Consider the following 240,639-nt stretch of genomic DNA (forward strand, 5'->3'; position numbering starts at 1 on the left):
AGCACGTCCTCTGGAATGGTGGCCAAAGCATGAACGGGTATACGAATGTTTAGCATATCTGGCATGTAGATACCTTGCAACACTGGCTACAAAAGTGCCATGCGAACGCCTGTTCTCATTTTCAAGTGACACTGTAAATAAGAAGCAGGGAGTAGCATCTCCCGTAAATGTAAACAAACTTGTTTGTCTTAGCGATTGGCTGAACAAGGAGGAGGACTGAGTGGACTTGTAGGCTTGAAAGTTTTCCAGTGTTTTGGTTTCGAGTGCAGTTATGTAACCAAAAAAGAAAAAAATCTACATTTGTAAGTTACACTGTCACAGTAAGGAGATGGCACTACAGTACTTGTAAGCGGTGAATTGAAAAATACGATTTCTTTTGATTTTCATTTTTACAGTGCAAATATTTGTAATAAAAATAATAATATAAAGTGAGCACTATACCCTTTGTATTCTGTGTTGTAATAGAAATCGATATTTGAAAATGTGGAAAAATATCCAAAATATTTAATAAGTTTCAATTGGTATTTTATTGTTTAGCAGTGCTATTAATCATGATTCATTTTTTTAATCGCAATTAATTTTTTTAAGTTAATTGCGTGAGTTAACTGCGACTAATCGACAGCCCTAGAAGTATTTCTTCACACAACACACAGTTAACCTGGAATTCTTTGCCAGAGGATGTTGTGAAGGCCAAGACTATAACAGGGTTCAAAAAAGAACTAGATAAATTAATGGAGGATAGGTCCATCAGTGGCTGTTATCCAGGATGGGGAGGGATGGTGTCCCTAGCCTCTCTGTTTGCCAGAAGCTGGGAATGGGCAACAGGGGATGGATCACTTGATGATTACCGGTTCTGTTCATTCCCTCTGGGGCACTGGCCACTGTCGGAAGACAGGATACTGGGCTACATGGACCTTTGGTCTGACCCAGAATGGCCATTCTTATGTTCTAAGCAGGAAAGAAAACTCAAATCAATCCAGGTTAAAAAAAGAACATACAAACAAAAGTCTTCCCTGGTCCTTCTTTATGGACCATAAAGAGGCACATAAAAGAGACCCAACCCAATTTTTGTTAGATTTTGCAGATGACCTTTCAGTCAGGTTGAGTGTCAGTAATTAACTTGGCTTGTCAAAATGCAACTAAGTGCCATATCAGTGCCATAAGCATATCAGGACCAAGACTGTGTAATGCAACCAATTCCATGCATCTAATCCAGACAGGTAAATTCCAATGTGTAAAGTATATTTTTCACCCTCACTAAAATGTGTTTGCTTTTTATAAAGATTAGTCTTTAAGATAATATCCCGGAGAAAAGGAAAGCCATGTCACTTGCACAGAGCCATAAATGATACGTGCCTTGGCTTCTATTAGTCACATGCAGAACATTCACTGGGTGTTCCATATGTATCAATCATTTTACTAATCATTGCATTTGCGAGATACTCAGCTCTTTAACAAGCAAAGGAGCGGCTGCTTAACAAGCAGGACAGAGGCTCAGCTGGCCAGCTAGCTAAACTCAAACTAAATTCATAAAAGCAAAATTGCAAGAAGGTAGCAGGAATAATTAGGTTGTTAGAAACCCAGTGGTTGATTAGTGGACTGAGCAGCAGCACAAGGTGGCTTATGGGAGCGAAGGCAAGGACGGCTTTTGTTATATACGAAGATTACAGCACAGTCAAAGTAAGTTGGGTTCCTCAGTCTGGGCTAATCACTGGCCTTGCTGGATGTTTGGCTGGCTTTGCATCACTTGCCCTGAAGTTTGCCATCATACACAAACACCTGCTGCTCCCTCAGGTTCTAAGTCTTTACACTCCCTCTTTGATTCTTATGCATAAGGGGCATTCTCTGTCTTCAGCAAATCCTCCCACTTCTTCTGAATTACAGACATGCAGCAAAGCACAGATTGAGCTAAACAGCACTCATGATTCTTTGCTTTGTGGGTCAGTTCTCCAGAGGGAAGGGTCCTGAAGGTCACTGGTCCCCAAAGTGTTAGAGTCTGTCCTGGCAGAATGGGAAAGGGAGAAGTGTGTGTTAAACTGAATAAGGTCACATGAGAGGCAGGCGATTCCTTGTGAACAGTTGAATTGGTGTACAACTTCAGGGGAACCTTGGGAAAGTTTCCTGGGATGCAGAGTAGCTAGAGATAATCACAGGAGGTCCTCTTCCCACTTATAACCCACATTTGACCTCTCCAGAGGTGGGGACAGAGAGGAGTAGCTGTGCCCGTGTCTCTGGGGAGGACTCTTTACCCTCTGGGATCTTTGGGGCAGGTTCTGAGATGGTGACATTGGGGTGGGTGGATATCGAATCCAGGATATTGAATCTTTAACATCACATGCAGGCTGGGAAGAATGTGGGGCTCTGACTGTGAGCAGGGGCTGTGACCATAGGATAGAATAGCAGCTGCAGCCCCACTCCCTGTCATAGGCTGTAGGGCGAATTTCACCTTCCCAGACCTGGCTCCCGTCATACGATTAGCCGGGCTGTAGGCAGATGAATTCAGTTTCACCCAAGATGTTATAAATAAGGGCCAGGTAGTTAAAAATTAATCCCTCCTTGCAGTGTGAAATGCCCGGCAGTATAAAAAGCTGTCTGTGCCTATGCCCTTCCCTTTTCAATGCATATGGTTTTACATCCTAACTTTATATAATGCCACCATGCGTAACAAGGTAGAAACCCACACATCCAATATGGATAGAGAGGTGGACATGGTTGCGCAGATAACTGGATGGATTTTAATATTCCTTAAATATTTACACATTCTAAGTTGTTAGTCAGTGTCACTTTAAATAACTTTAGGTATCAAAATCAAAATAAGCCTTAAATCAGACGCAAGGCGTTTTGCTGCTGAAATTCACTGACAAGTCATCTGGTTTAAAAACAACTGTGTATATTTTAAGTTTCATTTAGAAAGGGATGTAATTAAATCTACAGAATAATTGCAAATATTTAGTTCTTACATAGCACTTTCCATCCCAGATATCTCAGGGGTTTATAAATGAAGCGTAAGTATAGTTTATCCCCATTGTACAGAGAGGGAAACAGACGCATAAAGAGGGGAGCTGACTTGCTCAAGGTCACACAGCTGGTCAGTGGCAGAGCCAGGAATAGAACTCAGATCTCTTAGACTACATCTATGCAGCAATAAAAGACCCACAGCACTGAGCCTCAAAGGGATGTCTATGCTGGAATAAAAGATCTGTGGCAGGGCCGTGGCTGGCCCAGATCAGCTGACTCAGGCTCCTGAGGCTTACGCTGTGGGGCTAAAACCTGAGGTATAGACGTACAGGCTCAAGCTGGAGCCTGGGTCTGGGATCTTCTTGCCTCACGGGGCCTCAGAGCCAGAGTCTGAACATCTACACAGTAATTTTACAGCCCCACGAGCCCAAGTCAGCTGATCTGGGCCAGCTGTGGGTGTTTAATGGCGGTGTAGATCTATCCCCAGCACCCAGGTCAGCTGACTGGGGCTCACGAGGCTCAGCCTGCGAGGCTGAAAATAGCAGTGAAGACATACAGGTGTAGGCTGAGCTGCAGGGTCTACACCGCGATGTTTAGCCCTGCAGCCTGAGCCCCACAAACCAGAATCAGCTGGCCTGAGCTCAGACTTGGTGCTGTGGGTCTTTGATTGCTGTGTGGAGGTATCCTTTTTCTTCCAATCCAGTACCCCAGAATCGTCTAGGCTATTCTGTACCATTATCTAGCATTTTCAGGAATCTAAGTATTAATGTCACCCGTGCATGGTAAAATCCACCACTCATTCACTAATATATTCACTCACATACACACACACATCCTAAAACAAAAGGTTAATTTATGTAGGCCCCTATGAAAATAATGTTGTGCTCTTTTGTGCCCTCTGCTAGTACTGCAGCAGCAGCTCCTTATTAAACCCTGTTCCCACAGGTGAGGTGATGTTTGAACACAAACAGGGAGGAAGTAAATAAAGAAAAAGGGCCGCTTTTGTCTCAGGCTGTTCTAGAAGGGCAGGAAATCAAGGCTTGCCAAAATGGAAAAGAACAAAGCCGGTGGGGAAATATGGTTTATTTTTAAGGCTCCCTGAGAGTCATTGCAAACAATGGGGAGTAGGAAAAAAAATCCTAAAAAGCCATAAACAATGAAAAATGTGATAAGAATCTCTGTCCTGGGCTCTGGCTTCCGTTCATGGGTTTGCTTAAAAGAGTTCTTACAATGCATGGCTTATATTAAAAAAAGTCTAGCCTTGTACTTGGGTTCCCTGCACTTAGGGCCTCATCCTATCTGTCTAGGTAGCCACATGTTCTCCTTTACTATGGTATCGAAGCCTCTTCTAATTATTAGTGTATTTCGTCATCATAACCTCCTTGGGAGGTAGGGCAGGGCCATTATCTCCACTGTACTCATGGGGAACTGAGGCAGAGAGAGATTAAGTGACTTGCTCAAGGTCACACAAGAAGTCTGTAACTGAGCAGAAAACTGAACTCAGATCTCCTGAGTCCCAGTCCAGTGCCTTAGCCACAAAACCATCCTCCCTACCCTACCAATTGATAACAACAAAGACTCCTATGGACTTACAACACAATTGAGCATCTGAAAGGCAAGTGTCTTAGAGGAACAAGCAGCAGGTAACTCAGAGAAAGGAAAATTACCTCTTCAACAGAATGACATGAGATATTCCAGTTGTAACAAAAGTGGTTAGAAAAAGTTACTTTACTGAAACATATCTGAGATAGAACCCATAAAAAGGGGTTAACAGACAAGTACCGATTGCCCCAGACCAGAACCAAGCTGAGCTGGAGCAGGAATAATTAGATCTTAAATATATTGTTATGAGCTCGATGAAACCTTGTTATGGGTTGAGTTAAAATCTCGTTGAGATTGATAGGTATGCACTCACCTGTCAGTTAACATAACTGTAAGCATAAACCCCAGTCTAAGTCAAAAGGGATATGTGAACCTGCCCAGGAGCTTTTGGCTGGGTAGTGTTTTGGGTAGGCAGGTGTGGGAAGAGAGATCACACAACAACACAGGGAGGGGAAGGGAGGGCAAGAAAACCAAGCAGGAGCTTGTGAGCACAGCGTGACCCTGGAAAAAGCTAGAGTGTTTTTGGGTCTGGTATTGGCTAAAGAGTCTTGTGGGCTGGTAAGCCAAGAAACTGCTCCTTTTGTTCTTGGTTCCTTCTGCGTTTGGAGACACAGGAGTTTGTACATTCCTTGGAAATAAACAAGATGGAATCTGGTATTTTCTTTGAGACAATCAATTTCTACTTTGAACTGGTATATCCCCAGGGCCCTGAACTCTGACGAGCTTGTCAGGCTGAAAACAGGCAACAATATCTCGTGTATCAGAAGATCTCCAAGCCCTTTACAAAGAAGGGCCATATCATGATCTCCACTTTACATACGGGGAAACTGAGGCATACAGTGAAGATGCGACTCGCCCAGGGTAACCCTGCTAGCCAATGGAATAGAACCCAGGTTTCCTGAGTCTCAGTCCAGTGTGCTATCCACTAAGCCACAGGTGCCATTAAACTGGTTGTACTATTAGTAAGATACTTAAGTCTAAGGCTTTATCTACACATGCTACAGTGTCATCATCACACAGGTGATTCTCCGCTCAGTGTCTCATCCACAAACACTCTGCAGTCTCATTAATTCCCAATTCCAGACCCTGTCAGGGGTCTGTATGAAAGTGAACTGGCTTGGGTCAGATGGAAGCGATACCGCCTAGTCCATGGGGATACTTCGGCAGGCATTGCTATCTTACAGTGGGTTAAAGTTCTTTTGTTACCAGGGGTTAAAGCAGGAGATTCTTTCCATCTCTGGTGTCTAGGGCTGCTCTAAGTGGCTGCAGCTCCATTGACTTGAATGGCATTTTGCCAATTTATGCTAGCTGAGAAGTTGGCCTGTAGAATCCTATGGTGCTTACTGAAAGTTAGAGGTTGACCAAAATCATGCTATTTCTTGGGCCTATGAACACACAAGATAATTTCAAACATTCAGCCGCTCATTGGCAGACTGCTACAATAATGAGAAAGGTTTATACATGGATCCCTGATGCAAATTGCAGGTGCAAAGGACACTGAAGGAAATCTCTGCTAGCAGCTCTTATTGTAAGAACTGCTAATACACAGCTGTATTGAGGCATATAGGCTACAGAGTGTGTGTATGTCGTTGGCCTCAGCAGAAATTAAGAGATCTTGAACCTATATTGAAAGATGGATGGACTCAGTGCTTCATTTGTAATGAAAGAGGTGCCAGGACTCAAGCAATTTTTTTACATTCAGAACTGATGCAGCAAGCCCAGAGGTGCCGGAGCTACGAACTGCCAAGCCTAGAGGTGCCAGGGCTCAGCCCTGTCAAGCCCTGTTACAAATTAAGGACGGGATGGAATGGATCACCCAATAGGTCTTTTCCATCTCTAACTTCTATGATGCTTTGCCTCAGCCTTTTAATTTTAAATTTTCTGTAATAATTAATCGTAAGTATCACAACATCTACAGTATTCTTTCAAATATACACGTAGCAAACAAACTTTGAAGGGATCCATTTTTATGCTAAAACAATACTTAGCACTTCTACAGCAACAAGTTTCGTCCATGGATGTCAAAGAGCTTTACTAAGGACAGTAAGTACTATCACTGCAGATGAGTAGTTAAGTGACATACCCAAGGTGAACCAGAGCATCAGTAGTGGAGCAGGGAACAGAACCAAGGAATCCTGATTCATAGTTCCGTATTTTAGCCACTAGACCACACTCAACCCATGACTTTAATTTAGAGATAACACATCAACAAGAATAAAAATTAGATTAGATGGTGAATACAAGAAAACAGCAGGGCTTTTCTTATATAACAGAGACCATTTAATTGATAAATATGTTTTAAGTCAAAGGGACTTAAGCACATGCTTAACTTTAAGAATGTTTTTAAGTATTCTGCTGAAAAGCAATGGACTTATGCATTTGCTTAAATGCTTTTTGAATCAGGACTCAAGGCCTCAGTCTAGCAAAGTACTTAAGTACATATTTAACTTTAAGCATGTGAGGAGTGCCATTGACTTCAGTCAGGTCAACAACATGCTTAAAGTTGAGCACGTGCTTAAACATGTTGCTAATTGGAGCATAAGTGAGGAAAGGTTGCAATACCAGGCCCTAATCACCCAGGGCATTAATTTTATTTTCTTAAATGCAGCATGGAAAATATTAGAGGTTTTTTTAAAAAATCTTGTGCAAAAAACAAACTTTTTTTTTAAACAATAGTAACAACTGATGGAGATGAGAAACCTGATGGAAATAATATGACGTGGGAGCTGCAAAGATGCTCTTAATCAAGAATTCTAGAAGCTGAAAAAAATGTCCTAATTTTACTATTATTTTTAAATAATTGCTCCAACAATTGTAACCAAGTGAATGCAAATAGTACACAGAATTAACTAGGCTATCAAGGTAATTCATACAGACAGAAAATAGATGCAACACAACGGAGGAGTAATGGGATAAAAGGAGATGTCAAGAAACTGACATTATCTCCATCTGTCCAGAAAATGTGTGGGATTGTTATATCCAAGCTCCTCAGTCTATGCAGCTGGCTGGCCAGTAGAAATGTCCTTTTAGGTTGCTGAAGACAGATAGCAGAAATAAAGGGCTAAACTAGCTACAACTTTGACAGCCTTTTGGTTAACAAAGAGAGTTAAGGAGTATTGTATTTCCATTTAGGCCAGAGAAGTAATGATGGCTAATCCTAAAATCAATCCTTTAATCACATCTATCAAATTAGAGGCAACTGTCAAAAAATAACACACACAAATGCCTCAGTGAGAGCATGGCTGAGTGTACACAAAACAAAGGTCTTTAATTCAGATGCTGGACACAGACTAAGATGGAGGAATGTTCCATGCATACTAGAATTTCTTTTCTCTTCTTATGGGATGCTGCCACGTTTAATTTAAATTTTCCGGATATTAAGCCATTTGTGTCCTTCAGAAATTTGTGAGTTAAGTCAGAGAAAATCGCCTTTGTGGGCTTGGCTGGCAAATGAAAAGCTGGTCAGACCCAAACCATGAGTCTGATTAATTTGCCCTTTTAAAATCCAGCTAAAAAATTAGTTTGGAAAGTTAAGTCTACTGGACATAGTTTGGCTCACGCTCCCAAAGCAGGCACAGATGAACACTGCAAAGTTATCCTTACTGTGTATCTGTAGTCTGGTCAGTGACTGCTCATTCATAGAATCATAGAATATTAGGGTTGGAAGAGACCTCAGCAGGTCATCTAGCCCAACCCCCTGCTCAAAGCAGGACCAATCCCCAACTAAATCACCCCAGCCAGGGCTTTGTCAAGCCTGACCTTAAAAACTTCTAAGGAAGGAGATTCCACCACCTCCCTAGGTAACCCATTCCAGTGTTTCACCACCCTTCTAGTGAAAAAGTATTTCCTAATATCCAACCTAAACCTCCCCCACTGCAACTTGAGACCATTACTCCTCGTTTTGTCATCTGCTATTACTGAGAACAGTCTAGATCCATCCCCTTTGGAATCCCCTTTCAGGTAGTTGAAAGCAGCTATCAAATCCCCCCTCATTCTTCTCTTCCACAGACTAAACAATCCCAGTTCCCTCATTGTTCATGTTCTCCATACAGAAGATTCCCCCAAGAGCACATATATGGCAGCGGAGCATAATAGCTATTCCTGGGTCAGGTGATGTAAGCTTAAAAGCTCCTTGATCATACAACCCACTCCCAAATCCATTACCCTCCCCCCAAAAAACAACAAACAACCACCACCACCCCATGCCACTCAGGGCTTGCCTGTTTTCTGGCAAGTACCTATGGTCAGTGTGCAGATACTATGATGATAATTGCACTGTGAAAGATACGAACACATCAGAAAAGATCTTCTAAGCATGACTGCCAAAATAGATGAGAGGGGAAGCACATTTAAAAAGGTGGAAAATAGATAGAAGATGCTTCCATCACCAGAGTAGCAACAAGATGGACACCTGAAGGCAAGCGAAAATGAGGCTGCCCGAAAACAACATGGCGAAGAGCTATGGAAGCCGAGCTGAAAAATCTGACACACAGCTGGGGAACCACTGGAAGACTTGCCAGAAACAGACAGGAGTGGAGGAGCTTCGTTACTGCCCTAAACGCCAGAGGCTTAATAGGAACATCATGATGATGATGATGAAATAAATTACAATGATTTGGACATGGATATGTGCATATTTATTTGTTTTTCTTAAAGTTACTTAAGTATTTTAGGAAAAATTGTCAGAGCAGCCACCAGCTAGAGATGGTGGCCGCATTCTGAGGCCACCAAAAACATTGTTGTGAGAACCCCTGCTCTAGACATTTTCCAAGTGTAGAGAGGCACAGTGACCTCCCTCCAATCTTGATGGGGAGGAACCACCCCACAGGCCCTGGTGGGTGGAGCCAAGACAGTCCTGCCCACTGCAACAGAAGCCAAGGGGCCAGACAGGAAGTTTATGAGGCGGGCCCTCCAGCTCAGTTGGGCTGGAGCCAGGGAAGGAGGCAGACATCTCTGTGGAACTCCAGACCAGGGACCGAGCTGTGCAGCGCCATGCCCTTGAGGAGACCTAGTGCAGAATGGAGTTGCTGGGACTTCCGTCAACCGTTTACTCTGAGAAGTCTGAGGCCCCCAAAACTATGGAGCCACGCCAAGGAAGTGGGGTAGGAAGTGGCCCAGGGAACCAGTCATTAGTCCGGTGATGTTGCTGGGAAACGAGTCAACATGTTTCAATGGCTTCCCCCCCTGACTCAGTGGCGGGAGCACCCTGAGCACCCACCACTGTTAGGGCCTTGGACTGGGACCCGGTAGAATAAGGTGGGCCTGGGCCCCCCTACTGCCAACCCCATCCCTGGGTCTTGTCTGGTCACCCTAGGCTGGAAGACTTATGCCTTTTTTGTGGCTTGTTGCTCTATCCCACCCAGAGGGTCCAAGCCCCAGAGTGTGTTTGCTGTCTGATCCAGCCTGAAGTCTGCAGCTAAAGATTGCTCGTTGCTTTGCCCCACCCAGAGGGTCAGAGCCCCTAGACTGTCAACTGCTGTCTGCCCAAGCCAGAGACTGGACAATAGACTGTGTGCTGCTCTGTCCGTCCTGAGGGCCAGAGCCAATGCCTGCTAATTGACTGCTTGCTATCTGACATGGTGAGGCAGAGCGGCCTCCCTCTGAGCCTGACTAAGAGGGATGACCACTGAACCACTACACTGAGCAGAATTATAATGATTTTCAAAAGTAATTCCCCACCCATTAACCCCATGTGAATGTGACTACAGGACCAGGATTTACAGAATTATTCACAATCTCCAGGTAACAAAATGCACGCACAGATTCAAAGCCCAGTCCTGGTTCCAGGGGAGGCAATGCCATGAGTGACTTCCCCAAATCCACATAAAGTTAACGGCACAGGAGAGTTAGAACCTGAGGCCCAGCTCTGTGGTCAATTCACTAGACCATGCTATTATTGTTATTTATTACTTGTACTGCAGTAGGCCTAGGGGCCTCAGCCGCGGACCAGTACACTGTACAAACAACAAAAAGATGGTCCCTCTCCCACAGAGCTACCCTGAGAGCTCTTTACAATCTATGAAGATGAATCCTAGTTGTTTTAGGACACTGACATTCAGGATGGACTTCAGACAATGTTAGAAAAAGTGCCATTAATATGGTTAGCTATGAAGATTATACAAGCCTGTTCTAAGACTCAGCTTTGAGCAGAGAGTGAATTGACCAAGAGGATTTACCATAACAGAAAGACGGCCCAAAACAGTACATAAGTGACCGACCTTTTCCATGTTGTACGCAGTGCTGTTGTAGCCGGGTCAGTCCCTGGATATTAGAGACCAGGTGGGTGAGGTAATATCTTTTATTGGACCAACTTCTTCTGTTGGTGAGAGGCACAAGCTTTGGCACTTATTCTGACCTGAAGAAGAGTTCTGTGTACGCTCAAAAGCTTGTCTTTCTCCAAGAGAAGCTGGTCCAATAAAAGATATTACCTCTCCCACTTTGTCTCGCTAGACATTTCCCAAACAGAAATAGAACAATTTTCAAAACTAATTCCCCACCCATTAACCCCAAAACAGCATCTCCTTGTCACTGGCAAAACAAAAAAAATTCTGATCCTCGATTGTGATTTATCTTACTGTTTCTTGCCCATTCCTAAACAGGTTCCATCTAAAAGTGATATATTTCTGTTGGGCTGCCAGCTCGATTCACCAGCTGTAAAGAAAATTTCATTTTAAAAAGGTGCTCATTCGAAAGGGCCATTTGTACTGTCGTCTCCTTTAAAGCCAACACATGTGATTTAGCACAAAGTGAGAACTCGTTAGCTTAGCCATGCATGCTCGGTGAGGTCGCAGAGCAGACAATGAGTGCAGATGGTAGGGGGCTGCAGATGTATTGGGATCCACAGCTGAAATGCACTGCACTGTGTCTGCAAGTGCTTGTGATACTCACACAAACTCAGCAGGGTCAAGGGAGAGCTCAGACAAGATTATTGTCATGCAGATTAAAGGTGCTGATCCCCTTTGTAAAACAGACTGGTTTCTCGGGCCAAATTTTATATCTTTTATTAGCCTGCTTTGCATGCTGTCTCTTGCTAACATCCAATTTCCCATTTAGCAAGAAGTTATGACTATATACACACAAACACGTGCACAATCCCTCTGCCCCATCCATATACGTGTGTGTGTGTGGGGGGGCATGTGTGTGGGGCATATAATATATTGTATGTAATGTAATCATTATGGAATGGGAAATGGTTTTTAAATTATATATAATACAGTATTAATTTACACACGATTTATAATATAAATAATCAAATTAACATTTCCACTTCACCATTCTGAGACAATAACTAGGATTTTGGCAGAATTTAAGAGCCACTGTCTCTCCAGTTTAAGTTATATTGTGGGAAAAAAGACTGAAAGGAAAAGACAAAAACAGTCAGACTTCGTTACTAGCTGTGAATTGCATTTAAATCCAAAAAAGGCTGATGTAGGACAATTGACAAGTACATTTCCCTCCTTCCCACACCCTGTTTCTTTTCTCTGTTTTTTAAAAAAGAAACTGCATTGTGGTACTTGTTGAAATTTTCAATGAAGATTCAATGAACACAAACATATAGCTGCTCTTTCAATACTAAATGATGTGCATGGTGCTGTGTTGTCCTGATGGCACAGAAATAGTCGGCATGCATCCGATGAAGTGAGCTGTAGCTCATGAAAGCTTATGCTCAAATAAATTGGTTAGTCTCTAAGGTGCCAAAAGTACTCCTTTTCTTTCAGCATGCAAAGTTCTTCATGGTTTCCATCCTCATACTGGACAGTCAGCCAGCCTAGGAATTAATGCACATTCAGTACAGCTTAAGTAAGCCCCAAGTAGCACCTGACTATCAGAAGCCACTTGAGTAAACATAGGTTAGCTTCTCAAATTACCCCAACGCAGGAAGAACAAAGTCTCTCAAGTTGCTCCTTTCAGGTAAAGTCAGGATGTAACCAGATTCATCAAATCCAGGAAGGATCAACTAGTCTAGATGAAGGAGAATGAAATTATTTTGAGAATATACCAGAAGAGAGAAGAGTAGAAGGATAGAAATGAATGGTTATTACTCTTACATATTCAGTAACTTTATAATTTCAGATAGTGATTCATAGTTCTGCTGAAGATTCAAAATCAGGCTGGAAATAAGACCTACATTTTTAGCAGCGAGAGTAATTAACTATTGGAACAATTTACCAAGGGTTGTGGTGGATTCTTCATCACTGTCAATTTTTAAATCAAGACTGGATGTTTTTCAAAATATGTGCTCTAGGAATTATTTGTGGGGAGTTCTATGGCCTGTGTTATGCAGGAGGTCAGACTAGATGATCACAATGGTCCCGTCTGGCCTTGGAATCTATGAATCTATTTATCAATGAATTTCATCTGTAAGTATTTGCACAATATTGCCCTACTCTGCTTGAACAAAAAAAAAATTATTTGTGCCTCGACTCTAATTTTATTTTACAGCTGAAAAATAAAAAGCAGTCATGGGTAAGAAGACTCTCAGTGTCAGTGGCTTACAACTAAATGTGTAAGACATAATTGTCTATGTGAGAAATTGTTGTATACCCACATACCGAAGAGTAGTTAAGATTTAACTTACAAAATATTTTATTGTACAACAGAAAAGCAGCGTAATTTACAGGGGTTAGAGCTTGGAATTGGGATTTAAAGTTTCTGGGGTTTTTATTCCTAACTTCCCTGTCTTGCTGCTTGAATTTGGGCAAGTCACTTCATTTCTCCATCTCCCAGTTCCCCGCATCCATAAAATGGAGATAATACATGTACCAACTTTTACAAAAGTATTGAGGTCCTTGGGCAAAAGGCTATAAATCGCACACACTGCCAATATGTACGTGTGTGTGTGTGTGTGTATATATACACACACACACACCATGTTATGTGAAAGTGATTCTCACATGAGAAAGTGCAGAGCCATGTGATAAGGGACATTTATTATTTTCCTGGGGTATCACTTGTACTCTGTGCATGATCCTGTCCCTGCATGGATTGCTTCTGACAATCCAAACAGCTACCACTACTGAAAAAAAGTCAACCTGCCACAAATGCGTATCTTTATTTCCATCCAAATTACACTACCTGGTGGTACTGGGTGGGCAACAGTCCTTGAGGATTAAGTGCCATGCTAAAAACTCCATGATCCATTTGGGGAACAAACAGGTATAACGGACAAGGAAGTAGAAATCTGTCTGTATTCCTAGCCCTGGCAGATCATGAGATACTGAACATTAAAATCCCAATAATGTGGTTGACAGAAAAGCTGGTTCTAGAGTTTTCTAAAATGTATTAGCTGTAATTTCTCTCCCTCTCAGGTCCATATGGTTGGGTTCATGGTACTAAGGATGCCTGATTTTACAGGTGGAGGAAATACTCATGTAAGGCACCCAAACACCTTTAAATCTACCCTGCAGTGACACCAGGAGAAAAATAAGAAAAAACCCAACTCTGATCTATCTTCAAAAGTCGGTTTCATCTAATATGGGCTTGCAGACAATAAAATGCTTGATCATAATAACATGGCTATTGCATAGTCTCTCTACAGGGCAGAGTTAAGGTTGTCTTAGGTGACTTAATTTTTTCCCCCTCATTGACATTTTAATTAATTTTGAATACATTATTAAATGGAAGCAGGGGAACAAAGGGGAGATACCTGCAGGGGTGGGTCCTCTCATCCCCCAACTGATGCTCTCCCCTTGCTCCTGAGGGAGGTATTCACCTTGCTCAGTTGGAGTCCTGCTCCAATGAACCTGATCTGGCCTTTTGGAATGGAACTCCCTTCTGAGCTTTGTCACAAGGAACAGCTGAAATGGTAGCATGGGGCTGTGGAACGTTTAAGAGCAGGGACAGTTAGAGGCCAGGTCATCTGCCAGTGAAAACTCTTGACACACATACAGCACTGTCACCCTCTTGATACTTACTCACTTCAGCCAGTAGAACAAGTAACATGCAACTTGGCTGGAGAGGAAGGGCGGTGATTGGTTGAGTGACCTCCCCGGTCACAATGGCCCCCACATTAGAGTGACCTCAGCTGTTGTCCCAGCCCTGTCTAAAGAACTATACAAGAAACTTGGTATTTATTATTAATTATTATTATTATAATTTAGGGGTGGGATTTAAAAAAATACTTAAGGAAATTAGGAGGACAAGTCCTATTCATTGTCAATGGGGTTTATGGTCCTAAATCCCTTAGAACTTTTGGAAATCTCCCCTATAATAGTAACAGATTCAGCAGCCATGGCAGTGGCAGTTGGCATGGGAATTAAAAGCCACCCTGGCTCTCTTTTGCACCCCACCGTGCTAAACATTAACATGCATGACGTTCAAGAGCTAGCCGTGGCACTGTCGTCAGTGCTTTAGGCCTTTCTCAGGGGGACAGCAGTGAGAAATAAGGAGCACTATAAACGTAGGCCTGAAAAAAAAAGTCCAGTAGCGCTCATGAGAAGAGCAGAGAGGAGATACCATCCGAGCCAAAGCATCAGACAGACCCGGCATCCAACCTGCAGGATTTTCTTTTGGGCCAGAAAGAGTTTTAAAAAGGAGTTTTTGCTCATTGTTGCTAATGACCACCAGGTACATGTGCCTTCACCTGCATCTGGCTGCCACAAAGTAGCATTCTCCTCCCACTCCTCTTCCCTTCATATGCACAGTCTTTGTTTGAACGTACTGGCTGCACTTTGCTGCAAGGTTAATGTAGACAGCTAGACAACAAGTGATGGGATGTTAGATGGGGTGGGATCTGAGTTACTGAAGAGGGGTTTGGGGTGTAAGAGGATGCTCTGGGCTGGGATCAAGGGGTTCGGAGGGTGGGAGGGGAATCAGGGCTGGGGCAGGGGTTTGTGGGGAGGCTCAGGAGTGCATGCTCTGGGCAGCACTTACCTCAAGCAGCTCCCGGAAGCAGCCGCATGTCCCCCAACCAGCTCCTACGTGGAGGCGCGGCCAGGTGACACTGTGCGCTGCCCCCGCAGCTCCCATTGGCCGGGAACTACTGGGGTGGCACTTGGGGTGGGGGCAGTGCACAGAGCCCCCTGGCTGCCCCTAAATGTAGGAGTTGGAGGGGGAACAGAGCCCCACCCCAGAGCCCGCACCCCCCAGCCAGAGCCCACACACCCCAACCCCCTGCCCCAGCCCAGAGTCCCCTCCCGCAACCATAACTCCTCATTTCCAGCCCCACCCAAGCCCGTACCCCCAGCCAGAGCCCTCACCTCATCCAGTACACTGAACTCCTCATTTCTGGCCCCATCCCAGACGCTACACCCCCAGCCAGAGCCCTCACCCCCTCCTACACCCCAACCCCAATTTCGTGAGCATTCATGGCCCACCATACAATTTCCATACCCAGATGTGACCCTCAGGCCAAAAAGTTTGCCCACTCCTGACCTAGAGGCCTCCATGAAGATCAGGATAGGTGGTTTATAGACATGTAGTAAGAGGCAGCCCCTGCGCTGAATAGCGAACATTCTACATCGACAAGGCAGAGAAAGGGTGAGGGAAAGGAAGCATTATTCACCAATGGCTGGGGCACTGGGCTGGGCCCAGGAGACTTGGTTCTGTTCCTGACTTGGCTACTGAGTAGCTGCATGACCTGGAGCAAGTTACTTCATTTCCCATCCCACCCACTAGCCTGTCTATTTAGATTGTAAACTCTTTGTGGCAGAGATGGTCTCTTACAGTGCATTCGTACAGCTCCTAGAAAAATAGGGGAATCTTGGTAGGGCCTCTAGATGTAAGTGTAACACAAATATTAATTATTATCCCCATTTTACAGATCAGGCACAGAGATTAAGTTACACTGGTAGCCTATGGCAGACCTGGGAATTTCAAATCAGTTGACCCATCTCCCTTGCATCCCTTTGCTACCTAGATCCCTTTGACAAATAACATGCACTTAAAAACTAGGAAGACAATGAAACAATGAAGAGAGTGGGGGTGAATCTCTCCTCACACCCAATCAGTGCCAGCTGTGTGCCAATGCACACCAATAGTTCAAGAGCAGAATATCACATGCCTCACACGCACACAGTTTAGGCCAACAAATCCACTTATTAAGGCCCTTAAGACTTTCAAACAAAAACTCCTGCTGGAGTTTAGCAAAACACTAGCTCAGCAGAGTCCAAGGGCATTTTCATGCCACAATGTTGGTACAGCGGGAGTTTGAGATGTAGGTCAGACTCTGAGGCTTCAAACATGAGTCCAAAGTGAAAGAACTAATCAAGAAACAGCCAGTGAACCTGGAGCTAAATGCTGCTCTCAGTTCCATTGGTGTATAGACAGAGCAACTCCACTGGCTTTAATGGGGTTACTCTAGATTTACAGCACACTGGTGTAAATGAGGGTCAGAATCCAGCCTTAACTGTTCAGCCATTGACTGCACCCAGCATTAGAATCACAAAAACCTGTTCAGAAACTCTGGCAGCATTTTAATGATGAAAAAAATGTAGAGTCTGTTTGAAGAGACTCTCGCATGTTAACTGTGAAAACTGTCGGGCCTAGAAGCAACTGGAGTGAAAAGCTTTTGTTTGCATGCCAGCAGCTAATTCAGCCCCTAATTTCTTTCTCTCTCTCTCTTTTTTTTTTGTATTGTTACACATAGTTCTCACACAATTAAAAAAGAAAAATGTATTTTTCTCTTAACCTTTTCAGTCTGAGGAGAAGCAAAAATAAATAAATAAAAAGCAGTCCCGAGGCAGCAGCTTTTGCAAAGCCAGCGTCCTGAAGTGCCTTGGCAGACACTGCGTGTGCATGGTTTGCACAGAGAAGGAATATCTGACACACAATATCACTGAATTACAGTGATGTCATCAGAGCCGACAACACATTTTCCTAGAGTGTAGGCAGGCCTGTGCAGTCTGCCTGCCCTGGTGTAATGAGATGGGAGGGTGGGGGTGAGATATAGGGGGGGTGTATCCAGACAGCTTCACCTGTATGGGATCTGAAAGTGCTTATCCCCTCCTCTTGTGACAATCCTCGGAAAAAAAAAAAAAAAGAAAAGAAAAGAAAAAAGATTCAACATTAGCTCAAATGGTCGAGGTTATGATATTCCAGGGTGCATCCAGCCTAGTGAGGGGCTGTCACCACTTGCCCTGCAGCCTGGGGTGCCTCCCAATGCTTTGCTGTGGTAGCTCCCAACCCTGCCTCCTCACAAGTAACCAAACAGCGTTCAGGTTCTACCCTGAGTGTCTGTGTACAGCCACAGCCCTGGTCCAGCAGCTCTGACCCCAGCAGCCTGTCAGCAAACACCAGCCACACTCTGGCTTCTGGCAGCCTTGGTTACTACTTGCAGGGTGACCCCAACACATTTCCAGTCCCAGATTTCCCCCCAGAAACATGTGTTCTGCATTGTTCATCTTTCTCCTGGACAGTCCAGATTTATTAGGTCCATTGACCCTTTAAGGGGATCAACATACAACAGTCTGCTACCCTAAATGGAGTTACCCAACCAATCCACAACACTCAGTTTTAATTAAAGAATAAAACAAGTTTATTAAGCTCAAGAGAGAGATTTTGAGTACCAGTAATGAGGCATTCAAGTCAGAAATAGTTACCAGAGAAATCATAGAATCCTAGGATCAGAAGGGACCTCAAGAGGTCTTCTAGTCCAATGGTTTTCAAACCGTGGGAATGGAAGGGAGTGGGTTGCAGCAACTCTGGTCAGCACTGCCGACCAGGCCATTAGAAGTCCCGTCGGCAGGGCTGCCCAGCTAAGGCAGGTTAGTCCCTACCAGTTCCGACACTGCACTGCGCCCTGGAAGCATCCAGCAGCAGGTCTGGATCCTAGGTGAGGGGGGCCACAGGGCTCCATGTGCTGCCCCTGCCCCAAGCTCCGGCTCCGCACGGGGCGGGGGGGTGCAGTACTTGCAGGCAAGAGCCACTACTGGGGCAAAGCGCGGTCCTAGGACAGGCAGGAAGCCTGCCTCTGCACCCCCGCTGCGCCGCTGATCATGAGTCGCCCGAGGTAAGCCTGTGCCCCAAATCTCTACCCCAGCCCTGATCCCCCCTCCCAAATCCAGAGCCCGTTCCTGCACCCCAAACCCCTCATCCTTGGTCCCACCCCAGAGCCTGCACCCCCAGTCCAGAGCCCTGAACCCCTCCAGAACCCCAACCCTCTGCCTGAGCCCCTACCACACCCTAAACCCCTCATCCCCAGCTCCGTTGGGTCACAGGCATCAACAATTTTCTTCAACTGGGTCACCAGAAAAAGTTTGAAAACCACTGATCTAGTCCAATCCCCTGCACTCACAGCAGGACTAAGTACTATCTATACCACCCTTGACCACATTTGTCTAACCTTCTCCTAAACGTCCCCAATGATGGAGATTTCACAGCCTCCCTAGGCAATTTATTCCAGTGCTTAACTACCCCGACAGGAAGTTTTTCCTAATGTCCAACCTAAACCACCCTTGCTGCATTGCTTCTTGTCCGATCCTCAGATGTTTAGGAGAACAATTTTTCTCCCTCCTCCTTGTAACCTCAGTCCCCCCTCAGTCTTCTTTTCTCCAGACTAAACAAACTAGTTTTTTTCAATCTTCCCTCATAGGTCATGTTTTCTAGCACTTTAATCATTTTTGTTGCTCTTCTCTGGACTTTCTCCAATGTATCCACATCTTTCCTGAACTGTGACTCCCAAAACTGGACACAATACTCTAGTTGAGGCCTAATCAGTGTGGGGTAGAGCGGAAGAATTACTTCTTGTGTCTTGCTTACAACTCTCCTGCTAATACAGCCCAGAAGGATGTTCACTTTTTTTTGCAACATTGTGACACTGCTGACTCATATTTAGCTTGTGATCCACTATAACCCTCAGATCCCTTTCTGCAGTACTCCTTCCTAGGCAGTCATTTCTTTGTTTTTGTGCAACTGATTGTTCTTTCCCAAGTGGAGTACTTCAGATTTGTACTTATTGAATTTCATCCTATTTACTTCAGACCATTTCTCCAGTTTGTCCAGATTGATTTCAATTTTACTCCTATCCTCCAAAGCACTTGCAGCCCCTCTGAGCTTGGTATCGTCCACAAACTTTATAAGTGTACTCTCTGTGCCATTATCTATAAATAAAGATAAAACGTTTCCTAAACTTAACCTAGACTTGGTTCAAGGTGAAATCCCTTACCACATGTTTTCATGCTGCTGACCAAACTCTGAGGCCAGGATCTGCTTCCAAAGTCCAGCTGCTGTTTCTTTTTTCTTCTTAGGTGAAAAGAAAGAGAGAGAGAAGGGTAGGGGAAGATAACTTGGCATGTTTTTGCCCCTCACTTTTATAGTTCAGTCACCCTTTGAAATGCATTTTCCTGAGAGTAACCCCTAGATAAAGTTATTTCCAGCTGAGCAAGGACAAAAGGAATCTGGTGGGGGAGAGGTTTATGCTGTCGTTTGCTAAGATGCAGACCTGTTTGTTTCTGTCCCGCTTCCTTGCCAAATCATGGCTACGTGAAAGTTGAAGGCCCATCAGCTTTGGCAACACCTGGCTGGGGCACCAACTTTTTGTTTTGAGCAACCGATTTACTCATTCCCCAAACTTGTCCGGTAAACACACCTCAGTCACGATTTCAGCTTATATTCATCACTTTACCTATCGTGTTGCTGCATACATTTCACCATGATATTATTGACTAGCAAGTTATGAGTTTTCCAATTATACCTGACAAGGCATATTTTGTACAAAGATTAATACAATAGTGGGTAGGGTGTGAATACAGGGGTGCACTCTGCCACAGAGGCACAAAGGCGTGTTTACTCCATCAAGCTGAAACTCACGAGTTCTCTTCCTCAAGCAGCAATTGGGCAGATTAGCCAATGACTATGGTGTCTGCATGCAACCATGAATTAGATGCATGAATGGGCATTGGCTCTTCTCCAGCTGATGCTTCCACTACCACTGACAGCAGGTATTGTGTCCAGCTGTGCAGATTCAGTACTGGGCAACTGATGGCTCACTGGATGAAATGACTGAGCTGTGGCAGGCTGAAGGGAGGAAATCTATGGGCTCAAAATCTCATATAAGCTACCTCCCCCAGGAATGATTTCACCTTTCTACTGAGAGGAACCACTGGCTAAAATGGGGACTGTGTAATGCCCTTGTTCTTGGGGCTGGAGCATTAAGGTAAAGCTTTGAGGAACAGCCACATCAGAAAGTATGAGCTCTCTCACCAAAAGTTTAAGAAGTTTTATTTTTTTCCCCCATTTGAGAAGCTGCCAAGTCAACACCACTAGAGCTTTGGGACTTTAATTTATCCACAGTACATCTATGGAGTGGGCAGCTTCCCCATTGCTAATGTATGCACATTCCTGACCTGGAAAACCTTGGTCCATTCATTCCTTGGCATTTCTGCTGAAACTGGCAACCAACTATCCATCAAAGACAAAGGAGCTGGTTTTTTGATGTGGGTAGATTATCCACTAGGAATGCCCCTCTGCCATATACATTGGTCAAACTGGACAGTCTCTACGTAAAAGAATAAATGGACACAAATCAGATGTCAAGAATTATAACATTCATAAACCAGTCGGAGAACACTTCAATCTCTCTGGTCACGCAATCACAGACATGAAGGTCGCTATCTTAAAACAAAAAAACTTCAAATCCAGACTCCAGCGAGAAACTGCTGAATTGGAATTCATTTGCAAATTGGATACTATTAATTTAGGCTTAAATAGAGACTGGGAGTGGCTAAGTCATTATGCAAGGTAGCCTGTTTCCTCTTGTTTTTTCCTACCCCCCCCCCGATGTTCTGGTTTAACTTGGATTTAAACTTGAAGAGTGGTCAGTTTGGATGAGCTATTACCAGCAGGAGAGTGAGTTTGTGTGTGTATGGGGGGGGATGTGAGAAAACCTGGATTTGTGCAGGAAATAGCCCAACTTGATTGTCATGCACATTGTGTAAAGAGTTGTCACTTTGGATGGGCTATCACCAGCAGGAGAGTGAATTTGTGTGGGGGGGTGGAGGGTGAGAAAACCTGGATTTGTGCTGGAAATGGCCCACCTGATGATCACTTTAGATAAGCTATTACCAGCAGGACAGTGGGGTGGGAGGAGGTATTGTTTCATATTCTCTGTGTATATATAAAGCCTGCTGCAGTTTCCACGATATGCATCTGAGGAAGTGAGCTGTAGCTCACGAAAGCTTATGCTCTAATAAATTGGTTAGTCTCTAAGGTGCCACAAGTACTCCTTTTCTTTTTGCGAATACAGACTAACACGGCTGTTACTCTGAAACCACTAGGAACTGAAGCCATCAGCTCATTTAACATAGTTCACGGTCACAGACTTCAATCACTACTAACCTGAGCTGGATTCGAAACTGGAAACGGGGAAACGAAAGACTCCATACTGTGTTATCAATCCTTTGGTCCATCTCATCCCCTAACAAACAGAAACCAAGTGGTTTGGAAGGGAAGAGCAGAGAGCCTCAGTGGTGTGGGTGTTAACATGGGTTTAAATACATTTTTGTTTTTGGTACAGTAAATATTTAGTCAGCTTTCTTAAAAGCAACCCATCCACTCTGTTGTTATTTTTGCCCATTGGCATGTGGAAGTCTCTCTCCCTGAGTATTGTTTGACAAGGACAAGGACTCAGAAAGCTTTGCTCAGAGACGTTTATTGGTCTCTGATATAGTCAGTCGTCTCTGACCTTTGCTTTCACTTCATGAGCAAATAACGTTTGGAGAAACTGTTGGTTTTGACAACAGATCAGGCGGTATCTGGCAGGTAGGGGAAGAAAAATCTATATTTGGAGCAGTGAGGAAGAATGGATGCATTTTTCCATGGTGTTATCTTGTTGGGACAGACTACTTGTGATTACGACTGACAGTTGAGCACCAGGGTAAACAGCACCTTATCTCTATGGTGCCTGCCTCTGCTGATTTCAGCAACTGTACACTCACTCCTGAGTCATATAGCTCTGCAAGCTGTTACAGTGACCTCATTTACTTAACATGTTGTACTATCAAAGCCTATATTAAATAAAACCTAGGATTGTGCCAAGGAAATGTACAGTCGCTTGAAAGGAAAAAACTATAAGCAAAAGCTTGTGTGCACCAATAGATTTGGGCATCATGTGATCAGATTAAAAAAAGCACTTTCGTACTATGGAAAGCAATGTAGTTCATGTAGAAGCATAAAATCCAAAAGAGAAAAAAAAAAGTCTCTCTCTCTCTCTCATGGTTTTGATTTTCCTTCTCCAGTTTTGATACAGGTCTGAAGCCTACTGGGGACAAGAACAACAAGAAAATTCAGAGCAAGACTGGCCAAGAAGAAAGTTCTGCTAAACATCTGTTCGGACACTTCCAGCCATTGTTCTCCTCCAACCTGATTTTATTTATAATTGAATCCCGAATAAAAACAGTCTCTGACTGATCCACTTTGACTTACTTTGAAAGGTTATTGGCAGATTGTCAAAATGTACAATTTCCCTTGAGGGTATCTGGAGCAGCCATTGCCTTGTCCATCATCTTCCTCCCAAAAGGACTTTCACCAGCTAGTGACACAAACAAGGGAATCATATTTATTATTTGCTTGAGACAATGCCCGCAACATGCTTGGTACTTTCCAGGCACCATGCACCTTCCAACACACACCCAATAGCGCTCTTGTCATGCTAAAAATCTTAGTAATAGCATGTGAAGACATTTTGTGCCTATGCTCACACCTCGTGGTCATTTTGCCGGGCTGGTTTAACATCACATCTGAAGGAGAGAGTCTGTGACAGCACTGGTAGTGCACTGCAGTGCACATATTAGGGTTTGGCGCTCATGATTTTCCATGGAAGCTGAACCAGTGAGCCAAGACACTCTGACCCACTGGACTGCAATCCAACAGGATCATCAGAATCATAAAAAACTCACAAGTCATTGTAAAACAAAAGCATTTCACGTATTGGTTTGGTTTTGGTGATATTGACATGTTTTGGTTTTTTTGATGGAGGAAAGTTCTTGGAAGGCAGGAAGTTGAATATGAGACTTGTATAATCCTCTGTTCCAGAGGGTACAGTTTTAATAATATTCAGACCTATATTTTTGCACCTGTTGCTGGTTGGAAAAGTTAGGAAATAGTCTCAAAAACTTTGAATAAAATGGATGGAGCTCACTTCCCAGAGTCCACATTCCATTTCAGGGTTTTTAACTGAACTGATAATGAAATCAGTTCTGTAGCCAGATGTCTGCTTTCATCTCTCTGCCATGCAGCTGGAATCATGCCCACAAAATCTCCACCAAAATTCTTTCTTTGAAGGCTGTTTGCTAATGGCTTTCAAATAATGTAGAACAAATGTATCAGAAGTGAAAGTCGACAGATGCCACCTAATGGCCATTTGCATGTTCAGCTACAGAACACTGTGCTATAGTTTGGGCTCTTGATAGAAGTTCCAAAGATGCACAGGCCTGAATTTTGTTTAAAAAAGGACAATCTTTCCATATGAAGAGACTTGGATCACGAGTGTTTAGTTTAGAGAGGAGACTAATAAGGAAGGAAATGATAGAAAGATATGAAATAATTATAGTTACAAAAAAGTAAATTGGACATTCTCATTCATCTTTTTTCATAACATAAGAACAAAGGGACAGTCAAACTATAGGCAACACATTTAAAACTGAAAAGAAAACATTTTACACAACATAATTGACCTGTGGAATTCACTGTCAAGATATTATTGAGGTCAAGAGTAGAGAAGGATTTTTTAGAAGGATTAGACATCCTATGGATAAGAACAACCACCATATTTAAGTTAGACAGGATAATTACAGACACTGCCTATTAAGGTTGCCTATACATCATGATAGTCTTTAATTACATGATTACATGCTATTTTTTCCACAGGATCCATGCCTCATTCAGTGCAAAGGATGGACAGTGCTGATTTAATGAGCAACTATTCATTATTTTTTTATCCTCTTTGTTCAATGGGTTGCCCCAGACCTTGTTTACAACACACTTTTCAAACCCTGCTCTGAAAACAGAATTATATTAAGTTTCCTTAGGGGCTTTTCTGTCATGCTCACCGTTTCCAGTGTATGAGTGCTTCACAAATATGAACTTATCTTTCCAACATCCCTGGGAGATGAGGGGACCTTGTTACCCCTTTTTACAGAAGGGAAGAGACACAGCGAGAGTAAAGTCAAAAGTTTCCACTAATTTTGGGTGCCCAATTTGCAACACTATGGACCGGATTTTTCAGAGTACTTAGCATTACATAGCACTTAGTCTATTCAAAGCACAGCTCCCATTGACTTCAGTTGCAGCAGAAGCGTAGAGTGCACACAGCAACCGTGACCCCTGCATATTGAGTCGGGAATCCAGTGACTTGCCCAGCATCAAGTGTCCAGTGTCTGAATGCTGGCAAAGGCAGGGACAGAACACAATTTCCCAAGGCAGCCCTATTCAACTACCTTAACTATGAGATCATCTTCTCTCTTCCTGCAGTCCCCTGCCTCAGTCACTACACACCTTCCAGCTTCTGCAGCAAACAAGGCAGGGGTCAGAAAACAGTCTTTTTCACCACATAACCCTAATTCATCCCAGAGCAGGTCCCTCCTGTGTACTGAATGAAGCAGGTGTCCTGTGAAAAAAGTTAATGTGATCATGTAATTAAAGACTGTCATAATGTGCATGAACAAGGGTGTGTGTGTGAGAGAGAGAGAGAGAGAGAGAATGAAGCTTGCTTGCAAAAGCATTCCTAACTTTTGAATGCTTGATTTTACAATCTTATTAGTGTTCTTATAACTGTTTGTGTGTGTTTGTGTAATAATCTACATACATTCTTATACTAACTCTTATGATAGTGTCTGAGCGCTTTCCAGTAGTACATTAAGTGGTATGACTAACATCAGTCACACCTGGTTTGTAGTGCTCAGGAAATTGAGGGGCCTAGAAGAGTTTTCTAGGGAGCCTGGCACAGGGCAGACTTCTCTGCACAACCCTTAGGCAGAGACTGTCAATTCTGCCAAAGTCTGTGGTAGATATGAAATATGGAGACAAAGATGAGACCTTTCACTTACAATTTAAGCCAGGATTTAAAGTCTCCAGTGGCGAAAGGCTCTAATCTACTGCTACAGCCGCAGCACTGCTGCACACTCATCTAAAATAACTTCTCTGTCTGGGCTTGATTTCATTGCCACTGAAATCAGTGGGAAAATTTTGGTATTGCAAATCATTGGATATGTAGTACTCTATTTAAATTCTTAATTGCACATATGTTAATATATTTTGATCATCATCATGAGACAGAACACATTAAACTCTTGCACATCTGACAAGTTGAGTAAGACCCATGACATTTTAAATGGAAATGATTTAAGGAATTATGGAATTAAGCTTAAATTTACATACCTTATCAAGGTGAAAGGGCAAACAAAGCCACTTCAGAGATCAATTACTACAGGCTTTATTCATTCAAGTTTCCTGGTTCAAAGGGCACAGGCCACAGATCCCTCATGACTGGTCCTCTGACTTTGATTTCTGGCTCCATACAATTTGTGGAAGATCATTCAACGATATCCAGCCTTTTCCTATCTGTACAGGCCAAAATCCCATCTGATGAACACACATGGAACATGATTATAGTTTACAATTTTATAGCTGCGGTGATGCCTACTGAGTGATACTTACACAATCAGTCCGCTGAAGTCATCATGAGGAAAGGGGTATTTCCAAGTTGATTGCATTGGTTCTCTGATCATTCCAAATTTTTTTTATAGCTCCTCAAATTGAGCACCCACATTTTAAGAAAAAATACAAATGTAAGGTCAAAGACACAGATTAGTTTAAGATAAAGTGTAAACCAAACATCTGGGGTAAGAAATGGATGGAAATGAAAGAGTTTGATTGCACAGGCCTGGGAATCTGCAGCAGTGCAAAAAGGCATCTAAGTGCACTTACATTCTGCGGGAGCAACAGGTGGTGGAAAGCCAGCCTTAAAGAGAGCAGGTAAGGGGAAAATTCTACTAATGCAATCCTGCCATGGTCTCAAAAAGAATTTAACACAACGTAAAACAGTTCAATATAGTTTGAGCACTTTACATGTAAGAAGGTTACAAAATAGATTCTCAGTATTGATAATATTCTTTTAATAGTACTTGATATGTTAAAAACATGTTCCATTGCATATATTAGGCCCTACGGTGATGCTGCATTGTCTGTGTGATCATAGAATATCAGGGTTGGAAGGGACCTCAGGAGGTCATCTAGTCCCTGCATATGGTGATTTGAACAGCTGGGAAGGTTACTTTTTTCTCTTATTGCCTTGGTTCCATCACAATTGCTGTCTGCTGGGCCAACAAACAACTTTCCTAGCAGTCTGTCCAACCTGGGTTTTCCAGCATTCCTAGCTTCCTAACACTGTTGTGGACTGCACAGCCTCTGTGCCTGACTTACAGTTGCCTTATTTTACATGTTTAGGGTCACAGAATCGTACACTTTTGTAACTCCGTGGAAGAATTTGGCTCTAGATAACCAGATAGATAGGACCCATGGTTCATGGACACCCTGAAACAAAGGGAGATCCCTAGTAACCAACAAAAACATTTAGTGAATAAGCTATTTGGGGGCAGATTTCATGCCTTCTTTTGTGTTTATACATCACTGAGCACAAAAGATAAATAGTAAGACAACAGGTATGGGTACCCAATCTAAGATCTCTGACTCTGCAGCAATTTATCTGCTAGACTGAAGTTGATGTCGTTCATGCAAAGATCACTGGAACGATGAAGAGCTTGGATTTGGCTTTTATGGAAAGAAAGTGTCAAAGGCAGATTTGTGGAAGACAGAGTGTGCTACAGGAAGTTTCAACACCATTTATCAGCTCTCTACAGTGACTGAGGCCATAAAAAACGCAACACATGAACTCTGGCAATTTGGCAGAGATTTTGAGGTATGCTGTAGGTTGCTAGAACATGACACAGATCACTTCGTATGAAGAACTTTAGGCAATGGCCTTCTTTGTTACTTTTCATAAAACAAGGGAAGCTAAATTTATCTAAGATATTTCTATATAACCCAAAAAAACAGTAATATTTTATACTTATAGATCACTTTCCATTCAAGGACTTCACACTACGCTTGTGAAGTCAGTATTGTTAAACTCGTTTTGTAGAGAAGGAAATAAGGACACAGGGATGGAGTGACTTGCCCAAGAAAGAAAGGAAGTTTGTGGCACAGCTGGAAAGACAGAACTTTGGAGACCAGTACTGTGTCTTGGTGTCAAGACTGTCCTTTTTCCCCAATGTGGCCTACAAATTAATGACAGAAACATTAACCAAATCTCTAAAGTCCAGGTTATTTCCTTGCAGGTTTTAGGGGTTTAGGCTTTAGGTTTAGGCTGGAAGAAGAGTTGAAGTAATAATTAAGGCAGTTTTCCCCTTATGTTGGTGGTTTTCAAACTTTTTTCTGGCAACCCAGTTGAAGAAAATTGTTGAGGCCCAAAGGAGCTGGGGATGAGGGGTTTAGGGTGTGGGAGGGGGGCCTGGGGCAGCGGGTTGCGTTGTGGGGGTGAGGGCTGCAGGTTGGGGCTTGGAATGAAGGGTTCCGGGTGTGGGAGGGGGCTCTGGGCTGGGCAGGGGGTTGGGATGCGGGAGGGGGTCAGGGCTTTGGGCTGGGGATGCAGGTTCTAGGGTGGGGACAGGGATGAAGGGTTTGGAGTACAGGAAGGGGCTCCAGGTTTCGGTGGGCTCAGGGCTGGGGTAGAGGATTGGGGCGCATAGCTCCCACGCATAGGAGCCGGACCTGCTGCTGGCTGCTTCCAGGGCACAGCGCGGCATCAGAACAGGTAGGAACTAGCCTGCCTTAGCCGGGCAGCACCGCCGACGGGACTTTTAACAGCCCGGTTGGCAGTGCTGATCAGAGCCACCATGATGCAGTGCCTTACATTCCGCAATGCAGTATTGGGTCGCGACCCGCAGTCTGAAAACCACTGGCTTATGTAATCTTTATAGTAATATACAAAAATAAAATGACATTTGACAGGAAAATGAACACATAATGAAAGACTGCAGTGCAAAATCCATCTATTTAAAATACTGTTTATTTGTGATTTAACATTAATTAGCATTACATCTATGAGCAATTTCAGATAACATTTATATATTTTCCACAGGACACAGAGTTGGCTGGCTCATTCTTTATGCCAAAGCAAGTAAATAGAGGCATTAGCAAAAGGTGCAAATAGTTCACGGTTGCATTTTAAAAAATATTTATGCACATTGCATTCATTTAGATATATTTTTTAAAAAAAGTTATGAAAAGCATAGTTCACAGGTTACTGTTTCTACATATGTTGTAATACAACACAAATAATGTAGAACATAAAAAAACAAAACAAAACAACCCCCCCCCCCCAAGTTAAGCAACTGGAAGTTTCCACTAAGATTAAAAACACTGTTTCCAGTATTTAGTGATAACTAGAATATCATTTCCAGGATCCATTCCAACATTGCATTGTCACACTTACATGGTCAAAGCTAACCAGCTCCAGAACATGCTATAGTCAACATTTTTGCATGCCAAACCACTCTCCAGCCATACTTAATCTATATACTGTATATATATCAACTGGCAATCTGGGAATCACACTGATCTTTTAAATTTATTTGCTATTGCAATGACTGATGTACTATGACAAATTTGAGAAGAAAAAACCTTATGTTAATTTCTATGTTTAGTTTGTTTTTACAATACAGTAAAAAGCAAAAATGAAAATATCAGCAAAAATGAGTAAGTGGCATGACTGCCACTACCCATGGCACTAAGATCTAATTTGTTCTGGGTTTGTCTGAAGGACACGACACAGATTAATAAGACCCTTTTAAAATTAAACTGAAAGTGAGAAAAAAGCGTAGATCTCCATGTGAAACCATGCAAGTTATTTTAACTTCTAATATGGAAATGTGATTTTGCTGATTTAATAAAAATACCTCACAATCCATATCATATATTTAATAAAAAATAATCACCAAACTTTTACTTTCTTTGCATCATTCTATTTTCTTACTATTTCACTTTCCCTTTTAACAGTTTTGTTTCCTTCATTTGGTTATGTTAAGAGATTATTTTTCTTCATTCATTAGCAATGCCATAAGGGAAAAAACACAGTAATATTTAAACACGAATCCAGTTTAATTTTATATGCTTTAATCCTTTGATAGCGGAGTCCCTGGATTCCTGAATTATATTTAAGTATACTCTAAACCAAGCATCCTTAAATACACTCTACTGTTAGACGCTTGGTTTACATGCGTATAATACTTTTATACTAAATGGTATACAAACATTTCAACATATAAAATCTTATTTTGTTTTGCCATTGTTTAACTAAATTATCAATGTTAAGTGTATAAAATCCCCTTTATTGAAAAAATAAGGGTTTTTTCCCAACTGATAGAATAAAAAAGAAGTATTCAAAAATTATATTTCACTAAAATGAAATATTTGGCAAAAAAGTTATTGATGAATGGTCTTCTTACACATTTTGTATAATTCCAAATAAAATTTCTCTTACAGTTTTTCTTCTAATATGTGCCAGTGTATAATATTCTATATAATCTAACCTTAAAAGATTTAAAGGTGTGCTGTTAATATGACCCACTGAAGCAGGGTACAGAAATAAAATATATGGTCTGAATCACAATACAAAAAAGTATTATATGATTACCAAGTGAGGCAGCAGTTTAAAAATGAAAATTCATATAATCACTCAACAGTAGCTCTATTAGAGACTTCAACTGTGCTGAAGATTTTAAGGTCTGCAAAATACTCCAAGTGTAACTTGCCACAACAATGTACTACAATGGTATCTGATCTCACTATGATAGTATTAAAGCACCTGCCAGTGTAGCTCTATGTGAAACTACTGAATGTTTCAAACCCTCAGTAATTTTGGACATTAAGTGAGAGATGAATTAATTTCTTATTTAACATAAAATTGTTTTTAGTAAAACCTTTTCCAGTTCTGTTCATAGGTTAAGGTCCAGTTTACTGCACACCCCTAACACTACTTTGTTAATGTTCAACTTAAAACGTGGTTTTAAAACGTGCAATGCCTTCTCTTAACAACAGAGCTGCACTTATGCTTCCACCTTTTCCTTCTTTTTGTTCTTTTTCAGAAAAGATGGAGTGCGAAATTTCTTCTTCTTCTTTGATGGAGATTTGGAAGGGGAGCCCTCAGGGGACAGGGTCTCTTCAATCTTTTCAGAGGTTTTAATTGTAATCTCTATGCTCTCCACAGTACTAGTGGTTAACTGACTGACCCGCTGGGTGAGATCTTCTTCCACGTCATGCATATCTTCCTTGCCATTCACCACCACAACAGGTACCTCTGTGGAGATGAGGTTAGCATTCTGGGCATACATATCTTCATGATTTTCTATGAAAATGGAGAGTTCCACTATTATTATTATTCTTATTTTTGTGAGCAATGTCTATGCAAAAAATCAGAAATGGGCCTGGAATACGAAGTTTGCATTTGGATTCAGATAAGAACTGCTGCAAAATTTAAGGTGCTCAGATGTGGGGTTTTCCTGTCTTCTCTGCTCTTTATTCTGTTTTTGTCAAACGATACAAAAGTAATAGTGTGCAAATTTCATTAAAGGATACAGGGTCAACTTCTCAGCCCATTCATATCCAATGGTAAGTCAAGTACTTAGAAGACTAAACAGCCTAAAGTGCAGTTAGAATTATTTGTGCCTGCACTAGGCCAACGTATGAAGATGCACCCACTATGCAGGGTAACTTTCAGAATACAAACCTTTAAAAATATGCTGTATTGCTTCTGTTGGTTATGTATTAACAGAGGCTCTCTTCTAGAAGATTGTTATACAAAAAATATAATAGCTACGTAACAGGGAGCAATCGACAACACATATGCCTCCCATTTTATTAATGTGTGATTTTATTGTGTGGATTTCACTACAGGAAAAATGTTTATTGGGGACAATAATTCACTGATAGACTAAGATGGACTCACACATGACACTGTAGTTAACTAGGTCAGTTTTTGACCAACCGACTTTGAGAATGTGTCTTATCAATTCCAGTTTTTCATTTAAATTGAGTAAAGTCTGGAAAGATGCAGGATTCATAAACTCACTGGTTGTAAGAAGCAAGAATCTCGTATTGAAATACTTAAATTCCAGTTTCTAAAATACTGAAAGCAGGCTATACTGCACCTTACTTACAGGTTATAATGAAATAAATCAGTGACCCAGGTTACTAAAGCTCTTTGTGTTTTATAGGAAGTTATATTTAATACCTTCTAATTTTTCAGGGACATTTTGCGGTGACTGTGTTTGTGACTGAATTTGTGACACAGATGAAGCATCATCTGAGACTAATTCCTGTTCAGCATCTGCAGGACAAGATTTGAATTAGTAGCCATGCAAAAATAAAAATGAGCAAGAGTATCAGTGTTAGCATATACAATATTTACAGCTCTGCTGGCATTGAACTGTTCATGCTAATGTTGTCAAGAAGTTAACGTACAATAGCTTAAACACATTATTAGGAAGTTATTACAGTCATTAACAGTTATCAGATGTTAGCTCTTCTATATAAATGATTAAAAACAAGGCTGCACACAAGGGAGCAGGCAGCCCATGCATATGTGGCTTCATCTCACCATTAACTATGTAACATACAAGAAATCATGCTACTATTCATAACTTTAAAAAGTCTAATCTATGAAAGTCAATCACGCAGTATTAGTGCAGGAGAATGCATTAAAAATGTTATTGTTAAGCAATACTGAATTAGTAATTCTGATAAGGAGTAGCAATATAAAAAAAGTTATAAAATGCTTCTAACTGAAGAGGATGAAAGTCTTGGGGATATAGGAAAGATTACTGAAAGAATGTTTTTACCTTTGAATCTTTAAGCTTTTGAAAATAAGAAATTACAAAGGTGTGCTTTAAAATACTGGAATTTCAGAGTTAAGACATTGCCAACGATATTGCCAAGTTTATAGCAAACAGAAAACTATACCATTTAAGAATATTATTTTTGATAAATGAGGGTTCGAAGGCTTTCACTTTCTATTCCTATCATCGGTATTGATGGGAAAAATCGACCTGTAAATGTTTAAAATTTTCTTTCTTGGTATGTGTTTCCCAATTTATGGTGATATACCTCTCCTTTCAAAGGATCAACTATTCCTATCTGCAATACACAGCGTCAGAAGACAGTACAAAACGAACATGTTAATGTATTTATTCAACTTCCATTGTTGTGTAAGTCTTCTGGTGCTTTAGTTCCTACACAAAGTAAAATCAACTAAGATAAAATTCTACAGTTCTCAAAGAGTAATCATTTTTAAGTTTTCCCAGGATGGTTGCCGTTATCATGTGAGAGTAAGAACTATAGCATAACAAAGTTTCAAGATGTGCTATCCTGCCCCAACATAACAATGGCAGTACGACCATAATGCAATAAATCAAAGTTCAATAAGGTCATCCGCCTACGGTTTTCCAGTTTGTCAACCCAATTAACTCCACATCTGTTTTTTATTATTATTAATTATTATTAACATTGCAGTAGTGCCTAGGGTCCCCAATTGTGGGTGAAGGTTCCATTGTGCTAGGAGCTATACAAACACATCACAAAAAACAGTCCCTGTCCCACAGAACTTATTAAAGGTTTGCAGTGTGCTGCATACTAACTGTTCATGTAGATCCTGCTACCGTGCACTAAAGGTTCCCTAGTGCACAGTGACCTACTCATGTTTCAAAGCAGAGTAGATCAAAGCACACTAGGGAAATTTTAGTGTGTGGTAACAGGGTCCATCCACATGGACTGTTAGGGACTGGTACACTAATGATTTAATTGGGGATTGGTCCTGCTTTGAGCAGGGGGTTGGACTAGATGACCTCCTGAGGTCCCTTCCAACCCTGATATTCTATGATTCTAATGTGTGGTAGATTTATACCCCATCTTACCTTGAACTTACTGTTCAACTAGATAAACCCTCAGTATAAACAGAGACAAGAGAGACTGGGAGAGCACAAGAAAACATTGGTTAGCATGAAAAACAGAGGTCTCAGTACATTAGCTAACCAATAGTGTAAGGATTGGGTTGTTTTTTTTGGTAGGGATCATGGCAAAAGAGTTACGGAGGGATTTAAAGGCAGGCAATGAGGATATTTACAAGGACCTCCCATGCATGAGGGTACCAAGGGAGAAAGCACAAAGGTGCTTGTTTGAAAGTTTAACAAATGGGTGCTGAAGGCTCGAACCATTGGCAGAGTGGAGGCAGTCTGACATCTCAAAAGCATACAAGAGGTAGAGTGGGGATAGGGCATGAAGGGCCTTAAAAGTGAAGATGAATAGTTTGTGCCTGATGCAGTGGAGCAGGAAGAAAAGGAGTACTTGTGGCACCTTAGAGACTAACCAATTTATTTGAGCATGAGCTTTCGTGAGCTACAGCTCACTTCATCGGATGCAGGAGGAACCATTGAAGAAATGCAAAGAGAGTAGTGACATGGTCAAAGCAACAACCCAGGAAAATTATCTTTGCAACAGTATTATGAACAGATCTCAGTGGGGAAAGATCGCATCTATCAATGCTAGAGAGGAACAGGTTGCAGTAGATAAGACATGAGATAAGCAGGGCCTGGGCAAGAGATGTAGCTGTGTGGACGGACATCAAAGGTCGTAGCTTAGAAATGTTAGGGAGGAAGAACTGGCAGCATTTTAACACTGCCTGCATGTGCTGATCCAGAGAGATGGTTGAGCTGAAGAGGATACCTAGGTTATAGGCCTGTGTGACAGAGATAAGGAGGTTTTCCATAGTGACAGAGAGGAGGGGAGACATGGGAAGAAGATTAAAAGCTCTGTGTTGGCCACCTCTAGCTTAAGATGATATCTGGACTTCCACAAGGAGACATCTGAAAGACTGACAGTGATTTTAGTGTATACAGAAAGGACTGGAGATGTATACACGAGTTGTCAGCTGAGAGTTGATAGTTAATATCATTTACAAATGAGATTGCCCAGAGACAAGGTCCAGAGGAGGGGGCCAAGAATAGAGCCCTGTGGAACTCCGACAGAAGGTTAGTGGGGAATGAAGAAGATCCTCCTAATGAAATGCAGAAGAAGCAGTTAAAGGTAGGAGAACCAGGAGAGGACAGTCATGAAAGGTGAGGGAGGATACAATTTCAAGAATGGTTAACTTAGTTGAAGGCAGCTGGTAGACTGAGGAGAGTGAAGACTGAGTATTGTGTCTGCTTTGGCCAGGAAAAGTTCATTAGAGGCTTGGTGAGAGCCACTGAATTGGAGTGCAAGGTAGAAGCTGGATTGGCAAAGGACTTCTGATTGTGATTGTACATGACACAGTCAGTTTACAGATAAAGGGGAGAAGCCAGATGGGGCGGTAGTTGTACAGTATAGGCAAGTGGAGATAAGGATAAGGGAGACTAAGGCATGCTTGCATTTCAATGGGAAGGATGTTGAGGAGAGAATGGGAGCAGAGGTAAGATCTGGAGATGGGATGAGGTCACTGAGGCCCACGGAAGGGGTAGAAGGGGAGAACAGATGAGAAACGTGTGTGTCATTGAGAGGGGAGGTGGAAGAGAGAGCGTTATAGGATGGGATGGAAGGGTGGTAAGCGGGGATGCAGGAGGTAATGGTGGAACCTGTCAATTGCCTCTTTGAAGAAGTTAACAAGGTATTTTGCAGAGAAAAAGTGCAGGGTGGGAAGTGGGGAGGATGTAGTCAAAGGTGGAGAACAGGTGACTAGGACTGTGGCCATGGGAGTCAATCAGGATGGAGAAGTAGAAATGATTAGCTAGGGAAATAGCAAAATTTGAGGAAAGGAGAAGTTCTTAGTTTTAATTCCTCTTCACTGTTAAAACTCTCCTTTAACGTTAAATCTAGCAACCGCTGCCACCACTCTATCGCTGACATGCTGTACTGAAATGTGTTCTACCAGAGGGGATTTTTCCTGTCGTAGAAAGGTCCTCCCCAAGGGCAAATTCAGTAGGACTGAACTAGTGGAGCTCACTGTCAGACTGATGACAATGGTTTTACAATCAACCAGCTACTTCAACTAAGGGAGGCTGTCCCATATTTAAAACAAAAGCAAAGATTCATACTTTACAAGTACTTGTTTTTCACTAAAAAAATATTTCCGCTATTTTAGATTAAAGGGAAAATGTGCAAAAATACAAAAGCCTTATAATGAAAAAGATTTATAGTATTTAGAAAAGGCACCAAAAATGATGCAAGCAATTAGTGGTTCTCTTGAGCATCTAGTGCTGAACCACACAATTTTCTTGAAATAATTCACTGGCCTGACAATATCTGAACCAAAGAACTGCAGTTCAAAATTGAAATTTGTGGTTTTGTGGTAAATTTATAACGGCTTTGTCATTCATTTCAATGGGCTTTTATAAAACTACACTTAACTATATGCAGTACACAGCAAAATACATGGAGATGGATAATTAAGTTATTAAACCAGGGTTTCTGCGTGTACCACAAATTGTAAGAGTAAGTAGAACGAGTTGCAATGACAATGGAATATAAGACTAAGTAGTAACTAGGCAGCCTCTCTGTCTGCAAAAGAATAAATTATAATCTAGCAAAATGTATATACTTTCCTCAACTGTCAATAGATTTAGATGTTGATGGTCCTTCTACGCCAGTATAGGCACCCTATAAATAGCATAAATATAGCCTATGTAACTTGGGTATCAAAGCACCAAACAAAAGTAAGTGTGTGTGTATTGAGAGGTGGGGGGGGGAGAGAGGGAGGGGAGGGGAGAGATCACAATAGTCCTGGGCAACTGCTGTACCATTGCTATTAACATAAGGGTTAACTTCTTCTTATGTCAAGCTGGCAAAGGTGGCCAGTGAATCATTAGCCATTTCTATAAAAGACACAAGGTGAGTGAGTGAATCTTGCCCATATGCTCAGGGTTTAGCTGATCACCATATTTGGGGTCGGGAAGGAATTTTCCTCCAGGGCAGATTGGAAGAGGCCCTGGAGGTTTTTCGCCTTCCTCTGTAGCATGGGGCACGGGTCACTTGCTGGAGGAGTCTCTGCTCCTTGAAGTCTTTAAACCACGATTTGAGGACTTCAAAAGCTCAGACATAGGTGAGAGGTTTTTCGCAGGAGTGGTGGGTGAAATTCTGTGGCCTGCATTGTGCAGGAGGTCAGACTAGATGATCATAATGGTCCCTTCTGACCTAAATATCTATGAATCTAGGTAATATCTTTTACTGGACCAACTTCTGTTGGTGAGATACACAAGCGTGTCTCTCTCACCAACAGAAGTTGGCCCAGTAAAAGATATTACCTCACCCACCTTGCCTCTCTAATATTCTGGGACCCACAAGGCTGCAACAACACTGCATATGCCATTCCTTTGTAATCCCTTACGACCTCCCACAGGCCTCTCTCCATAGGAGGACTTCAGTGTTTGATCAGGATCTTAATCTCTGAAACTGAATTCCACAATTTAGCTAATTAATAAGAACTACTTACTCTTCTTAAACTACTTTGACGAGAACAGTTGAACAATAATGATCATGAATACTGAACATTCACCAAGAATCTGACTAGAGAAAGGAACTCTGCTACTTTCCCCTATGAATTGCATCTGTCCTGTTACAGTCAGATAACAGGAACAATAGCACACAGTTTGTTGCGGTGAGATTTGGCTGCCATCAGTACAGACCATAGTGTGCTCTCTAGCAGTCTCCAGGATGAAAGTGATAAACAACCCAGGGTGGGGGGTAAGGGGGAGAGAAATACAGATGTAGAAAGGTAAGAATAGGAAGAAGCAAATCTCCTGCTGAGCTAGTATTGCTCTCAGCACCTGGCATTGAAAAGTTATATTAGTTGCAGTGGTTAAATGAATGCATGGAAGGAATGACAGGCAGCTGTGCTTTGCTCATTTTCTCTAGCAAGGCTTCCTTGAGGAAGCTGCTGCAGACCTTGTAAAATAAGCAATCATGCCCAAACTTTGCACTGTATTGAGAATAACTTGTTTTTTTGTCACCACTCACTGAAGAGGCCAAGGGCATGTCTACATGTGGCGCTGTGGCTGCATTGATGCAGCTGTGCCACTACAGTGTGTCTGGTGAAGCTCTCCTGTCGGCATAAGAAAACCAACTTCGGCCACTCGCGGCGCTATGCCCGCTGCAGAGGTAGGGATGTAGTGCTGACCACACCAGCACTTGTGTCGGCGTAACTTATGTTGCTCAGAGGGGTGTTTTATTCACACCCCTAAGCAATATAAATTCTGCTGACAAACTGTAGTATAGACATAGCCTGAGCCCTGGTCTACACTAGGACTTTAGGTCAAATTTAGCAGCGTTAAATCGATGTAAACCTGCACCCGTCCACACGATGAAGCCCTTTTTTCCGACTTAAAGGGCTCTTAAAATCGATTTCCTTACTCCACCCCTGACAAATGGATTAGCGCTTAAATTGGCCTTGCCGGGTCGAATTTGGGGTACTGTGGACACAATTCGACGGTATTGGCCTCCGGGAGCTATCCCAGAGTGCTCCATTGTGACCGCTCTGGACAGCACTCTCAACTCAGATGCACTGGCCAGGTAGACAGGAAAAGAACCGTGAACTTTTGAATCTCATTTCCGGAGACTGCGGGAACTGTGGGATAGCTACCCACAGTGCAACACTCCGGAAGTCAATGCTTGCCTCAGTACTGTGGAAGGACTCCGCCGAGTTAATGCACTTACTGCACTTAGAGCATTTTCTGTGGGGACACACACACTCGAATATATAAAAACGATTTCTAAAAAAACAACTTCTATAAATTCGACCTAATTTCGTAGTGTGGACATAAACTAATTCAAGAGGTGGAGAACCATAAGGTCAAAAACCCTACGGTGAATAAGCATTTCATAGAATATCAGGGTTGGAAGGGACCTCAGGAGATCATCTAGTCCAACCCCCTGCTCAAAGCAGGACCAATCCCCAATTTTTACCCCAGATCCCTAAATGGCCCCCTCAAGGACTGAACTCACAACCTTGGGTTTAGCAGGCCAATGGCTCAAACCACTGAGCTATCCCTCCGTACCCATGTAAAAGAAAACCGGAGTATAATTTAGGGCTGTCAATTAATTGCAGTTAACTCACGTGATTAACTCAAAAAATTAATCAGGATTAAAAAAATTAATTGGGATTAATCGCCGTTTTAATCGCACTGCTAAACAATAGAATACCAATTGAAATGTATTAAATATTTTGGATGTTTTTCTACATTTTCATATGTATTGTATTCTGTGTTGTAACTGAAATCAAAGTATATGTTATTTTTTAGTACAAATATTTAAAATGATAAAATGATAAACGTAAAGTAATGATAAAGTAAAAATGATAAACAAAAGAAATAGTAACAAGTTTCAGAGTGGTAGCCGTGTTAGTCTGTATCAGCAAAAAGAACGAGGAGTATTTGTGGCACCTTAGAGACTAACAAATTTATTTGGGCTTAAGCTTTCGTGGGCTAAAACCCACTTCATCAGATGCATGCAGTGGAAAATACAATAGGAAAATATATATATATTTTCCTATTGTATTTTCCACTGCATGCATCTGATGTATAGATACACACACACACAGAGAGAGAACATGAAAAAATAATTCACCTCATACAAGTACTGTAGTGCAATCTCTGTGGTGAAAGTTACTTACAAATGTAGATTTTTTTTTTGGTTACATAACTGCACTCAAAAACAAAACAATGGAAAACTTTAGCGCCTACAAGTCCACACAGTCCTACTTCTTGTTCAGCCAATCGCTAAGACTAACAAGTTTGTTCAGATTTACAGGAGATAATGCTGCCCTCTTCTTATTTATAATGTCACCTGAAAGTGAGAACAGGCATTTGCATGGCACTTTTGTAGCTGGCATTGCAAGGTATTTACGTACCAGATATACTAAACATTTCTATGCCCCTTCATGCTTCGGCCACCATTCCAGAGGACATACTTCCATGGTGATGACGCTTGTTAAAAAAATGTGTTAATTAAATTTTGAGTGAACTCTTTGGGGGAGAATTGTATGTCCCCTGCTCTGTTTTACCCGCATTCTGCCATATAACAGTCTCAGATGATGACCCAGCACATGTTGTTCATTTTAAGAACACTTTCACTGCAGATTTCACAAAAGGCAAAGAAGGTAACAATGTGAGATTTCTAAAGATAGCTACAGCACACGACCCAAGGTTGAAGAATCTGAAGTGCCTTCCAAAATCTGAGAGGGACGAGGTGTGGAGCATGCTTTCAGAAGTCTTAAAAGAGCAACACTCTGATGCAGAAGCTAAAGACCAAACCACCAAAAAAGAAAGATCAATCTTCTGCTGGTGGCACCTGACTCAGCTAATGAAAATGAACATGTGTCAGTCCACACTGCTTTGGATTGTTATCAAGCAGAACTCATCATCAGCATGGACGCATGTCCCTTGGAATGGTGGTTGAAGCATGAAAGGACATATGAATCTTTAGCGCATCTGGCATGTAAATATCTTGTGATGCTGGCTGTAACAGTGCCATGCAAATGCCTGTTCTCACTTTCAGGTGTCATTGTAAACAAGAAGTGGGCAGCATTATCTCCTGCAAATGTAAACAAACTTGTTTGTCTGAGCGATTGGCTGAACAATAAGTAGGACTTGCAGGTTCTAAAATTTTACATTGTTTTATTTTTGAATACAGTTTTTTGATACACAATTCTACATTTGGAAGTTCAACTCTCATGATAAAGAGATTGCACTACAGTACTTGTATTAGGTGAACTGAAAAATACTATTTCTTTAGTTTTTTACTGTGAAAATATTTGTAATCAAAAATAAATATAAAGTGAGCAGTGTACACTTTGTATTCTGTGTTGTAACTGAAATCAATATATTTGAAAATGTAGAAAACATCCAAAAATATTTAAATAAATGGTATTCTATTTTTTTAATCATGCAATTAATCGCAATTAATTTTTTTAATTGCTTGACAGTCCTAGTATAATTTAAACCCTAGTCCTGACCCAGATATCACCTGAGGTGTCCAAGATATTCCTATGCCCTAACTAGGCTTCCCTGGAAGAAGAGTTTCAGTAAAGTAGGGGAAAAAAATCCCGCTTTTTGTGTGTGTTTTTGTTCAAAGAACTCAGCTTCATCTAGCTGGGACCCCACAGGAATGGTACCTAACATAGATCTGAAGATACCATTGATTTAGTCTGGAACCGTGCCTCCTATGCCACGGAGACCTACTCTACACAGTACTAGGGGATAAGGAGAGAAGACTATTCTGGAGACAATCTCGCCTTAACGGCTTCAATAGATCCTACCTAAAGGGGGGGGGGGGTTGACAGGATCGGCGCTGACGATTATTCTGTGTCCTCTCACATCCTCTAAAGAGGATTGACTCTTAGTGTTGTGGCCACACAGATATAATGTAAATGATCGATCCAACAGGCTCAGATCTGAGGATGCCCTCTCCTATTCAAGACCCCACTTGGCTGTTAAAAGGAAAGACCCATCCCATCCCCAAGATCGGTGTTTGTGTCAGCTAGATTTCGGGGGTGGGGTTGGCACTGGAGTACATCATATTTTTCATGCAGCAGTGTCTATTATTGGTCTTTTAGGTCATTTGAATTTGATTTTTCAGATTAATTTTTATGCATTATAGAAAGAGTGTCTAAGCACATGCAAAGATCTCGCCTTTGCAGGGAGACAGAATCTAGTTGGCCTTTCCATCTTTTATTTTGATGACTACAGTTAAAGTGGACAAAACCCCACAACTCTATATTTCAAAAGTCACTAGGAGTTAGTCAATCCCAATGTCATAGCAAGTAACAAATGAAATAAATAGGCATAGCCAAACTCCACACATAGAATGTTTTACTTATACCAGACCATATCATATTTGCTTTTAAATTGTGTTTTAGTTTAATTGTCCTTTTATTGTCAGATTCATACAAGAGAATTGTTCAGATAAAAATTAGCAATTAACTAACCTGCTATATTAAATTATTATAAGTTATTCCTTTCTAAACCTAACTTCAAATTTCAAGTCTCAATATTACAGTTTTAGGGGCTGCTCCTGCTCCCACTGAAGCTGAGAGTTTTGACACTGACTTCAGTGGAAGGAGAACTGGGTCCGTGTTTACAAGAATTAATACACCTGCTTTGTCCCCCAACACTCCTACCATCAGCTGTCAGTTTGAGTCTAGCACAGATGCTTTGAGGGGGTCATGGTAAAGCTGCTTTGCTAATGGCAGGGACTGGCCTTTTGGAAACATACAATAATCCAAATGAACTTGATTGCTGAGCCTTTTAAATAAAAGTACTATTTTAAATTTTCTATTGTTGAGACATATCAATTAACAACAATAATAAATTAGTTTCCAGAGTGAAATGAATCTTTCAGGTATATTGTAAATTTTTTTTTTCTTATTATTTTGAGTGTCTAACATACTACTGAAAAGCCTTAGCTAACCCCCTTGGAAATTCATTCAGACACGCCTTATGATGCACAAAGCTTTCAATGCAGATTGTAAGATCTGAGATTTTTCATATTTTTTCCTGATATAAGATGTGTATGTGTTTGTTCCTCTCCTCTAATTCCACCCTAGACCTTCTCCAATCTGTCCACCATCCCTTGCACTCCACTGAAATTGCTCTCACCAAGTCTCTTATGACCACTCCCTAGCCAAATCTTCACAACCAGTACTCCATCCTCATTGACCTCTCAAGCTGCCACTGACATTGTCAACCAGCCTAATCTTGTCCTCCCCAGGGCTTCTGTGACTCTCTCCTCTCTTGGTTCTCCTCCTACCTTCCTAATTTCTCATTCCCACTCCCACTTTCCAGGGGGATTTCACAGGGCTCTGTCCTTGGTCCCTGTAAAGGATTGAGGCCTATTTTATAGTGCCCTCCTCCTACCAGATAAAGGTTTGATCTTGCTGAGCCAGCTCACTCCCTAGGGGAATTCTGTCCGAGCTCTCACAGAATCCAGGGAAGCAGTTTCCAGCAGGGTTATTTGTTTTATTTTAAACCTTCTTAACAAAAACACCACCACTCATATCCATTCAGACTGGTGCTGCAGAGATTATTTTCCTAGCTTGTGGCTTTAAACGTATCATCGCCTCTCTTTCAATTCCTCCTCTGGGTCCCCCTTCTCTACTCAAACATAAGCTACTTGTACTCACCTTCAAGGCTCTTTAGACACTATTCCACCCAACTGATCACCTCTCATTCACTAATTGAGGGGTCAGCTCCTGCCTCCAGTCAGTCTCCATTGCCCATGGGTTAAAATTTCAAACAAGCACCTCTGTGCTTTCTCCCATGCTTCACCTTAAAACTGGGAGCAGCTCTCCATAAATACCCACTAAACTACCTCAAATCCTCAAATCCCTCCTCTGCTGTGATGTCTTAAAAAAAAAAACCCAAAAAACCAAAACCCCCAAACTTGATAATTATTAGGCTGGCGGTGTAGTGAAACAACGGCCTAGCATGCTGATCAATACTGACTCATCGTTTCCTTGTACTCCCATCAGTTTGTCTGTATCCATCGGTTGTCTTTTGTCTTAGACTGTAAGCTCTTTGCAACAGGACTGTATTTTGTTGTGTGTTTGTACAGCGCCTAGCACAATGGGGTTCTGGTCCATGATTAGAGCTCCTTGGTGAGACCACAATACAAATAATAAACCAATAGTAATAATAATACTTAGAATATTTAAGTATGAGTGTTGTTTAGATTAATTCCTGTCAATGTAGTGCCCTTTCATTATCGTTAGTAATAGCACTTCAGTTAATGACAGACATATTCTGGTTTAACTTGTGATTTGTTTGACTGGGGAATCTTTAAACATATTCTGACTGTTAGCTGCCCTAATTAAATAGGACAGAATGACTATTACAAATAAATCTGTCAAAGAAATATGACACCAATAGAGTGTAATATTTCAGCTGCTTTGGAATTATTCTCTGAAATGTTTCTTCTCTTTTGGATATGTTTATTACTACACTGTAATTCCCTAGCAACTCTCTTCTTTAGGATAGTAAAGAATATCACATTTTAGTATCACCAGCTTCCTCAGTTCAATAAAGAAAATGCCTCCAATACAACACATCCAAGAGACCCAACATTAGAAAGAGAGTAATGGGATTCAGTACATATGCAGTAAGATGAATATCCTTCTCATTTCTGATTTTGTATATGATATGTTTAATCTACTAATTATAGGAGATTTTTTTAAAACAACCAACCAAGATTTAATTTTGCCAGAAGCTGGGAATGGGCGACAGGGCATGGATCACTCGATGATTACCTGTTCTGTTCATTCCCTCTGGGGCACCTGGCACTGGCCACTGTCGGAAGACAGGATACTGGGTAAGATGGACCTTTGGTTTGACCCAGTATGGCTGTTCTTATGTTCTCATGTTCTAATTACAATTAAAAATCTCAACCACTTCATATATAGTTAATTATTTCAGAATAGCTTCCAAGAAGCATCCATCACAAACTTAACCCCCAACGTTTGGCAGTTTAGACCACTGACCTTCCACTCCTTGCTGCTTGCGCTCAATTGTCTTCTTGTACTCATCCAGTTCCTTTTCTGTAAGATCGCTGAACGGATTGGGAGGGGCTGGTGGTGCATGCTCATCTTCCTCAAACTGCATGGGCTGGAAAAAGAGAAAATCAGACATAGTAAGTAACAGAAAATATTCACAATATCAGTTCCTTCCTTTCCCCAAGGTTTGGGGACAACAGACCTACAAGTAAGAGAGCTTTATGGATGGAAGGAATACAAAAAAAATAATACTCAAATGGGAATTGCCTCAATTAATAAGCATTTGCTTCCAAGCATATTATAAACATTTGCTTATTTAAATAGTGTGGGTTGGGTATTAAATTCAAATAATCAGAACATTTACGTGTGGTGACTTACTTCAAGAAACTACTCAGTGAGACTTCCAGTGACTGACCTATTGCTGTTGATTGGCAACAGGCATTTATTGCTTGTTTATTTTATAAGATCTCAGATTAGCCACCAAGGTGCCAATTTATTAAAGCACTTAAAGCATATACATAAGTGCTTTGGTGAATTGTGGTCCAGATATCTAAGTTCTTTTGAAAATGCCATTTTGTCCATTTCAATCAATGGATTGATCTAAAGTCTCATAATTCATTTTTATAAAAGTGAATTTTAATGCTTGAGAAAAATGCCTGATTGATAGTGACTGGATGCGAAGGGTGGGATTTTCAAAAATGCCAAGTGACTCAAGACTATAAATGGCACTGACTTTCAGGAACTTGTACTCCTCGATCATGTATGCACGTTTGAAAATCTAACGCAAAATTCTAATTTACAGAATACCTATAGACAATGAACCATTGTGAGCTTCCTTCTTTCTTTCTCACCACGGTGCCCAAGCTCTCTTCTGTAGGGTCCAGCCCTAAGAGTGATAACTCTTTATCTAGTTAATATTTGCTCATTCTGCTGAGAATTCTAACAAAAGCACCACTGAAATGGGGACCTCTCTCTACACAGAGAGCTTAATCAAGACTAAGCCCTGGTCTACACTAGGACTTTAGGTCAAATTTAGCAGCGTTAAATTGATGTAAACCTGCACCCGTCCACACGATGAAGCCCTTTATTTCGACTTAAAGGGCTCTTAAAATCGATTTCCTTACTCTACCGCGACAAGTGGATTAGCGCTTAAATTGACCTTGCCGGGTCGAATTTGGGGTACTGTGGACACAATTCGACGGTATTGGCCTCCGGGAGCTATCCCAGAGTGCTCCATTGTGACCGCTCTGGACAGCACTCTCAACTCAGATGCACTGGCAAGGTAGACAGGAAAAGAACCGCGAACTGAATCTCATTTCCTGTTTGGCCAGCATGGCAAGCTGCAGGTGATCATGCAGAGCTCATCAGCAGAGGTGACCATGCTGGAGTCCTAGAATCGCAAAAGAGCTCCAGCATGGACTGAACGGGAGGTACGGTATCTGATCGCTGTATGGGGAGAGGAATCCGTGCTATCAGAACTACGTTCCAGTTTTCGAAATGCCAAAACCTTTGTCAAAATCTCCCAGGGCATGAAGGACAGAGGCCATAACAGGGACCCGAAGCAGTGCCGCGTGAAACTGAAGGAGCTGAGGCAAGCCTACCAGAAAACCAGAGAGGCGAATGGCCGCTCCGGGTCAGAGCCCCAAACATGCCGCTTCTATGATGAGCTGCATGCCATTTTAGGGGGTTCAGCCATCACTACCCCAGCCGTGTTGTTTGACTCCTTCAATGGAGATGAAGGCAACACGGAAGCAGGTTTTGGGGACGAAGATGATGAGGATGACTATGAGATTGTAGATAGCTCACAGCAAGCAAGCAGAGAAACCGGTTTTCCCGACAGCCAGGAACTGTTTCTCACCCTGGACCTGGAGCCAGTACCCCCCGAAGCCACCCAAGGCTGCCTCCTGGACCCGGCAGGCGGAGAAGGGACCTCCGGTGAGTGTACCTTTTAAAATACTATACATGGTTTAAAAGCAAGCATGTGAAAGGATTAATTTGCCCTGGCATTTGCAGCTCTCCTGGATGTACTCCCAAAGCCTTTGTAAAAGGTTTCTGGGGAGGGCAGCCTTATTGCGTCCTTCATGGTAGGACACTTTACCACTCCAGGCCAGTAACACATACTCGGGGAATCATTGTACAACAAAGCATTGCAGTGTATGTTTGCTGGCGTTCAAACAACATCCGTTCTTTATCTCTCTGTGTTATCCTCAGGACAGTGAGATATCATTCATGGTCACCTGGTTGAAATAGGGTGCTTTTCTTCAGGGGACACTCAGAGGAGTCCGTTCCTGCTGGGCTGTTTGCCTGTGGCTGAACAGAAATGTTCCCCATTGTTAGCCACGGGGAGGGGGGAGGATTGAGGGGGTAGCCACGCGGTGGGGGGAGGCAAAATGCGACCTTGTAACGAAGGCACATGTGCTATATATGTAATGTTAACAGCAAGGTTTACCCTGAAAGACTGTAGCCACTGTTTTATAAAATGTGTCTTTTTAAATACCGCTGTCCCTTTTTTTTTCTCCACCAGCTGCATGTGTTTCAATGATCACAGGATCTTCTCCTTCCCAGAGGCTAGTGAAGATTAGAAAGAAAAAAAACGCACTTGTGATGAAATGTTCTCTGAGCTCATGCTGTCCTCCCACACTGACAGAGCACAGACGAATGCATGGAGGCAAATAATGTTAGAGTGCAGAAAAGCACAAAATGACCGGGAGGAGAGGTGGCGGGCTGAAGAGAGGGCTGAAGCTCAAATAGGGCGGCAGCGTGATGAGAGGAGGCAGGATTCAATGCAGAGGCTGCTGGAGGATCAAACCAGTATGCTCCAGTGTATGGTTGAGCTGCAGCAAAGGCAGCTGGAGCACAGACTGTCATTACAGCCCCTGTGTAACCAACTGCCCACCTCCCTGCGCCCATGTCTGCCCAGGCGCTCCTGGCCGACGTGGCCAGGAGCACCTCGGACATGACGATGACGGCTACCAGTTGCATTGTACCATCTGCTGCCACAGGGCAATGGGTTGCTGCTACTGTGTAGCAATGCAGTACCACGTCTGCCAACACCCAGGAGACATACGGTGACGGTTACCTGAGTGGGCTCCATGCTTGCTGTGGTATGGCGTCTGCACAGGTAATTCAGGAAAAAAGGCGTGAAACGATTGTCTGCCTTTGCTTTCACGGGGGGAGGGAGGGAACGGGGGCTTGACGATATGTACCCAGAACCACCCGCGACAATGTTTTAGCCCCATCAGAGTGCTCCATTGTGACTGCTCTGGACAGCACTCTCAACTCAGATGCACAATTGTTTGCCGTTGCTCTGATGCAGGCAGGGGCAACTGACGACACGGCTTACAGGGTTGGCTTCAGGGAGCTAAAATCAACAAAGGGGGTGGCTTTACATCAAGGAGTATTTCAGGCAGGACTTCACCGAGGGTTCCAATAAGAAATGGGGCACCTAAGTTATTGTTCTTATTGGAACAAGAAGGTTAGTCTGGCCTCTGATTGATACATGGCTAGATTTACCTTGCTGCACCTTCTCTGTGAGTGACTGCAGTGTGACCTAGAGGAATGAGTCCCCTAGATGGGGGAGGAGGGGGAAGCAAATGAGTACAAAACAAATCTGGTCTATTTCTTGTTTGATACACTCCATCTATCTTTTACATCTTTGGCTGGCAGAAGGACTGCATGCCATCCACATCTCAGGGCTGCTCGGCAGAAGATGGTACAATACGACTGCTAGCCATCCTCATCTCTTGCCTGCCCGGCAGAAGATGATGCAATAGGACTGCTAGCAATCCATATCGCCTGCCTGCTCCCCATAAGATGGTTCAATAGGACTGACTGCAGGACTAAAGAGAATGACCTGGTCAAGTCACTCCAAATTTAGTCCCTGCACCCATGTCTGCCCAGGAGCACCTCGGACATGACGATGATGGCTACCAGTCCTATTGCACCGTCTGCTGCCACAAGGCAATGGGTTGCTGCTACTGTGTAGCAATGCAGTTCCGCATCTGCCAGCACCCAGGAGACATATGGTGACAGTGAGCTGAGCGGGCTCCATGCTTGCCGTGGTATGGCATCTGCACAGGTAACTCAGGAAAAAAGGCGCAAAACGATTGTCTGCCCTTGCTTTCACGGATGGAGGGAGGGAATGGGGGCCTGACGATATGTACCCAGAACCACCCGCGACAATGTTTTAGCCCCATCAGGCATTGGGATCTCAACCCAGAATTCCAATGGGCAGCGGAGACTGTGGGACCTGTCGGATAGCTACCCACAGTGCAACGCTCCGGAAGTTGACTCTAGCCTCAGTACTGTGGAAGCACTCCGCCAAGTTAATGCACTTAGAGCTTTTTCTGTGGGGGGACACACACTCGAATATATAAAAACGATTTCTAAAAAAACGACTTCTATAAATTCGACCTAATTTCGTAGTTTAGACATACTCTAACTTATTTTACACTGGCCACTTGACAGCGATCAAAATAGCAGGACTTCACTATCAACCCAAGCTAGATTTACATCAGTAATTTACAGGAATATGGAGTCTGAGTTATTCAGTCCTCGCTTATTACAATTCCTACAATAAGAAGTGTATAACTCCTCCATCTACACTTCAATATAATATATTCTTTCAGTTTTTGATTGTTCTACAGCAAGCAAACTACTCTCAAGTTCAATTTTATGAAATAAGAGATGGAGAAATTGAATGGTTGTTTTGTTCTGAAAACAGTGTCCAAGTCAATAAGATGACATTCACTTACACTACATAACAAAAGAAAAAAATGGAGTACCATTTCAAGAGTATAGGGAACAAAAGTGAGGAAATGAGCATAACCCCAACCATTGTGGGACAGCTGCACTCTCAAAAAATAATGACAGGAGATCACTGTCAGAATAAGAGGATTTTCCATGTTTATCTTCCAAGGCATGCAGAATTATGCATAATTAGGGCCATCTGTATAATTCAGAAATAAATACAATTATGCTAAAGAAAAATCAGAGGTATGTGTGCAAGGAGGTAAGAAATTATCACCACAGAATTGGAAGTCCTTCTTGCTCCTAAACATGGTCAATTGATACATGGTTCTAAGTTAATTATCCAATTTACAAATGAATTACTATAGATAGTGGACAGAAGTAAATCTGATTTTATTGACAAAGTTCATCTCATTGGTGAAAGAATTGGTTAAGGACTATTTAGAAAAGCTGGAAATGCCCAAGTTCATGGGTCCGGATCTAATGCATCTGAGGATGTTGGCTGATGTGATTGCAGAGCCATTGGCCATTACCTCTGAAAACTCATGATGATCGGGGGAGGTCCCAGACAGTTGAAAAAAGGCTAATGTAGTGCCCATCTTTAAAAAAGGGAAGAAGGAGAATCCGGGGAACTACAGACCGGTCAGCCTCACCTCAGTCCCTTGAAAAATCATGGAGCAGGTCCTCAAGGAATCCATTTTGAAGCACCTGGAGGAGAGGAAGGTGATCAGGAACAGTCAACATGGATTCACCAAGGGAAAATCATGCCTGACCAACCTCTCTGGCCTGTTGGTTAACAGCATAGTGGGCTGTAAATGTGTGCACTGAAGACCAGGTGGCTGCTTTGCAGATCTCCTGGATGGGGACCTGAGCCAGAAAGGCAGCTGAAGATGCCTGCACTCCAGTTGAATGGGCCGCAATCGCTGGCGCTGGGACCTTGGCCAGCTCGTAGCACGTATGAATGCAGTCTGTGATCCAGGACAATATGCGTTGCGCCGAGACAGGAAGGCCCTTTGTTCTGTCAGCTATGGCAACGAACAACTGGGTTGATTTGTGGAAAGGTTTTGTGCGCTCTATGTAGAACTCTGAGAAAAGGCCCGAGCCCTCGAAGGGGAGGTCTTAGAGGGTGTTCTGGACCTCTGGAGGGAGGCCAGATGCCTGGAGCCACGCTGAGCATCGTATGACCACCCCCGAAGCAATGGTTCTGGCCGCCGAGTCAGCTGAATCGAGGGAGGCTTGTAGCAAAGTCTTAGCTACCGCCTTTCCTTCCTCGAGCAACGCAGCAAACTCAGAGTGCGAGTCCTAGGGCAGGCGATCCTTAAACTTGGATGCAGTCATCCAAGAGTTGAAGTTATGTCTATTAAGGATCGCCTGCTGCTTGGCTATGTGTAGCTGAAGGCCCCCGGAGGAGTAGACTTTTCTACTGAATAGGTCCAAACATTTGGCCTCCTTGGCCTTTGGGGCTGAGGCTCGTTGGCCATGTCATTCCTTCTTGTTGACTGCCGAAACGACTAGGGAGTAGGGAGTAAGATGGCAGAATAGGAACTCGTAGCCCCTGGAAGGGGCCAAGTATTTCCTTTCTACCTCCTTGACTGTCGGCGTGATTGAGGCCGGGGTCTGCCATATAGTGATGTAGTTCGACTGTAGGTCTTTATGCGAGGGAGGGCGACTCTTGAGGGACCCTCGGGAGCCAGGATGACCACTGTCAGATCCTCCTGCTCAACTGTTTCTTCCACCTGAAGGTCCATATTGAGGGCGATTCTGCGGAGCAGCTCCTGGTGAGCCCTGTGGTCGATTGGTGGCAGTCCTGAGGCTGACATACCCACCACAGCCTCATCTGGGGAAGAGGAGGAAGTGAAGTGCTGTTGGTTGTCCTCATGTAGACCCTCCTGTGTGTCCCCATAGGCCTGGGTCACCACAGGGCCTGACGGGGCTGACACCACTTTAGGTGTTGCACTGCTTGGCACAGGCTCGGGCCTGGCATTGCTGGTTGCTCTTGGGCGTCCGGGGCGGCCTGGGGAGAGTGTTCTCCATTGACCTTGATGCATGTCTGTGTGGCGACCTGGAATGGCGATGCATGGAGTGCCTGGACCTGGAGGCTCTGGATATGGTGCCCTACTGCTGATAGTTAGGCCCATAGGGTCCAGAAGGGCCACTGACTCGGAGGAGGCCACTGTGGCTGCCGTGCCAAGTGGGATTCTCTGCTGGCCACAGTCTGACATCTGCTACAGCTGGAGCAACCGGAGTCGGCCTCGGAGCCGTAGGATGCTGATGGAGAGGACCAGGGCAGTGCCAAACATTGAGTGGCCGTAGGGTGCCGTGGAGCGGTGCCTGCCTGCCTGGGACCGCAAACGGTACCTGGAGTCTTGGGTCCAGGACCGGTGCTTCTCACTCCGAGCTGGTGAGGTTGTCGGTGCCGTGCTCCGGTGCCAGGCGACCGATAGCATTGTGGATCGGCGTATAGTCGCCGCAGGTAAGGCTGGCAGGTTCACCTCCGGTGCCATAACTTCGCTCTGGGTCATGGGTGCCGGGGAGTAGCGGGATGCCGAGCTTGAACGGGAACAGTGCCGTGAGTGGTGCCAAGATGGTGACCTCGAGCAGCACACCATTCCCGGCTTCCCTCTGGATAGCACCCTCTTTGGTGGTGCCAGAGGCTTCTCCCTGTATGGGAGGGGGTTTGGCACCAACAGCTCAATGAGGTCTTTCGCTGCCTCGAAAGTGTCAGGGGTGGACGGGTGTTCCAGGACCTCCTCCAGACGTTCGTCGGCACTAAATTTGCTGGGTACCGGACTCAATGGGGCCTGCGGTGCCGGAGTCAACGGTGCCAGTTCCTGGCTCGGGCCCGCAATCTGTCTTTGCGTGCTGGGAGCTTCTTTGAGTTGCTTAGCGGCTCTTTGGGGAGAGCACCCTCCTTCCCCTTTCTTGTGATGCTTAGTTGGTGCCGGAAAGGTCGACCAGTGCCAAGGTTGGCCGTGCCATGTCGGTGCCGATGATTTATGGTGCCTGGGCGGTGCCAGATCACGCACAGATGCCAGGGCACTTCGCACCGAGGAAGCTGGGGGAGGTGCTAGACGGTCTGGGGCTGGTGGTTGTAATGCGGCCTTCATAAGCAACTGCTTAAGGAGGAAGTCTATTTCTTCCTTGGTGCACGGCTTGAAGGCCTTGGAGATTTTGCAGTGGTCTGCCTGATGAGCCTCTCCCAGATACTGGAGACACGAGTCGTGAGGGTCGTGGTTAGGCATAGACTTGTGGCACGTGGTGCAAGCTTTGAAACCCGGGGCTTGTTGCATGCACCGCAGCCCAAGGCTGGTGCTGGAACTAGCTTCCAGACACCTGAATACAATGGTATTTAACTAACTGATAACTATCTAAGAACAACTCTACCTAGAAGACTGAAAGGCTAAGGGATCACTTGCAAGCGAGAGAGAGAGAGAACGTTCCAGTGCCGCCACGGACGGTAAGAAGGAACTGAAGGGGGGTCGGACCAGCAGGGTACTATAGACACCGCCATGAGGGCACCACTCCAGGGGGCTCCTCTGCCGCCCTGACGGGAGCTCCTAAGGGAAAAAAGTTCCGACATCCGTGCACGCGGCACGCGCACACCTAATTGGAATGGACGTGAACAATCACTCGAAGAATAACTTGACTTTAGCAAAGCTTTTGATATGGTCTCCTACAGTATTCTTGCCAGCAAGTTAAAAAAGTATGGATTGGATGAATGGTGGATAGAAAGCTGACTAGATTGTTGGGCTCAACGGGTAGTGATCAACGGCTTGATGTCTAGTTGGCAGCCGGCATCAAGAGCAGTGTCCCAGGGGTTAGTCTTGTTCAACATCTTCATTAATGATCTGGATGATGGGATGGATTGCACCCTCATAAATTTTGCGGACGACACTAAGCTGGGGGGAGAGGTAGACACGCTGCTGTAGGGTAGGGACAGGGTCCAGAGTGACCTACACAAATTGGAGGATTGGGCCAAAAGAAATCTGAGGAGGTTCAACAAGGACAAGTGCAGAGTTCTGCACTTAGGACGGAAGAATCCCATGCACTGCTACAGGCTGGGGACTGACTGGCTAAGCAGCAGTTCTGCAGAAAAGGACCTGAGGATTACAGTGGATGAGAAGCTGGATATATGAGTCAACAGTGTGCCCTTGTTGTCAAGAAGGCTAACGGCATACTGGGCTGCATTAGTAGGAGCATTGCCAGCAGACCAATGGACGTGATTATTCCCCTTTATTCGGCACTGGTGAGGCCACATCTGGAGTACTGCCTCCAGTTTTGGGCCCCCAATTACTGAAAGGATGTGGACAAATTGGAGAGAGTCCAGCAGAGGGCAACGGAAATGATTAGGGGGCTGGGGCACATGACTTACGAGGAGAGGCTGAGGGAACTGGGCTTATTTAGTCTGCAGAAGAGAAGAGTGAGGGGGGATTTGATAGCAGCCTTCAACTATCTGAAAGGGGGTTCCAAAGAGGATGGATCTAGACTGTTCTCAGTGGTAGCAGATGACAGAACAAGCAGTAATGGTCTCAAGTTGCAGTGGGGGAGGTTTAGGTTGGATATTAGGAAAAACTTTTTCACTAGGAGGGTGGTGAAGCACTGGAATGCGGTGTGGTGGAATCTCCTTCCTTAGAGGTTTTTAAGGCCCGACTTGACAAAGCCCTGGCTGGTATGATTTAGTTGGGGTTGGTCCTGCTTTGAGCAGGGGGTTGGACTAGACAGCCTCCTGAGGTCTCTTCCAACCCTAATCTTCTATGATTCATGAAATTTCTTTACTACAGTTGAATATGATTATGTGAGTCTTACTCATTTTAATCTCACACTCTTTTTGCTATCACAGAAGTTACAGGTGGAAAAGAATTATTAAAAGATAAATATACAACACACATACATATACGAAAATAAGAACTAGCAAGAACAAACTAGACATCACACATTTACAAATACTTAATCATATACATTGTTGCAAACAGAATCATAGAATAGAATTACAGAACTGGAAGGGACCTCGAGAGGTCATGTAGTCCAGTCCACTGCACTCACGGCAGGACTAAGTATTATCTAGACCATCCCTGACAGGTGTTTGTCCAGCCTGCTCTTAAAAATCCCTAATGATGGAGATTCCATAAATAGTTTTTATTGTAACTGTATTAAAAATATATATATTGGGAACAACTAATACAAAATTGAGAGATGATTTCTAGTGTGGCTAATTTTACATGAATTAGGCCAATGTTGTAATTTATCACATTGCTAATAGCTACAAATATGGTTAGCAGGATAATAAATTACTAATATGTACTACAGCTTTCTATTTCTGGGTCTGACTGGTTTATAAATTTAGTTATAAAAAAGTGAAAAGAAAACTACCACCCTAAAACAAAGTCATTGTACCCAGGCTAATGGAGAGCTACGCATCTATGCTGTTTTGATCAAGTGAAAAGTGACCATGCAAAAAAAAAAAATAGCTGCTCGCACTATCTATGCACTTGGTTAGAATACAAGTGTATCTAATGTTAGTTTTCCATCTCATTTTAAGAGCTCACATTTTCCATCTGTTTATGTAGATCATGTGAGCTCTTAAAAGCCGCATCAGTAAAAATTATTCACTCCCCGAGGAGGAGATTTGGACCTATTTCTGCAAAAGAGTCCTCCAGTCTGGATCCTGGCCTGCTGCACTTCGCTGCCACATTGCTGACAGGTAGCCCCTCCAGCTAGACTGGTTACTAGTGTTGAGCTTCTGACAGGTACGTATGAGTAGCAAGGATATGAGGGGGTCCCATATCCAAATAGAAGGCAGTAAGAAGTTGAACACCAAATGGATACTGCTGCGGAAGGGGCATATGTTCCCCACAGATATCTTTGCTTCCCCATTTTTCTACAGGGCAGCCAAGAAATCTGCGCAAGGTATGAATTCTACACTTCCCACAGGGCGCAGAATTCCCCTAGGAGTAAAGGGGGTTATTCTTTGTCATCAAGAGTAAACTGATTAGCCCTGTAAAGTAAATCAATTGAGAGAGGAAAAAGAACAAGATGTTGAAGCTTTCTACCATTCAGAACCTCCCCGTGAAATTAGTTTGAGTTCATAAGGACATAGGAATTGCCAAACATTCCATGTAGTCCAATATTCTCTCTCTGACAGGGTCCAACACCAGATGCTTCAGAGGAAGGTTGAAGAAACCCTAAAGTAGGCCAAAGACGGGCAATATATCTGTGATGGGGTGCCCAGGGTGCAACTTGAACTGTGGGACCACTGAGCTCTGTGTCCCCCAAACCTGGGGTATCCCTCTCATTCTGTGATGCTGTTGCCAAGCTACAAATCTCCGACAGGTTCTGCATTTACAGACATCCACAGGCAGTGACACACCTGATTGAGTTACATGAACACTTTGCCAACCACTCATGAACCAACAATAGAGGCTCCAGCCAATTCCTGCCCCCCTGCCCCCCAGCCCTGCACTGGTCAGAAGCCTGGCCAATGTAAGTTCATTACGCAGTCTGCCCCTCCCTCCGTGTGGAGAGGGCACACCCTAGCTTTTGTAAACTGAGCTGAGATTTCCCAAGCACTTCAACCAAAACACACTGCTTTAGGTAAAATATAGAACAGATTTATTAACTACAGAAAGACAGATTTTAAGAGATTATAAGTACCAAGCACAGAGATCAAAGTTAGTTATCTAAGAAATAAAATAAATTCACAGCCTGAGTTCTACAAACTGAGTAGGATTTGAATCAAGCAGTGCCGCTCCTTGACAAATGGTACAAATGGGTCACAGATCTTCAATACACAGGCTGGAACTGCCACCACCCTCCCCAGTTTAAAGTCTTTATCCTCCAGACGTGTTTCCAGGTGGTAAGTTGTGGCGGGGAGTGAGGCTGGGAAGAATTGGCTGGAGCCTCTCTATTGGTTGGGTCATGAGTGGCTGGGAGAAGCATTCATGTAACTCAGTTGGGTGAGTCCCTGCCTGTGGATGTCTGTGAGAGAGCAGTGCCGGCCAGAGGTTTGTATCTTACCAACATCACAGGGTGAGAGGGATACCCCAGATTGGTGGGACAGAGGGCTCAACAGGCCCACAGTCCCAGTTGTATGCTGGGGAACCCATCACACTGTCCCACCATGAAGGATTCATCCTAATCACTAGTAGTTAGGGACAGTCTTAAATCCTGAAACATGAGTTTTTAGCTCTCTTCCAAAATTTTTCTTGTTAGCATTAGCTAGAACATTGCATACTCTTTTTAGCTATGTAAGTGTGCAATCCCTATCTGAATCTTGCTAAATTCTTGGCCTGAATGATGTCCTATGGCAATGAGTTTCACAGTCCTATTAGGAGCTATGAGTAGTTCTCCATTGACCTAGCTACCACCTCTCGGGGAAGAGGATTAACCTCTCCTGTTGCTGTAGTGAGAGTCTACACTGAAGCACTATAGCAGCATAGCTGCAATGCTGTGTTGCTGTAGTGTTTTAGGTGTAGACAAAGCCTGAATAACTAGAAGCCTCCCAAATGTATTTTTTTTTAAACATTGTAGATAAAAACTTGTATTGTGAATGACTAAAATATCTCCCCGATATAGTATGTCACATTTAACAAAAAACATTTAAAAAGAGAAGACCAAGCCTTCAAGTCTGACAGAAAGATTGAAAGAACCCATTTAAGGCAGTGAATTAAACCCAAGTCATGATGTACACTTACTGGACTAGGCTTTTTATCCACAACAATCCCAGCAAGTAATTGAGACTGTGGTCCTGCTGTCTTTAAGTCATATCGGTTTTGCTCACGAATCTATACGGAAAAAGACAAACTTTATTTGAAGCATCTATTGTACCTATATAGCAAACCCCTTTCTCACCATCAACTTTGTACGGCCAACGTATTGGGCAATGGAGCACAACTGGAGCACTGGACTTCGTATTGCTTTACTCTGGGATAAGGTGCCCCCTGCCTCTGACTGCACAGTACCTGCTGATCCTATGACTCCACTTCAGCACCACTAAAGATTTACCCTGGTCCCAACCCCAGCCATCTGCACCCGTTGTGAGACACCATGTATGGGACCCCGGTGGAAGTGAGCTCTGCAGAGGGACTGCACACCATTTGAATCTGCCTTCCTCCCTGTGAGGTAGAATCACACAGGCTCAGTTGCCAATGGGTCAATACCACGTGTGGTCACAGCAGTATTGATAGAATTTGCCCCACTTGAATAAATTGCTCCTTTCCTCAACCAGCAGCCCTGTCTACACGGCCATGATGCACACTGTCAGTATTTAACTAACGAAAAAAACAAACAAAAAACCACCCCAGGACTCTAGCCCAACTCTCTGGGACAGTAAGGCTTGTGAATCCGCCTGGGAAGAGAAAACTTAGTGTCTGGGACTGATAACAGTAGTCTAAATTAATGTCTGAGTGATTACAGGGCATTGTTCTATTTATCCTTTTTGAGGAAGGGAGTTGCTCCTTCTCAATCATATTCAGTTCTCAGGGATGGTAGTATGGCCCTTTAACCCCTAAAAGACTCCAAGTAAGTAAATCCCATAATTTCACAGAAACAGCATTACATGTCTAGCAAAATAATCAAGCCTGGGGTGGAGTTCAGGTCAGCTTTCTGAAAATGGCTGCTTTTCACATTCATGATATTTATTAGTTATGTACATTTAAAATACATATTAATTCCCAGAAACTACCTATGCAACATTTTAATGAGTATTTCTGCAGTCTTTTGAGAAAGGGCACCTACAACATAGAGAGATGGGTCAGAGCTGTTCAGTTCAGATCTAGATTCAAACTTCCACTAAGTTTTGTGCTAAGCCAAGTGCTACAGTTTGGGGCCATCTCCGATCTGTCATTCCTAGCGTAACTGCTGATCATCCAGCAAAGTATTATAATCAAGGTATTATAATACAAGTTTTATTATTCAATTCCAATAGCATGTGGAACTTAAAAAAACATTTTGGTAAAGCTAGGATGCTTTCTGTAAACCACTTTATTACTGTTTCTAATGATCACTTGACGGCCGACTTAGAATATATCTGGTACCTGTAAACAACTCAAGGTATTGTTACAGATTTCTTCATTAATCCTTTCTTACCTTATTCCTCTTTTCTAACACGTCACTTGGGTTTGTATTTAGAGGCACAAATTGGTTAGGATCTTCAATTTTGATTGGAGTTCCTCCACTAATCTTGGAGGAGTCTTCAGCTTTCATCCACTTAAAGAAAAATGTCTAGATGTTAGTTGGAAAAAAGGGGGAGAATGTGGCCATTGGAAAGAGCATGGTTTAGTGGTTAGGAGGAGGAACAAGGACTCCTGGATTTTATTAGCAGCTTTGCTAGTCACTCACTAAGAGATCATTGCCAATTTATTAAACTGTTCTGTGCCCCAGTTTACAAACTTGTAAATGGATGTAATACTTACCTCACGATATCCACACAAGGCAGGTTAACTAAATGACTGTAAAAAATTGAAAAGCTCACTTGAAAAATGATACAGAACTACAAAATTATATTAATACGATTATGTTTAGAAAGAATTGCTTTTACCAAAAATCCTGTATAAAAGGGATAAAGACCACTGAACTTTTTATTCCATTAATGCAGCATCTAATGGCTCCAGAATTAGTTCTCTCTCCCTGTTACTCTATTTGTATTATAGTCTCCTATCTCTGCTAATTGCAGGTTTCGTATTGGGATTTTTTCTTTTTAAGCAAAGTTTAATATAAGCCTGCCATTGATGGTATATCTATCAAACTAAAGGAACAGTGAAATTGGTTAACTACCAGCAGGTGGTGGTGCTGCTGCTTTTAATCTTTTATGCAACTGGGATCAGGTGTATAGCAAATGGGATACCTCTACTAGGCACCGCTTTGCAAGAGACTTGATCTCTCCCCTAGCTCGTTGGGAATGTGGTGGAGGCGACACACTTAGTCCTGGGAGAAGGAAGTCCTGCACATCATTCAGAGACATATGTTAACAGGTGGCATTAATGGGCTCTAAAGAAAGTCCTGATCAGTTATCTTTGAACAGAGATAGTGACAGTGACCTAGACCCAACAAGCACGGAGGAATTGATTTAGCTTGGAAAAAAATAGCGCTCCTGTGGGGATGGAGAGGCCCCCACATAGAGGGGGGGAAATGAGAGACACTGCCATTGATTCATGGGTAATTCTTTGCATGCTAGATGCAGTGCAACAACAAAAAAGCTCCCATTACAAGAACCAATAAGGAAGAGGAAAATCAATCAAAGAGTGGAGAACAAAGCTATCCCTTTTTCTATCACCAGAATTCCCCCAAACAGAAAGGGCATCTCAGTGCAGCAGCTTTTCCCACATTCAATCTCAGACAAGCCTACCTTCTTGTTTGCTAGCTTTTAACTAATTAGATGATCCAGCTAAAAAAGATTTTGTAAGTGGACCAGATTTAGTGATATAAACTCTGCAGAATTCACTTTCTCTCAGGTAGAGTAAGAACAAGCCGACTATCAAAAATAGCTTCCTACCGTTATCTTAGTTCTGGGACTAGTCTCTCCATTCCAAGACTCCTCAGGCACATTCACTTTTAAGTATGTATTTGGAGAGTTCAGCCATCTTGTCTTTTCTCGCTGTTGTCTTTGTGCTAGGAATTTGAGAGGGGAAAGTGGAACTGTATCATCTTCGAAAGAAAAGGCAGTCACAGTGGCTGGGATCTCAACATCACTCTTGTGCCTGGGTTTTTCTCTGACTAGAGGTTGCCTGTAAGCATAGCCAGTTCTGTATCCCTGAGAAGGTTAAAAAAAAAAAAAAAAAAAAAAAAAAAAAGAGAGAGAGATCAACCAATAATGCCCAAAGAATAGGAAACTATGGCAATTTTGTACCACTGTGTATGTATTAAATGAACTATCTGCACTCATCCAAGCAAGAGATTTGGGGTATCCTTTTCCAAAATATTTTTCATTTATTGATTTATAAAAAACCCTTTATAGTCAGCATCATAGCAGACAGTCAAAAATTCATATAACTGCAGTTTTTCACATATTTGACAGTCTTTCCACTTCTCTTATGAACAGTGCAATCTGGAAAGATTAAGAATAATCTATAGAAGTTTATAATGGTCAATTCCTTCCTCCATTCAAGAGCCAACAAAGATAACATTTCCCTTCTGATGGAAAGTAACAATATAATTTGAGCTAAACTGACCTCTAGAATTCTGCCCTGAGTAAGGGGCAGCACAGAAGAAGAGCAGGGACCAAATGGTGACCTACAGTCATCATCTGATTTCTGCTTAGCCCTTGCTCCATTTGGGGGTGGGGGTGGGGGTGTAAGAGGATGGACAGGAAGAAGTAAGTTCTACCAGTCCTTTTCCTGCCCCTCCATGCCAGCTGAGCCGTGTTGGCCAGCATGTTCAGTGGAGCCCCGGCTCCACCCACATCTCACTCCTGCCTACCAACTCCCTGCCCACCCATGCAAAAGGGGGAACAATTGCCCGGGGAGAGATACCCTGGTTGCTGTGTTATGACCTGTGATATAGGTAGTCCACACAGGAAAGCAAGGGGGCATCTAACCTCCCTGCTTGAGCACATAGTGTAATTCATGTCTGAGTCTAATACATTACACTAATATGCGACTGGTATCCTCTTTTGCTTTGCTTTTACTTTATCAATAAATAACTTAATTTGAAATTAATATTTTGTTACATTTTGAACAATTAGTATTGAACTTCATTTCTTCCAAGTCCATAAAAATTAAAGAGATAAAAACTGATAGAAGTTAGAAACGAACACTACAATTCATAACAAAATAAAAATGAAAGCTTCCAAGTATATTTACGAAGGTGATGATTGAAAATGTATGTTGTAGCAATACAGCTTTATACAGAGAAATTATTAACCTTTGTGACAGTGTCCTGACAGAAATTTTAGCTTAACCAGTTCTTACTATTCTGTTGTGTTAGGCTTCAGAAATAGAAAGATTTAAAAAAAATATATATTATATATTCTGTCCTAAATCAAATGTTCAGATATGGGAGATATTAAATATTCAATAAAAACTACTTTTCATTTACATATTTCATTTTCAAGTTTATAAAGAAAATCAAAACAGACAATTCCTTTACTTAGGGCAGAGGTGGGCAAACTACAGCCCGTGGGCCACATCCAGCCTGTGGGGCCATCCTGCTGGGCCCTTGAGCTCCTGGCCAGGGAGGCTAGTCCCCGGCTCCTCCCCCCGCAGCCTCAGCACGCTGCGCCGCCAGAGCGGGAGGGGGCTGCACTGCAGGGGAGAGCAGGAAGGGAGGCTCACCTGCAGCCTCAGGGGAGCAGGCAGGCGGTGTGGGTGGCGGAAGTATGGCGAACACGGGCAGAGGACTCAGGAGGAGCACCGGGTGGCTGCGCAGCCGGCCGGAGAGTAGTGGAGCTTGGAAGGGGAAACCGCTGCTTCTCTCCAGCTATGCAGCTGCCCCTGCTCCTCCTGAGTCCTCCACCCATGTTTGCAGGGCTGCATTCTGAAAGGGGCTTTGCGGGGGGTTGGATAGGGGGTGGGGTCGGAGCAGTCAGGGGCAAGAGGTCCCAGGAGGGGGCCGGTCAGGGGACAAGGAGTAGGGGGGGTAGGATGGGTGAGGAGTTCTGAGGGGGGCAGTCAAGGGGCGGGAATTGGGAGGGCGCTGATAGGGTTAGGGTTTGGGGAGGCACAGCCTTCCCTACGTGGCCCTCCATACAGTTTTGGAACTCTGATGTAGCCCTCAAGCCAAAAGGTTTGCCCACCCCTGATTTAGGGCCTAAGAGTTGAGGAGTAAAAGGCACCCAAAACTCTCAAGGATTGCATTTGTATTGTTATAATTGTGTACCTACCAGGTTGTCTAGCATCCTCATGAGAGCTTCAAACTCTTGTTCCCCAACTTTCCATTTTTGTTGGGAGCCCATATTAACTCCACCTCCTCCAGCTGCTGCCACAGCGTGTGTGAAAGGCTTGTACTTCTGCAGGTCTAGTATAAGAAGATTGTCTATTCCACCTGCACCAGCTAATGCATGAACCTGCAACAATATACACACAGTAATCTGCTTGTTTATAGATAATTTTATGGGGTGTGGAATTCTCAGCTTGTCTGAATTTAATGGAAAAATTGTAAACATAAAATTGGCTACAATTATGTTTTCAGGTTACTTTTCTTCTCATTAAAATTATGACAACTGCATTAAGACATGCAGAGAATGATTTCTATTGTATGAATGATAGTATCAGTTAATAATTATGGCTCTAAAAGGAGTAAATGCAATAAACTTCAATTATTTATTAAGTGCTCAACAATGTACTTTTAACTGTAGAAGACAGAGAAATATCTTTAATCTTGACACAGATGTACCCTACCATTGGCGAGAAAGGCAACTGTAAGTCTGATTAATTACTTAATAAGACACTAACAAGTGATTTCTGGATTCTGCTTAATTTATTTAGTAATACACCATTCTCCTCCGCTTTGTGCTTGTAGTGGAAAATCCTCTTTTTCTCATCCCAACATTGAGCTCGAGTAACTGAGTTGGGCGTTGTGAATCTCCACAAGGTCAGAGGTGGAAGGAATTCTTCAACCAGACCACAGAGGATCTAGTGGTACCCACAGACTTTGCATCCCATTTCTATGCAGAGTAAGGAGTGATGGATCTGTTACCTTCCTGCTCTTCTAACTGTGTTAGCCCTAGTCACTGTGCTCAGCCCTGCAGGGAACGTTTATGGAGCTATGCTCTGTGGGGTGTACAAGTATGCACCCCTGGACACAAGCTCCTGAAGTTTACTCTGTCCACCATGGAAAGCACTGTTAGTTTCACATGGATGATCTGCATTTAGAGAAGACGGACTCCAGATTTGCCCTGTAATATTACAGATCCATCTGCATTTCCCCCCAGATTGCCTGGCTTTCAACAGGTTAGTTGGCAAAATATTAATGGTCCCCAAAATAACTTCCATTAAATGGTATCATGTTGCAATGTTGCTGTCATAAAAATAAAGGGAAGGGTAACCACCTTTCTGTATACAGTGCTATAAAATCCCTCCTGACCAGAGGCAAAACCCTTTCACCTGTAAAGGGTTAAGAAGCTAAGATAACCTCGCTGGCACCTGACCAAAATGACCAATGAGGAGACAAGTTACTTTCAAAGCTGGGGGGGGGAAACAAAGGGTCTGTGTCTGTGTGATGCTTTTGCCAGGAACAGATCAGGAATGCAGACTCAGAACTTCTGTTAGTTAGTAAGTAATCTAGCTAGAAATGCGTTAGATTTCCTTTTGTTTAATGGTTGGTAAAATACACTGTGCTGAATGGAATGTATATTCCTGCTTTTGTCTCTTTTTGTAACTTAAGGTTTTGCCTAGACGGATTCTCTGTGTTTTGAATCTGATTACCCTGTAAGGTATTTACCATCCTGATTTTACAGAGGTGATTCTTTTACCTTTTCTTTAATTAAAATTCTTCTTTTAAGAACCTGATTGCTTTTTCATTGTTCTTAAGATCCAAGGGTTTGGGTCTGTGTTCACCTGTACAAATTGGTGAGGATTTTTATCAAGCCTTCCCCAGGAAAGTGAGTACAGGGCTTGGGGGGATATTTTGGGGGAAGATGCCTCCAAGTGGGCTCTTTCCCTGTTCTTTGTTTAACATGCTTGGTGGTGGCAGCATAAGGTTCAAGGACAAGGCAAAGTGTGTACCTTGGAGAAGTTTTTAACCTAAATTGGTAAGAAGCAGCTTAGGGGTTTTTCATGCAGGTCCCCACATCTGTACCCTAGAGTTCAGAGTGGAGAAGGAACCTTGACAGTTGCACTACAAGACAGCTTTCTAATAAAGGATACTGTCCCATGGGACAAACTCATTCAAGTAAACACAATGTGCTCTACAGCAAAGCCAACACATGATGCCTAAACCAACTTACTCTCATACCCAGAGTGGTTTTGATATTGCTAATTGTGCACATACAAGGAAGTAAACAGAAACATGCTTTTAATTTCATTCTATAACAGAAACAAGTCTCCTCTTTATTCCACAGAACTCCTACACTGCGGTAGTCTATTTTTTGTCAAGGTCCAAATTTCTTGGTTGGGATATTGCAAGGCTAAGATTCCAAAGAAGAAAATAAAAAAATAATAATGATAATAAGTAAATAAAAATATTTTGAGGTCCACTCAAAATCGTCTGGTAGTACAGATTTGGCCCATGATCCGCCTATTGACTATTCCTGTTTTACACAAATATTGTGTCTAATAGCAGAGATTCTGTTGAATACTTTGCAATAATGGAGCTTCCTCCCTATGGAGTCAGGTCTATCCATTGCAATAACTCGTTATGGCATAAGTATTTCCTTCAGAAATTAAATAACGACGAATCATCTCTCTTACCTGTATTTCACAGGCAAGCTGCACATTGAAAATATAGTGAAAGGCCTCCTCTAATGTCTCTCCTAAGGCTACCACACCATGATTTCTCAAGACCAGCAACTAGTGAATGAAAACACAAATGTTAAATGGTAGAAACTGGTACAGAACATGCAAATGATTAAAGAAAAACATGAATAAAGGTTGACTACCTTGCAACTTGGCCCAAGAACCTTCTGAAGCTGAATTCTCTCTTCCTGTTCATCAAGAGATCCTTGGTAATCGTAGTAAGCAACATCTCCCAGAATCAGAGCCTCCTGAGAGATTGGAAGGATACCACACTTCATAGATGAAACCTGTTTCAAACAAATTGAACACTTTTAAGATTCTGAAAAAAAACATTTAAACCAGGGTTCTGTGCAAAAGTGCCATGTTCCACAAGTTTCCAGGTTAGTCTTCCAAAGTTATAAGTGAACTATTAGGTCATCCAGAAGTTTACCATACGAGTGGGAGATTATTCCCAATGGTATTTTTCCAGTACATGGGTTCTCTACCTCTGGATCACAACCACTCTGTCCCACCTATATTCTTAAATGATAGTGAAGTCTTGGCTATATGCTAGCTAGACAAGAGGAGTCTCAATACGGAGTAGGCACTGTTCTACTGCTTTATCCAGTCTAGTTTAAAATATGGTGAGAGCACTGCTACCACTTCACTTGGGGGACTATGCCACATAACAGATGAAACCATAAGCAAGTTTTCCCTGGCAATTGATATTAATGCATCTTTTCCTCATTTCATTCCCATCACTCTACATCAACCCTCAACAATTTTTCTTCCTTCCTGGTGTTTACACACTTCAAATATTGGTAAACAGTTATGTCTTCCTTTTCTCATCTCTAGCCAGCTATATAAATTTATCTCCTTGTTTCTCTCATTAGTTAGTTCAGTCCAGCCTCTTACTCATTTTTGCCCTTTTTTGAACTTCTAGTTTAGCTATAACTTTTTGAGAGATACCCAGAACATTTATAATATAACCTCTTAAAAATGCAATTAGTGTAATCTACATCATGACTTAGAACACATTTTGTAGTACCGAGATGATTTTAAATAAGTGTTGGCCGAAACTGTACATATTCTTCCTTCACTCTGACTGAGGTGGTCCAATACTCATTTTATGCATGGCTTATTCCAGCAAAGTGCTCAGCACCTTCAGATCACTCAGGATCTTGAAGAATAAGCCCCTTACACTGGTGTAAGTCAAGAGGTGTAACTGAACAGAAGTCAATGGAGTTACACAAGTATAAAACTGTGGAGAGGCAAGTTTGATCCATACACACTAGATCTACATTCATAATATACATCTTTAATATATTTTATATTTTGAAACTGTTTCCTCTTTAGGCCACGTTAGGAACTGTACAGACTTACAGCTGCAGTTGCAGGGGTGTGTATGTGTATCACACATCTGACATCAGGGCGCATGGAGTAGATGGCAGCATGTGGACTGAATCCTGCATTGTCGATGCTCAGATTGGTACTCCCCTGGTCAACTACATCTCCTAAAATATTTAATTTAATCTGGAAAACAATCAAACAAAGGAAACTCATGGAACTACTGTAAGTTGGCCATAACTAACTGGCCATGAACCAACTGAAAAGAACAAACCAAAAAAACCCAAACCAAAAAACCTATAGCTCAGTAGGTACCATCATGGGAGGAGAGGGGAGAGGAAACAGAATCAATTTAGCAGTGATCATATCCGATCTTAAACTTGTGCTTAGTTTGACCTCTCCTAAACAAGCTAAGATTTTTTTTTTTAAATCACATTCATCAGTGAAATAACGCTTAGAAGTATTAGGGCAGCCAGGAGTAAGTATATAAATCCTCCTGCTGTTTAAGATCTTGCCAGATGGTGGAAATAGCCATTAAAAAAGGTAAAGGCTAGATAATGATAAACAGATAAAGAAATTCCTCTTTGATCTGGCTGCCCCTTAGCTAAAGGAAGAGTTGGTAGTATAGCACACCAAGCAGACTCAACTGGAGTAGAAAGCCTGCAAGAGAACCTCAAATAACAAGCTTCTGTTCAAAGCACAACCTGTATAGATATATTTAGCATACAGATACCTATAAATAAATGCTCAGACTAAAATGGTTAAGAGCAATAGATGCTAAAACTGAACATTTCAGATGAACTACATATTTTTACACCCTATTAATGTACTGTGTTATATTATAAATTAAACCTCCTAATTTCTCAAATTTGAATTTGAAAATTTAATACAATTTAATGTGAAAACAAAGATTCGATCTCAGAATAACTGCCATTAAAGCATTTTAAATGAAAGTCGTGGAAATAAAAAAATCTCTCCAAACTGTTAAGGGGTGGGTAGGAAAGAGTAACAGAGGCAATAGAAGCAGCATATAAGATCCAGTTCTTATGGTTATATTTTTGGCTCTGCTTTTGGAAATTGACCATATTGTGCCACCTACCTTCGGTTCCCTTCTAAACATTGTCAGCAAGACTCACCAGTAGATATGACTATTTGGGTAACAAACTTTTCAGTTCTTTCACACCATGAGATGCTTAATTTGGTAGTCTAGACACTGAATTAAGAGCCCTTATACCAATTCCCTTTTTGGCCTCGAACAAATTACTTAACTCTGCTGTTTTCCAGTTGTGAAATGGGGATAATAATACATGTCTCATGCCTGACAAGGATGTCATGTGGATAATACATGCAAAGTACTTTGAAGATCAAAGCACTATATTACTGATAAGAGGTTGCTGTTATATTAATAAAGTAGCTGACAAATTCTATTTGACTTCCTTTTGTGGACCAGGTAGGAGCACAGCTAAAATACAAAAAGCTTGCTGGACAACATTAAAGCTTTAGTGGAACCAAAGCAGTGAAAAGTGGATCCAAAAACTGGACAGAAGTGTTCAGGAGCAGACGATTGTATAATCCCAAAAATTAATCTGCTGTTCACTAGATGATTTTACGTGAATTTCGGAACAGGTAAATAAAAACCTGATGCCACTATCCTACTTCAGTAGCTGCAAAACTGTCAGGAAACAATCTAAGTCTCTGTGATTATTATTAATGTAAGTGAAGCACATACCAAATTGGAGGCTGAAGCTTCAGAAAAAGACAGACCTCTTGGAATGATTAGAATGTGGTCCTGTTCTTTGCTTACTCTTACCTGAAAAGGAGGAAAAATGATTTCTGATTTATTATTTAATTTACTTAAATAACATTTGGAAAATTAATTCTAATTTTGTATGGTTTAATTTTAAACATACAGGTAAAAACACAAAGAAGCAACTAATCAGTTTTACTCTTAAAAATACTCACTGTGATGTAGGAATTTGCTAAGTGTGCCCATCCAAACAAGTCAGCCAACCTATACAAGCTGGCTAATTTACAACGAGTAAGTTTTTCTCCCTTAACAAATGAGGTGGTGTCTATTCCAGGTAGGTCATTGATGGGTGTAACCATTCCAAGGCCTGAAAGAAAAAAAAAAGTGGTAAATTAAGTTCTCTGTGATTCTCCAAAAGCAGTATACTTAAATTAGTAGTATAGAACCCCAGTTCTGCCAAATGCTAATAGCATTAGACTACGCTTACAGCAGAGGTTTAGTGATTTCTCGAACTGCCTTAGCAACCTTTGTAATATAAGGCCCTAGATACCATACCCTAAAATATTATGAAAGTCTCCAAATTTTGAGAGAAGGAAGGAAGGGTGAATTAGTGACAGAGGACTACTTTGAAGTACCACTCAGATCTGAACTATCCTTTGCTTCAAGGTAATGTGCTCTGGACAGATTCCAATGTTTTAAGACCTCCTGAGCTAAGATCAGGTTTACAGGCTGTTTGAAAACACTCCTATTGGGCTTTGCAAACTTGAATAGCCATTTGAATAGATTTCTCATTCTGAGTCACTGTAGTTAGTTCTAGGGATGTCATGAGGGAGGATATAAGAACTACTGCAAAAGTTCGCAAACTGTTTAATAGCACAGAACACATTTTAATAGAGAAATTGTATCATGGACACCTCCTAGCTCGTTTATGACTGGTAAGACCACTCCTTCTCCCCTTCACAAATACATAATATGCCTATGGCAACTACAACATTTGAATACACAGAAAGTTACTACTAGGAAAGTTAAAAATATACTAAATACTGTGTTTTAATATGATTTACCAGACAGAAACAAGAAGAGTTAGTACCTTATGACCAGCCACCTTTTCAGAATCCACTAACAAATGTTTGAAGGACAACAGTTTGAGAACATCTAGTTTAGCGGATAGTCCACAGGACGGGTAGTCAGGACATTTGGGTTCTATTTTCCTTTCTCCCACTCACTTTTTAAATTGGACCCTAAGTGACTTGTCCAAAGCCACACAATAGAAGTGTTGAGTATTATCAGCTCCCATTGGATTTCAGTGGGAGATGGGACTGCTCACAGTGCTGAAAATCAGGCCCCTAAAAACACAACACATAAGAATGGCCACACAGGGTCAGGCTGATGGTCTGTCTAGTCCAGTATCCTGTCTCTGACAGCAGCCAGCACCAAAGCTTCAGGGGGAAATGTACAGAACATGGCAGTTGGAGTGATCTACCCTGTCTTCTACTCCCTGTTTCTGGCAGTCAGATGTTTAGGGTCACCTGAACATGGGGTTCCATCTCTGACCATCTTGGCTAATGGCCACTGATGGACCTATCCTCCATGAACTTATCCAGTTCTTTTTTGAACCCAGCTATATTTTTGGCCATCACAAAGTTTCATGGCAATGAGTTTTCACAGGTTAATTGTGCACTGTGTGAAAAAGTACTTCCTCTTCTTTGTATTAAACCTGCTGCCTATTAATGTCATTGGGCAACCCCTTCTTTTTGTATTGTGGGAAAGGGTAAATAACACTTCTGTATTTATTTATTCCATACCATTCCTGGTTTTATAGACCTCTATCATATTCCCCCCCCATCATCTCTTTTCTAAATTGAACAACCCTAATCTTTTTAGTTTCTTCTCATATGGAAGCTGTTCCATACCGGTGATCATCTTTGTTGACCATCTGAATCTTTCCCAGTTCCACTATATCTTTTTTGAGATAGGGGGACTGGAACGAAACAGTAGTCAGGGTGTGGGTGCACCCTGGATTTATATAGTGTGTGACAAAGTTCCTCCTCTGCCTTGGTGTGTCCTGCGCTTATTGCTTGCCTCAGAGATTCATGGCAGCCCTCAGTTTGGTCACTCTTGCTAGTGGCTCAAACCTGCCGTTCACTCAGCTAACCTCATCACTGGCCAGCATGGGGAAAAGGAAGGAGAACAATCCCCACAGTCTCTGCTTGTCCACCTAGTGGGTCGGGGGACAGGCCAGGGACCTTCCCCTCTGGTGGGACCCACAGTCCAGGTCAACTCCTCCTGTATCCAATAGGGATTTGGGGGAAATGGGGGGAACCCAGCCCCGCCCTGCACTCCGGGTTCCAGCCTAGGGCCCTGTGGATCACAGCTGTCTATAGTGTTTTGTGTAACAGCTGTGTGACAGCTACAACTCCCTGGCCTCCTCCCAACACCTTCTGTATCCTCACCACAGGACTTTCTTCCTGATGCCAGATAGCATTTGTACTCCTCAGTCCTCCAGCAGCACGCCATCTCACTCTCAGCTCCTTGCGTGCTCCACACTGACTGAAGTGAGGTCCTTTTTAAACCAGGTGCCCTGAGTAGCCTGCCTTAATTGATTCTAGCAGCTTCTTAATTGGATCCAGGTGTCCTAATTAGCCTGTCTGCCTTAATTGGTTCCAGTAAGTTCCTGATTGTTCTGGAACTGCCCATTACCATACCCAAGGAAAAGGGACCTGCTTAACCTGGGGCTAATATATCTGCCTTCTATCACTCTCCTGTAGCCATCTGGCCCAACCCTGTCACAAGTGGCATTATACTTTCTATCCCTTTTCTTATAGTTCCTAAAATACTGTTAAGCTTTTTGACCACTGCTGCACACAGAGCAGAAATTTTCAGAGAACTATCCATGATGACTCCAAGATATTTCTTGAGTGGTGGCAGCTAATGTAGAACCCATCATTATATACCTGTAGTTGGAATTATTTTTACCTATGTGCATTACTTTGCATTTATCAATTTGCTATTTTGTTGCCGCCAGTCACCCAGTTTTCTGAGATCCCCCTATAACTCTTGCCCACATACTCAGGGTCTAAATGGTCACCATATTTGAGGTTGGAAAGGAATTTCCCCCTGAGTCAGATTGGCAGAGACCCTGGAGGTTTTTTGCATTCGTCTGCAGCTTGGGGCATGGGTCACTTGCAGGTTTAAACCAGTGTAAATGGTGAATTCACTGTAACAAAGTCTTTAAACCATGATTTGAGGACTTCAGTAACTCAGGCAGAGGTTAGTAGTCTATTTCAGCAGTGGGTGGGTGAGGTTCTATAACCTGCAATGTGCAGGTCAGACTAGATGATCATGATGGTCCCTTCTGATCTTAAAGTCTATGAGAGAACTCTTCACAGTCAGCTTTGGACTTAACTACCTTGAATAATTTTGTATAGTCTGTAAACTTTGCCACTTCATTGTTGACTTTTCAGGATCATTAATGAATAAGTTGAACAGCACTGGTCCCAGTACAGATCCTTGTTTTTATCAATCTGCCTGGTACTGAAAAAATCAGCATTACATTAGCTACCTCCCAGTCATCTGGTACAGAGGCTGATTTCATTGATAGGTTAGATACTACAGTTAGTAGTTCTGCAATTTCACATTTGAGTTCCTTAAGAACTCTTCGGTGAATACCATCTGGTCCTGGGTGACGTATTACTGTCTAATTTATCCATTTGTTCTAAAACCTCTTCTCTACTGACACATCAATGTGGGACAATACTTCAGATTTGTCACCCAAAAAGGATAGCTCTGATTTAGGTATCTCCCCCCACATCCTCTGCAGTGAAGACACAAAATTCGTTTAGTTTCTCTGCAATGGCCTTGTCTTCCTTCAATGAACCTTTAACACCTTCGTTGTCTAGTGGTCTCACTGCCTGTTTGGCAGCCTTCCTGCTTCTGATGTACTTAAAATATTCTTACTAATATTTATTGTGTCTTTAGCAAGTTGCTTCTCACATTCTTTTACACTTAACATGCCAGAGTTTGTGGACCTTCTTATTATACTTACTAGGATCTGACTTGAAGTTTTAAAAGATCCCTTTTTGCAAATAACAGCCTCGATTCTGTTTAGCCATGGTGGCATTCTTTTGGCCCACAGTGTCTCTTTGGATTTGGGATACACATTTAGTCTGAGTCTCTATTAAGGTGTTTTTAAATAGTCCTCATGCTGCTTGCAGGCATTTAGTTCCTTTTAATTTCTGTCTAACAAGCATCCTCATTCTTATGTTCTCAACCATACATCTTAAATCACTTCATGAAATGGCTATCACATTTGCACCTTTAAGTCTGCAGGCAATGCAGAGAACAGTCTAGAAAGACAGATTTGTCTATTACACTCAGACACTCTTATGAATGTTTAACACGAATATGACTTTTTAATAAGGTTTCAACGATTACAAACCTTGGAAATTAGCCAGAGGACTTTTTCTGTGAAGGCTGTAACTTGATCGCATGATCCTGGCAAGAATCTTTTTTTTTTAAATAACTACACTTTGCTATTTACTAAAAAAACAGCTGCCAGGAGCATGAAAGTAATATCTAATCATGCATTTGAACAGGTTCCTCCTTCCTATCAAACTTTAAAGACAAGTGTACTACGGTAAATTGCTGCCAAGTTTTTAGGTTAGTTGTCATGTTATTATTTATGTGAATCATAGTAAAATGATAATGAGGTTGGGTATTAGTTTTGGTGCAATAAGTTGCGAACTTATTGACTATAAGCAGTTTCTAGAAATTATAACTTTTCTGATACCAAATATTAGACAGAGAAAGTTTAAGAGTAAAATTATTTAAGACCACAATTTGTATTGCTTTACAGATTAAAAAAACCATGGCAAAAATTCTGTTGAAAGGATGAGGTCCCAATATAGACAGAATTTTAGAAAAATACTGGCAATTATACACATTGTTCACTTACTCAATGGAGATGAAGAGAAACCTGCAAAAGAGCTTGCCATGATGTAATCGGCAATCTGTTGTAATGCAAGCAGTCCAGTTGGGTTACGACCCTTCTTCATCTGTTCTTGAATAAGACATTCCAGGTCTTCTCGGAAGGCCTGCAAAAACATTTGAGAATCACTATGATAAACTTTCCTCGAAAGTAGTGAGATGATTACTATAGGCAGGGTATAGGTATCACTATTTATTAAGGTTAACCAACACTTCCCAGTATAAGACCCTATTTTAGTTGCTCATCACTTTGAAAAACTTTAACAGTCACAGGGCAAGTCTGTGGCACAGCTGAAAAAGGAACCTAGATCTCCTATTTTCCAGTTCTTTGCTTTCTCCACAAGACCATCCTTGTGCAGGAACATGCTATTCACCAGAGATGGCTTAAAAGTTCAGAACTATGAGCCTATTCAGCAGTTCATGAACTCAAGAATGGCAATCTATTAAAATATAGTTACTTTAGGGACAGGAGGAGGCCATTTTATATAACTGATTTATTTGAAAGAAACTTAAAAGACAATGGAAGAAAACACCTACCAATACTAACTTGACTAGAGCAATCATAATAACTGCAGTACAGTAGGGACTATTCAGTATCTCTCTCAAAATATGTAATATTCTGGCAAACCCATAGCACTTATATTGAAACTCATTTTGAAAACCATCAGCAATGTTACAACCCCTCTTCTATGCTTAAATTTACTGTATCTTCATTCTAATCCTCATTAAACTGCTGCAGTTATAGAATGGTCAGATTAAGGGCTTGTTTACACATAAAGCATTGCAACGGCACAGCTGCAGTGATGAGGCTGAGCTGCTGTAGTACTTAGTGAAGACGCTACCTATGCTGATGGGAGAGCTTCTCCTGTTGGCACAGATACTCCACCTCCCTGAGAGGTGGCAGCTATGTCGACAGGAGAAGCCCTCCCATTGACACAGCGCTGTCTACACCAGGAGTTCGGTCAGTATAACTGCTTTGCTCTGCAGTTTCCATGCTCCTGGGCAATACAGTTATACTGACATAAGTCTGTTTTATAGCTCACTGGTGTTTTGAAGTACAGGGGAGTTATTTTCACTTTGGTGCCGTGTCTCTAAAATTTGCTGTCTGGTGCTAGAGGTAGTATATTTCACATTTACTACTGCTTATCCTCGTGGCAACTGATTTTAGTGATAACCCTTTAATTCATTTCTTGTTTTATTATTAAACGGACATGTCCTTGAAAAACTGTATCACTTAATTTCAAGAAATCTCAGAATAGGTAAAAGCCAGAGTGCGCAGCTGAAGAAAGTACATCTTCATTACAACTTGTGAAATAGAGGTGACTGTGTGCATGTGATTTTTCACAATCCAGTACAGAATGCACAATATCAAAGCATATGTCTTTTTTAGTAAACTGGAAGTTGCTGTGTATCATGCAGATTCAAGCTTGTAATGATTCATTCAACTAAGTTTTTTCATACATATTTATGGATATCTTCATTACCTTCAGACTCCTACAAAAAGTGGGGACTCATACATGACTCTCATGTGATCCCACCACTGTTGTGAATTTACAGTATTTTTTAATGGTGGTGGTGTGCCATATATTTTAAGATTCTACAAATTCAAAAAACTGTTTTTGTGTTATATCTGATCATTCTTGACTCATTGTCTAAAATGAAAGGCATAAAAACTCAGAACTCAAAAACAATCACATAAAAACGGTTACCTACCTTTCATAACTTTTGTTCTGCAAAACGTGTTGCTCATGTCCATTCCATTCTGTGTGTGCATGGGCACATGTGCACAGCTGTTGGAAACTTTTGCTGTAGCGGTATCTGTAGGGCTGGCTGTGGCACCCTCATGCCGCGGTAGATCAGGTGCCGCTGGCCCTACACCCTCTCAGTTCCTTCTTGCTGACAACTCTGACAGAAGGGCAGAAGGGCAGGTGATGGAATGGACATGAGCAACACAGCTTGAAGAATAGCAGTTACAAAAGGTAGGTAACTGTTTTTTCTTCTTTGAGTGCACACTTCTTATAAGACACTAATAACATTTTTGTCTTTTTATTGGACAAATTCCCATAAGACCTAGCCCAATATTAGTGACTGGGGCATCTTGCAATTGGATCCCTGCAGGTGCAAATGTTCACCTATGCACGACTGGAGTCCAAGTGGCTTTTTTTTTTTTTTGCCTGTTTCAGTTACCTATTATAATTTTTTAATTCATGAGTACATTATAGACCATTCCACATTAGTTACAAACACAGGTAGATCTATTTTGAAATATTATGTTCAAAGTTTACGTTTTAGAAGAGATATAAACACTTCACATACAGCACAAAGCACACATTTTTCAAGTGGAAAAGGCATGAGTCATTTCAGATCTAGGATTTGACAACAGAACACTTAATCAGGAAAACAAACAGTAGCAATTGTCAGAGGAATGAAAAATGATGTTATTCAAATTGTGTGCACACAACACTGTGTCCTATGAAGAAAATGTTTTAAGTGTGGATTTAAAACAGTTGTTTTGGCCTACATGAAAATTCTTTATTAGGATTCCCTAGAGGCTTCAAATTTATATAAGTGCTTCAGGCTGAAACAGATATATTGGACTAACATTTCACAGGATCTTTTAACAAGTCTACTCGTATGTACACCTCTTTAAAAAAAAACCTGTGATCACCAGCAGTCAAATGATAGATTTAATCACTGTACATGGAATAGTGTTAAAAACGTGCAGGCAAGCATTTCTATATAAAATGGGAAACATGATTTGAAAATGTGGCCCAAAACAGCTACTCGAGAAGGAGGTAAAACAAGCTTAAGACACTTGCACAAAAGCAGGATGAACAATCCTCTCAAAACCATCCCATTACAGCTGAGGTGAAGACCGACTCTGCAGCTTTCATTCACTCAGCAACAAAACATCCACCTGTTATGAGATGAGTTCTGAACCCAACTTCTATTAATGCTCACCAGAGTTGTACCTGGAAATCTCCAGACAGAAAAATATGTTGGTACATTGTATCTAAGGTCACAATAATGAATCTGATTTTCATGGGAGCAAAATGAAATCTCTCAGGATGAAATGCTTTGGAGCTATTGGATCAAATCAGCTGGAGTATGTCGGCATAACTCCACTGAAGTAAATGAGGCTACATTAATTTACACCAGATGAGAATTTGATCCCTTAACTTTACCACTAATGCAAAATGTAATATATATCATAAAACCTTACAACCAAAAGGTTAACACATTTTATAGAGCTGACTGTTCCTGAATGTCTTTTTTTAAGTCACAGTTCTTTTTGAAAGAAATATAAAATTCCTACCTTTAAAAATAGATAATCTATTACTTCCTTGTTATACGTCTTCACTGCAGAGTTAATTCAAGTTATCTACACTTAAGTTACTTCTGTTAAATTAGCCTAGCTTGAGTGAGAGTGGTGATGCTATGACATAACGCTCAAGCCGCCGCTTCCACACTGATGCTGCACTCACTTGTCTGTGGCACTAAGACCTCCGGGGGCATATCCTATGGCTCTTTGTGCTGCAGGAAGCTCAGCTACTCTATGAATTTTTTCCCAGTGACTTATGAGAGAACTTGATTTGTACTTTCAGGGCACACTAAAGGAATTATGGAAAGGAATTGGAGGACTAGTGGCACTGAGTGCAGCTAACCTGCATCCACTCTGTACAGTGGTCATGTTAACAGCTGGTGAGTTTTGCCACCCTGAGCTTTAGCCTATACCTCCTCACAGGCCCGCCAACTTGAATTAAAAGCACCATAAACCACTCAAATTAAGGGTTTTAGTACATGACTGGGACTCAAGCGAAGAGCAACATTCGAGTAATAACTCCAGTTTACTTTGCACTGAAGACAAGCCCACAAAATTATAGAAAATTGAGACATGAGACAAGGAAAAGCTCATATAATATACAATAAGAGGAGTATATGTTAATGAAACTTATAGATTATACTACATTTGGAGGAGGAGTTGCAGACACCTGTGAGAACAGAGAAATACAGAAGTATGTAGAGAGGTCAGAAATATGGATGGGATATATGGATAGGCTCAGCACAGAAAAAAAACATCAAGCTAGTATAGCTGGTGAAAAATAAATGTAAAACTACAATTCACTATTGAAAGAGGCATAAGAGCTAATGGTGGACAACAAATTAGATACGTTTGTAACATGACATTGCAGCAAAAAAGGCCAGTGCAATTTTGGGTTGCACGTGCAGAGGCATCATGTGGCAGGACAGGAATATGAGAGTTTCCCTCTATACCACCTTGGTGTAAATGCATCTAGAAAAGGTAGTTGGGTACCTGTAGTTCTTGTTTCTGCAAGACATACATGTCTGCGGATTACTACCCTTGAGTTCATGCAGCACCAGTCCAGGTGACTACTCCCATAGATTAAAATTTTAAGCTTCTGAGGCATCCTTAGAAATGTTTCTGCAGTCCTCAACAGGGTACTTTCACATGGTAAGTCATCTCTTGCAAGGGGATTGGGGCTCTATGGTACCTGTGCCAAATTTAGCCTGCCTCCCCAGGTGAAAGGAATGACACCAAGAGCTATGTGGTGGGAGCATATGACTAGACGCCAGGTCATCTGCCCGGTCTTTTTTTCAGCAGACAATTCTTCAGAGCTCCCAGGCAAAAGGTTTGGGAGAGACCCCCTAAGAATGGGAGCCTGTTGAGGGATAAGCTTCAGCTGAGGGACCTACAGAAAGCAGGAGCCTCCTGGATGAGAAGCTCTAGCTAGAAAAGTTGCAAAGGACTGTGAGCCTGGTGGGAGGGCTCTAAGCAAAGGGAAGCCCTGATAAAGGACTTGAAAGACCTTTGAGCCTAGAAGTAGGGCTGTTTGGATGCTGAAGCCCATTATCAACTGAGAGGTCTAACTGAGTCCAGGGAAGAGGGCTGGAAGGCTTTGACTACTATTTTATGATAACAAACCAAACCTGTAAGGTGATTGGAATTGTGAAAACACCAGGTGTGGTGGTTTGATTCAAGACAAAGTAAACTGAGGCAGCGGCAGGGCCCAAAACCAGACTGGGTAATCCTTGCTACACAATTACCAAGGCTTTCATGGTCAGTTACTTTCAAAACTGAGACATTGTTCTTTATGAAATAAAACAGCTTGTCCAGCATTTTGGGGCTGACTGGCTGGTGGATGGGACTGCCATTTCTGCCTCCATTCCTTGGCCACAATGCTGGCAGGGAGGGGAGGAGGATACAAGCACACAACAGGTTTTTCACTTTTACACATGTGAGAAAGGCAGGCCCTGGCAGTACAGATGGACTAAAATTGGATTAGTTATATAATAGTAGCACAGGACCAGAATCAGGCTGCAAGCCCTTCAGATCTGGAATGTTTTGATAACTGCTCTTTATATCCAATATAAAATTAAAGCAAAATCCCACAAACAAACTTCGTGGGCTGATTTAAAATAGCTAAGAGAAAAGCAAACAGATCAGCAAAATCTTGACTGACAACAAGAACAGTTTTTGGCTACTCCTAAACACAAAACCCCACTAACTTATTAAATTGCATACAGTCCTACAATGTTATGCTTACATACAATACTGCTACTACTAGACTCATCTCCTCACCTGGAAATCCCTTCATTCCATTTATTCCTCACAACCTTTGTATAATACTAATTTTAAAATATCCTCTAGTTCTGGTCTCTGAAATGACCTCAACCAAATCATCGGGGTAACATTTTATAATAAGCCTTAAGTATTTTAAATACTTCATATCATCTCAACGGAAGACCAAATCTCTCCAAATACATCTACATGTACATTCCACCTATCTTAGCTCCCATAGACAGTACTTTCTTCAAATTTTCAGCTTTTCTTCAAACACAGTTATGTAAAATACACAGTATACTCCATTATACAATAAAGATGTTATATACCCTGAAAATCCTAGGCATTTCAAGTTGGGGTCTCAAAAATTTAGCTTTAATCTCTGTGCCTCAATTTCCCAATAGTAAAATGAAGACAACATTAATACCACCTACTCTTACAGGTGTGCTGTGAAGATGAATTCATTATTGTTTGTGAAGCAGTCAAAATATTATGAGCGCGCCGCAGAAACACCCAAAAGAAAATGAATATATTTTGTATTCAGTGCAGAAGCTGGATGGTGTGTATTAAATAAGGCTTGAGGCAACAGACTGAATGAAAAAAAAAATTGAATGAAGAAGGTGTGTTATGGGAAAAATAGTACGCAATGCTGTAATTATAATGTATGTGCACAAGGGGATCAAATTAATCTTCTACAGGCAGCCTTGATTCTGGATTTCCCTAATTTATGAGTACTTGACTCTTCAGCTTCAAAAGTTTTTTTCCCCAACTTTTTTTTTTTAATGTAATATAGATGAGAGCTGCTGTCACATACAACACAAAGCAATAAAATCTGTTTCGGTATAAAGATGCAGTTTCAAACAAGCACAGAGTCCTGGCAGTTTTATAATTAATGACACTGAGATTATTTGAACCTTCTAATGTTAAATTTGTAGGTACTGTTGGAATAGGTTCAAACAGTTTTAGATTAAGAGTTTGTCAGTAGTACCGTGAGGTGCTAGTAGGGTACTGAGACCTAGCTGATTGAAAGGCATAAGAAAGTTACAAATAGGTAGCAGCGGGTAACGTTCAAGGCCTTAAATAATCTTGCGGAGTGCACATGGCTTATACGGTCACCACTCGTACCCCCAAAACCTCTGAGTTGTAGACCATAAACAAACAGCTACCAAGTAGTTTGAAATGTCTCCTAAGGATACTATGATCCTATTTCCTGGTCTACAACTTTGCAGATGTTCTCCATTTTAAAGCAGTATAAACTAGTGGAAGCTTGTGGAGGAGCTTTCATTGTTCTGGGGGTTCTTAATTTAAAGTTCTTCCTTCCAAATTTCAACCTTCCAAATTTCCAAACATTCTTCCATGTAGCGTCAACAAGTGTCAATCTTTAGCAAATATGGATTAATAATTTTGACCTGAGACTGCCAACTGCAGCATGCTAGCCTTCCTAGATAGCTGCGTATGTGTTTATTTCATGATTGTCACATAAGAATCTTAGAATTTTACAACACTCCAAATGGGTTACCTACACAAAGCTACAATTTTCTCAACTCCTCTACTTTAAAAATGGGAAGAAAATTTTAAACTGTTCATGGGTGGAAAAGCAGTGGCAAAGAGCTGTGTTTTGCATTTTTTTCTGAAGAAAACACTTTTCTGGTTGTTCCTAATTCTTGTGGTAGGGAGGTCACAGCTGTGTGTTAGAAGACTCTGAATTCAGCTCTCACTAGTATCAACCTGGCCATTGAGAAATCTATTGTTTCTCAGGATTGCAGCTACCATGGAGGGGGAAGTGGTTTCTGAGATATCCTGGGTCCTGTCTATTTGAGAGTTCTCAAAATCAAATACCAAGACTTTACACCCAATCCAATATGTAACGGCAAGCCAAGGCAGTAGCTGGAGCAATATACTAACAGCACCCTTGTGAGTCAGTATATTCTACACCACTTACTTTCTTTAGTCTGTGGTTTTATTCCCAGTAAAGTGCATTAATCTTGCCTGGATATATATGGCCAAGTCTGATCTGATAGGATGGGGCATAGTCTCTTGGCAAAACAAAAGTGTAAGATGACAATTCTTGTTGCTATTGCTGTTTGGGTACTCCGTATAATGAGGAATACAGGTGGACTTGTAGACTGTGTAGCATTTTGAAGAAGGTGGGGCATGTAGACAAACATTTCAGACTACTCATTAGCATCAGCTCAATCTTGCCTGGGTTTAAATTCAGCCGGGGTTCTTCATCCCAAAGAGAATATCATTCAGGCACTATGATATCTGGGGAACGGTGTTGACATCTGACACTTTGCTGTGTGTCAACTGCATATTTAAGCCATTGGTGTCCGACAGTCTCACTTAGAGGTTTGACTAGAATGGGGGAAGAGAATGGATGAGAGCTACAGAAGATGAGGTGCAGAAGAACTCTCTCAGCAAACTGCTGTTCACTCCTCCCAGTTCAGAAATAAAACAGCATCACCAGCTGCAAAGATCCTGCAGAATAAGGAAGGATGTTTTTTTCATTGTTTATGGCCAAGTAGAGATTATCCAGAAGCATAATCAATCTGTTTCTGTGCTATCTCCTGATCTAAAACTGGATCAGGATGGGTGCAGGACACTGAGAAAAGGCAGGTGTAATAAGGATGGCTTTTCAGTAGCTTCTAAATTGTTTTACTTAGAAACTGGAAATTGAATATCAGATTGCAGCTTGTGAGGCTGGCTGCATCCAATGTTGGTGTAATAATGCCTCAAGCACACAGGCAGAGCGCTTCAAAGGAATGCTGAATATCTGGTGCGTCTTTCACTAAGCAGGAATGGCATTGGTTAACATGGCAAGTAATGTCATATCAGACCTCTTCAACCACCCACCAACTTGCCTGACTTCTAGAAGTCTTTTATGGTCATTTATTCCACCACAGGACATGACGTTGGAATCTGCTTGGCGCAATTAATGGTCAACGACAGTCATTAATCACTCTCTCATCACTGGCCCAACCATCTGTCTGCCAGGTTTTGGCCGGCCAAGAAACTGTGGTCATCTCTGAACCAGTTTCGAACAGGACAGAGCAACTGTGCAGCCAGTCTCTTTAAATGGGGTTTTTCTAATGACCCATGATGCAGCTGCGGTCAACATCAGACTACGTTGCATATCACTGTCGAGTGCGCACTGACTTATTTTCAGTGGTGGGCTACCGGTTCTCCACCTGGCTGATGACGACGCCATTATATGGCTGGGCACATTGCACCTACGCCAATGAATGTCATGAGTCACTATTTTCTACAGGTTTCTAGCCTCTGTCAAACATTGGCATAAACCTGCAGTATTAAATGATTATCTTCGTCTAAGAATTAATGGTATGCCTAGAAGAAAGAAGCCTCAGAGAAGATGACAACTGGATAGGCCCCTTTTGTTAGTTCTGCCACTGCAATGCCATCCAAAGATTCCTATCAAAATTCGAGTCCTTATATATCAGGTGTTGTACAAAACATTGCGGCGGTGACTGCATCATTCCCAAAAAACTTACATCCTTAGCAGATTCTGAAACATTTTCTAATTTGCTTTCTTACTAAATTATTTGGATTCTCCAATTAGAAGCAGTAAGAGATTTCTTGGTACTGAACATAAAATCTGAATAACTGAGCTCCCTTGTACTTTGTAGTGTTTTGCATAAGAGATTCTACCAGCACGGCCTACATTATCATCTTGTCACCTTTAGTTAGTGTTTCAATCCAAAATTCCTCCCCCACAAAGAGCAGGGATGTCTGGACAACCCAATCCTGCGCACATAAGCTTTATATTTTAAAGGAAAGGAAGACAATTTCTCCCTACATGCATTTCATAGTTAAAGACTACATTTCTCTAACCCGAATATATTTTAATTGCTTCACATGCTAGAATTGGCTTAAAACATTACCAGCAAAGAAGCCTTTTTTAAAAAAAAATATATATATATATATATTTTCTCATTTTTCTAAATTCCTAAAAAGAATTTAGTACTTACAAAAAGGAATAACCCAGAGACACCAGACAGACAAAATACAGGAATGCCCTTGCAAGCTTCTTGCATAAGATAACTCTTCCAGTGTATCTCAAAAACACCACCTGCAATACCCAGGACATTCCAACCTCGGACCTATACTGAGCAGATTGGCAATAGAACAGAAGTTTTCTGGTATTTTTGTGACACAAAGCGTTCACAAGGGGCCACGTCATTTTCATTTCTGACCCAAAAGAAACTGAAGCTAAATCTCAAGTAATCCACTTGATACAGCCATGGAGAAACTTAATTCCATCACTGTCCCTAAATCTGTGAAGAGATTTGCTTTAAGGACATTCTCTCCTCTGGACACTATATTAAAAATTGTTTATTCCATCAGAGAAGGAATTGTAGCAGAGATCTCTAAATATTCTCCATTTCAACAATGAAACAGAGAAGCGGGAAAGGGGATTCAGGTCTGACAGATGTCTGTAGGTCAAGCACAGCTTCTCATTTTTTACTAGATTGTCAGACACTGAGCACACACAGCTATAGTTTTCTTCTTCAGCATCTCAAGGCCTAGCAGCCTCCAGCACCTAGCTTATTTGGCCAACTTTTAAAATACTGGCATCTATAAATGGTCCCTGGCACAAGCAGTGGGCTCAGCTTCTCCCACACCAGGAGGCAGATAGTAACCTCTAGGTTCCTGTGTCTTCCAATTTTCTATTAAACAAGTCAGCTAAATTTGGGAGTACCATCTCTCCCACCCTCCCTAAATCCTCAGGCTGACCTTGCATATCAAAAGTAGCATGATCACAATAAACAGGAGTTGATTACATTTGGCAAATTGGAAAACAATCTTTCATCCAATAAGGCTAAGGTTAGTTGTGCCTATGAAATTCAGCACTTTTTCTGCATTTAAATTAATGAAAGAACACTGTAAGAAACCATGTTGGCCCAGTGTAATTTATTGCAATCTCATTTTATCCCTCTCAATCAGCTGAAAATTTGGTGAGTTTGTTCTGATTGTTTTAAGAATTTGGGATATCCACTTCCCCTCCTTTGTGAATAGTTTAGTAGTATAGGTCAGAGTCCAATCATTATCTTTGAGAACTGAATTATTTTTCTAACAACTTAGTATGATTATGCATTACTCCCTTAGAGTATTTCCTGAACACTGAATAGTTTGGTTGCAAAATTAAAGTTGCACAAAGTTACTTGAACATAATAAATTCCTGAGTCATGGGGTTTGAACATTTAGATTCAAATCTATATGCAGAATCTGAAAAGCACTCCAAGGTAACATTTTAGTGAACAATCCTATTATTCATGAGTGTCTATAATATGGTGGGTTTCAGAGTAGCAGCATGGTTAGTCTGTATTCGCAAAAAGAAGAATGCATCTGATGAAGTGAGCTGTAGCTCACAAAAGCTTATGCTCTAATAAATTTGTTAGTCTCTAAGGTGCCACAAGTACTCTTTATAATATGGTGATTACTAACCACTGTTTGCAATCTTATTATGCATGGAAAATGTCAAATTAAAATTCTACCCCCCCTCCCAAATTATAGAAAAACAGATGAGAAAAGAAAATTTGAAAACAAAACTAATTCAAAAGAGAAAAATTGCTTCAGAATATTTTTGACACCTCTACTATTTTTAGACATGCCATGGATTTTCAAGAGTACTCAATAGATTAATGCCAAACAGAACATAAATTAAGACTAACTCCATCAAGGGGTTATGGAGACCTTCCCCCCCCTCCCCCCAGGACTCTTGATGGAATTAACAGACCTATATGCCAGTTGTACAAGTGCTGAATTTACATGAGGTGTACATGAATGCTGGTGGTGTAAAGTATGCACCATTACTCCTTCCAAGTACCCAAAGAACAATTTAGCTTTTAAACACACCTCGAAAGCACAATTTAAAAAAACTTTTTTTAAAGGTAAGAGTGTTGCTGATACAACTGATAAGTCAAATATTCAAAATAAAATTGGAATGCAGATCTGCGTATAAATGTCTTAGTTTGTCCACATTTGGCCAGTGACTCTGTCACTCTCTTCCCTGCTTTTAAGTTTTAATCAAGTGCCTTGTAGCTGGCTAGCTACTTTTGTACTTCTTTAATGAAGCATTACACCATGAAAACATCATTTGAAAACCAGTAATGGGCAGTTTGTTCATACACTAAAACTATGCAAACAAAATGTTGTATAACCTAAGTGTTTACTGATTGTTCTTATGAAAAGCTTCATGGCCCTCTAGCTGTGATTCAGTCTCAAATTCTGTTTTGTGCTGTTTTGTTTTTGAGTTAATCTCTGGAGGGGGGGGAGAGGGGGAATCTTTTGTTTCCTTAATCCTACTCACGGGACTCTGCAGTATCTGAGTGACCCTCTTCCTTTGCTCCATCATGTTGAAGTCTTGTCTCAGATCAGGAGACATGTTTCTCTCACGGATGTACTCTGGGTCATTTTCATTGATGCGGTCAAAATACCTCTCTTTGTGAGGCATGCTGGGAGGGGGAGGGGTGGTGATCACCCCCTGACTGGCATCAGTACTCATGCTTCAATACTGCAGATTATGCTCGTCACCTGGAACAATAAGAGGCCAGGAGATAATTAATGCCATTTAAAAACAAGACAACAAATAGACCTTACAAAACTGGACAAATACAATCTTCTCTCCTCCCCAGCAAGAAGACAAATGACAATTGCTTAAAATGCAGCAACTTCACAATCAGCAATTGGGGGGTCGGGGTGGGAGGAGCTGTGTACCAAAAAATTCACACACAAAACAGAAGTTACATAACACAACCATTTATTCATTTATTTATTTAAAAGCCCTTTAAAGTCCTCAGTTATGACTTTATCATCATCAATCATTCCGATTCAAACTTTTAAAACGCACCAGTCATTTCAACAAAACAAGTGTTAATGTTGAGAATATTCATAATGTACTTTATGACAAATCTCCCCCTCAACATTTTATAAAAATCCATTCACTCTCTGGCCCCCAGCCCACCATCCTGTGTAATTCCACTTTCTGACACATTGAACTTCTGCTAAATCCTATTACAATACTGGACCCTTTGTATACAACACAATTATATGCTCATAGCTCACTGCCTAACTTTAACTAAGGAAGTAAGGGCATTTCTCAATTACAGCATTTCCAAACCATCCTGTAACTTCAGAGGGAAGATTAAGCTCTGGTCGCATTAAAGATTCTCAGCAGATCTCAACAGCCCCCAAAATGGTGCCTCAACCCTGAGAAGACTAATCAAAAACTGTTAAGAAACTGGGGGGGGGGGGGGGGGGGAGAGATCATGTGATCAGTTTCCCAGGACTGCAGCTTTAATATTCACTAAAAATAAATACACAGTGCTAATTTTCTTCCACTTGTGTGTTGTTATAAGATACTTTCTTGCCCAAGCTGAAATTTGATAAATTATATTGGGAAAAAACCTCATGTAGGCTTGATTTTAAAAGCTTCAAAAGAGCATCTGTGAAAATGTTGTAGAACTGGTTTTAAGCAGAAATCTGAATCACCACTCATGGAGATCCAGGTTCAGACACAAACTCAGGAATCTTATTCTTCAAGCTGGAGAGGACTCAGTGATTTTTTTTTCAGTTTTGCGTTATTTCTGAAGAAATAACTCCAGCTTTCATGATTGAGATTATTGACATAGAGGGATGTGGGGACTTGTGACAAGTGCAAGGGTACAAACTGGCTTACAATGAACTAGGTATTCATCACATTTCAGCTTCTCTGTCCTCTTATTCAGGAAAAGAAACTAACATTTCAAAAAATCCTTATGTATTATATTCGTGCTAGATAAATAGACGATTAAAAAAAATAAACAGTAGGCTCCCTCTCAAAATATGGGTTTAATCCCTTCCACAACACAAAGTTAACTACAACAGATTTACATCAGATTCTCTAGACTCACACTCTGGGGCAGATCCCCGGCTGAGGATCTGCTCCCTTGTATTTTTTATTTCTATTACAGATCCAGAATTGCTGAACTCATGCTTTGGCCAACCAACTAGCCTCAGAGACCACCTCCAAAGCTATTCTGTAAATTGGCTCGCAACAGCCCATCTTGAAAGAGTGGCAAACTATAAATCTTGCTCTGTGCTTGCTTTTTTCTTCCCATGAGCTGCACATCCACAAGAATTAGATTTCCTAAAATGCTCCTGCACCCTGGTAACCAAGTAGCAAATTGTTGCTCTGCTGCTAATTCACTTGGCTGGTCTCAGAAAAAAATTGAGCACACACATCATACTTTAACTTTTTAAAAAGTCTATGGGATATAATTAGTTCTAGTCTGTTACTTTACAATACATTCTTGTGGTGACAGTAAAATCTAGTCATCTGTAAAAAGAAAAGAATCAAATACATGACTGGCAATACCTAGATTTCCCAAGAGATATTTTCTAATTGCGGGAAACTTCACTTTTTTCTTCACTCCCCTTCCTTTCTCTCTAATATGTTGCCTAGTCAATAAAGGTGTAACATTTAAACCTTGGAACTCCAACTAGACATATGCACTATCTGTGTACGGTGCCTGCAGCCATATCATTTCAGGCCATAACTTAGATGGGAGACCTCAAACAGACAGCTGCGTGACATGTCATTTTTGACTTAATAGTTGTCACTCTTCCTTCCGAGTCTCTAACAGACGAATACTCTCCACATGGTACTGGAGGTGCCATTTTTCACATGGATATAAAATTGAAGGCCTGAACACCTGCGGTTACTGAATATCCCATGGCATTTTTCACAGAGTAGGCAAGTTAATCTCAGTATTTCATAATTTACCCAAATAGACATTTGGGCAAATTACATTCTGCTTGCATTTTAAACTGCACAATACAACAGACTTCATACCTTGTCCTAAACTTGTGTGAGGTTGCTTTTCACTCTTAAACATCTCCCACATTCCACCCACAGAGATGGCTATCTTCCAGTGGTGAAAGGAAAGGCTCCTACATTATCCAGTTTGACAGATGCTTTGGAAATATAAAGTAGCAATTCCTCTTTTCTCATCTTGAATAAAAAAGTGCAGACAGACACACTGAAAAACATGCATGGTTTTTGGATCTCTACAACGGCCTCATCCTCTCCCCTTTAGCACAGGGCTGGTGAGGATATAAAGGTTAGGGACTTGCAGGAAACCCAGACCCAAGCTACATGAATCACTGGGCAAGCTGCATGAGGGGGTTCTCTCTCTCTGTGCTTATATAAGGGTCCTTAACCCAACTAGCAGCAAGGTCAGCTCAGTTGCTGTGCTGCTATTGGTTCTGGCCCTTCCACTGGTGGTCAGGAAAAAAAGGAAAGTGGTGGTAAGTACCTCTCAGAATAGTGTTAGCTAATCTGTTTCCTGTTCATGCTATGCAGCCCAAGTTGGGTAAATGGGGTACATCAGTTCATCTAGATATTTCCCTCGTTTTACAACACGCTACATAAAAAGCACTAGCAAAGTCAGTGCAAACTAAAATTTCATACAATGAATTGTTTATCCTGCTCTATATACACTATACGCTGAAATGTAAGTACAATATGTATATTCCAATTTATTTATTTTATAATTATATGGTAAAAATAAGTAAGCAAGTAATTTTTCAGTAATAGTGTGCTGTGACACTTTTGTGTTTTTAAATCTGATTTTGTAAGCAAGTAGTTTTTAAGTGAGGTGAAACCTGGGGTAAACAAGACAAATCAGACTCCTGAAAGGGGTAGAGTAGTCTGGAAAGGTTGAGAGCCACTAGTATAGAGCAACATGGGGAAAAAAGGAGAGAAATGACAGAGACAGCATTGCCTACATAAATAGCAACCTGCCACTGGATCAAGAAAGGACAGTAACAACAAATGGACACAAGGATCAAACCTGAAAGTGTGCATCCCTACCCTCTGTGGGTTGTACTCACTCAGATACCCAAGGCATCTGGCTTTTCCAACACCTGAATTCTTATTGGTATAAGATAAAACTCTTGTTAGTTGGTTGGATTTGAGGGGTGGGGTGGGGTTGGAGAAAGTCAGAGTCAGCTAACAACTGCTCTACCTCCCTTCCATTTAGTTATGTCCTCATTCACATGGAGCTGAATTCCTGTGTTGAAAGAGAAGGAAGAGAGATGGCTCTGTGTGTGTTTGGGGTGCGGGGAAGGGGAAGGGGAGGATGCTCTGACGTGGCTATATTACTTCTCTGTGTGGCCTCCTCACTCCATTTCCACTGGATTTCCTGTTTTGCTTCTATCTGTCTTGGACTGGAAACTTAAGAGTGTGTTTTAACTTTATTACTACAATACAGACTTTTCCACTGAAAATGAAGCTTTATACAATAAAAACTCTCTCAATTAATTACATACAACAGAAAGTTCATTTCAGGCTGCAAGACTGAGCCTTCGTCACACATTCCCAGCCTGATACTTTGTAGATTTTATTCCCCAGAATAGCGTGGTCCACTGTCTTACCTGGAATAACTGTTAGTAATAATTGTATTAAATACTAGAAGCAATTTGTGGACAAAGAGGTTGGGGGTAAGAAGAGAGAAGAGGTAAGAGATAAACAGAGGTGTGGAAGAGGAAGATTGAAATCAAGAGATTAAGACACATGGAAAATTTCTCTCACCAAAGACAGTGCCTTGGGGGTGAACACAAGAAGCGCAGACTTCAGGAAAGTCAATTGTGGCATTTGGAAATGACAGGAGTTACAGGGGACATGCCAAATTAACTGACCTACAAGAAAATATTCAGACTTAACTCTTCCTTTTAGGACCCTAGTAGAACAAATTTCTGAATCAAACTGTTCATTACCATTAGGCACCTTCACTTCCACCATGTAGCACAAACTCCACTCTGAAATTTTTCAGTACCCCAAATTAACCACTGCTATTACTGAAGCCTTTGGATTTCATTTGAAAGTGCTTTGAGATTAAACATCCAATCTGACTGATTATTAACCATAATGGTGATTCATGCCTTATAATTAGCTTTGTTCCAGAGCATAACAAAATCTAATTAAGCAAAGGAACAGAATTCAATAAGTCTTTGATTTCCTTACCAAGAGAAAAAAATTAACTGAGAACTAAATCTCTTTCCAACAGTAAGGTGATGTGATTTCTCTCAGGTTACAGCAGGTCTGTTCTGCCACCACCAAATCTCTTGTACATCAACAAGACAAATAAGTTACATGTCTAAGCATCATCTCTTTCCCAAATCATTTGTGGAATTGGAAAGATCCATGAAATATTAGAGGGAGGTTACCATTTGTTCAAAAATAGATCTGCTTTAGCCCATATATAATAAATACAGACTAACATAATTCCACAAATATTTTGCAGAAAATGTATACCTAAATCTGGTTTCATAAAAGTAAATTGAGGCAAACTAATGCCTGAGGGTTACCAACAGAATAGCTTAATATAGTACTACACTTTTGATCCATCTCCTATTGTTCTTTTCCACTTAGACTGAGTTGATAGAATAATTTTCCTCGCCTTTGAAACTCCACTTTAAAACAGACGAGACACTGTATGACAGTTTACACTTTTTTCTAAGTAATGAGAGCATTAACAACACAAAAATACAGTTCTCCAGGTCCAATTTTTAAGTATTTGAACCATTGTTACTTTACCGTAAAGAGCAATTGAATTATCTGTCTTAATTGTAACTAGCAGGACAACCTACCCTGAAAATAAGAACAGTAACTTAAGTAAATTTACTTTAGAGGCTAGACTGAATGACTTATTCAGTGTCTGCTTGAAACTGGGGCACAGACCAGGGCTAGCTAGCTGTGGTTCAAGCCAGATAACACTGAACTGACTTTAGTGGATATGAGAAGGATATCTGCCCCTTTAATTGAGGGTGTGAAATTCTTAGTCTTTTGAGAGAGACACTTTGTGGTGGATCCAGTGCCTGTCACTTTACCTCAGCAATAGCAACAATCCATTGCAGGTGCAGCTACTGCTAGGCCACATTTTCAGAGCAACACATGGGGATTTAGCAGCACAAGTCCCACTAAAAAAATCTACATTTGTAAGTTGCCCTTTCATGATAAAGAGATTGCACTATGGTACTTGTATGAGGTGAACTGAAAAATACCATTTAATTTGTTTATCATTTTTACAGTGAAAATATTTGTAATAAAATATAAAGTGAGAACTGTACATTGTGTGTGCTGTGTTGTAATTGAAATCAATATATTTGAAAATGTAGAACATCCAAAAATGTTTAATAAATTTCAATTAGTATTCCATTGTCTAACAGTGCAATTAAAACTGCAATCAACTGCAATTAATTTGAGTTAATTGCGTGAGTTAACTGCAATTAATTGTCAGCCCTAATCATAATGCTATTGTATAAATTTGTGATGCACCCAAACGTTGAGTACTGCATGCAGGCACCCCATCTCAAAAAATATAGAATAGAATTGGAAAAGGTACAGAGAAGGGCAACAAAGATGATTAGGGGTGTATAAACTGGGACTGTTCAGCTTGGAAAAGAAACTACTAAGGGGGGATACGATAGAGGTCTACAATATCATGAATAGTGTGGAGAAAATGTTATTTACCCCTTCACATAACACAAGAACCCTGAGTCACCCAGTGAAATAAATAGGCAACAGGTTTAAAACAAAGGGAAGTACTTCTTCACACAATACACAGTCAACCTGTGGAATTCAAGGATGCTGTGAAAGCCAAAAGTATAACTGGGTTCAAAAAAGAATTAGGTAAGTTCATGGAGGATAGCTCCTGTCATAAATATAAAGGGAAGGGTAACCACCTTTCTGTATACAGTGCTATAAAATCCCTCCTGGCCAGAGGCAACATCCTGTTACCTGTAAAGGGTTAAGAAGCTCAGCTAACCTGACTGGCACCTGACCCAAAGGACCAATAAGGGGACAAGATACTTTCAAATCTTGGAGGGGGGAGAAGGCTTTTGTTTGTGCTTTTTGTTTACGTGGTTGTCCTCTCTTGGGACAGAGAGGCCAGACAGAAATCCATCTTCTCCAACCCATCCTAATCCAAGTCTCCAATATTGCAACCAATATAGGTAAGCCAGGCAAGGCGGATTAGTTTATCTTTCGTTTATGTGAATTTTCCCTGTGTTAAGGGGGAGGTTTATTCCTGTTTTCTGTAACTTTAAGGTTTTGCCCAGAGGGGGATCCTCTGTGTTTTGAATCTGAATACCCTGTAAAGTATTTTCATCCTGCTTTTACAGATAATTTTTACCTTTCTTTTAAGAACCTGACTGGTTTTTCCATTGTTCCAAGATCCAGGGGTTTGGGTCTTTGATGATTTTGCAACCAATTGGTTAGCATATTATTCTCAAGCCTCCTCAGGAAAGGGGGTGTGTAGGGTTTGGGGGGATATTTTGGGGGAAGACGTCTCCAAGTGGGCTCTTTCCCTGTTCTTTGTTTAAAACGTTTGGTGGTGGCAGCATAGGGTTCAAGGACAAGGCAAAGTTTGTACCTTGGGGAAGTTTTTAACCTAAGCTGGTAAGAATAAGCTAAGGGGGTCTTTCACGCAGGTCCCCACATTTGTACCCTAGAGTTCAGAAAGGGGAAGGAATCCTGACAGCTCCATCAAAGGGTATTAGCCAAGATGATCAGGGATGGCGGCCCATGCCCTGGACATCCTAAGCCTACAACTGCCAGAAGCTGGAGCAGATGACAGGGAATAGATTACTTGATAATTGCCCTGTTCATTCCCTCTGAAACACCTGGTATTGGTCACTGTCAGAAGACAGGATACTGAGCTAGATGTTTGATTGATCTGACCCAGCATGGCTGTTCTTATATAAAACACTTAGTAGATCAGAACAGACAGTCATATAGGCAAAATTACTGCAGAGATGAGGAAGGAAAGCTGAAATGCATAAGCATACAGAAGTAAAACAGGTATTCGTGCAGTGAAGAGAGAATGGAACAATATAGTCTTGTGGTGAGAAATGGGTGAGCGTGGATAATATCAACAGAGGAGGGGGGGGAGGGGAAGTTCCAAGATTCAAGCCACCACAGATCTGTCCACTCCACAAACATCTCTATGCCTTCTTTGTTGCTACTGAACACCTCCCTCTATCACAATGACTACAATGATCCTTACACCATGGTAATTCAAGATGACCTATTAAACACAAAACAAATTGGGTTGTTAAAGCTGTATGTTAACAGGAAGTGGCCAGTCACAACATGGCTACCTCGTTAATTTGTTGTTTCCCTTTCACTATATTTTATCTTTTTTTAAAAAAAATATTCTCTTTTCGGCAGGGACCTTGCCTTCTTTTATTTTTGGAAAGCACCTGGCACACAGTGGATATTACAAGAAAAAACAAACAATAATTTGAAAATAATTTGTGTATGAAGACTGCACTCTAAGAGGCATGTCTGATTATTAATGTCCGTGCTTAGATGCTAGGATGATTGTTGCTATGTAATAGCTGTAGATATCACAGTGTTGTTTTGAATGCAAATTTTCAAATGCATCTCTCTAGAAGCTTAAAAGCATCTTAAAAGAAACAGATTAATTTCTTTCTAAATTACAAACTTTATTTAGAACTGTAATTCACAATAATGCATACAACACTGCTACTATTCTCTTGTACCGTTTTCTTCTGTTCTTCCTACCCTCATCCCCTTTCAAGCTCACAGTATAACAGTTTTTACTACACTTTTATTGAGTGCCATTTTCTCTTTTCTATGACTGCTGCATGATTTTTGAACATTTTTCTCTTACTAAGCCTGTCTTTTCTTCCCTACTGTAGGTGATTGTGTGGTGAAATCCTAATACTAGATTTCTATCATTCATTTCTATACAACATCACCACCACCGATGTCAACAAAAGATTATTATTTTAATTGCAGAATAAAGCATGGAGATGACTTTGGGATAGCTTGGGAAAAGAAGTGGTCAAACTATGGCAGTGTGAAGAGAAATCTGCTCAGGCTCAAATACTGAACAGCTAAACTCTCAAGTTTGCTCTGCTAAGCAAGCAAAAGAATCTGACAAACAGTGTGGCATGAATGGTTACAAAATGTCCATTAATCAAATGGTAAGTCTTCCAATACTAGTTTCCAGCACCATTTTTAGGAGTGCTGCAGTCTACTCCCTCTGCTTTATAAAACTGTTGACAGGTTAAGCAAAGATGTGATGGGTCAGCAGTGCCATTTGTTTTCATGCAGGATTCTCTCGCACCATTTCCAGCAGGCATTTAGATAACCTAACCTCTTGATTTTGTACAGAATGGAATAAAATTTCACTATTTATAAATGGTTTCTAGCATTAAAGCCCAATAAACATTAAAGATCATTTTACTAACACTATGTTAAGTCCTAGGCATTATATTTCACAGAATAAAAATAAACCCAATATAATTGAAGAAATATTTTATTACAATAAGCACATTTATAGTACATTACCATTTTAAAGCAGCATGGAAGAGCAGACAGGCTCTGTGCAAGGAAGATACTTAAGCATGGGAATAACTTCAAACTTGTGAGTAATCCCATTTGTTTCAACAGGATTATTCACATGCTTAAAATTACACGATTAAGTACCTTCCTGAATAGGGGCCTGATTCACAAGAGCCAGGATCTACTCTGGCTGCGGTGGATTTTCTGCATGACCTTGGGCAATCTATTTAGCCTCTCAATGCCTTGAGTTCTCATCTGTAAATGGGGATGATAATGCTTACCCATCCCTGTAAAAGCACAGAGATCCCTGCAACAGAAGTACTATGATTCAATATTTCACATTCAGAATTTGTCAATGATCTACGTAAATATTTACTGAATATTAACAACGTCCAAGTTTCCTCAATCCTTTCCCAAAATGCTTATTGCTATTTTGATGGATTGTCATTGATTTAATATAGTCAAATCTGAGGGAAGGAATTAGGTTTCTTATGTACTCTCTTTATTATAGATCATGCAACTTTCATGATTTTTTTTTTTTATTATTTAAAGCTGAAGAAAAGTCTCAGAACAGTGTCAGGTAGTTCTAGACCCAAACGTACATTTTAGAAAAGCTTTTTAAAACAAACCAATAGAAATATCTTCTCAAACATTTTTAATAACTCACATTTTAATAAACACAGCTGTTTTTCTTTGTTTGGATTTAAGGATTCTGATGCAGTCTTGGCAACACAAACATTGCAGCATTGCAAAAGTTTTAATTTTTGGTTCTCACGACCTAACTTATTTTCATTGTCCAAACTGAGTGAAATAGGAAAGCAAGCATCAGCAAAAAGGGAAAGCGGGAGAGACAGGCCTACATAAGATCCAGACCGGGATTTTGAACTTGATCTAGTTTGAGAAGGGTCTTGGACCCGGCTCCAGTGAAAGAATAAGTTAACTCAATTTCATTCAGCTTCTATAAAATATTTAAAAGATAAGTCTTTTAAAAAGTAGTATTTCTAACCTGACAATGCTTCATTATATAATTGAATGTAGCTAAAATTACCGTGATAGACAACAGTCAGTCATATACTTTAATTCAACTTTTAACAGAACATAATTCATTATCGGTCTTTGCAGTTCTATCTGTAAACGGTCACAGAACAATTTCCCTCACTCTTATGGGCAGTGAAATGTATCTAAGATTCCACTGAGATATAACTATGACAAGTGCAAGAAACATGTTTTACCATACATTTGGTTTTAATTATGAAGATCATTCTTAGAAGCCAAGAATTCTCTGTTTTACAAATATATCCTCTTTAGTACCTTCTGGCCTCCTAACATCCTCTTGCAATATCAAGTTTTTCAGGCTCACTCCAAAGTCCACTCTGTAGCAGAAGAGAGGGCTTTAATATTCATGTGAATGTGCACAGTTGGCATGCTGATTGTGCATGCTGGAAGGATTGCATTTTTTACAGTAGTTAATCAAACATCCTACAGATTTTCATATGTCCCCTAAAAAGGCACCACTTTGAACTGGGAAGGATACAATAGAATAAAAGAAACGGAATACTTGTGGCACCTTAGAGACTAACCAATTTATTTGAGCATAAGCTTTCGTGAGCTACAGCTCACTTCATCGGATGCATCCGATGAAGTGAGCTGTAGCTCACGAAAGCTCATGCTCAAATAAATTGGTTAGTCTCTAAGGTGCCACAAGTACTCCTTTTCTTTTTGCGAATACAGACTAACACGGCTGTTATTCTGAAACCTGTCATTATGCAATAGAATAAAAGTTCTTCTATTTCATTACTTGGACGTATTCCTTTCAGTTTTAGGGAAGTTTCTATTTGATTCCACATCACATCAGAAGTCTCTTTGATTTTATGGTGGTCTTGATTATCATTAGAAATATCATGGCAAAAACAGCTGCTCCTTTGGTTTAATGAAGGGTCAAAAGTTGTGACGGGTGGGTAATCCAAATGACAGACATGAAGCAACTGGTACATTTTACAAACGTTTACATGAACAACTGATCTTGCACACTGCAATATGTGGCCAAGTCTTTTTATAGCCCAAACTTCTGGACCATCTCCTCTTCATAACATAGTAGCAATACTGACCTTTAACAGTTACCAGTTTAGCAACCTCATGCCTCAACTAAAGGTAACACTAATGCTTTTTTAAACACTGCCACCTATTGATAGTTTAGAGGTAGAACTCAACTGTTTAAATGTTCCCAAAAAAGGGATTTGGAAACCCAACCAGCAGTGTATTCTACAAGGGTCATTTCTAACTGGAAATCTGTGGCAAAGATAAAACTGCAACAAGTGATAGATAATAAATTCTTCAGGAAAGGGATTGTGTCTTCATGTGTATTTATACAGCACTCCACACAATGGGTCCTCAGTCCTGACTGGGCCCTCTGAATACTGCTGTATTATACATTTTAAATAAGAGGAATAAAATTCATGAGAAATCTAAATTTAAGCTGGTAAAATGTCACACTTTTTTTCAAACAGGTATTGGAACATGTTTCTGTAAACAGAAACATATTTTTGAGAATCTTGTGAAGCTGAATTACATATTAAATACAAAGTAATTGTATATTTAAACAACATTACATTTGAGAGAGAACGAGCCAAAAGCTAAGACATTTTAAGGTAAAAAGCATATAATTATACGCCCTTAAACTCATACGAATAAGAAAAGGAAAGGTGACAACAGGAGTGTTAAGGATGACTCAAGGTTTCCAATAGTAGTTTAAAACACTACTTTTGGGCTATTGGATCCAAACCCTGTAGCTTCCCTTAGGGGCACAACTATTTCATGGTGATTGAACTCCACCTCCACTGCTGGCACCACCACCCATCATCATACACAAGCCAATGGTTGGTTTGGAGTGGGGCAGGTGAACTTGGACTTGTCCTCTATATTGGAGTGAAGCATTTTAGTCTACATATTTTTTAACAATACCAACTATTTGTAAATACATATTTTAACACAAATACTAATTTAAAACACCAACTGAAAGACCATAGTGAATTTAATCATGTTAATACATAATTATTTTGTAAAAATGGATATTTGCCCTAACGGAACTTAAATCTATTCATGTGTGAGTTGGAGTGTTTCAAGAATTTAGCAGACGAGGTGGTGAAGAATTTTCCAGGAAGGCAATGAACAACCCTCACTGAACCCAAAGAGATCTGATGATGTGTTGTATAACCTTTCTAATCAATATGCTATCCATTGCTTCTATAGAGACGCAGTTTATTCCTCCAAGCACAAAATCAGAAAAAACAGGTTTTGGAGGAAGGAACTCAATGAGGGTTGAGTGGTTCTGAATCCATGCCCCTACCTGAGTGCAAGATGCAGAGGTGCAGTGTTGAGTCCTTTTGTGCTCCTACATATATGTTCCCTGACAGCAGATTTTTACAAAGCAGATCCAGTGACCTTTTCTCACCCCCCATACACCCCTTCAGGGTAGATCATTTGGAACTCTCAGCCTCAGAGCATTTACACTAGCCTTCTGCTGCGCTGAGGAACGTTCCTTCCAGAGACAGAGTTATGCAGCAGAAAGGAGAAAACAAAACAAAACAAAAAAAACTTAAAAAACACTTTTTTTGCATTTATACTTTTTATATTGACCAACATGCCAAAAGAAAGCACAGGCCCTGTACTTAGTGGGGAAGGACAACATCAGGAAAGTAAATTTGATTTAGCTGGGGATTGGTCCTGCTTTGAGCAGGGGGTTGAACTAGATGACCTCCTGAGGTCCCTTCCAACCCTGATATTCTATGATTCTATGATAAAGGGCTTAACCTGCATCAACGGATATTAGGAAAAATCTTTCTAACTAGAAGGGTAGTTAAGATCTGGAATAGGCTTCCAAGGGAGGCTGTGAAATACCAAACACTGGAGGTTTTTAAAAAATGGTTGGACAAATACTGGTAAGGGATGGTCTAGGTTTATCTGGTCCTACGTCAGAGCAGGAGGCTGAACTTAACTTCTCAAGTTCCCTTCCAGACCTACATTTCTAGGATTCTATGATCTTTAGAAGATGCTGTTGAACTTGGGATGCATGTTTAGACACAGAATGGGCTTTTTATAGGTAACTTGCAAACCACAGTAGACAAGGTTTACAGTGGTCATGCTGACACATTTAATAACTGCTCAAAAACCACTGACATAACTTCATAGTTCAAAACATCTTGCTTCACTATGTAAACAGAAGCATCCTGTTTAAAAGGCAAAAAGTCACACACATACAACACATTAAAATATAAAATTCCTAAGCCTGTGCCAGTTGAATCCAGTGAACAACATTGTGCTACCTCTCAATAAAACAGAACAAAAATGTTAGGTAAGTAGGAGTAACAAAATTCTGGTGTGCAATGTATTTCTCTTGACTCAGCAAGTGGGTGGCTTGATTCTCCGAGGGCAACATGCTCCAATGATTCCACTCAGAGGGTTTTGTAGTTGCTCAAAAGTACTCACAAGTGCTCCTCTGCATGGCTGCACTGCTGGACAGGAAGGAGTTGGCCAGGTAAGAGCCATATTTTACCAGACTCCTACTGAGCCTTTTATTGCAAATTAAATTTGTCTTCCTTAGTGGAATCCCTGAGGGTTGATGATAGGACACACATTACCTCTTCTGTGGTCGATTTACACCCTCAAAGGTTTCCTCGAATCATTTAAAAGCAAAAAAACAAAACAAAAAAACCCTTGAACTAATAAGTTCAGAAGCAACACAGGATGCCTTAAGAAAGCCCCACCCCTTCTTGTTCTGGATCAAGTTCTACTTACATAAATGTGCATAAGAATCCCAAAGTTTTGAGCTACTGATTCATCGTACTAGAGGGCTTGACCTGGTTTCTTCCCCTCTCCAACACCATCCACTGAAGTGATTACAAATGTAAATACTAAGAGTTGAATGGGGGTCCTGGAATCTCATAAGCCTCAATAATAGAAGATAATTTAACCTAGTTCTTAAGGAAACCAATTTAAAGTCAAATCATCAGTTTAGAGGCAGCCAGTGCAGTGAATGGAGAATACAGAATGATCAGTAGCCCAAACCAACGAGCACATATATCCCTGAATTCTGAACAACTGCTGAAGGCTTACTGTTAGAAGCCTTGCTAGAACACAAACAATGACTGATACAGTCGATCAGCTATAAGAAGGAAAAGTAATAATATTGTCCTCCCCACACATTTTAAACACTCCAGGTGAAAGTTACTATTGCTTTCCAGCAATTATCTCGTTTTCTTGTGTAATTCTACCTCACGTCTGGGCAAAACAAAAGATGCTCTCAAATGAGCAACACAAATAGCATATCACATGAGCTACATGCCTGACATGCTAAGCAAAACATTCTGGACATTGCAGGGATTTCAAACATTTTTCAGGATGCAAAACTAGCTTCACTTTACAAAACTTTTTCCCTGTGATTTAAACTGTCTTCTCTCTCACCTGGACTTATTCAATTTAAAGAAAAAAACAGAAGCATGTCTACATAGCTGAAGGGAAGCCTGTACCATGTGTTAGGGATATAATCATCCTAAAAGCCAGGGTGGCACAAATGGGTACCCTTTAATACATGCAGTGTATAAACTGCATTTATATTCTACTGGGGGCCAAGATGAGGGGGAGAGAGGATCTCTTTCACAGTCTCTCCTCAAGGAAAAGCAAACCAAGCACATTAAAAGTTTGACTTAAACTGTAAACCACTAATATTGGATTGGTTTTGAATAAATTCATTATTTCTAACCAAATACAACAGATGGCCCCTGCTCATTTTCAAACCTACAGAGAGTCACAGTCACTGCTGCTGAAGAGTTCTTCCCTGAACAATTATTCCAGGTTATTTTGTTTTCTAATTTCCAACAGAACAGAAAAATATGTAGAAATGTTTCAATATTTATTCTATTATGTGAAAAAGTCACTGTTACTCTTACTTTTATTTTGATTTAAGCAACATATGCCCATGCTAAGCCTGGAAACGAGTCACTTCAGCCTCCTTGTTAGCCTATCCCAGATAAACATGACATTTCTAGCTACAGCATAAAGGAGGAAAACTTTGCTCTGTCATCAAAGCTTGAGGGCACATACCACAGTCTGCTCTACAGAAGAAGAAAGCATGCTTGATCTTTTCTATGTTACTTTATTATTTGATTCATGCATCTGTTTTTTGTACTTCTGGAAAAATCTAACATTGCTTTTACTTTTTTCATAGAATTAGAGATGTCCACCTTAGCCTAAGAACATGCAAAAAAAATTTAGATCATTTACAGTATGTAGAATAGATGGTGACAGCTGCCTGTCAATGATTTCCGTTGTCTTTTTATTAGAAAAAAAAGAACGCCCCAAACTAGAAGCCACATTTATAACAGGCCCCATAAGCATTTTGGGAGACTGTGCGTAGTCACATAAAATCAAGGAAGACGTAGGCTTTTCTTTCATAATAATGAGAGTGCATTGTATGCTTTTAGAAAGTACTGTCTACTCCAAAGAACAACCTGTAAAGAGAATCTGGTTTAAGGGTTAAGCTAAAGACTGTTGGAAGGAAGACGGTTGGTGGTTTATTGGTGGTTTTAGTATTTGAAACTGTATGTCCCTAGCTTGGCAGTTCATTGTGTTTGTATTTTTGGGAAGGGATGGGAATGGGAGTTTACAATTGTTGGTTTTGATCACTGGGCAATACTTCGAGTTTGGATACAAATGAATGTAGATTGGAAAGAAATATTTAACGTTATCAGGTTGGGATTTTTTTGGTTGTTTGTTTTTAAAATTATAGTAGTTGCACCATCCAGATTTCTACTTGTTGCATCAGTTTTATTCTCCTTCTTAACTAGAAGTTACTCAAAACTGGTCAGGATTGGGATTACAAAGAAGCCACACAGAGATGAGAAGAAGCTTGTTAAATTCCACTCTATGTGGACCGACTGATATTTTTCCATGTATTTTCAATTTAACCTCAAAAGCCAGAAATCACAAATATAAAACACTCCAAACATGGCCCACAAAACCCTTGCCTCACAAGCATCGGCATGCCACTAAGTTACATGGAACTTGCTGATAAGTTTGCAGTGTATTTGAGCCATATTCATTTTTGTATTAATTCAAATTAATAGATTCAGAATAGATCTTTATCCCCCAAAAGCCTGACAAAACAATGTATTTGGAATGTGGAAAAGGCTTTTATTGCTTTGCAGGTTCAGGTGGTGACCCATATCAGTTACGCTGGTAAGGATAATGTATATAACCTCAAAATGTTTGTACATAGAGAGCATTCAAAACAATTTTCAGACTAGCCTATTTTCACGAGGAAAAGGTAGAATTACAGGGTATATACGTTATATTCTTGAGCTCCAACTTTTCTTTTTCCCGCCTTTTTTTGCTCATTAATATATACGAAGAAATAGCATTCTGGCAACAACAGTTTTATGTGCAGTTAAGGTTTAATTTTGTTGGCAGGAGAGGAGGATTGCTCTGGGATAACACATAACGTTGTGTCTGGTCTGGACTGTTTGTGCAAACTGCTTACACACTGTCTTCAAATTGTCATAACCTTCCACAAGGCAGACAATTGGTCACAGAGAACACATTCAGGTGTGATGCCTGAAGCAACTATGTAGAGCGGCTGACCAATACTAAAGCCATATGAAAATTTATTAGGCTAAGGTGCAGCGTACCTCATCTTAAACAATCATTCAAATGACTGGAAGAAGGGGCAGGAAAGGGAATGCATTAAAAATAACTAGAGATGAGGGCAAAGACACCCTTTCTCCCTAACTCCATCACAGAAAATACCAAGGGCTATTGTGTAGTCCTTTGGCCTTCTGATGGCCCAACAGCATATCAGCTAACAGTTATGTTAAGTTAGAAGTTCTTAATAAAAGGGTGAGATATATCAGAAAATATCACCTATAATAATATATCTCAGGTATTTCTAAGGCCTCTGTCACTGTGGTATTTCTATTTATGTAACTGATTATATAAAATCTTTGTGGACCTTTTGTAAAACACAATAGCACAACTGCAAATATGTTGCAAGCTTTAAGGAAGTTATTTATCTATAAATCACAAAGAACCTTCTTCATATACAGAAGAGGTTTAAGACATAACCAGGAAAAATAGCCTCAAAACACTAATATTTCCAAATTGAAGTGCAATTTCTTCCAGTTAAATTAAATCCATTTAAAAACTAGAAATGGTTTAAGTGGTCCATTTCTTTGAGATTGATTAAAAATTGGATACATACCTGGGCAATTTACAACAAAAAAGCAATTTTGCAAGTCTGATGAAGAAATTTAATGAGTAAAGCAATGGAATTTCTCTTCAGAGGAGAAAAAAAACCTGCTTCCAAGATAACTACCGTAGTTTGTTATTGAGCCCCTATGCAATACATTAGATTTTAATGTATGATCCAACAAGCCATGCAGAGCTCTCTAGGAAAAAAGTATAATAAACTGATGCCTGTAATTCTGACTGAAATAAATGATAGATGTGCACACATCTGAAGGCAGAATTTGGTCCACAATAATTTAAGGGAGAACTAAATGTCTCTTAAAAAAAGAAAAACTCCATTTCCTAATTCTTTTCAAGGTATCATTACAAATGTTTTTCTTTAATTCCTGAATCTCTAATATTCACTCGTTACAGTCTCTATGGTAACATCCATTGTTTCATGTTCTCTGTGTATATAAAATCTCCCCACTATATTTTCACTGTATGCATCCGATGAAGTGAGCTGTAGCTCACGAAAGCTTATGCTCGAATACATTTGTTAGCCTCTAAGGTGCCACAAGTACTCCTTTTCTTTTTACAGACTAACACGGCTCTACTCTGAAACCTGTCATTATGCAAGACTCTGACACCATGCCTTTTCAAAAATCTGTACCACAGGGTACTTGTAAATACTGGATACCTTTTGTTTAAAATAAGGACCATTTGTGAAATCATTTTTTTAGAGACAGATCCTAAACAAAAAAAAAAATGTTTTTCAGGGGAAATAAAGTAGTACATATTTTTACAAGGCTCTTCAAGATACTGCAATAAAGTCTGACATACGACAAAGGATGCTGGGCTAAATTTTCAAACATGTACAGCCACCTTACGGCTGCCAAAATTCCTCAGATAACCATCTTAACGAGATATTTTGGTAAGAGGTTGTATCATTGTTATGACAAAGATTATCTAATATATCTGGGCTTGCATGGGGAAGTTTCATAAATTTAATACAAGAATATATGAAGGAATTAAAATCTGAAAACAAATTTAAGGCTGGTGGGACAATCTTAGCAAATGAAAAGTAGTTGTACAACGAATACTTGATTTCTGTAGTAAACAGCATAGCTGCTCAATTTTCTAAGGGCTTAAGACTGAAGGATGACAAGCACGCAAAACTCCCAACAATTGCCATTGGGTGCTGATCTAGAAGAGTTAATCTTACCTGGACTGACTGTAGTGTTGAACAAAATAGGGAGTACACAACAAGTGGGAGTGTAACAGGCAATTACTAGAAATGGTTACTTACCTGCAACTGGAGATTCTTCAAGATGTGTGGTCCCTATCTGTATTCCACATACGGGTACACATGTTCTCCATGCACTAGAGTGAGATCAGAGATTTGGGGCAAGTAGTATCTGTTGGTCTGCACATGTGCAGTTGCTTCTCTTATGCTCCAAACCAAGGAAATAAAGGGTGGCATGGACTAATACCTCTCCAGGTCCTTCTTTTACAGCAAATCAGATAGGATCCAAAGCAGAGGGGAAGAAAGGTGGATAGCAAGACACAGATAGGGACCACACACACATCTTGAAAAACCTCCAATTGCAGGTAAGTAACCTCCATTTCTTCTTTGAGTGGTGGCCCCTATGTGTAATTCCACATGTTGGTGACTGATAAGTAGTATTCAAATAGGAGGAGGGTGCGAGAATGCAGTTGGTATGAATGTCTAACACTGCTGTTCCCACAGCTGCATCTGACGAGGAAGCCTGGTCCAGAGAGTAATTCTTCATAAAGATGTGGATGGAACTCCAGGTAGCCACCTTACAAAGGTCTAGTATTGGAACTTCTCAAACAGCTACTGGTGAAGTTGCTTTTGCGATCGTGGAGTGGGCCCTCGTAGTGTCCAGGGAATGAATATGTTCTGGTCATATAATAGAATCATAGGACTGGAAAGGACCTCGAGAGGTCCTCTGATCCAGTCCCCTGCACTCATTGAAGGATTAAGTATTATCTAGACAACCCCTAACAGGTGTTTGTCTAACCTGCTCTTAAAAATCTCCAGCACCCAGTGGTCCGAGGTGACCCACAACCAGGCCGAATGGTAGGGATGAAGATGGTGGAGGAAAGAAGATGGTGGATCCTGGGAGGTGACTAGGGCGTCACTCTCGACCGCACCCTCAGAACGAGTGCTTCTGGCCCCCAGGGTTCATCATTGGGCCGGGCTGCACAGGTGAGCAGGAGGAGGAAGGGCAGCAGCAGCTGAAACTAACATCCCTGTCCCTTCTACTTGCAGACCCTAGACAAGACTGCCAAGGCCTAGGCAGCAGCCGGAACTGCTTTCTTGCAGACGGCGGCGTATATATGCTCAACATGCAAAGAGTGGCCCAAATGTCTTAACCCATGCAGCACTGCATCCATCTGCTCTGAAAAAAGACCAATCCCATCGAAGGGGGGGGGGGGGTCTTGGATGGAGGTCTGCATATCTTTGGAGAGGCAGGTGGTCTGAAGTCAGGAGCTGAATCTCATAACCACTGCTGACGTGACCACCCTAGCCGCTGAGTCAGCTGTGTCCCATGCCATTTGGAGGGAGCACCGAGCCTCCGTGGTGCCCTCTTTCACCAGTGTGCCATTCCTGAGGTAAACCCTGTGGAGGGACTCTTGAACTTATGGCAGGAGTATCCTAAGTCGAAATTGTATCTCCCTAGGAGATGAGCAGAAACAGCTCCAATTTTTTGGCCTCTATTTTTGGGAGTCGAGCTGGTATGCCCTTGTTTATCTTTTTCATTGGTCGCAGAGACCACTGGTGAGCCTGGGGGTGGGGGGGAGAGAAAGGTGGGTGTAAAGGTACTCAAACTCTTTGGTTGGGAAAAAGTATTTCTTTTTGGCCCTTTTAAAGGTGGGATGGATGGATGAAGGAGTTTGCCAAAGGGCCTTGGCAATTCTGAGGACACCATCATGCACTGGTAGTGCGACATGGGCCGGGGTAGAGCCTGACAGGATGTTAAACACGGTGTCCACCTGTTCAGCCATTTCCTCCAACTCCAACTTCCCTGGCCACCCATCAAAGCAGGGCCTGGTGTTCTTTAAAATCATCCGGCGGGCTGGCCCTTGAGGGTCCTGCAATCACCTCGTCTGGGGACGAAGATGATGATTGTACCATTGGGGGAGGCCCTAGGGCATCTTCCACCCTGGGGGAGGGAGACTTAGGGGTGGGTACAGTCTCTTCTGCCTCGACCTCTGAGCATGCTTCATACACCAAGCCCAGTGTCACCGGTGTCGCCAGCTGTTGCTATGAAGCGGAGTCCGATAAGCGGTGTGAAGGGAGCATTGCCATGACTGGCATTCCCCATATGCTCCAATAAGGACACTGCACTGGCCACTGGCCGTGCTGCAAAGGCAGTGCTGATGTTGACGCGGACTCAGGTACTCATTCACACTGGTGGAGTCTCGGCGAAGGGCTGACCTGCCCGTCTGCACTGGAGGAATCCCCTCCCATTGACCATGGTGAGGCCGCAGATGCCTGAGCCTGTCTGCTGACCAGGGCCCAGAGCTAGGGGATTGGTGCTGGTATTGAGGGGACTGGTGCCAGGGGGACCAGAGATATGACGGAGAGCACTCCCACAGGGTAGGCAACCCAGACCTGCGCCAAGAGGACTACCGTTGGGAGGGTGAACGGTTCCGGTAGTACAGAGATCAGCATCTCCCTCTAGGCAATCCGCGTTGGGATGGCAGAGACCACGATCACGGTGCTGGTGACCGAGGGCAAGCCCCAGAGGATCTAGGCTATGACTCAGGCGATCTGCGGCATGGAGGTGGAGAGCACTACTTTGTCTTGGGGGATCAGCAGCACTCTACTGCCCCAAGGGGTCTTAGAGGCTGGCTTGCCCTCCTGGGGAGCCTTTGCCGATTCCTGTGGCATGTGCTGCATCAGCAGTGTGGGCGGAGGCCTTTGTTCTCTCAGCACTGGGAGAGCTTGTGAAGGCATTGGTGCAGTCAGGGATTTTGGTCCCATACCACTCCCGGGAGTTGGTGGTGGACCTTTTAAGGGGCTATTGGCCCCAACCAGGAAGGCACAAACCCGTGGATCCAGAGTGGCCGGGTGGCCCGAAGTGGGACCCTTGCCTGATGACCCATGGCCCTTCTTGCCTGGTGCCGGGGAGCTGTGTTTCCTCACCTTCTTTTGGGGCACCGGCAACTGGGAATGGTGCCAGAAGGAGCCCAGTGCCGGGGGCGCACTGTGCACAGAAGCAGTTGTGAGTCCTGGTGGGATGGCACTGAAGCCAGACCAAGGGCGGACCCCAAGAGAGCCAGTAAATGAATATCCTGCTCTTTCGGCGTGCAGGGCCGAAAGTTTTTACAAATATGGCACTTATCTCTCACAGGTGATTCCCCCAAGCACTTGAGGCAGCTGCTATGGGGGGGTGGGGGGGATATCACTTACAGGCATAGCCCTGTTTCAGTCCACGCAGGGCTTAAACCCGGGAGAGCAGGGCATGCCCCACCTGGAGGGAAGTCTCCGCTGGGACTCTAAACTACTAACTACACTTAACAACAAAACAACAAACAACAACTACTTAGCACTAATTACTACAGCTATAAAAAACTATTTACAAGGCCCTAAGGCATGAAGTCAGTAAAGACAAAAAACTACTAGCCCTTGCTATGCAAGGAAAGGCGCTCCGACTAATCACCATGGGCGGTAAGAACGAACAGAGAGGACGTAGAGCCAGCGGCGCCTGATATACTGATGCATGACTGCGACACTCAAGGGGGCGCCACTGCCGACCCTATAGATACTGCCAAGACAAAAATCTCTGATAACCGCGCACGTGGGCACGCACGCACCTAGAATGGAATTGATGTGAGCAACCACTCGAAGAAGAATGACTTTTTGGGAAGAATACCAGTAAGTGAACAGGCTGGTTCATGCGATATTCTGAAATGACCTTGGGGGTGAATTTTGGGTGGAGACGAAGGGAGAAATACGAGAACAGTGGGACTGCTATGAGTACTTCCAGTTTACCCCTCTGTCTGGCCGATGTGATGGCAACTAAGAAGGCAGCCTTCATGGAGATGTGGAACATGTGGCCATTGGTTCAAAAGGTGGTCTGGTTAGAGCTGATAGTACCAAGTTGAGGTCCCATTGTGATGTGTTTCATAACTGCCAGGAAGGTCCTTTCAAGAAGGTCGAGGCCTTCCAAGAACTGAATAGTAGTAGGGTGAGTAAAGATAGAGTGGCTTTCCACCAAAGGATGAAAGGCACTGAATGTTGCCAAGTGGACTTTTAATGAGCTAAGAGAAAGCTCTGACATTTTGAGGGACAGGAGATAGTCTAAAGTGACAGGGACACCTGCTGATTCTAATAATGGATTCCATTGTGACCAAGTAAAGAAACACCTCTATTTACGTAAATAGCATTTTCTAGTGGAGATTTTTCTTCTGTGATTTAGGATAGTTCAGACAGCCTCTGAACATGAACATTCCAGTTTTGATTCCCATCCAAACACCAAATTATGAAATGAAGATAGTCTGGGTTGGAATGTCTGATCCTGCCCTTGCCCTGAGTTAACAGATCCAGAAAAGGTCAAATATAGATGAGAAGACAGGGTGACATTTGCAGAAGGTCTGGAAACCAAAACTGTCTGGGCTAATTGGGTGCAATGAGAACACCACTGGCCCTGTTGTGGAGAATTTTGTGGAGAACCCAAGGTAGCAGGGGATGGAAGGAAAGACATACTTTGGATGGTCCATCCAGGAGAAAAGAAAAGCATCACCCTTGCAGTCTTGGCTTAATCCTGATCCAGAGTAGTAAAGATTTAATTTCTTGTTTGTTTGGGAGACTAACAAGTACCAACATGGTGTTCCCCACTCAGTGAAGATTTTGGTCAAGATAAAATTGTGTATTTCCCACTCAGTCTACAGCAAAGTGCCTGCTGAGATTGTCCACCAGAGTATTCTGCACACCTGGTACCTACATCACAGAAAATATGATGTGGTTCTTCATGCACCAGTTCCACAAGTCCACTGCTTCTATACACAGAGGAAGAGATCTTGCTCCACTCTTTATTTTATATTAAAAAAGACAGTTATCAAGTTGTCCGACATTATTTGGATGTGGCAGGACTGTATGAGGAGGAGGAATTCTTATGTTCCCCCAGCCTCTGTTTGCCAGAAGACGGGAATGGGCGACAGGGGATGAATCACTTGATGATTACTTGTTCTGTTCATTCCCTCTGGGGCACCTGGCATTGGCCACTGTTGGAAGACAGAATACTGAGCTAGATGGACCTTTGGTTTGACCCAGTATAGCCGTTCTTACGTTCTTGTAGGAATGTGTTGTAAGCTAGGAGAACTGCCACCATCTCCAGCAGACTGATATGCATTCTGGCCTCCCCTGGAAACCATGGAGCTTGTGTAGTGCGACTGTCCATACGAGACACCCCCCCCCACCCCATACCAGGAGGGATGCATCCATCATTGTGGTTACATCGGGGTGGATGGAAGAAAGAGGACTCCCACTCACACCTAGTCTGGTTTTGTCCACCATATGAGAGAGCTTTGACTTTTGGTTGAGATTGCTACCTTAGTATTCATGTTGTCCTTATGCGGTAAAGTAAACAGATTGAAGCCAGTCCCGCAGTCAACAAATGTGTAGTCTGGCAAATGGCGTTACATATGTATACGCAGCCAAGTGGTCTATTATGGAAAAGCAGACTCTGATAGTGGTTTCAGGTCTGAGGGTGACTTGGTTTAACAGGCTGTTCGTAGCCTAAAATCTGTCTATAGGGAGGTAAGCTTTTCAGGAGGATGGTTTAGGGTCACTCCTATGAAATCTATAGTCCTCATGGGACTTTTCTTTGTTTACAGACTCTCAGCAATGTCAGAAGTGGAGTAAGCATAGGGTTGCCAACTGGACCTCCTGGTTTGATCTGCTTATGATTAGTCAGTTGTCATGATATGGGAAGATTGTATGACCACTGCATTTCATCTGGGCCACTACTTTTTGTGAAGACAATTCAGGCTGGTGACTCAGGGAAGTACCCTGAATTGGTAGTCACCAGCCTGAATTGAAGTACCCTGAATTGGTAGTGCTCTTGTTCTACCATGAATTTCAGAAGTCTTCAATGTGGATATTTACCAGTCCCACAGAAGTGAGCATCTTTCGTGTTGAGGGCATGAACCATGTGTTCTCTTCCAAGGAGGCAATTATTGATGCCAGTGTTACCATGCAAAATTTTGATTTGCAAATAAAAACTTTTAGTTGGCATAGCTTAAGAACTGGTCTCCATCCTCCATTTTTCTTAGAAATTATGAAACATGAGAACTAGAACCACTTCACTTGATGTTGGGATGGCACCTGCTCTATGGCCCCCTTTTGGAGGGGAGAGTTCACCTCCTGACGAAGGATCTCCTCGTGAGAGTCGTCCCTGAGAAGGAGCTGGGAAAGGGGCATGTGGCAGGGAAGTGAGATAAACACCTCATCCCCAGCCCCACCCCAGAGCCTGAACCCCTGCTGCAGCCCTCCCAACCCTCCATGTCCTAACTCCCTGCCCCAGGCCTGGACCCAGCCCAGAGCACCCTCCTACACCTCAAACTCCCCACCCCCAGCTAGAACCCTCAACACCCACTCCCCCACCCACCCACTTCATCCTCCCCCTCCCAACCCAGGGCCCCCTCCCGCACCCTGAAATCCTCATTTCTCCCCACCCCAGAACCCACACTCCCAGCCAGAGCCCTCATCCCCTCCCACACCCCAATCTCAATTTCATGAGCATTCATGACTCACCATAAAATTTCCATACCCAGATGTGGCCCTTGGGCCAAAAAATTTGCCCATCCCTGTTCCACACAGACTTGTGTCTCCTGTTACTTAGTTGGAAACATTTTTCAAGAGGGGAACAAACTATAAAAAAAGGGGACAAACACTCCCAACACACCCCTCTCTCTGCTCATTGATTCATTACACCTGAATGGTAAAAGGAAGCAGCTGTTGGACTGGCAGAGGGGTTCTGAGCTAAGAAGTTTGGTCAGTAAGGCTGCTGAAAGCACCTGGTAAGAGAACTGTTTTGAATTTAATACAGTTTAAATTAAGCATCAATAATGTTTTATCCTTATTTTTCTTGTAACCGTTTCTGACTTTTACGTCTCATTACTTCTATTCACTTAAATGTTCTCTCTTTGTAGTCAGTAAACTTGTTTTATTTACTCTAGTGTGTTTAAATTGAAGTGTCTGGGAAACTCCATTTGGGGTGACAAGTTGTGTGCATATTATTTCTATTAAAGAAATAAATGGACCTAATATAGCTTCTATTGTCCAGGAGAAGGCTGGGTGGCACAGGACATCCAATCTTACATTTCCGCCCCAGAAATGTGAGTGTGTTAGGGGTTCAACCAAGGCTGGTGAGAGCCAGAGTGTAACCAAGTATGGCTGGCAGGCTGCAGTTACACTCAAATACTCAGGATATGGCTTGCATGCTGGAAGGATGTTTGTGAGCAGCACAGGTAGGAGCTCCTTCAGCAAGGCATTATAAAGAACCCAAGGTTTTAGGGCAGAGGTGACACAGCTGGTCTTTAGTCTGGATTGTACACTGTGTGGCAAATGGCCGATGCTACTATGGTGGATCCCACGCTTGTCCTTAGTGTGGTGGGTCAGGGTGCAACCCCTTGCCCCTATTCTTGGGCATTGTGGGCTCTGCTCATGCCCAGTGGGGGAGGGAGAGAAGTGGGGAAGGGCCCCAGGTCCACCCCCTGCTCTTCAGCTTTGTGGACCGCTTACCCTCTTCCTGCTTGGGAAAGGTTTCCCTTCCCCTGGTACTCTAGTTAACAGTACTCCTCCAACTCTAGTCAACTCTCCTTCCCCTCCCCGTCTGACTGAAACAGGGGATTTTTATTAGGTCTGGGGCAGGGCCTTAATTGGCTTCAGGTGCTCTAATCACCCTGAAGGGAATAAGGCTCTAATCATTCTAGGGCTTATATACCTCTCATCTATCACTCTCCTGCTGCATTACACCTAGTATGTTACAGAGGAACAGCAAATGCTACACTTGGTGGCAATATGAACCTCCCCAAGGCAATAAAGGCAGCACTGGGGTTAGTTACTGACACAGAAAGAACAGGGGCAGGAGATAGTTCTTAAACCCCTGGAGTATTGGCATAGTCCTCCTTCATGGGGAGAAACTTCCTGAGGCACGAAGACTAAGCTATATTAAGTATAAGTAGTTTTTAGTATGTATTTACAAGTATACAAGTAGAGGACGATCATAGTGGGAGCAGCAAATTCCAACTCAGGCCATGCGGTGGTAAGAAGGAATCAGAGAGGAATCAGTCCGTGCCACCCTTTATGCTCTTGTTTTGAAGCATGAGGAGAGCAACTACTTATGCACGGGTGAACAGATACTACTTGCTACAAATCTTCAGTCTCAGGTGTATGGAGCACATACATATACATGTGTGGAATGTATATAGGGACTTGTACTCAAACAAGGTCAGATACTTGCTAAGCTAAAAATATTTCAAAGGTTTCTGGCCATATCTTGCTAAATTATAGCTTCTAAATATGAAGGTAACCAGTTCAAAACTTGAGATTCTATGATACTTTATGTACTGAAAGTTAGTCCTTATTTTGCAATAATGACAATAAATCCATCATCCATGCATCCAAAAAGCATGTTAGTGCCCTTTCGCTAAAGAAAATCATTAAAAAGTTTTAGGATTATGTAGAACCAGAATAGCACAACAGAAAATTACTATGAAATATGTACAGAAAATATAGTAGGGCTCTCAAAATAGTAAGACCTTTGCTTCTGCCTGTGAACATCAGTTTACAAAGTTTCCATGGGAACCTGCTACTAACATATGAATGTTCTTGTTACATTATATTTTGAACAGAAATTCCTTTGTGAAAAAGGCCAACAACCAGCGTCAATCACCTAATGAAATTATAATGACCTTCACTATGCCCAATACAGCAGAGGCATGACACACTGTATATCTAATGGTACAGCTACTGCTATAGATTTGTTTTATATGCCCATACGGAATTGGAGAGTATGTACACAGTGACTTTTAAATGCTTTTTCCTGCATCAAGAGCCTGATTTTGCTCCCCATGAAGTCAATCAGGAAAGTCCCAGCATTTCAGAACTGATCTCTAACAGCCTGATCCAGTGCCCATAGAAGTCAGTGAAACACCTCCCACTTACTTCAATGGACTTTGGATGAGGGCCTAAATGAGCAACTTAGTATTAGTGTGTGGAGAGCAATACTCTAGCAAAATACTCTAGCAATCCCACAATATTAAATATTTTCAAAAAAAATTAAACAGAAAATTTGTTTTTATGATGTGTATGTCAAACAAATACAATGCAAGACAGAAAACTAGTCTCCTTACCTTAATTTTTATTTCTCATAATGGAAGGCATCCACTGGTCTGGACATTACTCATGGATTAGATCTGTTCAATCCACCACAATGCAGGCGGAAAAATTCTACCCTGGAAGGAGATGTGGTATGAAATTTCAGGAGGATTGGTTTTGTTTGTTAGTTAAGGGTATGTCTCTATGTGCAAACTGAGATTGTAATGTGAAACAAGCTTCAACTTTGGCTTTCTTTAAAGAGCAGTTCTACCCTGAAGAAAGCATCTATAAAAAATGACACCTTTTTATTCAAGAGATCCACTTCACATGGGTATAATGTGGAGTCCCTGTCTCTGTTCTATTGACTAAAATGTCCTTTCACTACATTTCACTCCTTGTGAGGCTGCATGGGCAGAGCAAACTGAATTATTTTCCTTTTGGTGCATCAGCAGCGTTGTTTACTAAATTCCACTCATTTGTGTCTGTGCAAAGTCATTAAACATTATGTGACTGCAGGGTAAAAAGGTGAAAGAGTAACTAGCCTTGTAGACTCTTCATCACTGGTAATGGGCCATGAGATGGAAATAATTCAGCTTGACTTTCTGATCCCAGGTAGAATTTGAGGGGCTGGTAATTAGAAGATATTCTGATTTCTGTATCAGATCTGCTCAATTATACATTGATACATACACTAAAAATGAAATCTCATGACACCATTTATGTAGTCAGAATCATTCTTCAAAATGCAATGAGAATTCCATAAAATAGTTGTTGTGTTTTATTTTAAAAAATAATGAATTTAGATTTTCAAAAAGGAAAAAACAAAACTTTTCTTTGCCAATATTCTTGAATTACTAAGTTTATTTTTATCGTTTTTACTACAGGAAACTATGACAGGAAGCTCTCAAAGTTCAATACAAAACTAAGTTTTTATTTAATATTTGAAAAACAATGGTTAAGGCCTTTACACACTATTTCTACTGATTTCTGAATTAATCCTGAAGACTAGCCAATGCTTTCTTTTGGGATAATACTCAGAACAAAGTACATATTGGGTTAGTTATGACACTTGTTGTTCTAATACTTTAATAGCCTATTGTTCACTCTTGGTTGCCTCAGCAAGATAAAACATTGGGGGGGGGGGGGGGGAAAAGCATTTCCTGACAGGAAGTGAATTCCCACTGTGTGTGACTCCAGCCAAGATCTCTGCTTCACAGAAGGAGTGGCAGCCCTCTTCTGTGATTGCAGAATGACAAAGAAATCATGGTTTTCGTTTATTAATTAAACAAACTATGTAGTCTGTGGATATTGCAGCTCAAGATGCAAATTGCATTGTATTCTGCATGACTTACCGTTCAACTACAGTTATGTTACCAATCCTGAAAAAAGTTAATATTAGGGCTGTCAATTAATTCCAGTTAACCCACACCATTAACAGTGCAATTATAACTGCGATTAATCGCGGTTATTTTTTTTTAATCACGATTAATTTTTTTGAGTTAAACAATAGAATACCATTTGAAATGTATTAAATATTTTTGATGTTTTTCTACATTTTCAAATATATTGATTTCAATTACAAACACAGAATACAAAGTGTACAGTGCTCACTTTATATTTTTATTACAAATATTTACACTGTAAAAATGATAAGAAATAGTATTTTTCAATTCACCTCATACAAATACCATAATGCAATCTCTTTATCATGAAAGCATAACTTACAAATGTAGATTTAAAAAAAAAATTTACTCATAATTGCACTCAAAAACAAAACGAAGTTCACTCTGTCCTACTTCTTGTTCAGCCAATCACTAAGACAATCAAGTCTGTTTACATTTTACAGGCGATAATGCTGCCAGCTTCTTATTTACAATGTCACCTGAAAGTGAAAATGGGCGTTCACATGGCACTTTTGAACTGGGCATTCCAAATATTTACGAGTCAGATTGCATACAAATGTTTAGCATCTTTCACGCTTCAGCCACCATTCTAGAGGACATGCTTCCATGCCGATGACGCTCGTTAAAAAAATGTGTTAATTAAATTTTGACCGAACTTCTTGAGGGAGAATTATATGTCTCCTGCTCTGTGTTTTATCCGCATTCCGCCATATACTTCATATTATAGCAGACTCAGATAATGACCGGGCACATGTTGTTCATTTTAAGAACACTTTCACTGCAAATCTGACAAAATGCAAAGAAGATACCAATGTGAAATTTCTAAAGATAGCTACAGCACTTGACCCAAGGTTTAAGAATCTGAAGTGCCTTCCAAAATCTGAGAGGGATGAGGTGTGGAACATGCTTTCGGAAGTCTTAGAAAAGCAATACTCCAATATGGAAACTACAGAACCCAAACCACCAAGAAAAAAAAAAAATCAACCTGCTGGTGGCAACTGACTCAGACGATGAAACTGAACATGTGTTAATCTGTACTGCTTTGGATCGTTATTGAGCAAAACCCGACGACAGCATGGATGCATGTCCCCTGGAATGGTGGCTGAAGTGTGAAAGGACATATAAATTTTTAGTGCATTGGGCACATAAATATCTTGCCATGCCGGCTACAACAATGCCATGGGAACGCCTGTTCTCACTTTCAGGTGACATTGTAAACAAGAAGCGAGCAGAATTATATCTCCTGCAAACAAACAAACTTGTCAGTCTGAGTGACTGGCTGAACAAGAAATAGGACTGAGAGGACTTTTAGGCTCTAAAAGTTTACATTGTTTTATTTTTAATGCAGTTATTTTTTGTACATAATTCTACGTTTGTAAGTTCAACTTTCATGAGAAAGACTGCATTACAGTACCTGTATGAGGTGAATTGAAAAATACTATTTCTTTTGTTTTTTACAGCACAAATATTTGTAATAAATATAAAGTGAGCACTGTACTCTTTGTTTTGTGTTGAGACTGAAATCAATATATTTGAAAATGTAGAAAACATCTAAAAAGACGTACTTAAATGCTATTCTATTATTAACAGTGCGATTAATCATAGAATCTCAGGGTTGGAAGGGACCTCAGGAGGTCACCTAGTCCAACCTCCTGCTCAAAGCAGGACCAATCCCCAATTTTTGCCCCAGATCCCTAAATGGCCCCCTCAAGGATTGAACTCACAACCCTGGGTTTAGCAGGCCAATGTTCAAACCACTGAGCTATCCCTCTCCCCAAATATCAGGGTTGGAAGGGACCTCAGGAGGTCATCTAGTCCAACCTCCTGCTCAAAGCAGTACCAATCCCCACTTTTTGCCCCAGATCCCTAAATGGCCCCCTCAAGGATTGAACTCCCAACCCTGGGTTTAGCAAGCCAATGCTCAAACCACTGAGCCATCCCTCCCTCAATCACGATAACATTTTAATTGCTTGACAGCACTAATTAATATATCAAAGCGCATCCCCAATTATAGTTATACTCTGTATGTTACATCTCAGGATTAAGATCAGACCTGACTATTTCTAGAATTTAGTGACAATCATTCTCAACCTAAAATTATTTCTATACGATAGTCTAGTATCCTTTCTAGAATGTCACAATATACATGGTATCAAATTTACAGTGAAATTATTGGTATTAAATAGCATTTATTTATTCATTCATTGTGTGCCTTTTTAGTAGGTAACATTGCTTAAGTAACATATGTTGTAGGTAAGTGCTCAGACATGATGCAGGCCATGGAATAAATACCTAAACAGACAAGTTAATCCAACAGTATAGTAACTATGATAAGATCAAAAAAGTTGCTTGTTACAAATTTTCATTATACACTCTCTTCCAATTAACAAGACCATTAAAGATAATTAACATCCTGCTAACAAGACATTGGACTGTCTGCCATAATACAGTAATAATGAAAATGTGCTCTGTCTCCATCAAATTTACCAGCAACATTTTTAAGGGTTTGTCCTCCCATTCATATGCACACAATTCATTAGTTTTAATGAGAATGAAGTAAATGCAATCAATGGCAATATAAACTCCAGGAGACTGCATAACTAAATTGCACCATGCCTGAGATGTAGCATGGACTTCTAAAGAAATTTCTGCAAAATAATACTCTTGCTGGAATTCTGCACCACTGCACAGCACAGAATTTGCACAGAATGAATACTCCCTGCAGAGTCCTTCCCCCCCGACAAGAATTTATTATTTCCACCAAAATTCTTAATTTTTCTGTTTTTTCTGTCAGGGTAGACAGCAGGAGCCCCAACCACACACAATTATATTGTGTTTTTTGACAAAACAAAATATGCAACATTTTAAATTATCATGTGCAGAATTTAATTTTTTGTGGCAGAATTTCCCCAGGAGTAAAGGTAAACTATAACAGAAAATTCTTTCATAGAAGATTCCCAATCATTGTCCTCTACCTACACTGCAGTTTAGAACCTCAGACCTTTGGGTAGCAAAGACACTCCCATGCAGCTTTTGTTTTGTAATGAAATTATGGCTAAACAAACCAAATGGTGAAACTCTGGTCTTTCAGGCAATCCTACACGTAACAATTACAAATATACACACACTGTACATTTTAAAAAATTGATTCACTCCACAACAAACATCATGACATGTAAATTCCTGCTTCTGTAACCACGTAAATGTATTGGCAGGATGGTAGGGTAAAGTTCACCTCTCAGGCTGCTTCCTCAGCACCAATCAGCAAAGTCTAGTTATGTCAATTTATGTCACTTTCAGTGCTCAATGAGGCAAGGAAATGGATTAGAGTGCCAGACTGTGGAAACAATGTTAAACAACTATGCCAAAACAGAGCATCAAGCTCCCGGGCTCAGCTTTATATGCCCAACTTCATAGAAGTTAATGGAATAAATTAAGTTTAAAAAACGCAATATAAAAAGTGAAACCTATTTCCAGATGGTGAAACAAGATTTACCTGTAGGAAAAACTTTTAAAATAGAATATATTTTTGCGAAGAGAAATATGTAATTTTAAATGCAGTTTTACAAGAAAATCTAGTTTAAAAGACGTTAAAAAAAGTTTTGTTTTTAGAATCTGCTCATGACACAAGAGTTAAGGAAATATAAATGCATGGCATTACGTACAACGCTCAAGGCTATTAAAAAACCCTCCTTGCATACAACTTTCTCTTGTACTTTTAAATCAGAACACACCCCTCTGATAAGTCCCTATTTATAGTGCCATGTATTATGTAATTTGGATTTAGTTCATGATATATACTGGTTTTACTCAGTTTCAAACACATCCTTTTTGTTTGATTTATAATCGTTCAACTGTAAATCTTAAAAGGTAGCTTCAATAACTCACTGTATCATATCACTACTGAATCCTTTTCTGAACGTATAGTGTGGAAATGCACATCGTAATGTACTGCAAAACAAGAGTCCCATCTAGCTCCTACTGAAGTAAAAGCTTTCCATTGATTGAAATGGAAGCACAAGCAGGCGCCATGTTCCCAACCCCCCCCCCCCCAACTGAACAGTAACAATAGAGAAAAAAATCTTAGAAGAGGTAAACATAGATTAACTGAACACTGACTGCATAGGGAAACCAATAATTCAGACACAAAAATTCAACTCACCATTCACCTAACTACATCAAGGATGAAAACAAAAATGTCTGAAATAGAAGAGAATCAAAATATGCTTCAAACAACTTTCTGCTGCATCCCTCCCCAACTGCTCTGTGAAATACACAGCAGCAACAGCACAAAAGCATCTTTATGGCAGGAATAAAAGGCTCTTTAAATGCTCCTTTTATTTTTTATTGAATGAACCCACTCTTACACAAAGTTCATGCCACAATGTCTCAAGCTTCAAAAGTATTGCGAGATCATGGAGTTGTCAGTCTGCTAATGCTGGTAAAATTACAAACAGAGCAATCTGAAGTATGTACGAAATTTCTATATTGAATCAAGTAATTAAATTGTAATCAAGTGGTTGATTAAAAATATACCATCATTTTATGATAGTTAGCAGCCAGTAAAATGTTTACAATGTTCTTTTAATCCCCCCCAAAACAACAAGAGCTTCACCCCTACTAACTGAAAACTGTTCTCTCTTTCAGAGCCACTTTCTTGCATGGAGAAACTAAGGAGTTTACTGAGATACAAAGCCACAGACTCCTCCCAAGTACAGTATTAATCATTTGTGTGGTTTACAGTTGCCATAGAATTAACAAATCTATACCACCTGTGTTTGTTTACACAGAAGCATATTGCAACAGACATCCCATTGCTCAAAAAAAATACAAAAAGAAAAGAGTACTTGTGGCACCTTAGAGACTAACCAATTTATTTGAGCATAAGCTTTCGTGAGCTACAGCTCACTTCATGAAGTGAAGATGTAGCTCACGAAAGCTTATGCTCAAATGAATTGGTTAGTCTCTACGGTGCCACAAGTATTCCTTTTCTTTTTGCGAATACAGACTAACACGGCTGCTACTCTGGAAAAAAAAAAAAAAAAGCTGCCATTTAAACTGATAACATGTAGTGTGGCAATTCTGAAGAAACCTTGCCCTAAAGATGACCTTTATGATTTTTCAAACTATCCAAAGTACTGTATATGTAAAAAAAGCAACGGTGGAGCACTTTCAGAAGAAGACCCACAACTACAAGACTCACAGAATGCAAATTCATTTGCAAGCTTGGCAAGCAAATAATGCTACCAAGTATTGATGTGATCTACAGGAACATCCAGCTGCAAGCATACCAGGAGACTGGAAAATTCCGCACCTAAAAATGTGGGCTTTTGCTCGTAACCTCCATCAATTCTTAGGAGAAGTGCATTTTCCCACCTTTTAGACCTTTAAGTTAGGCAGATAGGGCATTAGAAGAAAACTGTCTGGGAAAGGACTGACAAGAAGGTTGAACAGAAACTGGCCCGTTTCTAAGCTGAGCCTTTGCAGGTTTCACATGCTCTTTGCTGCAATGAAAATTTCATCTTGTCTGCAAAATTTTGTAGTGATTTCAAGTCAACAGGAACACAAACATGTTACCAGCAACTAAAATAAACACAGTAGTCCTTTTATATGTTAATACTTACCAGTAAAGCAACATACAGTATTTCTATTTATTAGACAAAATATACATAATAAGTCAAACTATGCTTTATTTTCAGGATTGTCTGATAGGAATTTATAAAAACAGAACACAAAACAAGACCAAAAAAAAGGCAAAGCTTTCTGGTGAAAACTCCCCAGATACATATCATTCCAAAGCAAACAATTTTTGTTTTAAAGCAAAGAACTGTTCTTTATTTCCCAAACACCACCCACTCTTCCAAATAAACAAGTGATCCAATGTTGCGTAAGAATTTTAATTGTTTCCATAACTCTTATTACCTGCCAAAAAAGTACTTAACATGAGATATCCACTACAGCGGGCTCAAAAATATATGCATATTTAAAATAAAATAATTCTGTATATGTACATAAGCTTGTTTTACATAAGGACTTTAACTTTGCACAGATTCACTTTTTTGCAACTTCTTTAAAAAGCTAGTATTTACTGTTACTAACCTGGACATTCTTAATCCTACTGTAGTTTTCCACAATCTTAAAAGCATTCTGGTCCAAATTCTGTCACCCATACTCACAGTAAGCAGAATCTCACACTGCAAGCAGTCCCACTGGCTCCAATGGGACCACTTGAGGTACAATGCGCTACTCAACACAAACAGGTGAGGACATATTCTAACGTGAAATGCTTATAAAGCTTAAAGTTATTCAGATTTATAAGACCGGGTCTACACTTGAAACTATTTTCTGAACAGAAATGTCAGTTGGAGGAGGGGGTGATTTTTTTTTTTTAATTACACTTCATACCAGCCCCATATTGCATCTACACTAGATATTCTAGTGTACATGCAATTTACCATGAAAAATGTTTTTGCCAGTATAGCTGCTGCTTGTTTCCCAAATGAAATAAGCTATACTGGCAAGCCTTTTGTAATGTAGTCTAAGCCTAAAAATCCCTCTGTTGCAAGATTAATTTAAACCATTTTATAGACAGCGGGGAAAATGTCTTTGAGAACTACAGGGTGGAAACTAGCAAAATATTGTCTTTACAATACATAGATTTTTCCACTGAATTTTAACACTAAATCAGCATGTCACAGATTCTCACACCTTCGGAGTCTGGAAGCTGCTCTTGAATCCATTTTTTGATTTGTGATCTGTTGATGGAGGGTTGACAAGCCTTTGGTTTGGCATGCAATGTTGTTGATAATGTGGGGCTTTCCGATCCCATGATAATATTAAAATCCCCCGACTGTTCTAAGTACCGAGCATTCCTGACTTTAAACAATTAAACTTGTGTGACTATCATCTGAATGTAGTAGGGTCATCCCATTACTGTACTGCTTCAACGCTACAAATATAGGGGCATGATTTTCAAAACTAACTACTAATTTTCTATGCCCAACTCAAGACACCCTAAAGCTGCCTTATTTTAAGAAAGTGTTGAGTGCTCACCCTCTGCAAGTCAAACCTCTTAAGGTTTTTCAAGATGGGCACCCAAAAGTCACAAGGTACCTTTGAAAATCTTCGCTAGAGTTTTTGCATTACAGTTTTTATTTAATAGCATGAGTTCTTAGAGTTCAGGAGAGACATGGGTATGTTCTATTTCTAGCCAAATAAATATATAATTTCAGTAATCTTGAATTATTACTGCTGAAAAAGTGTACATTGTTTTCAAAGTCTAAAAAACTTGCCTTTCACAGATGCAAAGGAAATGACAAGAGAAGGGGAAGGAAAAAAAGACCCACACAGTCAGTATATATCAGCAATTAATTCCATCCACAACCGCCCAGCTGTTCGCACATGGAAGAATCAGACTGTTTCCTTTAGGGACTTTTGCCACTGAAAACTGATATTGCACTTTCAGAGACACAAGCTGTTTGTAACATGTTAGGAATGTGCACTGGATCACACAAAGTTGAAGAAATGAAATCCAGATCTGATTCTCTTTACAGCTTGCCAACATATTGCATATCTACATTAAGATAAAGTTATCCCATCCCTCTCCTTCTATTCCCCCAGATAAGAATGGAAAATTGCCAGCAAAGTCAGATTAAGTGTCTAGAATGGACACTATTGTGATTTACTGGCAAAGACAAGGTGCGACATTCTCAGGAATCCACATGTCCATGGCATGTTAAATTCAGCCAAGACATTAGTATTTTATAGCTCATTGCCAAACTGGTCGATTCCAGGACATCTCATTACAGTACGTAAGTTTATGTGGAACCAGTACTTTTATCATGAAAATGCAGGTTCTCTCTGGTTAGCATATACAGCCATGTTATACACTGAAAACAATACTTTGTCCCATTGGAACAAATTCATTATGCTCTAAATGTAGTGTACCTTTTTATTTAATCACACGGGTTCTTAGAGTTCAGGAGAGGTACTCACTGCATAATTACTCATGAGAAGGCGGCCTAGAACAAATTGTTGGCAGTAAGGAAACATTTCATTTTCACAATTTCAAGAGGCAATGCCAAGCAGTAAGAAGTAATTGTCAAAATGTGCTCTCTCAATTTGAGAGAAGTGTCCTTTAATTTTAAAAAGGTCAATAGGTACTAGCTTGTATGTTTTACTGGATTCATAGTTAGTTAGGTAAACTACCTGTGTGTGTCAGTAGGTCTGAGAATATGTTTTGCAGAAGTGGGAAAGGGAATAACCTAAAAATAAGGTTACATGTAGTTTTAAGTGACCTTAGGGCTCACCTTGAGGAAAGTACTTTATATGGTAATCAGTCCACCCACATACAAATGACAAAGATGTCCATTGTTAGAAATTGTATAGCCTGTATCATTGTGTCTGTGCCAGAGGAAAAAGAATAAAGAATGTAACATAAAAAATACACTTTCACTTTAATATAAAAATTTTATATTAAAATAGTACATTTTTATATGAAGTTTTTGTACAATTCAGACATGCTTCCAGAAGACTGACACAGTCTCACACACTCAGAGTGGAGGGTTACCTTAGCTGGGAAACTTCAAAGTCATTTAAACTTTCAATTGTTTACAGTCTCCCTTGGGATCTAATCAGTCTCCATAACTGACTGGGGATGGAGTGTGGCACAGAAAAAGGATGAATTGTTTATATCACCTTCCCTTGTCATCCCCTTAAAACCAAAATCAGTCAAAAAGTAGTAGGTGAATGAGAGCAACATTTAATCTCTATCTTTAAATTATTCAATTCCTGTAATCACAAAAGATCTCACTATATTACAGCAGGAGTGGCCCCACAGTTAATGGGTAGCAACATCCATTGCATGCCACTGGCCCCACCTCCACTGTTTTAATTTGCTCATAACCTTCTTAAATAAATTCCTTTGGAGATGATTTTTTTTCTATGCTTCGTGTAAAAGTTCCGCCAGAGAATTTTTTGGAAAGGTTAAAAAGCATGGCCATTTTTGAGTTTTGTGTACATAAAAATAAATTTTAAGAACCTTGTTTCCCATATGTGCCTAACTTAACATTGGTACTAACTGCGTTCAGACTGGTTTGACAGATCACAATGAAGTCTAAAACACAAACTGGGTCTGAAAGAAACTGGGTTACTAGTTCTGAGCACTGGAAGTTTTGTAACGCAAACAAATGCTAGACTTATCAGAAATATAAAAATGCAAAGTAAAAAGTAGCTATACAAACACTGAGGGAACTCTGAAGTCATTGTCATCATCATGTTACCATTACGCCTCTGGCGTTTAGGGCAGAAACACCAGAGGTGTAATGGCAGAAACAAAGCTCCTCTACGCCTGTCTGTTTCTGGCAAGTCTTTCAATGGTTCCCCAGCTGTGCCCAGGTTAAGCATTATCAAAAGTTACAATATCCCAGATTTCCAAAAAGGCTTAACCAAAATTTTAAATTCCTGTAATTACTTACAAGGTGATGGCATTTCCTTAGGTGTGAGTTCTTTATTTCTCAACCTCAGTCTTGCATTAATGCTTTTTTAAAAAAAAATAGCATGCAGTATAATATGGTAAAAATAAAAATGGTGGTATAGTATGTACCAGTATGTCATTGCAAGAATTAAAATGTGTAAAGAAGTGGCAAAAATTCAGTGGAACCATCAAGATGTATGAGTCTTACGGAGTAATCATGTATCACCACCACTAGGGCCCTTTTCACAGCCATGAAAAACGCATCATGGACCATGAAATCTGTTCTCCTTTCGTGAAATCTGGTCTTCTTGTGCGCTTTTACCCTATACTATACAGATTTTACAGTGGAGACCAGCATTTCTCAAATTGGGGGTCTTGACCCAAAAGGGAGTTGCAGAGGTCACAAGGTTATTTTAGGGGGCGTCACGACTCACGGTATTGCCACACTCACTTCTGCACTGCCTTCAGAGCTGGGTGGCCAGCAGCTGTTGGCTGGGCACCCAGTTCTAAAGGCAGCACCCTGCCAGCAGCAGTGCAGAAGTAAGGGTGACAGTAGCATACCGTGCCATCCTTACTTTTGCGCTGCTGCTGGCGGTGGCACGGCCTTCAGAGCTGGGCTCCCGGGCAGCAGCTGCCGCTCTCCAGCTGCCCAGCTCTGAAGGCAGCGCCGCCGCCAGCAGCTGCGCAGAAGTAAGAGTAGCAGTACAGCAACCCCCTCTACAACTACCTTGCGACTCCCCCCCGCCCCACAACTCCTTTTTGGGTCAGGATCCCTACAATTACAACACCATGAAATTTCTGATTTAAATAGCTGAAATCATAACATTTATTATTTTAAAATCCTGACTGTGAAATTGACCAAAATGGACTGTGAATTTGGTGGGACGCTAATTATCACCTATAGCTTTCCCACCCCTTCCTTCTTTAGCGTGAAATTCTTCCCTATGCAGAGAGCCCATTCAAGGCCTATGCACCACTTAAATGCCACTTATATCTCCCATGGCATACGAAGAAATAAAAGAATCTTGTTTAAATTACTGGCTAGTCCATATGTTAAAATTTGATACACACAATACAATTAAGTTTAGATATGGACTGAAACTATGTTTAAGCACAGCTCCTTTTAACTATATCATAGCTAAGGCTGTGAGTTTGTCACGGAGGTCATGGATTCTGTGACTTTCCAGGACCTTCGTGATTTCTGCAGCAGCTGGTGTGGCTGGCCCGGGGGCCACCTGAGCAGCTCAGGCAGCCTCTGGGCCAGCCACACCAACTGCTGCTGGGGCAGTCTTGGGCCACCATGCCCGCCTCCCCCAGTAACAGCAGGAGTTTGGGTGTGGGAGGGCGTTGGGGGCTCCGGGCAGCGCTTACCTCGGGGGTCTCCCCGGAAGCAGTGACACGTCTCTCTCTCCGCTCCTAGCTGACGGCTCCGCATGCAGGCACTGCCCCCGCAGATCCCATTGGCTGCAGTTCCTGGCCAATGGGGGCTGCAGACCTGGTGCTCAGGGCAGAGTCAGCGTGCAGAGCCATCTGGCCACGCCTCCTTCTGGGGGGAGCCTGCCGGCCCCGCCAAACCCCCCAGCAGGGATCCCGGGCTGCGTACCACTGGCCCCCCCAGAGCACCCACGGCACCTCTGGGCCACACCCCCACACAAGATTTAGTTAGGGGTATATAGTACAAGTCATGGACTTGTCACAGGCCATACATTTTTGTTTACTGCCTGTGATCTGTCCCTGACTTTTACTGAAAATACTCATGACTAAAATGTAGCCTTAATCATAGCTAGGTCTTTTTGGTTCTAGCTACATGATTCATGGAAAATACTCAATCAGACCCCATATTTATGAATACATACATTTCATTGAATGTGCAAGGCATTCTGTATTGTTTAGAAAGTATGCCAACCTAGAATATCCATCTACAAATCTCTTTGCTTCAAAGGTAGCAAATTCTTTAGTTACATGTGTGTATATCTTGTATTCTAGATAGTAAGAGAAAGGGCTAAGTTGATCCAGAGTGTAACTCCACTGAAGCCTAGTGGATGATTTTGGTCAAACATGTCTTTTGCCAATGAAAAACCTGATATCTTAAAACAGTCCTTCTCTTCTATATACTCTTTCCTTGTTATAATTTCTTTGTATGCTATTGGTATATCCTGCTTCATATTCATTAATGAAATACAATTTCCAGCTGTTTAGTAAGATAACTAACTTTAAAAAAAAACTCCTAGCAAATAGCCTTATCGATCTTTTGAGGAAAGATACTGCGTAAATAAAAGTACACGGAACTGGATATAAGGCCAGCTCTTACTTTCTTCAGCTGTTCTTTTCTTCATTGCTGAAGTCTTGTATTTCACATAAACAGATCTTATCTTCTTTCATTCCATAATTATAATCTCTCAAGTGGAGAAAAACAAATTACAACATCCTAACCCAAATGTTTTATTTAACCTAGACACAATCTTGAAGTAGTATGCTGAATTTATTAGGAAGCCACCTCACAAAGGCCCTATAAACTATGACCACATTGGATAAAGTTAGGCTCAGTTTACTTTTGGATCATCTTTGTTCTGAGAATTTTTACAGTGGGAAGAGATACTTGTGCTTTATTCATTTTATTTGGAATACTATAGGTCTTAAACTGCTGTCGAACATTTATCTGGCAGCCTCACTCAGAGAGTTCAAAGAAGTCATACTCCAGATGCAACATGTCATCATGGGTGAAGCCACTAGAAAGTTTAAACTTGGCAGAAAGGTTAATTATTTGGGTCTACATACTAACCATGTCACACTCTTCACTAATACTGACCAAGTGTGATATGGTGAATTATTAGCTAAAATCTCCTACATCAAAGCTGTAGCAATACTGAAGGAGCCTTCACGCATGTCAGTTTGGAGCTTATGGAAGAATTGATCCTGGATGTGGGCTGGGGAAGACAAGTACACCCATATAGAGTAATACAATTCATTTTAGGCAACTATTGCTTTTAGTCTATTTTAATTACAGACATTCCATCTTAATTAAATACAAGATTGTTTATGGTCCACATCCTGGCTAATTAGTGAATAACTACAGTCAACACTAAGTATATCCCCTAAAGATTAAGAGAATAAACTTGAAATGTCAGATACATCTTGTCATATGAATTTTAGAATATAATTTTAAATAAGAGAAAGACACCCAGCTAACAGGACATTATAATACATAGTCTCTGTGAATATATGACAGCACAACGGCACACTAACTGCTCCAAAGTAATCACTATGGTCTTGCATATCTATGTGATAAACCTCCCCACATAGTAAATGATTAGAGCTGTTGTGCCCACGCAAACCATTATGGTCTACAGTAGTAAGTCACAAACATTTGTATAGGATGGACTACATCTTGGAGAGATTGTCTAAAAGACTTATTTTTACTTCCTAAAATCATTTTTCTGCCATAAGCAACTGAACACAGCCTCCAGTAACTACATCAACCACTTATATAGAAAATACAGCAACACGTCTACTAACAAGTATTTTGGGGACCACATTTGGGGAACTGCTGATCTACAGCGTTAAACAATCCCCTTTTAGAAGAAATATCTTTTTAAAAAACCCCAAAAGACTGATGACTTCTTCGGAGCAATTATGAGCTACCTGCCAAATGTGGTGCACTTCTGAAGTCTCTAAATACGCACTTTAATGACAGTTTGTATTTGCTTCTAAATATGCGCTTTGCATTACATGGCTTCTAGGGCACATGGACACATTATGGTATAGAAAGCAAATGCTACTTATCCAATTTGATCCTCAGTTACAAGTAATCAAGTCAAATGGAAACTCTGCGCACATGGAAAGAGGACACTGGGAGGGGAACAAAAATAGAACCTTTGTAGTTTGTTTTAAAGCCTGTGAAAGAGTAGTTCAGTTTCTATTCACATTATAAACCCCAAAACATATTCAAAGAACTATAATAAAATAATATTAAGGGGCTGAAAAACTGGAAAAAAGAACTAGAGAATTCAGGGTTAAGCATGCAATTACAATTGTCTCAGTGAGAACAGATATTGTAACTGATCTTTTCCCACATCAGGGGACCTAAGAACAGGTCAGATTGTTCAGCATCTTAACTACAATACTGGCTGTGGGCAAAACAACAAAAGCTGAGAAACAGCTTCGGCATTAATTCTATTTCTAAAAAAGGAAACTGAGTACTTGTGGCACCTTAGAGACTAACAAATTTAAATCTGTTATTCTCTAAGGTGCCACAAGTACTCCTTTTCTTTTTGCGGATACAGACTAACACGGCTGCTACTCTGAATTCTATTTCTATCACTTTAAGACAAATGCAATATTATTTTAACAGTCGTTGTACATGTATTTAAGAAGAAACTATCAGAGACCCCCAATATAGGACATAATTTTAAACCATTAAAAGCTACTGGAAAATATACTCTGGGTTTTAAGTGTCAATCCAAAACTCTGTTGCAGAGAATTTTTAAACCATCACCACGAATTTATAGCCTCTATTTATGTACAGCCTTATAGAGCTCTGCTCCTGCAAAGACAGCAAGACTAAAAGTTAAAAGGCAGCTATTAACTATAAAATTTGCATATGTATCCTACATAACTTTCTCAAAGTTTCTCAACTTTCTCAAAGTGTTTGCAGCTGCTGTTTTCATCTACAGAACAGTGATATGAAACACTTAACATTTTAAAAATTGTGCAAGAGCCAAGATCAAGGGGACACAAAGACCTAAATGCAAAAACATTTACAACCAAGTATATGAAAATCAGTTCCTCCTGATTTCCCCTCTGAAAGAGCTGATAGTGTCACTAACACCTAAGCATAATACAGAATGCTAATCCCTGCTTTAATGTAGTGAGGTCATTAGTAGTGCAGGAAAAACTAGAAATTTGGTTTGGGATGGTGTAGTGAGGTGGACTGGCCCTCCCCAGACAGAGGAAGAGGGTCGCTCCACTCCCTTGTGGGCAGAACCCTAACTCTGCCCTCCCAGAAGCGAAGGGCGGGGCTAGGAATATAAAGGCGGGACCTGGAAGCTCAGTGGGCAGCCAACCCCTGGAGGGGACAGATGTTTCCTCTGAGCTCTCGCAGTGGGAGATGGCAACAGGCCCATGGAGTGCAGACAACTGGCCCGGACCTCCTGGACTGACCTGATCCCGGGGGAAGCAGACGACTGGCCTGGGTCACCCGGACAAGCTTCTGCTGGCAACTGAGGCCCCTGCAGATCACCTTACCTCACCGGACCAGCGGGTACCATTAGAGGGGGAGTGTGAAAGTGGCCCAGGAGTAGTAGACCCCTGTTGGGCTGCAACGCTGGCAGAGGGTGAGTCAGTGTGTTGCAGCTTGGATCCCCGCTGATGAGGTGGCAGACCCCTCTGCCACCTTTAGGGCCCTGGGCCAGGATGCAGTGGAGTGGGAGGGCCTGCATTCCCCCTTCCACCCAAGTAGTGGGTGGCAGTCTCCCCCCGCCCTCAGGCTAGCTGAAGGAAAGCCTGAGGTAACTGACTATGGGTACAGGCCCAAGCTGAGTACTGTTTCCTGCCCAGCTCTGAACCAGAGCCTGGGCTCGTTAACTATTTGCAGCCCCACCTGAGCACAGGTGGAGCAGAGAGACCTTGCTTACTGCCCCGCTCTGAACCAGAGTCTAGCCTAACTGACTATTTGCAGCTCCACCTGAGTGCAGGCTTGAGCCAAAGGACTGCAGCTTGCCCTGAGCAAGGGGCTGGACTATGGACTCTAGCTCGCCACTGTGGCGAGAAGCTGGGCAAAGGACTGCCAGTTTCCCTGGAATGGGAGGAGACAACAGAATTGGGGCACAGTGTGCCCTGAAGTAGACGCTGAGGTCCGGGAGTGACACAGGCCCCCCGAGACAAAGGAAACAGCAGAGCAGACAATGGGTGAGACACCACCTGCAAAGGGCACTCCAGAGCTGTACAGAGCTAATTCCCAGAGCAACCAGCAGGAGGCACCGTGGTGGTGCGCACAACCTGTTACAGATGGTAAAAGGCCTTTAAAATGTATTTATTTTTGTAATTTTAAAGCTTGTGCATATTGTAAATGGATTTGGGACCTCAAACAGACTATTTTATTTATTTTGTCAACATCTGTCACCATAGCAGTGAGGCACTCGTTTGGAGTCAAAGAAACATTAAATTCAATAAAATAAGGACAACCAAACAAAACACTAAAATGTTACACCAAATAAATTTGTCTTGCACTGCACCCTGAAGACTGTTAGACTCCAGGTCCAGTGAGCCAAACGGAATATGAGATAATTGGACCATGAGAGGAGAAATTAATCTGTTAACTAACTCGGAATGCAGTCTGCCCTGGAGCAAAACATCTTGCATTTGTTGTTCAGGTTGGTAGCAAACAAAGTCTATTTCTGGGTAGCCCAACTGATAGAAGATCTGGAGGAGGATGTCCCGATTGACCACTCATGGTGGTCTGTAAAATTCCTGCTGAGGGAATCTACAATGGTGTCCCTCACTTCTGGAAAATGGAAAGCTCTCAGAGCAACTTTGTTTCTTATGCATAGGTTCCACAGATGAACAGCCTCCCGATACAGCTGAGTTGATCTTGCATTCCCCTGCTTGTGGAGATAAAATTTGGCAATGGTATTGTCTGAAAGGACTTGCACAACCTGGTTGTTGATGGGAGACAAACAGCTCACAGGCCTGATGAAGTGCATGGAACTCAAACCTGTTTATGTGCAGTGAGACGTCCTGGGGTGACCACAGAGCTTGTGCAGAAAGGCAGCAGAGGTGGGCTACCCAGCCTTTGGTAGACACATCTGTAACCAGAGTCATAGCTTGGCTCTGGAGATAGAAAAGGGACACTTTGCGCACGTTGCAAGGGTTCAGCCACCAGTTCAGAGGCTGAAGCACTCATGCAGGTACACAAACCAGGATGCCCAGAGGATGACTGGTCAGACAATAGACCAAACAAAGCCAGGCCCATAGACAGCGAAGGTGAAGATTGGCATGTGGAATTATGTACCTGCACGAGGCCATGTGGCCTGACAGCTATATATAGGAACACACTGTTGTCATTGGGTTGGGCTTCAGGCCTTCGGATAGAGTGACTATGAACTAAAACTTGTCTATTGGAAAATAAACTATTGTGGTTATGGTGTCAAGGTTTCCTCCTATGAACGTTATACGCTGCGTCGGCTGTAACTTTGTTTTGTCTAAATTCAGTTTCAGGCCTAGATGAGAGAACAGCTGTCTGATGATGAAGATACTGCTGTAAACTTCATAGATTCTATAAGGCCAGAGGGGACTATAATGCCCATCTAGTCTGATCTCCGATATAGCACAAGCCAAAGAACTTCCCCAAAATAATTCCGAGAGCAGATCTTTAAGAAAAACATCCGTCAATTTAAAAGTTGTCAGTGATGGAAAATTCACCACAGCCCTTGCTAAGGCTAAGTTGTTCCAATAGTTTATCGCTCTCATGGTTACAAATTTACCCCTTATTTCCACTGTAAATTTGTCAATCCTCAACTTCCAGCCATTGCACACTGTTCTATACCTTTCTCTGCCAGACTGAAGAGCCTATCATTAAATATTTTTTCTTCATGTAGGTACTTATAGACTGTAATTGATTCACTGCTTAATTGTCTCCTTGTCAAGCAAAATAGATCAAGCTCCTTGAGTCTATCATTGTAAGGCATGGTTTGTAATCCTTTAATTATTCTTGTGGCTCTTCACTTTAGCAACATCCTTCTTAAATTGTTGATACCAGAACTGGCCAGAATATTCCAGCAGCAGTCACACCAGTGCCAAATACAGAGGGAAAATAACCTCTCTACTCCTGCTCAAGATTCCCCTGCTTATGTGTCCCAGGATTGCATTTGCCCTTTTGGCGACAGCATCACCCTGGGAGCTCATTTTCAGTGATTATCCACCAGAACCCCCAAATCTTTTTCAGAGTCACTACTTCCCAAGATTGAGTCCATCATAAGTATGTCCTACATTCTTTGTTTCTAGAAGTATACATTTATGAGTTTTAACATGGCTACTGTTTGCTTGAGCTCTGCTCACTAAGTTCGCTCTGAATCAGTGACCTGTCCTCTTCATTACTTAAACACTCCTCCAGTTTGTGTGTTTGCAAATTTTCAGTTATGATTATGTTTTTGTCCAAGTTATTAGTAAACATGTTAAATAGGAGAGGGCCAAGAACCAATCCCCGCAGGACCCCACTAAAAACACTCACCACCCAATGATGATTCCCCATTTCTAGTTACATCATGAGACCTATCCGATAGCCAGCTTTTAATCCATTTAATGAGTGTCACATTAATTTTAACTGTTCTATTTTTAAAATCAAAATGTCATGTGGTATTAAGTCAAACACCTTACAGAAGTTAAGTATATTACATCAACACGATCACTTTTATCAACAAAACATATAAACTCGTCAAAAAAAGACTGGGTTCCGACATTAGCCAATCATCCAGGTAAGGAAAAATGTGGACACTTGGGCAGCGCAGGTAGGCCACTACTACCGCCAGGCATTTTGTGAAGACCCTTGGGGCTAACAACAGGCCATAGGGGAGCACTGTGTATGGTTAGTAGATATCTCCTGCCATAAAGCAACAGTACTTCTTGTGGCCAGGATGTATTGTCACATGGAAGCATGCATCTTGGAAATCAAGGGCAGCATACCAATCTTCACGCTCCAGGGAAGGGATAATGGAAACAAGGGTAACCATCTTGAACTGCTAAATTAAGTTCAACTTTCTGAGGTCTAAAAATTGGACACAGGCCACCAGACTTTGCTAATTTGGAAGTAACAGAAGTAGAATCCTTTCCTTCTGTGATGCCAAGAACCTCTATCATTCCCAATTCCAGAAAATATTGTACTTCTATAAGCAACATGGTCTTGTGAGGTGGGTCCCCAAAGAGGGACAGGTAACTTGGGTTGCAGAAAGGAAGAGAGGTGTCCTGGATAACATGACCCCTCCTTTATAGTGCTGAGCACCCACTTGTCTGATGTTATTTCATTCCAAACACTGTAAAAGAGCGATACGGGTATTCCAAAAGCTGGGATAAGGAGTGAGATTAGTATGCTGATCTCAAGGAGGGATTCAAAATGACTGCTCAGAGGCGGTCAATGTTTGGTGAGAAGGGCCTGATTTAAGACAAAGCGGTCTTGCAACATCAAGAAGGCCTATATTGTCTTAGTATAATCCTGGAATTTCTGACGAACATGTGATCTGTAGGACAGTTGAGGTCTAAAACGCTTCCCCTCTTTGAGCTTGGGATGTAAACCCCAAGAGATCTCAAAGTTGCCCAGGAGTCTTTCAGGGCATACATTGCATGGTCAGTCTTTTGAGAGAACAACTTAGACTCCTCAAGTGGCAAGTCCTTGACTGTAATTTGCTAATGCCTACAGCCACGAAGAATGTCTCATGGCAATGACAGTACCCATGGACCATGAAGCCAAATCAGTTGTGTTTGACATAAGGTGCCTTTTGCAGACAAGAGTAATAAGCTGTTCCTTATACGCCTCTGGCAGTTTGTCTGCAAACTTTGCTAATGCTGTAAAATTAACAACCCTGTATTTGGAAAGTTTGATAGTTAGCGACATTCATTTGCAGAGTATCTATGAGGTAAGCTTTCCTGCCATACATATCCAGTCTCTTCAGCTCTGTATCTTTAGGAGGGGCTCTGGGATGTGATAGATGGGAGTGGTCATTGGCAGCCGTGGCCACCAATGAGTTGAGGACGTGTGAAAAAATAATGTAAATTCTATTGAGCGACTTGGTAGCATCTGTGTGATCTCTTGGCTTTACGTTGTATAGAGGCTAGAGTCTGCCACCAGGGTTCTTGCCAGCTCCAGCAGGGCATTATTAATGGGAAGGGCAACCCTTCCTAGAGTGGAGGTTTGTAAAATATTGAGGTGATTATGCAGATTTTCTTGAATGAGCTCCACCTGTATTCCTAAAGAAGTGGCAACTCCTCTCACTAGGTTCTAGAAGATCTCAAAGTCATCCAAGTCCACCTGCAGAAAACAGCCTCATGTGGAGAGGAAGAATTATGTGGACATCCATCCAGGGGTTCCTCCAGTATCTCACCATCCTCAATAGGGTCCAAACCCATGGGAAGGGAAACCATCAGTGGAGTTTGGTAAGAGGTTTCTTGGCCTGGAGACAGGGGACCTTCCTTCTGATAGGAGATCTCAACTCTTTTGGAATGGGCCAAGACCAGTATGGCAAGAGGGATACTCTCCAGTTGAGTCCCCCACAATGTAGTGTACCATCTTGTGGCTTCCGTGTAGGAAGATCATTCAAAGTCCTTACAACCTGTGCCCTGTCATGTCTATAAGTTGATCTGAAAAATCAGGATGGTGACATGTGCCCCTCAAGTTCCAAGTCTGAAGAGGAAAGTTAGAATTCCTCCTCAGGAAACAGAGGGGCTGTTCCTATATGTGAGGGTTTAATGGGGAGCCACCCTCGGGTATGTATATAGTATAGGACAAGGAGATCTGAAGGCCAATGAGGTAATTACTACTATCAGTGTTGAAGCCAGCTGCACCGACGACACTGAAGACTTCAGTGGTGCTGATCACACTGATGGGTCAGGTATGGGAAAAACACCGGCAGTGCCAGAAGTGTCTGCATTGAGGGTGTTGGGTGCGTCAACTGTACTGACAGCACCAGCAGTGCCCCAGCTGGCATTTTTTGTTGGTTTGGAATCAGTCGCCTTCTGTCACTTCACGTATCCTGCATCAGAACTGGATCCTGAACAAGGTTGGCTCTAGACTGTTCTCAATGGTTGGCTCTAGACTGTTCTCAATGGTAGCAGATGACAGAACAAGGAGTAATGGTCTCAAGTTGCAGTGGGGGAGGTTTAGATTGGATATTAGGAAAAACTTTTTCACTAAGAGGGTGGTGAAACACTGGAATGCGTTACCTAGGGAGGTGGTAGAATCTCCTTCCTTAGAGGTTTTTAAGGTCAGGCTTGACAAAGCCCTGGCTGGGATGATTTAACTGGGAATTGGTCCTGCTTCGAGCAGGGGGTTGGACTAGATGACCTTCTGGGGTCCCTTCCAACCCTGATATTCTATGATTCTAAGGTTTCCTTTATTAGGTGAACTTTTAGGTGGTAGGCCCTCTGCTTTTTTGTTCTAGTAGGGAAGGATTAATGTACAAATTGTATATTTGTCCCTCACATGTTCTTCCACCAGGTAGTTTACGTAGCTGTTTTGCCTGTCCATGACAAGGGTAACTGCCCTGAACATAGCACACTGCTTGAAAGCTGGGGTTTTGGATTTTTTTTAAACTAGTAAATCGCTAGATATCTACACAGAGTACTAAACTAACTAAAACACTAAGAACTATCTAAACTAGATAAAGTTTTTCGTAAAACATTGGCTAACTGAAGCAAACAGCTATGGGAAGCTCTGATTTTCACCACGGGTGGGGAGAAGGAACAGAGGGAGGTAGTGGAGACGCCCATTTTATGACACTGGCTCAATGCACTAGGAGAGCAGAGGGACACGTGCCACCTAATAGTACTGCTGGCAGAAATCTCCTAGTCAGTTGTACTTGGCACTCATACACCTGAAGGGGAATGTATACGTGCACAATCACTCGAAGGAGAACTTAGGACTAGACTTGATTAAGCACTCAGTAGCCAGCAATTTATGTAGCTGCACCAGTGTTAACGCTGAAGTATAAACAAGGGCAAGCTGAGGTTTACACCAATTAAGCCAATCAGAGTTTACTTCAAATACAGTGCAACTGAGCTGATCAGCACAAACCCCTGCACATTCTTTTCTATACTGAGGGTCAGCATTGATGCAGCAGCAACAACAATTGCTGGCCACTAATTGTGGAAATGAGGCTATTCTGGAATGTGGACAAGGCATATGTGATCATACTCACATTTACTCAAGTGTTTCTGAAATACGTAATAGGTTAGTGTCTTTTTTCCTTAAAAAAAAAAAAAAGTTAATTCAGCCTTAAGATCATACGTTGCAACACCACCAGAACCTCCGTATCACCCCGTATCAACATGATTGATATATTATTCTACTGCAAAAAGTGAATAAATACACCACTGGAATACTGAAACAAAGCTAGAGAAAGTCTGTAAACCAGTGCTGCAGAAAACTAAGAACTGAGAGGCATCCAGCTGTAAGTGACTTAATCTACTGAACAATGCTTACAAAAATGACATCATTTTCGGCTCAGAGGCCAAGATATTTAACTAAAACAAATATTTAAGCTAATTCCACTTTTAGTAGTTAAACACAAACTTTTCTCCACACACAGCTATTGGTCAGTAGTAAAAACATAAATCCTCATTTTATGAAAATTGCATAACTGTTACTGATAAACCTGTTTTGACAAAAGGAAACACAAAAAGCTGTATGTTTGTAAAACTGCCTTTCTAAATATCAACATTTGCTAAGGAGGTCATTGCTAGTAGCTGCATGTCAATGGGTATGGAGGAAAAAAGCTAAAGAATACAGACTAACTGCCTGTTTAACAGAAAGCTTTAAGGCTTATGACTAGAACTTGGAAAAAAGTAATTTTTTAAACAATTATTTTTCATTCACCACATTCTGTCAATTATAAGACTGAATAAGCCAGACTGGGTTATAGGTTGAAAAAACAATCCCCAGTCCAATATCATAGCACTGTGCAATTGCATATTAAGTTGCAGTTTCTTTTCTACTGATACAGATTTGTTTTGTAAGTACTGTAATCAAACATAAAATAATTGCTTCTCAGACAGTAAAACCACTAAGCAATTTTTAAATCAAAATGTAGTGTGGTAATAATACACGTGGGTCCATTTTTCACCCAATTTAGATAATTATCATAATGTTAGCTAAACATAATACACATTTAAAATTTAAATATTTTCTCCAAAGGGCAAAATTAAGCAATCAGCCATGTTAACAAGTTAACGTGCTCCAGCCTAGAGCTCTGAATCAGCATTTTCTACACACATTGCAGTGTTATTTAGAAATGGTTGGAAACTTAATATTCAGGATGTAAACAAGGAACTGCTGCAACTAAGGTATCCTTTATATTTGCTTCTTGAGAGTTTCTCTTCATGATTTAAGAATTAAATGAATAAGAGAACACACATTTGTGTTACTAACCTTGAACAATCCACTAGTATTTACCTGAAAAAAGCCTCAATAATTTTCTGTTTGGTGAAAATCCAGAACTTTTCCCCACTATAACAAGCACAGCTCAAGCCTGCATAATTCGATCTTGAAACAGCCTAGTTTTTCTCACCCCCAGGTCAATGAGAAGCTTTACATTGTCATCCTCCTCCTTTTGCCTAGCATGAAACTGCTTTATCTCATAGACCAGGAATCTGACCGTGAACGTGATATGGAAGTTTATCTGCTGCCAGAAAACTGCTCCATGATAGGGTTTTGGAAAGAGGAGGGGGAAAAACACTCTTCAACACTCTCCAGATGCTAGAAAGAAGAGTAATATCAGTGTTTGATTAATTTAAAACAATGAGACATGCCTCCAAAAGGTAAGGGAGAAAAGTCAGAACACCCTTACAGTTTAGTGAAACAGCACTTACAGTCAAGTTCATCATCTATAATTATAAACCTTACAACCACAAAGAGAACATACTGGAAAAGAATGGAGATGTATAAATAAGACAAGTTCCTTGCCTGAAAGGCTGCCTGCCTTTGGAGAAGCCCTCCCTTACTTCCAAGAATCTAAAGGAAGGCACCCAATTCTTCTATCCCTCTTCTGGTTCAGCAAAAAAAAAAAAAAACCCCAAAAACCAAGGAGTACTTGTGGCAACTTAGAGACTAATAAATTTATTTGGGCATAAGCTTTCGTGGGCTAAAACCCACTTCATCGGATAAATGCAGTGGAAAATACAGTAGGAAGAGACATACACACACAACAAGAACATGACAAAATGGGTGTTGCCATACCAACTGTAATGAGACTAAATCAGTTAAAGTGGGCTATTATCACCAGGAGAAAAAAAAACCTTTTGTAGGGATAATCAGGATGGCCCATTTCAAACAGTTGACAAGAAGGTGTGAACAACAGTGGGGGGGGGGGGGGAATTAGCATGGGGAAATAGTCTGTATTCTCAAAAAGAAAAGGAGTACTTGTGGCACCTTAGAGACTAACCAATTTATCTGAGCATAAGCTTTCGTGAGCTACAGCTCACTTCATCGAATGCATACTGTGGAAACATTATGCATCTGATGAAGTGAGCTGTAGCTCACGAAAGCTTATGCTCAGATAAATTGGTTAGTCTCTAAGGTGCCACAAGTACTCCTTTTAGTTTTTACTTTGTGTAATGATCTGTCCACTCCCAGTCTTTAGTCAAGCCTAACTTAATGGTGTTCAGATTGCAAATTAATTCCAATTCTGCAGTTTCGCATTGGAGTCTGTTTCTGAAGGTTTTTTTGCTGGAGAATTGCGACTTGTAGGTCTGAAATTGAGTGGCCAAAGAGATTGAAGTGTTCTCCGACTGGTTTTTGAATGTTATAATTCTTGATGTCTAATTTGTGTCCATTTATTCTTTTGCGTAGAGATTGTCCGGTTTGGCCAATGTACATGGCAGAGGGACATTGTTGGCACATGATGGCATATATCACATTGGTAGATGTGCAGGTGAACGAGCCTCTTATGGTGTGGCTGATGTGATTAGGTCCTATGACTGTGTCCCTTGAATAGATATGTGGATAGAGTTGGCAACAGGCTTTGTTGCAAGGATAGGTTCCTGGATTAGTGTTTTTGTTGTGTGGTGTGTGGTTGCTGGTGAGTATTTGCTTCACGTTGTGGGGCTGTCTATAAGTGAGGACTGGCCTGTCTCCCAAGATCTGTGAGAGTGACGGATCGTCCTTCAGGATAGGTTGTAGATCCTTGATGATGCGCTGGAGAGGTTTTAGTTGGGGGCTTAAGGTGATGGCTAGTGGCATTTTGTTACTTTCTTTGTTAGGCCTGTCCTGGAGTCGGTGACTTCTCGGTATTCTTCTGGCTCTATCAATCTGTTTCTTCACTTCAGTAGGTGGGTATTGTAGTTTTAAAAAAGCTTGATCGAGATCTTGCGGGTGTCTGTCTCTGTCTGAGGGATTGGAGCAAATGCAGTTGCATCTTAGAGCTTGGCTGTAGACAATGGATCGTGTGATGTGGTCTGGATGAAAACAGGAGGCACGTAGGTAAGTATAGCAGTCAGTAGGTTTCCGGTATAGGGTGGTGGTTATGTGGCCGTCTCTTATTAGCACTGTAGTGTCCAGGAAGTGGATCTCTTGTGTGGACTGGTCCAGGCTGAGGTTGATGGTGGGATGGAAATTGTTGAAATCATGGTGGAATTCCTTCTTTACCATGGGTCCAGATGATGAAGATGTCATCCATGTAGTATAAGTAGAGTAGGGGCGCGTTAGGGGATAAGGGCTGAGGAAGCATTGTTTTAAGTCAGCCATAAAAATGTTGGCATACTGAGGGGCCATGCGGGTACCCATAGCAGTGCAGTAAGTCCCAACTGAAGCAGCTCATAAAAGATTCCAGGACAACACATTCGGACCATTTCATCTTAGCAACCTCCTCCTCCTCCCCCATTCTTGCTCTCACTGGGGATACATCTTGTTTTTGAACAGAGGCTTTGGCTATGAGGAACAAGTGGACACTGGTCATATTAAAAATGGAACACCCTATTGAGTTCTCAAACCTAGACCTGTTGTTCCCTGAACCTTTCCGTCTGACACTCCTTGAAGGAAGGACATTTGCTAGAGGAGTCCCACTCCCTCTTGTAGTAGGAGTTTGGAATCAGGGTGGGAGTCAAACTGGTGGGTTCTTTAAAAAGTGACCTAAAGTGGCTCCTTCAATTGGTAATAAAAACATTAACGAGTGTCTCCTCTGAAGCTTTTCTGATGTGTTGTCTAATTAAAGGCTTCCTCCTTTCTACATAAAATTGAAGTATGGAGGGTGCAAAAATATACATTTTCCAATTTTTCACATTCCTAAAGGAGTAAAATCAGTTTACACATTAGTCAGTGTTGTATTTTTAAAAAGGGGGCATTTCTTATTTATTGCACATAACGGAGAAATGTTGAAATGCATTTTTAACCTGTTAAATGGGACCAATGCCTATACTGCTTTTGTTTCAACGGTGTATATGAATGTCTTATTTTTGCACAATATACACCCCAAATTATATTTCATTTGTGTCTTCAACCCAATATTTAACTACTGTTTACACTTACATCTGGGCAGAGCTCCAATCCTTTGACATAGTCTGTTATAGTAAATAATATAGTTCAACACATTAGCACAATCAGCACAGAAAACTGGGTGGGTGGAACAGAGATATAAAATCATTTCCATGCACACCACAGGATATGGCTGTGATCATTCTAGCAAATATGGGCTAAGTTACAGAATAATTTCTTCAGCTGAACAGGAAACTAATTTAATAAGTGAAAATACTGGTCTCTCCTTTTCCATAGAAGATCTCACCACAAAAACAGTTTGTCCTTACAGCATTGTAACAATTCCATCTTTTCAAACTACAATGAAGAAATTGTATGAACACAGGGTGTAACTATGGTGAGAAAAGAATTATTATCTGTAATGGCATTTCAGAGGTAACAACCCAGAAATGGATGATTTATACTCTATCCTCTTGACCAAAAGGTAGCAGTACAAAAAAGGGTTTTGTCTTTCTCTGAATCCATCTTCCTGCTCACCACCTATGTTCTTAAGATGAGTCTTATTACATCAACATATTTTTAAAATTCCTCCTTTTGTTTAAAGGGCCAATTCACTCATTATCAGACTTAGTCACACAAAGTGTCCCATACTGCCAGTTTTACTGGTGGAAAAGAATCCCAATTAACCAGAGTGGACAAAATGGGAGATTTCTGCAACATTACCTAGATCTGCAAACTCTCTTGCTCTATCTACATTAAAGAACAATTGTATCAATTTTTTTTTAAAGTCTGTGCCTGTTTGCTTCAACAATCACATGACCTTCAAGAGGTCAATTGGAAATTGACGTGCCCATAAGGTTAGAGCTTTGGGACAGGGTATGCTGAAACGACTAGGGATTCTGGGGAAGTAGACACTAGTTACAGGGCCTACGCAGTCGAATCATGGAGTCTCAGCTTTCATAAGAGGGCGTCTGAAAGAAAATCTGCACCGAGACTGTGCATACTAACCCAAATCAAGAGGCAGTGCCTGGACTTTGTACAGCTGTAAAACACAGGGTCCAGTGTGTTGGGATCCAAACAGAGTGGTGTGGTATACATCCAAAAGGAGGAGCTCCGCTCAAGCTATGACAGCCATCTTTGCAAGGAGGGGTGTGTCCATTGTCTCAATGGTGATACCACCACATACTACTTTTCTGTTAAAAGAAAAGGAGTACTTGTGGCACCTTAGAGGCTAACAAATTTATTTCAGCATAAGCTTTCGTGAGCTACAGCTCACTTCATCAGATGCATTCAGTGGAAAATACAGTGGGGAGATTTATATACATAGAGAACATGAAACAATGGGTGTTACCATACACACTGTAAGGAGAGTGATCACTTAAGGTGAGCTATTACCAGCAGGAGAGCAGGGGGGACCCATTGTTTCATGTTCTCTATGTATATAAATCTCCCCACTGTATTTTCCACTGAATGCCTCCGATGAAGTGAGCTGTAGCTCATGAAAGCTTATGCTCAAATAAATTTGTTAGTCTCTAAGGTGCCACAAATACTCCTTTTCTTTTTGCAAATACAAACTAACACGGCTGCTACTCTGAAACCATATGATCTTCAAGGTGGAGAAAAATGCTAATGGCAGGGTACAACCAAAAAATCCGCAGAAACTCATGAGTACACCAATCTAGTAGCACATACAGAAAGTATTCAGCCTAGAGGAACTTTCTGGCATTGGTGAACTGTGAAAATACTTAGGCAATTGTTCTCGCCAACTCCATTTTCATCTTTTCCTTCACAAGAGATTCATGTAGCGATTTTAAATCTATAATTGGGAGCATCATTTATTAAGCTCCAAGGTGTGCTTGATTATATACAAGGTACATTATGAGAGACTCACCACTCTAAAAGTTTATAATCTAATCAAAGTAACCACTGTGACCATAACTGGGATAATAAACTAGAGTAGACTCTTGAGATTTTTGGACAAAGGGCTCACTGACATTGCTTCAAAGGTAGTTTAAGGCTGTTGAATTCTCCTTTCTATGGACTGTAGAAAAAAAATCAGGAAAGAAAGTGTAGGAAAGATAGATTGCAGTTTGTGGAATGTAAATAGTAAGACATTGAATTCTGTTGAATTGGGTTGAGAAACTATGGACAATACTCAGTTTAGTCCCAATTCTTGCCAATTCCTTCTGAAATCAGGTAATACATCTGGACAACACAGGCCCACATGATCTTCCATGTTATCACTTTGCTATGCAATTTGCCCACTGCCTGTTCCAAACAGAACAGAACAAAACAAAAGGCTGACTCAATCTGCTCTCCCACCACATTTGAAATTAGAGGAGATATTCTGGACTGGGTTTATTGAATGAATTGGAGAAAACCCCTTGCCTTTTTTGGGGGGTGCACATTGCCAATTTTGCCTCCCAAATGAACTCTGCTCTTACATTTTATGATACAGGACCATCTGGTCCATGCCTTCAGAGACCCTCAGTGGGTTTAGATTCCAGACTTGCTTTTATTAAGTCTCCTCAGATACTGAAACATCATTTACTTCTTGTGAGATGCTAAATGAATATCGTGAAAAGTCTATGAGCCAGTAGCATTAAAGAAAATAAATATTAGAAAAAAAAGTTAAAGATCAAAATGAGATGGCACAAATATGCCTATAGTTGTTAGGCTCCCTAACCTATCCTACCAGAATAAAGAAAAAAAAATACTATGTTCACTTTTCATGCTCAGGCTATCAGAGACCTTGTCTATCCTTTATCACTGCAGCATGTCAAAGATTCCCCCTGCTATCAAGTGACCTGCCTATATCTACCTTTGGCTATCCCAATCAATAAGATATTCCCTACCCTTTCTCCTCTAATGTCAAGTTTAAACACCTTGTATGAACCTACTAGCTGTGGAGTTGCAGATAGTATTCTCTTTGGTAATACTGATGTTTGCCTGTCTAATTTATTTTAGAAAGTAGGTAGATCTCTACCCTATCCCATTACAATCCTTGCAGAACAGTTCTCATTTCATTTACCATTGTATGGAACACAATTTCCCTACATTAATAAGTAGGGTGCCTATCTCCTGTAAGTTTTAAGAGCTCTTTTCAAACTTGCTTGAATATCAAATATTATAGCCTATATTTGCTTATATTGTAACGGTCACCTCTCCTCCCAGAAGGTTACCATTAGTTTTTCCCCTTGAATTGTTATAAAATATTCTTATCCGCTTTTCATTTATAGCCCCAAAGATTCAGTAACCATTTATTTATATTTTCAATTTATCAGCAATTCTAAGCAATGTAAAGTATCTAGTGTCTCTCACAGGCATTTCACAATGGAGCTTTGAGAAATTTCCCAAAGGAACAGCCTCTACACTATAGAAAAGAGAAACTGACTTAAATTTTCTGACCACGTCCATGAACGAGGGAGAAGGCCACAGTGAACTCCTTCACTTGATTACGGATACTATCTCTGCAGCAGACAGAAAAGAATAACTAATATTGAGCTATATTATGCAAAAAAAGAATTGATTAATCACACAGGAGAGAGTGTTCAAACTTTTCAGCTGGAGAGTGTTTTTTTAAATGGCTGGAAAGGGGAAAAGCTTGTCGTTTGGAGCCAGCCACATGTTACTTATCAATGCTTCAATTGCAGGGTAAGTAGGAAAGGCCATGTCTGGTCTTCCTCTGCAATATGGGAAATCTCTTTAGAAGTCTTTTTGAGGGACTAGCATGAGAGATAGAAGTGTCAGGAAAAGAATTTGACAGGGTTTTGCACAGTTAGGGAGGTCTCCTGGGACAAAAAGCCTCTTGAGAAATCTCTTTCCTCCATATTAGGCAAGGAGACAGAAACCTCTCCTCCAGCAATGGAAAATTCAAATGAAGGAATTGAGGTTCACTTGCATCTTTCTTTTCAGTGATGTAATAATTCCTTTATATTATCTCCTGCCAGCTTCTTATCTTACCGGGAGGCTGTGAGAGGTAATTTCCAGAGTGAATTGAAAGGAGTGAGTGCTGGGAATCAGAGGCCCTTAAGTTTTAAGGGGGAAAAGGACTTGCATTTCAGACAACCTCAGGCATCTCAGAAGGTCTGAATTTATCAAGAAAGGTGGAAAAGACAACAGGAATTACTTCAAAACAGAGTCAACTGGATATACTTCTATTGCTTCCAGAAGTGGGAAGGCATATTATTGATAGTGGGCTTGACATTTTCCCCACCTCTGGGGAAGATTTTCTCCTCTGACTTCTTAAGTCTACACAAGTGGCTTACAAGGGAGGCTTGGTATAACCTCGAGCCTCGGTGAAGACACCCACCAAGAGATCAGGAGTTCGGGCATAGTCAATATATATATAAGCCCCATAAGACTGACTGCCTTTTCTTGTGGATTTCCTGTATGTTGGAGAAACTTTCCAGAGAGAAACACCTTTTGATGAGGGGGAAAAAAAATCAAAAGGCAGGAACAAAATATTAATACTGCTACTCTCCACACTGTAGCAAGAACTGAAATCTAAGAGGTAGAAAGCAGATAAATGGGGAAATTAGGCAGATGTCAAATTCTGTTTTAGCAATGGTATAGAATCTTGTTAATTAAGGAGACTCTAAACTCAAGATTACTAAATAATGAAGAGAAATAGAGGGATTTGGAGTTCCCTACCACCTCCCCCTGCCCCTCCAACATATGAAAAAAACTTTGGTTTGATGTCACTTTAGCAGGCAAGAAACAACTATATTCAACTCACTTCAGATATACCAGTTGTACTGGAGTTGAAGGCTGGTCACCAAAGTAAATCCCATGGAAACCAATTACTCATGCTAGACAAAATTATTTATATGTAAATATGGTTCTTTTACATACATGAAGTTGCTGTTGTACGATTTGCATCAACAATCTGTATAGCTGAAATCTAGATAATCAACCAAAACTATTACATACAGCGTGAAGCTCAACAATCATGCCTTTCTTATCATTACTAAGTCACAATTTCAGGTATTCCTGGTGAAGCAGTTTTTGGGGGTTGCTTTTTTTTGTTTTTTTTTTTTAAAAGAGTTTTCATCACTATTTGATTTCATTAAAAAGTACCAATAGACATCCAAGAACATTTTTTAATAATTAAAATTATGAGTTTTTACAAACTTTCCATGAACTGGCACGGTACTCCTGTAGGTGACAAAGCTTAGGGAAGACAGGTAAGTCATTGCATACAGATTTGCATTCTATGAACAGAAGCATGTGATAACCTGCCCAGAGGAGCTCACATTCTAAATTAAACATAACACAGCAAATGATGGCAAGAAAGAGTTGGGGATGGGGAGGACAAATCACAGGAAATTAAAATGCTGTTTGGTCACATGAGTCTCTTTTGGTTTAAGAAAGGTGAATAAAATCAGGCCCAAGAGCACTGGGGCTGAGGTTAGCAAAAGAATGGCAACTAAAAACAGAGTTTGGTAAAGTAGGTGGAATTTTGAGAACGAAGACATGTGGCACACCAAAAACGGGCTGTTCAAGGCACAAGTGACTGAGTAACAAAGCAAGAGTAGCAGGCCAAGAGTACGGCTGTAGCCAGGCCCTATGGCAAGATACATTCTAAAGTAGCTGGTTTACCAGCACAGTGGGCATCAGGACAGAAGACAGATAATGAAGTGTTTTGGCTTATTTCATCTAAGGCAGTGGTCTCCAAGCTTTTTATACCCAAGATCACTTTCTGAATCTAAGGGCAGCTCAGGATCTACCCCGCCCCTTCCCCAAAGCTCCCCCCACCCACAATCTCTCAGTCACTTGCTCTCCCTCACCCTCACTCATTTTCACTGGGCTGGGGCAGGGGGTTGGGGTTCAGGAAAGGGTTCGTAGTATGGGAGGTGGCTCTGGGTTGAGCCTGGGGAAGGGGGTTGGGATGCAAAAGGGAGTGAGGGGTGCAAGCTCTAGGAGAGAGTTTGGGTGCAGGAGGGGGTTCCCAGCTGGGGCAGAGTGTTGGGGTGCAGGAGGGGGTACAGGGTGCTGGCTCTGGAAGTGGGTTCAGGGCTGGGGGTTGGGGTATAGGAGGGGGTATGGGGTGCTGGCTCTGGGAGGGGGTTCAGGGCGGGGTTCAGGAGGGAGTATTGGGTGCCCGCCGAACAGCATTTACCTCTGGAGGCTCCGCGTCAGCAGTGGGCACAGCAAGGCTAAGACAGCCTCCATGCCTAACCCAGCCCCACACAGCTCCTGGAAGGGGCCAACGTGCCCCAGCAGCCCCTGGGGGGTGGGGAGGTACGTGGCTCCACATGCTGCCCCTCTCTGCAAGCACCGTCCCCGGAGCTCTCCCAGCCAATGAGCGCTGCAGGGGCAGTACTTGAAGGCAGGAACAGTGTGCGGAGGGAGACCCCTGCCCCTCCCCCCCACAAGAGCCGCAGGGCTGTGCGGGCTGCTTTGGGGAGCGCCATGGGGCCGGGGTAGGCAGGGAGTCTGCCTTAACTGCAGTCACACTGCGATAGACAGGGAGGACCGACCAAGCGATCGAGATTTATCGGTTGGTGACCACTGATCTAGGGCATCTAAAATTAGAAGCACCTTCAGTGGAAACAAGGTTTTAGGGAAAGGAAGAAATACACTGCTAGAGTATTTGCTGCCTCCCAGCCTGAAGATGAAAACCCATGACATGCCATCTCCCTAGATGTACACACAGGACAACTTTCCAAGAGGCAGCAAATAATCAGGGTGTGAGGGGAGGAAGGTATGAATGACAACAGCCACCTTGTATCTAAAACACAGGCAACTGCTCAGGTTCTGCTGCCTAAAGACTCTCTTTGAAAAGAACGTAAAATGAATAGCAGAATTTAACACATTGTAAAGCTGACTACAGAAATTATTTCAATTTAGCAAAGTGACACACCATGGTCAAAACACTTGCTAAGTGTTCTTTGGCACTTAAGCTCTGTGACTTATGTTACCCATTTATAAAAACAGGATAATACTTTCCTATTAAGTGTGGTGTCATGAAGTTTAATTATGGTTTATAAAGCACTGAGATCCTCAAATATAAAAAGTTGCCATAAGAGTATTATATGGTATGTTCAGCTCTAGACCATCCCCAGACAATGCAAGATTGCTTCCTACTATAGTATATTATATAACAAGAGAATATATGAGTGAGTTCGATAGGCAGAGGCGTAAAATGTATCACATTGTCACTTCAAAGCAATTTTAATAATTTTTCAGGTGTTTAAAATAAATCTCCATCATTCTTAGCCAATACTGTCAAGATCATCATTATATTAAACTGCCTCCAAGAACACATTGTTATAGAATTTAAAATATTTAATTACCTTGGATGTTTTTCACAATTCTCCTTGCTCTATTAATGTAGTTAACCTGTAAAGTGAAACAAAAAGATCATTGTCTCCTGAGAGGGTTTCTATATTGTTGGAATTGTGTTGTGTTACCTTTCAGCATACTGTATACCTACTTCTAAACATGTATTAATCAAAAGGTTTCTTGAACTCTTCAAAATATTTACATAAAAACTCACTATGAAATTTGCGAAGATGTATGTAGATTTAAAAGAATGAATGAACAATACGTTATACATAGAACTCTGCACGGATACAAAATCCGTATCCGCGCCGCGATCCGCAATCATGGTCCGTGGATATCCGCATCCGCAGATGCTGTATAATTAGAGCCTTGCAAATCCGCGGATATCTGCATCAGTCATGGAAAAGGGGAACCCTTAAAATTGGAGAATGTTGATAAATATCCTGTCAGAAATGTGTTAGTACATGAATCCTGCCATTTTGCCAAATTCTCACAATTCTGAATCCAAAATTCAATAAAAATATTAGATACTTAAAAGTGTCACCACCATTTTAAGTATGATCCATACTCTTCTTTCAGCACAACAAAAAACTTAAACTTGTGAAGTAGCCCTGCTGCCTCTGAGATGTAGTTGAGCGAGCAACCACAATTTGGGTGGGGAGCAAGAGAAAGAGGAACATTTCTCTTTGAAGTTTGGCCACGTTGTAAGTACTGTACTAGAGTTCAAAGTTCATAGAGAAACTTCTGCCTCTTTTCAACCCTGTCCTTCAAGGCAGCCAGGATGCTATTAAGTTCCCCTTTGCTTCCAATTAACCTTTTTATGTGAAAGTGAAATGCCTAAATAAAATGTATGAAAAGAAGAGCACAAGAAAAAAATCCTCGTGTTTCTATCATCTTTGTTCTCTCTGGCATGAACTATTTTCTGCAGCAAAAATCTCTTCCCCTGTATGCAACTCACAGGGGGCAAAAAAAAACAGAGTATTTCTACCATTTTCCCAACAAATCAAAACCATTCTTCACATTCTGAAGTCACGCCATATATAACAGATTACAGTGCAGGGGTGGGGGTGTGAGGGACAAAAACAAACCGAAAACCCCACAAGACAGCAAGAGCACATCTATAGGATTCAAACTTAGCAATAAAGTCATAGATTCATAATATGAATATAAGGGTTTACCATTATGAAACCAGTACGCTCTGTTTGTACAAAGCAATCCAGACATATACATTTCTCATTAACCATGGTATTTTTATTCATAAGGCTGTGACAGCCTATTCTAGCCATCACCAGTTTTTCCTTCTTACTGTTTCACAAATTGGCCAGAGTACTCCCAAAATTTTTTTTGATCTCTACAATGGTACGCTACACATTTCTTGCATCACTGTTTTTGGCTGTATTAGACAGCCCTAACCCCACCATTACTACCTCTTGGTCAGTCCAATGTTCCCTAATAATTTTAGTTGTATTAAGAGTTGGCCTTCGAGGAAAGCAAAATTTAAGAATATAAAATAAACCATGTATACAGAGTCAGGTAAGGCTTACTATTAACACGTTATTCCAAAAGCATAACATTATTTATTTTTTTTAAAAAGACGTGATTAAATAATTATGAAATTCAATTATTCCATATGTAATCAAGTAATGTGTTTTCCCCAATTATTCAGCTGGATAAAACCAATTCCTCACTCTCAGTCACATGCATACTTAATGACATAGCAAGATTCTGAATAAATAAATGTGAAGGTTTTTCGGTAACATATTTATATATTGGGACCGATGGTATATCTCATAGCAATAGTCATTTTAAAACTTCATCTGTTCTCTTTCTACTTGTGAGACTGACAAGTGAGAAATTTAATGCTAAAAAGAGCAGTCTATATTATAGGAAATTGTATGAAAACTATCAGGTCGCCATCTATCCTAGCAGTGAGTATAATTCTTTCTCTAACCACTTCACATTGCTGAAGACATAACAAAGTGCTACTTCAGTGGTAGTTACTCACCTGCTTCTAAATTCAGACCTCATTTACAGTGGGGGGACTTCAGCAATTGTTGGCCAGCCATTTGTGTGGCTGCATCAGGGCAAACCCACAGAACAGACAGGCAAAGCCACTATAAGATGCAGTTTCTATTGATACAGCTTACTGTGGTTTCTATGGTTGTTCAATAAATATCTGTTTTGTATTTGGAATGAGGCAGGATGATGTATTCCTCTCATGCCAGGATAATGAAGTACTCTCGCTAGTCCATTAGTAACTGAGGATATAAAATACCTACTAGTGATAAACTTTTAAAAACATTTTTAAAATCAGGCCTGGATAACTTGTACCCAAGAGTCCTAAAAGAGTTTGAAGAGGAGATCTCTGGCCTATTGATGTTAAATTTTATTAAGTTTTAGAATACTAAGGAAATTCTAGAAGACTCCTAATGTGGCAGTCTTCATAAAAGGGCAAGCAGCATGATCTAAGTAACTATAGGTCAGTTAGCTCAGCATCAATCACGGACAAAATAATAGGAAAACTGATATGTTATTCAACTGATAAAGAATATAATTAATGCCAGTCAATGTGGTTTTACAGCAAATAGATCTTGTCAAATACGCCTGATTTCATTCTTTGATGCGATTATAAATTTGGTGGAAAAAAGGTAACTGAGTAGATGTAGCAGACTTAAAACTTTGGTAAGGCATTTGATTTAGGACCACACAACATTCATATTTAAAAATTAGTATTATACTAGATCATAAGGCACATGTTAAAACGAATAAGAACTGGCTAACTGTCAGATCTCAAAAAGTAGTAAATCAGTAGGGAACCATCAGCTAATGTGGGTGTTTCTATTGGGATTCCACAGAGATCGGTACTAGGCTCAGTGCTATTCAACATTTTAATCAACGATCTGGAAGTAAATATAAAAATCACTGCTGGTAAACTTTGCACGTGACACAAGATTGACATAATTGTAAATAATTATGAAGACAGGACAGTCACCTAGAAATCAGGTGCACTTGGTATGTGTGGTCAATTCCAACAAAATGCGTTTTAATACAGTCAAATGAAAAATTACACATCAAACTAAGAATGCAGACCCTACCTACAGAATGGGGAGATTGTATCTTGGAGAACAGTGACTCTGAAAAGCATTTAAGGATCACAGCAGATAAGCAACTGAATATGAGCTCCCAGTGCAATATTGTGGCAAAAAAGGCTAATATGATCCTTGGATGCATAAACAAGGGACTAGGAGTACAGCAATTTGGAAAAGGATTTTGAAAAACTGGAGAGGGTGCAGGAAAGAGCCACAAAAAAGTTTCAAGGTCTGAAGAAATTGTGAGACGGCCTAAGTTTAAACAAATATCTTTAAATATTTTCATTTTCTCTTAAGAAAGCCACTGACTTTTGGCAGAATTATGATATTTTCTCCACATTCACTGGATCACCAGTGGACTTTAACACCTAAACTTGGATGCACATTTAGACGTCAGCTGATTTATGAAAGACACCATCCACATCAAAGTTGGGCAAGAAATGTCAGAGACTTTCATTCAAAACTCATACAGACAATTGTAATAGGAATGGATTTAAGAATTCATTATTGAAAATTAACACTGTGTGGAAATGAAAATCAGTCTGTAAATGAAATTTTTTATGAAGTACTTCACTCAGTGGCAAGAAAGGATTTGTTGGTCAAAGAGCCTGTTCCTCCTGATGAATAAATATTTATGCAACAGAGGTTGCTATTCTAGTGACCTCTCCCATAAAAGCTAGGCAAAGCAACACTGACTAGTTCTCTAGAGTTCCATGTAGTAACCATGATGAGTCATCATGATGCCAGATATTCAGGGGCACAAGGAAATATCTCAAAGAGAAACATTTGTGGGGAAGGGAGAAATCCTACAGCCACTGGTATTTAATGGCTGATCACTATAAAGAGAGATATTACCTCTGGTTTGATTCCTGACATTCGGTTACAAAATCAAAGATAAAACCAGTAGATATTACAGATTTCTGAGTTTCAAAGTAATAAGCTAAAAACTAATTTCTTCTTTTTTTACAAACAAAAACAAAGGATTGTGCAATTGAGAAGAACCCTTGAGGAAACAATTGGAAATTTTTACAACATGGTATTTCCTTATACCACTGACCACAGAAATGCAAACAACTGCACCAAGGAGAGATCTCTTCATTGGAAACAACTGACAACCATCCAACAAAGTTCCATCCTTTTCCACTCCTAGACCCTCAACATACAGAATGTCTGATAGAATAGGATATAGAAGTGTCGTACCATCAAGGCCGCAAGATTTTCTTAATCAAATCAGCAGCTGACACTTACAAACTCAGAAAAACACCCCATCACCAAACCCTGGGGTTTTTAAAAGGAGAAAAGTAGCTAGAACTTGCCTATGTTTAATTACTGAAGAAGTTAATCTAATAGTTTTGCAACATTTATTTTTGCATTACAGTTTCTCCTTGGTTTATCCCCAAGATGGGAAATTCTGTAATAGAATCACTGAATGAAAAATAGATTGCTACTGAAATAAGTATAAAAAATGGTACCCACCATTAGTAGTCTCACTTGCATTAATTTTTAAATATTACTTTTATTTATTTAGGCTCTCCTAAATTTTTTCAGTTTGCAGCAAATTTTGAGGACAATACACAACATTATAGAAGCTATCAGGAGGAAGTTAAAGATTTTGGCAACTTGGGAGGTGCAGATAGGGATTTTGGCCCCTCAAGAGGTAAATGAAATATATGATATAGGTGAGAAGATGTGTTTCTCCTTTCCCTCTAGCTTGTGGGGAAGGTGAGGGGTGTTTTTTGGGGGGTAGGGGTGCGAAAGAGGGTGGGACTTGAATTCCTGGTTTTTCATTTCAGCAGAACTTAACAGCAGCTAGCTGCTCCACCACTCTGACAGAACGTAAGAACATATGAACGGCCACACTGGGTCAGACCAAAGGTCCATCAAGCCCAATATCCTGTCCTCTGACAGTGGCCAATGGCAGGTGCGCCAGAGGTAATTAACAGAACAGGTATACAAGTGATCCATCCCCTGTCGTTCATGCCCAGCTTCTGGCAAACAGAGGCTAGGAACACCATTCCTGCTCATCCTGGCTAATAGCCACTGATGGACCTATCTTCCATGACTCTATCTAGCTCCCTTTTGAACCCCATTATGGTATTGGCCTTCACAACACCCTCTGGCAAAGAATTCTACAGGTTGACAGTGTGTTGCGTGAAAAAACACTTTGTGTTTGTTTTAAACCTGCTATCTATTAATTTCATTGGGTGGCCCCTTGTTCTTGTATTATGAGAAGGAGTAAATAACACTTCCTTATTTACTTTCTCTATACCACTCATGATTTTATAAACCTCTATCATATCCCCCCTTAGTCGCCTCTTTTCCAAGCTGAAAAGTCCCAGACTTATTAATCTCTCCTCATATGGAAGCCATTCTATACCCCTAATAATTTTTGTTGCCCTTTTCTGAACCTTTTCCAATTCCAATATATCTTTTTTGAGATGGGGCAACCATGCAGTGTTCAAGGTCTGGGCATGCCATGAATTTATATAGAGGCAAAATGATATTTTCTGTCCTATTATCTATCCCTTTCTTAATGATTCCCAGCATTCTGTTTGCTTTTTTGACTGTTGCCGCACATTGAACGGGTGATTTCAGAGAACTATCCACAACGAAACCAAGATCTCTTTCTTGAGTGGCAACAGCTAATTTAGGCCCCATCATTGTATATGTATAGTTGGGATTATGTTTTCTAATGTGCATTACTTTGGATTTATCAACATGAAATTTCATCTGCCATTTTGTTGCCCAGTCACCCACTTTTGTGAGATCCTTTTGCACCTCTTCGCAGTCTGCCTGGGACTTAACTATCTTGAGTAGTTTTGTGTCATCTGCAAATTTTGCCACCTCACTGTTTACCTCTTTTTCCAGATCATTTATGAATATGTTAAATAAGACTGGGACCAGTACAAATCCCTGGGGGACACCACTATTTACCTCTCTCCATTCTGAAAACTGACCATTTATTCCTACCTTTTGTTTCCTATCTTTTAGCCAGTTACCAAACCATGAGAGAACCTTCCCTCTAATTCCATGACTGCTTATTTTGCTTAAAAGCCTTTAGTGAGGGACCTTGTCAAAGGCTTTCTGAAAATCTAAATACACTATATCCACTGGATCTCCTTTGTCCGCATGCTTGTTGACCCTCTCAAAGAATTCTAGTAGATTGGTGAGGCATGATTTCCCTTTACAAAAACCATGTTGACTATTTCCCAACAAACTATGTTCATCTATGTGTCTGACAATTTTGTTCTTTACGATGGTTTCAACCAATTTGCCCAATTCTGAAGTGAGGCTTACTGGCCTGCAGTTGCCAGGCTCATCTCTGGAGCCCTTTTTAAAAATTGGCATCACATTAGCTATCCTCCAGTCATTTGGTACAGAAGCCGATTTAAATGACAGGTTACAGACTACATTTAGTAGTCCTGCAATTTCACATTTGAGTTCCTTCAGAATTCTTGGGTGAATACCAGCAGGTTCTGGGGATTTATTACCGTTTAGTTTATCAATTTGTTCCAAAACCTCCTCTAATGACACCTCAATTTGTGACAGTTCCTCAGATCTGTCACCCAAAAAGAATGGCTCAGGTTTGGGAACCTCCCTCACATCCTCAACGGTGAAGACTGACGCAAAGAATTCCTTTAGTTTCTCCACAATGGCCTTATCGTCCGACTGCTCCTTTAGCATCTCGATTGTCCAGTGGCCCCACTGGTTGTTTAGCAGACTTTCTGCTTCTGATGTATTTAAAAAAAATTGGAGTCTTTGGCTAGCTGTTCTTCAAATTCTTTTTTGGTCTTTCTAATTATATTTTTAGACTTCATTTGCCAGAGTTTATGCTTTCTATTTTCCTCTTTAGGATTTATATTCCACTTTTTAAAAGGATGCCTTTTTGCCTCTCACTGATTCTTTTACTTTGTTGTTTAACCACAGTGGCTCTTTTTTGGTTCTCTTACTATGTAAGCTGGAAAGGTATGTACATAGTATCATATGCCCCTCTATCATACAAATATCTCCAATGCATCCTACAATGGATAAGACCATTATCTTAATGTTTGACAGTGATTGACAGTAAGAGATAGTATTGTTGCTACCAAACTTTTCATTAGGTTTCAGAATTCAAAGAGCTACAGTCTCAGGCTATCTACAAACTCACCACATTAGCAAACACTACCTTCTGGGCACACAGAACACCACACATATGTATATAGTTTTTGAGGGCTGGGTGATAGCTGAATGTTTGTTCTTTGTTGGGGCGGGTGGACTTAACACTGGGCTAGCCTCCTGATTTGCCAGACCTGTACTCGGACACAAGGGATAAAAACGTTGTAGAGGAAAAGCAACTAAGCTGCCACCAGGGTACTGGGCAGTGTTCTTCACTGCAAGGCCTGCGAGCCAGTGGCGTCTCCCATGGACCCTAAGTGCAGCTCCCTGTCGATCGCACTCTCCAGCAGTGCAGTGGGGCTATAGCTAAGGCAGGCTCCCTGCCTACCCTGGCCCCATGCTGCTCCCAGAAGTGGCCAGCACACCCCCGTGGGGTAAGTGGGGAGCAGAGATCTCCACACACTGCTCCTGCCTGCAAGCACCGCCCCTGCAGCTCCCATTGGCCAGGAACGGGAAACTGTGGCCAATGTGAGTTGCGGGGGCAGTGCCTGCAGAGAAAGGCAGCGCGCAGAGCCACGTCCCCCCCCAGCAGCTGCAGGGGAGCATTGACCCCTTCCAGGAGCAATGTGGGGCCAGGGCTGCCTGAAGTAAGTGCTGCACCCTTCGATGATCAGGTTCTGAATAGCTCTTCTACCACCCAACCTGCAGCCTCCCAGAGCCAGCCCCCATACCCTCTCCAGCACCCCAAACCCCTGCCCCAGCCCTAAGCCCCCTCCCAGAGCCAGATCCCAATACACCCTCCTGCACTCCAAGCTATTATTTGCCAGAAAAGGAAGACAAAAAAAATACAACTTATTTTTAGGTAGAAATAGTATTTTAAAAAAGTGTTTTGGCTCCCAATCTAAGTTTAATTGATAGCCAAAGGAAATGTTAAAACCTCCTATATGAAATATTTATATTCCCCATTTGACAGTGTTCAGGGATAGGAAAGAATTCTTCCTGACTCTCCCCAAAAACCAAAGTGAAACTGCAGCTCAGCTGTTCTGTAAATGGACAAGCTTCCACAAGAGTTTAAATATGACAAGGGAGAAACTTATGCTCTGATGATGCCTTGGGAAGCCAAGGCTACCATTACAAATGAAAAGATGCATTGTATACTAATTTGCTGGATAACAAGAAAAGCATTCATTCCATATATGCAATAATTTTGAAATAGGACATGCAGTTTTCTAGAGGTTATTAAAAGGAAAATTGAACACTGAGAAATTTGTTTAAACTTCTGGATTTCTTGCTCTTTACCTTTGTCAAAAGAACATGTATTGTACTCTAAACAGCACTGACAAAGGATATTCATCCTATTTAAAAGTTTACTAATTTTTATCAACATGTAATATTCTGGTTTAAGATTCCAATTGTCAAACTTCAAAAGCTTTCTGCAGTGTAATATCAAAAGATCTAGGAGAAAAACACAACAGGTAGAGTTATGTTTCACACCAGAGGGTAGGGGCCTGATGGGATTCCTTCAGATATAGGCTTACATTGTGGTTTTTAAACTACTGTTAATTAAGGCGGTGTAGGAGGACACCATACCAGCACAATTGCAGGGCATTTTGTTAGCAGAGGAGAGGGGAAGGCAGAAAGTGTCTGTGGGTGCAGAGGGAGAAGTCACAAGCACAGATTGACGACATTGTACCCTGTAAAGGAGTACAGCATGCCAGAGCTGAGCATTTGATTCTCAGCCTTCTCAAGCAGAATGTCAGCTGTGTCATTAAAAAAAATGTTAAAAGAAGCAAAAAGCTCACACCTGGATCTCCAGAGTAACATGAGAACACATATCACTGTCCGATAGAGCCTCTGAAGATTACAATTTCCCTGGAGAAGCCTCCATGTTTTTTTCTGTCCACTTTTACCTTTCATTTTCTATTTACTGTTCCCTGATATTTTACTATTTTCCCAGGCACTTGACAACTTTGCTAGAGTTAGACAGGGAAATTAACTGAGGAAAGCAAAGAAGATCCCTGTTCTGCAGCCCTAGGAATTGAGGGACAGTAGTTTGTTCTGTGTTACACAGATAGCTGGTAAACTTTAGAAGGTTTGGAAGCCTTTTCATTAAAATATGGATCATCAAGACACACTAGTGCAGTGGTCCCTAAACTGTGGGACCACTAGGCGGGGACTGAGTAACATACGGGGAGGAGAGGGTGCCACATAGCTCTGCCCCCAGTCCCAGCTCCTCCCCCTTCCCCAGTTCTGCCCCCAGCTCCACTTTCGGTCCAATCTCCTCTGCTGAGCCAACCATGCAGTAACGGAGGAGAGGCATGGACCAATTCCATTACTAGTGGGGGGATGCGCAACAAGTGTCTGTCCTGCAGACCATAGGTCCCAGGCCAGTAATAAATGCAAGAGTCAAATATACACTTTAATAGAGTATAGCTATTAGACTATCTAATGACGAACAAACAATGTATCAGTATTTTCCTATTTAGTTAAGGTAACAAAGCATCACCTAATCAGCAAAAGCACTTTACAGGAATACTAAACCCACTGATTGTAACCAAATATGCCAAACCCGCAGCAAAAAAAAAAAAAAAAAAAAAAAAAAAGGAAGCAGAAGTTGGGCTTGTTTTTGGCTTAATTGGCTTGTGAGTTGCTTGTTGGCTAGTAGCTTGTTTGGCTTGTTGCTTTTTTTTTTTTTTTAAATCAGCTCCTGCAAGTAGGAGCAGGAGGGTGGGGGGAGGGGAAAAGAGAAGAGTCAGGGTGAACAGTGGACCCACCTCAGTCCCAGACTGCATGCAGCGGGGAAATCTAGTCAGAGTGTTGGGGTTCTTAGGGATTGGCTTGTTTTGGCCTTGTTTTGAAATGGGATTAGCTTGATTTTTGGTTTATTGTGAAAGTTGGGGTGGTAATTTACTGCATGAAAGTTGGCAACTGTGATTATAACCTATCTTCTTAACAGTCTTATGATGAATACCAATATCTTAGGAAAAGCATATACTAAAGCTTTTCAATCTCATTTTGTTGACAATGCCATACTGAGGATTATTCAGTTTTAGATTACACAAAATATGCAGGCTTTAAAGCAAGGCAGTATTTAGAATTCACCACATATTTCTGTAATGAGGGCTGGATAATGGAAAACTATGCAAAAATGACTTGCTGGTTTCATTTCAATTCATCCCCCACTATTTTCTCTACCGAGCCACCACACCAGGTTATAGTTTCTTGCCATTTTGAACATATACTTAAGCAAAATCTTGTAATTCTTACTCAGGCCAAGCTTCCACTGCAATCAATGGAAGTTTTTCCTAATTACAGACCACACAATTTTGCCCTTAGAGAGATAATTGCTTGATATTATAGAAGGATACTGAACAGTTTTTAAAACATGCTGGAGATTATTTTTTCTGTCCCAGTTTAAAAACGTGTTAAAACAGTTAAAAAATTTTGATCATAAACATTAACAGATCTCATTTTGAACAGAATACTTGAAGATTTATCTCAACAAACATTTACTAAAGCTGTCACATCTTAAGTGTTAGATTCAGTTCATTTTTTGACCAAAGTTGTTCAAATGCATACGATTTCACTGAAAAAGGTTCTATGGACTTAGAAAACAGTAATTTCTAGAGATACAAAGTACAATCATGAACTGAGGCAGAATCTTCTAACGTACACTGTGCTGGTCATACTAGCTGACACTGTTTTCTCGGACACAACTTAATCTTTCCTAATGGGCTACAGAATGAGAATAACGTTGTGGGACAAGTCTGAATTAAACATACAATAGAAAATGGAAACTAGGTAGTAGATGTGTTTTGATAAGATATCTTGAAGTAAAAGAATACAAAGCTTTCATCTTAAATTAGAAAAGGAGTACTTGTGGCACCTTAGAGACTAACCAATTTATTTGAGCATGAGCTTTCGTGAGCTACAGCTCACTTCATTGGATGCATACCGTGGAAACTGCAGCAGACTTTATATACACACAGAGATCATAAAACAATACCTCCTCCCACCCCACTGTCCTGCTGGTAATCCAACACTACAGAAAGAGGGATTCTAGATGGACTCCTCCTGAAGGTCGAAACAGCAGACTGGACTTCTACATAGAGTGCTTCCGCCGACGTGCACGGGCTGAAATTGTGGAAAAGCAGCATCACTTGCCCCATAACCTCAGCCATGCGGAACGCAATGCCATCCACAGCCTCAGAAACAACTCTGACATCATAATCAAAAAGGCTGACAAAGGAGGTGCTGTTGTCATCATGAATAGGTCGGAATATGAACAAGAGGCTGCTCGGCAGCTCTCCAACACGAGTTTCTACAAGCCATTACCCTATGATCCCACTGAGAGTTACCAAAAGCAACTACAGCATTTGCTCAAGAAACTTCCTGAAAAAGCACAAGATCAAATCCGCACAGACACACCCCTGGAACCCCGACCTGGGATATTCTATCTACTACCCAAGATCCATAAACCTGGAAATCCTGGGCGCCCCATCATCTCAGGCATTGGCACCCTGACAGCAGGATTGTCTGGCTATGTAGACTCCCTCCTCAGGCCCTACGCTACCAGCACTCCCAGCTACCTTCGAGACACCACTGACTTCCTGAGGAAACTTCAATCCATCGGTGATCTTCCTGATAACACCATCCTGGCTACTATGGATGTAGAAGCCCTCTACACCAACATTCCACACAAAGATGGACTACAAGCCGTCAAGAACACTATCCCCGATAATGTCACGGCTAACCTGGTGGCTGAACTTTGTGACTTTGTCCTTACCCATAACTATTTCACATTTGGGGACAATGTATACCTTCAGATCAGCGGCACTGCTATGGGTACCCGCATGGCCCCACAGTATGCCAACATTTTTATGGCTGATTTAGAACAACGCTTCCTCAGCTCTCGTCCCCTAAAGCCCCTACTCTACTTGCGCTATATTGATGACATCTTCATCATCTGGACCCATGGAAAAGAAGCCCTTGAGGAATTCCACCATGATTTCAACAATTTCCATCCCACCACCAACCTCAGCCTGGTCCAGTCCACACAAGAGATCCACTTCCTGGACACTACAGTGCTAATAAACAATGGCCACATAAACACCACCCTATACCGTAAACCTACTGACCGCTATTCCTACCTGCATGCCTCCAGCTTTCACCCTGACCACACCACACGATCCATCGTCTACAGCCAAGCTCTGCGATACAACCGCATTTGCTCCAACCCCTCAGACAGAGACAAACACCTACAAGATCTCTGTCAAGCTTTCTTACAACTACAATACCCACCTGCAGAAGTAAAGAAACAGATTGATAGAGCCAGAAGAGTTCCCAGAAGTTACCTACTACAGGACAGGCCTAACAAAGAAAATAACAGAACGCCACTAGCCGTCACCTTCAGCCCCCAACTAAAACCCCTCCAACGCATTATTAAGGATCTACAACCTATCCTAAAGGATGACCCAACACTCTCACAAGTCTTGGGAGACAGGCCAGTCCTTGCCTACAGACAGCCCCGCAACCTGAAGCAAATACTCACCAACAACCACATACCACACAACAGAACCACTAACCCAGGAACTTATCCTTGCAACAAAGCCCGTTGCCAATTGTGCCCACATATCTATTCAGGGGACACCATCACAGGGCCTAATAACATCAGCCACACTATCAGAGGCTCGTTCACCTGCACATCCACCAATGTGATCTATGCCATCATGTGCCAGCAATGCCCCTCTGCCATGTACATTGGTCAAACTGGACAGTCTCTACGTAAAAGAATAAATGGACACAAATCAGATGTCAAGAATTATAACATTCATAAACCAGTCGGAGAACACTTCAATCTCTCTGGTCACGCAATCACAGACATGAAGGTCGCTATCTTAAAACAAAAAAACTTCAAATCCAGACTCCAGCGAGAAACTGCTGAATTGGAATTCATTTGCAAATTGGATACTATTAATTTAGGCTTAAATAGAGACTGGGAGTGGCTAAGTCATTATGCAAGGTAGCCTGTTTCCTCTTGTTTTTTCCTACCCCCCCCCCCCCCCAGATGTTCTGGTTTAACTTGGATTTAAACCTGGAGAATGGTCAGTTTAGATGAGCTATTACCAGCAGGAGAGTGAGTTTGTGTGTGTATGGGGGTGGGGGGGATGTGAGAAAACCTTGATCTATGCAGGAAATAGCCCGACTTGATTATGTAAAGAGTTGTCACTTTGGATGGGCTAGCACCAGCAGGAGAGTGAATTTGTGTGGGGGGGTGGAGGGTGAGAAAACCTGGATTTGTGCTGGAAATGGCCCACCTGTTGATCACTTTAGATAAGCTATTACCAGCAGGACAGTGGGGTGGGAGGAGGTATTGTTTCATGATTTCTGTGTGTATATAAAGTCTGCTGCAGTTTCCACGGTAAACATCTGATGAAGTGAGCTGTAGCTCACGAAAGCTCATGCTCAAATAAATTGGTTAGTCTCTAAGGTGCCACAAGTACTCCTTTTCTTTTAGCTTATCTAAAGTGATCATCATTTCCATTTCCAGCACAAATCCAGGTTTTCTCACCCTCCACCCCCCCACACACAAACTCACTCTCCTGCTGGTAATCTTCAACACCTCAGCCTCAAACTACCATACAATCTCTCTTCTATCCTTTTCATTTCCCAATTCCATTCTCAACTTGAGACCACTTGGCAGCTTTTGAAGTGGTCAATGATTCTTGTAATCCTGTCCTGTTGGCTTTCATGACTTCATCCTCTTATTCCTTCAGTGTTTTATCTGGTAAGTCATAGCCCTAACTCCCTGTTTCAGCAGATGTCGCCAGCAGCTCTCTCCTTGGCTCCCCTCTTATCTCTTGGTACTTTTATCCACAAGTATGGCTTCAACTACCATCTTTAAGCCAATGATGCACAAGTCTACTTCCCTACTGATGAGCTGCCTCACTCATCTAATCCAGTACTTTGACCTCTCTCTGCCATCCTTAAAAAGGGATGTCCATAGTCATCTCAAACTCAACATGGCCAAAATTGAATTCTCAGTCTCCATTCCCCAATCCTCCTTTTCTCCATCTCTGTGGATAACACAACCATCTTCCCAAACACTCAGGCCTGTAACTCGGACACATTTGACTCAGCCCTCTCTAAACTCACAATACAGACGGTGTATAAATCTTTCCACTTCTTCCTACACAGCATAACTGAAATCTGACCTTTCGTCTCGACACACAGCTAAAACTCATACAGCCCTCATTTCACATCTTGAGTACAACCTCCTCCTTCCGAGCCTTTATTACTGCAACTTTGTTCCCCTCAAGTCCATTCAAAATGCTGCTGCCAAGATCTTGCTTTCCGTCTTGTCATCTTGACAACACCAATCACGTTGATGTTTTTTCTTGCTCCCCTTTCACCACTACATCAAACACAAGCTCCTTAAGGTTCTTCATAAATTAGCCTCACACCCCAGCTGATCTAATAGCTCATCTATCTGATCTAGTTGCAAAGTCGAAGCCTGCTTCACTCTGCCAACTGTGCCAGCATTTACAGAGCACTAGTCTGCTTCTCTCTTAGCCCTGGTCTACACTAGGACTTTAGGTTGAATTTAGCAGCGTTAAATTGATGTAAACCTGCACCCGTCCACACAATGAAGCCCTTTATTTCGACTTAAAGGGCTCTTAAAATCGATTTCCTTACTCCACCCCTGACAAGTGGATTAGCGCTTAAATCGACGTTGCCGGCTCGAATTTGGGGTACTGTGAACACAATTCGATGGTATTGGCCTCCGGGAGCTATCCCAGAGTGCTCCATTCTGACCGCTCTGGACAGCGCTCTCAACTCAGATGCACTGGCCAGGTAGACAGGAAAAGAACCGCGAACTTTTGAATCTCATTTCCTGTTTGGCCAGCGTGGCAAGCTGCAGGTGACCATGCAGAGCTCATCAGCACAGGTGACCATGATGGAGTCCCAGAATCGCAAAAGAGCTCCAGCATGGACCGAACGGGAGGTATGGGATCTGATCGCTGTTTGGGGAGAGGAATCCGTGCTATCAGAACTCCGTTCCAGTTTTCGAAATGCCAAAACCTTTGTCAAAATCTCCCAGGGCATGAAGGACAGAGGCCATAACAGGGACCCGAAGCAGTGCCGCGTGAAACTGAAGGAGCTGAGGCAAGCCTATCAGAAAACCAGAGAGGCGAATGGCCGCTCTGGGTCAGAGCCCCAAACATGCCGCTTCTATGATGAGCTGCATGCCATTTTAGGGGGTTCAGCCACCACTACCCCAGCCGTGTTGTTTGACTCCTTCAATGGAGATGGAGTTAATACGGAAGCAGGTTTTGGGGACGAAGAAGATGATGATGAGGAGGAGGTTGTAGATAGCTCACAGCAAGCAAGCGCAGAAACCGGTTTTCCCGACAGCCAGGAACTGTTTCTCACCCTAGACCTGGAGCCAGTACCCCCCGAACCCACCCAAGGCTGCCTCCTGGACCCAGCAGGCGGAGAAGGGACCTCTGGTGAGTGTACCTTTTAAAATACTATACATGGTTTAAAAGCAAGCATGTGAAAGGATTACTTTGCCCTGGCATTTGCGGTTCTTCTAGATGTAGTCCTAAAGCCTTTGCAAAAGGTTTCTGGGGAGGGCAGCCTTATTGCGTCCTTCATGGTAGGACACTTTACCACTCCAGGCCAGTAACACGTACTCGGGAAACATTGTAGAACACAGCATTGCAGTGTATGTTTGCTGGCATTCAAACAACATCCGTTCTTTATCTCTCTGTGTTATCCTCAGTAGAGTGAGATCTAATTCATGGTCACCTGGTTGAAATAGAGTGCTTTTCTTCAGGGACACTCAGAGGAGCCCGTTCCTGCTGGGCTGTTTGCCTGTGGCTAAACAGAAATGTTCCCCGCTGTTAGCCACAGGGAGGGGGGAAGGTTGAGGGGGTAGTCACGCGGTGGGAGGAGGCAAAATGCGACCTTGTAACGAAAGCACATGTGCAATGTATGTAATGTTAACAGCAAGGTTTACCCTGAAAGACTGTAGCCACTGTTTTATAAAATGTGTCTTTTTAAATACCGCTGTCCCTTTTTTTTCTCCACCAGCTGCATGTGTTTCAATGATCACAGGATCTTCTCCTTCCCAGAGGCTAGTGAAGCTTAGAAAGAAAAAAAAAACGCACTCGCGATGAAATGTTCTCCGAGCTCATGCTGTCCTCCCACACTGACAGAGCACAGACGAATGCGTGGAGGCAAATAATGTCAGAGTGCAGGAAAGCACAAAATGACCGGGAGGAGAGGTGGCGGGCTGAAGAGAGTAAGTGGCGGGCTGAAGACAGGGCTGAAGCTCAAATGTGGCGGCAGCGTGATGAGAGGAGGCAGGATTCAATGCTGAGGCTGCTGCAGGACCCAAACCAGTATGCTCCAGTGTATGGTTGAGCTGCAGCAAAGGCAGCTGGAGCACAGACTGCCACTGCTGCCTCTCTGTAACCAACCGCCCTCCTCCCCAAGTTCCATAGCCTCCACACCCAGACGCGCAAGAACGCGGTGGGGGGGCCTCCGGCCAACCAGCCACTCCACCACAGAGGATTGCCCAAAAAAAAGAAGGCTGTCATTCAATAAATTTTAAAGTTGTGAACTTTTAAAGTGCTCTGCGGCATTTTCCTTCCCTCCTCCACCACCCCTCCTGGGCTACCTTGGTAGTCATCCCCCTATTTGTGTGATGAATGAATAAAGACTGCATGACTGTGAAGCAACAATGACTTTATTGCCTCTGCAAGCGGTGATTGAAGGGAGGAGGGGCGGGTGGTTAGCTTACAGGGAAGTAGAGTGAACCAAGGGGCGGGGGGTTTCATCAAGGAGAAACAAACAGAACTTTCACACCGTAGTCTGGCCAGTCATGAAACTGGTTTTCAAAGCTTCTCTGATGCGTACCACGCCCTCCTGTGCTCTTCTAACCGCCCTGGTGTCTGGCTGCGCGTAACCAGCAGCCAGGCGATTTGCCTCAACCTCCCACCCCGCCATAAACGTCTCCCCCTTACTCTCACAGATATTGTGGAGCACACAGCAAACAGTAATAACAGTGGGAATATTGGTTTCGCTGAGGTCTAAGCGAGTCAGTAAACTGCGCCAGCGCGCCTTTAAACGTCCAAATGCACATTCTACCACCATTCTGCACTTGCCCAGCCTGTAGTTGAACAGCTCCTGACTACTGTCCAGGCTGCCTGTGTACGGCTTCATGAGCCATGGCATTAAGGGGTAGGCTGGGTCCCCAAGGATACATATAGGCATTTCAACATCCCCAAAAGTTATTTTCTGGTCTGGGAATAAAGTCCCTTCCTGCAGCTTTTGAAACAGACCAGAGTTCCTGAAGATGCGAGCATCATGCACCTTTCCCGGCCATCCCACATTGATGTTGGTGAAACGTCCCTTGTGATCCACCAGAGCTTGCAGCACTATCGTAAAGTACCCCTTGCGGTTTATGTACTCGGCGGCTTGGTGCTCCAGTGCCAAGATAGGGATATGGGTTCCGTCTATAGCCCCACCACAGTTAGGGAATCCCATTGCAGCAAAGCCATCCACTATGACCTGCACATTTCCCAGGGTCACTACCCTTGATATCAGCAGATCTTTGATTGCGTGGGCTACTTGCATCACAGCAGCCCCCACAGTAGATTTGCCCACTCCAAATTGATTCCCAACTGACCGGTAGCTGTCTGGCGTTGCAAGCTTCCACAGGGCTATCGCCACTCGCTTCTCAACTGTGAGGGCTGCTCTCATCTTGGTATTCATGCGCCTCAGGGCAGGGGAAAGCAAGTCACAAAGTTCCATGAAAGTGCCCTTACGCATGCGAAAGTTTCGCAGCCACTGGGAATCGTCCCAGACCTGCAACACTATGCGGTCCCACCAGTCTGTGCTTGTTTCCCGAGCCCAGAATCGGCGTTCCACAGCATGAACCTGCCCCATTAGCACCATGATGCATGCATTGGCAGGGCCCATGCTTTCAGAGAAATCTGTGCCAATGTCCTGATCACTCACGTGATCGCGCTGACGTCGCCTCCTCGCCCGGTATCGCTTTGCCAGGTTCTGGTGCTGCATATACTGCTGGATAATGCGTGTGGTGTTTAATGTGCTCCTAATTGCCAAAGTGAGCTGAGCGGCCTCCATGCTTGCCTTGGTATGGCGTCCGCACAGAAAAAAGGCGCGGAACGATTGTCTGCCGTTGCTCTGATGGAGGGAGGAGCGACTGACGACACAGCTTACAGGGTTGGCTTCAGGGAGCTAAAAATCAACAAAGGGGGTGCCTGTACATCAAGGAGTATTTCAGGCAGGATTGCACGGAGGGTTCCAATAAGAAATGGTGCACCTAAGTTATCGTTCTTATTGGAACAAGGAGGTTAGCCTGGCCTCTGATTGATACATGGCTAGATTTACCTCGCTGCACCTTCTCTGTGAGTGACTGCAGTGTGATCTAGAGGAATGAGTCCCCTAGACAGGGGAGGAGGCAAATGAGTACAAAACAAATCTGGTCTATTTCTTGTTCTGACCCACTCCATCTATCTTTTACATCTTTGGCTGGCAGCAGACGGTGCAGAAGGACTGCATGCCATCCACATCTCATGGCTGCTCAACAGAAGATGGTACAGTACGACTGCTAGCCATCTTCATCTCTTGCCTGCCTGGCAGAAGATGGTACAATACGACTGCTAGCAATCCTCATCTCTTGCCTGCCTAGCAGAAGATGGTACAATACGACTGCTAGCAGTCCGTATCGCCTGCCCGCTCACCATAAGACGGTTCAATAGAACTGACTGCAGGACTAAAGAGAATGACCTGGTCAAGTCACTCCAAATTTAGTCCCTGCGCCCATGTCTGCCCAGGCGCTCCCAGTCGACGTGGCCAGGAGCACCTCGGACATGATGAGGACGACTACCAGTCGTATTGCACTGTCTGCTGCCAGAAGGCAATGGGTTGCTGCTACTGTGCAGCAAAGCCGTACCGCGTCTGCCAGCACCCAGGAGACATAGGGTGACGGTTACCTGAGCGGGCTCCATACTTGCCGTGGTATGGCGTCTGCACAGGTAACTCAGGAAAAAAGGCGTGAAATGATTGTCTGCCCTTGCTTTCACGGAGGGAGGGAGGGAACGGGGGCCTGACGATACGTACCCAGAACCACCCGCGACAATGTTTTAGCCCCATCAGAGTGCTCCATTGTGACTGCTCTGGACAGCACTCTCTCAGATGCCCTATTGTTTGCCGTTGCTCTGACGCCGGGAGGGGCGCTTACAGGGTTGGCTTCAGGGAGCTAAAATCAACAAAGGGGGTGGCTTTACATCTAGGAGTATTTCAGGCAGGACTTCACCGAGGGTTCCAATAAGAAATGGGGCACCTAAGTTATTGTCCTTATTGGAACAAGAAGGTTAGCCTGGCCTCTGATTGATACATGGCTAGATTTACCTCGCTGCACCTTCTCTGTGAGTGACTGCAGTGTGATCTAGAAGAATGAGTCCCCTAGACCGGGGAGGGGGGGAAGCAAATGAATACAAAACAAATCTGGTCTATTTCTTGTTTTGATCCACTCCATCTATCTTTTACATCTTTGGCTGGCAGCAGACGGTGCAAAAGGACTGCATGCCATCCACATCTCATGGCTGCTCGGCAGAAGATGGTACAGTACGACTGCTAGCAGTCCGTATCGCCTAGCCGCTCACCATAAGACGGTTCAATAGGACTGACTGCAGGACTAAAGAGAATGACCTGGTCAAGTCACTCCAAATTTAGTCCCTGCACCCATGTCTGCCCAGGCGCTCCCAGCCGACGTGGCCAGGAGCACCTCGGACATGACGATGACGGCTACCAGTCGTGCTGTACCGTCTGCTGCCACAAGGCAAGGGGTTGCTGCTACTGTGTAGCAATGCCGTACCGCGTCTGCCAGCACCCAGGAGACATAGGGTGACGGTTACCTGAGCGGGCTCCATGCTTGCCGTGGTATGGCGTCTGCACAGGTAACTCAGGAAAAAAGGTGCGAAATGATTGTCTGCCCTTGCTTTCACGGAGGGAGGGAGGGAACGGGGGCCTGACGATATGTACCCAGAACCACCCGCGACAATGTTTTAGCCCCATCAGGCATTGGGATCTCAACCCAGAATTCCAATGGGCAGCGGAGACTGCGGGAACTGTGGGATAGCTACCCACAGTGCAACGCTCCGGAAGTCGACTCTAGCCTCGGTACTGTGGAAGCGCTCTGCCAAGTTAATGCACTTAGAGCATTTTCTGTGGGGACACACACACTCGAATATATAAAACCGATTTCTAAAAAACCGACTTCTATAAATTCGACCTTATTCCGTAGTGTAGACATACCCTTAAATACCTTCATGCTTACACTGGTGTTAGGCATGAGGGAAAATGCTCACCTCTGCTATGTTTACAAAACCTGCCTGCAGGTGGCTAGGCAGGTGATGAGCTGAGACTATCCCTCTTTCTGTTCTCTCACCCTACTAACTCTCCCACCCACTCCCCTCCATTCCTCTCCCGACCTTTATGCCCAACTAAAAAAAATTAAAACAGTAAAATAAAAATACAAACACAATGAGATCAGTCCAGCAATACATATTAATGTTTTCTGTGTGTGGTCTCTACTTCATTGCTGTGAAATGACCGGGAAACATTTTACAAGATTAATTTTAAATGGAAATACCAGTGTCTTATAGTAATAATTTCTGGGTAAAGTAGCTTTAATGAAGCGATGTAAGTACACTAACAGTATACTTACTGACAATATGATTATTACTTAGCACTTATAGTGCAGTACTTAGTTTTTTCAAAGCACTTGACAATCACTATGCGCATAAGTTTTAAAAAAAAATTCAAGGATGAAGTGCTACAAGAAAACAAGCGTTTCAACAGCATATATTTGAGAAGCTAAAAGACTTACGATGATTTGTTTATTATCCACCAACTACCTAGCTAACAGATTTGTATTATCTCTCTTTTGAGTCCAATAGGAATACATAAACAAACCCTATCTAATCCAAAATTACTGAATTATACACTTGGATTTACTTTGAATATTATCCTAAAGGCTCAAATCTGCTCCTGGGCTGCAAGAGGGGCAGTGAAGGACAAGAGTACTTTTCACATTCTAACTTTAAACCTATATTTTCCACAAGTTTCTTAGCAATTCACCTCTATTCACTAAGTTTAATTCTGTAGCTGGCTCTCCCTCCCCATACCATACCACCCCACCCCTTCCACCAGGGCTTTGTGTTCTCCAACCATCTGGATTGGATTTACTTAAATATGAAGGAAGTTAAAATTTACTCATCAACAATGAAAAAAATAAAAAGTCTTGTCATGTTTGCACAGTTATTTACATTAGTTCTTATTTTCCTAGTAGAATTATTATGCCCTATAGGCTACCCTCTTAGGGCCTTCATTATTATCTCAACTGAGGTGAAACATGACTTCTTCCATCAGATTCTCCTGTTTTCTACTGTGACATAAGAGACTCTAGTTTTTGTCCTATTAGTCATTTTACAAACAGTAAATATAATCCATAATAGTCTGGACTGAAATAATCAATTAGAAAGTGTTTATTCAGCAAGTTAAAATGATGAAGTGTTGCACGTGGAATTATCCTTTAGTCAGAAAGGCTCAGACAGAATTAAGGTGCACACGCACTACTTAGATTATTAATTTCAGAGGTTGCACCTATTTTCACAGTAGTTTCTAGCTAGTAACTTTGCCAGCTGCTAGAACAGAATTTCCACATATGCTTCTGTGAGAGCAGCACCGCAGCTTCTGCCAGGCTGACGATGCTTCCACCAACATACCAACACTATGCAATGCAGGAGACTCAGTAAAGACTATACAGCTGGGTGGAAGACAGAAAACTAAATTTCAAGGTATTTTTTGAAATTGGCTTTCATTTTATCCTTTATATGTTCTAGAACAGAGCTTGATTTTTGCCTGGCATTATCTATGTTGGCATTTAACTTCTCTCTCTGATGTATTTGGTAAATGAGCTTTGTATTTAATATTTCGGACAGAGTTGGATCACGCTGTCTCTTTCCGTCAGGGGTAACTGGTTATTTCTCTCATAACTACTTTCATCGCCTGATCCTACTCCTACTAACATGAATGAGTTATTTGCATTAAATTTGAGTGGGAGTAGTATTGGGCCCTGTTGTTGACTTAGTGTAGATAAATGGACCTAATACTGTGTGTTTACACAATTAAACTTAGGTGGGAACTGAGGGCACGTGACACTTTGCAGGATCTGGCCAAGTGTTTGATCCATTTTCACATTTTCAAGTTTAATATGTTAATTTTATGCCCACAGTTAATAGAAAACTTCAAATAAAAAAATACAGTGACATTTACAACACTGTTAACTAGTTTGTTCCACATTTTAGCCATTGGAAAAAAATAGCATCTCTTCTAAAAACTGGTTATTTTCCATTGCTTTTTCCATTAATTGTTACAGTATTTCTAGTAATTTTCTAATAATGAAGTTCAAAGTAACTGATTCTCATTCCCCAATTTAGTTTCCTCATTTAATTAAAAGTATTCTATGTACCAAAGGTGCGTATTTGAGTTACCACCCAAAATGTTTTGTTATTCATTTCTGGTTCTTTTTAGAATTTGAAAGATTGGAAGTGTGCAGTCCTTCAAATGCAGAAGGCTGCACTCTAGAAAGTGATTTATTTCCAAGAAGAGAGGAATTGAAGTAGTACAAAAATCTGAATGAACTTAAAAATGGGATAAAATTTGTCCATATAAGGAATTACCACACCCCCCAAAAAATAAAATAAAATCCATTGGTTTTCTGTTAGCAATTCTTTAAAAAAAAAAAAAAAAAGATTTTTTGATGTGAACAGAATATCTAAATAGCGAGAATATCAAAAAAGAGGAAGAGAACAAAACCTAGGCAGGCTGCCATAAATAACAAACTAAAGTGTAGAGGAAGTTCCTCAAAAATGTTACAAGAAACAGATAGCTAAATGTATAATATAGTGAGGGTTGTAAAGGTATCCAAAGCACTATCCTGCTGTGAGACTGGAAGAGTAAGAAGAGTAAAGCAACAATAAAAGCAGTGATATTCACCTGAGTTGCAAGTTTCCAGTTCCTGAGCTTGTTTTATCAACTTTATTTCCCCCCACCCCAGGAAGTAGCACCACCTGGGTGAACAAAACCTGTTAACATACTAAACAGGGAAGATATACTTCTCTGCTTAAGGAACTCTGTAGGGCCTCAATTCTTCACACATTCTTCATAAGCAAATGCAAGAGATCAAAAATAATATTTCCCAGGAACTCCATTCACTAGTTGAGGAATTTCACTATCATCAAAAGAAAAAGGATGCCTGGACATGATTTTCAAGCTATTATGAGTTGAAGAAAAAATGTGAACAGAACTTTTAATCCTTTTTTTGCTAACAGAATTGGCATGAACAATAAAATAACGTAAAAGAATTTCCTTTTCTTGGGACACCAACCATCTAGCTCAGATGTTCATGCAAGCTATCCAACTGGGCAATAAAATTTCATTTCAAGCTATGGCAAGTTCTTACAGCTCATCAAAATGAATACATAATCACAGCTTAATCAGCTCCATCTTCCAGATGTTGATGCATTTGTCCCAATACAGACTAAATTAAGCTTGCTTTTCCAGAACTCAATGAAAGCAAGGAAGACCAATAAACACTGCAATTAAAACACACACCATCTAATCGATGCACACCACAGTGGAAAGAGAAAGTAAAGCAAGTACGCCACTCCTAGAATTACCACTTTCAGAAGAGTATCAGTGTGGGGTGAGGAAGAAAAAGGATAGTTTCTATGGAAACCTCACAGGACATTTCCACTTTGCCAATGTTTCTACCATGACACAGCCGACACAGGATAGGTGACATTGGGTGGGGAAAAAAAAACAGAACAAAACATGTGATCGTTGGTTGTGGTTTTATTTTTTAGGCTCGTGGCTCAGGCAAGCACTCTGTCCAGATTGCTCCTGTTCCCAACTTCATGAGCTTGGCTACAGGATCACCACATGAGTAAACGAAACGTAGAAGGAGGTGGATTGCAGAATGAACTCTAACGGAAGGCTGAAGCACAAGCAGAGCATTTTCTCCCCTTCCTTTTATTGAAGATTCTTCGGGCTTTTCTACAGAAACTTTGGAGATAAGGCCTGCAGGCAAAGACAGCACTCCAGGAGAAAGAAACGTGCCAGCTGCAGCTGCTCTAGTGAGGTCTTGACTTCATTACAAAACTTTGTATGTGTTAGCATTCAAATACTGAAGAGTCAAGGTAACCAACATGATGCAGCTCATGATTTTACAGTCAGCACAGACAAGGGCAAAGACAGAAACATGCCAGCTACTCATATTTAAACTCAGGTTTCAGACCAAGTTTTAAAAACTGCAAAAACAGCTAGATGATTGCCCGCCTATTGGGAGAAGAGGGGTTGGATGTAGAAATCCTGGCTTTTAACCATCTGTCATTTGATTGTTGAGAGGAGACACTCCCAGAATACATATTACCGTGGTTATTTCCAAGATATAGCATTATAATAGTTAATGTTAAAAAGAGTTTTGGAAGGGAAAGAAAACCTCATGCTTCAGGGTGTAAAACAATTTCTAACTTTTAAGATTTAGGACGAGACCTTCATGGGAAGCAGATTATTGTAGATCTTTCTACTGGTGGGCGTGGCGTATGTTCTTGCACCTTCCTCTGAAGCATCTGGTACTGGCTACTGCCAGTACCAGGCCACTTGACTGTACGGACCCCAGGTCTGATCTGGTACTAGGGCACTAGCTAGGACTTGGGACCTGGATTTAAGATCCTGCTCCACCACAGACTTCGTATGAGATCTTGAACAAGTCTCTTAAAGCCAGATTTTTAAAAGGTATTTAGGTATCTAGTAGCATTTTCCAAAGCACCCAGATGCCTAACACCCACTGGGTGGTAGGCACTTAGATGCTTTTGAAAAGCCCACTAGGTACATAAATACCCTTAAAAACCTGGCCGTTAATGTGTGTGTGTGTGTCTGTGTGTGTGTGTGTTCACAGGGCCACGAGGGTGTTGGAGGATAAATACATTAAAGATTGTGAGGCATTTAGAAACTACAGAAACCAAGCCTTCTTTGTCCCCTGCTGGAGGCAGTGCCACCCTGACTTATCCACTCACTCATTTTCACCGAGCTGGAGCAAAGTGTTGTAGTTTGGGAGAGGGCAAGGGCTCCAGCTAGGAGTACAGGCTCTGGGGTGGGGCCGGGGATGAAGGCTTTGGGGTGAGGAGGGGGCTCCGGCTGAAAACCAGAAACGTGGCAACCCTAAAGCAACTGGCATGAAGACTGAAATGCTCACCACCAAGACAAAAACCAAACTTGGTTTTTGCAACGTACAGACAATGTACAAAACAGGAAAGCTAGCTCAGGTGACAGCAGAGATGAGACACCTTCAGGAGCTTAAATACAGTATGGAAATCAAAATACAAAACACCAAGACCAAAAACAATTAAGATTTATCTGAGCTGCGTACTTTCAACGCTACTTTATAGTGCAAAATACTAGGGAATGAAAAAGCATGACATGTTCAAAACTGTCTTCATTCCATGCAACCTGCCTCAGAAAAATCCTCAATCTAAAACCAAGACTTATTCATACACTGCAGCCAAGAAGATAGGAGCACCATCATTACCAGGTGGCATTGGAGATGGATGGGCCATGTGCTTCAGATGGAAACTGATTCTGTCACCAGAACAACACTAACATGGACACCTGAAGGCAAGCGAAAATGAGGCCATCTGAAAACATGGCGAGGAGCTGTGGAAGCGGAGCTGAAAAACCTGGGGCTCAGCTGGGAAACCACTGCAAGACTTGTCAGAAACAGACAGGAGTGGAGAAGCTACGACGCTGCCATAAACGCCAGAGGCGTAATGGGAACTAACCAACCAACCAAACTTAACCAACTAACTAGTAAAAAGAAAAAAGAGGTAGGAGGCATTAGTTGACAGCTGTGTCAACCTATTACCTGGTCTAGGGATATTTGTTTTAAAGGAACACAGTCATTTTCAGTAATTTTAATATTCCTACCTGTGTTACTTTTACTTAGTATTAAAACTGAAAGATATTTTAACATACATTTTGATGATTTCTGCTTTCTGTTTGCACTCTGCATTGAACAATGAAAGTGGAAAAAAAATGAATGGTCTTTTATCAGTTAGTTTCTTCTTAAACTAAAAATAATAATCTCTACGTACTGTAATAGTATATAAAGGCCATTCACTTCTGGTTTAAAGCTGGCTCAATGAGCATGATTCTAAGCATGGGTGGTCACTGATCTAAAACAACTTTTAAAGAGAGTCATAACTTGGAATGATCAATGATGTTTTGGCCTGATGTTTAGTAAAAAGACATGGATTTTGCTGGATTAGCAACTGCTCCCCATGATACTATATGTTTGAGGCACTGACTTTGGAGGGGCATAGCCAGTCTATAGGGCATCATCACCTAGCAAAGGTGTGAGAATTACTTCTGTTCCTAAAGTCTTAAAACTCCTTCAGACCAAGCATAGGGGAAGTGAGGTAGAGGAAGATTGGCTGAAAAGGTTCTAATGGAGCCATAATACTGCGATGGAAATGTCGTGAAGTCAGTCTTCTGTGGATGCCCTGAAGTTTTACAACTTGCATAACAATAGCGGGAACACAGCCTCAGTTCAGGGATGTAAGATCTGTCCTCCCCTCCTCCTTTCAAATACTATAGTTCCTCAAGAAGTACACATTTTCTAAGTATCTTTAGCCATAATTGTTTAGGATACTCCAAGAATAACCACATCCCCTCTACAAAGGGAACGCCAAGATATGTAAGCCTATCATTTCTTACTTCCCAACTCAGACATTTGGTATCCAGTTTGGTATTTTACCAACACTTCTGAGTGATACATGCGAAGCAACACTCCAGACATGAGCAAACCACAGGAGGCATCCTATGAAGAAAGGAACTTACGGTTTTTAAGGTTCTTACTTGGAAACTCCATGCCTATTACTCTGGAATTGAAGTCAGATTGCATATTATACAAATTTGTCTATAAATATTTAAGCCCATTTGAGAGGCAATAAACTAGAAAAATCATACCTGTGGAATGAATAAAAAATGGTTGCACACTGCTAAATCTATGGGCTTGATCCTGCATGATGCTGAGCACTGTGGTTTGATTCAGCAAAGCACTTAAGTATCTGAGTACTCTCATCTCAATGGGCTTTGAAGTTAACTATGTGCTTATGTGCTTTGCTGGATTGGGCCAGAGTGCTCAGCACCCTGTAAGATAGCCCTTCAAGAAGGAATTGCATTTACATATCTAAAAAAGAGATAGAAAGGAGAGAAAGCAGTTTGTTTTAAAGAAAGGATGTGAAACCCAGTTTATTTACCTCTTCCTCATGGTCGCTTCTCCCTGCCCAATTTGACCTGAATCCAGGACACATTTGTTGAAAAAAGAAAAAAAGTTTTGACACTGTGGGCATGGCTACACTTACAGATGTAGAGTGCTTTGAGTTAAGCCAGCCTTTGTAGAGCTCAGTAGGGAAAGCGCTGCAATCTATCCACACTGACAGCTACAAGCGCACTGGTGTGGCCAGATTAGCAGCTCTTGCAACAGCCACAGAGAGCAGTGCATAATGGTACCTATCCCAGCATGCAAGTGGCTGCGACGTGCTTTTCAAATGGGAGGGGTGGGGTGGAGTGTGACAGTGAGCGTGTTGTGTATATGTGGGGGGAGAGGCTGAGAGCATGTCAGTCAGCATGCTGTCTTGTAAGTTCAAACAGCAGCAAACCCCCCTCCTCTCTCTCTCTCACACACACAGCATTCCACAGTAATAGTTGCTTTTGTCTTGGAGCAGATAAGCATGCCGGCTGTCAGAAACGGAGCTTTCAAAGGGCATAACCGCATTCCTGCAGTGATTCCAAAACAATGAGAAAAGACTGGCCACTTGACGTAAGGGGATTATGGGACATTTCCGGGTGCTGATCAGAGCACAGTAATGCAACACCTCATCCACACTGCCACCCGGGCGTTTAAGCCAAGGCACAAGAAGCGTTAATCTTCTTGCCGAGGTAGAGTACCAGGAGCGCTCTAGCCGTGGAGTCAGAGCACTCTACGTGCCTTGCCAGTGTGGACGGGTAGTGAGCTAGGGCGCCTGGGGCTGCTTTAATGCACTCTAACTCGCAAGTGTAGCCAAGCCCTGTGGCAATGCTCAGTCACCCTTGAAGCATCCCCTTGACTTGGTGTGGGATGTTGCTGCTATCTTTGTCTCCAGTGCCTCCTGCTGAATGCCTGTTTCTGACTCCAGATTTTCTGTCGGTCATCCCTCTGGTCAAGCCACAAAAGTTCAGATGACTTCCAGGGTATTACAAACAAGTCCAAATAAATCTGGATAATTTTCCAGCCCCCTGGGGCTACTGAAATATTCGCCTTGTACTTGCGCCAACTCTGTCTCAGGGCTTTCTGTGCATAAGCCTACTCTGCCCCTGTAGTACACTGCCCCCATTATCGATGTCTGTTACCCTAACCCTGGGCTTCTCTCAGTCAGAGAGACTTGTCTCTTCTGCAGTCTCTCCTTTAGCCTATTATTATGGCTTAGGCTCCACCTGTTCTGGCCAGGAGGCCAGTTAGCTACTCACCTCCCTAGAAGAAGACCATGACTCACTGGGTGCACCCGCTACCCTTGCAGGTGATGGGGATTAAGCCCCATCACAGATGCCCAAAAATATCTACTGCTAAGATGGAAAACTATGGATTTATGTTGGAGAACTTGTTAAAAGCATCTGTTGAAAACAAACAAGCTTAAACCAGTTTGAAGAAGATACCAGAGGAGATTACTTAGCAAATTAAAATTGCTCTTTGAGAGTCACCTCTGTGTCAGATAAGGAATAGGCGCCTGTAAAGGCAAAGTTACCAAAGGAGGACATAGTGCTGGAAGGGATATTAGTGTCAATGACAGAGCTGGTCTTGCAGACTCCAGCAGGGAATTCCATGGACTCTTGTATGTAAGCCACATGAAGAGCTGAAGAGGGCCCTGCATAAAATCCTTCCACGATGAACGAATCTGAGGTGAGGGAAGAGGATTAGGGTTTCCAGGTCAAGTTAGGAGACCCCCTAGTTTCATCTCTGAAGGTACCTTGAGGCAGTTCTGGATTGGAGCCAGAAAAGTCAGTTCAGGCTCATAGATAAGAAGCAAAAAAGCATAGTGTGTGGTGGTCAACAGCTTTGTCAGTGGACTCCCACTCGGGCACAGAGAGATTGATAGTCTTCTTGGACTTCTTACCAGTTCAGATCCCAAGTCAGTCAGTGCCAAGATGTCTACCTTTAGAGGAGTGTGGAGGAGCAGGACTGCTATGTTGATTGTCTTTGAGGCCTTCATGGGTCAAGAGAGTACAAAGGAGAAGTAGCTGCTGCTTGTTTTTCTTATTCCTCTTCTTGTGTGGAGACCTACCGCCTTTTCTAAGTATACCTGGTCCTGCCTCAGGGCACAGTCTCTTCCAACCCTACATTTCTAGGATTCTCCTCCCTCCTTTTACCCTTACAGGCAGCTGGGTGGACTTGTGGTGCTGAGACAGAAGTGTTGGTGCCAGATGATAGATCCAGAGTCAGCACCAAGGGCAATGGTGCCAAATAAGGAGTAGGTGCTGGGATGGGCCCGTCCTAAGGCTACTGAAGCTTGAATAGCTAGTGTTGGTTTGGTCTTTGGCTAAGCCCAGTGGTGCCTGGTAAAGAATTCACTCCCACAACAAAGCCAAAGAGATTCCTGTCTTAGGCCCATGACAGAAGGCAGCACAAGGTTGGAGTGGCAAAATGTGTTTTGAGGCCCGTGTCACAGGACCTTGGCACAGAGGCAGCCTTGGTACTCTATGGAACAGTCACCTTAACAAGCTGTTGATAGTGAGAAGCCAGATAAGCCTGGAGCCTCAAGTGTGTCTTCCTTCCTAGCATAGTGAGTGAAGGCACACCAAACACTCACTGGATTACTGAGCAGATCTCAACCAGTCCTAGACGGTACCTGATGCAGGTGTTGGTCTCCAGCATGACTGATGAGCAGAAAGTACACTTCTTGAAACCATAATAGGGCTTGGGCCCAACATTGTTCCAGTGAGGGGCCGAAGGCTTCTAGGACAAGAGGATGCTATGTATGCTAAACTATTCTACAGTGCTCCACACTATTTATAAGAAAAAAATAAGTTATACAAAGGAAAAATCTAGCCCGAGGCCACAGAAGGGAGTTCTGTTCTCTCTGTGGTGGCAGAAAGAGAGATGAGGTGATTGGGAGACGAAGTAAGGCAATGATATCACCCTTGCACAGAATCTTAGATGCACCTCTTCGAGGACAAAGCTTTTCAAGGCAGTTCCACAGCTCAATACAAAGGGCAACAGAGCCCATAAATGAGAATACACAGGCCAATGAAGAGCAACTAGATATGAAGTAATGATTATTTGTAATTGGGTGTTGTGTTTATAGTCAATCTATTTTTCTCTGAAAATTAAGATATAAAAAGACAGTTAAAGAAACTCAATTCTAAAATTGTTTACCTAGAATAGTGTCTGCAATTATGTGTTGTGGAGCAAGTATGTATATCTTTTACTTTATTTGTAAAAAAATCGCAATCAATTCCTGAGAATGGGAAATAATACGGGGAGCAGAGAGATAATGAATTCAATCCTGAGTCAGATTAAATGCAAAGAGAAAAAAGGCCATAAACAACTATCACAACCACAGAAGTGCACAACTTCCTAACTGGTTATGAAAACAGGTTTAGAAACGAATTCAGTGCAAACACAATGACTTTGCACAGTTTTGTCTAGCTGATGTGGCCACATTGAAGCAAAACGACAGATCCAAATTGCTTCATCATCCATAGTTATTACAACAAAACCCCCTATAGATGAAGCCTACTGTTGTAATTCCTATTTGCAAATTATCAGCGGGATTAAAATTCTCCCAAAACTTTAAGAAAACTATGGAATCACTATAAAATACATACATAAAGGTGGTTTCACAGCCTGCCTGGATTATAGATGGGGCCCTACCAATTTCACAGCAGTAAAAAAAAAATGTGTCATGGACTGTGAAATAAGCCCTTCCCTGTAAAATCCAATGTCCCCCTGCTGCTAGGAGTGCCCCAGCCAGAGGGCTCCTAGCTCCACATGGGCTGGGGAGGGACAGGACTTCCTCTGAGAGGGGTTGTGCAAGGGATGGGTGAGATCAGACTCACCTCTGGGTGCCTCCCCCTGCTGCAAGACGCTCGGGGACTGGGCAGCAGCCCCAGAGGTTCCTGCAGCTGCAAGAGGCTTGTGGAGGTGAGCCCGATCTCCTCCTGCTGCTAGGAGCACCCCAGCTAAGGGGGCTCCTAGCTCCAGCTGGGCTGGGGAAGGATAAGACTCCCCCCGCGAGAGCCGTTGTGCAAGGGATGGACCTCAGACCCACCTCCAGGAACCTTCTGGGGTTGTAGGAAGTGCCACGGTTGCTGCTTTCAGAGTCCAGCTCCGAAGACAGCAGCGAAGTGAGGGTGGCAATCCCATGACCCCCTAAAACATGTTTGTATATCCCCTCCACCCAAACAATCCCCTTTTGGGTTGGAACCACCACAGTTACAACACTGTGAAATTTCAGATTTAAACATCTGAAAACATGAAAATTACCTATTTTCAAATCCTATGGCTGGGAAATTGACCATAATGGACCGTGAATTTGATAGGACCCTAATTATAGAAAATGTAAACAAAAGGCTATCAAATGTACTTGTTCTAATAATAAGCTAAAACCCTGCTTTGCTGAATACTTCTAACACACAAAAAATACTTTCAGTAGCGAAATATGCTAAATTAAGTATCGGGGGAACAAGTATTCCACAAGATCACATCCTTGTGATTTCCTGCGGTGAAACAAAGCCTCATAATAATACTTAAAAAGAAAAGGAGTATTTGTGGCACCTTAGAGACTAACCAATTTATTTGAGCATGAGCTTTCGTGAGCTACAGCTCACTTCATCGGATGCATGCCGTGGAAACTGCAGCAGACTTTATTTATACACAGAGAATATGAAAAAATACCTCCTCCCACCCCACTGTCCTGCTGGTAATAGCTTATCTAAAGTGATCATCAGGTGGGCCATTTCCAGCACAAATCCAGGTTTTCTCACCCTCCACCCCCCCACACAAATTCACTCTCCTGCTGGTGATAGCCCATCCAAAGTGACAACTCTTTACACAATGTGCATGATAATAAAGTTGAGCCATTTCCTGCACAAATCCAGGTTCTCTCACCCCCTCACCCCCCTCCCAAAAACCACACACACAAACTCACTATCCTGCTGGTAACAGCTCATCCAAAGTGACCATTCTCCCTACAATGTGCATAATTAAGGTGGGCCATTTCCAGCACAAATCCAGGTTTTCTCACATCCCCCCCACCCCCATACACACACAAACTCACTCTCCTGCTGGTAATAGCTCATCCAAACTGACCACTCTCCAAGTTTAAATCCAAGTTAAACCAGAACATCTGGAGGGGGGGGGGGTAGGAAAAAACAAGAGGAAACAGGCTACCTTGCATAATGACTTAGCCACTCCCAGTCTCTATTTAAGCCTAAATTAATAGTATCCAATTTGCAAATGAATTCCAATTCAGCAGTTTCTCGCTGGAGTCTGGATTTGAAGTTTTTTTGTTTTAAGATAGCGACCTTCATGTCTGTGATTGCGTGACCAAAGAGATTGAAGTGTTCTCCGACTGGTTTATGAATGTTATAATTCTTGACATCTGATTTGTGTCCATTTATTCTTTTACGTAGAGACTGTCCAGTTTGACCAATGTACATGGCAGAGGGGCATTGCTGGCACATGATGGCATATATCACATTGGTGGATGTGCAGATATACGAGCCTCTGATAGTGTGGCTGATGTTATTAGGCCCTGTGATGGTGTCCCCTGAATAGATGTGGGCACAATTGGCAACGGACTTTGTTGCAAGGATAAGTTCCTGGGTTAGTGGTTCTGTTGTGTGGTATGTGGCTGTTGGTGAGTATTTGCTTCAGGTTGCGGGGCTGTCTGTAGGCAAGGACTGGCCTGTCTCCCAAGATTTGTGAGAGTGTTGGGTGATCCTTTAGGATAGGTTGTAGATCCTTAATAATGCGTTGGAGGGGTTTTAGTTGGGGGCTGAAGGTGACGGCTAGTGGCGTTCTGTTATTTTCTTTGTTAGGCCTGTCCTGTAGTAGGTAACTTCTGGGAACTCTTCTGGCTCTATCAATCTGTTTCTTCACTTCCGCAGGTGGGTATTGTAGTTGCAAGAATGCTTGATAGAGATCTTGTAGGTGTTTGTCTCTGTCTGAGGGGTTGGAGCAAATGCGGTTGTATCGCAGAGCTTGGCTGTAGACGATGGATCGTGTGGTGTGGTCAGGGTGAAAGCTGGAGGCATGCAGGTAGGAACAGCGGTCAGTAGGTTTCCGGTATAGGGTGGTGTTTATGTGACCATTGTTTATTAGCACTGTAGTGTCCAGGAAGTGGATCTCTTGTGTGGACTGGACCAGGCTGAGGTTGGTGGTGGGATGGAAATTGTTGAAATCATGGTGGAATTCCTCAAGGGCTTCTTTTCCATGGGTCCAGATGATGAAGATGTCATCAATATAGCACAAGTAGAGTAGGGGCTTTAGGGGACGAGAGCTGAGGAAGCGTTGTTCTAAGTCAGCCATAAAAATGTTGGCATACTGTGGGGCCATGCGGGTACCCATAGCAGTGCCGCTGATCTGAAGGTATACATTGTCCCCAAATGTGAAATAGTTATGGGTAAGCACAAAGTCACAAAGTTCAGCAACCAGGTTAGCCGTGACATTATCGGGGATAGTGTTCCTGACGGCTTGTAGTCCATCTTTGTGTGGAATGTTGGTGCAGAGGGCTTCTACATCCATAGTGGCCAGGATGGTGTTATCAGGAAGATCACCGATGGATTGAAGTTTCCTTAGGAAGTCAGTGGTGTCTCGAAGGTAGCTGGGAGTGCTGGTAGCGTAGGGCCTGAGGAGGGAGTCTACATAGCCAGACAATCCTGCTGTCAGGGTGCCAATGCCTGAGATGATGGGGCACCCAGGATTTCCAGGTTTATGGATCTTGGGTAGTAGATAGAATATCCCAGGTCGGGGTTCCAGGGGTGTGTCTGTGTGGATTTGATCTTGTGCTTTTTCAGGAAGTTTCTTGAGCAAATGCTGTAGTTGCTTTTGGTAACTCTCAGTGGGATCATAGGGTAATGGCTTGTAGAAACTCGTGTTGGAGAGCTGCCGAGCAGCCTCTTGTTCATATTCCGACCTATCCATGATGACAACAGCACCTCCTTTGTCAGCCTTTTGATTACGATGTCAGAATTGTTTCTGAGGCTGTGGATGGCATAGTGTTCTGCACGGCTGAGGTTATGGGGCAAGTGATGCTGCTTTTCCACAATTTCAGCCCGTGCACGTCGGCGGAAGCACTCTATGTAGAAGTCCAGTCTGCTGTTTCGACCTTCAGGAGGAGTCCACCTAGAATCCCTCTTTCTGTAGTGTTGGTAGGGAGGTCTCTGTGGATTAGTATGTTGTTCAGAGGTATTTTGGAAATATTCCTTGAGTCGGAGACGTCGAAAATAGGATTCTAGGTCACCACAGAACTGTATCATGTTCGTGGGGGTGGAGGGGCAGAAGGAAGGGCCCCGAGATAGAACAGCTGCTTCTGCTGGGCTGAGATTATAGTTGGATAGGTTAACAATATTGCTAGGTGGGTTGAGGGAACCATTGCTGTGGCCCCTTGTAGCATGTAGTAGTTTAGAAAGTTTAGTGTCCTTTTTCTTTTGTAGAGAAGCAAAGTGTGCGTTGTAAATGGCTTGTCTAGTTTTAGTAAAATCCAGCCACGAGGAAGTTTGTGTGGAAGGTTGGTTTTTTATGAGAGTATCCATTTTTGAGAGCTCATTCTTAATCTTTCCCTGTTTGCTGTAGAGGATGTTGATCAGGTGATTCCGCAGTTTCTTTGAGAGCGTGTGGCACAAGCTGTCAGCATAGTCTGTGTGGTATGTAGATTGTAATGGATTTTTTACCTTCAGTCCTTTTGGTACTATGTCCATCTGTTTGCATTTGGAAAGGAAGATGATGTCTGTCTGTATCTGTACAAGTTTTTTCATGCACCAGCAGGAGAGTGAGTTTGTGTGTGTATGGGGGTGGGGGGGATGTGAGAAAACCTGGATTTGTGCTGGAAATGGCCCACCTTAATTATGCACATTGTAGGGAGAATGGTCACTTTGGATGAGCTATTACCAGCAGGATAGTGAGTTTGTGTGTGTGGTTTTTGGGAGGGGGGTGAGGGGGTGAGAGAACCTGGATTTGTGCAGGAAATGGCTCAACTTTATTATCATGCACATTGTGTAAAGAGTTGTCACTTTGGATGGGCTATCACCAGCAGGAGAGTGAATTTGTGTGGGGGGGTGGAGGGTGAGAAAACCTGGATTTGTGCTGGAAATGGCCCACCTGATGATCACTTTAGATAAGCTATTACCAGCAGGACAGTGGGGTGGGAGGAGGTATTTTTTCATATTCTCTGTGTATAAATAAAGTCTGCTGCAGTTTCCACGGCATGCATCCGATGAAGTGAGCTGTAGCTCACGAAAGCTCATGCTCAAATAAATTGGTTAGTCTCTAAGGTGCCACAAGTACTCCTTTTCTTTTTGCGAATACAGACTAACACGGCTGTTACTCTGAAACCTGTCATAATAATACTTAGGCACCCCTAAAAATCCCATGTTCCTTGTTTAAGGAAGGTGGACTGATGCCTAATTTGCAGGGAAAGAGGGCTGAAGCACACCCTTCTGACCTTTGCAGGTTAAGAAGAATCAACCCATGCAATGTCTCTCCTCTGCCGCTGATAGCAATCCCTCTAAAGAGATTTTGAACTTCTGCAACCAGGATCTACTGCTTAAAGTTTTGATCCCCTTTGAAACAAACAACATTTGAAGGAACCCCTGCACTGATTAAGCAGACAGTACTACACAAAATGAGCACATAAGTCCATAGGGAATCTGTTCCAGAAGCCTGTGTAACTTGGAAGTCCCTGGATAGCTATGTCATTAACTTCAAATTCCTTGGGTACCTGCACCACAAAATCCACACAAAGCTTCAATCCAGCTGATCTAGGCAAACAATTAACTACCACTCCAATACCTGCTAAACTCAAATACAACAGGCAAACCAAATCTGTCAACCAACTGAAAATAGCAAAGCATGAAGGGGCTCCATTGCAATGTTCCTGGGGTATGGCCTGCCTTCTGGGTTTCACCCTCCATTACCATGCTGATTATGAGGACTAGTGTGCTTTCTGAAGGGATCTAGAAGGGTTCATGGTGACAACTTGTGAAACAAGTTCTACTGTAGCAATGTGAAGTCAAATGCTAAGCCAGCCCCTTCATTTGAGATTCTTCAGGTGAAAAAACAGGAGCTCCCACATACATCTGTATAATCATATTTGTACTGTATTTAATAGAAAATAAAAATAAACCACGCATGTACCCCCATGTTCAATATTTAGTGTTTTTGTACCATTCTGGGATGTTGCTTTAAAATACAGGTTCTTTAAATGCATTATACTATCACAGCAGGCAATTTGTGCACCAAACTGGGCACGTGAAAGTGTGCAAGCACAGGTGTTTTGAAATCTGGGACAGAACTAATTCACCACTTCCAAAATGTATTCAACCACCAGACAAGTAAATAATTGCCAACTCATTCCAACCTTGAATATCTTTTTCCTAATTTAAAAATAACTGCAGTTTATTTTTAGCAGTATTTGGCTCTTCAGTGCAGTTTCAGAGATGTAAACAAAGACATTACTACATGTTCATTGGTAAACTAGATTTGTGCTGTATAATGATGCATTAACTGATTTGGTCAATCACTTTCCTGAGAAGCAGTCACATGCATTGTCTTTTGGTTCTTGCACAGTGTTTACAGGTTCATGATAGGACAACTCTTATTGCAGTACTGTGGCTCTTCTCTCTATTTGGAAGATTTTATCCTCAAACGGAAACATTTATTCAAACAATCATCTTCCTCACACAACGTCAACGTCAGCAAAACGTCTCATGGCCTGCAATCAGATTACCCTGATGGACCACAGGTTGCCCACCATTGCTGTAATCCCTTCCTAGGCATCGAGCTACTATGCTCCTCACACAGCAAGGACTGCCGCTCATCCAGTAGCCTTTTTAGCCATAACTGCACTCACAAGACATAAACCTGTAGTCATCATCATCTTCGGTCACAAAGGATACCACCACGAAAAAACTGGTAACGGTGATTTGAGTCTAGAGCTCACTAATCTTATAAGTTATTCTTATACATGCTTCCCCATCAAAAGCATTTGGTTCTAGAGGGGATAAAACTGCAGCTGTTGTGTACACTATTGAAATGTAATGTCAATAAGCCCAAAATGTCACTCACTTTTTTAGTACCATAATTTTCCAAAATAAAAATCCTATCCCTCAGCAATGACGACCTGTTCACAGTCACCTGAGGCAGTGTGTTTCTTGGCAATTGTGGGCATTTTTATAAAGCCTGACCATCCCTCCACCCTACTTGCTTCATTCTTGTGAACAAGAAGTGCACTGAATTATGCAACACTCCTGGTCTCCGAAGTTCTTGGAGAGCATGATTTTTGTACATTTCAATGCCACGTAAACCTGTAAGAATGGAACACGAAACCAAGAGACAGCACAATGGGCACATACCCACAAACCAAGTGAAAACTGGAAAGGCTAATATTAGGCCTACAGCCCTGCCAAGTGTATCTTAAAAACAATTAACTTGAAATGCTCTAACATACATCACTTTTGTAAGATATTTACATTTGTTCTCCTTGTTTGGATTCACAGATCTCTATACATTTCAAGAATTCACACGGTGAGCAGTAGAGTTCAGATGTCCAGAGACTAGCCACATTTACGCAGTAATGCAGACTTGCCAGTTGGATGGAGTCTCAAAGTATTTTAAAGGGTGGCCGCTCCCCAAAAAAGCTGGTACTTGGCTGAAAGTCTCTGGCTAGCCATCTTACAAAACGTGAGAAATGAGTATGTATTCAAAAGGATTACATTGTTTCCATCTGACTGATAACTGAACAATCTATTAAAGTTATTTTCTAGATACCAAATCTTGCTGGGTCTAACACTTACATGGCAGTGATTGAAATATATGGACTAAAACCATGCAAATATTGTATATAAAAACCCTATACAAACAGGTAAATCTGTTCTCCAACACTGGATCAAAAGAAGTTGCCATATGGTACTCTTCTTGAGCAGCTGACCCAATTAGCTAAAATGGAACTGCTCCACACTCCTTTGTGCAGCATTACATATTATCAGCATCCTTGATTAGATTTTAACATATACAAAAAAACAAGAATTGGAAAAAAGGACCATAAGAAGACATGACATCTAGAAGTCTCAGAGCCCTGGCTCTAGCTTCTAAACAGTTTCTCTCCCCCCGCCCCAACCCACTATAGCCTGAGCCCCACAAGTCGAAGTCAGTTGACCTGAGTCAACTGTGGTCATGCCACAGGGTCTTTTATTCCCGTGTAGATGTGCCTTTAGAGGCCAGGTTTGAACAAGACTGGCTAGTTTTGAAGGGAGTTCTCTCTGTCATGCCTCCATGACAATCGAGTCAAGAACAACATAGCTCGGAGCTGTATTAATTCCTCATGTTTTCCCTCCAATATCAATAGCAGATAACTCTTCCTTGCCAAAAGCAAGGAGGCAGCACGTAGAACCTCACACGAGCAATTCAGCCTCTGTGGATCTAGAAGTGTTCTTTTCTTTGGATCCCCAAGAACCATATATTTGGAAAAGTTTCACTGCTCTTCCTAATGCCACAGCCCACCCCACTCAACTCTTCTCCTACTAGAGAGACTGATGTAGAAAAAAAATAGAATCTTGTATGTTCCCTGACTTTTTACTCCACTCACAGGTTTCTCCTCTAATGTATGTGATCTACTCTCAAGTTAGAAAAGATTTGGCCCCAACCCATACCACACAATGACCTGCTCATGTTTTGTATGCTAAAAAGACAGAGATGGTCAATCTTGAAGAAGTGCAGTGCTGACAAACTACAATGACAGACATCTACAAGGTTTTCCCTGGTTCCATCACAGTCATGTGCACTTTTGTCACAGGAATCCTTCCTGTGATGTATACAAGTTACTTTCTCCACTCTCCCTCTGCTGCTGCCACCTGCTTCAGTCTCAAAGGGTGAAGGAGCTCTGGGTCTCCTCACAAAAATTTTGTTTGCGTTGCTTCAGAATCTGTGGATAAGGAGAAATCTCTCATTGTCTAGAGTGCTGTCAAACTGCAAGCTACACAGAATAAAAATGGGAAAAACGAAGATTAAATATTTAACCTAGTCCATCAATCCACCTGAAATACTGTTCTGCAACCTACATCTCTTTAAAAAAAGAGATTACAGCCTCTGAAACTGCCCCCAACTCTAATGAGTAGTAAACCAGGGGTTTATTGTAAATCTTAAAAAGTTATCACAAATATTTACAAAATTTGCCATTGGAAAGATTACTGTTTGAGGCCACATGACACTTCATGCATCTTGTTAGCACTGCAATAGCTACTTCAGAACTTGTTTCACTTGGTCTAGTTGTTAGGGCATCTGGGTTCTACTTCCAACTCTGCCATTAACTCAGGAGTTAGGGAAGGTTATTACATGATGGGGTCGTGAGCTGTCAGCCTCCACTTCAAGCCCCACTTTGCCTCCAGAATTTATAATGGTGTTAAATATATTAAAAATTGCTCAAAGGCTATGTGAAAGAGGTCTCCAGTACAAAAGTTTGAGAACTACTGAACTAACTGAATGTCACCTTTGCAAAAGACATAATATCTGTGCCTCAGACTGCCCATCTTTGAAATGGATACATTACTTGCTCACCCATATAAAGCACTTTGAGATGTTCAGATAATCTATTTCATCTTGTGGTGCTGCATAAATAATTGCAAAAGCATTATTATAAACAACTTCAATCAGATAAAAACGAACGTGTCATAAGATTGCTTTTTTCCCCACAAAAAAAAAAAACAAAAAACAAAAAAAACTTTATATAAAGTACAACCAGATGCTGTTGGCAGATAATTTGATTTAAAATAGGACTGATTTCTAAGAACATTACTGTACTACAAATGTGGTCTACGTATATCCAGTGTTTACAAAGCATTCACTCAATATAATCCCTTCACTCTTCCCCATCTCTCCTTTAATTCTTTCTTAAACATAAAAATACGGTGAATTTCCTGCAACTAGAGGCAAGTCAAAGAAACAGCCATTTCATATATCAGTCAAAAGAGCATGTAAATGATTAAGTAAACACCATCCTATGAAAAGCTAAGCATGCCACTTCTGAAATGGGGTCTAAATTAGCTACTACTACTCAAGAAAGATCTTGGAGTCATTGTGGATAGCTATCTGAAAACATCCACTCAATGTGCAGCAGCAGTCAGAAAAGCAAACAGAAAGGGATAGATAACAGGACAGAAAATATCATGTTGCCTCTATATAAATCCATGGTACGCCCACATCTTGAATACTGTGTGCAGATGTGGTTGCCCCATCTCAAAAAAAGATAAATTGGAATTCAAAAAGGTTCAGAAAAGGGCAACAAAAATGATTAGGGGTATGGAACTGCTTCCGTATGAGGAGAGATTAATAAGACTGGAACTTTTCAGCTTGGAAATGAGATGGCTAAGGGGAGATATGATTGAGGTCTATAAAATCATGACTGGTGTAGAGAAAGTAGATAAGGAAGTGTTGTTTACAACTTCTCATAACACAAGAACTAGAGGTCACCAAATGGGCAGCAGGTTTAAAACAAACAAAAGGAAGTATTTCTTCACACAACGCACAGTCAACCTGTGGAACTCCTTGCCAGAGGATATTGTGAAGGCCAAGACCATAACAGGGTTCAAAAAAGAACTAGATAAATTCATGGAGGATAGGTCCATCAATAGCTATTAGCCAGGATGGTCAGGAATGATGTCCCTAGCTTCTGTTTGCCAGAAGCTGGGAATGAACGACAGGGGATGGATCACTTGTTTACCTGTTCTGTTAATTACCTCTGGCGCACTTGGCACTGGCCACTGTCGGAAGACAGGATACTGGGCTAGATGGGCCTTTGGTCTGACCCTGTAGGGCCGTTCTTATGAAATACATTCTGTTGCAGTTCAGATCATCAACTACAACAAGGAGATATTTCAGTCTATATGGAAGTCAATGGTCAAAATGGACTTATTTTTAAAAAGTATTTATTTTATCTCCGTACCATTTAATGGAATATTTAAAATATTTTTTCTTAAAATAAGTCTATGTTTTTTTTTTAAAAATTAAGTAAAGGATTAAAAACCTTTAAGTAACAGTCTGGAAACTCCCTTCCTACAGAAATCTTTTTAATTAAACATAGAAAGTAAGAAATTTTGTAACACTTAAAATCTTATGTCCAGTTATTATCAGCGATCGTAAGAAAAACCAACAGTAAATCTTAAGCATGGTGAAACTTCATTTGCTAGCTGTAGATAAGAAAATTATGAAAAAAGTTGATTAACATTAATTTATCAAATCTGACTAATTAATAAACTGAGTAACTCAAAATATGATATTGGTTTACTTTCTTCTTCTGAATTCTGGATTATGAAATAACATTAAAAAACCTGATCAGTCCGAAAAATGACTAACCTGTCCCTATTAATCTTTCTTACAGAAAACTATTACATTAAAATCAATTTCAGAAAGAATGCTTAACAGTGTTCTATTATAATATGCAAAAAGAAAAGGAGTACTTGTGGCACCTTAGAGACTAACCAATTTATTTGAGCACGAGCTTTCGTGAGCTACAGCTCACTTCATCGATGCATCCGATGAAGTGAGCTGTAGCTCACGAAAGCTCGTGCTCAAATAAATTGGTTAGTCTCTAAGGTGCCACAAGTACTCCTTTTCTTTTTGCGAATACAGACTAACACGGCTGTTACTCTGAAACCTATTATAATATGGTAATTATAAAACATTCACAGACCATTAAATTTTTGTAGCAATTATTTTCAAATAATGTTCATAAAGTTTGATAAATTAGTTATACTATGTCTTGATAACATGCTGGAGACAGCAGAGGAAGGCTTTGTACAGAGTTTAACAGCTAAAAATAGAAGGCTTTCACTATATTTGATATCCAGGTACTTAATATATAAAATTTTTATCCTTACCTGAAACCAGGGCACTTCCAAATTGGATTAGACAGTTTTAAATGCTTAATTAACAAAATAGAGAGAGAATATTGTTGTATTCTTGAGGTTACTGCCTTGGCCCAGTATTTACTCTATTAGCTGCAATTATCTTAATCAAGTTAAGTCAGTAAATTGCCACAACTACATCACCTAATTTAGCAGTTAAAACAAGAGCAATTATATTTTATTTGAACCTTTAAAGAAGAAAATCAAGTAACCTTTTTAAAATGCATCACTTAAGCATGCTGTGAAAGTTCAGCTTTTTATTTTTAAGGATCAAAGCAAATGTTTTAAATAATTTAATTACATAAAAATTACTTTTATGAGCACCAGGAAGAAAAGGCCAATATTAAAATAATTAGAAGAAAAATGAGTTGGAAGAATAAGGTCAGTCTTACATTTGAAAGGTTAACAATGATTAAAGTCATACCACACAGTCTTAAAAAAAAAAACTAATCAAATTTGGACCCTGTATTGTTGATCATCATTACCAGAGACTTTTCTTATCTCTATTTGTGTAAGGAATTATTTTCCCTACAGGGAATCCTCTTCTCTAAGATTCCCACTGCTATGGTCCTAAAAAGACCTCTTCATCCCACAAGAAATTTTCTAGGTGAATATAAAGTCCCATCCTGAACTTTCAACAGCCTAGTTTTGAGAATACTTCAAAATTAGAGCCAGTAGATGTATAACCATATTTAGTTGTGAAAAAAAGTCAAACAATAACTTTCTTCCATTATTCCTTTAAACACCCAACACATATTTTTAATAGGCAACTAAAATTTATTTCACATTTGTCCTACCACCAGTAGATTCTGAAGGTTGTATATATTTTAAAGAATTCTTTGCTTTAGTGGCGGAATCAAATTAATTTTAATCATGACTAGGAGAACTGATTTTAGAGGCAGAATTTACACTAGAACAAACAAAAAACAAACAAACCAGAAAAATCTTGCTGAGGGAAGCATGTGTCTCAGGTCTGTAAGCAAGAGAGTTACTTAAGCTGGAGGCAGACTGTTTAGTCAGTATAATGCCAATCCTTAATAACGCAGTTATTCAAGCCTTAAGTTTTTCAAAACAAAAAAAACAAAAAAAACCACCATAGGGCAACCAGGACATATGATGTAGGCTAGAGACTTTGCCCAGATACTGGCTCTATAATGAATAAAAATTAAGTCTGGTCCAATTCAATTATGAATCATCTTCATTCAGAGATGTAGAGCCCAACAAGAAATGAGAATTAGCAATTATTGTTTGTTTGTAGTAGTACCCCCAATGTGCATCTGGAAAGCACCTAGCAAAAGAAAGGGCTGATTCCTGCCCTGAAGAGCGGCAGTAAGTCTAGCTCAAACTCTGATTTGCTTGCCTACTTCTAGTTTTAGAAGACGACTTCTTTTAATCAAAGGAATGGATCAGATTGATACAGGTCACATATTTGAAATTTAGGGGTGAAACCATGGCCACATTAACATTAATGGCATCACTCCTATTGTACTTTACTGTGGCCAGGGATCTCATCCTAGGTGCCCAAAGTTAGACATGTAACTAAGTACTCTGATGTGCAAAGATACTGAGCACTGGGGCAGATTCCATTTAAATCATTGCAGCTTTTTATTTTGAGAAAGCAAATATAACTCAGCATTTAAATAATGCTCATCTTCCAAAAAACAAACAAACAAAAAAATGCATGTGACTCAATCCTCAACGTCTATGCAAGGTAGTTAAGTATTATACTGACCTGAATTATACTAAACAAGGATATAGACACAGGATTTTAGTAACCTATTTCTTTTCTTATGGTAGGGGCTAGGACTCCAAATCAAGGATGAGGACACCACTGGGCCAGGTGCTGCACAGAGACATAAGAAAGAGACTTGGCCAAGAAAGACATTGTCATACTCAGGAATTCTGGATCCCAGCCCAATGCTTGGACCACAAGCACAATGAACACACCTCATCATCTTCCTACAAGTGAAAGACTGAGAAATTACTGTTCCGTATTTACAAACCAATTTAATCAAGATGTGTAGAATATACAGCACCACTTTAACCAAGTTAATTAAAAGCTACATAAAAGCCACATCTTGTTTGTGTTAATAGTATATTAATTTAATTTATGCCCTGAGAATACATTCACATCCATTGTTAGCAGAGGGCAAGATCCTGCAAACATTTAAGAGTATCTGTTAATTTGAAATCAATGAGACTACTCAAGTGAGTTAATTTACTCATGTTTTCAGGATCACACCGTAATTTAAGAGGTGAACTACAAATTTAAAAAGATCTAAAAAGTTAAAAAGATATAAAATTTGTGTAACCATCAGCACAGACACTACCATAAGTGACCCACATGTCGTCTTCATACTTACCCTCCCCGCCCTACCTATCGCCATACTGCCTTCTCTTAACTCAGACCCACTTCCAAGAGTGATTTCCATGTAGGCAGAATCACACACGTGCACAGTGGTCATTTCAGGATTGAGTCATTCAAAGTTTCAACTTTTTAGGGCAGGCAGTTATGGAGTTTGACACCGGCCAAAAAAAAGTAAGGATCAGCAAAGCCACTGGCTAAAATTTTCAGTGATGGAAACCACTAAGGCTTTTATGCAGAGGATAGATTTGTGATTTGAATGTATGCATTTTACAAAGATATTACACTTGTTTTTATTGAAACATTCACACAAAAGCCTCTTCTGGATTAAGATTAAACATGAGAAATGTTGTACCCAAAAGGAAATTCTGGATGGTATTCAAAGGACATTAGAAATAGATGAACAAAAAGGCACCAGTGATTTTAAGTATAACAGCCCTACTGTATTTCTAAAATTCATACATCCTCTACCCAAATCTAGTTGAAGTCAATCCCAGTTCATAGCTGTTTAGGCCCATAAAATCTTTGTCTCAAAAGTTCTCTTGGGAATTGACGTTTCCCCACCACAGAGGCTGAAGACACATTCACTTTAGCAAGTCAAGTTTTCCTGCAATGCCACAAAACATTTTAACAAAGGCAACTGATCCAGCCTCCTTTGTCCAGCAGTGGCCAATCTCATGCTTCAAAGGAAGGTGGTGAGGGAAGGGAAGGGATTACACTTAGCCTACTGCGGAATGCTGTGCTTTTACATAAGGAAAAAGCAAAACAAAAAAACCCCAACATCCCTTTACTGATCCCCTCCACAATTTGTTTACACCCTGAAGTATGAGCTATACGTTTCTACCCTTATCTTAAAACATTCACTGGAATATGATACTGTTTTACTACAGTGGAAGAGATGATTTAATGGCTTATTGACATCTATAATAAATGAGAGCTAAAGCAGGAATCTATTGCAACTGAACTCCTAGGCAATGCTATTCTAGAATATATTTTTTCTTCTTGTCCGGTGCAAATGGAATGCTGGGAGTAAGTTTATGAAGACTTCAGACATAGCCATATCCTGTAGGCTGGCTTCAATTACATGCAATCATTGTGACTACAACAGAATCTCAGTCTTATGAACACCAGAGTTACGAACTGACCAGTCAACCACACACCTCATTTGAAACAGGAAGTATGCAATCAGGCAGTAGCAGAGACAAAATAAAAAAAGCATATACAATACTGTGTTAAACGTAAACTACTAAAAAAATAAAGGGAAAGTTTAAAAAAAGATTTGACAAGGTAAGAAAACTGTTTCTGCACTTACTTCATCTAAATTAAGATTGTTAAAAAGCAGCATTTTTCTTCTGCAAAGTTTCAAATCTGTATTAAATCAATGTCCAGTTGTAAACTTTTGAAAGAACCACCATAAAGTTTTGTTCAGAGTTATGTATATTTCAGAGTTTCGAACAATCTACATTCTGAAGGTGTTCGTAACTGAGGTATTACTGTAGTTGAATGCCCTCTGCTGAATTTACTGCTCCTAGGGCATCTACATGGGAGACTTCCCAAGTAAGATGGAAATTAGAGTATAATGAACAAGCATCAAAGACATGATACAATGATGCCACATAAGTTGACGGGAGTAATACTAGATTTGGCTACCACTGGACTTTCCCAATAATTTACTGCAGGCACTCGCACTGCTTTCAGTTTTAATCTACACTTAAAGCAAAGTCAATGAATGGCTAAAAATAAACTACTGGAAAGTCCAACAGCAGCCAAACATTCTATTTGCATTGGGCAAGAAGAAAAACTACTTTTGATAATAAAAAGCTACTCCGTAGTAGTGACCTTAATACACTACTGCTTGATATAAAAATGTGAAATGTAAACCCAAAATTTCAGGAACAAAGCAAGAAGATCATAAATAAATACCAGTTAAGTATGACAATTTGAAAAAACAAATCCAAGGTTGCGGACAGATTACATTACAGGTAAGAAGGGTACTTCTGACATCAGAAGTTTGCAGACCACTGCCCTAAGGCACTCACACCTCCCCTCTGTAAGAGCCTTTTCTCTAGAAACACCTTCTCCCTGAAAGTATCTTAGGGTTGGTTAAGATAGGTAATCTTTTTCTTAATTGTTTACCAATTAACCATTGAACAGCCACCTGGGCTGCCAGTTACCCCCAGGTGGGCCTTGAGAAGACAAATTGGGCCCTGATTCCCCTTAAAGGGGCCAGTCACCCCTTTAACAGTACCATTACACAGATATCAAAATGTAATTTAAAAAGAAAATAATTTTCATGCAGAAGAGTTATTTATAAATATTTAAAATAAAATATTTTAAACAGTACACTAAGTATGCCTAGAGAAAATTTGTTATCTATCGTTCCCCTCCGTCTACCACCACCCACACCCTAGTAGAAAGATAAACATATGGCCATAAAAAAACCCAGCAGCTCAGGCAGCTTCGCTATTTACATTGTGTCTGTACTATAGCCACCGTCAAGAAGAGCAGTAGGGTGGGGGAAGACCGTGGAAAGCAACAGAGAATAAAAGGAGAGAAAAATACCAAACAAAAAGACATAAGATCAAATAAATGTGAATCCACTTACAGAGTGGCAAAGAAGCCAGATAATCATTAATGTGTGGCAAATATTAGAGTTGTGAACATTCAACATTTCTTGGTTACTTAAGTTGAAAGTGGTTTGTTTATGTTCAACATGGAAAATATTAGTCAGTTCTGGATTTCCCATGTTGTATTACAAATAAGTAGCATTCAGATCCTTCGGAACCCTGATATTTACCTCTCTCTATTATCAAAACTAACCATTCATTCCTACCCTGGATTTCCTATCTTTTAATTCGTTACTGATCCATGAGAGGACCTTCCCTCTTATCTCATGACTCCTTATTTTGCTTAAGAGCCTTTGGTGAAGGACCTTGTCAAAGGCTCTCTGAAAGCCCACACATACTCCCTCAAAGAATTCTGATAGATTGGGGAGGTACGATTTTCCTTTACAAAAACCATGTTGACTCTTCCAACATATTGTGTTCATCTATCTGTCTGATAATTCTATTTTTACTATAGTTTCTACCAATTTGCCTGAAACTCAAGTTAGGCTTACTATCCTGTAACTACCAGGATTGCTTCTGGAGCCTTTTTTTAAAATTGGCATTACGTTAACTATCTTCTAGTCACCTGGTACAGAGGCAAATTTAAATGACAGGTTACACAACAGTTGTGCAATTTCATATTAGAGTTCCTTCAGAACTCTTGGGTGACCACCACCTGATCCTGATGATTTATTACTGTTCATCAATTTGTTCCAGAACCTACTCTATTGGTACCTCAGTCTGGGACAGTTCAGCTGTGACACCTAAAAAGCATAGCTCAGGTGTGGGGATCTCCTCCACATTCTCTGCAGTGAAAACCAATCAAAAAAAAATTTAGTTTCCCACAATGGCCTTGTCCTCCTCGAGCGCCCCTTTAGTGCCTCAATCATCCAGTGGACCCACTGACTGTTTGGCAGGCTTTCTGCTAATGGTGGCCTCCTGTTTCACACAACTTTCTATCTATATATTTTACTAATTTGATACAAAGTATGTGTGTTTCTCATATTTATTGGAGAGAGCTGTACTATTTGACTGGGTGACCTTCCGTTGCAAATGGAACTTCCACCCTAAAACTTGGCTCTATCAACATTCCCATGGCTACATTCAGTCTAGTAACCAAAGCTCAAATAAATTGGTTAGTCTCTAAGGTGCCACAAGTACTCCTTTTCTTTTTGCGAATACAGACTAACACGGCTGTTACTCTGAAACCTGTCTTAGTAGAGTGTCCAGACTTCAAGAATGAACTTTTAGTTGCAAACAATGGCAGTGACTGCCATCTAAAAAGTTTATAGCTTGTTTCCATCCAGTTATACACAAAAAGGAGTATTTTAGCAAAGAAAACAGATCTCAAAAAGGAAAATAGTCTTCTTTGTGTAAAATGATAAAACACTCCTCTATTTCAGAGTAGTAGCCATGTTAGCCTGTATCCGCAAAAAGAAAAGGAGTACTTGTGGCACCTTAGAGGCTAACAAATGTATTTGAGCATAAGCTTTTGTGAGCTACAGCTCACTTCATCTGATGAGCTTATGCTCAAATAAATTTGTTAGTCTCTAAGGTGCCACAAGTATTCCTTTTCTTTTTACTCCTCTATTTGTCTTCTTCTTGCTTATGAAACACCAGTGAAACACCTTCAAAAATTGAAGTCCTCTAGCATGCAAGATGAATAAAATATTGTCAATTGTAGTTTAAAGGAATTTGATGGTTATAGATCTACAGTATCTTTGTACAAAGCAACATTCCACCACTACCAATTGCTTAAAAGGCAACAATTCTGTTTTAGAAAGGTATTTCAGCTTATCTCACTTTATAAAAGTAAGTCAACTGTGGCTCACTGTGTTAAAGTTAATTAGCTAGTTAACATGCAATAAATTTGCTTTTTAACTTGTATTTTATTATGCTCTCTTCCTCTCAGTATTATGCTTTCAAGAATGCAAGTAATTCTTATACCTAGCCATAAAGAAAATGACTATTAAATCAACTTTTTTCATTTAATGTAAAAAAGGCAACATGTAAACAAAAGTGTATTAAGTCACTATATTAAGTTTATAATTTGGCATTTCCTTGTTTTCTTTTAGGCCACATCTATAACAATCTAGTCAAGTTCTTGGCATATTTCAGCTACTGTGGGTCAACAGTGTCAATTTTCAAAATCTGCCTTTTTGATTCAACTAGTGCCAAATGCTTACCAACAGAAAACAAGTTCATGCTTACCGTAGGTAATACATGTGACAAAACAAAACAATTTTCAGAAGCTCTTGCCTTTAGAAGTCAGTAGCAGATTGTTCAAAGCTGTAAAATGTGCTGACACAGACAAGGCTGTTATTTTTAAGACACAGCCATAGTCTATTTAACTAAAGCATCTTTTGTTTGACTGAACCAGTATTATTTTGGTAATATTCCTTAAGTAACTATACTGAAGACTGTATAGTCTAACTAAATAATACAACACAGTGAAACTTCTGGAGACCCTGAAACACAATCAGAAATTGACACCTCAGCAGCAGGTTTCAGAGACTAGCTCTTTGACAGCATATTAATTTTTGTTGAATGTAATTTTGAAAGCAAACACCATTGCCATCCTTACTTTGACAAAAAAGTCCTTTAGCTATCACATTTATAAAGCCTATTTTCCATAATTACCAATATTTTGATTCTATTAGTCAAGAGCTTTCTGCTGACATGAGGCGAAAATTAAAATTAATCAGCGCCTTTCAGTTTTTACTTTTGATCTGGTGTTGGATATTCCAGAAACAAAAGGGACTTATAAATGAAGATTTAGGAACCTTCTAGGTCAGTGGTTCTCAACCACAGTATGCAGAGGTCTTCAGGAGAGTACATCAATTTATCTAGATATTTGCTTAGTTTTCCAGTAGGCTACATAAAAAGAACTAGCAAAGTCAGTACAGACAATGACTTGTTTATACTGCTCTATATAAAAACATACCACTCTCACTGTGGCCAGTTGCAGCTGCTTTTGTAGTTTGACTGGAGAAGACCCAGACAAGCGTGATAAATACCGATACTGGACACAGAGCAGAAAGGGCTCACGATGAAAAGAGGCAGTTAGAGAAACATGAGGAGCATTTTCTCCCTTTCCTCCTCTGCTTTTTTCCCTTTATAAGCCCCATGTTGATCCAAACGCATTCTAGGGCAGAGGATCTACCTTAACCTGAAGTAGATCATTTTTTTCTTCCAACTAAGGAAGCCCTTCTGCTGGAGGAGATATGGAAAGAAGAAAGATATCTGGGTGCTAAGTACAAGATATGCTCCATTTCAAATGGAAATTAATTCAGGGAAGTTCTATGGTCTGTAATATAGGAGGTCTGTAGCGGCGTGAGACTCACCCCTGCAGCGCCTCCGACTGGTCTCAGGGAATTAGCTCTCCCAGCCTCCGGATTGCCCTCTGCAGGCCGGTGTCCTGCTTGCCGCTGGCCCCTGTATCCCTCCTGGACCCCGGTGCCCCTTTTACCCAGGGTGCTGCTCCCTGGCAATACCCCCACCAGTCTCTGGATCTCCCCTCCCCAGGGAGCCCCCACCCACTAGCCCCACCTCGCCTCAGTCTTTGGCTACTGCCAGTCACCATTGAGCCCCTGCACACTGGGGCGGACTGCAGTGTATAAGCCAATCATCAGAGCCAAAGGGGGTTTGGACCTGCTGCCTCTGCCTACCCCTTGGGCTGCCCTCTGCAACCCCATTACCTATTTGGCCTTCCACTAGGCCTGCAGCCTGGGGGGTTTCCAGGCCGGAGCTCCCCTGCTCCTCTGACCTTCCTCCAGTCCTGCTGCACCTCAGGTACTCTGGTAGACTCCCCAGCAGCCAGGCCCTTCTCCCTCTAAAGGCAGAGAGTGAGAGTGTCTGCTCCTGGCCCACTGCCCTGTTATAAGGGCCAACTGAGCCCTGATTGGAGCATGGCCACAGCTGAGTCTGCTTCCCCGAATCAGCCTGGGAACTGCTTGCTCCCAGCCACAGCCCTCTCCTGGACTGTTTTAAGCCCTTTAAGGCTGGAGCAGGTGACCACCCTGCTACAAGGTCATATAAGATTATCACAGTTGTTCCTTCTGGCTTTACAATCTATGAATTATTAATATCTCTAAATACCTACCATGTGAGAACAGCAAACCCACTGTCTGCACTGGTGGCAGATATTCACACTCCTAATATCTGTCTTTTGCTTTAGAAATGTGAATAGTGAATTACACAGGCTACAAGTATATGGCTAGAAACTCTGCTAAATTCTCATTGGGACAGCAAATAAAACCACTGTCTCAGGAGGAGAGAGGATGACACAGAATTATTAAGAAATTTACATGACATTTTCACTTCTAGGGTCACTAGTTCAAATCCATGTGTAGTCAGAAATGGACAATGTCATTACCATCATTCAGACAAACCAACATATGCAATTTAAGGTAGCTAATTTCAAATCCAATTCCTAGGACACTAGTGTCTGTATCACACCAATATTGGTACTTGGTAGCTATGGCAAGGAATGAATGAGCATGCATACTGAATTACTTTACCCCACCCTATGATGGTCTCTTCAGAAATAAAATTGAGGTATATTGCTGATGAGTGGTAAGCCATTGTCCATGTTCTATCTGTTCTGCAGATAAAGGATTGCAAGTCTCTAGGACTGATATTCCAGGACTTTTCATATGCAATGAATTCACAAGGAGCAATAAAAAAATATTCACACCTCATGCCTGCAAGATGATCACCACACCCTTCTTGAAGGGGTTCCCACTTTAGAAAGGAGGCATTGGAAATCTGGGGGGAATGGGAAGGATGTGAAGGTCTATTTATAGGGCAGATAATACATACAGTATAAATATTGGGAGTGTCATTTGCCACATACACAGAGACTAACTGACCTAACTTGGGGAAAGTAAACAATTAACAGCTTTCTGTCATCTCTAGAAGTTGTGTTAAACAACAGGAGAATCCAAATTTACCAGCCTCTATTCCTTTTATTTGGATCAGTGTCTGGGTGGGAAGAGAAGAGAGATTTTCACTACTTTCAGAAGCATACATGCCATTAGTAGTTTTGGTTGTATGCTACTCTGAAGCAGATTCCTGAACTCACACAAAAAACATTACTGACAAAATGCTAATACCTAACGAATATACATCTCAAGCTAAGTGAGATATCAGACTAACATTATAGGAAAGCACTGTCTTCAACAATGTTACGCGTACTAATTTACCTCATTTCATTGTTTTAAACCAATTTTATATAAATAAGAACTACACATCCATTCCTAAGACCAAAGGAAAAAGTAGAGAAATTATTTTTATCTAGATGTTGCAGAATACATTTTACACAGTGGACAAAGACTCACTGAGCTTCCTAGATGCAACAAAGGCAGGGCCTGTGGCAGAGCCAGGGGTTGAGCAGTGAGCACCCCCCCGGCACATTGGAAAATTGGCGCCTGTAGCTCTAACCCTGGAGTCGGTGCCTAGACAAGGAGCCACATATTAACCTCTGAAGAGCCGCATGTGGCTCCAGAGCCACAGGTTGGCCACCTCTGGCCTAGCATATATCTGCTTGCTTTGCTATTTGTCTCTACTACAGACTATCAAATGGTTGCTCAATAAGGCATGTAGCTATCTTGTTGGCTCAGTGGTTTTTTTTTTTTTGGTGCACGTGCACATGTGACTCTCTTGCTCTTCCTCTTGCCCCATTTATCATAGGGGAGATGGCAGGTTTGAGTGTTCATACATGCAGGAATAAGGAGCACAACGTGAAGAACATCTCTTGGTGCAAATATATGAGGAACATTTTTTAATAAACAGAAATTTGTCAACTCTTTGACGTCAACTTACTGTTACAGCAAAATAGCTTTAACTTATTGAAACATTTGGTTTAAGTACAATGATACTTCCCAACCTGGAGGCTGGTGAATTTTCTGTAGAAGAGTGGATCGAGTGCCCCCACTCCACCCTTCCCGCCCCCTTCCCTGAGCCTGCAGTGCCCTTGCTCTTCCCGCATCCCACCCCAGAGCCTCCTGCATGCCATGAAACAGCTGATCAGGAGGTGCGGGGAGGGAGGAGAAATTTCCAGAGGCAGGTATAAATATGCAATATATAAATATACCTGCCTTTGGAAATTTCCACTATATGCATCCGACGAAGTGGGTATTCACCCATGAAAGCTTATGCTCCAATACATCTGTTAGTCTATAAGGTGCCACAGGACTCTTTGCTGCTATTTCCAAGAAGTTACACTATGGATTTCCCTTTGGGCTGTAGAAGAAAGATTTCAATTATGTGGATAATGCAGACAAAAGACAACGTATCACACTTTGGTATATGCATTCATATGCCATTTGAGTCTCGTATTTTATGTCTGCATCTCCAAAAATAACCCCAGCAAAAAATTTCTACTCATGTACATCAAACTTGTCTTGTATTTCAGCTGTAGCTGGATTCTGAAAATGTATATTTATGACTTCATGTCAATTTAACTCCCGTACAGTTTGAAGTGTCTGATGGAGTTCTAATGCAAGCTATTAATCTGCTCATCCTCATGCTATAGCTCAATATCTCTCACCATCATCTCCAAACACAAATGTATTCTGAAGTGTCATTGCAGCAAATGTCAGCAGGCTGTAACCAGACACAAAATTTCAAGGCAAACACACAAATGAAGATATCAAGCATGCAAAGTAACAGTCAGATATGGGTCTGATTCTGCCATCTACTCAGGGAGAATTTTCAAGAAACACAGGATCATTAACAAGCTATACAGTTTTGATAATAACGAACACACTTCAATTCTACAGTATTTCATAGTAAGAAGGGACCGATTTTTTTACTGGCACTTTCTGGTGCTATTACCTGCCCTCATACTAACCAGGATGAGGGGAGATCCTGTACAGACAGACTTGAACGAATGGAACAGTTACAAAAATTTTGATGGACTTCTTCACTGAGGATGGTGTTCTTACCCCAGAGAAAGTTTACTGTAGCTCCTCTTCTATAGAAGAAACTTCACTCTCCAATGAGGGGAAGGGGTGGGGTGGGGCCGCGGAGGACCACAAGTAAACCAAACATTTTCCAGAATACGCAAAATATATTTCAGATCCTATTCCTGGTTCAAGTCCTTTAGAAATATAGAAAACTTAAAAAAAAACAAAAAAAAAAACCCCAACCATTAAAAGATAAAACCGCTAAAGGACTGGAGTAAAGCCACTACACATGCTCTAACACTTACTACTACAGAAATGGCAGCTTTACCACTCCTTATCTTCCACCCACATTGGTGCCAATACATATAGGTTCTTCAGTCCCTGAATATCCTCTTGCCCAGACAGTCCTGGTATTTGGGAGGAGAACCAAAACTTTTCTCACACTTTCCCCTTAAATTCCCAGTGCTCCAAAGGAATGAACTCTCCAAACTCTGACAAACTCAGAGAGCAGAATTGGCTTTTCAAACTCTGCAAGAAAGTGCCATCTCTCTTTCAGCCTCCTGAAAGCTGCCATGCATCTCCTTGTGGATTTTCCTCTAGTAATCGCAAACCTTCATAGATTCACCAGTGTCACATTTGTCCCAAAGTAACTACTCTGATAAGCCTTCCACCATGCTCCATTTTCAAGCTATGGGGAAATCAAACAAACCGCCTCTGCACTGAGGGGGAGGGAGATCTTTTATCCATATGGACCCACCAAAAACTGCTTCTACCACCACCGAAACAGCTTTTCTGTCAGCGTCCTGTACCAAGAACAACTTTAACCAAACAGCTGCCATATTACATCTCAAAGCCTCATATAAGTGGCCAGGCCTTTCCATTTTTGGAAGCCCTTCTTACCTGAAAAATCTACCAAACTACATGCAGCAATGACTCTTTCCATATTTTGGCTGGGTTTCACAAAGGACTCAATCTTTATTACAGTTAAGCAACTGATCTCTTTACATTCTTATACTCACAAACTATGATCCCAGTCCTACAATCTTATCTATGCAGGTAGACCCTTGTGCCTGTGTGTATCTGATTTCAGGATGGGGACTTATGGTAGCAACTTCAGAGGTATAGTCTCAAGATTGGTAGAACCAATATTTTTTAAAATAAACCTTTCCGTCTCCAATGAGGATACAAAAACCTTTAACAGCCCTTTCGACGAAGGGCTTTAGCACTGCTGAAATTCCAGCATTAAAATGGGCAACTTAAAAAAAAAAAAAAAACCTGCGATTTATTGACATTGTGGATCTCATTTGCAAGTTTATCTTTGCCCATTCTGTTCCTGAGAGCAAATAAGTTTCTGGAACAAAAAATAGGCTTATGTTTAGTTTCTTTTACTGGGGGACAACAGGGGAAAGGAAAGGGAGTTAGAGATGGGAATGGAAGGGTTGCATTTTGTGCTACGTCACCCTTGACAGCTTTTCATTTAAAATATAGGCATCATACACATTTCCCCACGTTAATCAATAAGCAGATCAGTCTAAAAAGATAGATATACAAATATTGCACCTGCCAGTTCTGTACTTTGAACCAATGTATTTTCTGTAATTATGAACCTGGTCAGGTATATTTCATGTTATAACCATTAGCATCAATGGGAGCTGCGTGTATACTTATAGGGAGAAAAAAATAGTAACAAATGACCTCTACATAACCTTAATAGGCAAATAAAACATTTTACTGTCATCTTCAAACAAGTTTTGACAGCTAACCACTGGCATGGTATAGTTAATTGGGGGCTGTAACTAAAATCTTTACAACATGTCCCAGTGATATCTCAAGGCAAAATATATCAAAGGTCACCTTGTATGAAAGAGCCTTATTGTTTGCATGTATACTTAAACAAAACCTTTGTTGGCACAGGTAGAGATGGGAGTCGGTGAAATTCAATTTTACTCCCAGGAATGGCAACATTAGATTTATATTACAAAGGTGGATTATTGTGTAAGTAGTACTACAGACTTACAGCAACGAGTATTGTCCGTTTTGGAAAAAAAATGGTGTCATAACACATATATGCAAAGCTGCAGGCTATATTTTCTCTTATGAGCTAGATCAGATATTACCTGACACAATGAATTTAACTTCCCCTAGTGATTAAATTACTTTAATTAGTAGCAGACCAATATTTATAGTAGTACCATAGCTTTAAGCAAAGCACAACAAAAATGTCAATATTAAGCGGAAAGAGAAGAACAGAATCAAATATTTCAGTTTTTTCAAGTATGTTGGCTCAGAAGATAATGGATGTAAAAATTGAATCCACGTTCCCACTATGCCACCTGTTTAAGGATACAGGAAGAATCTTAGATCTGAATAGTGTTAACACCAAAACATTAGACTTTTAAAAAAACTGAATTTACTTTATGCTGTTTATAATTTGCACTTCATTCTGCTTGGACAAGAAAGCTACACTGTTTAGTTTCAAATATTATTTCTAGTCAGTTTTGATTCATGGTTCTCTCATGCTAGCACTATATTGCTGTGTTCAGGTACACAACATCATAGAACACTATTTAAATACACAACAAAACCCCCACATCCTGCAAAACCTCACCAGGAAGCTTTTATTTGGGATCTAAATAGCATGTCTTATTTCAAAAGGTATCCCTTCATCATGTTATCTGGAGCCCAGCAACATGAAGGCACTGAAGACAATATAAATGAAGTTACGATTTTCAAAAACAAAATAAAAAACTGACATACTTGCTGATTCCTCCCTGCTCCCCTCCCTCAAATGTTTAGTTTATTATTTGATGTTTGACTATGTTGATCAGAAAAAACTCATAAAACGTGTTTTGCTGGCTATAGGCGTACTTTGGCCTGTCTCTTACCAATTGTTTTTCAAAGCACAGCACTGCCTATTATTGCAGAAAAAAACACATGACATCTGGATATAGTTTTTTGTAATCAGTTGCTCGAGTTAACTGTCCTTTTTTATTACAAAAAAAATAATAAAAATTTTACTAGAATGATGTACTTTGGACATTTGGCCTTCAGTCTTAGAAACTGAATTTTCTTTGTTCTAACTAAGCACATATTTGGAGAGATCTGCAAAGTATTTTAACTGTGCTCTTTAAGTCTTTTAAAGATATTTAACATAGAATATGAATACCTTCTTTGAATGCCAAGCCAGCCATGAATCAAGTATAAAAGACTAACAACAAATTTTAAATATTCAATCCAATCCGTACCATCAGCAGGCCAGCAAGAATTCTAACTTGTATTCACCATAATATCCATCAAATAGAAAAGATATATTCTTTCATACCCTAAAAATCATTTTAAATTTTTGATGGGGACAGAGATTACATAATGGAGAATAGAAGACAGCATGAATTTCTGTATGATAATTTTATTTTAGAGTCACCTTTGGAGAGTATATCTTTGGCAGTTAGATAGGCAAATATTGTAGACAGTGAACTTTCTGAATTCCATCCTGCAAGATTTAGGAAAATAACAGATTTTAAATCACTTGAAGAACGTTGTCTCTCTGTGTGTGTATATACTCAAGTCAAAAGATGCATTTGAGGATTCTTGCTATATGAAATCCCAAAGAACCACATCTGCTTCTAGAACTGTGTAGCATGGTTTTGATTGACTGTAAGCTCTACAAGGTTTGTATAGCATCTAACACAATGGAGCCTTCAATCTTGACTGGACCCTCTGAGCACCACTATAATACCCATTAAACCCGAAATTTCATTCTACTTTATTAAACACGTGTGCATTCAGCAGAATCCCAAGTGTGATGGGGTGTATAGATCCCACTGGACACAGAAGGTGCCAGAGAGGCCCTCGTGGTAGAGCTGGCTCTGCCTCCCAACTCCTACCCACGAGACCTTTACCCAGACCCTGAGGACAATACAACGGACTACCAGGATAAGATGGACGCTGACCCTAACTCAGAGACCCAGCCAGAGCAACTTCCACAACCCACCCCACCTCCCCCCATGTTGGAGCTGAATCATAGGCAGCACTGTAGACTCACTGTCCCCACCTCTTTGCTGGAGCCACAGGGAGGGAGTATCCCTGAATACATTAATGTTTGTGACTTTCATTTTGATCACCTATCTGGAGAAACTTAAGAAGGCCCATCAAGGGCAGAGCCACCCCTGCCTCTGCCCCCTTTTGGTAGACTGGGCTTATGCTGGGATCACCCACTGTAGATAGCGGCACATGGTCAGGTCCTCCCTGTGGAAAGAACCATCGAAGACCTCGTTAGACCAAAATATCATTATTCAACAGAGTTTTTTTCCTGTTATGGCAGTGCCAACGCATTACCCTATTTAAACTTATGTTCAGTTTTGCATTTAAAGCAGAAGTTCAAGCTCTCTGTATGAAACAAAAACAAAAAAAAAACCCACAGAATATCTGCCCCCCAAATCTCTACCCTTATCTCTGAGTAAAGCTTGCATTTTCTGAAGTTTTCTTTTTTAAATTGGTTAATTAGTTTGCATTCTAGTCAATTACAAATTGGCCTCCCAGAAGTTCACATTCTGAGTCTCAAAATTTGAGCCCCATTAATTTAAAAACCGCAAACTGTAGAGAGTTACAAAAAAAAAGTGCATTGTGAGAATTTGGTGGATTCTCTGGGGTTATATAATAATTAGGTTTTTACATCACAACTTGGTTTGTGTCACACTTAGCTGAGGGAGATTATGATTTATGACGACAACCTACATCTTCTATGAAGCAGCTACCGTTGGCTCATTGTTGTCCAGGAGCTTAGTGAAACTATTCAGCGAGTTCGCTAGTGCTCCTGAATCATCTGAATAGTTTCAGTCCATGAGACCAGGTTCTTCAACACAGTACTGCTGTTTTGCTGAAGACCAGGATCTATGGGAAACTGTTCAACGAGATTAGGAGATGTGTTACTGAATGGGTTAAACAGCTTCACCAAGATCCTCTGCTGGCTCCTGAGCAAAGCTCCTGAGCCCACTGAACAATTTCAAAGTGACCGTGGTCCCCTCTGAAGTAACTGCTGGTTTGTCAGAGACCAGGAGCTCCATGAGAGCATTCACCACTAGAACATACCTTACTCAGGCAGCGTTCAGGTATGTGTAAGTGTGATTTTCCAGAATAGTGCAAAACAGAGGAGAAGGCTAGGAGAAATCTGGCTGTTTATGGTGGCAGGCAGTTTGGGATACGGGATGCTGGAAGGCTGGCATCCCTACTAGAACAGAGTTACGACTGCAGTTTATTGTTCATGCTGCATGGTGGTTATTCTAGTGGTAAAGTGAGAGTCTGGTTGGAGGAATAAACTGTGTCATGTTAGATGCCTTAAATTATTTTTTATTATTTCTTTGCTTTGGTGGTTGTGTGTTAGGCATGTTATGCCTAGAGCAACCGTACACATCATATTTTGTGCATTAATATACATATGTATACACACTGCCAAGAAACTTTGGGAGACTGAATTATGTCAAATATTAAGAGTAACTATGAATATAAATGAAACATTTATAGGCTTTTATAATCCGGCAAAATCATCCCCAGACCAACAAAAGGCAAATCTACATCCTAGGGTTTATATCACTACCAAATCTCAAGTTTCTATGAACTTCCATTGATATGGTAGGGCTGTTAAATTCAAAAGTATTTTTCTGCAAAGACAATAAGCATTTTCCAGACCACTTTATATTGAAAAAGGGCTTGACTGTTTTTGATTAAACTTAAAAGAAACCCCTTCCTGCTAAAGAGCAAGCATACCAAATTTGAACCAAAAGAGTACAACTTTGAGAGTTACAAGGTAGTGACCGTACCATTTATAAGGGAAATACACATGCAACTGCATTTAGATTGTAAACTCTTTGGGGGCAGGCACAGTCATTTACTATAAATCTGTACAGCATTTACCACGAGTCCCAGAACTGGCTGGCCTCTGACCTATATCACAAAGGGCATGTAATAAATAATAGTATGCATCACTATGCACACTGTCTGTAGTGAGTCAAATGTAAAGGTAATAGAGTTAAAAATATAACTTAAGATGGAAAAGTACATGTACAAATAGATGTAATTAGAAATAGAAAGACAAAACTAAAGCGAACTTTAGAAGTGATTCAACAGAATCCTCTTCTTTGAGCCAGCACAGCAGATTGTTTAAAACTGCTTTCCACAATTAAAACTGGACACCCTCTATGCTCTAGGCAGGATATTGAGAATCAAAGTGAAACAAAATGGGAGGAAATTTTTGACTCCCTGCATTTCGTCTTGATTTCTTCATTTGAATCATTATTTTGACAACTTAATATGATGTCAATCCTGCACTCACCCAAGTAAACCACAAGAATCCCATTCACTTCAACGGGAGCAGGAACAGGCTACAAGTCCTTACCTTCACTAGGAAGGAGGTGTGGCTAATGTGGTAAATTCCTAGTGGAGACAAGGCAAGTTATAGCTTTCACATGAGTTAGAAGGTTAAGGTAACTCCCAGGCTCCCCCACTAGTCTTTACCTTAACATGCTGACACATATTAAGGCCATAACCCAACTTGTTTTCACTAGGATTTTACCTTGTTTTAGCTACCACATAAGTATGTTCTTACTCCCCCACGTTAGCTTTTTTCCTAGTGAAGACAAAGCCTTTAGGAGACCAAGGAGGAGAATGAGACCTCTGTAATGTGTTTAACCATCACAACCCAATAAGTAGAACTTATGTTAATACAGTACCATCCCAACTAAGCAGCAGTTATTACCATTTGTTAATATTAGTTTAAATAAATTCCAAAGACAATGTCTTGATAAAACAGCTATTCTGATTAAGTTTCAGAGTAGCAGCCGTGTTAGTCTGTATCCGAAAAAAGAAAAGGAGGACTTGTGGCACCTTAGAGACTAACAAATTTATTTGAGCATAAAATGCATCCGATGAAGTGAGCTGTAGCTCACGAAAGCTTATGCTCAAATAAATTTGTTAGTCTCTAAGGTGCCACAAGTCCTCCTTTTCTTTATTCTGATTAAGTGGAAGATACTGAATTGTGAAGATATGAGGAGGAGTAGGGGGAAATCCAACCCTAGTACCCAAACAGGTTGAAACTTTCAAGTATAAACTGAGAAGTTAGTACAAGAATAAGAGTTAATGTTTTTAAATGGGGGAGGGGGGAAGCTATTAGCCTCTAAGCATTTTCCTGTTTAATAATCTTTTCACAGATAACTAGTAACCCAAGCCACAAACTGTTCATAAAAAAACACATGAGTAAGGTATTTAGAGACATATTTTAAAACAAACAACACTTTACACTTTCATTAGAGGTTAGGCAACATACTAGTGCATCTGAAATGGGGGGGGCGGGAATGGAAGCATTTCCTCTACATGCCATTTATCTGAAAGTTACTGTAAGAAGTAGATACACAACCAAGACCATATGCCACAGTGGTTATTCGAAGCACATTAATGGTTCAAGTCATAAATTCTCATTCCCTAGGAGTCATCATATAGCTTTTATTCATTACTTTGTGCCAAATGATATAGCAAACACATTGTTTTGTTTAGAAGGCAACTGGCATTACAAAACATAATGCAAGGAAAATGCTGGTGCAGCAGGAAAGCTCTGTGATAGCCTCAAGTCTGGCCATTTGGTCAGTTTGTAGGACCGGGACCCTAATTTCCTTTGTAACTTCAAATGGATAGATTTCTCCATTTTCTGCTCTACGCGGTTATGTAGTGGTGTTGTGTAATACTGCAACTATTTAACATTCTCCTCCAGAAGTGGTTATATTTCATTGGTATCTGAAATGATTCCTGTATATCTGAAATTTGTAGTGTACCTTGAGATATAAGGCACTATATTAACCTATCATCTTCTGCTACACAAAATTGAACAATTTTGTGATGGGGTGTACCAACCTCACACTAGGCCTGAAGAGGTTAATGAGAGCCTGTGGCCACAATCAGCCTCACTCAGCTACACCCAGGATTCTTTACATTGGTGGAGGGACATACAGAGAGCAGAAGACTCCTGCTGAGTAGGGGCTATCTTGTGAGGTGAGTGGAGAAAACAGCCCTCCAGCAGAACCAGCTGGATAGCAGAAAATGCTAAGCAGCTCTGGAAGAGGCTAAGGGAGCCCACAAATAGGTTAAGGCAAAAGTCCAAAAAACAGCAAGGTAGAAAGTAGTCCGGGGAGGCAGAGGGGGTTGGTGTAGTCAGGCCTTGACTGCTTCTCCAAGGTTCCCTGGACCAGAAGATAGTGGAGAGGGAAGCCCTGGGTTCCCCTACCAAGGTTGAGCAAAAACCACATACACACTCACACCCCAGTACCATGGGGGTAAGGACTAGTGAGCCCAGACTCAGACTGAAGGGCCAATGTGAAGTTAACAGACTACTATTTGTTGGTCTATTGATACACTAGGAGGGGGGTGGAACTCTGACACCCAGAGAGAAGACCAACTTGCAAGAAGCAGCAGACCACCGCATGGCTGGAAGGGCTGTCAGTCAGCAGGGTGTGCTAAAACAGGAAAGCATGCTACACCCTGCCCAGCCAACAGAGGATGCACCAGCAGGTGAGTCACACGTACGTTTAAAGGCTGGATTCAATGGAAATGAGTCATGGCTGGGTAGGTTAAGACAAAAATTTTCATTTTGTTTAAGAAAGCTTTTAGGAAAAAATCCACTAATAAAATATATATATATTTTTTTTAAATCAGTGACTACATCTGGATTTAAAATAGTTTCCCCTGCATCATTTGCAATTCAAGGCTAGAATCATTGTGCTAGTTCATGACTATTGAGTAGTATTGGGCTGCTCAGCCTATCACTGACTCAGAAAAGGCAAGAATCACTGCACCCATCTTCTCTTCAAACATCCAAAAGAGGTGCCTCAGGTAAGACAAGTTCAGTGGATACATTTGAATGAACAACAGAAACAGAACCATAGCTAAGATTCTGTGCTCATTTACACAACACCAAAGACTAAAGGGTTCATAAAGGGGCTCCCTGATTCATTTCCATAGCTCACAAGGGAATATCCCAGGCTCATCATCCTGGGAGATTTCAACGTTCACATCAACAATACTGCAGATGCAAAAACCCAACTCCTCCCTAACTCAACTGCCTCCCTATAACTTTCATGGGTTACCTCTGCTCCAGCCAATGTAGCCAGTCACAGTCTGAACCTGGTTTTTGGATTAAATGTCATCAGAGGACGCGGACTTGGACTCACCGTATCACCTCATTAAAACAGTAGTCGGAGCTCTCCAACCTCCCAGGCAACAAGACCAATGACTCTGATTAGACCATGAAGACTCTTAGCCACTCATCAAATTCCAAAGCATGCTAAAGTACAGCAAGAACTCTGCCTGTAGGACAAAGAATCAAGGATCTAGTGAATCATTATGACTTATACTAGCCTCGACCATCAATCCACTCCCCCCCCCAAATAGCCCCTCCCTCACCATCTCCCACATAGATCTCCTTGGTTTTCTGACACCCTGCATCAGGGTGAAGAGAGAGGGTCAGAAACTCAAGGACTGATGGTAGAAATCAAAGGCTGAAACAGACAGGATAAAATATAAATTTCTCAAAGCCTGTGCTGAGACTGTATTACAGCCACCAACAGAACCTTCCTATCACTCCACTGAAGCTACCACATCCCACCTAAAGAGCTATCCTACGGTGATAAACCAGTTCATGAAACTGGAGCGCCTACAGGCCACAACAGAATCCATCATCCTACTTCACTGATCAGATCACACACACAGAGAAAGGCTTTTCAAACAGCATGGCTTCACTCCGCCTACCAGGCGGCAACCAACCTGTCTGCATTCTCCAAGTCCGGTACTTTCATTCCTTGTGAAATACTGGACACACTAAAGGAGTCTCAACCCAAGACCTGCGAATACCTAACAGGTGAAAAGGTCATGAGCAATCAATGACACTTGTGGCTGAAATAGCCAATGCCTCATTTAGAAAAAGAATCTTCCTTTCCGCCTTCAAACTTGCAATAGCACAACAGACACTGAAGAAACCCACCTGGATACATCAGTTCTAGCTAGCTACTGCCCAGGATCAGACTAATTTCTGAGCAAGCTCAGAGGATTAAGCCAAAGGCCAACTACAGTGGAGTTTCATCATACGTGCATTTAACTTTCGTGAATTCAACTATATGAGGTCGGCAGGAAAAAAAAAAAGAAAGGAAAAACAATAACTTGCGGCGGTGGAGTACTGTACAGGAGTCGACGGGAGAGGACTCGAGGGGTCGATTTATCATGTCTAGACTAGACGAAATAGATCGCCCCCCATTGGATCGATCGCTGACCACCGATCTGGTGAGCATCTCGCCGCGCTGAGTGTGATTCTAGTGTTTAAAGATACGTATTTTTCATATAACATGGCCCCTAAACGCAAGCCAACTACTTCATCTGGTGCTCAACCAAAGAAACAGTCATCTGTTCCAATGCTGGAGGAAAAACTGACTGTGTTGGACTTGAGACGGTACGTCAGTCTCCAACGTGGCATGTAAATATGGCCGCAACGAATCTAGCATCCATGCCATCAAGATTTGAGAGAGAGAAATTCGTCAAGCCGTGGCATCAAGTGCTCCAATAACTGCTAAGGTGATGAGCCAGGTGCGTGATAAGACTTTAGTGAAGACTGAAAAGGCATTAAACTTATGGTTGGAAGACATGAACCATAAACGTGTGCCTATCGATGGCAACGCGTTGCGAGAAAAGGCTCTTAGCCTCTGCGCGCTGTTCAAACCTCTTGCTGAAGATGGACAGCCTTCCGATGAGAAGGAATTCAATGCCGGCCAAGGTTGGCTTAACAGTTTTAGAAACCGCTTCAACCTCAAAAATGTGCAGACTACTGGTGAAGCTGCATCTGCCAAAGAAGAGGCAGCAAAAGCCTACCCCAAACAATTAAAGAAAATCATAGAGGAAAAGGACTATCTTCCAGAACAAGCTTTTAATGCTGACGAGACTAGGCTCTTCTGGAAAAAAAACGTCCAACTGCACTTACACTTCAAAAATCAGAAAGATAAGCCCCTGGCTTCAAAGCACCTAAAGACCATGTGACTGTGCTGTCTTGTGGCAATGCAGCTAGGCATTTAAGAAAGCTGGACTTGCTCTACAGGGCTACCAATCCCCATGCCTTAAAAGGCAAGAACAAAAATCTCCTGCCTGCGTTCTGGCAATCAAATAAAAAGGCTTGAGTGACAGCACCATTATTTCCGGATTGGTTCCACAAGTGTTTCATTCCGGAGCTCAAGAGGTACCTCGAAAAGAAAGGACTTGATTTTAAAGTGTTGCTGATCATAGACAATGCTCCTGGCCATCCTGAGGCACTCCGGTTTGCACATAACGACGCTGAAGTTGTCTTTCTCCCTTTTTTATTCTTTCATTCTTCCGTCTCTCTCTCTTTTTGACTATATTTGATTTTCGCCTTATGCGCTGACTTTAGAACCTAACCCGCGCGTAAGATGCGACTCCACTGTACGAGCTTATCTAGTTGAAGTCAATATGCTACGCCTGGCACAAATCTGGATTCATGCTAGGACATAGGAGAGAAACAGCTTTAGTGGCACTGAAGGATGATCTCCTGCTGTTAACGGATGATGTCCAGGAGGATGAAAATGAATGGCTTCCCCTTTCTACAGCACTCAACCCTGTTGACCATAAGAAACTGTTGTCCTACTTAAGAGAGGTGGCAGAGGTCCAGCAGAATATACTAAAATAATTTAAATCCAAGAATCGTGATGGGTCACTATGCCTCTGCCATTAGACCCTTCACTTGTCAAGTCCCACAAGGATCAATTCGCTCTTCAGTCCTATTCAACAATTATATCCATCCACCAGGGACGCAGGTAAAATGCCATAAACTACAGTACCAGCACTATGTGAATTACATAGAGTTCTACCTTTGTTTCACCCCACACAACCATAGCACTACCACCAAGATAGTCTGGTGCTTGTACAAGATCAGATCACAGATGAAAAAAAGCTGGTAGAAGCTAGAGTTGAGTATGACAACATGATGCTAGTAGGTAGAGGAAAGCATTTTGCACCATAGTTGTAAACTATTCAGTCTCCTTTGGTTAAAGATACACAGCCACAGCTGGCCAATTCAGTTCCTAGTTTAGGAGTGCTCTAGAGTAGCTTCCCATAGAATCTCTGGTCAAGTTCAAATCTCCATACTTGTATTCAAACGTAATCAATGGGCTGGTGGTCCCAACATATTTAGAAGATTGCCTAGAGCTCTGCAATGAAAACCATAGCTGATATATCCACTCCTCAGGCACAGTGAAACTTCTGGCCTGGAGGAGACAGAGCTTTCTTGGGGTCCAAGCTGAGACTGTGGAACAAACTCCTACAGAAACTAAGGACCATCGTAAACCTTGCGACCTTGCATTCCAAATGTCAGGCACACTTCGACCTTTCTTTCTGTTTAAAAATAAATGAGACTCCAAACCCTACCAAAACACTGCTCTACATACACAGTTCTTCCCCTGGGGAGGGGATAAGAGAGAATGAACCATACATGACAGATGTTAGTCACATCACTTAATGCATTACTGGAAGCCATTCAGATACTATAGTGCAGAGTATAAGAACCTATATATAATAGAATAGAATTTTTAAGATCTCTGTATCCATGCCAATGAAAAAGTTGCTGCTAAATTTAAGTAATAAGAACTACTACTCACTTTGAACATAGGTTTAGAAAAGTTTCTCCTAGATACAGACCTACAAGCACTCCAAAGTTTCCCATCACTGTAGTTTAAAGACTCTCAACATATTGATACTACATTTTTCCAAACAGAGATGACATTTTATTTAAATCCTACTTTTTTTAGATCAGCACTGCAGTAAAGAGAAAGACGCTTCCATCGTCAGCTCCTCTCCAGGAAAACACCCTCACTGAGATAAAGTTCCACATTAGCCCTGTAACACTCATATCTATGAAAGTAACAACTGCATTTCAACCTCTATCATATTACTCAGCCTAACAAGAATGGGGGGAAGGACTGACATGAATACCACTTCTTTTCTGAATATGGATGAGAAATGATTCATTCACACCTGTGAAAGTGATGGCTCTGGCCCACGGGCAACTACTAGGTTCTTATACTTATGGAAACAATAGAGCGAGCAAAGGTTTTACAATTACAGAGGGTGCAAGGGGCCCTAGATCATCCAATTCACAGTGATATGCTCTTTTCCCCTAAATACTGGTGGCATCAGGTAATCCCTTCAGTCCACTTATTTACATAGCCCCAAGCCCAACAGCCCCAGCAGGATGCACACATACATGTAAACACAACATGCTTGCATTAGATCTATCCAAACATAAACACTCAATTGCAGGGGGTTGGACTAGATGACCTCCTGAGGTCTCTTCCAACTCTGATATTCTATGAATCTATGAATTGGGAAGAAACAGGAGGGAACAGACTTTAGATTATTTTATAAAGGAACACAAAGGAAGCTTGTTAGGTATGTTTCAAACATTTAGATACCTCCTTTTTATTTAGGATTTCTTCATCCAAACTGCAACATCATGCAACAGCCCCAGAAACAATTCCACCCACCTGAAGATGATTACCACAAACCATCACATTAATTTTGAACCCAGTGGGGTTGCGGGCCAATGTTTTGAACTAAATTTGGATGAGCCATAAAGCCCCACTTCTCTCCTCTCCCTCCTCCAAAAGCCATCCTTCTCACCCAAACATCCACCCCCCCACCTCAAAAAAAAAAAACAAAATACACCCAGGACATGCATCCCAGCTGGATTTTAGGGTAACTAGCTCCCAGGACTGAATGATGGGGGGGGGGCAGGGGGGAGAACAGGAAGCGTTTGACTCACACCCTCCTTAAGGGGATCTCTGCATGCGATGCCCAATAAATCACACCTCACCCGTACACACTAGGAAACCCTCACCCCAGCCCCCCTGACTTCCCAGACAAACACCCCACAGAGCTAATGGGGGGGGGGGCGGAGGGGGAGCATCTCCCACGTGGTGGGATACACCAATGTGAATGCCTCTCTAGGTGCCCCCCTTGAAACTCTCCCCCCAGCCCCACTGGCTTCCCAGGCAAACACCCCACAGCTCCGCAGAGCAGGGGCACAGCGTCTCCCGCGTGGGGCGTGTAACAGTGTGAACGCCCCCCCCCCCCCGCCGAGGGGCCCGGGATAAGCACAGCCCTCACACCCCCGCCGCCACCCCCTTACTCCCTCCCAGCGGCCCCCCACACAGGGACCATCCCCCAGGGAAAGAAGTCTATGCGCGGGGGGGGGGGGGCACATGGCGTCCCGGCCAGCCCAGCGTGGAGGGGGGGGGCGAGTCTTGAATCGCCCCCCAGGGCCGGGGCAGGAGAGAGACGTTTGTTTACCTCAGGAGCTAGCGCGCCTTTGTGCATCCCCCGCCGCTCCTCGGCTACAGCGCACCTCGGGGGCGGGGCGGCGGAGCTCCGGATGTGGCAGGAAGGGACACCTGGGCTCCTCCTCCCGCCACCCGCGCCGGCGGCTCCCTATCTGGCAGCGGCCCCTCCCCCATTGGCTCGCTCGCGCCCGTCCCTCTCCACGGCGGGCGCCGCCAACGCTCGGCCGAGTTTGAATCTCTCCCGGCCCCGCGCCGGGCTGAGGAGCCGAGCTGCGCGCGGGGAGGGGGGGGGAGGGGCGCAGGGGCTGTCTGTTGTTGTCGGCCGGCGGCGGCGGGGGCGGGGCTCCGTAAGGACGGGGCCTGCGGGGCGGACCAGCTCCGCCCCTCGCTCCCGCCTCTTCCCCCCCCCACCCCCCCCCCCCCGCTGGCCCTACCCAGCCCGTGAATTCTGACCCCTCGCAGGCACAGCCGCCCCCCCCCGCAGATCGCTGGGGCCTTCGCCCCTCCACAGCCGGCGGGGGCGGCTTCCCAGGGGCCGCATGTCCTCCCCGAGCCAGCTGCATTACCCCTGCCCCTCCTCAATCCTACTCCTCCATTGCCCCACCCCCAGGCCCTCCAGCCCCTATGGTGCTCCCCCACCCCCCGTGCATTGCCCTAACCCCGCCCCCCACCGTTAATTCTTACCTCTCCATTGCCCCAACCCCCCCACCACCACCGTTAATTCTTACCTCTCCATTGCCCCCCCACCTCCAGCCCTACAGTGCTCCCCCACCCCTTGTGCATTGCCCCAACCCCCCCCCCCCACCGTTAATTCTTATCTCTCCATTGCTCCAGCCCCTACAGTGCTCCCCCACCCCTTGTGCATTGCCCCAACCCCCCCCACTGTTAATTCTTACCTCTCCATTGCCCCAACCCCCCCACACCGTTAATTCTTACCTCTCCATTGCCCCAAACCCCCCCCACCGTTAATTCTTATCTCTCCATTGCTCCAGCCCCTACAGTGCTCCCCCACCCCTTGTGCATTGCCCCAACCCCCCCACACCGTTAATTCTTATCTCTCCATTGCCCCAACCCCCCCCCACCGTTAATTCTTATCTCTCCATTGCTCCAGCCCCTACAGTGCTCCCCCACCCCTTGTGCATTGCCCCAACCCCTCCACCGTTAATTCTTACCTCTCCATTGCCCCAACCCCCGATCACCGTTAATTCTTATCTCTCTATTGCCCCACCACCTCAAGCCCCTACAGTGCTCCCCTAGCCCCCCATGCATTGCCCCAATCCCCCCCCACCGTTAACTCTTATCTCTCTATTGCCCCACCATCTCCAGACAGCCCCCGTGCAATACCCCAACCCCCCCCACTGTTAATTCTTACCCCTGCATTGCCCCATCACCTCAATCCCCTGTAGTGCTCCTCCCGCTCCCCTGCAGTGCCCCACCACTTCCAGCCCCTGCACTGCCCTTACCACCAGTTAATTCCTGCTCCTCCAGTGCCCCACCCTCCCAGGCCCCCCAGCCCCTGCATTGCTCCAACCCCTCCAAGTCCAACCCCTGTATTGCTCCTCCAGCTCCCCCCCCAGCACCTGCATTGCCCCAATCCCTCCACTGCCTACATTGCTCCTCCTGCCCCCCCAGCTCCTGCATTGCCCGACCCCTCCAGCCGCTGCATTGCTCTTCCATTCCCCATCCCCTGCATTGCCCCTCCAGGCCCCTTCCACCACTGCACTGCCCCAACCCCTGCAATGCCCCTATGCCCCAATGCCTCTCCATTGCCCCTACCACCAGTTAATTCCTACCCCTTTATTGCTCCTCCATCCCCTGCATTGCCCATACCCCCCACTTAATTCCTACACATCCATTGCCCCACCACCCCTTAGCCCTGCATTACCCCATGTCAATTCCTACACCTCCATTGCCCCAAGCCCTGCAGCTACCTCCACCCAATTCATCTCTACCCCTCCCTCCCCTCATTACCCCCAGCCAGTTAATTCCTACCCCCTCTCCCCCCGCAACCCCTGCAGTTACTGCAGTTAATTAGTCCCAGTTAATTCCTACCCCTCATTGCACACCGCCTTCAGTTACCCCAACCCATTGTATTCCTACCGCTTACTCCATGCCCCCTAAAAACTCCACTGTCACACCGTTTTCCCCTCAATCCAGCCGTCAATTCACTTAATTTCTCTCCCATTTCTCCGATTCACACTCTATCCGCATATATTGAATCAACCCCCACCCCATCTAATTTCATATTCCCCCTACAAACTTCATTCCCCCTCTCCAAATTCAAGCCATTTCATCCAGGCACCGTCCAACCCCTGCCCAAAATTCGAATGATTTCCCAGGCACCTTTCTGCCTTCCCCCAAATTCAATCCATTTCTCCCTTGCGTCCTAAATAACATTCACAATTTTATTCCTCCTCACACAGCTCACACCCAGCATGCACACGCTGCACTCCATTTCCTCCATATACAACTCTTTCCATCTCCCCTATGTACAGATACCACTCACATAGACACCGGCACACCCACACTTCCTTCCCCCAGCACTCACTACTCGCTCCATCCTCCTTCACAGGATGGTGCAACCCCCCCTCCCAACCCTCTTGTATTTTGAGGGGGTGGAGGAAAGCATAAGGCTTGTCTTGGCACACCGATCTTCCCCCCAGTTTCTCCCCCCCCCCCCCCCGATTGCTGACCCTAAGATCTGGGACAGTAGCGCTCAACTCCCCTTCATTCTCCCCTTCACCCCCAGATTATTTCAGAAAATTGGGGGGGGGCGGGAAATCAGCACATCCTTTTGATGCTTTAGGACATGGGGATTTTGCCAGGCACATGATGGCATTATGTCGTTTGACTTGCCATGTTTGGCTCTGCGATTGGAGGAAAAAGCAAGATATTTCTCTCATTTAAAAAAAAAATCTCCCTCTTCCCAAATTTCTTGTTGCATGAAAGTTTATGCTGATTAATACTGCAAAAAGTGCTTTGAGGGCAGACGGGGGGGGGGGGGAGTTGTCTCTCCAGCAGTTGAGGGACACAGGGAGAGCGGCAGAAAACAGCATGCAGCATAATCTATTTCAAATGTGTATGAACAACCTTTCCCATCCACGCCCCCCCCCCCCACCTTTTACATATTTGTTTAAGAAATGGATACAAGATTTGCTAGTTTACTTACCAAACAGCCGTCCAGGGCTTCCTGTTTGGCCAATGTCTGCGTGTGTGTGTGTGTGTTTTTCTCTTCTGTAGGTGGGGATTCTGCAGTGCTGCACAGACACACTGCAGCAGCTCCAAAGCTGGAGGATAGTAAAGTGTGTTACTTACTAGAGAGGCTCTATATTACCACTAGGCGCTGGCAGGAGCAAAGAAGCATTTTTCTTAAAGAGACATGATTCTCCTCCGCTCCCCGCCCCCGCCCCCATCCCCACTTCCTTCCCAAAATACGGGAAACAGTTGGAGGTTGGACTGGGAAAATGGCATAAACAGAGGAGGTCAAGGTTAATATTAAAGGAGTAATTGAGTAAAAGCTTGAGCATGACTCAATGAAAAGCTGGAATTGCCCACTTTCAAAAGAATCTTTGCTACTCTTCAGATAAACTTTATAAACTGCCAAATATGCTGCCTGAATATTTTCCTTGCCATCTTTACTTGTTAAGTTACTGTGTATGGGTAAAGAATAGTGACAGTGCAATGCAGTTCCAGGGAATAACAACAAACAATAATATGTATCATCTTCCATATGAATGAATTGCCTTATGGATAGGGCCCTACCAAATTCACAGTCCATTTTGGTACATTTCAGGGTCGTAGGACTTTAAAAATCTTAAATTTCATGGTTTCAGATATTTAAACCTGAAATATCATGATGTCATAACTGAGGGGGTCCTGACCCAAAGGCAGGTTGTCGGGGGTTGCAAGGCTATTGTAAGGGGATTGCAGTATTGCCACCCTCACTTCTGCGCTGCTGCTGTTGGTGGCTCTGCCTTCCAAGCTGGGTGGCCAGAGAGTGGCGGCAGCTGGCTGGGAGCCCAGGCCTGAGTTACCACCACCACCAGCAGCACAGAAGTAAGGGTGGTAATACTATACCATGCCGTCCTTACTTCTGTGCTGCTGCCTTCAGAGCTGGGTGGCCACAGAGTGGCAGCTGCTGGCTGGGTCACAGACCATGAAGTCTAGCTATCGAAGGGGAGGCTATTGCATATTGCCACCTATCCTTCTGTGCTGCCTTCAGAGCGAGGCAGCTGCCGGCCAGGCGCCCAGCTCTGAAGGCAGCACTGCTGCCAGCAGCAGCACAGAAGTAAGGGTGGCATGATATGATATTGTCACTTTCACTTCTGCACTGTTGCTTGTGTTGGTGCTGCCTTCAAAGCTGAGCTCCCAGCCAGCAGCCGCAGAGCTTCCTGCAGCTGGGAGGAGTTCCCGGAGGTGGCTCTGACCCATTCAGGGGAAGAGGAAGTCCTGTCCCTTCCCAGTCCAGCCAGGACTAGCAGCTGCAGCCCAGTGCATGGAAGGAGCTCCCAGCCCTGCCCCTCTCCGGCTCCGGGCACAGTGCTCAGGGGTTAAAGGAGCCTTAGCTGTGTGTGTGTGGGGGGGGGGGTGACCATGATGTCTCCCCCCGACCAAGGCATCCTGGGTGGTTGCCCACATCTCCCACCCAAAAGGCTGGTCCAGGGCCCCCCAAAAGTAACGACCCCCATACTATGCCACCCCCATTTCTGTACTGCTGCTGCCAGCAGTGCTGCCTTCCGAGCTGGGCGCCTGGCCGGCAGCTGCCTCACTCTGAAGGCAGCACAAAAGTAAGGGTGGCGGTACCGAGACCCCCCCTTCAATAGCTAGATTTCATGGTCTGTGGCTCGTTTTTCACAGCCGTGAATTTGGTAAGGCCCTACTTATGGACATAAGCAATTATAAATTTAATAATAAAAAGTTACCTATGTAATATACGTGTGATATGCAATATGTTACAGTGTTTCTCAGCCCTTTTGATACCAGAGTCTCACTTGCTGCCTTCCTAAACTGTGTCAGGGAAATCTCTGGGACCAGTAAGGAAGCTACCACAGACCAGCACCTGTCCATGGACCAGTCTTTGAGAAACACTGTGTTACACAATAGTAGAGGGAAAAAGACATTAAGAGGCATAGAGAGAAAAGTTTTGAGATGAAATTTGAAAAGGAGATAGAGAATTGATGAAGCTGAAAGACAGCCGAAGGCTGTTCCAAATGGAATGAGCTGCAGAGGGGAAGGCTCTGGCACCAAAAGTGGTGACATTGTGGGGAGACATGCAAAAAAGGCAAGGTGGTTAAATGTATAAGGAATGTGTAAGATATGTGAATATTCTCATTATAGAAAAGGCTCTGTAGTTGAAATGGTAATGTAGCCTTTACTGTAACCCCATTTTCAGTTGCTTATAACTTTCTCAAAATTCCAGTTTGGGGCTGAAATTGTCTATGATTTCTTTCAAACTAAATTTTTGTTTTGTTGCGGTTTTTTGAAAGTTTGAGCAATATCCACAAGCCATTTTGAGGGGTGGAAAAAATATACTCTTCATGTTTTTAAAAAATGAGACTTTTTACACATGGGACATAAAAATAGCTGCTCTTAAAGGTCTCATTCTTGCAAACATGCACCAGTGCTTATTGAAATCAATGGGACAGCTCACGTGTAAAATGACTCACATGCAAAACTGTAGGATGAAGGACAAAAACTTCTAATTTCACGTGTGGCTAGATCCCAATGGGATGCTAAGATACTGCATTAATGGGGCATAAAAGTATTTACAATGAATATAGAGAGAGAAGTTTGAAACATGTTGAAAATAAAGTTATATATTTAAAAATTAAAACATTTACATATTTTAAAGTTACAAGCAATTAAAATCCACCTTTGGCATGGACAGTAAATATGTATATGTATACAATATCGAGCTCACCTGCTGCTCTGTACAGATTTGAAGTGGTGAGGATTTTTACATACTCAGAGTAATGCAGTGTAACATTTATGGAATTGTGCAAAATAATATCACCGCATCTTGCACATTTATTTCCTCCCTTTTTATTTTGTCTTTAAAAATAAAAGAAATCAACTGTAAATTCCTATGTTCATAAAATATTAAAATTCCAACTTTGACCATGAAAAACTTGAGAAATGCAGAAGTTCAATCATGGTTGTGAGCATAAGGATGGTTTTGTGATTAAAGCAGTAGGCTGGGAATCAGATTATATTACAGGCTGAGACACAGACTTCCTGTGTGACCTTGATCAAGTCCCTCAGAACTTGATTTTCAGAGGCATCTCACATGTAGGCAGCCTCACAGCGGGGCTTTAATATTGTGAAGGTCCTTGCTTGGGTTTTTACTGTAGGACGAAATTGCATCTCCTGTGCATAAGATAGCTTCTGCAGTTACATTAATTGGGGAACAAATTTACAGGGATGACCAATGCTAATTATTCAGAACATAGGCTGATTATAAGCAGATCCCAAGAAGAAACTTTCCCTGCATGGTATAGTATTTCACGGTTAGTTATATTATGGAAGTTTTGCTCCTTCCTTGTAAGGATTTGTCATGGGGCACCATAGATTAGCTAAACTTGACCTGTTCTGGTTTGGCAAATTCCATGTTATGCAATGCATTCTTTGGGTGATGCAGTAAATAGAGATATTTTATAGCTATCTCTGTCCAGTTGGAGGATAGTAGGGATGTATTATACCAGGAAAAATAATTGTTTAGGCTTTGTGTGGGAAATGCAACTGCTTGATCCAGAATAAAAGGACCTGGTAATAGATTCTTCCAGCCAGAAGTGTTCTTCTTTGAGGTTCAGACTCAAAGTTCAAAATCCTTTACAAGTGAAACAAATCAAAACCATTGTAGACTGAGATAGAAGCACATCATCACAGAGTCTAATAATAATATAGTCAGAAATAAATACAGCTGTAAGACTTCCTTGGAAGTTAACTCCCATTTCTCCTTTTTTTTTTTTTTTTGCTGTCAGTGACATTCTTTCCTGGCACGTTTTCTGTATTCAGCAAAATGTATTTAAAAAAATCCAAGAGGCAATTACGATATTCACCTTTCTTAGGAATTAGGTGCCACTTTATGTGGTGCTGAAACCCTTTCACACGGTACAAGGCCATGCGTCTAATTGGTGGATGTAGCTAAGCTATTCATTAGAAACTTGGCCAGGCCACATACATTTGCTTCTCTGCTTTATGCCAAGCCAGTCTGGAGAGTGCTCCAGGAAAGGAGAAGGGAGTGGCATGGATCTCATGTTGAGTTCTTCATTCCCCATGGAGACATAATCAGAACATTACCCAGAGATTCATAAAAAAAAAAAATTAGCACTTTAATGACCTACATAGATTTTTGTAAAGAGTTACTTCAACGAAGAGCTGGATAATTCCTCACACAGCTGTGGTTTAGGAGGCAGCTCAGGGGACATTCTTGCAGAATTACTCTAGTACAGTTAAAAAGAAATTACTATCAGGTTTCTTGGGTGTCTTTTTTTCCAATCAAGGGCATTGTGTCCTCAATCCATCTCTTCTGTTTTCTGGGTTCTTTTGAAGTCATTACAGCTTCGACAGCCGTATGGCAAACTGCCAAGCAGTAATGGTGCTGTGTGTTCTCTCTGCACAAATGACCTCAAAAGCTCCCCAAGCATGATCTCTCTCTTGACATCATTACTAATGGTCATATAAAGGCAGCCATCATCAGGGGGATGTGAGAGGTGTCTCTCAGGTGAACACTAAGCTTCTACAAACCACTGCATGTTCTTTTAGCCAAAGCAGAATTACGTTCTTTTAGCCACAGCAGAATTACGTTCTTTTAGCCAACGCAGAATTATGCGGAGTACTAGACACCGAAGCATTAGCAATAGCTATAACTGAGAAGTATACAACCACTATTCTCCAGTGTGAGATCTTGCCAGCGTGATCATGCCTTTGTCACCTTGAGACTAGACTGCTGTAATACGCTATGGATAGGCTATGTGTGGAAACCATTCAGAAATCACAGCTACTGCTGCATGTGGTAGATCACTTATTAAAGGAAGTTTCGCACTCAGAGTATATTACACACTGCACTGGTTTCCAACAGGCTTCAAGGTGAAATTCATGGTGTTGGGTTTAATTTATAAACTCTAAATGGTTAGGGACTTGGTTACTTGAGGGATTGCCTCTCTCCCCAACATACCTTGCCACAGCTGAGATCTATGGCGTCTCCTTTATCTGGAGTCTCCTTGGTTTAAAAGAAAGATAGCAGCTAGCAGGATATTTCTGGTGAAGGCCCTTTGACTCTGGAATTTGCTGATCAAGCTCTCCCTTTCCCTGCTCCTGCAGAGCCCAGATTTCTTCCTGGGCTTTTGGGGAGACATAGGTGTAGTGAAGATAAATACACTAAGGACTGTGAGATCTTCAGATGCTACAGTAACGGAGGGGGGGGGTGTAAATACCATAGAGAGCTGATTTACTTTTTCCCAAATCAAGTCCTAAGTGTTTCTTGTCAAACTTTAGTATAACAGACCACAAAGGTACAAATCATTACTTTCACATTTCCTCCAAACCACAGACCCCTTCCTATGGATAAAGAGGACAGGAAGGATGTCCCCTTGCTTCCACCGTCGTCTATCAATTGCATTTTATAAATTTAAAACAGCTATTCTGTATTCTCTTCTACAAACCACTGCACGTTCTTTTAGCCAAAGCAGACTTACGTTTCTTGGATGCAGAGTACTAGACACCCAAGCACCAGAAGTAGCTATAACTGAGAAGTATACAACCACTATTCTCCAGTGTGAGATCTTGCCAGAGTGCTTCCAATGACTCCTGTCTTAATTAGGATCTGATTTACACGGGTGTAAATAAGGAGCAATCCTTCTGACGTCAAAAAGAGTTACACTGGTGTAACATCAGTGTGAACAGAATCGGAAACAGACCCGTAGGGAGCAAAATACCAAGATTGAAAAGAAAATCAAGCCTGTGTCTTTCTCAAAGCAGTACCACTAGTTCACAGCCTGGCCCAGAAGAATAGTATCTCAGATCATATAAGAAAAACACAGTTCTCATTTCCGCTTTGTCCCTTCAGGGCAGGACAGAACATCCTGTTGTTGTAATAATGTGAGCAAAATAGTAGTTATTTTTGGCAAAAAAAATTCATTTTTAAAGTACCTTTTTTAAAGGCAACTCTAATCCAGGATTCAGATTATTCAATACATGTATTAGGAGCACAATTCTTCTTTTTGCGTCCAGGAATCCCTATTAATGAACACAGCACATATAAACTCAGTCAAAAGTTCATATCAGTTCAACAGTAAACCATTTTAACAGTTATCTGTTGAAAGAGAGCTCTGATTCTGAACAAAGGCAACACCTATAATTAGAGTGTGTGATATCTAGTACTGCACCTGGGGAGCAGGGTGCCCGGGGGAAGTCTAACACACCTACATTTGCATGTGAGCTGTGGGAGAAGAGCACAAAAGTACCGGTGCAAAAGGTCATGAGCAGGGCAGTGGAATGTATGTTGATTAAGTGGCTCTGTGAGGAGGTTCATACCAGCATGCTTGTATTGGAGTTTGCTGTAAATTAATCCTGCCTTCTGTAGAAACTCAACATAGGAGACAGCTGAAATGTGCCCTCTATAGAGGTAAGTCTCCACTCTAGGGCAGTCAGGTTTGCTAACTCTGGATTAGGGCTGTCAAGCGATTGAAAAAATTAATCATGATTAATCGCTCTCTTAAACAATAATACAATACCATTTATTTAAATATGTTTGGATGTTTTCTACATTTTCAAATATATTGATTTCAATTATAGCACAGAATACAAAGTGTACAGTGCTCACTTTAGTTTTGATTACAAATATTTTCACAGTAAAAACCAAAAGAAATAGTATTTTTCAATTCATCTAATACAAGTACTGTAGTGCAATCTCTTTATCATGAAAGTTGAACTTACAAATGTAGAATTATGTACAAAAAAAACTGCATTCAAAAATAAAACGATGTAAAAACTTTAGAGCCTACAAGTCCACTCAGTCCTACTTCAGCCAATCGCTCAGACAAACAAGTTTGGTTACAACTTGCAGGAGATAATGCTGCCTGCTTCTTGTTTAAAATGTCACCTGAAAGTGAGAACAGGCGTTTGCATGGCATTGTTGTAGCCGGTGTCACAAGATATTTACATGCCAGATGCGCTAAAGATTCATTTGTCCCTTTATGCTTCAACCACCATTCCAGAGGACATGCGTTCATGCTGATGACAGGTTTTGCTTGATAACGATCCAAAGCAGAGTGGACTAACGCATGTTCATTTTCATCATCTGAGTCAGATGCCACCAGCAGGTTGATTTTCTTTGTTTTTGGTGGTTTGGTTTCTGTAGTTTCTGCATCAGAGTGTTGCTCTTTTAAGACTTCTGAAAGCATGCTCCACACCCCGTCCTGATCAGATTTTTGGAAGGCACTTTAGATTCTTAAACCTTGGGTTGAGTGCTGTAGCTATTTTTAGAACTCTCACATTAGTACCTTCTTTGCATTTTGTCAAATATGCTGTGAAAGTGTTCTTAAAATGAACAATGTGCTGGGTCATCATCCGATACCGCTATAACATGAAATATATGGCAGAATGTGGGTAAAACAGAACAGGAGACATATAATTCTCCCCCAAGGAGTTCAGTCACAAATTTAATTTACACACTATTTTTTTAATGAGCATCATCAGCATGGAAGCATGTCCTCTGGAATGGTGGCCGAAGCATGAAGGGGCATATGAAGGTTTAGCATATCTGGCAAGTAAATACCTTGCAACGCTGGCTACAAAAGTGCCATGCGAATGCCTGTTCTCACTTTCTGGTGACATTGTAAATAAGAAGAGGGCAGAATTATCTTCTGTAAATGTAAACAAACTTGTTTGTCTTCGTGATTGGGTGAACAAGAAGTAGGACTGAGTGGACTTGTAGGCTCTAAAGTTTTACATTGTTTTGTTTTTGAGTGCAGTTATGTAACAAAAAACCCTTCATTTTTAAGTTACACTTTCACAATAAAGGGATTGCACTACAGTACTTGTATGAGGTGAATTGAAAAATACTATTTCTTTTATCATTTTTACAGTGCAAATATTTGTAATAAGAATAATAATATAAAGTGAGCACTGTACACTTTGTATTCTGCGTTGTAATAGAAATCGATATATTTGAAAATGTAGAAAAACATCCAAAAATATTATATACATTTCAATTGATATTCTATTGTTTAACAGTGCGATTAATCACAATGAATTTTTTAATCGCAATTAATTTTTTTGAGTTAATCATGTGAGTTAACTATGACTAATTGACAGCCCTACTCTGGATACATCAGGGACCTGGACGTTACACCTCACCGCACAAACTTTGCCGAGTTTAGAGCATAAATTTAAGCACAAGGCCCTCTGGGTAAGGTAATTCTTATTATCTTTGATGTATTACTTGAAGGTAATATACAGAAATAAAATCAGCACTGACATCTATTGGTTTTTTGTCACAGATGAAAATAAGTTTATGTGAAATGCTTTTAAAAATAGATGAATTGCCTAAATTGTTATTTTCACAGTGAAGAAAAGTTTTGCTTCTTTTTTGTCATTAAGACAATATATAGTATTGTTTTGCTCCAAACAGAAGTAATGCTTGACTTCAGATTCTGCACATATAACGCAAATGCTACTCCTAGAGTCCATTTGAAGCAAGTAAAATTCAAGCCCATATTTTAGGGTGATTTCCAATGACAAGAGTAAACAATTTTTAGAGATATTAAATCCTTTATTCTTTGGAGGCTAACAAACTGGTAATGTACCATAGAAAGAGCTGCAGTTTCCTTGACAATCGACTAATCACAACCTAAGATCTTTAGCTCATCACAGTTTCAAGGGCCCTATATCTCCAAACAGACTTTGTGGATGGGTTTAACTGAGTATGTGCCCAGTGACTGTCAATGTCAGGAGTGAGTTCCTTCTCAGCTAGTTAGAGTTCAAACTTATACCGTCAAAGTCAGATTTGCCATTAAAATTCTATGAGGTGCAGGATCAGACCAATAGGTATCAGTCTTGTTGGGTGCTGAGCACTCTGGCTGCGTCACATCAAGCACTTAAGCATGTGCTCAGTTTAATACAGCTCCTGACATTAGGAGTCACTGAGCACATACTCAGATAACCATTCAAAGTCATTCTCAAGAAGTCAACGGGAGTACTCACATACTTGCACGTAACTTTTTTTGCTGAATTAGAGCAAGAGCGTTCAGCATTTTGCAGGATCAAGCCCACAGTGAATAACTTTTCAGTGATGCTGGGATCTCCACAAGTGACATCTTCATTTTGCTCTCAGGCAGTAGGAAGAGGAGGGTAATGTGGCCACAAACAGGAGATTTAAGGGGCTGGGAGAGGAAAACTCCAACAGAGCAGATCAATGGTTGAGGTGTATGTGTGCGTGCATGCAGTGAGGGAGTTAAAATGCTTTGCTCTGCTTTGTCCAACAAGTCCAGGTCATTTTTCAAAATGTGTTTTAACCATGCTCAGACTTAGTCCTTTCCCTTATTGGGAGTAGAGCAGTGATCCTAAGCCAACTCCAAAGATGCTGTAACTCAAATGAGCTGCATATCTCCCATTTGGAGGAGACACACAAATCCACCCACCAGACATAACTGATGCAGCCATTTAAGTAGAATACATAAGACATGGGTGAGGGGGGTAGGGGGAATTAAACACCTTCCGTAACAATAATGACAGTTTTGAACTGAATAATTTGTATGCTACAAAACATATCATCTGACAAAAGTTTTAAAAAAACATAATTTCTGTGTAGTGGGGGAGGTGGCAGAAAATGTACAGAGAAACAAGCACTGATTTTTGCAGGAAAATCCAGAATTTCCTGATGTTTATCTAAAGAAGGGATGTGAAGAGATAGTATATATCGGCATAGTTCCATTGATTTCAAGGGAACTACAGTGATTGACATCAGCTAATCATCTAGCCCATTACAGTTTTGCAACCTATCTAGAAAGATGTTAGAGTCCTAGATTAAAATAGAAAATGTGCATATATTTACTGTTGATTTGATTAGTGATAAAGGTCAAGCTAGTGGATACTTAGCAGGTTTCAAAAGAAGATTGTCTTTTGATAATCTCTGAGTGGGGAATCTTGGTCCCACTAAAGCCAATAGCAAAACTCCCATTCATTTCACTGTGGCCAGGATTTCACCCTCAGTTTCCACACACAAGAATGGACTGGCATAAACATAGACAACATGTCACATAAATCCATGAGTATTGTGTATCAATGTATATACACACCTTTTTTTTTTGTTTGCTTGTTTACTTTACAGAGATTCTTTGATCATGAATGCTTGTTTCCCAAGAGGTGATGACCCTATTTTTCTCAACAGGAAGGTGAATTTTATTGTGGCTTTGTTGCATGTATCCACAGGATTATCAATCAGCCAGTTCAAACTTGTCTATTTGAGTACCCTTGTTTAAATTGGTTCTCCTTCCTTCTACACTTGCACTTATCAATATTTAAACATTTAAGCCTGGATTCAGTGTTACTTAAGCATGTGCCTAACTTAAAGGATGTGAGTAGTCTCAATGGGATTTCAGTACCTTGCTGAACTGGGACCTGGGTTTAGACCCAGTGCCAAAAGTGCGAAGCAGGGTGACACCAAATGGTACTGTACAAGACTGCAGTTTATGCTGCCAATCCTTAGAACAGAAATTAGATAGCGTAGTGAACTAACAACGTACAGCAGGACACAAATATGAAGTGACATAAGAAACCTGCAGTGGGTTTTCAGTGGGGATGGGAAAATTGGAGCAAATTTGGATTTTTGCAGCTGGTCCCTTATCTATAATGAGCCAACCCAGAACCCCAGATCCAAACTCCTTCCTGAACTTTCAGAAAGGCTAGATCGGATTCCAGATCCAGACTTTGCAGCTCAGCTCCACCTTTGCATTTTAGGCACTTTGCACACTTCTGGGGTAAGGAGGGGTCACGCTCACATAAATGGGAAGTTCTGGTTGGTTTCCTCCCCCTTGACAACAATAGAATAGTGTAAAGGGGCCAGGATGCAGGCCAGCAAAAGGGCTCTTAGTCTGCTGGGAATTTTTGAATGTCTGACTGATACTCTTATCGATAACTGGTTTTTCCAGCCACACCTGGTGTCTGAAGGAGCATTGCTGCTGCTCACAACGAACTGCATTTCCGGGTAGAAAAACTGCTTAGTCTCTCTCAGCTGCACTTCATTCTGTACCAAGTTACAAGGTTCAAAGAGATTGTCCAGGTGTCCTGGAGTGCTAGCTTGGACTGTGTGCTGTAGAATAATATTGCTATGGTAGAATAATGTGTGTGGGGAGGAAACTCACCCCTGTACTGCAAAGATGATGCAAAGTGACCAGAAAGGAACTGCATTCCCACCCCTCACCCTCTCTAGTAAATTCTTTGTGTAACAGGGCCCCATATCCCATCAGGCACACAGCCAGTTCTAGTGGTTCTACTCCATCTCTGCAGAAGCCCTTCCAACTGGTGCAGTGACCATTCTAAGTGAGGGGAGGGCAGGCTGAAGGAGGGAGAGGCAGGACAGAAGGGGGGACAGAAGTAGGCCTGGGTGGGGAGGTCCTGTGTCCTAGTAATTCTGTACCCCTGCCGTGTCCCATAGGAACCATTTGGGACATGGGCACAAGTTTGGGCAACTCTCAAGGCTGCCCTCACCTGCACAGCTTGGGGAATGGCCCTTTTTTCCTTCACCAGCACAGCGATGAATCAGCTTCATGGTCTGCCGCCTATGGACATCATTCTCCTCTCACTTTTGCCAGTGCAACTCCTTTGACATTTTAATAGAACGACGCCTGATTTACACCCATGTGAATGGAGAATCAGGATGTATGTACACAAAGGTGGCAGCTGTGATTACTCCTATTTCAGCACATGGACACTTCACCTATGACATTGTTATCAGTGGTTCAAAACATGCTAGCAAAAGTATTTCCGTGCTTTGCAACCAGCTGCCTAGCAAACAAATCCAGCCACAGATATGATGCCCACTCTCAAATTTCCTATGGTACTGGAATGATAGTTTTGAACGGAAAAACTTGAATAGGTGTGGGAAACTTGGATTCTATTTCTACCTCGGTCACAGACTTCCTATATGACCATAGGCAAGTCATTTAGCTAAAACTTGTCCACTGACTCGGGTGCACATTCTGAGACACCTATGTGCTGATTTTCAGAGGTACTGAGCACCTGATGCCCCCACTGATTTAATATAAAGAAAAACTTTCAAGTCATAATGCAGTACCTGATACTCTTGTCTGACACTTCTTGTACTCTTGTGTCCCATTATCCTGCACTAGATTTGGATGTTATGATTGATTTGTCATTGATTTTTCTAAACATTTGTAACACCTCAGTTTTCTTTAAAAGCTCCCTAGCAGTCAATCCTAAAAACTGTATTCTCATAGCTGTTTTTCTTTGTATGTAGCTTTCATTTGTGTCAGTCAAAGGGGTTCTGTTGACACAGGACTGAAAAGCTACTGTACATGCCATAATGTGTCAGAGAAAATAGCTTGACATTGATGTCTTGGTCCCTAACGAGTCTTTGCTAATATGTTAAGAAGTCTTGCCAAGATCTAGTAATTCCCCTATAACCATTTGCTACATTCCACAGAGGACATAAGGAAAAACAGATAAGGGGGACCTTATGGAGGAATTAAAGTATGAATCAACTACTGCACAGAAACACTTTGGACTTGTTAAACTTTAAAACACATGCCCTAATAGACATCCAAATTTTAGTGCATCGGGCATTGGTGCATTTATCTTTCAAAATGTCTCCAATCAGAAGAGAAAAATTATTTTTAAAGAATTGTAACACAATTTTGCTAACTGAAAAAACATCCTCCATGACTAATTACACAAACATTTTTGTAGACGAGAGTATTGTGTAGTTGCTATACCGTTCCTTTCACTATCATCACAGACCTGAGGGTATTTACATGTGAGAAGAAAGAGCATCAAAATTAAACTCTTAGGGAAAAAATATTATAAATACTAACTAAATTTCCCATCTTTCCTCTATAATATTATCTAGCTGAGGGACTTCCCACACTAGAGTGAACTTTTAAAACAGTATAGTACATGCTTTAACTAACACATTTCAGAATTCTAGTGTAGACAGGGCAGTTGTATTTCAACAGATATTCCCTGCTCAAGGCGAACCTTTTTGAAAATGCACCTTTTATGGTAGAGTGATATGGCCTTCAGGATGGGATGTTCGAAAGCACTCAGATTTGGTATAACTGTGCTCCCATTGAAGTCAATGGGAGTTTTACCATTAACTTCAGTGTGAGCAGAGTTAGGTCAATGCTTGAATATCCTACCCTCAGTCAAGTAAACATCTTCAGTGATACTTTGAAACTTTCTTCTGGATAAATAAGGAATAAGGGATGCCATTAGTTGTGGCCGATTACAACCTCAACAGGAGTCAGATATGTGATGCTGATGCAAAAGAAGCAAATGTAATTTTAGATTGCATTAACAGAGGCATAGCATGCAAGTCATGGGGGGTGATATTACCGCTGTACTCAGCACTGGTTAGGCCTCAGCTGGAGTACTGTGTCCAGTTTTGGTCACCAATGTATAGAAAGGATGTGGAGAAACTGGAAAGGATCCAGAGACAAGTGATAAAGATGATCAAAGGGATGGAATGCAAGCCATATAAGCAAAGGAACTGGATATGCTTTGCTTGGAAAAGAAGAGATTAAGAGGGGACATGATAGCAGTCTTCAAATACTTGAAAGGTTTTCGTAAAAAAGATGGAGAAAAGTTGTTCTCTCTTGCCACAGAGGGCAGGACAAGAGGTAATGGGTTCAACTACAGCAGAGCAGATTTAGATTAAATTTCAGGAAAAACTTCCTAACTGTAAGAACCGTAAGACAAAGGAACAGACTGCTAAGGGAGGTTGTGGAAACTCCTTCACTGGAGCTTTTCAAAAGGAAGCTGGATAGCCATTTGTCTTGGATAGTTCAGACATAACAAATCAAGCATCTTGGCAGCAGGTTAGACCAAATGACCCTTGTGGTCCTTTCTAACCCTATGATTCTAAGTTAACAGCTGGGAAAGGAAGAGCCAGCAGCATGTGACCAGTTAGCTGTTTGCAGTTCACCAGCAAATGCTTCAAGGACCACAGTTTAGGAACCTCCGGTTCATAGCTAAGGTTTCAATATTTAAATATTAGTGATAGCTTTATGAAGGGCCTCTTTAAAATGAACAACTAGAGATGAACCTGTGTCAACTAAGTTCGTGATCTTACATCACAATTGGCAAGCTTCTTCCCATTTCCTGGTTTCTCCAGCCAATTTTTAAAATGCACAAAATGCTTGCAAACTTGACAAGTTGCCCACAATACACAGCAAAATCCAGGAAAACAAATACCAAGAGTGGGCCAAATGCTGTCCTCAGATACACAATATCCCATTATAATTTCAATGCAAGATGCATACATGAATCTGATGTCAGAATTTAGCCGAAATGTTCCTAAGCAAAAAAACTATGTAGTGTCACTTTGTTCCCTTGACTTGCCATGAAAATCTATGATACGTGGGATGTAAGTAAGAGCCAAACAAATGACTTCTATGTCACTCATATAAGTAACATTATGCTATACATCACAAATTTAAAAAATAAGACAACATCATAGATTGAGATGACTATTTATTTCAGGTATTTCTGAAACACCTATTTCTTGCTATCTAAGCTCTAGGTTTTATGTAGTAAAGTCTCATACTAGTAGATGAGATTAATGTATGTTGTTTCTGAGTTGTTGTCTATTGCTTATCTACTTCGCCTGCGACAGAGCTCTTTTCTCCTACTCTGTAGTAAACATATTGTCAACGTTTAATGAATTATGAGGATCTGACCAGCTTTCAAGCGTTAGCATTTTCTAGCAGACATTTTGCTATTAAGTATGGTAAAAAGACTGGAAATTAACTTGGAATTGAAAGTTAACTAAACTGTTCCATGGAATGAACGAGAGCAGCCAAAACTACCCATGTCATGGGAGAACTAGACTAAGGATTCATTTTTTTTCCTGTTAAAAATGCCATGAGACAAATCCTAAAGCACCTACTCATTTACAATGCTCATTCAAGTCAAGTAAAAAAAGAATAAAAATTGACTAAGGATCTCAGAATTTTTGCACCCTCACAGTGTACATTGCAAGTTTTCATAAGTATGACTGGCTGGAGCATTATAAACAGTAACATTGCCTCTAAAACAAATGTTTCTCTTTACCTGTTTCTTGTCATTAACCCACTGTTTCTTTGGTTTCTTTTCCCCATCTCCGTGTCCCCCTTTTTCCTGTTCTACTCTCTTTAGGTTACCCCCTTCTTTTTTTAAAGAGTTCCCTTTTAATCAGCTAGAGCCTGCTGGCATGAGCTGTCAATAGTATTCACTTCACTAGGCTCTAGCCTTATGTTGCATTGCCGTGGCAACAAGATTTAGCAGCAAGTCACCAGCCTTGAACTTGTCAGAGTCTGTAACAATGTGTGCCCAGCATGAATTACTGTCCAGCACATCAGGTTGCCATGACAACTACTAACAATAAAACTCATCTCTCTGCTTTAAATTCAGTAACTTTTACTGTTAGTTTCCGAGATGATCTGGGTCTGTATTATGTGAATCCCAGGTCTGAGGGGTTTTTTTTTTAATGATTCGATAATTAAATAATCAAAGAAATGGGAAGGCGCTAGATGGGCAATTTGGGTCATTAATTCAATGGATAGTAGAGTAAAGCAGTGCAGAGCATAACAATGGGATTGCCAATGCTGCAGATGCTGAGGAAGAGGGCAAACAAACAAAAGCCTAAGTGTCTGTGTGTACAATGTATAGTACTGAGCTTAATCTGATAGCACAGTGTGTTCATGCAACCTAATCTGCATTCCCAAGACCCTTCTAAACTTTGGGCTCCATTCTGCAGGATGCTGAGTATCTTTTGAGACTGCTTCGTCTCTCAGAGGATCAGACCCTTTGCGACCGTCCTCTGATTTCTCCCCTGCCCCCCTCTGGACACAGAAAGCTTTAGCTTGTGGAAATGTCTCATTTGACCAGATCAGTCAGTACTATGAGTGCCCTGTGAAGGAGAACGAAAGAGGCAATTTATGGCTGTGTGTGACAGTCTGTCCCCCTATATTCACCCCTGTTATAGGACTATGATAACTGTTGTACAAAGTGTGCATTTGAAAACTCATAATTCACTGGTCATTATTGTCCTGGTAAAATATGTATGGCAACATTGTATGTAAATTTATAAAATGCTACTGTATGATATTACTGAGACATATTCCAATTCTAGAAAAGCAGCCACAAACCAGTTCCTCAGAGACAAAAGGCAAACTGACTCAGCCAGGTGTCAACAAAATCAAATAGACCATCACCTGGTTAGTGGCCATTCTTTGGCAGGAAAAAGGGTATGAGCGAGAAATTGACATCTTGGCAAAGAAACAGCTGGAGGTTCCCATCCACACAGACTTTGTCTCCTCAACCCCAGCTGATGATGATTCTCAAAGAAGAAGAAAAAGTGTTAGATGCCACAAGTTATTCCTCCTTTCTCTCTACCCAAGACATCCGCAACACCTGAAGAACAAAGGATGTGTATAGCTTTGGGCAGAGAGGGATCCTGGCTGAAAGGAATTCAGCCAGTAAGACTGCTAAAACGTGGTGAGAGAGACCTTTGCTTTGAATTCACTTAGGGGAAGTCTACACTTGCCATTTAAAGCGGAAAAAGTCCCTTTTTTGTGCAAAAACCATGGGAGCGTCTACCCTTGCCAATGACTTTTTGCGGTGAAACTCAGAAGTTTCACCACAGAAAGAAAACCACCTCCACAAGAGTCACTTAAAATCTATTTTTTTGTAGTTAATAAACTTGTTTTATCTAAACCAGTGTGCTTGGACTGAAGGGTATGGGAAACTCCATTTGGGATAACAGGATTTGTGCATATAATTTACTAGTAATAAAATGACGGACTTTATATGAGCTTGTATTGTCCAGGAGAGGGCTGGGCAGTATAAGATGCACATTTCTGGGGGAAAGTCTGGGACTGGAACTTGCTGGAGTTACTCTGCAGTGTAATTCAAGAGTGGCTGGCCATAGCACTCTTGCAGTATTACTGGGAGTAATTTACATGCTGGAGGCTGGGTGTGAGCAGACCAGGAATGGTAGTTTTTACAGCAGAGCAATGTAAAAGGCACCCATGTTGGAGAACTGAGAGACACAGCTGTTCATCAGTCCAGGCTGTACCCTGGGTAATGTCACATGGTGTCCTTGCTAGCCTCTTTTCTGTGAAATTTCCCACTCTCACTAACACTCATGCAGCTCCCCCAGTGGTTGCAATGGTGGGAGCTCTAGTGTAGACAGAGATCCTGGTGGCTGCTGGTGCTTTAAGTCCTGTGTTGTGTAACCCTGTTCAAAGCAGGTCTGCATGACACAAATGTCACTGGCCCCCACTGCTTTCTCTGCACTAGTTCTGCCATTATTGCTAATGCCAGTGGGGCTGTGACAGAGTACAGGGCGCAAACAGGTGAGCCTGCACTCTGATCACTTACATGTTAATTAGTACCCCACTAGGAAGCTGATGGGGGTAATCACTCAGTTGGGCTGCCTGGAAGAGCCAATTACTGTATCTAACAGGTGGCACAGGAAGGAAGTGCAGAGGGAAAGAGAAAGGGAGGACCAGGGCTAGCTGAGCCTAGCCAGACAGAGACTCTGTTACCCTCGGCCCCTGGTGAGAGGGCCAAAAGTGAGCCGAATATTCTAAATAGGCTGTTTCACAAGGACCGTCATGAAACTAGTGGAGGGAACACAAAATAAATAGATGCAGTGAAAGCACAGCCAAAGGGAGTCTGTGCAGTATTTGCAGACAGAAGGCAGGAGAGGGGCCACGTCCTGTGACAGGAGCTGAACTACTGCTAACAAATATTAAGAAAAAATCCCAGTGTAAAGAAGTTTGTATGCGGTCACATGATCTGAGCCACAGAAGTCCACTAGATTCCTTTTAGAAGTCATGACTGTCTTTAATAAAGGAATTGAAACAATCAAAAGTCAATTAAACGTAAATCTGGGTGAACTATTTGCACCAACCAATTTATTAGTCATGGTAAGCCCTTTTTCTGTTTGTTTGTTTGTTTGTTTGTTTGTTTGAGGTAAAAAGGGGTGTGGCTAGTCATCTACCTTTAGCTGCTGGGTTGGCCCCTTGGGGCAATGGATGTAAGTTAGAGCAGCTCTAAAGTTGCTCAAATGTACGCTGGGACAGGCACAGTCCCTAGAATCACGGGGACATAACCTCTAACCCCAACCTATCCCAAGTATTGCTTTGACACAGTTCAGAACCCAAGCCAAGATGTTTCAAGAAGTTCATTCATTGTTTAGATGAGCAGCTTTATAATTTGCAACATAGGCATTTTAGCAAGTAAGGCTTTATGGGTACTAAAGTACTGTAGGGTATCTTTGGTAATGGAGTGTACATTACATTTGTACTACATTAGAAATTGGGAGGGATTCCCAGAAATGTGTGTCTTCTGTCCAGTATACGGCCTGCCTGTAGTCTCATTCACTCTGATGTTATAAAGTATTCATCCTTTTACTGCCTTTCACAATGAATACCCGATGCAATCTCTGTGCCACTCTAAATTTTCCATAACAATGGCCACATTTCTTCAAAGGAGCATAAGTCACAACCAAAGAGTCAAACAATGGAAATGTTTGTTTAAAAATAAAAAGCCAGATGTAAAACAGGATATGGCATATTTCAAGTGCAGCTCCTAGATGCAAACAGGAAGAAGCAGCAGGTTTTCCTTTTCTCTGAGTCAAGCTCTCAGCTCCCCACATCAGGGGACGTTGCTGACAAGAGGATAATTAATGAAGATTTGTAAGAGAACATATTCATGCAGACAAACACTACACACAAGTGGAGGTCTATGAGTTTACACGGATTTTAATGTGTACTAGGGCTGTCGATGAATCGCAGTTAACTCACGTGATTAACTCAAAAAAATTAATCATGATTAATCGCAGTTTTAATCTCACTGTTCAACAATAGAATGCCAATTGAAATTTATTAAATATTTTGGATGTTTTTCTACATTTTCATATATATTGTATTCTGTATTGTAATTGAAATCAAAGTGTGTATTATTTTTATTACAAATATTTGCACTGTAAAAATGATAAACAGAAGAAATAGTATTTTTCAATTCACCTTATACAAGTACTATAGTGCAGTCTCTCTGTTGTGAAAGTGCAATTTACAAATGTAGATTTTTTTTGTTACATCACTGTCAAAACAAAACTGTCAAAAACAAAACAGTGTAAAACTTCAGAGCCTACAAGTCCACTCAGTCCTACTTTTGTTTAGCCAATTGCTAAGACAAACAAGTTAGTTTAAATTTACAAAAAGAAAAGGAGTACTTGTGGCACCTTAGAGACTAACAAATTTATTTGAGCATGAGCTTTCGTGAGCTACAGCTGCATCCGATGAAGTGAGTTAGTCTCTAAGATGCCACAAGTACTCCTTTTCTTTTTGCGAATACAGACTAACATGGCTGCTACTCTGAAACCTTTAAATTTACAGGAGATAATGCTGCCCTCTTCTTATTTACAATGTTACCTGAAAGTGAGAACAGGCATTTGCATGGCACGGTTATAGCAGGCATTGCAAGGTATTTACGTGCCAGATATGCTAAACATTCATATGCCCCTTCATGCTTCAGCCACCATTCCAGAGGAAATGCTTCCATGCTGATGACACTTGTTAAAAAAATGCGTTAATTAAATTTTGACTGAACTCCTTGCGGGAGAATTGTATGTCCCCTGCTCTGTTTTACCCGCATTCTGCCATATACTTTGTTATAGCAGTCTTGGATGATGACCCAGCACATGCTGTTCATTTTAAGAACACTTTCACTCCAGATGTCATAAAAGGCAATGAAGGTAACAGTGTGAGATTTCCAAAGCGACAGCACTCAACCCAAGGTTGAAGAATCTGAAGTGCCTTCCAAAATCTGATCAGGACGGGGTGTGGAGCTTGCTTTCACAAGTCTTAAAAGAGCAGCACTCCGATACGGAAACTACAGAAACTGAACCACCATAAAAGAAAATCAACCTCTGCTGGTGGCATCTGACTCAGATGATGAAAAGGAACATGTTGGGCAGCACTGCTTTGGATTGTTATCGAGCAGAACGTGTCGTCAGCATGGACGCACGTCCCCAGGAACGGTGGTTGAAGCATGAAGAGACATATAAATCTTTAAAAAGAAAAGGAGTACTTGTGGCACCTTAGAGACTAACCAATTTATTTGAGCATAAGCTTTCGTGAGCTACAGCTCACTTAGCTGTAGCTCACGAAAGCTCATGCTCAAATAAATTGGTTAGTCTCTAAGGTGCCACAAGTACTCCTTTTCTTTTTGCGAATACAGACTAACACGGCTGTTACTCTGAAATAAATCTTTAGCGCATCTGGCATGTAAATACCTTGTGACACCGGCTACAACAGTGCCATGAGAACGCCTGCTCTCACTTTCAGGTGACACTGTAAATAAGAAGCGTGCAGCATTATCTCCTGCAAATGTAAACAAACATGATTGTCTGAGCGATTGGCTGAACAAGACGTAGGACTGAGTAGACTTGCAGGGTCTAAAATCTAAGTATATGACAGGAGATAACAGGTGGATTCAGCAACAGATAGCAGAACACAAAGTAATAGTGAGATGATTATGATTTGCATAATATAAGTAGTGATCACAGCTTTGGGAATGCAAGAATCTGCCTGTGTAGATACAAGTACAGGATGGGGGCCAAATTTTGTAGTCACTTATGGGTCTATTCTGTCCTGAATACCATTGCCCAACTCCTATTTTTCTATGTTCACTTGGAATTTGTTCCTGGTGGTGTGCAACACTCTGACTGTGTCTTAAAAAAGAAGTTTCATAGTTTCAAAGCTCAATTCACACATGTTGAAACTGTTGAGAATTAGGGGCTTAGATTGCTATTATCCTGTACTGTTGACTTTAGTTCTAATATTTATCCATTCATTTCCCAGTCCTAAGGTTATTTGTTTTCCTTGGCCATCCCCTCCAGTCTGAAACTTCACCAAACCCGCACATTGCCACCTGGCTCTCCTTACAGCTTATTTTGCACAATGGAGCCCGAACTGGGAATAAGAATCAAAGACAAGATGGTCAAAGGGCCAGAGTTTTCTCATGACCCTTCATTCATATGAATAATATAGTTGTGTGTGTGTGTGTATGAATATAGTGTGTGTGTATTACAATAAACCTCCTTTTAAAATAATGGGGTTCATTCAAAATTCTATACAGAATTAAGTTGTTTTGACAAATTTAGATCCACATCATCTTTACTGGGATGAATAGTTCTTATTCACACATGTAGGCCTGTGACTTCAATGGGATTACGCATGTGACGAAGGACTACACCCATGAGCGAGGGTTTGCAGACTCTGTCCTTAGTTCCTGAAGTTAAATCAAATGATCGGGAATGTGAAAGGAGGCATGGTCCAGTGGATAGGACACTGGACTGGCACTCAGGAGGTCTGGTTTTATTCTCACCTCTGCCACTGAATGCGCGTGACCTTGGGCAAGTCACTCCACCTCTGTGTGACTTTTCCTTTCCCATGCTTTTTCTGGTCTTGGCTATTTAGGGCCTAATCCAGGGATCGGCAACCTTTGGCATGCGGCACGCCAGGGTAATCCCCCTGGCGGGCCGGGCCAGTTTGTTTACCTGCCACGTCCACAGGTTTGGCTGATCGCAGCTCCCACTGGCCACAGCTTGCTGCTCCAGGCCAATGGGGGCTGTGGGAAGCGGCGGCCAGCATATCCCTCGGCCCACGCCACTTCCTGCAGCCCCCATTGGCCTGGAGCAGCGAACCAGGGCCAGTGGGAGGTGCGATCGGCCGAACCTGCGGATGCGGCAGGTAAACCAACTGGCCCGGCCCGCCAGGGGGCTTACCCTGGCGGGCCGCAGGCCAAAGGTTGCTGATCCCTGGCCTAATCCAAAGGCCACAGAAGTCAATGGAAAGACTTCCCGTTGACTTCAGTGGGATTTGGATCAGGCCCTTAAACTCCATCTATACTATGAGCTAGGGCTGTGATTCCCAGCTCCCACACATGGACTTGAGCCAGCTTGACGAGAGCTCCTGAGAGTATAAACACTATTGTAGTGACAGTAGCATGGGCAGCAGCGGCAGCTTGGCTGAACCGCGCCAAGTACATATGTCCTGGGTTCAAGTGGGTGGGTACTTGGCAGGGCTATTCTGAGCTGCTGCCACCTGTGCTTCTGTGGCTATGCTGATATTTATGCTCGCGCTAGCTCTCACTGAGCTAGTGAGAGTATGTGTGTGTAAAATGGGAATTACACTCCTCGCTCATAGTGTAGACGTAGCCTTCGACTGTAAGCTCGTTGGGACAGGGACTGTCTCCTACTAGGTGTACGTGCAATGCCTCGCACTATTCTATTCGATATAGGTTTTTATAGTGCTCCTCACTATAGTATCTCAGCCTGGGACCCTGACCTTACTAGGAACCTCTAGTTGCTATTGAAACACAAGGATTCATAAGAACTTCAAACAAAATCTGGGGCTGATGGTTCTCTCTCTCACTGTACGATGCATTTAAGACCCTGATCTTGCCCGCTCTTATACATGTGCACAGTTTTATTTGGGGGATTACTCATGTGTGAAAAGCTACTCATGTGCCTAAGTGT

The 240,639-nt window shown here is 41.8% G+C and overlaps 1 protein-coding gene and 1 long non-coding RNA gene across 17 annotated transcripts; both read right to left on the reverse strand.

The window, feature by feature from the left end:
• Positions 1-18,750: 18,750 nt before the first annotated feature.
• On the reverse strand, positions 18,751-24,956 carry LOC140915044 (uncharacterized). The gene is made up of 3 exons (XR_012160074.1): positions 22,921-24,956; positions 21,835-21,913; positions 18,751-20,995 (listed from the first exon to the last, which is right to left on the reverse strand). It is a non-coding gene; the product is annotated as an uncharacterized lncRNA (long non-coding RNA).
• Positions 24,957-28,543: 3,587 nt separating this feature from the next.
• Positions 28,544-218,184, reverse strand: ADD3 (adducin 3). 16 transcript variants are annotated; one of them, XM_073354411.1, is made up of 18 exons: positions 214,882-215,164; positions 209,712-209,847; positions 146,129-146,174; positions 111,817-111,918; positions 84,163-84,386; positions 72,219-72,357; positions 67,480-67,631; positions 67,247-67,327; positions 65,554-65,703; positions 64,335-64,478; positions 64,147-64,245; positions 61,620-61,802; positions 59,295-59,552; positions 57,890-58,009; positions 56,497-56,586; positions 44,045-44,168; positions 31,784-31,879; positions 28,544-30,898 (listed from the first exon to the last, which is right to left on the reverse strand). In XM_073354411.1, the coding sequence occupies exons 5-18, from the start codon at positions 84,355-84,357 to the stop codon at positions 30,600-30,602; spliced, it is 2,130 nt and encodes a 709-aa protein (XP_073210512.1). In that variant the 5' UTR covers positions 84,358-84,386; positions 111,817-111,918; positions 146,129-146,174; positions 209,712-209,847; positions 214,882-215,164; the 3' UTR covers positions 28,544-30,599. The 16 variants fall into 16 exon arrangements, with proteins under 16 accessions (XP_073210512.1, XP_073210511.1, XP_073210516.1 ...); XM_073354410.1 differs by lacking the exons at positions 209,712-209,847; positions 214,882-215,164 and adding an exon at positions 218,041-218,184; XM_073354415.1 differs by lacking the exons at positions 111,817-111,918; positions 209,712-209,847; positions 214,882-215,164 and adding exons at positions 203,921-203,989; positions 218,041-218,184.
• Between the last annotated feature and the right edge of the window lie 22,455 nt (positions 218,185-240,639).

Source organism: Lepidochelys kempii, chromosome 7, assembly GCF_965140265.1.
Source record: "Lepidochelys kempii isolate rLepKem1 chromosome 7, rLepKem1.hap2, whole genome shotgun sequence".
Taxonomy (NCBI): domain Eukaryota; kingdom Metazoa; phylum Chordata; order Testudines; family Cheloniidae; genus Lepidochelys; species Lepidochelys kempii.

Bases quoted from the DNA above. Each gene is read 5' to 3' on its own strand.
- ADD3 (XM_073354406.1), bottom strand. From the start codon at position 84,357: ATGAGTACTGATGCCAGTCAGGGGGTGATCACCACCCCTCCCCCTCCC. The intron at 64,479-65,553 runs GTAAGTCTGTAC...TGTTTGAAACAG, and splicing joins ACACCCCTGCAACTGCAGCT to GTTTCATCTATGAAGTGTGG. The intron at 30,899-31,783 runs GTATTAAATATA...CCATTTTCATAG, and splicing joins TGTCCCTGAAAAATTAGAAG to AAAATCATGAAGATATGTAT.